Here is a 288,358-nt window from a genome sequence, read left to right on the forward strand (position 1 = left end):
TTAGCATACTTAGAGCCTGTTTAATATTAAATTTGGAGATTAGAAAGGTATTTTTTTTTAAAAGATATTATTTTAAATGTATTTAAATAAAGTAATTTTTTTAAAAAATATATTTTATTATTATTGTGCGTTTATAGTAAATTATGTTCAAAATAATTTTAAATTAATTTTAATATTTTCTAAATATTTTCAAAAAAGTATTTTTTTTATTATCAGTAATTCTAACAATAATGTCAAATAACTCCTTAATAGTTGAGGGAGGAAGCCTTCAACTTCTCGTTTATGTGAAAGCTTATGGCCCTTATTTAATATGCAATTTTTTTAAAAAAGAAATTAAATTTTATTAATAAAATTCAATTCATTTCCATTCGTAAAAAAATCCATTTGTTTGAAATTAATTTAAATATAATAAAATTCAATTAAATTCTTTTATATTAAATAAATTAATAATAAAATTTAAATTAATTTAATTTATTCATTATTCTTATTATTTTTAAATAAAATATAAATATTTATTTTATAAATAACAATCATTTTTATTACATTCATTGAAAAATCATTATTAATATTTTTGTAACATTTAAAGTCTGAGTTTTACATAACTTTTTAATATTAATAATATAAAAATTATTTTTTAAAATTAATAAAATATTATAATAAATTTTTTAATATTAATTATAAATACATTAAATATTAATAGTTACTATTAAATTAAAATATTTTTTATAAAGAATAATTATTAATTAAATAAAAATAAATTTTAAATTAAAAATAATAAAATAATAAAAAATTTAATGGCTAATTAAATAATTTTGATGTAAATAATCTTAAATAAAATCATTTCTTGCAAAATTCTAACAAATTTTCGTATGATTTACTTTCAAAATCAATTCTCACAAGAATGCAAGAGAATTAAATTTTTATATTATTGGTTTTATCAAACATGAAAATTAAAAAAAATATATATTTTTTTAAAATTTTTTAAAATTTAATATTCCAAACAAAGAATATAGTAATATAGTTGACACCACATCTAAATCAAAATTTTTCAAACAATGAATTTAATCATAACTACATTAAATTATCTTATGCTCCTTAATCACATGACTGAATTAGATATTAGATATAATATACTTTTAAATTTTAATTATATGTATATCTTTTAACTAAAAATATATAGATGATATTATAAAATTTTAACTAACAAATATATATAGTATATTTTTTAATTAATAATAATATTATTTTGATATTAATATTATTCTTTTTATTATTGTTTTGATGTTAGAAAATTGAAATTCTTTACTATTTTAAAATAAATATAAAAATATTATAATTTATTATATATAAAAGTAAAGATTTTAATTGAAATTGAAATCAAAGTTAAAGCAAAACCCTAATTTACACCATTAAGGCCCATTAAAAATATGCTACAGATAGGCCCAAAAAATACTACAAGTCTGAAGAACACAAGCTAATAGGTGGCCTAAGAGGCTAAGACCCATGCAATCCAAACCTAGCTTGCTATGTTGGGGGAAGAAACTTGCCGCCGCTGCCTGGAAGAAAACCGTCCAAAGAGGTTGAAGCTGGTTGCCGGAAAGAAAGAAAACAAAATCTTTAAGCACCATAACCATCTAAGCTCTTGAGCCAGCCAGAACTTCATGGAATCCCCAAGCTAGAGAACACAGATAACGAAAACAAATTAACATTTATAGTCGAACTTTTAAATGTTTAGCCTTACATTAATTTTAATAAGTTTGAGAATTTTTTTTGCCCGAAGAAAATATTAATTGATAATTGAATTTTTAAATGTTCTCCATGAAAGTTTTATTTGCTGAAGTACCTCGGCTAGTTTCTCCTGCTTTATGGCCATGGGATTAAAGAGCCCAAATTAAAGTATTTTTTTCATTAAAAAAAATAGCTTCCATTAAATAGGAAAAATAATAAATAGAAAGTGAAAAATCTATACCACAATAATTCTATATGAGAAAATTTACAATAAATTATTTATTGAAAGATAATTATTATTATTTTAATTGAAAGAACAAGATAGTGTTGATAGAGTTTTTGAATTTATTGTTTAACGAGAATTATTCTTCCCTTGATGGCAATTTATTACTGTTTGAACATTATGTCTTTCTGATTTCTATTAGCTCGATTTGAAAATTATTAAACTTGTATATTCTAATGTAAAAAAATGTATACTTTATTGATGATCCTCTAGTATTTTTTTTGGATAATAGATTTATAAAATAATAAGAATACCCGGTGATTTAGTAGGTAAAACCTTCAATACTCTAGTTAGTAATAATGCGATTTCTTCAACTATTACCCTTTGCCTTTTAGAGATGCAACATTTCTCTTTTTTTGTTTTATTGGTTTAATAGATGGTTTACATTAAGCTTGTAAGTGATGATTATGGAGTGTATTTCTATTAAATCTTCTAGTTTATAGACAAAGGTGGATATGCAGCTTTTGAGAACTTCCACAACCTTTGAGAGACACAACCTTGAAGCGATTCTCCCCTTCCAACGTTGAACCCAACCTGACCAGCTTTCCTTCTTTTAATTCCATATTAGTAACCTCATCCATCGGTTCTGGGAAGATAGTCTGCTTAGACTTATCCAAAAGATCTATGGGTAGAGAGGTTTGGCAGATCATTTTTGTGGACTGCTTATAATACTCTTAAGCTGATTTCTGGCTTCCCTTTGCAACTGCTATACCTTTAATGGCTGGGAGTTTCAAGTACAGATACTCCATACTGATGATCGCTCCATGGTTATTAAGGATGAGTGGTTCCAATAACGTGTTGCACAATAAAGGAATGTCAACCACCGTGAACTCAACATAGATCTTCCTTTTGAACTTCTCATCCACCAAGATTAAGGTTAGGTTTGTAACATCCATTACTGGTACTGATTTATCTCCTAATCTCATTAAGAGGTAGGGAACCCTTGAAAGGTCCTTCTTGTCCAATCCAGTTTGTCAAATATTTCTAATGTTATTAGGTTTACGAAACTTCCTGTGTTAAGTAAAATTTGTTTTATCACAAACCTATTCACCCTTGTTGAGATCACTAAAGGGTTAAAGTGAGGGAATGCAACCTTATTGTCTGCTTCTAACTCGAAGTTTATTGAATGCCAGAATAATGCCTCTACTGCCATAATATTTGCTTCTTTGTAAGCTTGCCTTCCCCTCTTTTGTTCATCTCTATATGGTTCAAGTCTACCTGCGATCATGTTAATTGTTATTAGGGTCTTAACATCACCTTCCTCATTCCTGTCCTTATCTTTGGGAGTTGTCCTAGTCCTTCTTCTTTCAAAATCCGCCCTTCCATCTTTTATTTGACAGGTGAACTTGTTTAAAGGTCCCTTCTTCACAAGCTTCTCGATCTCATCCTTTAGATTTCGACATTCATCCGTGGTGTGGCAGTAACTATCATGGAATCGCCATAACTTTTTTTTTTGTCTATTCCATTTGAAGTGTTGGGGTTCATTCTCTAATAGTACTTGATGTGCTCACCATTCTTCTAGATCCACATGAGAATACGAGACCTGCTTTCGTTCAAAGGGGTGTAGCTTCGAAATCTCTCCCTCCCCTATCGCTTTGTACCCCCTTTCCCCTATCTCCAGGTGCCCCCTTCCATCTGCAAACTTTTCTCATCTCTTTTCTCTGCTTTCTGGGCTTACTTTTCATTGTCTAAATGAATGTACTTTTGAGCCCTTTCCATCAACTGGTGGTAATCTCTAGCTAAGTTCTTGATTAAAGACTCCACGAATCTTATTGTTACGGTACTCTTTTTCTATTGCTTCACAGGCTGTTTTATGATTCAGGTTGTCTACCTGAATTGCCTCCATATTAAATCTATCTACGTAGCTTCTGAGAGATTCATCCTCCTTTTGCCTTACCTTCTAGAGGTCAGAATATAATTTTTTGAGAGGAATACATATGATGAATTGTTGTTTAAAAGCGTAGGCTAATTCTTTGAAATCATTAATGGAATTAGTTGGCAGGGTTGGTACTATTTTTGAGCCAATCCAGTGAGAGCAGAAGGAAACACCCTACATAAGATTATGTCATTGACATTCTGGAGGAGCATGGTTGTGCCAAAGTTAGCCAGGTGGCTATATGAGTCGGTCTTCCCATCATATTTGTCCAAAGACGGTAGCTTGAATTTGTCTGGGAAGGATTCTGCCAATATCTCAACAGAAAGGGGAGAAACATCTTTGGTTCCAAAGTCTTTCTCTAAATGCTCCTTTTGAATTCTCCTTATAGCATCAATTAGTCTCACCTTCAAATGCCTGCCTTCTTGGTTTTTAGCTTTCATTCCAACTGTTTCGCAACTTTCCGTCAAACTCTCCCATGCAGCATCCTTATTCTCCCTAATACGGATACCATGGGATCCTTGTGGGATGTCATCTTCTTCTCGTTTCTCCAATAGTTCCATCAGCATCTTCAATTTATCTAAAAGTTATTCTCGCATTAAAGATTCATCTCCAATACATTCTTTCATACTTGTAAGGTTCTTGTTATTGCCTACTTTGGTAGTACCTTTGTAATCCATCATTGCGATTAGAGATAAAAAGATCAGTAATCGCTTAAAAATAGAACCGAGGCAAACAATCACAGGATTTATATTCCTATGAGAAAAACTTTCATTTTCCATAGACGAAGCCAATGATGCTACTCTGGTCATTCCTTCGGTAATAGATCTGCAAAATAACAAGAACATCATGTGGTTTGATGGGCAAAACTTCTAATGCTTCATTCAAGAATGCTACTTTAGTCCTTCCTTCGATTTCTCGATTTCTTCACCAATTATTCTTTGCCTTTCGAGTGCAAAATTTCTCTTCTTTTGCTTTATAGATTTGATAGATGGGTCAACATTAAACTTGTGAGCGATGATTGCGGAGTCTATTCCTATTACGTATTATAGTTTCCAGATGAAGGTGGATATGCGGCTTTTGAGGACAGCATATATGATCTTTCTCTAAATTCACCTTAGATTTCTTATTGATTGGAATATTGAAAATTTTGCCGCCAAACCACCTGGTGTTCTTGTTATTTTATAGATCCATTATCCGAAAGATCAAAATAATATTATTGACTGAAACATCAAAAGTTTACCCACCAAACCATCCAATGTTTGCAAATCCATCATCCGAAAGAAGTATTGAAGTAGTATCATTTATACCGTTGCATTTTATTCAAATAATAAAAAATTATATCAAATAATTTTATGATGTGGAATGAGAAAATAAATTTTTGCAAGGGATAAAATATCAAATGATCACATGAAAAAAGACATCAAATCTTCACAAAAAAAATGAAATGGGATGAAATTTTAAAAGAATCTCCAAAAAATTTCAAGATTTAAAAAAAAAAAAGATACATCTAATATGAATTTTTGTCCAGAAAGATAGACAAGAGGAATCAATAATATATAAGTTGGATGGAAAAGAGATGCATCCCTCTTTATAACCACATGGTTCGATCATCCAGTAGCCTACTTGCGGGCCCCGACCAAAAAATTATAGGGCTTCCATCTAGCATCCATTTGTTTAAAATATATATATTTGAAACAGAAAATAATTAAACGAAAATATTCTTTAATTAAAAAAGTTAGACTATGTTTAGAAAGTGACTCTCACTTTTTATTTTTAAAATTAACTTATAAAATATTATTTGATAAAAAATTAAAAAGCTTAATTTTATAAAATATATATGTACATTAAATTAAGTGAATTTAAAATAATGACTAAATAATTAATTTTAATAATATAAAGAGTTGATCATATATTTAACAAACACTAAAATCTTTAAAAAGTTTTTAAATAGCTTTGGTGGGATATATAAAAAGGAAAAAAAAAATTCTATAATTAATTAAATATATAAGAGTGTGAAAAGAATGGAATAATGAAATTGCTAAAAATATTTATAACGATTTAATATTATTACAATAAAAAATTTTAATTGGGTATTAAAAATTAGTTTATTTTAAATTTTTAATATTTAAATTAATTTTAAATTTTATATAAATAAAAAATTCTTAATCCTATTTCTATTTAAATGATATTTTAATTATATTCTAAATAAAATTTTATAAAAAATAACTGAAAAAAAATAATGTTTTTATACAATTGTTGATTTTATCAAAATTGATTTTTATATAATTAATCTTATTTTATTTTATTCTAAATAAAATAGGAATATTCTAAAATTAAAAAAAATAATAAATTGTTGAGAAAAAATGTTATTATTTTTATTAAAGTTGTTTTCTATTTGTTTAATAAAATTATTATTTTATTTTTTTATTTTAAATCTAGTTTACATTTTAAATAGTAAGAAATACATAAATATATAAATAGATTCAGTTATTTTAAATAAAAATAGTCATTGAACTACGTAAATTTTATTTAAAAAAATTAAAAAAAATTATTTAATTTATAAAACAAATTTTTATTTATATTGAGATGTATAAATATTTAAATTAATAATAAATTATTACTATATTTTATAAATAGAAATTATTAATTAAGTATATACGTGGAGTGCGAGGTAGACTTACCCAGAATTATAATATATTCATTTTCTCATAGTTGAGACTTGAGCGTATATAAATACGCGTAGGCCTGCAAGAAGGAGACTTCTACAAAGGAAAGCTTAAATCTGCATTTGTGGGAAATGGGGTCTTCAGAGAAACAACACCCACAGTCTCAGGAGTGCTTTGGATGGGCAGCTAGAGACTCTTCTGGAGTTCTTTCTCCATTCAAATTCTCAAGAAGGTTTTCTTTGCTTAATTTTCATTTCATTTATTATTTTCTTCATGTATAAAGATTATCAATATAATTAAACCTTGAACGTTTTGGTTCAAAGGGCGATCGCAGAAAAAGATGTGAAGATTAAGATTCTGTACTGCGGCATCTGCCATAGCGATCTGCACTGTGTCAAGAATGATTGGGGAGGGTCTATCTACCCTTTCTTGCCTGGGTGAGCTCTCTGTTCTATCTCTTAAATTTATTGAAAATGACACTTGTGGACAATAATTAATATAGAGATAGATTTCTTTCAAACTCAAAAATGAAGGGTAGATCGGTAATTTTTGTGGTTCTGATTTTGTCATAAGGCAAATCATACCATACAAAGACCCAACTGTCACATGGTGCATGTTGTGGTGGAACTACAACTAATTTATCATTTTAAATTAAACCTTCAAAATTAAAGAAATTAGAAAAAAAAAAAATTCTTTAGAGAGGTTAATTTAAAAAAAAAATTAAAAAATTATTGATTGTCGAAATAAAGTGTCTGAATCAGAAAGAAACAGCCAAGAAATTTAATTTAATTTAATTTAATTTGTTTATATTATTCATGCATGTACAGTCATGAGATTGTGGGCATAGCAACAGAGGTGGGATCCAAAGTCGAGAAATTCAAAGCAGGAGACAAAGTGGGGGTGGGGTGCTTGGTTGGATCTTGTGGCTCTTGCAATGACTGCACTAATAATCTTGAGAATTATTGCCCAAAAATCATACCAACTTACAATGGTGTTGACCGAGATGGAACCATTACTTACGGAGGATATTCCGACTTCATTATCGTCGACCAACACTTCGTCTTCCGGTACCCGGAAAACTTCCCTCTTGATGCTGGGGCACCACTTTTCTGTGCTGGTATTACAGTTTATAGCCCTTTAAAGTACTACGCTCTTGATCAACCTGGCATGAAGTTGGGCGTGGTTGGACTTGGTGGCCTCGGCCATATTGCTGTCAAATTTGCCAAAGCTATGGGGCTTGAAGTGACTGTGATTAGTACATCACCAAATAAAAAGGAGGAAGCCATTGAACATCTCGGTGCTGATGCATTCTTGCTTAGCAATGATGAGAATGCAATGAAGGTTAGAAAACTTCAGAAAGAAAATTTGCTTGCATGCATGAATCGTCGATTTTTTTTTTCATGTACTTATAATAATTTAAACATAATCTGGTGTCTTTGATTAGGCTGCTACGGGCACATTGGATGGTATTATTGACACAGTCTCAGCATTTCATGCTCTGTTGCCTTTAATTGGTTTATTAAATTCCCATGGGAAACTTGTTTTGTTGGGCTTACCTAACAAGCCTCTGGAGCTACCAGTTTTCCCTTTGCTCATGGGTAAGCAAGCTGACATTAATTCTCTATCCGCAATGTGTATGATAAAATTACAGTGAGAGCTTCACATTTTGTAGTTCTAAGATTGATTTTGTGGACGTATGCAGGGAGAAAGATGGTGGCTGGTAGTATTATAGGAGGAATAAAGGAGACTCAAGAGATGATTGATTTTGCTGCGAAGCACAACATAACTGCAGATGTAGAGGTTGTCCCGATTGACTATGTGAACAAAGCAATGGAGAGACTTGCCCGTGCCGATGTTAAATATCGGTTTGTGATTGATATTGCAAACACATTGGCTGCTGGGGTTTGATCTTCATAAGAAGATTTGATGTTCTCTCTAATTTAATGGATGTGTAGGATTCATGGATTAAAGCCTACTATAATAAAATCGTTATACATATAATAATTATTGAATAAAATATTTATTTTACTCTATATTATTCTTAATTCCAATTAACTCAACTAGAATGAGTGTCTAAAATTCTATAAGAGACATATCACCTGTATTCCTAACCAATATAAAATTTAATATACCTTTCACGTACAAAACTAAATTAGGAATATGGAATTTAATATATCCTTCGCACACAAAACTAAACTAAGTATAAAATATTTATAGAAAATTCAATATTAAATGGAAAACTCTAATATTATGTTAAATTTGAGTTAAATCTAATTAATATTAGATAAAAAAATAAACATCTAAAATTCTTATAAAATATAAAATTTTTATAGAATACATTAATCCTATTTAAAATCAATGTGAAATTTAACATTCGGTTGTCTGAAGCCTAACAGGCATCATCATCAATTGTGAAGGGACAACTTCACTGTCACAACCATGCAAAGGACCTAATGACAGTCATTTCCATCCGTAAGGAGACCCACAACTGCAATAATGCAAGATCATGGTGAGGAAAGCTTGCCCCTTCGCAATGCACACACTTTACCATTTTCGAAAGCTCCTCAGCTGAGTTCATGAGTTCACCGCTTTAACCACATGATTGTCTCTTCGGTCCCCAATACTTGTTGATTCTGATCTTCCCTATTCGATTTTCGTTTGTCAATTATGCAGGACTCTTTGGATTCTGTTTATAAAGAAGTTTTATAATTTGTTGGAATTTTTTTATTTGCAAACAAATTGAAATTATGTGATTGTTGGACTTTGCGCAATTTCTTGAAATTATTGTGAAATTATATAATTCATAGAGATTCTACTCCTATATTATAAATTCAAAATTTAGCTTTTAACCCTCCCGTTTGTAATTGAAAAATAATTTTCGTGGAAAATGTTTTTTTTTTAAATATTTTTTATAAAAAATATTTTCCAATGATATAATTTATTTTTTATTATTTAATTTTAATTTAAAAAATTATTGATAAATTTATATATATAAATCTTAATAAGGGTATCAAAATATGAAAAATAACTCTCTTGGGAAAGTAATTTTTTTCTTAAAATGACTTATTGATATTGGAGAGATTAGATTGATGACGTGGTTGGAAAAGAGTTGCGCTGTGATTGGCTTCGACCTGTAAAGAAGAGAACGTGAGGTGGTGGGTATCCACGATAGCCACTTTGACGCTCAAGTCAGTATGCTGAAAAATAGAGAAAATGCAATGAATTGCTTAAAGTTTTTGTATGAGAAAATAGCATACTTTTATTTCTGTGATTCTTCTCTTTTTATACTATAAGAAAGTGGAGATAAATATGACATTTTTTGATAATCCGACAATAATGTGGCCGATTGTTTTATAAGTGACATCTTTGGCTAATAGATTGGTAATCCAGCAATTACAAGCGTAATGGGATACGCGGGGTTGTGCTTGATAACGGTAACTTCGTGCCGAGACTTGCTCTGTCAAGTGAAGGGTGGGTCTTTGAGGATGAACTGGGTGTTAAAGTGTCTGGGTCTTTTCTCGGACTGGACTACATTTCCTACTTATCAGATTCTTGCCACGTGGTCCTGTCTTGTAGTGACAGCTCATAACTTACTTTAGACGATTGTCATGTAGCATCAGAGGTCCTACTGCTAGTCTTTGATTCTTCAGATTTGAAAGAGATATTTGTTCTTAAGGTTTAGGGCACGTGACCTCCTGAGATTGATTTTTTGCTACTCACGCCATTTTGCCTATCTAGCCCCTCAATGATGACTGCTCTGCTTATCGTGCCGTATTTAAAACCTACTGTCAAAACTATCTTATAAAAGCCCTTTTTCTTCTCTAAATACTATTTTTGCTATCTCTTAGGATCCTTTGCATTCAGAAAAACTTGTTCGCGACTTCTTTTCTACTTATACTCCTTATGGTAATTTCTGTTTCCTTTTGCTCTTCAATATGAACAAGAATGCTTCTTCTTCTCTTTCCGCTAACGAGGGTTCTACCTCTAGCTCCTCCTCCGATGGCCCCATCCGTGTCCTACCCCTTATCATTCTATTGAGGGAGGTTCTGGAGAGCGAAGGTGGCTTGATTAGTGATACCACGTCCATCCTCTCAGAGCATGACGTAGACCATCTCTATAATACCTACCAAATTCCTCGAGAGGCTTTTTGTATCTTTGCTCCTTCTCTATGCATCCGTGTGATTGACTTGATTCCAGTTGAGGATACTATTATGGTCTTTGAGGGACAATTGAAGGTGGGTCTCTCATTCCCTATGGAACCAGTTTTTGTGGATATCCTTCGGTTTCATAAGCTTTCGATTACTCATTTGTATCCTAATAACTGGAGAATCCTAGTGGCTTTTGTTAGATAACCCAGAGATTTACTGCAACCCAAACACGCAGCGGAAAAATTAAAAATCTCTATTTTACTTCTCAGGATTTGTGTGCTTCGTTTATTTCAAAAAGAATGATACGAAACTAACCTGTTAGACTCAACGAGAAGATACTATTGCGGACTGATGGTGCTGCTTTTTCAACGAACACCCTCTATGGTATCCACACAAACGTCTTCTACCATTCTAGAGTGCTAGCTCTCTCAAGATGGATAAACTATGTGCTCCCGAACTCAAAAATGAATTCTCAAAAATCATTCCTTCCACTTCGCAGAAGCGGTTTTTATTCGTTTTTAGTCTTTTGTTTTCCCACCACTCTTTTTGTGAAAGAGTTGTGTTCAAAAACCTACTATCACAATCTCGCAGATACTCAAATATCTTATGTGATAGAGTTGTGTTTATAACCAACTATCACAATCTCGCAGATACTCAAATATCTTATGTGATAGAGTCTCTTATCTGTAATAGTTACAGATAGACTGCAGATCCTTTTAAATATTATTATCTTATAATAATAAATAATAAATATTAATAATAATAACACTTTATTATTATTAATTATATTAATGGGCTTTTAGCCCATTAATATGATATAGCACATCAACAACGTTCTTTTGTGTGTGACCCAATAGGCTCACATAAATTGGCAATAGGCCCAGTCCCACAAGGCCTATAAATCATAAGCGGCCTCTAGCAAGACATTATGACTACCCAATTAATATGAGGATTGATAGTCCGATAAAGCCTAATAAATAGAACATGTATTAATCCCTTTGTCACGCGATATCTATTTTCAACATAAGTCATGGTCAATATCAAATTTATAATATTCAAACTTATGATTTCTCGATCTCTAATTAGACTGATAAATTCAAATGATATTGATCACATTATCAATTCATTTGAGCACGGCCATGCATTTCACAGTCTCACTTATCGAGGGGCCCAGAAGATATCTCTCTCAAAGAGAGGGACAAATTCTATATTGATTGTTCAATATCCTCTACATAATTTCTGTTATGCTCAATCATAACCTTTATGATTGTCCGATTAAAGACAATGTTTGGTTATGTCAAAACATAACAGTCCTTATGTTGGAAACTATGACAATCTCAAGTCAAAGGATTAAGATATAACTACTTTGAAATTTACTTATGATAATAACTAATGTAGTGATCTCAGTGCGAGTCCATCCAATACTTTATTCTCTAACAAGTATCTATGATTATTGAATTATATCATTATATACATAATCATCTCATGATTATCAATCAATAACCATACTAGTTATATTTTATTATTATCAATATAATAATAAGTAACCAGGGATGTTAATCATTATTATATAACATGAAAATAAATAATAATGATAGTAAAAACCTCTTTTATTAATAACCAAAACGACATACAAAAAGGTCCAAAATAATAGCTTAGGGCAAATACACTAACAACTTTCTGGTTCGTCTACCTTAATAATCACATTAAATCGAGAGTAGCACTTTTCTTCCACCTGTACCAATTGGGTACTCGCAAAAACGAAGAGTTTTAGTACTTTAACGAGCGAAAACACCTGACCATATTCGATCAAATACCTTCCTCCTTGAAGCGGTGGAAAACTAAATTTTTTGTCCTTCATAACCAGATGCCAGGGGTTTTGGGTGCTTTTAAACAAGCTGGCAGTTCTGGGTGGAATTGAGGAAGGATGGGGTCTGTCCGAGGAGGGATGAGAACGAGGCTTTAGCCTTTCTCTTAACGATGACTAAATCCCTAAAGAAAATGGACATCACACAAGCAGTGAGGAACGCCATTTTATCTTGGCAGAGCCATCTGCAAGCAAGCTAAACTTGGGATCCTCACCCGCCAAGCCTTTCTAGCCTCGAGAAACACCTTCCTGGTTAGAGATGATGGTACTCTTTCTTTCTGTCTTCTTTTAGGTTTCGGACTGTCTTTCTTACTTACTTTGCTTTTTTTTGTAGATATGACAGGGTTTAGAAGAAAATTTGTTGAAGCAACGCTTGCTGCCTGCAAAGACAAGACTATTGCCGAGGCTACTGGTCCCTCTACTAAGCGCTCTCGGCCCGCGAAAGAAGTGATCATGCTTCCTCCTCAACCTGGCCCAACCTGCAGCAGAAGAGTCCGTCCGCTTATAGCCTGAGTCTTCTTCCTTAGGCACTTCTGCTTCTGCCATAGCTTTTGAGCATCCTGCTACTGTTCCCACTCCATCTGAATTCGCCCCTACAAGCGTAGGGATTGTGTTCTCATAGACTTCGAGCATCTAGTGCCTGGCATTGGCGCTAGACCAAGCACACTCACTTTTTAAGGATCCTACCCTTGGCCTCCTATTAATCAAAAGTGCCTTGAGACCCGCAGATCGCTTCCACTTGAAGGAGCTCGAGATAGACAAGCTTTTTAATTATTTCATGCACTCTTCCCTAGAGAGTGCCTATGCACTTATGTGGCCAAGGAGCACTACAAAACACTTAGGCGAGAGTTTGACACTCAGGAGATGGACAGAAGGCTTTTGGTGGAAGAGTCTTCGAGGTTGAAGGCTAGGGTTGATGAAGTTGAGGGAACCACGAAGGAGACCCTGGATTCAATGGATAAGCTCCAGGCTGAGCTTAATAAGGCCAATGCTTCCAAGCTGGTTGTTCAAAATTAGGTAAAATCTACCAAGGATCAGGTGGCCCTGTTGCATCGCCAAGTCCTGGAGGTACAAGCTCAAGTTGAGGCGGCCTGAGCTGCTTCTACCAGGGTTGTTGAGCTTGAGGCAGAACTGCAGAAGACGGTGGCCTAAGGTAGGGAGATGTTCGTACAATGCCAAGACTCAGTAAAGAAGGAGCTGGTGAAATGGTTTTTTCTGAAGATTTTTCTTGAATAGACAACATCTTCCTTAAGGAGGAGGAGGATGAGATTGAAGAGGGGGATGGACGAGCTAAGGACAGCCCCAACGACCGGGTCACTATAAACAATGTAATAGATGTAGAAAATACCGATGTAATAGAGCTTCGAGCGGAGGAAGTTGAAGACATCCCTCCTCCTATGTAATTTTTTATGACTAATAAAAATATTTTCTCATATATTGTCATTATCTTCACTGAGTGTCTTTATGCCCTATGCTCGTTCACAGTCCTCATTCAAGACTTTAAATAAATTTCTTTTAAATAATGACTAAGGATTAACACCCGTCTAACATAGTAGTAATAAATAGCTTAAAAATCTTAGAACAATGGAGATAACACCTAAATATATAGTCTAGCGTATGCCTGCATCGGGTCTGAACACCCGTACTATGGCTTAGGTCTCAAATGTCTCAAAAGTCTTATGGGGAGCTATCACCCGATAATTGAATTTGGCGAAACCTACCTCGTAGTTTGGCACAAAGCCTCGAATAGTGGGGCCTTTATCGGTTCTTTTGGCCTGGCTTATACCCGCCATATGGCCTTGGGCATGCCTTAGGATTTCTTATAGGGGATTAACACCTGGTGAGACTCTTCCTATGGTCCCTTATGATCACTTTTGATTAGTGGGACCTACGCCCAGACCGTAGTCTTGACGGAACCCGCCTTGCGACTGGCCCGCCTTGTGTCCTTATTTAGTGGGACCAATGCCTGAGTCATCTGGAGAAACTCGCCTTGTGACCTGGCCTGACAGAACCCACCTTGTAGTCTTGTTTAGTTGGGACCAATGCCCGGATGGTCTGGCAGAACACGCCTTATGGCTTTGTTTAGTGGGACCTACACCTGGATGGTCTGGTGGAACCTGCTTTGCGACCTGGCCTGATGGAACCCACCTTGTGGCCTTGTTTAGTGGCACCAGCTCCCGAATGGTTTGGCTAAACCCGCCTTGTGATCTGGCCTGGCGGAATCCACCTTGTGGCCTTGCTTAGTGAGATCAATGCCTGAATGGTCTGGCAAAACTCGCCTTGTGACCTGCCTTGGCAAAATCCGCCTTGCGGCCTCTTCTAGTCTCCTTAATATCTTTTCCTTTTCAAGGAAGGCAATCCTATCATTCTTTATTACTGAAGAATACAACACATGAAAATACCTCGTTAACTTTATTATTGAAAGAATTTCCCTATGTTACAAATATACTGGGAGTGGGGAATCACTTGACTCTCCAACTTGGCAAGCTTATAAAATTTCTGGGTGAATAACCTCTGAGATTTTTAAAAGATCTTTTGAACTTATCGGTCTGACAAAGATATCTGTAGTCTGCTTACTTTCCCTGATCTTTCCTAGGTCATTCCATTATTATATGTATGACCCCTACAGGCTCACGATCAAGGGTGGTTTTGAGAGATGTTTTCTCAGGCTCAAGTCTCCTCTCTTCCCTACCCTTCCTAGTGAGTTTTTGAAGGGTTTTCTCCCTTATCAATCTCTTAATCTCATCCTTTAGTTTCTATCATTCTTCTGTCATATGACCATGATCTTCGTAGAAGCGGCAATACTTTATCCTATCTCGTTTCTTTGCTTTCTCGAGGTTGAGCTTGGACGGCCACCTGATTTCTTTATCATTTTTCCTGATTTACATCAAAATACAAGTCCGTGAATTATACAACGAAGTGTAATTCTTATACTTACTTTGATCATCCCTCCTTCGGGAAATGGGATAACTTATGTGATCTCCTTCATGTTCTTGCCTCTCGGGCTTTTGACTTTGCTTTTGATTTGCCTTCTTTTCCTCTTTTAATGTTTGGACTTCATCATCCAATCTAATATACTTTTGAGCTTTATCTATCAACTGTTGATACGTTGCAGCTGGATTTTTAATTAAGGAATCCATGAATTTGACGTTGTGAGCTTCTTTCTTTAATGCTTCACACGCTATCTCGTGATTGAACTCTTCCACCTGTATAGCTTCAATATTGAATTGTGAGATAAAACTCCTTAAAAACTCACTCTCTGTTTGGCGAAATTTTCGCAAGTTAGAGGAAAGTTTTTTAGGAGGTATGTAAATTTGGATTTAAATAACGAGACAAACTATGTAAAGTTTTATTTTAAACTTGAGCTTAGATGTTCGTACCATTTCTAAGTCAGACCTATGAGTGTTGATGGAAACACTCGACACGAAGTCGTTGACATCCTGAAACTGCATGGTCGTTCTAAAGATTGCTAAATGGCTTCTAAGATCTGTTGTTTCGTCATACTTGTTCAAACTAGGTAGTTTGAACTTGATTGAAAAGGTTTCTGCTAAAATTTATTCCGAAAGAAGCGAGGCACCATCTAGGCTGAAATCTTCCTCTTGTTTCTTTTGGTAACTTTGCACATCTTGTACTAATTTCCAATTGATGCCTTTTGGAGTTTCGTCTGATTCATCTTCGTACTCGGCCTTTCCTTTAGGCCACCTTTCATTTGCTTCTGTTCGAGCCTTTAGGGTGTCTACAGAAACTTCCTCCCTTCTTCTGAGAGCCATGTTTGATGCCTCCTCCTGAGCCTTATAGTGCCTGAGAGTAGTCTACAGCCTTTGAATGTATTAGAGTATATGTTCATTGTTTAAATTATTGAGGTCTACTTCATTAATCATAGGGGGCATGTTTTGTCTATTGTCAGGAGCGGAAGAAGCGATGACTCCTTCATTGGTAGCAAAATTAGTAGCGGCTCGCGAACTACCGGTCATTTGGAGAGTGAAAAGAGAGAGATATTTCTCTTCGAGAGAATGAGTAGGAGACCGAACATAATCCAAATGAATAGAGAAGATTCAAAGAATTTTCCGGCAATGAAACCAAATGATATTGCAGAGATTAGATTGATGACGTGGTTAGAAGGGAGCTGCGTTGTGATTGGTTTAGACCTGCAAAGAAGAGAAAATGAGGTGGTAGGTGCTCACGGCAGCCTCTCTGACGCTCAAGTCAGTATGCTGAAGAATAAAGAAAATGTGATGAATTGCTTAGAGTTTTTATATGAGAGAATAACGTACATTTACCTCTTTGATTCTTCTCCTTTTATAGGTGGAGATAAATCATATATTTTTTGATAATACAGCGGTGATGTGACTAGCTACTTAATAAGAGATATCACGAGTTAATAAGTTAGTAATCTTATAATTACAGGTATAGTGGGGATACGTGAAACTATGCTTGATAACGGTAATTTCATGCTCAAACTTGCTCTGTCGAGCAAAGAACGGATTTTGAGAAATGAACCGAATGTTAAAATATTCAAAATTTTCTTTTCTCGGGGTGGAGTGTGTTTTCTACTTATTTCATGCTCAAACTTGCTCTGTCGAGCAAAGAGCGGATTTTGAAAAATGAACCGAATGTTAAAATATTCAAAATTTTCTTTTCTCGGGATAGAGTGTGTTTTCTACTTATCAAATTCTTAGCTTGTTTTGTTGTGACAACTCATTAACTTATTTTGAACAACGGTTATGTAATATTATTTAATTTTTTTTTTAATTAAAAAAATATATTCTGATAACTAAATTTTTTTTAGTATTTCAAATATTAAAAAATATAAAAATATTTCTTAAAATATATTTTCCATGGAATAAGCAGAGGCTAAGTACTGCTTTTTTTTATTCAAGTCCTATACTATGTAATACTCTTCAGTAACACTAATATTTATTGGATAAGATAATTTAAATATTTTCAATTTAAAAAAATATCTATTAAATAAAATAATTTAAATATTTTCTCAAATTTAGATTTATATTCAATTATTTCAATTCTAAACAATTAAATGATGACTTAGATAATTGTCATAATTTTAAATATCAACTCAAATTAATTTTGATTATATTTTAAATTTAACACATGTCATTTCACTTTATTTTTATTATTTTTTAATTAATTATTTTTTATCTGTTGAACAAAATATTCCACACATTTTTAAGAAATCATGTTTATATTTTAATTTTTAAATAGTAAAAAATTAAACTATAAATTCAATATTGATAATAATTAAATTTTAGTTAAAAGAGCTATTAAATAAAAAAAATTTTAAACATTTACAATAATTTACATTTATATATAATACTTTAAATTTTGAATTATAAAGTCAATTTTTTTCAATTTTTCACGATTATATTTTTAAAAAAATTAAATCGAATTTAAAAAATTAATAATAAATTATAATATAATTTCTAAAATTCTATTTGATTAATAAAATAGTTTTTAATATATATAATAATATCACTTTTTTGTTAATTTTATTATTTCATTTCTATTTTCACTTTTATATAATATTATAAATTATTAATAAAAATTTAAAATATAAAAAAAAAACTTTACCACTTAAAACATATAATGTTTTTATTTTATTTATAATATTATTAATAGAAAATAAAATTTTTTAAATATAAAAAAATATAGACATAATTTATAATACTGTATAAATACATTTTTATATAATATGAATTTATTTGTAATAAATATTTCTAATATATTTAATGTTACATAAAATAAATGAGATATATTTAATTTTAATATAAAATTTAAAATTAAAAGATTATATACTTTATTAATAATATAAAACTTTAAAAATTATATTATAATTTATTATTCACTTTTTAAATTCAATTTAGTACTATAAAAAATTATAACAAATTAAAAAAAATTTAATTTTAACATCAAAAATTTAAAAAGTTGAATATGAATATAAATTACAATAGATTTTTTCATTCAATACCCTCACTCAAAACTTCCTAAATATCCAAATTAAAATTAGTAGTTCATCAAAATCTGCTTTCCTCCACTTTCTCGGTAACCAAAAATAAAAATTTCACTTATAATTAAAAACAATAAATTAATTTATTTATAGACTATCATTTTCCTTACAATAACAGACTATAAAAAAATTATATTATTTAGTAAATAAAAAAAATATCATGTAGGATTATAATAGCGAAATTAAATATTAATTAAAATTAATTTTAACTCATAATTCTTAACAAATATCAAAATTATAGTTAAAATGTTAAAATTGAATTATTTTATTCAATTGGCCAAAAGAAAAAGATTATTTTCTATTTACAACATCAAATTTCGTCATATTATAATCTGGTCACAGTGACGTAATTATGAAAACAATTAATTTTTTTTAATCATATAAGTTAAAATTGCATTTTTTTAATGTCTAAATAAGAGAAAATTACAAAAAGAGTCACATAATACGAAAGTCCCAACTAGTCTAAAATAAAAAAATAAATCAAATAAACCAAGAGAAGTTCAATCAAAATACAACTAAATAAATTAAATCGGTAATTAAACAATACAACTGAATAGAAGGTTTCTTACCAACACCATCCAAATTAGAACAACAACTCCAACGATCAAGGGTGGCCAGATAATAAAGACGACACGCATGCAAAAAATAAAAACAGAGAAAAGAGGCTGCTGGTGAGTGTAGTCCATCGACAGAAGTAGATTCGAAGAAGAGACACCGTAGGGCCTAGTCATGGAAGCGGTGGCTATTGGTGTATCGGTGCAATTTGGGAATACAAAATCGCGCCCAAAGCTAATATTCCCATAGAAAGCCAAAATCGAAGTCTTCAAGGTTCCTGCATCAGCATTTCCCTCGTCAACGTAATCACCAGATACCCAAAGAAATGTACAACAAATCAAAAAAAAAAAAAAAAAAGCCAGTTTGATCATCCAGATCAGAAATCCGGAAAGGACGGCAGCTCAAAAAAGGAACTGTCCACCCCTCTTCTTAAAAAGAAAATAAGGAAAGGTACCACTAAATCTGGAGAAACACGAACAAAATAGAGTCTAAGGAGTGAAAATGATAAAATTCAAATCCTAAAACATAATGAATTTCTTATCCCTTACACTTTTCTCTTTGTTTTCTTCCCTTTGATCAGAGAAAATTCTCACTTCATACTCTAATCTGTATTAAAAAACAATAATTAATCCACATATATTTGAATCATTTAAAAAATAATAATAAAACTTATTTAATTTATTTTAAAAATTTAGATAATTTATTTATTTAAAAATAATTTATTTAATTTATTTTTAAAATTCAAGAATTTATTTAATTTTTTCAAATTTATTGATTAAAAAATTAAAGATCGCTATTTAAATGCGTTATGAAATTGTCCGTACAGATATAATTTAATAATAAATATATTTAAATAAATTTAAAAGTTATGGCGGTCGCTATCTTAATTTCCAATTGCGAAGGAAAAAAAAAACTAAAAAAAGCGTCATGAGGTTGTCACTTTCCACCGCAACATCGTTGTTCCCCGCGTGACTTAGCTAACTCAAATTATTGCAACATCGTTGTTCCCCGCGTGACTTAGCCAACTCAAAGTATTGTACCATCGTTACTGTGAAAGACAATTGCAGTTTGCTAACCTCCTGGTCCTCTACGCAATTCTGTCATGTTTTCTGCCAATTTTGATATTATCAAATTCATTAGAATTTTTATTCTTAAAGTAATAAATTATTTATTTATATTTTACTGTTTCCTTATTTAGCATACATTTAAAAAGTAAAATCATTGATTTGAAAAATAATTTATTAATGTTAATTATTCAATTCTAATAAATCCATGACTATAGATATAGTATATAATTTATTACTAGTAAAAAATATCATTTTAACTTTATTAGGTATATTTTATTATATTAAGTAAAAATAAAAATAAATATATTTTTATTATTTATTTTTACTTAATTAGGTTATGAATTTAAGTGGATGAAATTGACATCTTTTGGCAGTTGTTCTTTGTATTGGAGCAAATGAGGTGGTCTTCGATTTAAGCTTGTATTATGAAAAAAATAATGAATTGAAGTGTTAGCTATATATGAGATCCAGTAAAAGATTAGATTTTGGGATTATTTTTAAAAGTTTAGTTGTCTCTTCTCTTATTTTCTTTTATTACCATGTAACTGTGATCTTGCGTTTGTATGCGTTTGTATCTTTATGTTATAATCACGTTAGACATACTTTCGCCACTTGAACACAATTTTGAGTATCATAGTTTTGTTGTCCCACACAACTAACGAAATATTCAAGATCAGGTCCCTAATGTGTAAGTTTGCACATAGCACAACTAATCGGAGCAAGTCTTAGACTTATACAAGGAGTAGATCCGTATATTGAGTCCTAATAAAATTAGGACCAATCATTTAGTGTAGACTTAATCACTGAATGCTCAGAACTTGACTGTCATCGATTAAAATCTGAAATATTTTAAAGTTTAATTAAATATATTTATCGTTAAATTATTCTCATAAATGCAAATGTTAAAAGATTAATTTTGCACAGAACTAAAAATATTAAATTTTATTTTTTAATTTAAAAATATTAAATTTTATTTTTTAATTTAAATTTATCTTTTAACCTATTATTAAAAAATAAATAAAATTATTATTTATCAAAATTTTAAAATACGACTACATTCCACTCATTTTATTTTTTAATGATAATTTAAAAATAAATTTAAATTAAAAATTAGTTTTTTTTTACCTTAGTTTAGCAAATTTATCCTCTTCACCTTTAGTTTGAGCCTTTGGCATCACATAAATGCTTGAAATTGAAATCTCTAGATCCGCGGAGACATGAGTTAGTTGGATGAATAGACTAACTGTAGAAACAGACAACCTAAATATCATGATATTTTGGTTTCCTTTTAAATTAATCCACTTCTTAATTCTAATAAATTAGATCATCAATAAGTTTAATTTCTTAACAGAAATTTTCTATCTCTTAATTTTTTTATTAAAATAGCTTTTTATTTTTACAATATATAAAATTATTATTTTATCACTACATCAAATTTAAACTTTAATAATATGTCTTGTATAATATTAAAATTTAAAATATGATATTAATAAGAATTTTTTTACAAGTACGTACAATTTTATTAAGTTGAAAATTTGAAAAAAAAAAGCATTGCCCGTCTTAAAAAATGACTCTACACATTGTACCTATAACTTAATAATATGCTAAGCGAAAAAATTTAAAAAGCATAAAATAATAAAAAAAAATTCATACTTTAAACATCTGAAATTTAAGTTAGTAGAGTCGGTCGATCAGAAAAGATTAAATTAATCAATGCAATGAATCGAAATAAAAAAAAATATAAAGGAATGAATCCAACGACTAAAAGCATAAAAAATAAAAGAATATATATATATATAAATTAATTCATCATATATCTATTTATATACACTCTTTTTTAAGGGAGAGAATATGTGTCTATTTAATTAAGAAAAGAAAAATTCAATACTCGTCTGAACTACTATTGCCATTGTTAACCAATGGAGATAAAGATCTAAGAAGGAGAAGAAGAATTATATATATTCAGTGCAAGCTAAACTTCTGTCTAGCAGTGAGATTTGCCTTGAGAGAAGAAAATATTTTTGGGAAAAATATTATTTTGTATATGAAAAATAATTTAATAAAAGTGATTTATTATTTTAAATTTTATAATTAATTAAGATATTGAAATTTAATTTTAAATTTATTTAAATATACTTTAATTAATATATGAAAAGAAATGTTTTTCTTTACGCTGTGATTATGAGTAAATACCAAAATCAACCCTCAATTAAGTGCCTCTTAATTATCTTCTTCCGCTTATAAAGTGCAGGAGTAAAGATTTTTTTTTATTTATTTTGTACATCATCCGTATTTGATAATATATAAAATTATTTAAATTACTAGAGGTTCACCTAATAATAAATTATAAAATATTTTTACACTTTTCCTTAAAAGAATATTTGAGAAGATAAGTGGAGACTCTTTTTTCTTTTCCATCAGCCCTTGAAAAACATGTCTTCTCTACATTTTTTTTCTCCTCTCTTTCCTCTTCCTCTTCCTCTGCTCCTCTCTTCTCTACCTCTCTACTGAAGTTTTACCGTGAAGTTTGATAATGTATAAAAAATAGAATTCAAAGTCGTGACTTGTATATATGTGAATCGAAAATTTTTCAATCTGGTCAGACTGGGCAATAAGAAACTCGATCTATTGATAGCAACACTTTTGAATTTACCCAAATTCAGAATGGATAAACCAACTTTCTCAAAGATTGAAGGAGATAAATAGAACGACCTCTTCAAAAGCCCATATTACAATAAGACTTTAAATGCCAACGTGGCCGACCTCAGTAATTGAAAGAAACTCATTTTTATGTAGGCCGGATGAGTCCAACACGACTTGATAAAGTCAAGGTAAAGATGCCGACCTCCTATGAACTGGTCGCCTCTTTGATTCAACATAGGGGTCATAAGCGCGTAGATTGAGGGCACGAATCAGCCAGCTCCATATTTATTATCCTATAACTCATCATTAATGTATTACATGACACACCTGTACAAAAGCATTCATGCCCCATCAAAAGGGGACATGGCACCAGGGGTATCAACTTTATGTAAAGGTATTCGTACACCGGACTAATCCTAAAAAAGGGATCTTTTCTTTTCTTTTTTGTCTTCTCTTCTCTGTTTTAGTTCCTTTAACTCCATAAAGTTTCCAGATCTGACTTGAGCGTCGAAGGGTCTCTACCGAAAACTTTTCCAGTGGTCTCTACCGATCACAAAATGATATGATACCTAGAGAATCAGACCTCTGCCTAGGTGTCCTCATCTGGCGCCTTGCCGGATCTCACCATTATCAAGTGGCGCCGTCTGTGGAAAAACAAAGGAGACTATACAGTCACTGAAATTTACAAAAAAAATCCATTAAGATCTACATGGTAGACCGAGAAAAGGTAATAGCCAAACAACAAAAGAAACCGAGAGAGAGAGAGAGAGAGAAGACCCAAAAATCACTAACGGCATCTAAAAACCACATAGTGAAAGTTAGGAAGAGGCAGACACCGATGTGAGAAGGGAATGCGACACAAGGGCAATCCACCAGGCATGGAAGAGAGGTGACATGTGCGAATTAACCAAACTACACAGTTATCTCTTTAGTTCAAAATATTTTTGTCATCATGACTAGCTTCAAACATTAATCTGTCTAAACATATGCTTGAGCATGATAGTATTTTAGAAACAGCTTAAAAGCTCTCATCGGTGATTAATATTAGTATGAATTCCTTAACAAATGGATTATTTGCTTAAGCATGCTGCTATGAGAAGTAAAAATTGCAAAATGATTTATGCATGAGAAACATTATTTATTAGATTTTTTTAGAATTATATGAGATGATATAGTTGTATAAAATTAATATTTGTATTCAACCATAATATAAAGCTAAATATATTGTTCTTTAAATTAACAATGAGCATTCTTGTTACATATACTATGTGTATGCTTTTATTTTGCAAATAAATTTTAAAAGCAAAAACAAGGCTAATAAATTTGGGAGCGCTGGATACAAAATCGATTGGGAAGACAAAATACTCAATGAGGTAGGTGACTGGTCTTGGAAATAAGACCACCGGCACCACAAAACCGATTGAAGAGATGAAGATCCCAAAGAGGTGGGTGACTGGTCTCAGAATAAGACTGCCGGCACTATAAAACCGGTTAGGAAGGCGAAGCCCTCAATGAGGTAGGTGACCAGTCTCGAAAATAAGACCTCTGGCACCCCAAAATCGGTTGAGAAGATGAAGCTCTCAATAACGTAAGTGACCGGTCTCGAAAATAAGACTGACAGCACCACAAAACTAGTTGAGGAGATGAAGACCCAAATAAAGCGAGTGACCATTCTTCGAATAAGACCACAAGCACCACAAAACCGATTGGAAAGATGAAGCTCTCAATAAGGTAGGTGACCGGTTTCGAAAATAAGACCGCCGGCACCTCAAAACCAACTAGAAAGATGAAGCTCTCAATGAAGTAGGTGATCAGTCTCGAAAATAAGAATGCCGGCACCATAAAATCTGTAATACCCGGCTAGACCCCGGTATCGGAATTCCTACGTTCCGGCGGATTTTCCGTTGGAAGTCGGGATTCGAGGATGTCGGAGCTTGCCCTAAGGGTATAAGAAAGGTTTTTAAGATGTTTTTTAAGTGTTTTTTATCATGTTTGCATGTTTTGAGTTAAGAAAATTGAGTTTTGAAATGAAAAGGCCAAGGGGACAAAAGCCAGGTTCGGCCGCCGAAGGTGAAGTTCGGCCGCCGAAAGTTGCATGGTTTCGCATGCACGTTAGGCCGCCGAAGGAAGAGTCGGTTGGCCACTACAAAAGCCCCTTTGCCCGAGAATTGAGTGTTAAACACTCTGTTTTTGGGTCAAAGGTAGGTTCAAGCTCTCCTTGGTGTGATTTCTCATGTTTTCCTCAAATCTTGCATGTTTTAACTTGTTTTGAGCTTTGTTTTAGAGATTTGAGCAAAAGGAAGCAAAGTTGAGCACTTGGAGATTTTGATTGAGTTTTCTCCTATCTCCAAGCTTGGATCATCAATCCTCTAGTTCGTCAAGAGGTAAGCATGGATCCTCACCTCCCCTTATGTTTAAAGTATGTTTTAAGAGTTTTTAGAGAGTTTTATGGCATGTTTTGGGGTATAAGCATGAGTTTGAGCATATGTTGATCATATGCGTTTTGTTGTTGTTTTTGGGGCTTGAACTAGTTTTTAGGCCTCTATATGCATGAGATATGTTATATGTTAGTTCAGAAGTGTTGGTATGCATGTTATGGGTGTTTGATAGGATTTGGAGGCTGAGAGCATGAGTTGTGCTCGGATTCTGCCTTTCTGGAGAATCCAGGTTCGGCCGCCGAAGTAAGGTTCGGCCGCCGAACCCCTTGTGGAGGCAGTTTCGGCTGCCAAACCTTGCCCCCGAAAGCTAGGCTTTTGGGTGAGAAAGGGGCTTTCGGCCGCCGAAAGAGGGAGTTCGGCCGCCGAAAGTGCATGAGTTTCGTCTCTGGACGAGACTTTCGGCCGCCGAAGGTGCCGCCGAACATGCATGAGTTTCGTCTCTGGAGGGAGGTTTCGGCCGCCGAACCAGCCGCCGAAAGTGCCCAGTCCAGCCTTCTTTTGCCCATTTTTCCAGGCATGCCTATGATGTTTTAGAGGGGTTTTGGGGAGATAGTAGGAGTTATGTTTAAGTAAGTTTGGTCCTCATTTGAGTCCACCTGTGTAGGTACGGACCCGAGAGACCAAGGAGGCCCACAGAGTTAGAGTTACAGAGACTGCTCAGCAGTTGACAGAGGTGAGTGGAACAGAACTTTATTTTAAAAGTTAAGAACTGTTTTAGCATGATTCATGCATCATTAATGCCATGTTTATGTAGGATGCTTTGCATTAGTATTCACCAAGTTGATGCATTGCATTATTACTTGTATATGTGGATTGGACCGAGGCGATCTCAATAGCCCATAAGTCTGTCATTATTGTATGACCTGTGTGAGCTCCTTTGGGGCCGGGCATTTACCTTGGATGAGTCCTGTGAGAGCCCTTATAGGGTCGGGCACCATGAGTAGTTAGTGAAAGACCTGTGTGAGCTCCTTTGGGGGCCGGGCACTGACAGAGGGAGTTTTGGGATCATGTCCAATCCGAGATGTGAAATGTTTGTGCAGTGATGCATCATATGATAGCATGTTTTAAATGTGATTTTTGTTTATAGATTCCGCTCACTGGGCTTTAGCAGCTCATCCCTCTCCCTAACCCCATTTTTTCAGGGTCTCAGAGAAGAGAAAGAGAAAGAGATAGCAAGGGTAAAAGACATATGTAATAGTATAGAATAGTGGACATGAGAATGATGTACAATATAGAGTTCATGTAATGTATAGAAATGATGTAATAGCAAGTTATGTATTGAGTTATAGAATTGTGCTTGGCCCTAGTGTATGTTTATCCCTTTGCACATGATCATTTTATGATTGAGATAATGTTGTTATAATGCGCTAGGCTTGGTGCATGGTAGTCTTTCTATCTCTGTAGTTACTGTATGGTACCATAGCAGGTATCACTCTTCGAGTGCATACAGACAGAGCATGCATAGTCCAGGCTTAGTTGATGAGAAAAGTTTCAAGAAAAGAAAAGATAGTCAAGCAAAGAAAAAAAAAAAAAAAAGAGAACAGTAAGTAACAGTTTTAAGCTTAAGTATGATCATGTATGGGATTTATCAAGTACACAGAGTTGACAGTAGGCTTACTACGGGTCCCGGCGGCCTTAAGCCGATCTGGATCCTAGTGCCGGTGATGGTCCGGTAAGCGGGCTGTTACAGATTGGTATCAGAGCATAGGGCCTCTAGAGTACGGTGTGCTGAGCTAAGATGCTCAGGGATTAGAGATATCTCACATCGGAAAGAGGTTGTTTTAGAGGGCAAGCACAATAGGAAGATCATGTCCACTAGGATAGGATGTTGAGTCCTGTCTTGATGTGTAATGCCATGATTTTATGCATGTGCATTTCATGATATGCTATGATATGCTATGCTATGAGTTGAGGGTTCATGTTGTTACATGGATCCTATGATGCTAAAGTTCATGTTATGTTTTCAGAAGCTAAGATGAGAGGAACCCGTCGATCAGCTAGATTGACTGGAGCTCCGCCCGAGAATGAGGGAATGGAAGGGCGTCCCCCTGCTTTGCCAAGAGCTATGTCCCAAAGGGCAGGCAGAGAAAGATCATCAAGGGACCCTAGAAGGTCTTTTGATGAAAGCAGGAGGGAGACAGAACAGAGAAGAAGATCTAGTGATACAAGGGAAGAGATGGATGTGGATCCAAGAAGGGATGGAGGGTTAGGTGTTGGCACTACAGAGGAGGATGTGGGATCATCACAGGGAGGCGGTCAGGCCTCGGGGTATGGTTATCCACCCCACTATCAGCCCTACCCACAGGGCCCAGGATATTCGATGGGAGGTACATCGGATTATCCTAGTTTTCACCCATATCCCACATATATGCCTTATCCACCGTATTACCCCCCATATCCACCATATCCCATGTATCCACCCTCACCTTTTTACCCCAGTCCAGCATACTCTACACCAGAAAGTTCTGCACCTCCCCCACCACCACCAGTGGTACAACCAGAAGCCCCAGTTATCCAAACACCTCAACCTGGCCCATCTGTGAGGAGCAAGGTAAAGATGACTGATTACCTAAAGTTAGATGCTCCTAAGTACCAATCAGGAGATGATCCGTTTGAGTACATTAAAGCAGTAAAGATGATAGCAGATGAGCTAGGGGCAGATGATACCAGAGCCATTCAGATGGCAGGGTTCACTTTAAAATGTAAGAAGGCGAAGGAATGGTTTGGCGTCTATGTGGACCCTAGGTTGGATAACATGTCTTGGGAGGAGTTTGCTAATGAGTTTGCCGGATGGGCATTCCCAGATAGTTCGAAAGAGCTAAAGATGATAGAGTTTGAGCAGCTCAAGCAGACAGAGGATATGAGTATTGATGAGTTTACTGACAGGTTTTTGGAGTTGCTGCGGTATGCAGGACAGGCCTATGACACGGAATAGAAAAAGGCTAGGAGGTATGCTATGAAACTGCATTCCAGATATTCCTCTTTAATCCATGCAGCCGAGAGGGAGAGTTTCCACACCGTGGTGGATTTAGCACGGAGGATGGAGGCTAGTGCCATTATACAGGGTACAGTGAAACAGCAGCCGGCACAGTCTTCTGGTTCTAAGACCCCAGGTAGGGGTAAGTCAGATCCCTCTTCACAGGGTGCAGCAACTTCCAGTGGTAAGAAGTGGAGTGGTTCCACGCAGAAGTCGAGGAAGAATAAGTTCTGGAATAAGATTAAAGCAGGTCTGGGATTAGGCAGTGGCATGAGTTCAGGCTCAGAGGTGCCAGTGTGTGGTAGGTGCGGTAAAGCGCACAGAGGAGTTTGTCGTTTGGGGATTACAGGATGTTACAGGTGCGGCCAGGAGGGACACATGGCTCGTGAGTGCCCTCAGGCATCTTTCACGGCACCATCCCAGCAGACAGCTCCAGCTAGCATGCCACAGCCACCAGTTTCAGTTATGACGCAGGGCAGAGGCAGAGGGAGAGGGTCAGCCTCTTCATCTGCAGGTCCCAGAGGTGGAGGTCCGTCAGCTCCGGCGCGGATTTTCACGATGACACAGCAGGAGGCAAACACTTCTAACACCGTGGTGTCAGGTAATCTCCTCATTGGGTGTTCTGAGGTGTATGCTTTGTTAGACCCTGGTGCTTCGCATTCCTTTGTTGCTCCCAGAGCCATAGAGAGAGTGGGTTTGATGACGTCTGGGTTAGAGTGTCCCCTATGGGTCAGTGGCCCTAAGTGTGATCCATCGTTGGCAGAGACAGTCTGTCGACATAGTCCAGTATTTATAGATGGTAGATGCCTTCCAGCTGACCTTGTGGTTCTAGAGTTGACAGATTTTGACGTCATTCTAGGGATGGATTGGCTATCTGCATATGGTGCTACCTTGGACTGCAGAGACAAGGTAGTTAAGTTCAGAGATGAGGATGGATCTGAGTTTGTCTTCAGAGGAGACAGGAGGGGCACGCCTAGAGGTCTGATATCAGCCCTACAGGCTCGTAGGTTGCTCAGGAGGGGATGTCAGGGGTATCTAGCTCATGTGAGAGAGCTAGACAGTCAGGTTAGGGACCCCAGTTCAGTGCCCGTAGTCAAAGAGTTCCCAGATGTGTTTCCAGATGAGCTTCCAGGACTACCACCTGATAGGGAAATAGAGTTCGAGATCGAGTTAGTGCCTGGTACCAGACCGATCTCTATTCCTCCCTACAGGATGGCACCAGCAGAGCTGAAAGAGTTGAAAGAGCAGCTACAGGAGTTGGTCGATAAGGGTTTCATCCGTCCAAGTACCTCACCCTGGGGTGCTCCAGTGTTGTTTGTCAAGAAAAAGGATGGATCCCTTAGACTTTGTATCGACTACAGGCAGTTGAACAAAGTCACTACCAAGAATAAGTATCCTCTACCCAGGATCGATGATCTATTCGACCAGCTAGCAGGAGCAGGTTGTTTTTCTAAGATAGATCTGAGATCGGGCTATCATCAGCTGAGAATCAGGGAAGAGGATGTACCTAAGACAGCTTTCAGGACCAGATATGGGCATTATGAGTTCTTAGTGATGCCGTTTGGGTTGACTAACGCCCCTGCAGCATTCATGGATCTCATGAACCGAGTTTTCAGAGAGTACCTGGATCACTTTGTTATTGTCTTCATAGATGATATCTTGGTGTATTCCAGGAATGCAGAGGAACATGCCCATCATCTGAGGATAGTCCTGCAAACCTTGAGAGAGCATGGTTTATATGCCAAGTTCTCCAAGTGTGAGTTCTAGCTAAGGAGCATTTCATTCTTGGGGCATGTAGTGTCAGATCAAGGTATAGCAGTGGACCCCAAGAAGATAGAAGCTGTAGCCAATTGGCCTAGACCCACCACAGTGACAGAGGTCAAGAGTTTCTTGGGTTTGGCAGGCTACTACAGGAGGTTCGTTCAGGACTTCTCTAAGATAGCGGCTCCTATGACCAGATTAACCAGAAAGAACCAGAGATTCACATGGTCTGACCAATGTGAAGAGAGCTTTGAAGAGTTAAAGAGAAGATTAACTTCAGCACCGGTTTTAGCTCTGCCTACTAGTGATGAGGACTTCACAGTATTCTGTGATGCGTCCCGAGTGGGATTAGGTTGTGTGTTAATGCAGAATGACAGAGTAATAGCTTATGCTTCTAGACAGCTGAAGAAGCACGAGCTGAACTATCCAACACACGATCTTGAGATGGCAGCTGTTATCTTTGCACTCAAGATGTGGAGGCATTACCTCTATGGGGTGAAATGTGAGATCTTTACAGATCATAAGAGCCTACAGCACATCCTGAGTCAGAGGGAGTTAAATTTGAGGCAGAGACGGTGGGTGGAATTGCTTAGTGATTATGATTGCAAGATCCAGTATCATCCGGGAAAGGCAAATGTTGTAGCCGATGCCTTGAGCCGGAAATCATTAGGCAGTTTATCCCACATTACAGCAGAAAGGAGGCCGGTGGTGAAGGACTTCTACAGGTTAGTTGAGGAAGGGCTACAGTTAGAGTTAACTGGTGCAGGTGCTTTGATTGCACAGATGAAAGTTACACCCGTGTTTCTGGAGCAGGTGGCTCAGAAACAACATGAGGATCCAGAGTTGGTCAAGATTGCCAGGACTGTTCAGTCAGGCAAGAGCGAAGAGTTCAGATTCAACAACCAAGGGATTCTCCGCTACGGGCATAGACTATGTGTACCAGACGACATTAGTTTGAAAGGAGACATTATGAGAGAAGCTCATAATGCGAGATATAGCATTCACCCTGGAGCCACCAAGATGTATCAAGATCTGAAGAGAGTGTATTGGTGGCCAGCAATGAAGAGAGAAGTGGCACAGTTTGTGTCAGCCTGCGAGATATGTCAAAGGGTGAAGCTAGAGCACCAGAAGCCGGCTGGAATGCTTAACCCACTGCCGATTCCAGAATGGAAATGGGAGAATATAGCCATGGATTTTGTAGTGGGGTTACCGGCGACGTCCAACAGACTAGACTCCATATGGGTGATTGTGGATCGACTGACGAAATCGGCTCACTTCATTCCTGTCAGGAGTGGCTACTCTGTGGACAAGCTAGCGCAGGTATATGTTGAGGAAGTTGTGAGGTTACATGGGGCTCCTGTTTCTATAGTGTCTGACAGAGGACCCCAGTTTACCTCCAGGTTTTGGCGAAGTCTGCAAGAGGCTATGGGCACAAGATTAGACTTCAGCACTGCTTTCCATCCACAGACTGACGGACAGTCAGAGAGGACCATCCAGACCATAGAAGATATGCTTCGAATGTGTGTGCTAGATTTTGGCGGATCTTGGAGGCAGCATCTACCCTTAGTGGAGTTTGCCTACAACAATAGTCATCATGCTAGCATAGGGATGGCCCCATATGAAGCTCTGTATGGGAGGAAGTGCAGGTCACCAGTTTGTTGGGAAGAGGTTGGAGAAAGGTCCCTAGCAGGGCCTGAGTTAGTAGAGATCACGAACAGGGTGGTGCCCATCATCAGAGAGAGGCTCAAGACTGCTGTTAGTCGGCAGAAGAGCTATGCAGACGTTCGCAGAAAGCACATAGAGTTTGAGGAGGGGGATCTGGTCTTGTTGAAGGTGTCTCCAATGAAAGGGGTGGTTCGTTTTGGGAGGAAAGGTAAGCTGGCTCCGCGGTACATTGGACCTTTTGAGATTTTGCAGAAGGTCGGAAATGTGTCGTATAAGCTTGATTTGCCTATGTCTATGGAAAGAATCCATCCAGTCTTCCATGTTTCGATGCTAAGAAAGTTTGTGTCAGATCCGAATAAGGTTCTCAGCGAACCAGATGTGGAGATCCTAGGTGATCTCACGTATGTAGAACAACCAGTGCGAATCATTGACACCCAGATCAGAAAGCTAAGGAACAAGGAGATCCCGATGGTGAAAGTCCTCTGGAACCACCATAACATAGAAGAGTGCACCTGGGAGACACGGGAGTCTATGCTCCAACAGTACCCCCATCTCTTTTGAGGTTAGTGTTAGCTTCTTTTGTTATGTGCTTTATGTTATGTTTTTACTCTGTTTTGAGTTAGAGAGGAACATTCGGGGACGAATGTTCTTAAGGGGGGGAGAATGTAATACCCGGCTAGACCTCGGTATCGGAATTCCTACGTTCCGGCGGATTTTCCGTTGGAAGTCGGGATTCGAGGATGTCGGAGCTTGCCCTAAGGGTATAAGAAAGGTTTTTAAGATGTTTTTTAAGTGTTTTTATCATGTTAGCATGTTTTGAGTTAAGAAAATTGAGTTTTGAAATGAAAAGGCCAAGGGGACAAAAGCCAGGTTCGGCCGCCGAAGGTGAAGTTCGGCCGCCGAAAGTTGCATGGTTTCGCATGCACGTTAGGCCGCCGAAGGAAGAGTCGGTTGGCCACTACAAAAGCCCCTTTGCCCGAGAATTGAGTGTTAAACACTCTGTTTTTGGGTCAAAGGTAGGTTCAAGCTCTCCTTGGTGTGATTTCTCATGTTTTCCTCAAATCTTGCATGTTTTAACTTGTTTTGAGCTTTGTTTTAGAGATTTGAGCAAAAGGAAGCAAAGTTGAGCACTTGGAGATTTTGATTGAGTTTTCTCCTATCTCCAAGCTTGGATCATCAATCCTCTAGTTCGTCAAGAGGTAAGCATGGATCCTCACCTCCCCTTATGTTTAAAGTATGTTTTAAGAGTTTTTAGAGAGTTTTATGGCATGTTTTGGGGTATAAGCATGAGTTTGAGCATATGTTGATCATATGCGTTTTGTTGTTGTTTTTGGGGCTTGAACTAGTTTTTAGGCCTCTATATGCATGAGATATGTTATATGTTAGTTCAGAACCGTTGGTATGCATGTTATGGGTGTTTGATAGGATTTGGAGGCTGAGAGCATGAGTTGTGCTCGGATTCTGCCTTTCTGGAGAATCCAGGTTCGGCCGCCGAAGTAAGGTTCGGCCGCCGAACCCCTTGTGGAGGCAGTTTCGGCTGCCAAACCTTGCCCCCGAAAGCTAGGCTTTTGGGTGAGAAAGGGGCTTTCGGCCGCCGAAAGAGGGAGTTCGGCCGCCGAAAGTGCATGAGTTTCGTCTCTGGACGAGACTTTCGGCCGCCGAAGGTGCCGCCGAACATGCATGAGTTTCGTCTCTGGAGGGAGGTTTCGGCCGCCGAACCAGCCGCCGAAAGTGCCCAGTCCAGCCTTCTTTTGCCCATTTTTCCAGGCATGCCTATGATGTTTTAGAGGGGTTTTGGGGAGATAGTAGGAGTTATGTTTAAGTAAGTTTGGTCCTCATTTGAGTCCACCTGTGTAGGTACGGACCCGAGAGACCAAGGAGGCCCACAGAGTTAGAGTTACAGAGACTGCTCAGCAGTTGACAGAGGTGAGTGGAACAGAACTTTATTTTAAAAGTTAAGAACTGTTTTAGCATGATTCATGCATCATTAATGCCATGTTTATGTAGGATGCTTTGCATTAGTATTCACCAAGTTGATGCATTGCATTATTACTTGTATATGTGGATTGGACCGAGGCGATCTCAATAGCCCATAAGTCTGTCATTATTGTATGACCTGTGTGAGCTCCTTTGGGGCCGGGCATTTACCTTGGATGAGTCCTGTGAGAGCCCTTATAGGGTCGGGCACCATGAGTAGTTAGTGAAAGACCTGTGTGAGCTCCTTTGGGGGCCGGGCACTGACAGAGGGAGTTTTGGGATCATGTCCAATCCGAGATGTGAAATGTTTGTGCAGTGATGCATCATATGATAGCATGTTTTAAATGTGATTTTTGTTTATAGATTCCGCTCACTGGGCTTTAGCAGCTCATCCCTCTCCCTAACCCCATTTTTTCAGGGTCTCAGAGAAGAGAAAGAGAAAGAGATAGCAAGGGTAAAAGACATATGTAATAGTATAGAATAGTGGACATGAGAATGATGTACAGTACAGAGTTCATGTAATGTATAGAAATGATGTAATAGCAAGTTATGTATTGAGTTATAGAATTGTGCTTGGCCCTAGTGTATGTTTATCCCTTTGCACATGATCATTTTATGATTGAGATAATGTTGTTATAATGCGCTAGGCTTGGTGCATGGTAGTCTTTCTGTAACAGCCCGGAAACCGGTACCCTTCCGTAACTGTTCCAAACTGTTCGGCACTAGGATCCAGATCGGCTTAAGGCCGCCTAGACCCGTAGTAAGCCTGACATTCCTTCTATACATCTGGTCTAATCCTTTACATGATCACTCTTTTCATAAAACTTTATACCTTTAAATGCCCCAGGCTTACCCCGAGGGACTGTGATTAAAAACTCTTCTTTCATTTTTTCCAAGCTCAACGCATGCATGCTCTTATTTAGTAAGCTTGGCCATAAAAACCTCTGTAATACATTTCATACATCATAAAAACATTGCTTCCAAAACTCATGATCATGTACAACTTATAGGATTAGCCAACCATAGACATAACATAACTCTATACATTAGGCATAGCACATCTCTAAACCATATTTCATATACTCTTCATAGCTTTACTTTATCTCTTTACATTCATACATCTCATGTCCATACATTCTCATGTCCACAACTATACTATACATGCATACAAACATAGCATATCATCACTTACATTAACCTTACATAACCATCTAGTCCATTACATCTCAAACATAACTCTTCATTACTTTAGTCTCTACCATCTTTAACTTCTCATAGCTCCTTCCTATCATCCATCACTATAACTGGCCCTGCAAAATTGGGAATAGAGGAGAGGGATGAGCTTCTAAAGCCCAGTGAGCGGAATCCATAAAAACCATTCATTAAAACACATGCTCTTATGTCATACTTCACATTACAATAATACACATCAAGGAAGAAGTTGTCACCTATAGCCCTCTTCCTAACTGACTCACTTGTAAAATTTCTTTTGTACTTAACTTTCTGAAAACAGATTTGTCAGGGCGATTAGGCCTCCTGACTGATTTCTGAAAACGTTTTGTCAGGGCGATTAGGCCTCCTGACTAGCTCATGAACACATTTTGTCAGGGCGATTAGGCCTCCTGACTAACTTCCTGTAAACATTTTGTCAGGGCGATTAGGCCTCCTGACTAACTTCCTGAAAACATTTTGTCAGGGCGATTAGGCCTCCTGACTAACTTCCTGAAAACATTTTGTCAGGGCGATTAGGCCTCCTGACTAACTTCCTGAAAACATTTTGTCAGGGCGATTAGGCCTCCTGACTAACTTCCTGAAAACATTTTGTCAGGGCGATTAGGCCTCCTGACTAACTTCCTGAAAACATTTTGTCAGGGCGATTAGGCCTCCTGACTGGCTCATGAAAACTGCTTTATGCTTGACTCTTCCATTACTCTTTTCTCGACTTTTCATGTCATACTGAGGGCTAAAGGGTTATTCAACATTCATCCGCATACTTATCCCGTTATGCAATGCAGCATCTTCATGGTTCTAGTGCAACAACCTATTATCTCATGGCATTCATGATGCATGTCTCATGTTCGTCACATTATTATCTTTTAGTATTACCCATCCTAGCATTAACATGGCAATTATGATGCATGGATCATGCTGAAACATTCTTTAATTGAACACATGCATAGTTAGTCCCACTCACCTGGAACCTCTGCTTTACTAACTTGGGCCAACTCTGTACTGTAGCTAAACACCTCTCCTCTGATCAAAACCTACACACAAGGACTCTTATGAGGTGTTAAACATCTCTAGCATAACTCTAAAACACCTTCCCAAAACCCTTCTAAAGCCTCATAAACATGCATGACAATTCATGCAAAGGAAGGCAAAACAGAGCACCTTCGGCGACACGTTCGGCGGCCGAAAGTCTCCTCCAGAGACGAAACTCACATACTTTCGGCGGCCGAACCTCTACTTTCGGCGGCCGAAAGTCCTATTACTATCCCTTCGGGTGCACCTTCGGCATCCGAAAGTCTCGTCCAGAGACGAAACTCAACCTTCGGCGGCACCTTCGACGGCCGAATGTGCATGACAGATCCGAAAGTCCACCTTCCGAAAGCAGCCTTCGGCAGCCAAAGCCACCTCCACAAGGCATTCGGCGGCCGAAACTCACTTCGGCGGCCGAACCTGAGTTCTTCCAGAACCCAGTTCATGCACAAACACACTCCCTTAACCCTTCCTCACATACCCAACATGCATAAAACCTCCTCAAGACATGTATAGACCTCTAAACATACCCAAAGAGGCCTAAAACACTCTTAAACTCTAACAACAATAACATATAAACACATAGTGTACAAAGGGTCCCTAAAACCCTCCCATGCACACCCATGCTCATCTAACCCTTTCTTCCCATAAAACTCCTAAAACTATCCATCAAACATGCTTAAAACATCATAAAACGTAGAGATCAACCCTTACCTCTTGAGTTGGTGTGACTTCAACTTCAAAACGTGGAGCACCAAGCTTTGCAAGCTACAACTCCAAAATTTGCTCAAAACCGTCAAAACCAAGTTAAAGCTTACTAAAACTTTGAAGAATCATGAAAAACTAAGAAATCATGCCAAGGAGGACATAAGCTCACCTTGGATGGGAAGAGGGAGAAAACTTTCCTCTTCCACCGCCCGAAGTGGCTTTTATAGAGGAGCTGGTCAACCACGTTCGGCGGCCAAACATGCAGGCGAACCATGCAATGTTCGGAAGCCGAACTTTTCTTTCGGAAGCCGAACTTTTCTTTCGGAAGCCGAACCTCAAGCACTTTCGGCGGCCGAGTGTCACCTTCGGCGGCCGAAACTGCATTTTGTCTCCTTCGCCGTTTTCTCTTCAAAACTCAAAATCCTTTTTGCTAAACCTTTTGAAAACCTTTGCTTAAACCCTTACTGGCAACTCCAACATCCGAAATTCCACCGGACTACAGGAATTTCGATGCCTGAGTAAGCCGGGTATTACATTCTACCCCCCTTAAAAAAAACATTTGTCCTCAAATGTTAAAACAACATATAACATATAAGCAAAGAAACATGCAAGCATGCAAAACTTAAAACTCAGCCTTGCTTCCTACTTCCATAAGCTTCTGCTACGCTACTCTGATCTTTCTTTTCTTCTTTCTTTACTCTTCGAAGCTCTGCTCTAACCTTTTACTTACCTGAACCTGAATCCCTGGTCTATCCTGCTTTTCCCACACATCACTGGAACATTCCAGGGTGAGGTACTAGGTCAGATAAACCATCGTCTACTAGCTGCCTTACAGCACTACTCATCCACTTCTCTTATAACTCTTACCTCTCAAAAACTCTTAGAACTTATACCAACACATCAAAGTTCACAACATATGAGTGTATCCAAGAGTGAACATACCTAACCCCATTAGGTTTGATGTGTCAGTCTCCTGTTGAGTCCAGGTGAAGATCCGTATCGGAGCTGACGGATTCGCTCCAGGAAAACCTACCAAAGAAGAAGGTACGCCTCTCTCTCCACCTAGATTACTACCTTGATCCACAGCCGGAACTGCTGGCTGAGCTGCTTCTCCTGAAACTGTTTGCTGTGGCCGTGCCCTGTTACGCACAGTAGGACACTCACGTGCAAAGTGCCCTTCTTGTTTACACCGATAACAAGCAGTTGTCCGCGCTAGACACGTTCCTCCGTGCGATCTTCCACATCTCTTACATCTTATAGGGCCTGAACCAGAGGCATCCAGACTAGCCTTCAGCCTCTGCCAAAACTTACCCTTCTTTGACCTTCTCCGACCTCTGGTCTTCTTCTTTCCTCTTGTGGCTGCTGTGCTCAGAGTGGAGGGATCAACTTCTCCTGTGCTTGAGTTCTTGGACTCCTTGGTCCGAACATCATCTTCTGACTTTCTCATACTTTCTTCATCTATACTTACTTGCAGACCTACATCCCTCCTCTGTACCATTTCTTCCCTGTTAACCTCATAAGACCTTTCTAGGTCTCTTGCTATCTCCTCTCTACTTGCTCTTGCCTCTGGCAATTCTGGGGAAAAGGTATCCATACCGTCCCATTCAGATGGATCTGACTCCACCGATTGACCATCACCTTGCATCTCAGCTCTTTCTGAAACACGTAGGCCCACATGCAATCAAACAGAGCATCACGTAATCTCTTCTATAAACATATGTATTATGAATGCATCTGTCACCAATACTCCTCAACCTAGCATACATGCCATGACCAACTGTGCCAAAAGCCATTTCTGGTCTCTCAACTCATCTCATATCATAACATAGCATATTGAGGACTCAGGGATCAGTTAACATCCATACTACATCTAAAATGCACATGCATCAAACATGGCATTACACATCAACATGCAGGACAGGACTCCTTATCCTATTCTAGTGGACATGATCTTTCGCTTAATCTTTCTTATTGTGCTTGCCTTACTAAAACAACCTCTTTCCGATGTGAGAGACCTTGCTCAACACACCGTACTTATGAGGCCCTCTGCTCTGATACCAACTGTAACAGCCCGGAAACCGGTACCCTTCCGTAACGGTTCCAAACTGTTCGGCACTAGGATCCAGATCGGCTTAAGGCCGCCTAGACCCGTAGTAAGCCTGACATTCCTTCTATACATCTGGTCTAATCCTTTACATGATCACTCTTTTCATAAAACTTTATACCTTTAAATGCCCCAGGCTTACCCCGAGGGACTGTGATTAAAAACTCTTCTTTCATTTTTTCCAAGCTCAACGCATGCATGCTCTTATTTAGTAAGCTTGGCCATAAAAACCTCTGTAATACATTTCATACATCATAAAAACATTGCTTCCAAAACTCATGATCATGTACAACTTATAGGATTAGCCAACCATAGACATAACATAACTCTATACATTAGGCATAGCACATCTCTAAACCATATTTCATATACTCTTCATAGCTTTACTTTATCTCTTTACATTCATACATCTCATGTCCATACATTCTCATGTCCACAACTATACTATACATGCATACAAACATAGCATATCATCACTTACATTAACCTTACATAACCATCTAGTCCATTACATCTCAAACATAACTCTTCATTACTTTAGTCTCTACCATCTTTAACTTCTCATAGCTCCTTCCTATCATCCATCACTATAACTGGCCCTGCAAAATTGGGAATAGGGGAGAGGGATGAGCTTCTAAAGCCCAGTGAGCGGAATCCATAAAAACCATTCATTAAAACACATGCTCTTATGTCATACTTCACATTACAATAATACACATCAAGGAAGAAGTTGTCACCTATAGCCCTCTTCCTAACTGACTCACTTGTAAAATTTCTTTTGTACTTAACTTTCTGAAAACAGATTTGTCAGGGCGATTAGGCCTCCTGACTGATTTCTGAAAACGTTTTGTCAGGGCGATTAGGCCTCCTGACTAGCTCATGAACACATTTTGTCAGGGCGATTAGGCCTCCTGACTAACTTCCTGTAAACATTTTGTCAGGGCGATTAGGCCTCCTGACTAACTTCCTAAAAACATTTTGTCAGGGCGATTAGGCCTCCTGACTAACTTCCTGAAAACATTTTGTCAGGGCGATTAGGCCTCCTGACTAACTTCCTGAAAACATTTTGTCAGGGCGATTAGGCCTCCTGACTAACTTCCTGAAAACATTTTGTCAGGGCGATTAGGCCTCCTGACTGGCTCATGAAAACTGCTTTATGCTTGACTCTTCCATTACTCTTTTCTCGACTTTTCATGTCATACTGAGGGCTAAAGGGTTATTCAACATTCATCCGCATACTTATCCCGTTATGCAATGCAGCATCTTCATGGTTCTAGTGCAACAACCTATTATCTCATGGCATTCATGATGCATGTCTCATGTTCGTCACATTATTATCTTTTAGTATTACCCATCCTAGCATTAACATGGCAATTATGATGCATGGATCATGCTGAAACATTCTTTAATTGAAAACATGCATAGTTAGTCCCACTCACCTGAAACCTCTGCTTTACTAACTTGGGCCAACTCTGTACTGTAGCTAAACACCTCTCCTCTGATCAAAACCTACACACAAGGACTCTTATGAGGTGTTAAACATCTCTAGCATAACTCTAAAACACCTTCCCAAAACCCTTCTAAAGCCTCATAAACATGCATGACAATTCATGCAAAGGAAGGCAAAACAGAGCACCTTCGGCGACACGTTCGGCGGCCGAAAGTCTCCTCCAGAGACGAAACTCACATACTTTCGGCGGCCGAACCTCTACTTTCGGCGGCCGAAAGTCCTATTACTATCCCTTCGGGTGCACCTTCGGCATCCGAAAGTCTCGTCCAGAGACGAAACTCAACCTTCGGCGGCACCTTCGGCGGCCGAATGTGCATGACAGATCCGAAAGTCCACCTTCCGAAAGCAGCCTTCGGTAGCCAAAGCCACCTCCACAAGGCATTCGGCGGCCGAAACTCACTTCGGCGGCCGAAACTCACTTCGGCGGCCGAACCTGAGTTCTTCCAGAACCCAGTTCATGCACAAACACACTCCCTTAACCCTTCCTCACATACCCAACATGCATAAAACCTCCTCAAGACATGTATAGACCTCTAAACATACCCAAAGAGGCCTAAAACACTCTTAAACTCTAACAACAATAACATATAAACACATAGTGCACAAAGGGTCCCTAAAACCCTCCCATGCACACCCATGCTCATCTAACCCTTTCTTCCCATAAAACTCCTAAAACTATCCATCAAACATGCTTAAAACATCATAAAACGTAGAGATCAACCCTTACCTCTTGAGTTGGTGTGACCTCAACTTCAAAACGTGGAGCACCAAGCTTTGCAAGCTACAACTCCAAAATTTGCTCAAAACCATCAAAACCAAGTTAAAGCTTACTAAAACTTTGAAGAATCATGAAAAACTAAGAAATCATGCCAAGGAGGACATAAGCTCACCTTGGATGGGAAGAGGGAGAAAACTTTCCTCTTCCACCGCCCGAAGTGGCTTTTATAGAGAAGCTGGTCAACCACGTTCGGCGGCCAAACATGCAGGCGAACCATGCAATGTTCGGAAGCCGAACTTTTCTTTCGGAAGCCGAACCTCAAGCACTTTCGGCGGCCGAATGTCACCTTCGGCGGCCGAAACTGCATTTTGTCTCCTTCGCCGTTTTCTCTTCAAAACTCAAAATCCTTTTTGCTAAACCTTTTGAAAACCTTTGCTTAAACCCTTACTGGCAACTCCAACATCCGAAATTCCACCGGACTACAGGAATTTCGATGCCTGAGTAAGCCGGGTATTACACTTTCTATCTGTAACGACCCCAAAATGGACCGTCACCGGCGCTAGGATTCAGGTCGGCTTAAGGCCGCCAGAACCCGTAGCAAGCCTGCTATACTCTCTGTGTACCTGTAAACCTCATACATGATCATACATTTTATGTGAAAATAAAACTCTTTTCTGAACCAAGGCTTAACCTGTGCATGCACTATCTCTGTACTCTGTACTCATGTACTCTGTACTCTGTATCCCTGACTAGAGCTTGCTCTAGATGGGTTAACTCATACCTGTTAAGCCTGGTTTTCACATACAGGAAAACATATATACATATACAGATCATGTACAAAACATACATCACTAGGTCAAGCAACAACTATTACATCTCTTTAATATTACATGTCCACTCTAAGCTATTACAGATCTCTTTACTCTTCCTGTACTCTGCTGGACTGTCCCTGTACACTGTACACTGAACCTGCAAAACTGGGGTTAAGGGAGTGGGATGAGCTCTATAGCCCAGTGAGTAGAACAGTAAAACATCTCAGTAAAATATGATCTCATGGAATGCACCATATCACAGACAAGCCACATTAAGAGTAAAACTGTCACCACATAGTCTCAGTAACTCTGTGCCAGGGCGTAGTCAAAGGCTCCTGGACTTCCTGTCATATATGTATATGTGTATATAACACCATTGTACTTACCATTGCCAGGGCGTAGTCAAAGGCTCCTGGACTTTACTATATACCTGCCAGGGCGTAGTCAAAGGCTCCTGGACTTTACTATATACCTGCCAGGGCGTAGTCAAAGGCTCCTGGACTTTGCTATACTTGCTAGGGCATAGTCAAAGGCTCCTGGACTTCCTGTCTGAGACTATTGGATCATTCAGCATTCACTTACATCACCAAATAACAATGCAATGCAACATATTCGTGTATACTAATGCAATCAACCTATGGCATAATCATGATGCATGAGATATGCTAAAAGCAGTTTGTAGTTCAATTAAAAGTCATAAGTTTAGTTCCACTCACCTCTGGCTAACTGGACTGACTGACTCTGCAGGTTCTGAACCTCTGGAGCAGTACTCACTGCTGCTCTCTCTGGTTCCTTTGGTCTGTACCTATACAGATGGACTTAAATGAGGGACCAAACTAACGTATCAATACCTCTATTAAACTTCCCAAGAATCCCCTTAAACTCACACAACTATCCATGCAAAGCATGCGAAAGAAAGCTGGACAGAACACTTTCGGCGGCAGGTTCGGCGGCCGAATGTCCTCTCCAGAGACGAAACTCAAGCACCTTCGGCGGCACCTTCGGCGGCCGAATCCCCCAAACAGAGCCGAACATGCACAACTCGCGGGGGCAAGCTATGGCAGCCTAAGCCACCATGCAAGAGGTTCGGCGGCCGAATGAACCTTCGGCTGCCGAACCTGAGTTCATCCAGAACTCAGCTTCAACGACAAACTATCACCTCCTTCCCTTCAATAACTCCAAACATGCATATACCAACTCCTCAACACACATATACATAAGTATATGATCACAGGGGTCCAAAACTATCTAATAACCCCAAACAACAAATCAAACATAACACATAAACATGTATACATGCATAACTCATCAAAACTATCATTAAGAACCTAAACATGCATCTCCTTCCACAAATCCCCCTAAAACCTTCAGAAAACATATTCAAGAACATCACTTACCTCCTGTAGTAAGAAGCTACACACTCTGAACAAGGGAAAACGGATCACCTCCTCTCACACTCTCAAACTCTCTCAAACTCACTTTTTGCTTCACAACCTTCAACACTTGGTAAATGAGCAAACTCCTGCATGAGCTGCTCAAACTCAGCAAATAAACCAAGGGAGACGTGGCCAAACTTCTGGCAACAAAGGGGACATAACACCTGTCCAAAATGCTGACTAAGGATGCCCAAAAGCTAGCTGGCCAACTCAGTTTCGGCTGCCCAAACGCATGCAAAACCATGCAACATTCGGGGGCCGAACTCACCTTCGGAAGCCGAACACCTTCGGCGGCCGAACTTACCTTCGGCGGCCGAACTTGGCTCAACTGCCTTAGGTTATTTCAACTCAAAACTCACTTCCATTAACCGTAAAACATCACTACAAATCATACCACATAGTAAAACATAAATTCTACCTTTTTCTAGAATTCCGACACCCCGGATTCCACCAAACAACAGGAATTCCGGTGCCGGACTCTAGCCGGGTATTACATTCTCCCCTCCTTAAGAACATTCGTCCTCGGATGTTCCTAAAACATACAAAAACAAACACAAGGAGGAAACTAACCTCAAAACAAATATGGATACTGCTGGAGCATAGACTCCCGCGTCTCCCAGGTGCATTCTTCTAGATTATGGTGGTTCCATAGAACTTTCACCATCGGAATCTCCTTGTTCCTTAGCTGTCTGATCTGCGTGTCCAGAATCCGCACTGGCTGCTCTATATAGGTGAGATCTGTATGAATCTCCACTTCAGGCTCACTCAGAACCTGATTCGGATCTGACACAAACTGTCGTAGCATAGAAACATGAAATACCGGGTGAATTCTCTCCATAGAGACAGGTAAATCTAGCTTATACGACACATTTCCAATCCTCTGCAACACCTCAAAGGGTCCAATGTACCGTGGAGCCAATTTACCTTTCTTTCCAAAACGAACCACTCCTTTCATTGGAGACACTTTCAGCAATACCCAATTACCCTCCTGAAACTCTAACTGCTTTCTACGAACGTCTGTATAACTTTTCTGTCTACTCTGAGCTGTTCTGATTCTCTCTCTGATCATGGGCACCATTCTACTGGTAATGTCTACTAACTCTGGCCCTGCAAGAGCCTTCTCTCCTACCTCTTCCCAACAAACAGGAGATCTGCACTTCCTCCCATACAAAGCTTCATAAGGAGCCATCCCTATGCTAGCATGATGACTGTTATTGTAGGCAAACTCCACCAAAGGTAGATGCTGCCTCCAAGAACCGCCAAAGTCTAACACACATAGGCGAAGCATATCCTCTATGGTCTGGATGGTCCTTTCTGACTGTCCATCAGTCTGTGGGTGGAAAGCAGTACTAAAATCCAATCTTGTGCCCATCGCACTTTGCAGACTCCGCCAAAAGCGGGAGGTAAACTGAGGTCCTCTATCTGAAACTATAGACACTGGGACTCCATGTAATCTCACAATCTCATCCAGATAGACCTGTGCCAACTTATCCACAGAATAGTTACTCCGTACTGGAAGAAAATGAGCAGATTTCGTGAGTCTGTCCACAATCACCCATATCAAGTCTATCCTGTTGGACGCTACTGGTAAACCCACTACAAAATCCATGGCTATGTTCTCCCATTTCCACTCTGGAATCGGTAATGGGTTAAGCATTCCGGCTGGTTTCTGATGCTCTAATTTCACCCTCTGACAAACCTCACAGGCTGTCACGAACTGAGCCACTTCTTTCTTCATGGCTGGCCACCAATAGACCCTTTTCAGAACCTGATACATCTTGGTGGCTCCTGGGTGAACACTATACCTCGCATTATGAGCTTCCCTCATAATGTCTTCTTTCACACTGCCCCTATCTGGTACACAAAGTCGACTCCCATAGCGAAGGATCCCTTTGCTGTCAAATCTGAACTCTGCATTGTTGCCTGACTGAACAGTCCTGGCAATTTTCATCAATTCAGGGTCCTCATGCTGTCTCTGAGCTATCTGCTCCAGAAACACAGGTGTCACTCTCATCTGTGCTATCAACGCACCTGTACCAGACAACTCTAGCTGTAATCCCTCGTCAAAGAGCTTATAAAGCTCCGTCACAACCGGTCTCCGCTCTACTGCTATATGGGATAAACTGCCTAGTGACTTCCGGCTTAGGGCGTCTGCGACAACATTCGCCTTACCCGGATGATACTGGATTTTACAATCATAATCACTGAGCAATTCGACCCACCTTCTCTGCCGCAAATTCAGCTCTCTCTGACTTAAGATGTACTGTAAACTCTTGTGATCAGTGAAGATCTCGCATTTAACCCCGTAGAGGTAATGCCGCCACATCTTAAGTGCAAAGATAACTGCTGCCATCTCTAGGTCATGGGTAGGGTAATTCAACTCGTGCTTCTTCAACTGTCTAGAAGCATAAGCTATTACTCTATCACTCTGCATCAATACACAACCCAATCCCACTCGAGATGCATCACAGAACACTGTGAAATCTTCATTACTGACAGGCAGAGCTAACACTGGTGCTGTTGTCAATCTCCTTTTGAGCTCTTCAAAGCTCTCTTCACACTGGTCTGACCAGATAAACTTCTGGTTCTTCTGAGTCAATTTGGTCATAGGAGCTGCTATCTTTGAGAAGTTCTGAACGAACCTCCTGTAGTAACCTGCCAGTCCCAGAAAGCTTTTAATCTCAGTCACTGTCATGGGTCTGGGCCAGTTAGCTACAGCCTCTATCTTCTTGGGGTCTACCTCAATACCCTCTGCTGACACCACATGTCCCAAGAAGGCAATGCTCCGTAACCAAAACTCACACTTCGAGAACTTGGCATACAAACCATGCTCTCTCAGTGTCTGCAAAACAATCCTCAGATGCTGGGCATGCTCCTCTGCATCTCTGGAATACACTAAGATATCATCGATAAACACAATGACAAAGTGATCCAGAAACTCACTGAATACCCTGTTCATGAGATCCATAAATGCTGCAGGGGCGTTAGTCAACCCGAACGGCATCACTAAGAACTCATAATGCCCATATCTGGTCCGGAAAGCTGTCTTAGGCACATCTGCCTCTCTGACTCTCAACTGATGATACCCGGATCTCAGATCTATTTTCGAGAAACAACCTGCTCCAGCTAGCTGATCAAATAGATCATCAATCCGAGGTAAGGGATACCTATTCTTGATAGTGACCTTGTTCAACTGTCTGTAGTCGATACAAAGTCTAAGGGATCCATCCTTCTTTCTAACAAAGAGCACTGGAGCACCCCAAGGTGAGGTACTAGGGCGGATGAAACCCTTATCTACCAAGTCCTGCAACTGTTCTTTCAACTCTATTAACTCAGCTGGCGCCATCCTGTAGGGAGGTATAGAGATAGGTCTGGTACCTGGCAATAATTCAATTTCAAACCCTATCTCCCTATCAGGTGGTAGTCCTGGCAAATCGTCTGGGAACACATCGAGAAACTCTCGGACTACTGGTACTGTGGCTGGTTCCCTAACCTGACTGTCTAGCTCTCTCACATGAGCTAGAAACCCCTGACAACCCCTCCTAAGCAAACGACGAGCCTGAAGGGCTGAAATCAGACCTCTGGGTGTACCTCTCCTGTCTCCTCTGAAGACACACTCTGACCCATCCTGGTCTCTGAGACTCACTAACTTCTCTCGACAGTCCAACGTAGCACTATATGCAGATAGCCAATCCATCCCTAGAATGACATCAAAATCGGTCAAGTCTAGAACCACAAGGTCAGCTGGAAGGCATCTACCCTCTATAAACACTAGACTGAAACGACAGACTGACACTGCCACTGATGGGTCACATTTAGGTCCACTGACCCAGAGAGGATACTCTAACTCAGAACTGATCAAACCCAACCTCTCTATGGCTCTCGAAGCAATAAAGGAATGAGAAGCACCGGGGTCCATCAAAGCATACACATCTGAACACCCAATGATGAGATTACCTGACACCACTGTGTTCGACGTGTTAGCCTCCTCCTGTGTCACTGTGAAAATCCGTGCTGGGGCTACCGGATTTCCACCTCGGGAACCTGCTGCTGAAGTAGAGGCTACCCCTCTCCCTCTACCTCTGCCACTAGTCTGAGGCATGACTGGAGCTACTGGCCGTACAACTGGCTGTACCACACTGCCTGAACTCATCTGCTGGGATGGTGCAAAAGTCATCTACGGACAATCCCGAGCAATATGCCCTTCCTGTCCACATCGAAAACAAGCTGTAGATCCCAACCGACAAACTCCTCCATGTGGTTTTCCGCATCGTCTGCAGACTGGAGCTGTGCCAGAGCTTGAGCCACTACCTATTCCCAGACCTGACTTGACTTTATTCCAGAACTTACTCTTTGTTCCTTTTGCTCTGTCCCATCTTTTACCGCCTGTTGAACCTGAACTGGGGGCCTTAGCACCCGAAGCCTGTGCCTGTGACTGTTTCTGAATATTGGCACTAGCTTCCATTTTCCTAGCTGCGTCTACTATCGTATGGAAACTCTCCTTTTCTGCTGGAAGAATCAAGGAAGCATACCTGGGATGCAGTCTCATAGTATATCTCCTTGCTTTCTTCTGATCAGTATTATAGGCTTGACCCACGTACTGAAGCAGATCCAGGAACTTATCTGTGAATTCATCAACACTCATCTCATCTGTCTGTCTCAACTGTTCAAATTCAATTACTTTCATCTCCCTCGAACTGTCAGGAAAAGCCCACCCGGCAAACTCATTGGCGAACTCTCCCCATGACATGCTGTCCATTCTAGGCTCCACATAATTCTTAAACCATTCTCTGGCTTTCCTGCACTTTATTGTGAAACCTGCCATCTCAATGGCTCTCCTATCATCTGCTCCCAATTCACTGGTGATCATCCTAACTGCTCTGAGGTAATCAAATGGATCATCTCCCGTATTGTATTTAGGAGCATCCAATTTCAAGTACTCCGTCATTTGGACTTTACCTCCAGATGAGCTAGGTTCATGTCTGTCAACAACAGGGGCTACTGGTTCTGGTGGTAATACTGGTTCATTTGGCTCTAGGTGTGCTGCACTTGGATGGGTAGGGGAAGATGGATACATCGGATATGGTGGATAGTAAGGATAAGGCATATAAGGCATATAAGGAGGATATGGCACAAAACTCGAGTACTCCGACATACCTCCCATCGGATACTCTGGATAACCAAAACCTGAGGTCTGAGCACCTCCCTGCGACTCTCCCATACCTTCCTCAAAACTGCCTATACCCATGCTATCATCTCTAGACTGATCAATTTCCATAGCTTCCCTTCTTTCCTCTGATCTTCCTCCCCTAGCTGTACCTCTTCTGCTCTCGTCGACAGACCTTCTAGGGTCTATTGACATACCTTCCCTGCTAGATCTCTGAGACCTTGCCCTTGGCAATGCAGGAGGACGAGCAGCTGGTCTCTCACTCTCTGGTGGGACTCCAGTCAATCGAGCTGATCGACGAGTTCCTCGCATCTTTACTCTGGAAACACAACATATAACATACCACTTAGCACATAAACATCACATATCACTCATACACATGCAACACTCATGGCATATCATAGCAGATAGGACTCAAGACCCTATCCTAGTGGACATGATTTTTCCTATTGTGCTTGACCACTTCTAACCTGTCTGAGCCCAACACTGTCTCTATAGGTCCGATCATGTGAACCTAGGGCTCTGATACCAATCTGTAACGACCCCAAAATGGACCGTCACCGGCGCTAGGATTCAGGTCGGCTTAAGGCCGCCAGAACCCGTAGCAAGCCTGCTATACTCTCTGTGTACCTGTAAACCTCATACATGATCATACATTTTATGTGAAAATAAAACTCTTTTCTGAACCAAGGCTTAACCTGTGCATGCACTATCTCTGTACTCTGTACTCATGTACTCTGTACTCTGTATCCCTGACTAGAGCTTGCTCTAGATGGGTTAACTCATACCTGTTAAGCCTGGTTTTCACATACAGGAAAACATATATACATATACAGATCATGTACAAAACATACATCACTAGGTCAAGCAACAACTATTACATCTCTTTAATATTACATGTCCACTCTAAGCTATTACAGATCTCTTTACTCTTCCTGTACTCTGCTGGACTGTCCCTGTACACTGTACACTGAACCTGCAAAACTGGGGTTAAGGGAGTGGGATGAGCTCTATAGCCCAGTGAGTAGAACAGTAAAACATCTCAGTAAAATATGATCTCATGGAATGCACCATATCACAGACAAGCCACATCAAGAGTAAACCTGTCACCACATAGTCTCAGTAACTCTGTGCCAGGGCGTAGTCAAAGGCTCCTGGACTTCCTGTCATATATGTATATGTGTATATAACACCATTGTACTTACCATTGCCAGGGCGTAGTCAAAGGCTCCTGGACTTTACTATATACCTGCCAGGGCGTAGTCAAAGGCTCCTGGACTTTGCTATACTTGCCAGGGCGTAGTCAAAGGCTCCTGGACTTCCTGTCTGAGACTATTGGATCATTCAGCATTCACTTACATCACCAAATAACAATGCAATGCAACATATTCGTGTATACTAATGCAATCAACCTATGGCATAATCATGATGCATGAGATATGCTAAAAGCAGTTTGTAGTTCAATTAAAAGTCATAAGTTTAGTTCCACTCACCTCTGGCTAACTGGACTGACTGACTCTGCAGGTTCTGAACCTCTGGAGCAGTACTCACTGCTGCTCTCTCTGGTTCCTTTGGTCTGTACCTATACAGATGGACTTAAATGAGGGACCAAACTAACGTATCAATACCTCTATTAAACTTCCCAAGAATCCCCTTAAACTCACACAACTATCCATGCAAAGCATGCGAAAGAAAGCTGGACAGAACACTTTCGGCGGCAGGTTCGGCGGCCGAATGTCCTCTCCAGAGACGAAACTCAAGCACCTTCGGCGGCACCTTCGGCGGCCGAATCCCCCAAACAGAGCCGAACATGCACAACTCGCGGGGGCAAGCTATGGCAGCCTAAGCCACCATGCAAGAGTTTCGGCGGCCGAATGAACCTTCGGCTGCCGAACCTGAGTTCATCCAGAACTCAGCTTCAACGACAAACTATCACCTCCTTCCCTTCAATAACTCCAAACATGCATATACCAACTCCTCAACACACATATACATAAGTATATGATCACAGGGGTCCAAAACTATCTAATAACCCCAAACAACAAATCAAACATAACACATAAACATGTATACATGCATAACTCATCAAAACTATCATTAAGAACCTAAACATGCATCTCCTTCCACAAATCCCCCTAAAACCTTCAGAAAACATATTCAAGAACATCACTTACCTCCTGTAGTAAGAAGCTACACACTCTGAACAAGGGAAAACGGATCACCTCCTCTCACACTCTCAAACTCTCTCAAACTCACTTTTTGCTTCACAACCTTCAACACTTGGTAAATGAGCAAACTCCTGCATGAGCTGCTCAAACTCAGCAAATAAACCAAGGGAGACGTGGCCAAACTTCTGGCAACAAAGGGGACATAACACCTGTCCAAAATGCTGACTAAGGATGCCCAAAAGCTAGCTGGCCAACTCAGTTTCGGCTGCCCAAACGCATGCAAAACCATGCAACATTCGGGGGCCGAACTCACCTTCGGAAGCCGAACACCTTCGGCGGCCGAACTTACCTTCGGCGGCCGAACTTGGCTCAACTGCCTTAGGTTATTTCAACTCAAAACTCACTTCCATTAACCGTAAAACATCACTACAAATCATACCACATAGTAAAACATAAATTCTACCTTTTTCTAGAATTCCGACACCCCGGATTCCACCAAACAACAGGAATTCCGGTGCCGGACTCTAGCCGGGTATTACACTATCTCTGTAGTTACTGTATGGTACCATAGCAGGTATCACTCTTCGAGTGCATACAGACAGAGCATGCATAGTCCAGGCTTAGTTGATGAGAAAAGTTTCAAGAAAAGAAAAGATAGTCAAGCAAAGAAAAAAAAAAAAAAGAGAAGAGTAAGTAACAGTTTTAAGCTTAAGTATGATCATGTATGGGATTTATCAGGTACACAGAGTTGACAGTAGGCTTACTACGGGTCCCGGCGGCCTTAAGCCGATCTGGATCCTAGTGCCGGTGATGGTCCGGTAAGCGGGCTGTTACAAAATCGGTTAAGGAGATAAAGGCCCCAATGAAGTGGGTGATCGATCTCAGAAATAGACCGCCAGCACCATAAAACCAATTGGGAAGACGAAGCCCTCAATGAGGTAGGTGACCGGTCTCGAAAATAAGACTACCGATACCATAAAATCAGTTGAGGAGATGAAGCTCTCAATGAGGTAGGTGACCGATCTTGAAAATAAAACTTCCAGCACCACAAAACCTGTTGAGGAGATGAAGACCCTAATGAGGTGGATGACCGGTCTCAGAATAAGACTGTCGGCATCATAAAACTGGTTGGGATATTGAAGACCTCAATGAGGTAGGTGACCAGTCTCGAAAATAAGACCTTCAGCACCATAAAATTGGTTGGGAAGATGAAGCCCTCAATAGGATAGGTGATCAGTCTCGAAAATAAGATCGCCAGCACCACAAAACCGATTGAGAAAATGAAGACCCTAATGAGGTGGGTGACTGGTCTTGGAAATGGACCGCTGGCACCACAAAACTGGTTGGGGAAATAAAGATAATGCTAAAGGCCCACCCTAGCAAGGCTATAGGCCAAAAGAAATGAAACAGAGGCACAATGCTGACCTCAAGAAAAGACCTCAGCGTCTACAAGGTTTAAATAAAAATAAAGCTAAGGCATAGTGCCTACCTCACAAAAGAGCTCGGCTCGCAGGCAAACAAGGCTAAAAGCTTGGGTCTGACCTCACAAAAGACCTCAGCACCCCTAAAGCCTAAAAGGAAATAAAGAAAGCCCGATTTTGACCTTATAAAATAGCGCGGTTCATAAGGAAACAAGGCTAAATCCTAATTCCAACCTCACAAAAGAGCTCGAATGAATAATCAGGGTTAAAGAGCCAAAACGCTCGGAAGACGCTTAAGGGCAAATAGCCCAGAAAGTGCTTATGGATAGAGAGCTTAGAAGATGACAAAGTAAAAGTGCTCGGATAATGAGTCAGGCTAAAAAGCCTGAAAGGACAAAAAGCTAAATAACTCGGATGAAGACTCAAGCTAAAAGCCCATAAGAGAACATAGAGCAAAAGTTCACGGACTATGGTCCAGGGCTAGAAGAGCCTGGAACACAACAAAAGCAAGAAGAGCTTAAACAAAAAAATCAAAAATAGGAGCATGAAATATGCAAAACAGCAGAAATGCTCACAAGCGGACTAAGGGCAAAAAAGCCCGGAAGCATACTCAGGGCTAAGTACCCTGAAGACACAAAAGAGTGGAATTCTCAAAGAAAAGAGTTAGGGTTAAGAGCCTGAAAGAGTAAAAGGGTTTAGATAAAGAACACAAAGAGCAAGAAACTCGAAATAAAGAATCAGGCCTTTAAGCCCAAAAATGCTTAAGGACAGATAGCCCAGAGGATAAAAAATGCTCGGAAGAAACTTGAGGGCAAATAGCACATAAAGCGAATGAGGAAATAGCCTAGAAAGCACTTAAGGACAAAAATGTCTGAAAGTTACGAAGAGCTGAAGAGCTCAAAAGATAGAATTAATACTAAAGAGCCTAGAGTCGGACGAAAAATCAAGGTTAAAGAGCTCAAAAAAGAGCTAAAATGCTCATAAAAATAGTCAAGGCTAAAGAGCTCAGAAAAGAGCTCGAACGAATGTTCAAGGCTAGGGAGCCTATCAAAGACCTAAATCATTCGTAAAATCAATCAGCTAAAATGCTTATTAAAAGACTCGGGGCTTAAAGTCCCGAAAGACGTCTCAGAGTAAAATGCTCAAAAGAATACCCAAAATGACAAACCATTAAGGTTATATCAGAAAGGCAAGACTAGAAGGGCAGAACACCCAAGTCGAACCTTCCTAAAGAAAAAACCACTAAGATAAAACTTTTCATAAAAAAGACCACCAAGATTAGATCTCCTGTAGGGATGATTATTACGATATAAAATTTACTCTCTCGATTCGATCTATGTTAAGTTAACCAATTTCATTGATCGCACTTCCCTTTGAAATTCATAAGTGTCAACCAAACAAACAAGTGGTGTCGAATTAGCAGGATGGGTTCCCTTCTCTAACGGTCATGAATAACCATTGGAGAAGCGAAAGGGCAACTGTTAACGTATAAAAAATAGGACCTTCAAGATCGTGACATGTGTACACGTGAATCGAAAGACTTTCTATCTAGTCGGACCGGGCAGTAAGAAGCCTGACCTATTGAGTATAAAGAATCAGACCAGCAACACTCTTAAGTTTATCCAAGTCCGGAACGAACAGACCGATCTCCTCAAAAATAGGAGAGGACAGACAGACCGGCCTCCTCAAAAGTCCATACTACAATAAGGTTTTGAACGGTGATGTGGCCGACCTCAGTAATCAGAAGGAGCTCATTTCTATGTAGGTCGAATGAGCTTAGCAAGACCTGATGAAGTCAGGGTAAAGATACCGACCTCCTACGAACTGGTCGCCTTCTTGGTTTAGCATAGGGATCATAAGTGCGCATGTAAAGAGTATAAACCGGTCAGCTTCGCATTTATTGTTCTATAGCCCATTATTAATATACTGTCTGACACACCTGCATAAAAGCATCCCTGCCCCATCAAAATGGGATATGGCACTAAGGGCATTAATTTTATTCGAAAGTATTTATGCACCGGACTAACCTTAAAAAAGGGATCTCTCCTCCTCTTAAAAGGAACCTATCTCTCTCTCTCTCTCAGTCACACAGGGAGAACCTAGAACCACTATTCTCTTCCCTTCTCTGTTTTACTTCCCTTAACTCCATGAAGTTCCCAAATCTGATTTGAGCGTTAGAGGGTCTCTACTGAAAACTTCTCTGGTGGTCTCCTGACCGTCTTCTTCATCTTACAAGTCTCATTCCTTAAAGCCAAGTATAAAGGGATTTAATGGACCGATCACAGAACGATGATCAACCCAACGAATCAGACCTCTGCCTAGGTGTCCTCATCTGGACGCCTCACCAGATATTACTATTATTAAAATTTATTAGATCAAACTTGACCATCGAAGGGTTTTTATCGGAGGCATCCTCAGAAGACCACTGATCTATTTTCTTTATTTTGCAAGTTTTATTTTTTGAGATCATATTATGAGAACCATTTGACGGAGACTGTGGAACATTCTTTATCAGTATCCAAATTCCATTGGCTTGACTAATATGAATTCACACCGAGCAAACCCATTAAGGAAGCAAAATACTTTCTTCCAAGGTAAAAGTGCTCCATATCCATATTTCAACTCAAGATATCTCATTAAAAAAGAGGAAATTTTTTTTTTGATTTTTAACACAACCATTATATAACTATTAATTAATGATAGAATTTATATGAGATCTCTCGTTATTAAAAGTTATAATAATTTTTTTTTTAAATTTTTAACACAACCATTATATAACTATTAATTAATGATAGAATTTATATGAGATCTCTCATTATTAAAGTTATAATAATTTTTTTTTTATTTTTAACACAACCATTATATAACTATTAATTAATGATAGAATTTATATGTGATCTCTCATTATTAAAAGTTATAATATAATAATTTTAGGCAGAATGCATACTTGCACATTTATATTTTTAATATTTTTATTTATTTATGATTTAATAAACACTTAAACTTTAAAAAAATTATTTTAAACACTTAAATTTGTAAACGCAACTTTAAAATTATAAGTTTGAAAAATTATTTTTAATCACAACTTAAAAACCATAGATGTAAAAATTAATTTTAAACACAACTTTAAAATAATGGATTTGACAAAATTATATTTAAAAAGTTATTTTTTTAAATTTAAATACTTATTATATTATGATTAAAATTGAGATATTTAATAAACAAATGTAATAAAATACAACTATAAAAATATGCATTTAACAATAATTTTATCATAAAATTTCTCCATGTGCGCACCGTCAGTATGGGCCAGATTTCATACTATGAATTCTACCTAATTACCTAGTAAGGCCAAAGCATTATCATACACTAAAATTTTTCTTTAACAAACAATTTTTATTTTTATTTTTATATCAATTTATTTTATAAAAAGAATATGGATTGTATCTATATGTGGAATCTAACCATCCTTATATTTTTTTTAAACTTATAATATTATCATAAAATTGAACACAAATAAAAATGATGTTATAAAGAAAATCTAAAGAAAAACTGGTCTTGTATTAGTTAATAGTAGGGGTGGTGCGCAGTATTCGGTTTAAATCGAAAAAATTAATCGAACCGAATCGATTTAAAATTTTGGTTCGATTTTTTATATATTTCGATTCGGTTTGGTTTTTAATTTCAGAAATTTCGGTTATTTCGGTTCGGTTTGGTTTTGATCAGAAAAAAATTAAAAAAACCGAATCGAACCTATTAGTGATAATAATATATTTTTCAATAATATAGAGAAATTAAATTATATTAAAATTAAAATATTTTAATTAAATTTTAAAATATTAAAAATAAAGTATAAAAAATAAAAAAATTATTAAAAATCGAAACTGATCAAACCGAACCGAATCGAACCGAATCAGACCGGTTCGGTTCGATTCGATTTCTGACCAAAATCGATTCTGTTCGATTTTTATAAACATCAAAATTTCGATTTTCGGTTTATTCGATTCGGTTCAGTTTTGAACCGAACCAACCGAATGCTCACCCCTAGTTAATAGTAAGAAAATAAATTAAAATAGATAATAGAGATATAAGAGTAATTTTAAAGCAAACAACAGACTTCACTCTTCGGAGTTCACGTTTTCTCTCTAAAACAAAGAGAAAATAACTAGAGGAAAATTCATGTTATTTTCCCTTCTCCACTTATTTTCTCGTGCATATCCAAACAAGGAAAAGTGAGATTCTCACTTTATTTTCCTCATATTTTATTTCCTCTCAGCTTCTTGAGGCCTGTTGTATTGGGCCTGTTGTGTTGGCTATTTGGCTGTAATGTCTATTTCATGAATGAGATAGTTATCTTTGATGATAAAGATTTATAAAAAATAAAAATAAATAATAAAAAAAAAAGAGCCAAAGCATTATAAATAGGGGTAAGAAGGTAATTACAATAAATAGATGTTCAAAGCCATTTCATTTCAAATATTTATGAGTCTCCGCTTTCCATTAGACACAACCACACATACGCATTTCTCTCTCTCTCTCTCTCTCTCTTACAGAACTCACTACCTTAGCTTCACTTGCAAACCCAGCAACTCCACAATTCTTGGAGACAAAAATGGCACGCGAAACAGCAAAGGAAGCAAAGCACCCAAAACAGGCATTTGGATGGGCTGCCAGAGACTCATCTGGTGTCCTTTCTCCTTTCAATTTCTCCAGGAGGTTTTCTCTTCATCTCTCTCTACATACTCTTATTTATTCATTACCTATCCTCTCTCAAAAGACTTGCATAGTTGTTTGTAAAGTTTATAGATTTATGTATTCGTTCTGACAACGTTAATTTACGATATATATTTTCTTTTTTTTTGTCCTCCTTTTTATGCAGAGCAACAGGAGAGAAAGACGTGACGTTCAAAGTCTTGTACTGTGGGGTATGCCATACTGACATTCACATGATAAAAAATGAATGGGGCTTTTCTTCCTACCCTATGGTCCCCGGGTATGTGTATCCTAATTTTAGGATACAGTAATTAAATATTTACTATTGATATTTGTTTTGCTGTATAATTTCCTTTGTGATTTGACTAGATTAATTCTGTGTTATTCGCCATTTTGGACTAACATATGGCAACATATGTAGGCATGAGGTTGTGGGAGAGGTGACAGAGGTGGGAAGCAAAGTAGAAAAATTCAAGGTTGGAGACAAAGTAGGTGTGGGTTACATTGTTGGATCTTGCCGGTCTTGCGATAATTGCACTAACGATCTTGAGAATTACTGTCCAAAAATTATGCTCACCTCCGGTGCCTTTGTCGGGGATGGAACCACCACCTATGGTGGCTACTCTGATCTTATGGTTGCTGATGAGCACTTCATTGTTCGTATTCCAGATACGCTTTCTCTTGATGCTACTGCTCCTCTTTTATGTGCTGGGATAACAGTGTATAGCCCCTTGAGATACTATGGACTAGACAAACCTGGTTTGCATGTGGGCGTGGTTGGCCTTGGTGGGTTAGGCCATGTAGCCATCAAATTTGCTAAGGCTATGGGGTTGAAGGTGACAGTGATCAGTACCTCTTCTAACAAGAAGCAGGAGGCTATGGAGCATCTTGGTGCCGACTCATTTTTGGTTAGCCGTGATCACGATCAGATTAAGGTACCTCTTTCCTACGCGAGCAAATTTATTAATTAAATTATCAATTTTAAAAAATATATTAAAATATTTATTAATATAATTTTAATTATTAAATATTTTATCATTTAATTTATATAATTTAAAAAAATTTATTACGTGATCTTTTAATTTTATAAAAGGTCTACTAATTAATTATTCTGTATCAAAAATATTTTAAATTTTTTTATAATATTTAATGGCTAAAATTAATAATAAAATAACTAATTAATAAATTTTTTAAAATACGTGTACATTTTATTATGTTTTTTAAAATTAAAAAATTAATTAATAAATTTTTTGAACCACATAATAATATTTTTCAATAAAAAATAACTTGAATATATATGTTGTTGTTTTGATTAGAAAATGCTTGTGGATGTGTAGGCTGCAATAGGAACAATGGATGGTATAATTGATACAGTGTCTGCAACTCATCCGCTCTTGCCTTTGATTGATCTATTGAAGTCTAATGGAAAATTGGTTTTGGTTGGTGCCCCAGAGAAGCCCTTTGAGCTACCAGCTTTTCCTTTGATCATGGGTAAGTTTTACCCTCCAATCCAATAAGAAAAAGAACAAAATACCTAATTAGCTTCTCATGCTCCGTTGTTTCGAAAAATATACGAACAGAAAATTTTTTTGAAAAATTTAAATAAATTATTTTGTACGAAACAATCGGAGTGTTAATTTAAATAAATGTATTTTTTAAAAATTAAATTACTAATTAATGAATTTTTTTAGACAAAATAATAATTTTTACATGGTGTATTTGGATAAACAGGAAGGAAGATGGTAGGTGGTAGCTGCACAGGATCAATGAAGGAGATGCAAGAAATGATTGATTTTGCAGCGGAACACAACATAAAAGCAGAGGTAGAAGTCATCCCAATTGACTATGTGAATACTGCAATGGAACGTTTGCATAAAGGAGATGTTAGATATCGATTCGTGATTGATATTGGAAACACTCTCAATTCTGGCCTTTGAATTATTTATATATTACCTTTTTTTATATATATTGATGGACTGAGCATGTGGTCCTCATGCAAGTAATTGTCTTCAAATAATAGTGTCTGGGACTTTGAAGCTATATTATTCTGAGTATGATTTTATCTAGTGTAATGCTGCTTTACAGAAATTAACAATGCAGCCATGAGTTAGGGGCGGAATAAGAAAAAAGAATTATAGTAGTCAAAAATAAATAATACCATAAATTATATATTTATCTCAATATATAAAGTTTTAATATTAATTTTTAAATCACTCCATATGACCAAAAAGAAATATTTTAAAAAATTCAGTCCATCGTCACACCGCCACACACCCACCCATCCAATCCATCCGAATCTTGATTGCATCGCACCTGACATCATTTAAGGCTATAATTGCCTCATTTTGTATAGTTTTCGCTCTGGATTTCGCCGTTGGTGCTACTTTGTATTTTCCTATCGATACTGCTCTGAAACTCCTCATGAGTGCTTTGAATCTCTCTGTCGATGGTACTCTCAATCTTGTCATTGATGCCATTCTCAATCACGCCTTTGCTCTTGATCTCATTGTCACTACCACGCGACATGGGTTGTCTCACTGCCATCACCGTTAAGCTCTCGATCTTGTCGTTGATGCTACTCCGTCACACCTTTGCTCTCGATCTTATTGTCACTGTCGTGCTACATGGGTTATCTTGCTGTCATTGCTATCAAGCTCTTAATCTTGCCTTTGTATGGTTGTCTCTTATGATTGGATTTGTAACAAATCAGTATTGTATTATCCTCTGTTCTTACTATGACGATTTTGTATTATAATTATAATTGTAATTAATTATTTTATTTTTAAAATCGAAGAATTTGTTGATAAAATTATTAAATTTTGAGTGATTTTAAAATTAATTTGGCTATAGAATTGAGAAAGAAGAAAAGGGGATAAAACATGTATATTATATCTTTAATTTTGGTTATTATTTTTTTAATTGAATTAAATTAAATTGATTTAGTTTAGTTTGATTTGATTATTCTCTAATTTTTATTTGATTTAGAACGCTAACTGACATGGGAAATTATGGGCCTTGGATGGTGACGGATGTGGTGGACATGAAGTCAAGGTCATGCAAGCTCCATAATATCAATACCACTGATTCACTCTCACCTGATTCCTCACTTCTTTTGCCAGATTCGCAAAACCTCACCACACTGATTGTGATAGCACTGCTATTAGTATGTTCATGGATTCTATCCTGCAAATGATGGGTTTTGGGATTTCATTTTCTTCATCATCTTCTTTTTCAGATTGGAGCCAAACTTTACTGTAAGGGTTTTTTAATGAATTATGAGAAAGAGGGGCTATTTTGTTGATAAAGAAAAACGATAAGAACATTTTAATAGATTTGAAAAAAGATAAAGATATTTTAATAAATTTTTGAAAATGTAGGGATTGACGTATTAATAATAACAATATTCAGAAACTAAATAAAAGGTTTTATTTAAGGGTGAAATTGGATTTTAAAAATTTTATCTCTCATTCTTAATATATTTTTAACGAAAAAGAGGACAGAAATACTATTTTGTTAATAGAGAGAAAATATAAGAACATTTTAATAGATTTCTAAAATGTAGAGACTGATTTGTTAATAATGGCAATACATAAAGACTAAATAATAAATCTCTCTTAAAAATATATACTAAATGATAGTTTGGTATTTTCATTAAAATAAACACGAGATTAACTGGGAATTTGACGATAGAGACTAAATTATAGTTTTTTCAAATTTTAAGAATTAAATTGTAGGATTTCTAAAACATGAGGACTAAAATAAATATTTCATTAAATCAGAGGAACTAAACTGGAGTTTATCCTATATTTTAAACATTTATATGTTGAAAAAATCATTATGAATAATTGGAATAGATTTAACAAATAATATATATATATATTTCTATATATTTTGAGAAATACAATATAATAATCCCTCAACTATATTATGACATGTCGTTATAAAATAAGACCACGTGACAATGGTCTAATAAGTTATGACACGCAGTCACAGAAATCTCATTCATAAAGAAGGCTCAGACATCGTAAATGGTCGGAACGACAGAAGACTCGCCCTCTTTTAAGCTAGTCAAGTCCTTCATAATATAAAGTTACATTAGAGAATATAATCTAGCAGATCCCCGTTACGCCTAAAATTTTGAGATTCCTAATCCACTAGCCGGTACCAGTCGGATTTTCAAAAGATTCGATAACTAACTCCACCTTCTTATAGTATAAAAGTAAAATATATACAGAGTTCAAGATACGCATTTTTATACACTCATTCTAAGGTCAAGATATTTATTACACTCGCCCTTTTCTAGCAAAATATTTATTTGAGCGTCGGAGTAGCTGCTTATAGGTGCCAACCACCTCAGTCTTTCTTTTTTGTAGATTGACTAATCATCTTTAGCTCATTTACACCACATTATTTGGTGTCGTTGCCGAGGACTTACATTGAGCTTTATTTATTCATTTGGAATACAATCTAACTTAGCTTTCTCTTCATCTTCTCACTAAAAGTACTTCTTCATTTCCCTTTACTCTCACAATGGTTGAAAACTCACGAGTTGTTGCTAAGTTTGTTGCCAATAAAGGAGTTCTCGTCTCCTCCATCCCTAATAGTGGAAAAACACTCCTTCTATGGTCAATGACGTAGACCTCAACAATCTGAACAATGAGCAGATGCTACAATATATAAAAAAGCTACAGGAGACTCTCGAGCAATACAAAACTCGAGAGGAGGCCTCATTTATGGCTCCCAAAATAAGTGAGGCAGCCTCCTTCAAGACCCTGAGGACTCAAATGAAAGCAATTCATATGCAGTCCAAAAGGAATGCCAAGATGGAGGATGAGGAATCATCAGACGATACCCTAAAAGACGTTGATTGGAAGTTGATTCGTGCGCTACAAAGTATCAAAAGGAGAAAGAGGAAGATTACGGTTTGGACGATGCTTCACCCCTGTCGAAAAAAAATTCTTGCAGAGACATTTCTCAAGAAGTTCAAGCTGTCCAGTCTGGACAAATATGATGGAACGGTAGACCCCAGGAGTCACCTAGTTATTTTTCGAATAACGATACAGCTCCAGGACGTCAACGATTTTGTACTGTGCCGAGTCTTCCCGTCTACACTCACAGTTTTGGTTTAGAAGTGGTACTAACATTTGAGCCCAGGTTCTATCCATAATTTTACAAGCTTGCTATGCTATTTAAATGTAAGTTTGTTACTTGTATACCTTGTAAAAAACTCTCATCAGACTTGTGAAAAATCCGACAAAGAGAGGGTAAGTCTTTAAGGAGTTTTATCTCATATTTCAACACTGAAACGATACAGGTGAAAGAACTAAATCACGAGATAGCATGTGAAACATTAAAAAAAGGGCAAGCCTTTAAGTTCATAGATTCTCTTATTAAGAATCCAGCTGCCACCTATCAGCAACTGATGGATAAGGTCCAAAAGTACGTACTGTGGGATGATGAAATCCAAGCACTGAGGAAAGATAAGAGGTCGAGTTAAAATAAAACTCAAAAACCAAAAAGGCGAGGCTACGAAGGAGATCGAAAGAATTATTCTATGTCCCAAGGGAGCGAAAAGCGAGGTAAGTATAAGAATTACATTGCCTTAAATGAATCACACACACATATTTTGATGTGGATTAAGAAAAAGGGCAAAGAAATCAAATGGCCCATCAAGCTTAACCCAAACAAAGCAAGCATGCGAGATAGAATAAAGTTTTGTTATTTTCATGAAGATCATGAGCACACTACAGAAAAATATAGGCAGCTAAAGGACGAGATTGAAAGACTCATTAGAGATGAAACTCTGAGGAGGTTTGCTATAAAAGATAAAGAAGAAAGGGAGTCAGAACTTGAGGTAAGAGTACCAGTCAATCCTGATAAAAATGAACCCATAAGGGTTATTCACGCTATTGCAGGAGGAAGAAGTGGCAACATATACAACGTCATGAATATTAATTTCTAAGTCAAACCCCAAGGCTTTGAAGGAGAAGAACCGGTCCTTAAATGATCTCATAACAAAAGGGGATGCCGAGTTTAGTAAGTTACGTGAGAACTAGAAAGGATCATATAGGGTCTCCACAGTTATTTTTGTCCTGATGCTTATAACTTGGTCAAGTTAGATGACCAAATCATTTAAATTATTTTTAAAAGAATGTAATTTACGGAAAGGTTATTAATAAAACTATGATATATTATTCAATCTTTTTTGGTATTTAAATAAGAAAAGATGAATTGATGAAAGCGTGGGACAAGAAAAAATACCACAAGGCGAGTAACCGCTAGGCGAGCCACTAGGCGATAACTGCCAGGCATACGATTGGGTGTTAGTCCCGTTAAAATTTTTAATGCATTTTATGTTGACGCTACAAGACAAGTAATCACCAAGCGAACCATAAAGTGGGTAACTGTCAAACATATGACCGGGTGTTAGTCCTGCTAATAAATTTTATAATGTATTTTATGTCGACGCCACAAAGCGGGTAACTACCAGACGAGCCACAAAGCAGGTAACCGCCAGACGAGCCACCAAGCGGGTAACCGCCAAACGAGCTACAAAGCGGGTAGCAGCCAGGAATAGGACTGGGTTTTAATCCCATTAATAAATTTTTTTTCTAAAAAATTTTATGTCAAGGCCACCAGGCTAACAACCAGGTGTTACTCCTATTAAATAATCTTCTAAATGCATTTTATGCCGACGCCACGAGATGGGTAATCGCCAGGCGAGCCACAAGGCGGGTAACCGCCAGGCATGCGACCAAGTGTTAGTCCATTAATAAAATTTTCAAAGGCAGTTAATAAAATTATCTAAGACATTTTACGTCAAAGTCACGAGGTGGGTAACTATTAGGCACATATTTGGGTATCAATATCATTAGTAATTTTTTTCAAAGTCAGTTAACATTTATTCATTAGCTCGGCGACTAATCTGTGAAAATAATTGAACGAGAGTTCTAGATATATTTTTGGTCGAATACCAATTCTAAAATACTTGGCAAAAATAAAGTTAAGAAAATAAAAGAAAATATTTCATTACAGGAAAAAATTACATGGGAGGGACATCCTCACCCTCCTCCTCTCGAGTTTCTATTACATTGGTATTCTCTACATTATCTGCAAAGTTCCGGACAGTGGGGTTGTCATCAGTTTTCTCCTTTCCCTCCTCATCTTCATTTTTATTCGGAAAGATGTCGTCAATCCAGAAGAAGTCCTCTGTAGGAAATCGCCTGGTAAGCTCTTTCTTCACAGGGTCATGACCTTGGATAAACATCTCCCTGCCCTAGGTCACCGTCTCCTGAAACTCAGCCTCCACTTCAGCCACCCTGCCTGTGGCGACCCGATTCTCCTAGACTCAAGACTACAGCTCCTAGACTTTCCATTGAAGATCGGCCACTTGATCCTCAACAGTTTTGGCTCGAGCCTCAATAGTGGCTTTTGTAGCATTGGCTTCATTTAGGTCTGCCTAGAGCTTGTCTATAGACTCTAGGGTCTCTTTCATTGTCCTCTCCACCTCTGTAATCAAGCCTTTAGCCTGGTGCACTCCTCTTGAAGGAGGTTTTTGTCCGTCTCCTGTGCTTCAAACTCTCTCCTCAAAGCCTTGTTCCTCTCCTTGGCCATATACACACATAGGGCATTCTCCATTGTAGAATGAATGATATTGTCATAGAGATCATCTGTCTCGACCGCTTTCCGATGATGATGATCTCCAGGCCTCATGGCATTCTTAGCTATGAGGATGGACAACCAAGATTCCTCAGGAAGTGAGGTCGTCTGGGTCAGTGCCAGTGCCATATGTTGGATTCCCCAAGGCCATGTGGCTCTAGTTCCAACCTCTTCTTGCGATGGCTGAGTTTGGGCAAGGATTATTGAAGGAGTGCCCCTCGAGGAAGACTTAGGTTGAGTAGCGATTGGTTCCTCAATTGCAGGTGGAGTAGGAGGAAGCATGTGGGTTTCTTCCGCCCATCATGCCTGCTTTGGAGGTGGGCCAAATGTCCCAGCAGCGGCCTTGCCTTTATGGATAGCCCGTGCCGCTTCAGTAAATTTGTTCTTTCCTTTGCTGGCCATATCTGCACAGAGCAAAAAGTGAGTAAGTTAGTTTTAAAAACAACAAATTTTGGAAAGAAAAAAATAACCTACTCTACAATACAAGGTACAATTTCTTGAGGGTATTGAAGACGCGGCAGTTGAAAGGCCAGAGCCTATTCTGTATGGTACTGACTTTGCCAAGGCCAAATGGCATTCCTCACTGCCAAGATAATGTCTACCCTCTAAGTCGAGGCCATCCTCTAGAGGAAGTCCAAAACCTCTTTCTTGTCTCTCTATGGTGGGATTCCATTCTTTTTGAGCTTCACATATATGTTTTAGCTGGTTTGCAGTTGTTCAAAAATCTCGGATATCCTGTGGCAGAGGATGAAAAACTTGTTCTTCCAGCACTTCAAATAGAAGGGCATTAAGTCATAAAGAGTCTGGCATTTTTTCCGTTGAAGAACCAAAACTCTTTATTCTTTCGAGTACCCAATAAGTACAGTTAGGAGAAGAGCGTAACACTCGGCTCGATATTATTATTGAAATAGAGGAACTGAAAAGCCACCAGAATCCTTCAACTATTTGGATGTAGTTGGGCGACTACAAGCTTGTGGAACCGGAGGACTTTGATGAAGAATGGGTCCATTGGGAATCGGCAACTGCAAGCTTCATATACCACGATGGTATCCTCAGAAGGGATTTAGTCGTCAACACGAACGTTCGAATGTGGAGCATAAACCTAAAAAATCTCTTGAGAGATCTGGTAATTATTATATAATTAGTCTACATCCCTCTCAATCAACACAGATGGGATGTCATTTACTAAGAGGTTGTCATTATCATGGACCGCTCTCAACAGAACAATTGGAGTAGGTGCACAAATGAGGCCGCCGAAGGAAAAGCTTGAAGTGGAGCTTCCACCAAACGAAGAAGACGAATAAATATTCATCTCGGAAAATATTAAAATGAAGCAAAAATGGAAATTACCTTCGGAAAACGCAAGAGTGAGAAATTGGGTGGCTGAGTCTTTTTTAAAGAGTAAAGAGAAGTTGAGAGCAAAAGTGGTAATCAGAGGAGAAAGAAAGTTTTTATACTATGGTTTCAACGGTAGGTTTAAATACGACTTGAGAAGCAAGACAATCAATATTTATGTTTAGAAACAGGCGAAGAGACGTGGGTATGGAGAGCCAACTTGTGCATGTCACATATCCAAAATCGTGAAGACAACTGTAATCTTCAAATACAAAGAGTTGAAGATCAGTGGGGGAACTTCTAATACGACATAATAATCGTCTAAAGTATGCAACGAGTTATCGTTGTAAGACAGGGTCACGTGGCAAAGACCTAGTAAGTTACGACACACAGTCGCAGAAGTTTCACCTATAAAAAAAAAAGACTCGAACATTATAAATAGTCGAAACGACAGAAGACTTGCCCTTTCCTAAGCCGGTGGAGCCCTTCATGATACAAAGTTACCATTAGAATACATAATCTAGCAGACACCTATTATGCCTATAATTTCGGGATTCCTAATCCACTAACCAATACGAGTTGGATTTCCAAAAGATTCGATAATTAACTCTACCTTCTTATAATATAAAGACAAAACATATATAGAGTTCAAAGTACGCATCTTTACACACTCATTCTAAACTCAAGATATTTATTATACTCGTCTGTTTTTAACAAAATATTGATTTGAGTATCGGAGTGACTACATATAGATGCCAACCATCTCACTCTTTTTTTTCCTACAGATTAACCAATCATTTTTCGCCATATCAGTGAGTCGTGACTAAAATCAAATGAAACTATAATTATGTAATCCAACAGTTTTTAAATCAACTTAAGTGCCATTATTATTATTATTATTATTATTATTATTATTATTATTATTATTATAGTTGCTGATGGATGTTTTAAACCCAATTTTAATTTGTTTAATAAATAAATTAAGTTAAAATAAAAAAAACCATTAAATCTTTGAATTTTTAAAAATTCACTACTTATTCACTTAATAAAAATACTTATGTATTTTCTAAAATCAAACCTTTTATCAAAGCAAATCGTTAATCTTCTCGATTATTTATATTATTTAATTTTATAATTTTAATTATACATATCTATAATTTTAAATATCCCTACACCATCTGATAAAGTCTAAACAAATTAACTAACAACTTTTTTGATGAAAGAAATAAACAGTTTGATTTTATAAAATTATATATGTTTTAATTAAATAATTTTGAAATATAAATAAATTAGTGATTTTTTAAAAAAATTTGAAAACCTAATAATAATTTTTTAAAATAATATTTTAAAATTTAATAACTTTAATTAAATACATATATTCACGAATTAATTCGTAAATCTATAGATAAATAAATTATTAAATTTTAATAAATTAAAAGCCTATAAATTCAAATTCAATTTATTCATTTGATAAATTTAAAAATTAAATTTGAATAACTAATTTAAAAAAATAAATCAACCTAAATTAATTTTTATTGAGTCGATTTTGAATACTTTACAGGTAATTTAGTTCATTTACAACATTATTTTAAAACTGCTCTATGAAACATGCTGAAATCTGAGGTTAGATATTGATTTGCTATTGACATTTGTCAACACAATCAAATCAAATGAACCCATTAAAAGTAATTGAATTTTCTTAGCTAATTATTGTAAAAGAATTTGAGGATTTAACCCAATGAAATTCCCCTTATTTCAAAAGTAAAAAATAAATAAAATTTCAATATTATATAAAAATTCTCTAGTTACAGGATCGCCAATGCATTTCCAAAACAATCAAAATAGAAGAGGAGACCTAAGAAAATTTTAAATATTTTGTTAAAAAATTATTATATAAATGCATTTTATATTAAAATTATTACTTTAACTACATTAATTAAATTTATTCATTTATATTAAAATAATTATAAATATACCTTTATTAGATGGATGAAATATTAAAGAAACAATTTCATTTAAGAATATTTAGTAAGATGATTTAATTTTTTATTATAACAATATGAATGAATGACTAATTAAAAAATTCAATAAAATTATTTTTTTTTTAAATTTTTTCTTGTTAATTTTTTATTTGAAATCAAAGAATTTATTTCTTTTTATGAGAATTTATTTTTTTATTTTACAAAATTTTTATTTTTAAAAGAAATAAAATTATGTATGATTTTGTAGAAATTTATTTTTTTTTATAAAAAAAATTACCTATTTGTATAAAAAGAATTTACTAAAAAATCAATTATTTACTTTTTTTTAATTTTGATAACCTTTATTTTATATATTAGTAAATAAATGATGTATACTTTTATTTATTATTTATAAATTTAATAAACTGATTCTATTAATATATCAATCTTTAATTAATTTTAAATATGAAATTATAACATATATATCTAATTTATAAATGTTGTAATTTATAAGAATAGGTAACGGTAATTTTTACTCACCATTACTGAATTTAAATTATTATTTCATTACCGTCATTGAACTCAATTTATTTTAAAAAAACTATTAAAATTTAAATATTTAAAAAAAACAATCAGATGAGTTTTCGATAAATTTTTTAATGAAACTCATAGGTATCCTGTTTACTCTGCAACTTATATTCTCAAACCTAACCTCTCACTTTTTATGGTTATTGTGGATAATATACACAAGCTCTAGAACACAATTCTTGCTGGGTCAAGAATCATTGGCGCACTTGAGTATTGCCATATCAATTTCATCAAGTATTTCACTCTGATATTTTCTAGTTCAACCTTATTTTTTCTCTGAGTTTTCTTAGTATAGAACTCTTGTTGCTTTAACACTAGAGTAATGGTGATGGATTTAGTGAGTTAGAGAGAAGGAAATTACAAAAGGAAAATCGAGAATTGAATAAAAATACAGAGAAAATGAAGGATTTACAAATTGTGCTTACCGCCGCTGTTTTTATTAGTGTTTGCCAATAATGTAAAGACTATTGATCACGATGGAACTAGCACAAACTCGACAGGAATAATGTGAGAGGGAACTGTGGGTCATGGCATTCAGATCTAATTACCTTGCTTCATTGGAGTGGAAAAAGGAAAGCGTTAGATTATACTAAATGGCAAGAATCCTTACTCTCTTGATCATTTGTGGGAGCCTTACAATCTTTATAAAAGTATAAGAAAGGTAGAGCGAAACATCATTCCATGTGGTTTTCGAGTTCTTCTCAATCTACGGTGATGGATTATTCGAGTTATTGGTGATTCTTTAATTTTTTTTATTTTTAATTTAAATATTTATAAAAAAAATTTCCATACGTGTATAGATTAGAAAGGGGATGGGAAGAGATTGATGAGGTTTTATTTTATTATTTAATTTTTTTCATAAATTTATGTGCTTATAGAATTGCTGTGAAATGAGTCATTTTTCTTCTTTTCCTTTTACTTCTTTTAAATGAGTTTTTAAAAATGGAGAGATTAGATTTAAGAATATACATTTTATTATTTGATAACTCAAAAATTTTAAAACTTTTTGAGTTACATAAAATATGTCTCATATATATTTTATTGAAAATTCACTCAAATAATTATTTTAAATAAATATTTAAATATTGATATTTTTTAAAATAAATTAAAATTTAATGATTATAATAATAAAATAATAATTTTTAATAACTGTGAATGTCAAACTTCTGAAAGTGGTGTGAGTGAAAATTACCGGACAGGCAACACATGTCAAACTTCTGAAAATCGTGTGGGTGAGAGCGACTTCACAACAGCGAACTGATTAGCAGAGGAAATTACCAAACCACCCCTTACACCAACTCCTCCAGTTTAGACGCTGGATCGTAGACCGGGAGTAATGTTATCGAGAGATTGGTGTCATCGATTTCTGTAGATGCAACTACTACTGCAGCTGTATTAATTATTACTTACTAATTTTCCCAATGGTTACGGAGGAAGATAAATTTAATTTTCACTAAAATTATTTGCATTTATTACCCAATCTGATTTCTCCTCTGATGCTTAAGACGTGATAGCGATTTCACATTTCAGCTTTTAATACCTCGATTTTTGTATATATGTTTTTTTACCATGCAAATTCAGTACATATTGACATTATCATAACCAGGCTTTACGTTCTGGAGATAAAATACAAAATCAACCTAGGGATAACTCAGCCCATTTAGAAAAAAAAAAAAAAAATGGAGCCCCCTATCAACAAAGACAATCTTGGACACGCACAGAGAAAATTCAGAGATAAAACTGTCCAGCATAAATTTGTCTGAATTCAGTTTATATAAATTTAAAATACAGATAAGTAAAATTCTCCATAAAAAAATTATATAAAAAGGCCCAAGGTATGGAGCTGCATGCCCATGAAGGGCAAGGCCCCTGAGTTCTTCTTAGAAAGGCCCTTCTAAGCACAATCCTAGCCTTTTACTATAATTTATAAATTTAAGCAGATACTCTTAGATTTATAAACTTATATGGTTTATTTTTCTATCAAGCTAAACATGAAATTTTTAATTAAATAAAAATTTTTTTATTTTAATTAAATTAATTAAAAGAAATTTATTCTAACTAAATAACTTTGTCAATAAAAATTTAGAGCTTTAGGTTAATTAAATAACTCAAAGTGGTCCTACTTAAATAGAATCAGTAAACTAAAGAGAGAGAATTTTGAATTGGCAAGTTCTGGATAATATGTTATAAAACTCTAATTAGACCAAGTACATAACTTTGCAGCCTTTTCTTTTCCCATCATGTACGATTAGGTTTCAATTCTTAAAGAAGATGTTAATGTTTTCCTTTTAAGACGAGGATGATATGGAAACAACTTTAAATTCATAAAAATAAAAATAAAAATAATGTCAAATTATTCGATATTTCGAGAGTATCACCTTATTATAAGGACAATGCAATGAACGTCCACTTCAATTAATAAGGGGTAGAGAAGCTAGAGAAGCCTAAGGATGGGGTAGATTAACAGAGGAATTTGAAACTTGAGAGGCAATTGTACGTATATGTAGACCAAGACTGTACAGTGAGGAGGTGGGGTTAAAAGGGACAGTACATGAGAAGCAACAGACAAGGCTGTTCGATGCAGGCATGAGTTGTAGCAGAAGAGCATAGCCCCACTTCTGCTTAATGCATGCTTGCTGGCTGCAGCCCCTTTAGTCCTTTCACCACCCTAATACTCTCTGCCTGACCTTCAGTTATAGCCTACATTCTATCTAATCACTTGCAAGCTTATTTTCAATCATCCCCTCTGGTGAAACTTTTCATTAATTCTCAACTAATCATGGTTTCATCTCAATAATTAGAAACCCATTTGGCTACTCGTTTCCTCAACAAAATTTTAAAGATCTTAAGTTTTCATTTCAAGTTAGAGATAAAGACATCTACTAAATAAAGTTTTTAATTATTCAAAAAATTAATTAAAAAAATTATTTATTATTGACTAATCGTGAATTCAAGATATAGCTATGCCATCTTACCTATTTTATATTTGAGACTTCTTATGCATGTTTTGAGTTTATAAAGTAATGATTTTAGGCAATAATTTCTTTTTACTCAATAAACAGTATATCTTATAACTTGATAAAATTTTCAATTCCTACTAGTTACACTTCTGCTTATTTAATCTTCTTTTTCTATTAGCTTGGTAGCAAAATATGCAAACTTCAATTACCTACTAATTAGTAATAATTTCTTCTCTTATAGTTGGTGTTCTCTTATAAACTATTTTGAATTATATATATCTATATATAAATTTCAAGAGGAGATGCCAAAATTTTTGTCAATTATGAAGCTTAGAAACAGTGACGGAACCAAGATTCGTACACAACCGGCGCAAATTTATATGTAGGACTGATACTCGAATTCTTCAAAAGAATTCAAAACTTCTGGACAAAAATAAGAGAGAAATCAGACGACCTATAGATGGTCTGGCAGATTATCAGACCTATAACGAGGTGTACTTATTGACGGGATATTTTGCTCAAGAGCCAACCTGCCTATGGAAGCAGCACTAAGCAAGGTAGGACTAATGAAAGAAGGGCTGGAGTTTTCAGGATGCTCGCAGGGCTGGTGGATTCCGGATGCTCATCAAGTTAGGCAAGGTGTCCAGAAGAGCTCGAATACTGGAAAGCTTGCAAGGCAGGAAGGAAAGCCCTGAGGCTCGAAGAGTCACTAAGGTTTGAGAACTTGAAAGTCCGGAAGGCTGGAGGGTGAGAGTAACTTGAGAGTCTGAGGACTCGCCAGGGCAAGAGTAGCCCAGATGCAGAAGTTCGGAATGCTTGGAAGCTCAGAATGCACGGATTTCTCAAATTGCTCAGAAGGTCTGATACGCAGATTCTTTAAAAAAGTCAGAACATCTAACAGAATTAAAAGGAACGACGATGTTTTATTTTTTTGCCTTCATTTAAAAGAATTGAAGGGTTTTTCAGTCTTTTACTTTGTGGTCCAAGGTCGTTGAATTTGCTATTTAAGGAGAAGATGTCTCTCCTTTTTTGTGTGTGAAAAACTGCACAAAGTGTAAAGAGCGCCTAAGATTGTTTTTCTATGCCATTGTTCATTTGTAATCGAGCTTGTGCTCGTGTGTGGTTGTTCTCTTTTTGTAACTCATCGTGAATAAAGGATTCCCTCTTCCGAGGCGTAGGCGATTCACAAAAATTGATCCAAACTTGTTAAACTCTCTGTGTTTCTTTTTCTCTATTTTTTCTCTTTTCTTTATTTTTTTATTTTCTATTATGTTGCTCACTGGAGATTGGAGTTTAAGCCTCTAGCAATAACAAGTGGTATCGGAGCTGCGATTGCAAATATGGAAGACCATCACCAGTCAGTTTTATCATAGCACGATTTGTGAGCGGGGAGGTTCGTCGCTGGTCAGTTTTCTTAAAGTCTGATTGAGAAAAGAATGGTGTCACGGTGCAAAAACTTGATGCTAAAAAGTTTGATGGGAGAGGAGATTTCATGCTCTGGAAAGAAAAGATCGAGATAAGTCTTGAGATCATAGGGCTGCAAGATGCTCTCAATGATGATCCAGAAACATGGAATATTAAGGAAGAAAATGAATCAAAAAAACTAAGAACTCCAGTCTAGAAAAGAATTCTTGCTTTAACTCTTGAAACCACGAAATTTTCTAAGGCTGCTTCAATCATCACCTTGGATCAAGAAGCAAGATCTAAAAAGAGAGAGATTGAGGAGCCGGTCAAATGGTCAAGAAGAGAACAAAGTAGAAAGGTCAAAAACTTGATAGTTTTGTGTCTCTCATATCAAATTCTCATAAAAGTGATCTATGAAAAGACTGCATTTAAAATTTGAAGACTTTTGGAAAAACTCTACTTGGAATAATCTTTGTCTAATAGAATGTACTTGATGTAGAGGGCTTTGGGCTTCAAGATGAACGAGGGCAAGACCATTGAGGAGAACTTGGATGTTTTCCAGAAGATATTGTCCGACTTGTAGAATCTTCAGATTAAGGTGGAGGAAGAACTCCAAGCAGTGTATCCCTTGAATTCTTTGCCTCCCCCTTATGAACAATTGAGGGAGGTTCTGAAATATTTAAGAACCAGTATCATGGTTGAAGAGGTAAAGACTATAGTAAGGTCCAAAGAAGTAAAGCTCAATGCTCAGAAGGGTACAAGAAATCAGGGTGAAGGTCTAGTAGTAAGAGGAAGATCTGAGTATAGAGATAACAAGAACAGGGGTAAGAGCAAATCGAGGGTAAGATCAAAGTCCAAGAATAAAGCCAAATGCTGGTATTTTGGCAAGAAAGGCCATCTCAAGAAGGACTGCTACTCGAGAAAAAATAATCAGAAGGCTTCTCAAAATGAGAAGGGTGAAGCAGCAATTGCAAACAGTAATATGCAAGATTCTGAAGTTTTGACTGTAGAAACTTCAAATGTATTGTCCACCACTAAGTCAGACATTAAAGAACAGTGGATATTGAATTCAGATTGCACATTCCACATGACCTCGAGAACATAATAGTTTGCCATAGTTGAAGAAAAAGATAGGGGCAAAGTTAAGATGGAAAACAATACAACCTGCGACGTCAAAGGAGTCGGAACAGTACGGATCATGATGCATGATGGCACAACTGTGATGTTAACTCAAGTGAGGTATATTCCAGAACTCAAAAGAAATCTTATTTCTCTTGGTGCACTTGAATTGTAGGATTGCTGGTACAAGACTCATAAAGGCATAATGAAGATTATTAAAAGCTGCAGAGTTATCATGAAAGGAGAGCTGATAGAAGGTCTGTACATTTTGCAAGGAAAAACGATTTTTACAGAAGCAAATCCATCCAAGGCTACTCAAGATCAAACCTGCCTTTGGCACAGCAGGCTTGGAAACATGAGTAAAAAAGGAATGAAGACTCTGGTTCTGTGAAAACTGTGTCTTTAGTAAATCTCACAGGTTGTCCTTTGAGACCGAAAAGCATACAATAAAAGAAATTTTTGACTACATTCACTCATACCTATGGAGATCACCAAATATTCTTTTGTCTCTGTCAAAATGTCAGTATTTCATCTCCTTTCTTGATGATTACTCGAGAAAGCTTTGGATACTTTTTCTGAAATCATAGGATGAAACTTTTGAGAAGTTTGTGCAATGGAAATGCTTAGTGGAGAATCAGACAGGAAAGAAGATCAAGACATTAAGGACAAACAATGGTCTTAAATTCTATAATCAAAAGTTTGATTTATTTTGTAGGAAGCAGGGAATTGGGAGGCACAGAACATGTGCTTATATACCACAATAGAATGGTGTTGCAAAAAGGATGAATAGGACAATAATAGAAAAGGTCAAAAGCTTGCTTAGTGAGTCAGGTCCATCATAAAATTTCTAGTCTGAAGCTGCATCGACATATGTGTACCTGATGAATAAGTCCCCATCTACTGCTATAGAGTTAAGTATTCCAGAACAGATATAGTCAGGGATTAAGTCTTCCTATTCACACTTAAGGAGGTTTCGTTGTGTGGCTTGCATCCATACAGATCAGGGTAAACTGTTGCCCAGAGTACGAAAGGGAATATTCATTAGATAACTTCAAGGGATCAAAAAGGTTATAGGATCTGATTGCTGGAGGAGAAGAAGTGTGTCATTAGCAGAGATGTCAGATTCAATGAAAAATAAGTGTTCAAGAACTTGCAGGAAGGGAAAAAGGAAGAGGTTACAGGGCAAATCTCAAGTAAGGAGACTGTTACCCTTCAGGTTCCTACTGTGCAGATCAAGAACAGCAAGTGGACTAAAGGTCAAGGTGGAGTTCCCTAGAGAACAATCGAGAGTTCATCCGAATCTAAAGAGAAGGACATCTCTTTAGACAATGAATTTGAGAACGCTGAAGATGCAAAGTAGGGACAAGGACCAGAGGAAGAGGCGGATTCCGAGCAAGAAGATCTTAGTGATTATATGCTTGCAAGAGATAGAGGTAGAAGAGATATCAAACCCCCTTCAAGATATAATGAGGCTAAGACTGTGACTTTTGCCTTCACGTCTACAGAAAAAATTGAAATCGAAGAACCAAAGTCATATCAAGAAGCCAAGTGATCTAAGGACCGGAGAAAGTGGAAAGAAGCAATGGAGGAAGAAATAAAGTCACTTAAGCAGAATAACACTTGGATTCTCACCAAAAAACTTGAAAAGAAGGAGGTTATAGGGTGTAGAATTGAAGAGAAAGTCGGGCATTCTAGGTGTGGAACAACTCAGATTCAAAGCAAGACCGGTTGCTTAGGGTTTCTTGCATGTAGAAGGAATAAATTATAATGAAATCTTTTGTGTTGTAGTGAAACATGTTTCAATCCAGGTTTTGTTATCAGTAGTGATATATCATAACCTAGAATTCGAATAACTGAATGTGAAAACTGCTTCCTTACATGGAAATTTAGAATAGCAGATCTTCATGAAACAACTAGAGGATTTTGAGGAAAAAGGAAAAAAAGATTGGGTCTGTCAACTTTAGAGGTCTCTTTATGGTTTAAAATAGTCGCCTAGGCAATGGAACCAGAGATTTGACTCTTTTATGTTGGATAATGCATTTCAGAGAAGTAATTTTGATTCTTGTGTCTATTTCAGAAAGCTAGAAGATCAGTCTCTAATATATCTAATGATATATGTAGATGACATGTTAATAGCAACAAAGGATCAATCAGAGGTCAAGAGATTGAAGGAAATGCTAGGAGTGGAATTTGATATGAAGGATTTGGGGTCTGCAAAGAAAATCCTGGGAATGAACATTCAGAGAGATAGAATTGAAAATCGATTAACTCTATCTCAAGAGGATTAAGTGCAAAAGGTTTTAACAACATTTGGAATGGACCAAGTAAAGACTGTGAATACTCCATTAGGGGCTCATTTCAAGCTAAGTTCGAGCAAGAATTCAAAGGAGTTTGATGAGTCATTCAAAGAAATGGTCTCATATTTAAGTGTTGTTAGTAGCATCATGTATGCTATGATCATAATAAGGCCAGATTTGACTTATCCAATCGAAGTCATCAACAAGTTCATGAGCAAACTAGAAAGAGATCATTGAAATGCTATGAAATGGATACTCAGGTATATTAGAGGAATTCAGAAGTTGAAACTCAATTATATCAGGGAATCAAGTATGAAGGTAAGAGATTTTTGTGATTCTGATTATGCAGCTGATTTGGATAAAAAGAGGTCGGTATCAGGGTATGTATTCACTGTTGATGAAAATATTGTAAGCTAAAAATTCGGGCTATAGTATGTTGTAGCTCTTTCGACAACAGAAGCCGAGCATATGGCATTATTAGAAGCCATTAAAGAGGGAATCTGTTTAAAAGGTTTGATGGAGGAGCTCGGATTCAAACAAGAGACAGTGGAGGTCTTTTGTGATTCTCAGAGTGCCATCAGTTTGTCAAAAAACAATGTGCATCATGAAAGAACCAAACACATAGACATCAGATTGCACTTCATCAGAAATTTGATATCTAAAGGCGTTGTCGATGTTTTGAAGATCCACACAGAAGAAAATCATGTTGATGCACTTACCAAGACTTTACCAGTTAACAAGTTCAAAAGGACGTTGAGCTTGTTGAGGCTGACTGAAGAATGGCGAAGGCCAGGTCAAAGAAGGAATGAGAATTCACATGAGTTGAAGAAGTTCAAGCAATGAGGAGAATTGTAGGACTGATGTTCGAATTCTTGAAAAGAGCTCAAAATTTCTTGACAAAAATAAGAGAGAGAGAGAGATCAGATGACCTATATATGGCCTAACAGATGATCAGACCTATAATGAGGTGTAACGACTTGTTGATAGAGTGTTTTGCTGAAGGGCCAACCTGCCAGAAGGAAGGGTCAACCTGCCTGATGGAAGCAGAGCTAAGCAAGGTAGGCCTGATGAAAGAAGGCTTGGAGTGCCCAGGATGCTTGCAGGGCTAGTGGAGCCCGAATACTCATCAAGGCAAGTCAGGTGTCCAGAAGAGCTCGGATACTCGAAAGCTTATAAGGCAGGAAGGAAAGCTTCGAGACTCGAAGAGTCGCTAAGACTTGAGAACTAGAAAGCCCGGAAGGCTGGAGGGCGAGAGTAGCTCGGAAGCATGAGGGCGAGAGTAGCTCGGAAGCATGAGGACTTGCCAGGGCAAGAGTAGCTCCGATACGGAAGTTCAGAATGTCCAGAAGCTTAGAATGCACTGATTCCTCAAAGTGCTCGGAAGATCTAACATGCTGATTCTTTAAAAAAGTCGAAACGTTTGAGAGGATTAAAAGGAACGACGACATTTTATTTTTCTGCCTTAATTTAAAAGAATTGAGAGGTTTTTCAGTCTTTTACTTTGAGAGTTAAGGTCGTTAAATATGTTATTTAAGGAGCAGATGTCCCTCTGTTTTTTGGTATGAAAAAGTGCACAAAATTTAAAGAGTGTCAAGATTGTTTTTCTTTATTATTGTTAATTTGTAATCGAGTTTTTGCTCGTGTGTAGTTGTTTTCTCTTTGTAATTCATTATGAATAAATGATTCTGTCTTTCAAAACGTAGGACAATTCACAAAAATTGATCCAAACTCGTTAAATTTTAAATGTTTCTTCCTCTTTATTTTTTTTTCTTTAATTTTTTTATTTTTTATTACATGGTTCACCGAAAATCGGAGTTTTAACAATAATATTATAATTAAAAAAATAAAAAATGAATATCTTTAATTATTATAGTAAATTAATATAAAAAAATTAATGTATAATAAAATAAAAATTATTTAAATATAAAATAAACATACCACTAGTGATCTGAAAGAGAATGAAATGTGCGGAAATTTTTTTTAAATTTATAGTTGGAGTGAAAATTTTAATTTTTATTATATATATATTACTAAAACCGATACGTACGACCATCCTGCACCCCTATCTCCATCCCGCTTAAAACGATAGTATTCATAAACACAATAACTGGAAGAAACATAATGCAGGTAAAGAACATATATAAAAGTTTGGACTTCAATGTATTGGAGGGATTAAGCGTAATCAGGGTGAAGAAGACCAAATTTAAATGAGAAAGTTTTTTTTTTTAATATTATTAAATATGAAACAATTCATTTATCAAAATATTTTTTTTTAAATGAAAATTTAGAAATTAGGTAGTAGAATATGAGATTTTTTAAATTTATTTAGATACACTTATTATCAAACTAAAATTATTATATATAATAAAAAAATAATTTTTTAATAATTTTCAATTGCAGTCAAATTAATGACTTCCTAATTTTACCTATACGATTCAAATATTAGTTTATATATCCTAAAATATAAAAGCCATTATTTTTTAAACCTATTTAGTGACTTAACATGAAATTTTAAAAAAAAAATGCTAGTCTGGGAAACCAATAGAAAATAAAGATTATCACCTCAATAAAACCGTTATTTAAGGCAAGCCTTAAGATAGTTGGAGACACACTAGATCAGATTTTGTAAATTTTCATAATCACATTTCAAATGATTTCTCAACCTATTCTTATGGGTAACGTAATCAAAATATAGAATTCAGACATTTCTTTCAATCGGGTGTCTGTATGCAATAAAAGATAAATCGTAAAATGTTATTTAATAATATAATATAAAATATATTAATATATAATAATCTTTGGTAAAAATACATTGGAATGTTAATTCAATTACAAGGCGCAGGCCTCAATACACTACATTTCTAGCATTACAAGCCCACCCGGTCCATAGGAAGCGGGGCTGTGACCCGCATTCAACAACCCGGGAATACTGAAACAAAGAGCTTCCAATGCCGCACTATGGCTTTTTTTTTTTAAACTGGAATCCGAAATTAATGAAACTGAATCTCAAATTTATTTAAATGTATTTAACATCAAATTAAATTTATAAATTTTACCGCCAAGTAATGAGTAGATCAAATGTTACTTAAGATTATACATAATCAAAATATTTGTTAATTATTCTAAACTCAGCTTGATTAGATTTGAATTGATTTATTTTTCAATAAATTAAATTTAATTTTAATTTTTAATTTCATTTATTCGAATTCAAATTTTCAAATATTTAGCACCTTAAATTTTAAAAATTTATTAATTTAAAAGATTTACATAACCAACTCATAAACCTCTATTTAATTATATAATTTTAAATTTATTAATTTTAAATTAAAAATTATTAATATTGTAGAATGAACGAGCTATTCTAGATATTCACCGTTTATTAAAAATTTGATTTATTTATTAAACGAATCAAATATAAATTTATTAATTGTGAGATTCAGCTGATTCCCATTTCAAATCGATGGTTTACGAAGCTAGTACGAAACTAATAAATAATTTGGGTTAACCATTTTGTGCCAAATAGAGAGTGGATCCAAGAGTTATTTGGGTCAATTTGGGTCGGACTGTTTCAATTGATATTAGAATCACTACGGATCAGAAAAATTGTGTAAAACTAGTGAGGCTGCGAGAAAAGAACTATCCGTGTGAGACGAGATGAAGTCACCCGAAGTACTAGTGAATCATAATATCTGAGTATTCGATCCTTCAATTTAGTTGTGACGAGAACGTCGTAGATTCGGCTGCTTTCCATCTCACATTGGCGATTTACGGAAAATCTAAATTATATATAATAGTTAGTACGAAACTACTAAATAATTTAAGTTAATTATTTTGGAACAAGTGAAAAGTGAGTCTAAAAATTATCTGGACCGAATTGTTTCATTAATATTCAAATTTGAATTTAAAAGTTAATTTCGAATTTAATTTGGACTCTAAAAATTTTTAATAAACAAATTTGAACTCTTGTCTCCGCTTATTTATTTACAACAAAGCAAAATTTTAGTTGACTTGAGGACCCAGAGCTCCTTTCATTAGCTAAAAACAGGACCTTTCCAAATCAGAAAACATGAGCAAAGCATGAAAAACATAGCAAGCAAGTAAGAAATGAACCCTTTCCATTATATACACCCAAGAAGTGAAAATAGAGAGAAACCATTAAATCAAAATCAAGGATATATCGATATTCTCAAGGCAGAGAATGCCGAAATTTATTAATAAAAAAACACCTATGACTATAATTATATTGCAAAATTCTTATAACTATAATTATATACTAATAATATGCAATAATGATTGTTGTTATAAATTTATAGCAATAAATTTTTTTATTTTACCGCTAATTTTAGTTTTTTTTAATTATATCTAGATCTATAGAAAATTGTTGTATGTATGTTGTGTGAAATGTTGTCAATGAATAAGGAAGCAAAGAAATTAAATAAAGTAAATTATCAATTTCCTTTTCAAGCCCGGGACTTCATAAGTATTCCTTCTGTCACATTAATTCCTATCCAATATATTGTTTTAATAAGTTTTTTTAAAAAAAAAAACAAAAAAAAAACAAAAATCATTATTGTTTTAATAAGTTCAATATGTTGTTGTGAACCCCTCCATTCTGCCAGTTCAGTTACAGTGTATCTTTTTTTTTTTTTTTTTTTTCATTTCATGACTCCTCTCAAATTTAATTATATAATTATATAATATGTATACCGACCTTGTGAGATCAGCTAGGCTAGCTTTCTAATTCCCTCTTTCTCCTGTAGCCTTATTTATTCCACCAGATCTAACCTCTAAACCCAGCTGCTTATATATATATATATATATATATATATATATATATATTTCCATTGCCCCAAACCCTCTCTTGATGAATATCACAGGACCCCATCAAGATCCACTTCCACATCTCTCTACCCCATGCATGAAATCATTCAATTGAGTATCTTTGCCTCTGCAAAAAGAAACTGAACAACCCCTAACCCATTCTCTCTCTCTCTATCTCTCGATGATGTCTTCGAGTACTCTTCAGGGAAAGCAAGCGGCCAAAGAAGAGAACCAAAGCTCCGGTAACCGGAAAACTGCAGCATCAAGGCCACAAGAGCAAGCGTTGAAGTGTCCAAGATGCGACTCACCCAACACAAAATTTTGCTACTACAACAATTATAGTCTAACACAGCCCAGGCATTTTTGCAAGACTTGTAGAAGGTACTGGACTAAAGGAGGAGCTCTACGCAACGTTCCCATCGGCGGTGGCTGCAGGAAAAACAAGAAGATGAAATCATCTTCGAGGCTTTCTGGTGACTCCAAGGATTCTAGTGGGTCCTCAGAGATCGGTGGATTTAAGTTCTTTCATGGTCTTTCTCCAGCCATGGATTTTAATCTAGGTGGGTTATCATTTCCTAGGCTAAACCCTTCACCAAGTGGCCTTTATAATCAGTTCTCTGCATTTGGGGATATTTCTGCCACCTCTGCAGCTGCTGCTAGTGTTACCAGTCCTTGCTTCAGCCTTGATCCATCTGGGAGTTCAGCTGGTTCACTGATGGGATTCAATTATCCACTTCCTTCAGTTGCAACTGGGTTTAGCGGTGCAATTCATCAGGATGTGGGTGGTGGTTCGATGAATGTTCACACTAGTCTTGCATCTTCAATTGAGTCTTTGAGCTCTATAAACCAAGATTTGCACTGGAAGCTACAGCAGCAGAGATTAGCTATGCTTTTTGGGGGAGAAGATCAGAAAGATAGCGTTGTTTCTTCAGTTCCTATCGAAAGCCAAGCACAGAAGCCTCAACCCATTTTGTTTCAAAACCTTGAAATTTCAAAACCCGAAATAAGTGGTGTTGGTAATTCAAGTAGAGAAGGTGGAAATGGGGGTGGTGGTGATACAGCAACAGAGTGGTTCTTTGGGAATTCTGTCGGGCAAGTGACTCCAACTCCAGCCCATAGTAACAGCAATTGCAACGATAACACAGCAGCTGGGAACTGGAATGGGGTTCAAGCGTGGGGTGATTTGCATCAATATAATGGTTTGCCCTAGACCAGAAGCATCATCACGAGGTAGACCCTTAATGACAAGGGAAAAAAATTATAGACAAATGAAAATATTATCTAAAACCCATTTTAGTTATATGTTTCTTCTTCTTAATTGCTTTTGTTGGTTGCAGATCAACTTGTAAAAGTTGGAGAAAAGGAGAAAGTAATTTTTTGTTTTTGTATTTTGTTTTAGTAAGATGCTGAACAATTAAAATAGCTTTAGCTCTTGTTGTTGCTATTGTTGATGCTGATGAAGATTCTATACAGTCCATTATCATTAATTAAGTTTTTTTTTTTTTTGTCGAACATTATTTATGTTTAATTTGCATACTACCATAAAGATGCAGAATTATTACTGTTTATGGCAGCAATAAAAAGCTAGCAAGCTATTTCCAGATGAAAAATGAAAAGCAGTGAGAAAAAAATATTAGCTTTGTCTCTTACTCTCTCTACATCTCTCTCTGAATCAAAGAAGATATGGATTGTATATACATGATTTGGATGATATTGGGAGATGGAGATAGCTTCTTTTTTTTTTCTTGAAGAGTTTGATTCTCTCAATCTTCTCAATGTCTTTGGGATCTGTGAAGGATTTTGGACTGTTATTAAACCGGACTTAAAGCCAACATATCCTTGATTTGTTTTATGTTGAGTCATTGTCCAGAACTCTCACTGTCACAGTGTGTGTTAGCATATCTATCTCTTTCGATATTATCTCAGGGAACTGAGTCTCAGTCACAGGCTTCCCAGCTACTGAACAAGCAATTTCAATCTCTAAAACGCCAAAGTATCAGTAGCTGGGAAACGTCTTCTCTGCTCTGCTTAGCCCCTCCCCAAGGCCTGCAACGTTAACCCTGAGTCCTCTCTCTCTCTCTCTCTCTCTCTCTCTCTCTCTCTCTCTCTCCATGAGTTCTTAGGCTCTTCGTAATATTTAGCTGCAGTGTGGTGTGATTTGGTGGTGTCTGAAAATGTGGTGGTTTGAAAGTGTATTGAATGAAAGACTGTCAACATTTGAATGCTTTAGAGAGAGAGAAGATAGAGAGAGAGAGACATAGTCAGAGACAGAGGTGGCATCTAAAGATTAGGGTTCGTTCTTTTGCATAGCAAAAATGTTTTGTTTAGCTTTTTAGGGTCTCGGTTAGTGAGCCCTCTCTCCCTGCTGATTGCTACTACTGAGCATCTCATTGTGATTCTGTTTGTGACTAATGAAAAAAGAGAGAGCATTTCTTTTTCTTTCTTTGATTGCCTTTGCCATCTTTATTCTCCTATTGCTTTCTTTCACTACTATTTCTGTGTCAAAAAAGAAATAAAAGCTAAGACCCCACTTTCTTGAACCAAAAGAAGAGATTAGGTAGCCTTTCTTTAATTAATTCCTTGATTATATATATGTTAATTAATGTTCATGGAAATCCTTTATCAATTATTATGTACACTTGCAATTATGTTGCTAAAGTTTTTATTTCCCGAGAAAGTGAAAGAAAATTGGTCTTCTTCCTTTTAGCTTTTTTCTCCTTTCTGCTCTTAAAAAGAAGCATATGTATAGTATATATACGTACTGCGTTCTTCGACCACTCTCTCATGTCCTTGTTAACTTTTCTTTAGTAACTACATCTTTTGCTGGGATGTCTCCATGACCATGTATGTTTTTCTTTGACCTTTTTGCTTTCTAGCTAGACGTCTAGCTCAACATTCCATTTGTTAACAAAGCCAAATTCTAATTCTCTGGCTGCCAACTCCCACTCTATCCTCGTATAGCCCCCACAACCCCAAGACATTCCTCTTTTCCATTACCACAATTAGCTTACAAGACAAAAGACTTTTCTTTCTGGTATATTCAAGGTCAGCCCACTGAACGAGTGTATGTTACATCTAAGAAGATCAAACTCTCGACTTCACTTTAAAAAAAAAAGATACAAAAGACTTTAATACCAGTGAACTAAAGCTCTCTAATTGGGTCAGACATCTTTTAGTGTCTTGTTGATGCTTTTTCTTACTCAAGTTTACTAAAGCTAAATACTCATTTAAAAGCTAGGCAATCATTTGTTTGATAGCTTTATCCTTTTTCTTGAAACAATACATAGATTTTATCCGTTCAGTACTTGTATTTCTTCTGTTTTAGTAATTAATATTTATATTTAGCCTTTGAATGAATAAACGGATGATATCGTCTGCTTAACTCTAAGAGAGAGAGAGAGAGAGGGATGGTTATGGAAGCAAGAAACTGATAGAAGGTGGAGAAGGAGTTGCGTGATTAACGTGAAAGAGTCGAGTAGGGATAAAACTTTAGTTTGGAAACTGGTTGAGCCTTATGTTATTATTAACTGTCGTTTTTACAACTTATAACCTGCGAGAAGCTCATGACGACATGACATATTGAGATTATATATGCTGTTTCTCATCCTCAATAACCTAGAAACTCTACCTCATGTCTCTGGCCCCACCTTTCAACTACTTGGATATGCTCTCTTCCCATCATAAACTTAATTATTGCACTTGTGACTTGATCACAACATTCACAAACTCTAAACAAATCAAGGCAGCCCACTCAACTAGTCCACATTAATTTGAATTTTTTTCTAATATTTCAATTCACGAGCATGCGTATGTTCAATATCGTAATTTGTTTCAACAGATAATTTGAATTTAAGGGGAGGTTTCTTGATTCAATGGGCTTGGTGAGAAAATTTGTGAAGATAGTGTAAGAATGAAAGAATCTTGAGAGAGGGGTATTGGTTAAATGGCAAATATAACTAATCAGAAATGTCATCATCACAAAATGAAACGAAACGCATAACTCTCCCAAATCAGAGTTTGTATTGTAGTGATAGAGATGACATGTACAGGAAAATGGAAGAGACTCAACTAAAAACCCTAAAACGAGAAGAATGCTTTCTTTAGCGTCACCGTTTTTGGCATCTTCTGCCCTTTGGATTCATTTACAAGACACCTTCCCACACCTTCCACCAACCCTTCTCATCATTTCTTTTTTTGCCTTCTTCTGCATGCAGTTTTCTTCTCTCTCTATCTTTCTTTTTTTTTTTTTTCTTCCTATTTCCATCCATTTTTACTTATGAGTTCTTTTCTCTTTGCTTCACTTTTTGGAAAAAGAAAATTCCTTTTGTTACAGTTGCCTATATATCCCAAAATTTTGGTCAAATTTTACAACAAAACAAGGTGCAAGGGCAAAGCCTATATTAATATGAATTTAATTAAATTCATCAAAAACACTTTCTAAGTTTAATAGAAAAAAAACCTCATTTAAACGAAGCTTATATATTAATTTGTTATTGTTATGATAATGACGTCTACATAAAATTTTATATATTTATATTTTATTTATAATAAATAAATAAAATATTTTTATCTCAAAATTGATATAGTTTTTTTGTCAACTTTAACTAAATACTTCTAAGGTCTCACCACTGCTGTTTAAATTGTTTGTTTCTTACCCATTCGAACAGGAGACCATCTAAAACAAATAACTTTTAGTTAATTTAAGTTATTTAATAGTTTCGTACTAATTATTATATATAATTTAGATTTTTCATAATCGCCGATATAGCTGAATATCATACTTTTTCCTGCTAAATTTGTAACGTTCTTGTCATCATAACTGAATCGGATGCAATTGCTAAACTAAAACCGAACCCTTGAATATTGTGGATAGCCTTTTCCTCGCAGACCAACTAGCTCTGTGCAATTTTTTTGAATATTGTGGTTCGCTAATATTTCGAGCGGCTCGTCGTTGTCGTCGCAACTGAATCGGATACAATTGTTAAATCAGAACTAAACTTTTGGGTATTATGGGTACCTCGGATGACTCCACCTCGTTTCATACGGGTAGCTCTTTTCTTGCAGGACCACTAGTTCTGCACAATTTTTCTAGGTATTGTAGTTCGCTAATATCTCGGACGGCTCCACCTCGTCTCACATGGGTAGCTATTTTCTCGCAGGACCACTAGTTCTACACAATTTTTCTGGATATTGTAGTTCGCTAGTATCTCGGGCGGCTCCACCTCGTCTCACATAAGTAGCATTTTCCTTGTAAACCCACTAGTTCTGCACAATTTTTCTAACTCATTTGATTTTGATACCAATTGAAATAATTCAGAACAATCTGACTCAAATAACTTTTGGACTCATTTTTTGTTTGATTCAAAATGATTAATCAAATTATTTAGTAATTTCGTGCTATCTATTACATACAATTTGATTTTCTGTACTTTCACCAACAAACGTCTTTCTACATTAAGCAAACAACTATCTATCACAAGGTCGTTTCTTCTATCTGAAGTAACGGATATCTCCTTCCCTCATTTGGGTGGGTGAGTGTATGTAGGTGTTTTATATTTTGTGGTTGCATATCCAAAATTATTTGAGAGGGATTATTTTCATATTTACTTTTGTTTATTTTTCAGTTTGTCCTTGTATTAATTTTTGGTTCAGTGTATGCAGGTCTCTTTGGATGCATGCAGTTGATTTTGTAAAGTAGAGCCGATTTGTTGAATTTCACCATTAATAATCGGGATCTTCCTTATTTTTGCTTTTTTAACCTGCTTTCTTAGGCTTGTGCTTTTTGGTTTCAAGGAACCTAGAATCCAACTTTTTCTTTCTTGTTTGCCTTCAGCAAAAAGGGCTAATGGTCAAATCGTGGAACTCAGAGAGTCTGAAAAGGTGTGAATAAGATGTCGATCTTTCTCAGCCTCCTTTGTTGGTGTAGTGGTGGTTTTGAGCTGCCTCCTATGGTCATGCTTTGCTTCCTGCCTTCGTTCTTTTGAGTGCTAGGCTTTTCTGGGCCACATACCTAAAATGAGTAATCTAAGCTGGCTTGCTTCTTTCATGGGCCATAGTTGTATTGGGTTGTGTCTGTTTGGTTATTTCATTTTGTAATTGGGTCTGAGAACTCTATTTTAATGCAAGCTTTACTTCCGAAAAAAGAAAAGGATCTATGAAATTCTTAAGGATCTATAAATTAATTTGACAAGACTGATGTTTAATTTGTCTAAGTTTTCCTTTCAAAAATTCATTTTTGGAACTTTATCAGTCAATTCATAAGGATGAAATGATTTGACCTCATTACTATTCCATTCCAAATTGGTTAATTTCAAAAAAAATTCGTTCTATAATTAATATTGGACATGATAAATAATACTGTAATGGAAAAATTAAATTTTGTAAAAATGATTGGACATGACATGATTCAATCTGCCATGTCCAAGGGTCCACACTCCACAGTGCTTTTCGTCAAGGTCTTATCATGGTCTGGAATAGAGGTGATGGCCGCCCAGTGCTGGAGGTTGATTCTTTACTTGAGAGCTCAACTGGCCTGGAAATGATCCAGCTAATGCCCTTCACAAATCAGCTTTAATAATTAGTAGTACATATTATAATTGTTTTATTTGTTTTTTCGAATTTATATTTAAAATTTTATTATTTTAGAAAAAAATTGACATTATATAAGGTTATTTATCTTATTATTTAAAATAATATGTAATTTTATTATTATATATATCATATTTATTTACATTCACATATTTATTTACGATAAGGGTATCAAAATAAATATAAAAAATCTTAAATTATATTCTCACCATCTCCATTTCTATTTAAAAAATATATATATCATATTTATTTATTATTGAATAAATAATAAAAATTAAATATTATTGGTTTGTAGAAAAATAAAACTAAAGGGATTCATACACTATTAAGTAAAATTACTATCAAGTCCATATATTCTATCAAAATTAATTATTTAGTACTTTTTTAAGAAACACAATTAAAATATTTATATATTTTTGTGAAGTTAAATTCTTTTATTACTCGTGTTAGTTTAATCAAGGAACTTAATATTATGGGATTAATATTACCCTCCACCGCCACCGCCACCGCCACCGCCACCTCGATTACCTCTGGACACTCAACCCCTTACCATCATATCCCGGGCGATGACAGCCGGAAAGCTTCAACAACAAGCATCAAAATACATGTGTTCTCTAAAATCTTCCCTCCTCACTCTCGCAATCCTAACATTAATCTCCTTCACTTACCTTTCCATCAATTCTCTCCAATCCTCCTCTTCATCGTCCTCCTCCTTTTCTCCTATCGTCTCCAGTTCCGTTTTAAAGCAGCTACAGAGAGGGACGGAAAGAGTGACGGAAGAGAAAGGGAACTCATTTGACAATGAGATTCCGGATCTGTACCACCAGCCTCAGATTTTCAAATTGAATTATGAGGCAATGGAGAGGAACTTCAAGGTTTATATCTATCCCGATGGGGATCCCAACACCTTTTATCAAACACCTAGGAAATTGACTGGCAAGTATGCTAGTGAGGGTTATTTTTTCCAGAATATCAGAGAAAGTCGCTTCCGGACTGAGGATCCAAATCAGGCTCACCTCTTCTTTATCCCCATCTCCTGCCACAAGATGCGAGGCAAGGTAAGTGTTTCTAGCTAAAAGTTATCACCATACATGAGGCGTTGGCTTGGCTAATTTTTCGTTTATTAGCTTTTCCTCACTGGAATGGGTAGTTTGTGGTCGATTGAGATTAGTTACAAGACAATGTATGTAATGTGCTTGGTTAGATGTCAAAGCCAATCAGGTTTTTCATACCTATGAATTAAAAGTTAACTTAATCAATGATGGGTTACATAGAAATCTTTCCTAGAGTTGTTAAACTGAAATACAGTAGTTTTTCTAGGCATGTAAAGCTGTCTTACTAGCAGAATGCAGAGGCATCTTATCTTCTTCCTCTTCTTCTTCTTTAAATAATAAAAAGGTAAAAACTTTTCATCCTTTCGAGTATGGACCGTAATAACCTGAACATGGTCATCTCAAGCTTCATTGTGTTGGCTATTGTTGCGCTTTTCTCCTTGTGTGATGAAAAGTGTATGCAAAATTCTTGAATATTTAGAATGTTTTATCTCATGTGTAACTGACATTTTATAAGTTCTTATAAATATAAAAAGGGTTTTATTTAAGCATGCCTATGCTCAAACAATATAATTCTATTCGTTCAAATTGCTGATTGTTTAATATGGATGATATTTTTATAAGTGTCTGAGGATTTGATTAGGGTTTAAGGGGAAATCCTTTGATTTGAAGGTAAAATGCCTTGGAAATTCACAATGCAGCAATTATTGCTTGCCCTGTGATTGTTTTTGTTGACAGTTTCATCAATTATGCCTGTCTGGTTTAATCATCCATGTTTTGGCAAATAAGCATCTGCAATAGCTATTATTCAATGTGAGGCAATCTTTTGCTGATGACGTTATATTTTTTTGCTGCACATTGTCCATGTTATTTAACTTTTGTGTCAATTTATGAATATCTTGCTACCTGCTCAAATCAAAATGGGCATTAGATAATTGATTAAATTATAAATTCATTCATGAATAGCAATGAAGGTTGCTTTAATGAATTAAGTTCCTACCTGACCTAGAGCTGGGTTCCTTTCTGTAATAGTGTATGATGCTTCTCTTTTTTATTTGATATACAGGGCACCTCTTATGAGAATATGACCATAATAGTTCAGAATTATGTGGAGAGCTTAATAGCCAAGTATCCCTATTGGAACAGAACATTGGGTGCAGATCACTTCTTTGTCACTTGTCATGATGTTGGTGTAAGGGCAACTGAAGGAGTTCCGCTTCTTGTAAAGAATGCAATACGAGTTGTGTGCTCCCCAAGTTATGATGTAGGATTCATTCCTCACAAAGATGTTGCTCTTCCTCAAGTACTGCAGCCATTTGCCCTTCCAGCTGGAGGGAATGATGTAGAAAACAGGTGACATAATGAAATATGAACTTGTGAACATTCAGGATAGAGTTTCTGAAACAGCCGGGCCCGAACTGGCCCAAATAACTTTTGGGCCCACTTTCCACTTGGCCCAAAATGGTTAATCCAAGTTATTTTGTAGTTCTGTGCTAGCTATTATATTCAATTTCAATTCCTTATCATCTCCCGATGTGGGACGGATTTGTGCCGCAAATCCGTAAGCAAGCAGGTCACCGTTACACGATTACAATTGCTAACCAGACCGAACCCTTGGGTATTGTGGTTCGCTAGTGTCTCGGGCTGCTCCACCTCGTCTCTCACAGGTAGCCCTTTCCTCGCAGGCCCACTAGCTCCGCACAATTTGTCTGACCCAGGGTGGATCTGATACCAATTGAAACAGCCGAGCCCGAACTGGCCCAAATAACTTTTGGGCCCACTTTCCACTTGGCCCAAAATGGTTAACCCAAGTTATTTAGTAGTTCTGTGCTAGCTATTATATTCAATTTCAATTCCTTATCAGCTCCCGATGTGGGACGGATCTGCGCCGCAAATCCGTAAGCAAGCAGGTCACCGTTACAGTTTCTGTTCAGTTGCATCCTGATTATGTTACCAACTCAAATATGTTTTGTAATATGTGCAATTTAATGTTATCTAAATCAGATGTTCGTTGCAATTTAAGAGCTCAGTTTACTCTGGTTGTGTTACAAACCTGGAACCATTCAATAGTTCTTTCAAGTTCCTTACTCCACTCCTTATTTTATTATCAGCCTTCAATCTCTTTGCTTAGTGTGGCTGGGAAAATATGGCCAAAAGTTTGTTAAAGCAGCATTGCTACCAAAAGGAAATTGGATTAACTGCTGTTTCACCACCTTTTAATGATGAATGTAATCTCTAGAATCTTCAACACAATTGGTATTAGCATTGACGCTGTTGTGTCTATGGTCATTTCTGGAAAATGGTATAGTGTATCCCTTTGATCGAGTTTTTACCTGTTTAGCTGCTGTCAATTGATGTATGATGCATATCTGAAAGGATATTAATGTTTTGAAAAAAAATCAGTATTTTCTCGAGTTGTTTGCTCAACAAGAAGCATCTTTTGCAGGACAGCACTTGGTTTCTGGGCAGGTCATAGAAACTCCAAAATAAGAGTAATTTTGGCACGCATTTGGGAAAATGATACAGAGCTTGATATTTCAAATAACAGAATAAGTAGGGCTACAGGACATCTAGTATATCAAAAGAGATTTTACAGGACTAAATTCTGCATATGCCCTGGTGGTTCTCAGGTCAATAGTGCTCGCATAGCTGATTCAATCCACTATGGATGTGTACCTGGTAAGTGTTTGCAATCCATTGTTATTTCTTGAAGATATTCAGAATGGTGTTCATATGCATTTTTTTTTCACTTCTCATATACTCAGATTAATGTTTAAAATCTATGAGCTATGGTTCCCATGATTCCCCAATCCGTTTTCAGGAGGGGGACAGAGGACATTTAGTAAGATTAGTTTTTCATTTTCCTTTTCTTTTCTCAGTGCTTACTCATACACACTAGATATTTCAGAGGAGGTTAGGAGCAGGGTGCTTGACCCTTAATAGTGATAGAGGTTCTGGCTTTTTCACCTCCTTGCGAAGTGTTCTGTGAAAGCTCATTCTCTTTCAACTTTTTAATTATACAGCAACTGAGGATGACTCCTTTTTTTTTCAAAAAAAAAAAAATGTACATGATATTTTGATTACCTCTTTAGTTAGCATGAAGAGGCGCCCCTTTTATACACATACATCTGTTATACGTATGTTTCTGGACATAAAACAAGAGTCTGGTGCCCTGGTTATTGCCGTAGTACTAGTTTAACAATTGTGTATATTGGCACAATCTTTTGGGGGAATGACAAGATTGCAGGCCTTGAGGCTAGAAGCTTGATAGTCATTGATCTGTTGGTATTCTAAATTTTCAAACGAATTGCATGCTACTGGTCTTTTTGACTTTGGTTTTATCTTAAAATGTGTAATAATAATTTTTTTTACTGCATGTTGTTGCTTCTTTTGCAGTAATATTATCCAACTACTATGACCTGCCATTCAATGACATTCTTGATTGGCGAAAATTTTCGGTCATACTTAAGGAACAAGATGTATACCAGCTCAAGCAAGTCCTCAAGAATATATCTGATGAAGAGTTTGTTACTTTGCATAAAAATTTGGTTGAGGTAGAGATCAAATCATCAAAATTCAAAACTTTGCCCATTTTGTCAAGCTCGTATATTTTTGTCATGTAGCTAGTTGTCTTGGACTTGGCAACTCCAAATTCCACACCAGCAGCTCACATTACTGATGAAAATTTCTCTGACATATTATATCAGGTCCAGAAGCACTTCCAGTGGAATTCACCTCCAATCAAATATGATGCATTTCACATGGTCATGTATGATCTGTGGCTGCGCCACCATGTTATCAAATACTAACGGGATAATGGGTATGATTCCTATTGACTTTTGTATACGCTCAAAGGCTGCATGCTAACAACCCAAAACCTGTAAATTATCAGTCTTATACTTGTTACTCTGTGAAGGGAATCAGAGACAAGTAAGGTCTTTATTTAATTTGTTCTTTCATTCATCTTATGCATCTTTTGTATGTAGATACAATCTGTGATTCTTGTTCTGATACCAAATTCAATATCTTGTTCCACATAATGGAAGAGGGGGGTGGGGGCAGAGAGCATCAAATATGCAAGTGATATATACCCATGATCATATCATATGAATACTGCCTTCAGTTATTAAAATTGTATAAACCTGCCGTCCCTATGTGGGGAAGGGTTTCCGATTTTAAAAACAAATCTTCCTCATGCCCACTCTCCTCTCTCAAATACTTGCTTTGAGAGAGGGAGAAGATACTCGGCTGATGAGCATACATTGATGTTTCTTTTAGGGAATTCTTGTCATTGAGATCGGATATTCATATTGGTATTATATCTAGCTCAACTTTGAGAAGTTGGGAATCTTTGCATAGGTAGACATTTGGGCTCCTTAGTAGTTACATAGGTGAATAATCTTTTTTGTGATGAATATGAGAATATGGGTTGAAATGGAAGAAGAACAAGAGAATTTAAAGTGTTTGAGAATAGAAAATGGATTGAATTTGCGTTAAAGATGAAGAACACATGAAATAAAGGTCTGGAAATTAAAGGACTGGACTTGAAGAGAAAATAGAAGCTGGAAATTAAAGACGGTACATGACCTGAAAGTAAAAAGAAAATGAAGGAAAATAAAGGATAGAGAAGATAAACGTAGATTTTGGTTTTGGTGTGTTTGGAGACCTTTTCTTCTTTATCACATGGGCTATGTATAGGTATCCACATGCTTTGTTCTCAAATCGGATGAGTTTATCATTCGAGTTCTTGGATTAAACCTTAATTGTTTATTGCATGATCCAACTAAGGTGGCATTTGAATAATTGGTATTGCAGGATCCACCACCACTGCCATTATCCACTACCATTAATCACCTCCGACTCATCCTCACCTATATCATTTTCTTATTATTCCCACTATAAATCAATCAAATATTAAAATAAAATTCTCAATATTTTATATTTTTATTTGTTATCTAACAAAAAATATGAAATGACATTAATTGCATTACATATATAAAAATATTCATTCTACTACTTGATTAAATGTATTGTATTATATAATATTATATGTTTTTATCCAACCTGCATCTGCATGGTCTGAATTAATAATTGCATCGCGACTCCAAATCCGAGATCAGACGCGTGAAGAGATTTCTGCTCCATTACTCAAAATTATATAATGTCATCGTTATGATAGGTTGACAATTTTATATGAAATAATTAATAAATAAATAAATCCTAAAATTATGATAATTTATTAGTAATATTTTTATAAAAAAAAAACTATTTTTATATAAATATCTCAATTTTATTAATTTTGTGGTATCAGGTAAACCTTCTATATAGTATAATGTTTCCTAATACTGGCTTGGAGTCTGGAAAGAGCAAAATGCAGTCACTTTTGAGGTTCGAATACCAGACATTCTATGGGTCATCACAATAGTCAAGAGCTCAACGAGATCTCCTACCAGTTCAAGAGAGGGAGGACAATGTGGGAATCTCTTTTAGGCAGTATCTCTTTATTAAATATTTTACAAGTTCGATTCAATTATTTTTTATCAAATATTTTATTTGGAATAGAAAAAAATATTTCTATTTTAAGTTATAAAAAATAAATTTATATATGATTTTGTAAAAAAAATTTTTAAATTATTTTTTTTCAAAATGAATTATTTTTTCACTGAAAATTCTTAAACTAAGTTAGATTAAAAAAATAAAAATAAGCAAAATAAATCATCCTAATATACATGAGGGTGAAATTCACATTTAACAATAATAATAATAATATGTATATTTGGCTAACCCGCTGATAAGAAATGAAATTATTTTATCCAATTACTTTTTTTTAAATGAAAATATTTCAATTAAATTAATACCTAATAAATCAATTAATTGTGTTCATGATGAGGCAAAAAAAAAAAAAAAACTTACTTTTCACATAAAGCTACATATTTTTCTCTTTCTCTTTGTTTCCTTACTATAATTAATTAAGTGCCTAGCTTTCTAGTTTACATGTCTTTCCTTTGACTCGGAAATAATTTATAGAGTTGGAAATTATTGACTTAGTTTGCTCCATGCCCCCGAAAAAATTCATTTTTTTAGTTTTAAAATAATTTATTATTTTTATGTTATTTTAAAAATTCATATGTTAATTAAAATATTAATTTTTGAATCTTCACAGTATCTGAAGGACAAAAAAGAAGAAAGGATGGCTGATGTCATGTGAAGAAATAGTCTCATAATAATCTTGACTTGAATTTATGTTCTAATAATAATAATAATTAATTTAAATCAACATTGGCAACTTTATAATTTAGTATCTCAATTTCAAGCTCCTAAATATTTTCTTATTTTCTTGTCAACCTCTTCCCTTTTTTTATTTACAAGTACACTATAAAATATTGACCAAAACACAAAAGATCTTTCGCGTCAGTTTTTTTTTTTTTTTTTTTTTTTTTTTAAACGAAGACTCGATGCATGTAGGACAGTGCTAATAGAAGGGAAAGGAGGTGATCACGGGCTTCTGAAAATATTTAAATTATTTGCGAGTATATTGGTAATTTTTTTAAAAATATAAAAAATTATCATTCCATTGTTATATATTTAAAAAATTAATTTTTAAATTATACTATAATTAATAAATTAATCCTTGTACTTTTAAAATCGAACACTTAAATTTCTTTACTTCACATTTTATATATTAAAATATATTAATTTGGGATGGTAAAATTAATAATTTTTTTAAATTTTCTATCATTTTTAATTTTTTTTATTTTTACAGTCACAATGACCACTAAAATATTAATACTTTTATTCATTCAAACTTTTTATATAATTATAATATTTTTACTACTATTATAAGTAATAAAAATATATAATTTAAAAATAAAAATTTCAAATTTTCTAATACACATTCAATCCTTCTAAATTTTTTTAAAATAATTTTAGAACCTTTCTTAACTTTTTTCACATTACAAAAATGCCCCGTAACTGTTTAAAATAGAAATTTCTCTACGTGTAACTATCTTTCAGATAAGAGAAAGAAAGAAAAGTTTTCAAATATAAAAATTTTCTTTAAATATATTATAAGGTATAATAAGGGTATGATGGAAAGAAAATTATTTTTTATTAAATTTAACCAATCATTTATTTTTGAATTAATAAAGAAATTAATGGAATTAAAAAATTTAAGTGTAATTTTAAAAATATATGAACTGATCGATTAATTATAATATAATTCAGGATTAAAATGTAATTTATTCTTTATTATTTTATCATTCTCATTTTTAATATTTTATCTTCAATACTCAATCAATAAATTTTTTCAAAGTTATTCATTCATTATTCAGTTTAATTTTATACACTATTTCTATTATTAAGAAGTAATTATTTTTTTAATTTATTTTTCACTTAATTGTTAATCTATTTATATAATTGAAATTATTGTATTTAAATTTTAAAAAAATATTTTTAAATTTTAAAAAAAAATATTTTATGAGTAATGTTGAATTATTTAATTGGTTCACTGACTATTTAAATTTTAAAAAAAAAATTTAAATCTAAAAATATAAATTTAATAAGTTAGATCATTTAATTTTAAAATATAAATCAAGCATTGTTTTTATGGATAATAAGTTTGAATATTTAAAGTTAAGAAAATTAAATTAAATTATTATTTTTATGAGTAATGAATTAAAATATTATGTTTTTAGAAAAATTAAATTTTAATAACAAATCATATATTAAATTATTATATTAATTTAATAATATTCTTTTTTTTTATAAGTTTATATATTATAATCATAGCGAAAGTTGAGTTTTTTTTAATAAATATAATTCAAAGTCGATTTTAAAACAAAATTGATGATTGAATGATTAATCGATAATTTACATTAAAAGATATATTTATAAATATTAATAATGAATCATTATGAAATATATTCAATCAATAAAAAAATAAAAATAATTATAATTTAATTATAATAATTTATTTTTTTTCCACTCAAAAATAATTTTTTATTTTTTATAAAATTTTTTTATATATTTATTTTATGTGTTTTATTTATTCTAATTATTTATTTAAATAAATCTTAAATTAAATATTTGTGTCTAATAAATAACTATTAAATCAGTCAAATTACTCTTCTTTATCTTTTGATTTGGTCGTTGGTTCAAGTTAAGAAATTAAACATATACGATTTATTTCCAAGTCTAGTCTGGTATTTAATTTTCTAGCGGCTATGTAAGCTTAAAATTCTATAAATTTTTCCAATTTGTCGACTTGACTCAGTACTCAAGCTTTGGCCTTTGCAGCATCTTCAACCTCACTAACTTGAAAGATGCCTTCCATGCTTGCTTGGACTTCAATATTCAATAATGAAAATTTTATACTTCAATAAAAATTCATGATTTTTTGGACCATTTCCTCTATATATTATTTAAAATTTAATAAGACATATTTAATTAAAAAAATAATTATTTAGCCCCTCGTATTGAATAAAACTCAATAATTGATCCATTAATTTAAAAAACTCATTAAAACGTAATATCTCATGTTTATGAGATATTAAAAAATTTTACTAATTAATCATGTATTAATTTTAGGCATTAAATATTTTACTATTATAAAAATAATATGATAAAATTTATTAGTTAGCTATACAGAATAATTAATTTTGGATTTTACGATAAATTTAAATCAAACTTAACTTTTATTGCCGACGTCCGATAAAAATCTACGATAACTTTTCAAAAAAAAAATTTTAAAATGCACGATTTTTAAAAGTGTGTCGAAAGCTACAAGCCTGTCACTAAATTCGAAACAAAAATTTTACTATTTAAAGAGTTAATTTTGCATTTTAATTATTTTTATGATATTTTTATAATTTTTCATATTAGAGTTTTTATTCTATTATAAATAATTTTCTTTTAACTATTTGGAACTCATTTTTCAATTTTTGAAAAATTTCAATAAGACTTTTCAGTTTCTAACTTATATTTTTTCTTATATCGTTTCAACTAAATAATATTAGTTAAAATTATTGATGAAATCTAATTAGTTCTTTATTATAATTTTTTTAATATATTTTTTAAAATTAAAATATTAATTAATGAAATTATTTATATTACAGAGATTAAATAATAATTTTTTTTATTTAATTTTCATAAAACGATAATGTAGCTAGCTGTATGATCACGAACTCTTGACATCATATTAAGTAAATGCATTATTAAATCAATCTATGAATTTTTTTACTAAAATTTTGATATTTATGAAGCCAACTTGAAGAAATAAAAAATGGTGATAAGTTTCATTATACATAAAGTAGGTGAGAGGTCACACATGGATAGCTTGAAGATGGAAATTTAGAAACAAGTTGAGAAAAAAATTAAAAATTCAAGAATTTAGGGTTTTAAATTTGTAATTAGTCAAAGATAAATTTCAAAGAGTGACCGGCACTACTAAGTCAACTTCCAATTAGATATGAATACGTTGCCGTTTTTTTTTTATTATTATTAGTTTTAATTTTTAGTTTAGTTATGTAATCTTATTTATATATTTATTATTAATTGTTTCATTTGGATTTGGATGGCTGCAGACAGCATCTGAAACTAATGACCGAGTTAGAGGATACGACACAGTTGCATAATAATACCTTACTTTTTCTTTGGCTAGTAAATATTAGTATATATTTTTATTATTAAATAAAACGAGATTTATAATTTAATTCTCGGATATTATTATTATTAATATATCAGTCTCTTTATTTTTAAAAATTTATTAAAACGCCCGTATCTTTTCTCTCCGTCAATCAAATAATATTTTTATATATTTCTACCGTTAAAAATATAGCAAAAGACCAAATTACTCCATTCTATTTCTCCTCTTCCTCCTTCTTCATTAATTCTTCGTCCTTTTTCGTTGATTCTTCCTCCTCTTATTCTTCTTCTTAGATTCTTCTTCTTCTTTGATTTTTCTTTTTCTTTTTCTTTTTTAGTTCTTCTTCGATTCTTCTTTTTGTTCTTCTTTTTTAAGGATGAGAAAATTTTTCTTCTTATTCTTTTTTTTTCATCATTTTTTTTTATTTCTTCTTCTGTTTTTTTTTTCTTCTCCTTCATTATTATCATCTTCTTCTTCTTTTTTATTTTTTAAGGATGAGAAAGTACTATTTCTAGGGACTGACTTGTTAATAATAGCAATATTCAAGAACTAAATAAAAAATTTTATTTAAGGGCAAAATTGAATTTTAAAAATTTTTTCTCTCGTCCTTTATCTATTTTTAACGGAAAAAATGACAAAAAGACTATTTCGTTGATAAAAAGAAAAATTAAAGGCGTTTTAATAGGTTTTTAAAAATATAGAGACTAACTTGTTAATAATAGTAATATTCAAAGATTAAAATGTAAATCTCTCTTAAATAAATAAATAATATTTACTAATAGAAATTAAATTAGATATGCATAATGACATTAAAAAATATATATATTCTAAAATTTCTGGCCTAAGTATGATAGATAGAATAAGAGAATATAATATACTTAAGCTTTTCTACAGGATATAATATAAAATTTGATTAATTTTCTTCTATTGTTTGGGTTGAATTTTTCAGAGCAAGAGTTGAAGCAGCATCAGATATATTTAAGTTATGACAAACCCTTTTAACTTTTTAAAATGTATTCATTAAATTTATAATTTTTTAATGGGTAGATTAAATTTCCAATACAAGGAAATTGAATATTGTGTCATTATTGAAAACTAAAAAAAAAAAAGAAATTTACAATAACCATTTAAAATTATATATGAAAAAAAAAAACTTATGTAGAAAGAGTCACGGATTTAAAAGATTTTTGTCCTTTTCTCTAGACTCAATTAGGATTTATTATTTAAATAATATAAATTTAAAAAATAATGCAATTTAGAATAATTTATTGAAATAATGTTGGTGTGAGAAAACGTCAATCTAAAATTTTAAAAATAATTAAAATTAATACAATTTAAAATAATTTATTAAAATAATGTTAGTTTGAGAAAATATCAATTTAAATAGCCTTTTTAGTGTAAATTGTTGCCATTAAAAATGCTATTGAAATGGACATTTTTACTTTTGAAAATGCTATTCAATTAAGTGTAACAAAAAATGCTATTTGCAGTTAAAATTTAAAAGCTACCTCAAAAAATGTCATTTTAATTGGTATTTTTCGGAGTAATATTAACTATAAATAAAAATGCTATTTATTTACTTGTTTATGTGTTATGTATTAGGTGTTAATCTGCAATAAAATTAAAAAAATAATTATTACTTATTTATTTGGTAGTTAAAGAAATATTAATTTTAAATTATTTTTATTTTATATTATTTTATTATAAATAATTTTTAAAATAAATATTATTTAATATTTTAATAATATACTGTTAAAAAATCATAATAATTTATTATTTTAATAATTTATGACTATTATCATTAAATTATAGAGAGTAAATTAAGTTAATTCACTGTCTTTATGAAAAGAGCAATCTAAAAATTATATAATATAATATTTCAAAGTAACTTATGTCCCCTTAAATGTCCTCCTATACTACAACGTAGAAGACTTCTTATACGTTGTGGATTTCTTCAAATATCACGATGTTGTCTTTCTAAAAGAGTTTCTGCTTTGCCTTCTAACTCCACATTTCTATTAATATTCACATAAACTTGCTGCATAAAAGAAAACGATTGAAATATCATAGATTGATAAAAATCACGAAAAAAAATGTCTACCATAAGATGCATTTTGTATATCATGATATGTTGAAATAGATGCATTAAAAGGTGGAATGATATATTGATGCGGTGTTGCATCTGAAAAATGATATACACTTGATAATGGTGCCATCGAACCGATTTAAAATTTTAGTTCGGTTTTTTATACATTTCAATTCGGTTCGGTTTTTAATTTTAAAAATTTTGGTTATTTCGGTTATTTCGGTTCGGTTTTAATCAGAAAAAAAACCGAAAAAACCAAACCGAACCGATTAGTGATAATAATATGTTTTTTCAATAATATAGAGAAATTAAATCATATTAAGATTAAAATATTTTAATTAAATTTTAAAATATTAAAAATAAAGTGTAAAAAATAAAAAAAGTATTAAAAATCGAAACCGATTAAACCGAACCGAATCGAACCGAATCAGACCGGTTCGGTTCGATTCGGTTTCTGACCAAAATCGATTCGGTTCGGTTTTCATAAATACTAAAAATTCGGTTTTTGGTTTATTCGGTTCAGTTCGATTTTGAACCGAACCGACCGAATGCTCACCCCTAGGTATAATGTTGCTTTTCATGAGAAAAATTAAATTGAAATTCAAATAAAGTATTCAAATTTCACTCTTCTAATAGCGTGGAAGTTGATGACGTTGGCATTGAAAGATGAAAATGTTAGCCATATATAGGTGAAGGGATTTGCAGAACATCTTCTCTAGAGGGAATATGTCTTTCAGACATAGTACATCTCCTCCTTCTTTGCTTTTTCTATAGGAGAATTAATACGAGATATTTGTGTAGATGGAGGAGCTGACTGTTGTTCCATAGTAGGATTAATACGAGATATTTGTGTAGGTGAAGGAGTTGACTAAAATAAATGAGCAGTCAATGCTTGACTTTCTTCAGTTAATGCACCTAACATATGGAAAACTCTTTGTCGAATTAAAAAACATGTTTGGGAAGAGGATTTTGACAAATTATATACATCTTGCAGTCCATTCGCCTGCAATAAGGGTAAATCATTACAAAAAAATACAATATATAAATGTACATATTTTTCAATATAATAGTTATGGAGGAAATATATATACCATGACTTCAAGTTGTGCACCTTCCGGGGAGATCCAACGTCTTGTATGTTGCACAAACCATTGTATATATTTGGAACATGGTCTCAATAATTATTGCAATGAGCTACTATTAGCAATGTGAATATATGGATCATTCCAAACATTAATATAATGTGAATGTCGACATGACCAATTATTATTTATTTGGCCACGCAAGTCAATACAATACAAAAAATAATCTTGTTGTGGGAGCAATGAAATTGATTGATCCCGACCAAATTGACGGAGACAATGGTTAGGTCGGTGCCATTTAATGGTGTGAAAACATATTATTAGTACAACTGATCTCCATACACGCATCCCATTTAAACAATAATCCAACAAATCATTCCAAACTGATTGGTATGGTTCCCAAATCATCGACAAGTACATATCTCTTATTGAAGCAAACAATAAATATTGTTTAAATTTATTTTAAATTATCATCAATGATAAATTTATATTACTTAATGGGGGCATTATTGATCTAATTGTATTCATAACACTTATAATACATACATCGATGTTTGAGTTGTTTGTAACGAAGCTCTCCACCTAAAAAGATATTGAATGACATAAGAAAATTTTAGTTGTAATAACTAAATTATTTCATTACAGATATAGTACCTAAATTCATATAGTTTAGCTGCATCTAAAGACTGTGGTGTATGAATCTATGGAGCGATTGCAGAAATCCTTTCCATGCCCAAAGTTGTAGAAATATTGTGCAACTACCAATTTGAGATGCATTTAAATTAGTTGGACAACACATTTCTCTATATAGCCATGCTAAGCATATTCCTCCCCAACTATAACTGTCAGTGTGATGCAAGTTCTCTAATTGATGAGTTGTAAAACTCACCACTTTTTCCTTATTAAATTTTATAATTTTGTTATGATTTTGATATAAATAATTAATTTTTACTTGAAATTTGATTTTGTACAGGGTTTTGAGTAGAAAAATAAAAAAAAGAAACAAAAAGGGACTGAAGTAGAAAATTTTCAGACCGGGGGTTACAGCCTTGGGCAAGACTATAGCCCAAGGAGATGAACAGCTCCAGAATTCAAAATTTCACCAGCTCATCACGATTTTTCCAGTTGTACAGAGATAAGATTAGTTTCAAATCGAAGCAAACATAATCAGATTAGGATTGAGATAAGATAGGAGTAGTAGAGTTTATTTTAAATTGTGAATATTTATCTTTTTGTTGGGAAAAATCCTATATAAAGGCTACCCAAGAATTAACCTAAACATCATATACTCTTCTTCTTTTTCCTCTCCCATATTCGGCGCCCCCTGCTTCTCTTTTCTTTAATTTTTGCAATTTTATTATGGCCTTTAAAGGCTAAACATTTCTTTTCAATTGTACATTAATCGAAATTGAGGTTTATTCAAGTTATGATATTATGTTCTTAACTTCTCTTCATTTTATTTCTGTTTTTAATTAATTTCTGTTTCGAGGAACACCACCTCTATTGTTGTCCTCTTAGAAATTAAGGGGTCCATTGAATCTCCTTAGAAGACAACATATTGCTAATTAATCCAATTAAATCCGTAATTGTTTAATTGAATTAATAACAAGTAGCAATTAGCATATTCGTTTATATTAAAAAATTAATTTATTTGATTTAAATAATTGACGTGTTATTATTGATCAAGTTTGGGTTTTTCTCTCTTAAAATAGTTAACTAATTAAATTTATATGCATGTTGGGGTTGTTAGTTAAGTAGAAATTAATTTAAGCACGAATCAGATTAATTTAATCATAAAGAAAAACGGATGGGATTCGTGTGTTTGAACACTATAACCAAACATAATAAAATCAATTATTTTTCTAATAAATGATTAACTGTCAACATCTCAAATTGATTATCTTCGGCTGAGTTTTAATTTAATTATTTGTTTTACCATCTCAATTGCATTGTTTTTTTTTTTTAAATAATTATTTGTTTCACTGTCTCAATTGTATTGTTTTTCTTTTCTTAAAGTTTTTGGATTATTCAAGGCAAAATCAATTTCTTCCAATAATAATTCTATTTTCTCTCTTTTTCTTTTAAACTATTCTTCTTATTCTACTAATATCTAAATTAAACAAAGTTAAGGTCTCGGTGGGATCTACACTCATTTGTCCTATCTACAAATTCTTTTAAATCAAGAAAAAAAATCCTTCTTTTAAATCAAGAAAAATTAAGTTTTAATTGACAGATTGGATGCTTGTCACTAACAATGGCAACCACATTAAATGCACAAAATTATTTATTTTTTCAGTAAATATGAATCTGCCTAAGTATCAAAGGATGAAAGCATGGGCATAATATTAGACTATGAGACCTAGTACTCTATCTGATATTTTTTGAAAATGTTCTGTCAACCATGACATAGACATTTAGATTCTTGTATGATCCCTTCTAGAGGTATTATTCCCAATAATTGAGCGCATAGAGCTCCTCAATCATATTCAGGATAGCCTGTCACTGCTTGGCCATCAACCGGCAGACCAGTTATAATTTGAACATCTTGTAATATAACTATTGCTTCACCAACCGTTAGATGAAATGTGTGTGTTTCTGGCCTCCAGCGCTCAAATAAGAGCATAGTTTATCTCAATCAATCCAATATTTGTAATACCATAAAAACTAGAAGATTATAAGGAATTAATATTCTATCAATGTTTGTATATATAGATGCATTAGTTGCCCTTCTACATAATATTTATTGTGCATTATTCTAATATTTAAATGATATCAACTTGCTATAAACTAAAAAATATCGTTGTTTAAAAAATAAATAATAAATAATACATAAAATAACATGATTATGCTAAATTATTTATGATCGATGAACATGTTGTATTGTTAGCAGTTCTGGATTTAGTGGACTCGATTTAATATAATGTTCTTGACAGTCGTGGGTTCTATAACTGCTAATCGCACTATATTACATAACAAATTTCATTGTCAATATGTTTTATGTCAATGATTATGATTTTGAGTTTTTAATATTAAAGATGGATCAGAGATATGTGACATGGATACTTCCACCGTTTAACGATGATTATATTTACTTTAAAAATTCAGATAAAAATGAATATTATGCAGGTTTACGACATAAATAGTTATACCGTGTGAATGGGCTAAAGATTTAATTACATATTTACGATCACTGGGTGCTCCTCTTGTTCACCGTTAATATTTAACTATGACAAAACGTAACATGTCAGATTACGAATTTATTATCACTAAATTAGAAACGAAAATAATAGAATGTTCATTCGTAGATCAAAATATTATATATTGATATTAGTTTGAGAGCAATCATTGGCCGTTGAAAAGGCACTTACGTCTTTTGAAGAATAAAATGTACTTTCAAACAACATATATAAATCGAATGATGAGATGTCAGATGAATATTAAACATTGTGTATTGTAATATATAACAAAAATGACATTAACTTTCATCGTAGACATCTCAATATCTGATAAATAGTCCGATTCACTCAATAAAGTAACAAATAGTGATACTCTATTAAGATCTCTTCAGAAAGGGATGTGGCGGTCTCTAAAAACGTCATTGTGAATGGCGTCTTCAGAGAAATTTGACAAGTCCCGAAAACATCACTGACAACAGCGTATTTCGCAGCCAAAAAAATATCTCAAAAAAATCATTTTGAATCGCTTTTTTCAAAACAAAGAAACACTAAAAAACTTTTTTTCGCATTTTTTAAGCGAATATTAATCTAATAAATTGTTTTAGATTTACAGTATAATTATAAATTATTTTTTAATAATTAATCCACTCAATTAATAATTTATGGTGTGAAAAAATAATTTAAATCTTTATATTACTATTAACAAATATTTTTATTGATTTTATTTTATTTCATAACGTACACCTATTATCTTCAATTTTTTATTAATTTCACTTGATTGAGATAAATAAAATGATTTTAATACATATTCAATCAAATTTATAAGTAAACCAAAATCGCTTTTATGACTAATATCTTCAATATGAATACCAGTTAAAATTTAATTAAAAAATAATATATAATATGTAAATAAAATGTAAAAGCTTATAAATGAATATAATTTAGCTATTAATTTTTTAAATTTATTATTTAATATCTATAATAATAAAAAAATTCAATAATTAGTTCATTAATTTAAAAATTCATTAAAATATCTTTAAAATATTAAAAAAATTACTAATTTGTTATTTATTAAGTTTATTATTTAATTTTTATAGTATAAATAAAATTTATTAATTGATTTTTTAATATTTTAAAAATATTTTTTGAAATTAAAAACTTTTTATATTATATTAATTAAATAATAATTTTTTTTAATACAGTTAGGAACGGATTATATATGATTGGATATTATTAGATTTTTTTAATTAATTATTAGCAAATTAAATAGAAAAGGAAAGAGAGAATCAATGAGATGAGATTTAGGGTGGGATTGATACTGATGGCGATGCCTTTTTTGGACTGTCCATCGTCCAATGTGTGCCCACGCTCTACTTCTCTTCTCTTACGTTTGTAATAATCAATGTATCGTGAGATGATATCGATATAATGGTTTGAGTTGGACTATGGAAGATTTGGATCACAGGTTTGAGCCGGTTCATAGAGCTTTAAAATCCAATATACTCATTTAATAAAAATATCAAACAATTATTATTTAGCTGTTGCAATTTAAGTAATTATAAAATAAAATAAACGAAAATTTCATCCCAGTTAAATAAAATAAAATCCAAATTTACACTTAGTAAAATAATTCAATGTTGATGAGCTGAAATTCAGAAAATAGAATTTTATAAGGGTTGTGTAAGTTTGGTCTGAATGGAGGAGATTCCTCTCTTTTTAGTTTTTTCCTTTATCTGTCAATAACCTGTAACGGTCTCATTGCTATTGGACCACCTGTCTTTGCCATACGGATACGGATGTATGAGAATATCAAATCTCTGTTTCATGCGTAATGGCCATTTAATTTTTTCCTAGTACACACGCGGATGGACTCATAAGATGAATGGACTGACCGTCTGAGCTGAGAGCCGAAAAGACTGAACCGGTCCGATTTGAGAGATTTAAAAAGGGATCCAGTTTTAAAGCCGAGTGGACTGGACCTGATTCAGACGGGAACTTAAAAGCATTCAGATAAAGAGCTGCCGTCATGGGTCAGATCTCAAACTGAAATAATAAAATCCAAGCTTTAATAAAATCCAAGCTTTCATCAAATGTAAATATTACGTTGATCAAATATTTAAAAAAATAATTAGGCTCATCAAATAATAATAATAATAATAATAATAATAATAATAATAATAATAATAATAATCTGTTTAACCTGAAAAAATGCAAGAAAATACTTTTTGTAATTTTAGTGTTTAAAATATTAAAAAAATATCAATAGAAAATATTTTATTATTAAATAATATATTATTTTTTGTAAAATTAAGTATTAAAAAATCAAAATCTAAAAAAGAATTATTTTTTTATATAAAAAATAAAGACGAAATTATGTATTTCACCGTTAATAAATATAAAGGAATCTGGACATGAAGGACGGCTTTTTTATCCTCAAGTGACGACAAAATTTAACGTTTCCATGCAAAATTTAATCATTTGCATGAGATTTTCTTTATCTCTTTTCCATTTTTAGTATGCATTACAATTTACAAGGCCTCATACAGTATGGGACATTACAGCAGAATGAGCTCACAAATTTAGTTAAACAAAACAACTCAAACCATTTCCATCTCAAAGTAATCCAGAAAAATAGAAACCAACCAACTTTTTTTTTTTTTTAAATATAACGTAATTAATAAATACTCAGTTTAATGATAATTATTTAAAATTAGACTTAATTTTGTTTGTTTTGCATAAAATAAAAATATTTTTTTATATTTTTAAATATTTACAACACTCAAAATATTTAATTAATAGAAAATATTTTTTTATAAAAAAATAAGACATTAAAAAAAAGAATTTTTTTCTTTTTTAAAAATTAAGTTGTTTTTTATATTTTAATATTTTAATTAATTTATATTTAAATTAAAATTTAATAATAAAAATAAACTATTTTATTAAAAAATATTTTTCATAAAAAATATTTTATATTTTTTAATAAAAAATATTTTACATGAAAAAAAATATATTTTTCAAAGTATAAATTATTTTTTTACAAACAAATGGAAGGTTTAATATTTATCTGTGTGTAATATCCTTAAAAATAATTCTTTTATAAATTTTAATAATATTATATAAAAAATTAATGTTTAAAATTTTTAATATAAAAAAATTCATTAATTAATGATTCGAATTTAAAAAATACATTAAAATATAATTAATATTTTAAAATTTTAAATTAATTTTAATTATTAATTATTTTACTATTTAATCTTTATAATTTTTTTTAAAAAATTATTAATTACTCTATTATATTTATAAAAATTCTATTAATTAATCTAGAGATATTTTAAATTTTTTTATAATATTTAACAATTAATATTAATAAAAAGATTAATTAATAATTTTTTAAAATATTTTAATATATTTTTAAAATAAAAATATTAATTAATAAATTTTTTCATAATATAAAATTAAATAATAAATTTTTCATATACATATATAGATTAAGACCACCAATTTAAAATATTTATTTTTATTATTAATTATGAGATAACGGTTTAATTATTAAATAAAAAATATTATTAAAATTACAATTTTATTAAATATAAAATAATTTTTTTATTAAAATATATTATTATATATAATAAAAAATTAATTTTTTTTATAAAATTTTAAACCGCCTTAAATAATTATATTAAAATAACAATTTAACAATATTATTTAAGACATAAAGGTGGTAGTGGCAGTCGCTAACGACAGAAAATGTTAAACTCAAATCAGGACACAACCCTTCGCCTTCCCTTACGACGTTTTATTATAAAATTATAAAAACACTTATTTTATTTTATTTTGAATTTAAAATCCCAAAATTCTTAAGAAAGGTTCACATGTCTCTCTGTATATATCATTTCTATTTTTATTCATTATATTGTTTTCTGCTAATATATTATTGATATTTAAATAAAAAATTATTTTATTTATATTAATAAAAAGTAATATTATAAAAAAATGATAAAAAGTAGTACTTAATAAAAACATTTTAAATACTATTATGGAAACACTTCCATTAAGATTTATACAATAAAAACACAAAAAAACATATTGTTTTCTTTATTTAAATAAAAATTATGAACAAATACTTAAAATTTATAAAAATTAAATATAAATTTTATTGATTAAATTTTAAATTTTTATAAAATAATATATAATTATTTTTGTATAATTTTAATAATTTATAAAAATTTAAAATAAAGTTAATAATATATATGATAATTTTATGATAAATTGTAGACAGTATAAATAAATTTATATTTAATTATTTATTAAATAAATAATAATTTTAATTTAAATATTTAATAAATTAATTTTTTAATATATATTTAGAGAGAGAATTTTAATAAATTAATTTTAATTAATATAAAGAGTGTATGTGTATATTGAATGTATACGTTCAATGTATACAGGAAAGCCAAGGCAATGGTAAGATATGACAAGGAGAAATTGGAATGTAAAATCTCATGAGAAATTAGCTAATACGGCATTTCATGACACGAAGGTAGCTTTCCTCGTCCTCGTTCTCGTTCTCCCCCCTGCCTGGTGCCTGCTATATAAACTTGTTCTTGTCCCTCGTCTTCAGTCCCTCACACAAACTCTCTCTCTCTCTCTCTCCTTATTTCTCTCACTGCATAAATTTTAGGCAGCCATGGCGGTTTCTAGCTCTTCGTTTATAGCTAACCAATCTCTTTCCCCATTCTTTAAAGCTCCAAGATCAAACATTTGTGGCAGAAAACAGGTATAGATGATTTACAGTTCATCTTGTTAACCATCTGATCCTGCAATATAGAATTTCATTTCTTGTTGATTCTTAACACTTTGATGGGGTGTTTTGGAGGTGCCGATTTTGGTGTTTGGTTATGTGGGTTTATTTCATGATCTTGTTTTTGGGTAGTTTAATGATGGTTTGATTTCGTGTCACAGTTCTGTTTACGAGCATCTGCGGGCCACCCAGATGAGGAAGGGAAAATGATGATAAGGAAAGAAAAAGATGGCTGGAAAATTGATTTCTCAGGGGAGAAACCACCTACGCCATTGCTGGATACAATCAATTACCCTGTTCATATGAAGAACCTATCCACGCAGGTAACCTATAAATTAAAAAAAACAAAAAAAAAAAGCTGACGGCGATCTTCTGTACATGTTTATAAGGCTGCTTTTATTTTTATCTTTTGCTTTGTTGCTCTGTTTGTTCCTAATGTGGAATCTTTTTGAACTGACTACTTAGTTTTGGTTGTTATGCGGATTACTTTCAGGATCTTGAACAACTAGCAGCAGAGCTTAGAGCAGATATTGTATACAGTGTATCGAAGACAGGGGGGCATCTGAGTTCAAGCTTAGGAGTTGTCGAACTATCAGTGGCTCTACATCATGTTTTCAACACTCCTGATGATAAAATCATATGGGATGTTGGTCATCAGGTGGGATACTCTGGATTCCCCTTCCAAAAAGGAAAAAGAAAAAAAAAAAAAAAGAGCTGAATGGTGAGTTTATAGGATGTGTTTCTGAACATGCTCTAAGTTTTTTTTTGCAGGCATACCCACATAAAATTCTAACAGGAAGAAGGTCTAGGATGCATACCATGAGGAAAACTTCAGGGCTTGCAGGATTTCCTAAAAGAGATGAGAGCGTTTATGATGCCTTTGGTGCTGGACATAGTTCCACAAGCATCTCCGCTGGTCTTGGTATGTGCAGGCGTAGTTCTCATTATCCAAAAGTTATTTATATAACTTTTTTCCCCATTAATCCAGTTGGCGTTCAAATATCAAATTGAGAAGAAGCGATTAAATTCATATTACTATTTAGTTCTCTTTGTAGAATTAGCAATTGGATGTAGTAATAAGTTTTCAACAAAATAAAATATGCAGGAATGGCAGTTGCAAGAGACCTATTAGGGAAGAAGAACAATGTCATTTCTGTAATTGGTGATGGAGCCATGACAGCAGGACAAGCATATGAGGCCATGAACAATGCAGGATTTCTGGATGCTAATCTAATTGTTATATTGAATGATAATAAGCAAGTATCTTTACCCACAGCTACTCTTGATGGCCCTGCAACTCCTGTTGGAGCCCTTAGTAGTGCTTTGACCAAGCTCCAAGCAAGCACTCAGTTCCGCAAACTTCGTGAAGCAGCAAAAGTAAGTTACAAGTTTTCGTATGTTATTGTCTTCATGTTCTAGTCTTCAAGGCCTATTTCAGTATCAGAAAGTATCTGACTTTGTTTTTGTGTGTTGAAGAGCATCACAAAGCAAATTGGTGGTCAAACACATCAAGTTGCAGCAAAGGTCGATGAGTATGCAAGAGGAATGATTAGTGCTTCTGGGTCTACTCTCTTTGAGGAATTAGGATTGTATTACATTGGTCCAGTAGATGGGCACAACATTGAAGATCTAGTGACCATATTTCACAAGGTAAAAGCAATGCCTGCCCCAGGACCAGTTCTTATTCACATTGTGACAGAGAAAGGGAAGGGCTATCCCCCAGCTGAGGCAGCAGCTGATAAAATGCATGGTGAGACCATAATTTTATTGTCCCATAGTGGTGTCATTAATTTGTGAGAAGATCCTTATCCTTTCATACTCTCAGGTGTTGTCAAGTTTGATGTTCAAACTGGGAAGCAATTCAAGCCAAAATCACCTACACTTTCATATACACAATACTTTGCTGAAGCTCTGATCAAAGAAGCTGAAGCAGACAACAAAATTGTAGCCATTCATGCTGCTATGGGTGGTGGAACTGGTCTCAACTACTTTCAGAAGAGGTTTCCAGATCGCTGCTTCGATGTGGGCATTGCTGAGCAACATGCTGTTACGTTTGCAGCTGGTTTAGCCACTGAAGGACTCAAGCCATTCTGTGCTATTTACTCATCATTCCTGCAACGAGGATATGATCAGGTAAGCTGTGGAAGTTGATAGTTGATTACTTAAAAGAAGCGCTTTGCTGCAAACATCTAAAGCTAACTTTGATCCATGGAACATAGGTGGTACATGATGTCGACCTGCAAAAGTTACCAGTCAGATTTGCCATGGACCGAGCTGGTTTGGTAGGTGCAGATGGACCCACTCATTGTGGAGCATTTGATATTACATACATGGCTTGTTTGCCCAACATGGTGGTCATGGCTCCATCTGATGAAGCTGAGCTGATGCACATGGTTGCCACTGCAGCAGCCATAGATGACAGACCCAGCTGCTTCAGGTTCCCAAGGGGCAACGGAATTGGAGCAACTCTTCCTCCTAATAATAAAGGAACCCCAGTTGAGGTTAACATAAGCAATCAACTTAGATAGTTACATACAGCAGAACAAAGAACAGATAACTAAAATATTTCTTTTTCAATTATTGAATAGATTGGAAAAGGGAGAATACTGATGGAAGGTGATAGAGTTGCCATTTTGGGATATGGTTCCATAGTTCAACAATGTATAGAAGCTGCAAGCATGCTCAGAACCCGAGACATTTCTGTGACAGTAGCAGATGCAAGATTTTGCAAACCTTTAGATACGGATCTTATAAGGCGATTGGCCAAGGAGCATGAGTTTCTTATTACAGTAGAAGAGGGTTCTATTGGAGGTTTTTCTTCCCATGTTTCTCACTTCCTGAGTCTAAGTGGTATTCTGGATGGGCCCCTAAAGGTGATTTTTCTTTCAGCATGGAAATTTCTTCAATTTGTTTCGACTGACTCTCCCACTACGATGCCCCGGTGGTTGTTTTTCGTTCTGTTACTTCAAAAGTAGTTCAACCACTAGAATTTTTTATATATATTTTTTTTCTTTCTTTTCATTTTACTCTTGAGTCTAACCTTTTTAAATGTGTATTGCAGTTGAGAGCAATGGTTCTCCCTGACAGATACATTGACCATGGATCACCTCAAGACCAAATTCAAGAAGCAGGGCTCTCCTCAAACCATATCACTGCCACAGTCTTATCTCTCTTAGGGAAACCAAAAGAAGCTCTTCAGTTCAAGTGAGTGAGAAAAGAATCAGAGTATTTCCTCAAGAATATAGCAGAAGCTACACACATCACTGCAAGTGAGAGACTCTTGTAAATATGCAACTTAGAATTTCATATTTGGATATTAATGTACAAAGTTTTCAATATGAGGGTTACAATGATTCTGTTAGAGTTTGAATCACCAATACGCATGGCAATGGATCGGGTATTTTCGGGTATTTGATCTGACTGAATTCTAAATTTAACCCTAAATTCTAGACTTAATCCTAAATTTTAATAGGACGAATGGTTTGGGACGGGTTTAAATTTAAAAAATAATATTCATTTTGGATTCAGATTGAGGTCGGATTTGGGTTCGAATCATATTAGGATTTCATATACAGAGTAGAATACTCTGAATCCGTTTATATAAAAAATATATTTTATAATAATATTTATAAATTTTTTTAATATTTTTTTATTTAAAAATTTAAATTTAAATATTTTTTAAAAATATTAGAATTTTTAAATGAAAATTATTAATATAAAATATTTTTTATATAAATTATTAATTAAAATATATAAAACTAAATGGATTCGAGATTTATTCGAATAATAATAATTATATTTGAAACGAGTTTAAATAGTTTAAATTGATTTTTAATCAAATTTGAAACGAATTCAAATAGTTTAAATTAATTTTTAATTAAATTCGAGATGAATTTAAATATTTCTCATATAAATTGAGTTTAAATTTAAATAATTTAATTTTTAGAGACTATCCATTTACATCCCTAAGCACCTTCATGGATGAACCAGTTATGGTAACAATTTGACAAGAAGTTGACATTTCAGAATAGACCAAATCAAGATAATTCTCTTAAAACAATCAGTAATATTCCGGCTTCCACCTCTGTTTGTCCAGATGTGGAAACAGAAGCATCTGTCAATCTAAAACACTTCAACTTCCATTCACATAGTCCCAAAAATAAATAATGCTTTAAGTTCATTATTTAGCCATTCACTATTGTGTTAAATGGAGCATATTCTCTCTTGTCTTTTCATCTGGTAAATGCATCCAGCTAGATCAAGGAATCTACGCAAGCTGATAATGCAATGGACAAAGGGGTGTAGTCATTCAGGGGCGGAAGAGACATGAAGGCATCAAAGATGAATCAAATTGAATCTTTCATGGAACCAACTTGAAGTCAAGAAATTATTAGTATTTCTTATATTTATATCTGATAATCACATAAGGGTTACAATTTTTTTTTTTTGTTATTAAAGGCTATATATAATTTCCACGTGGACACACTCATTAGACTTTCTGGTGAAGCCAAGGCCCAATATAGGCTTGTTGCAATTCAGCTTCTGCTCAAAGCTGCCCGGAAGTTGAAAGAATTAGGAAAATGAAGGATGTTGGTCACAAGTATGAGAATCCTTTCATATCTTGATTTTGGCTTTTTGGGTAAGGAAAAATGTCAATATATTTCAAAAGATAAAAAAGTTATCATTTGAAGCAATTACCATCTCACTTTTTTATTGGGGCATGAAGAAAATGTCAATATTCTGTTTCTGAATAGATTAACTGTCTTATCATGAGAGAGAATAATAGAAAAACATGAAGGTTAAGTTCATCTTAAACTGCTCTTTTCCTTGCTTTTGTGAAACATTTAGGAAATGCATGATTCATATTTTCTGCTTTGGTTCAGTTTATAATCAATGAGAAAATAGTTGCAAAAAGAATTGCATCTTATATAAATATCTCCCTTCAACATATTTGAAATTTAACAGCTCACATACACGGTAAAATAAAATAAAAAGTTAAATAAAATAAAACTTGATTCCATATAAATTGGTATTGATAAAATTATAATTTAAAAAAATTACAATTTTGATATAATTAACTAAGTAGGCTTTGAGTATAAAATAGCATCTTATGATAGTCTAAAGGGGACTTGTGAGAAACCTTTATGTGAGCCTCCAAAATTTGTAAGAAAGGCAGAGAGTTAACACTTAAAACTTCTCCCTTTCTCAATCCCTTATAATTGTTCTAAGATTTTTCGATTGCTATTCTATGTGGATATGGTTAGAGACTGAACTCTTGAAGGATTTATGGTTTGTGTCAATCCAACCAAAGCGATCAATATCGTTTTGTTCAAGGAAAACAAAAGTATTTATTTTCTCTTTAAATATTATTACTTTCTTTTTTTAAACATGATCCATGTCCGTAGAAATTTTTTATTTTTTTATTTTTCTATTGCATTCAATCCGTGCAAATCCTTCAACTAAAGTATGGTCTCAAAAGAAACATGATTACCATATGGGAACTTCTGAGATAAGACGCATGGGTGATTGGCATTAGTGCATTGTTAATAATGAACACTATAGCTAATCAGTTAGCTATAGTCAGACATTTCATTTTATATAATTTTCAGATATAAATAAATATAATTATTTATTTTTAGTGTTAATTGAATTGAATTTCGAGTAAAGATAAAGTTTATGAGATTATATTGTTGTGCAAAGAAAATTATAATATGATTATAATTGTAAGGTTTTTATTGCATTTAAGTAATATCTTTATTCCTGGTCGATATCTTATCATGATTAGATAATGATTATAATTATTGAAACTAGTACATAACATGTTCTTTTTTTATAGAGTAAATAACTTATCTCATAGGTTGAGATATGTGAGATATCTAGAAGCAACATATAGGTGTTTATTTTATAAATAAGTGCGATCCGCTTGAGAAATCCATATGAAAAATAAACTGTGTCTATGGATTACTAAAAAATGGTTGTATAAGTGATTTTTTAACTTGAAATCAATAAATAATATTGTATAAGGACTTTTGTATTTTGATTCATTTTACACATTGTTTTAGTTCATGAGTAACAAATAAAGATGAAATGGACATATTAGAAATTATATAAAGGTATTTATGTGATTGAAATAAAATTCATCACCCTAGATTAAATTAAATTAGGGAATATCTCATTTGTTCTCTACTAGCATTAATCATAAAATTCTTGCGTACGGTGAAATGAAATTAGCAAATGAAATTTGAAATTTCATTCAATAGATCAATGACTAATAAATGAGAACTAATATAATTTAATATTATCGATATGTTCTATGAATCAAATGTTAAATCAGGATATGGAAATTTGTGATGAATGAATATTAATTACACTGACAAATTATACACTAACGCAAATTACTTTTGACATTTTGAATATTTGGATAATATTGACATGTTGTTGGACAATATTCTTGACCTTCAAATTAATTGATTATTTAATTATATTTGTTGCCAATATATTTAAAACTTAACGGGTCACACACATATAAAAAATAAAATGAGAAGTTAAATCAAGTAGTATTTGATTGCATATAAATTGGCATTGGGATAAAATTATAAAGAATTACGATTTTTTTATCTAATTAATTAATTAAGTAGGAATTTAATTAGAACTGTTTAAAATTTATATGGTTTACCTATTAAAATTCTAGACCATAATTATAATTTAATTAATTAATTAATTAATTAATTAATTACTATTATACTAAATCTCTAGTGTTTTAATATAAAATGGCATTTTATGAGAGTGTAAAGGGGACTTGTGAGAAATCCTTTTGAGAGTCTCTAGAATTTACGGTGAAGGCAAGGAGTTAATACTCAAAATCTCTAATATTATTTTTATTATTGTTGCTGTTATATATGGATATCGTTAGACTGGACACTCAGATGGTTTGTGATTTGCGATGACTTAAGCAGATTGATCTCATTTTTTATTAAAAAAAATATTTATTTTCTCTTAATTATAATTGTTTTTCTGTTTAAACGGTATTCATATTGAAAAAAGAAAAATTTTTTATAAAGAAATTTTTTTTATTTTTTATACTGCTTTCAATATGATTGAAACCCAACATGTTTATCCATTGTTGCAGAGCTTGTGGTTAAATGATACTGGTGGTTGATCAAGTCAACACTCGAGCTCGATGCATCTGCGATTGATTTGACAGTAGAAAGGCTGTGAAGTCTAGAAGCAATTGGAGATATAACCAATAATCTCCAATAGGAACACAAACCATCTTAAACTGTTGAAATCTATTCACATTTGTATGAATTATTTATCTTCAGACAGCTAATTACAGCATTATCAGTTAATCCTTTCTTCTTACATCTCTACCAAGAGTCCTTGTACAGTCATACTAGTAGTTTACAGCCATACATCAAAGAGAAGGGATGGCTTCCTGCCATAATAATACAAAAAGTTCTCTCATTTTCATAATCCTGCAGTAATGGTCGTGTATCAGGAACATAACCCACAGTTTTAAATTTTCCAATTAATTTTCCCAACATTTCTAATATTTATCTCAATCCAACTCACTTATCTTGAGCCAATCCTTAATAACCAGGCTTCATTTTCCCTTTGAAGCATGAAGATTAAGCAAGAAAGCATGAGTACCCTCATCCCTGATGAAAGGTTATGCATTTTTCATAATCTTCTCCACCATCTGTACCTCTACTTAAATCCTATGTGCACTTAGCAGCTTCCTCTCCGAGACCATCCTTGCCTCTTTTTATAAACATGTCAGCTTCTTCTAGTCTCCCTCCTTAGCCTTTTTCCACCAACCATGAATTGTATCACTTACTTCGGTTCAAAGTCCCGAATCTCTCTTTGGTTGGACTAGTTCAAACACTTCATGTCCACAACCTGTCTAGGCATACATCAGAGTTTGCAGGTAAACCTCCTAAATTTTATTCTCTCATGAAACCTATTAAGCAATTCATCATACAGTATATAAGCATGTGAGAGGGTAATTTAATCCACATATATGATGAGCTAGAAGCTGCAAATCCAACACAAAAACCATCAATGGCCATAAGGGTGATCTTATTTTTTTTGCATCAGGTAATGATCTTAATCCAACTCTGGAGTTTGTTTCTGCTGTAGAAGAATTTTTAGGTTCTTTGGTATGTTCAGAGATCAATTAATTCCTATAACTTAAACCCAACGAGACTCAAGGAAGGAGGGTGACAAAGGCTTTAATTTATTGTTAATTTAACAAAAAAAAATAAATTCCGTTCCTTTTTTATCAGCAGAGCAATATTACAATAAAACAATCTTCTTTATTGTTTTTTCTCGTAATTTATGTTGTGTCAATCACAATGCTATTGATTTTAATTAATTAATACACAATACGATTATTGGATTAAGACTTTATGATAAAATATTTCAAGGGAAATGCTTAGAGAAACAGTTGACAAATTCACCTCATCTAAAGTCGGAGAAAATAACTTGATAGCACAGCTGAAGAATTCGAAGTAGACCAGACAATATCTAGCAGGATAGAAATCTGAACCAACAAGAAGAAACCGGCATTACAGAAACTTTTACACAAGATAATGTTTTTTTATACTATTAGGACAACCATCTAACTGCTATATAAAGCAATCCCAAGTCCCAAACCCTTCACCAAATTCACATCCACTTTCTCTTTCATTATTTTCTTGCATTTTCTTTCCATCATTATGGCTTTCCCTATTCCCAGATCATGTCTTGTTAGAATCTTAATCCTTGTCTTCATCGTACTTGTCCCCCATGCAAGTTCAATTTCCTTCAACTTCAACAGCTTCTATCCAAACATAGGAGGGATTTTCATGGAAGGAGATGCATTCTCATCAAGTGAAACTCTGCAACTCACAAGGAATGCAAAGGACGATAATCTCACTTACAGTGTTGGCCGTGCTACGTACATTCTACCAGTTCATATTTGGGATGCCACCACCGGAAACCTCACAGACTTCACTTCCCACTTCTCTTTTGAAGTGAAATCAATTTTCCTAACAAATTATGGAGATGGTATATCATTTTTCATCACACCAGTCGGATCTCAGATCCCTGCTAATTCATCTGGTGGGTTACTTGGACTATTTAGTCCTAACACTACTGGCTCTGGATCCATAGAGAGTCAACTCGTTGCAGTTGAGTTTGATACATATCCAAACTCGTGGGATCCTGTCTATACTCATATAGGCATTAATATTAACTCCATTAAATCTGTGGCGTTTACTGAGTCTGCAGATATCAGCTCAAATGGAACTGTGATAAATGCATGGGTGAGTTATGACTCGAAAACCAAGAACTTGAGCGTCCTTGTGTATTCAGCAACGGGGCAAAGTTTTAGCTTGTCGTATGCTGTTGATCTGAGGGAAGTTTTGCCTGAATGGGCTACAATAGGTTTCTCTGCTGCTACTGGTGCATCTATTGAACTACATAGCATTCTTTCTTGGGAATTTTATTCAAGCTTGGATAACTAGAGCTGATAAGAAGGGCAAAGTATTTTCTTTTCGACATTATGCAATGGTTGTATTAAATAATTTTTTTTGTTTTCTTCTTTAATAATAAAGCATTTCATTAAATGTACTCGCATTTGTCATAAACAACTCATTCATAAATAAAGCAGAAATTTAACCTTATGTATTTTGATTTAATTAGTCTCTCTTTATTGGCGCAAATGCTTCTATCTTTTTCTTTTTTAAAAAAAAAAAAATTGATATATAACTAATAATTAATAATTAAGCCAAATAAGTTATTGGGTTGTATATTTAATTAATTTGCAAACCGTATATATAGCTTCAAACAATTTACACGGCTAAAATTGTTCTCCTCTTTTTTTTATTAATTTAATTTAGATTATATTGGTAAGAATTATTTTAAATTCAAGACATATCTAGATTTGCACTAATTAATTGCATTTGTGTTTTGCATGTTCTATTTATCTTTTTAGAGAGATTTACTATTTAATTTTTGAATATTGTCATTATTAATAGTTATTCTTTATATTTTTAAAAATTTATTAAAATATTCTTATTTTTTCTTTCCGTCAACGAAATATTCCTTCCGTGATCTTTTCCGTTAAAAATAGATAAAGAATGAGAGAGAAATTTTTTAAAATCTAATTTTACTCTCAAATAAAATCTCTTATTTAGTTCTTGGATAATGTTATTATTAACAAGTTAGTTCTTATATTTTCAAAAATCTATTAAAATATTTTTATATTTTTTCATATATATTAAAACGTAATTATTATTTTTTTCAGTCAATAAAATAGTCTCTCTCCTTCTCCTCCTCAAAAAAAGAAGATAAAAAATAAAGACATTTTAATATATTTTAATATATTTCTGATAATGTATGAATTGACTTGAAAATATACATTTTTCTTTTTCTTATATATATATATCATCTAATTAATTGAATTCTCATTGAACGATAGAAATATATTTTCTCTCAAATTTTAAAGTGATTCATATAGAGTTCAAAATTTAAACTCTGGTTAGGAAAAGTAAGACCAATGCCATCTATATCACTTCTTGCGGTCAACTAATATTTAATTAACTTAGAATTTGAGGGGAGAAAACCTAGAATACTTCGGTGCAAACAAGACAGACTCGGTCAGCCAGCAGGAGGCCGGCATTTAGACTTCGGGAATTTCAGAAACTAGCTACAACCTCTACAAAGAAGAATAGCTGGCACACGGATGCTTCACCTATTTAAGCCACTGCTCCATCCCAAGCCTTGTATATCCATTGCTCAATCCACCATAACCGAGCATTTGTTTTCCATAATCATAATTAATGGCCGTGCAGCCTCAACAGACCCTTCTCTTCTTTCTCACTAAGATCTTCTTCCTTTGCTCCGTGTTCCTACTCCCCCGTGTAAACTCAGTTTCCTTCACCTTCAACGCTTTCAATCCAAACATGGGAGGCATATCCTTCCAAGGTGATGCATTCTCATCCAGTGGAGTTCTCCAACTTTCCAGGAACCAAATAGACAACAATCTCACTTACAGTGCTGGTCGTGCCTCTTACATTCGACCTGTCCACATCTGGGATGCCAATACAGGACAACTCACAGACTTCACCACCCGTTTCTCTTTTATTGCCAAGGATGTTAGAGACTCAACCATTTATGGTGATGGGTTGACTTTTTTTCTTGCACCTGTCGACTCTGAGATCCCTCCCAAAGCAGTTGGGGGTTATCTTGCATTGTTTAGCCCTGAAAATGCTCTGAATGTCTCAAAAGCAAATCAAATTGTTGCAGTTGAGTTTGATTCTTACAGCAATGCATGGGATCCAGGCTATGATCATGTAGGGATCAATGTCAACTCCATTGTGTCTGTAGCTGAAGTTTCATGGAAAAGCAACATTTACAATGGAGAAGTAGTAAATGCATGGGTGAATTACGATTCTGTTAGCAAGAACATGAGTGTGTTTGTGTCTGATACCCAGAATCCGGTGTTCAGAGGAATTTATAGCTTCTCATACAACGTTGATCTCAGAGATGTCTTGCCTGAATGGGCTCGAATAGGTTTCTCTGCGTCCACTGGTACTGCAGTGGAAACAAATAGCATTCTTTCTTGGGAATTTTATTCAACCTTGTAAGGTAAAGAGTCACAGGTTGATTGATAGCCATGAGAATTATGAATTTCCTTTGTTCTTTTCATTCAATGTCAACTCTTTGCTCCTCTATCGTCACCTTATATTATGGCTGTTGCAATAAAAGATGAATACTTTCCTGAATGAACTCCAGTGTTGGTTTTGATTCTGGTTTAACTATCGAATACAGTTGACGGTCTGTAGATATTTAAATATTTAAATTAATTATTTAATAAAATTTAAAATAAAAAATGTTTATTTTATTTCACAATATTACTACAAAGCTTAATTAGATTAATAAACGAGTTTAGATAAGAATTTTCCACAAAATGAATAATTATAAGGAGATTTACAATTTAGTCCCTGAGTATGTCATTATTAACAAGTCAGTCCCTGTATTTTTAAAAACCTATTAAAATGTCCTTATTTTTTCTCTCCGTCAACAAAATAGTCATTCCGTCTATTTTTGCCGTTAAAAATATAGTAAAAGACTAAATTATCCCCCATTATTTTCCTCCTCCTTCCTTTTCTTCTTCATCAATTCTTCCTCCTTCTGCTTCTTCTTCTACTTCTGCTTCTCCTTCTGCTTCTGCTTCTTCTTCTTCTTCTTCTCCTTCTTCTCCTCCTCCTTCTTCTTCTTCTTTTGCTTCTTTTCCTTCTTTCTCTTCTTCTTCTTCTCCTTCTTCTCCTTCTTCTTCTCCTTCTTCTTCTTCTTCTTCTTTTTTTTCTTCTTTTTCTTCTTTCTCTTCTTCTTCTTCTCCTTCTTCTCCTTCTTCTTCTTCTTCTTCTTCTTTTTCTTCTTTTTCTTCTTTCTCTTCTTCTTCTCCTTCTTCTTCTTCTTCTTCTTCTTCTTCTTCTTCTTCTTCTTTTTCTTCTTTTTCGGAGGAGGAGGAGGAGAAAAGAAAAGATAGGGACTATTTCGTTGACAAAAAGAAGCGATAAGGACATTTTAATAGATGTGAGAAAAGATAGGGACTATTTTGTTGACAAACAGAAATGATAAGTACATTTTAATAGATTTCTAAAAATATAGGGAGGGACGATTTCGTTGACGGAAAGAAACGATGAGGAAAGACTATTTCGTTGATGGAAAGAAACGATAAGGATGTTTTAATAAATATGAGAAAAGATATGGACTATTTTATTGACGAAAAAAATGATAAGAACGTTTTAATAGATATGGAAAAAGATAAAAACGTTTTAATAGATTTTTGAAAATGTAAGGACTAACTTATTAATAATAACAATATCCAAGGACTAAATAAAGGATTTAATTTGAGGGTAAAATTGGATTTTAAAAATTTTCTCTCTCCTTATTTATCTAATTTTAACGGAAAAGATGATGAAAGGACTATTTCGTTGACGGAAAGAAAACATAAGGATGTTTTAATAGGTTTCTAAAAATACATGGACTGACTTATTAATAATAGCAGTATCCAGGGACTAAATTATAAATCTCCCATAATTATATTACTAAGCGCAAGATTAAAACTTGTGTAAACCACTCAATTGGTGAATATACCTTGACCTCTTTTGTAGACTTTTTAACATATGAATAAATTCTTTTTATTAAAATATTATTGTTTTGAAAGAAAATACTTTTTCCTTGTACTATTTAAACTTTAATATAAGATAATGTAATTAAATAAATTATTAGAGTAATTTTAATATTTTATATACCGTTTGCAAGTGATTCAAACTCTTTAATATGTACATTTAGATATTTTTAAATTTGGTTTGATTTTGAATGATTGTAATTATTTATTACACTTTACGACTGATTTTCGGTTTCCACATTTAGACATTTTTAAATTTGGTTTGATTTTTAATAATTATAATTTTTTGTTACACTCCACGACTGATATTTCTGTTATTAGATAAATTTATTGTTTTAATGTCACTTAACTGCTCATACTTTGGTTAAAAAATTTATTAGGTATGATCGTTTCTCTGTTTGGGATGATATCCCTTTTTGTTTGATAAAATTTTATTAATACAAATAGTAGTTTTGTTTTCAAAAAATATAAAAAAATAGATGTATGAACTATATTTAAAGTGAGTATTTGATCGATTTAATTTAAAATTAAATCAAATTGAATAAATTAAAATTTAAAATTTTAATATTTGTAAAAATCAAACTGAACACAAACTTATTTGAATTAAATCAATATGATTTGATTTGATTCAATTTGATTTGATTAAATGGACTTTTTATTTTTTACGCCTTGTTTTTAGTATTCTAAAATTTAATTAAAATATTTCAATTTTAATTATAATTTAATCTCTTTATTTATTAAAAATAATATGCTATTATCACTAATCAATTTGGTTTAATTTTTTTAATTTCATTTTAATTAAAATCAAATTTTAAAATAATTAAAATTTTTAAAATTAAAAATTGAATTAAAATAAATAAAAAACTAAATCAAAAATTTTCGACTGTCAAAAATCTGTTAGTTAGATATTAATGATTCAACCACCATAATCCATATTCAAATAAAAAAAAACTTATGACTGTAAATCTAGATAAAACTCATAATATTATGTGCATACTCATTAGCAATCTCCTAGCAAAATTTAATAAAAAAATTAAAAATAGGAAATTATTCTATAAAAAATTCCAATTGGGCTATGTACAGTAGTAAAGCAGAGCAAGCCCATGGCCATGGCCCCAAACCCTTTTCAATCAGGAGACCCATTGGCCACAACGCTTCTTCTCTGCAGCCGCTGCCCCCCTTCTCCGCCCCTTACACTCTATTTTCCAGGTTTCTTTGCAGAGACCATAATCTCCCTCATTCCCCTCTTTTCTTAGCTCCCTCTGATCCGAAAGCTCACTTAAATGCACCCAAAAACCTGAGAACTCGGTGCCAACTCACTGATCTTCCAAGATGAGAAAATCAAATGTCATTATTCACCCAGGTGAGTCCTCGATCCTCCTCCACCTTCACCTCATCAGAAGACCCATTTCCTCCTCCTCAATCGCCCCTCTTCCGGTTGACCCTGACCCACCTGATCTTTCCTCCCAGCTCCTTTCTGTTCTCTCCCACCCAAGTTGGCAAAAACACCCCTCTCTTCGTAATCTGGTTCCAAGCATTTCGCCATCCCATGTATCCTCTCTCTTCAGCAATAACCCAAATCTCGATCCCCAAATCGCCCTCAAGTTTTTCCAATTTATAGCTCGAAAACCTGGGTTCAAACATAGCGTCCAATCTTATTCTCTGCTTTTAAACATTTTAATTAGCAATAAGTTTTTTGGTGTTTCTGAGAAAATCCGAACTTCCATGATCAAGAGTTGCATTTCTATTGATGATATTAGGTTCACACTAGATTTCCTAAGGGAAATGAATAGAGATAATAATGAACATAAGTTTAAGCTCACTCTTAGGACCTACAATGAGCTACTAATGATGTTATCAAGGTTTCTAATGATTGATGAAATGAAGCGTGTTTATGCAGAGATGCTCAGTGACATGATTGCCCCAAATATATATACGCTAAATACCATGGTTAATGCTTATTGTAAGATGGGTAATGTAGTTGAGGCTTCTTTGTATGTGAGTAAGATTTTGCAGGCGGGTTTAAGGCCTGATACATTTACTTATACTTCTTTGATATTGGGGCATTGCCGGAATAAAGATGTAAATAGTGCATGTAATGTTTTTAAGATGATGCCGAAAAAGGGTTGTCGAAGAAATGAGGTTTCATATACAATCCTTATACATGGGCTTGGTGAGGCTAGAAGGGTTGACGAAGCTATTAGTTTGTTTAAGAAGATGAAGGAGGATTATTGTTATCCAACTATACGTACATATACAGTGATTATAAATGCATTGTTTGAAAATGATAGGAAATTGGAAGCTGTAAATTTGTTTAATGAGATGAGGAACAATGGTTGTGAGCCAAATGTTCATACTTACACTGTGATGATTGATTATATGTCTAAGGAAAGAAAATTTGATGAGAGTAGAAGAATGCTAAATGAGATGATGGAGAAAGGATTGGTTCCAAGTGTGGCTACCTACAATGCTTTGATTGATGGGTATTGCAAGGAAGGGATGATGGAGTCTGCACAGGAAATTTTGGATTTGATGCACTCAAATAACTGTAGCCCAAATGAACGTACATACAATGAACTGATATGTGGTTTTTGCAAAAGGAAAAATGTGCACAAGGCAATGTCATTGCTTAGTAAAATGCTTGAGCATAGGCTGATGCCAAACCTGGTCACATATAATTCATTAATCCATGGGCAGTGTACAGTCGGTCATTTAGATATTGCTTATAGGTTGCTTGAATTGATGAAGGAAAATGGTCTGAATCCTGACCAGTGGACTTACAGTGTTTTTATAGACTATCTTTGTAAAAATAAGAGAATAGAAGAAGCTCATGTTTTGTTCAATTCTCTCAAGGACAAAGGCATAAAGGCAAATGAAGTGATTTACTCTACTTTAATTGATGGGTACTGCAAGGCTGGGAGGACAGATGATGCTGATTCTTTGCTGGAAAGAATGCTTATTGAGGGCTGTTTGCCCAACTCATCCACTTACAATGCCCTTATAGATGGTTTTTGCAAAGAGAGGAAAGTGGAAAAAGCATTGTCATTGTTGGAAAAAATGGTACAGGAGGGTGTGAAGGCCACAGTTTCTACTTATACAATTCTTATAGTAGCAATGTTGAAAGGGGGCAATATTGATCATGCTCATATGCTTTTTGCTCAAATGGTTTCCTCAGGTAACCAGCCTGATGTGTACGTCTATACTGCATTTATTCATTCATATTGTGGCACAGGGAATTTAAAAGAGGCAGAGGATATGGTTTCTATGATGATTGAAAGTGGTGTTATGCCTGATGCACTGACTTACACATTGTTGGTTGATGCATATGGACGTCTAGGATTATTATATCAAGCCTTTGATGTTCTTAAGTGCATGTTTGATACTGGTTGTGATCCCTCTCATCATACATATTCTTTTCTAATCAAGCATCTTTCAAAGGAAAAGCTAATAGAGGAGAACAAAAGTGCTGTTCTTGATTTGGTTCCAAATATCTCCTTCATTGATGTTGCTGATGTGTGGAAGACAATGGAATTTGAAACTGCTCTGCTGCTTTTTGAGAAAATGCTGGAACATGGCTGTTCACCTAATGTTAACACTTACGGAAAGCTCATTATAGGACTTTGCAAAGTGGGGCGCATGGCAGTGGCTCAGAGGTTATTTGATCACATGAATGAACAAGGAATTTGTCCCAGTGAAGATATTTATAATTCTCTTCTCAAAAGTTGCTGTGAGCTTGGAATGTATGATGATGCAGTGAGACTGGCAGATGCTACAATGGAGCGTGGTCATTTACCACTTCTAGAGTCTTTGGGTTCACTTATCTGCAGGCTATATGATGAAGGAAACAAAAAGAAGGCTAAACAAGTTTTCTGTAATTTGCTTCATTGTGGGTATAATGATGATGAAGTAGCTTGGAAAATCCTCATCGATGGCTTACTTAAGAGTGGCCTTGCTGATGAATGCTCTGAATTGCTGGGCATTATGGAGGCAAGAGGTTGCCAGATTCATTCACAAACGTATAAAATGTTAATTGAAGGACTTGATGGGACATAATTCTTGGTATTGTTCTAGAGAAATTGTTTCGAATAAGGGAAGGAGGCTTTCAGTTTCCATGTTGAATATGGAGGCTAACGTATATAGTTTGAATTTCAGATTCTTTTTCGCTCAGAGTCTCCAAATATTTCACCTGGGATTTATTGGCTCTAGATTCTGCGGTAGCCTGTTTTATCAACCCAAACTGTTGGTTGTAGCAGCGGAACCAATTGAAGAAAGGAAATCTTAGATGAATATCAGGAGACAGGTGATCAATAACCTCTTCCAAGTTTCTTTTTCTTTTCCCCATTTTTAGAAGATTACCGCTTCTCTTGTTAGTTTTATCCAAACTGATGTCACTGTGACATGCCACATTCCTTGATGACTGACTTATACCCTGTTTCAGGTAGACACAATGACGTAGAACCAATGGCCTTTAGAATTAATTGTCAATTTATTTGCTTGATATCAATAATTAATAATCATACTTACAGATCCTATGCCTTTTTACCTTAATTATGATAGGAGTAAAAAAACCCTAATTCCAACTCTAATAAGGAATCACAAATTAAATAAAACTACCGACTTCTAGATGAAATAAACTATAATTTCCTGTAATTTTTTTCCTAAAATAAGTAGTCCTCCTAGTTCTAAATTGGGTTCCTACATCGCATATTTATTGCCTTGTGCCTCATTTAATAGTAATGTTCCTTGTGTTTCCTAGATACTCTTGGACATGATGTGTTAAGCAGGTGAACATAACAAGTACATTGCACTTTTAGAATGATGAATATTTAAAATGATTAACCCTTAGTTGGAATAAGATCCTAATCATGTTAGCATTGAAAAATGTTAAAAAACTTAATTATTTATAATACTTATTGGAGTAAGATTACTATTGGAAGCAGAGGGTAGGTTGCATTCAAAATAGAAAAACTAAAAGGAAGATATGTGCTCTCTCTTGTGCGCTTCCTGTGTTCTTAAGTTTATTATCTCCCTTTTTCTTTTAAGAATGCTACGTTTGGTGGGGATGTATACAACAGAAGGAAATAAATAGTATTAATTGTTGTGGCTACTTTGGTTTCAAATTAAGGAAGGAAATGAAGAGAAAACATAGGAAATTTTTTCATAGGATATTTGAGTTGGACCTACCAAAAATTGCTTGCAAAATAAGGTACAAGTAGTGGTTGAAGTTAAATTCTCATCAATAGTTAAACACTTGCCTTCATAAGTGCTCCAATTCACTTTCCATACAATAAAATAAGTGATATTATGAATTCTCAATTTCTTTTTCTCTTATGCTCTCCTATTCACTTTTCCACTTTCTTTCCTACCTAAAATTGATGTATACGTGGGGATATAAAAGAACGAGCAGTGAAGAGCTTTAAGCTGGGTCTGTCAAAATTATTTTTTTGAGCTCAAGCTCTCATTTAGAAGACAAGCTCAATGTCAATAAGTTTAAACTTGGCTTGTTTAAAAAATGAGCCAAGCTAAGTCGAATGGAGCTAAATTTAAGCTTTTATCGAGTTGAGCAACTCCACTCATTTATAGCTCAAGTGGGTTTTAGGTTTAGGGTTATGCAGTTGAAAACTATTTAGTTTTGAAGACTATGTAGCCAAATATCAGTAAGTTCAAGCTTAAAACTTAGGCTTATGCTCTGTTTGTTTAGAAAAGGAACGAGCCTCGAATAGCTCATGAATAGTTTAATTCATTTACAATCCCATGTATAGAGTATAAGATGGAAGGGATTGTAGTGATAGATACTAGTATTGGGCATTTTATTTCTTAGAAGTATTCTTTCCTGGAATATCAATATAGGAGGATGTTTTGGTTGTTTTTTTATCTAATCTTGGGATTATTCTCATTTGCCACTTTACAGGATTGTATTGATGCTACCTTCAATTATGAGTTCTTCAGTGTTCCCACTTTCGGTGATATTTACCATCTCAAAGTTAATGATTGAGGTAAAGTTGCTTTGTTCAGAATGCATGTGCCTTTTGTGTCATGCACTTATACTCTGTAAAAAAACATGTAGTCATTATTTTATCTTTGTTTCACTTTTTTTCCACTCTTCACTGGATAAAATTTCCTTCATCATTAGTGGTAATTTGTTAGTTTACATTGCTATAGTTAAGGTGCATGCCTCTGAGTCTGAGGCCTTCGGAAAGCCTAAATGGATTGAGAAGATAGTCATTGATGTGTTGAGATCTTCATATCTAAGCTAACTTCTGCCACATTACATTAGAAGCCAGATCATAAGTAAAATAAGTTAAAGTTTGATGGTCCGTGCAAAATTTCTTTGTTGCCAAAATTTTATCTAATCTCGATTTTATTTTAAAAAAGAGACTGTTGGGCAATTCTTCAATTTTATACGATTGTCTCTATAGATCTAAGCTTTTCTAGTATTTCACAACTTCAATATTTAGGAGTACTTTTGTGAGATCTGTCTTTGCTGGAATGGGATGACTAGATTGTATTCTTTGAGTCTTATTTTGAAAAACTTATTGCTTTAGAATAATGTCATTTTGGGAGTACTTGAAATGGTTACGTCATTTTGAGCCTACAAGCACTCATCTGGTAATGCTCTATTATTGAGTCGGTAAAAATTTTTGCAATTAGTCTCTTGGACTATGTGATGCAGTTTGATCATGAATCCATGCGCCTTGAGCATGATGCCTAGGAAATTTAGATGCGACTAGTAGAATCTCTAATTTTCCCCCTACCTTAAGCAGAAACCAAACATGATTCTGCAACCTCAAAAAATAAAAAATCTGCAAAAGAAGAAGAAGAGAGGATTCATGCACCTTGAGTAGATGCTTAGGAAATTACCCTTTCCTAGCTTTTAATCGATTCAAAACTAGTTCTAGACATCGACTTCGATCTAATGAATTTCAGCAAATGAAAGGGCAAAAAAAGAGATTATCTTGTGTCTAGAAGTTTGGGTGCATAGTTATGCTTGAGAGAAGTCAGAGCACTAAAAATAAAATAAAAATGCGTATGGAATTATATGGAGAATTTAGCAGTCCTTCCATTTGTCAATAGAAACAGATGTTTTATGGTATGGAGGTGGCTTTTGTGTATGTAATGTTTCTAATTCCTACTTTTGGGAAGTCCTTGTGATAACCTGAACTATATCAATTTGAACAGGCCACTTCCTGATTAAATGGAATGCTGGATGGCACCTGTTTTCTTTACCAGATCCAGACTCAATTTCTTTGTATTGATGTATTAGAAATTAGAATGCCAGAGTTTTGTCTTATCATTAGTTCACTTTAATATCTGACCTTAATATCCCTATTTTCTCTCTCTATTTACTATTTCTGTGCCATAGACTTTTTAATATAATCCATCTGCAAACCCTTCTGTTTGTTTAATTATCAAAATTTTAAATGTTCTATCGTGAGTAATTTGGGTTACAGTTTGCCGTTTTTGTTATGTGGGTATATTTCTGTTTAGTCTTTACATTGGAAGCCAACAGGGTACAGAAACCTTAGTGAAAAGGAAACCATACTGCAACTCTATTTGAGCATGAATGATTTTCTTGGCTTGGTTAGGCAAAACTCCGTCAGAAGGATTAATGGTGGAGCAAGAGTTGGATAGAAGTCTTAAGTCCAACATCTGAACGGGAAGAAGAAAAGGTAAAATAACCATAAAACTATAATATCTGTGATGTTTGGCATGGATTTTTCTTTGACATAACAATTGTGACTGTTTGTGCTGCAGAATAGCTTCACTAGCTGGAGACAACTGCAAAAATTACCATTCTTTTACCATGATCATCAAGGTACTATTATTAAAAAGGGAGTAAGCTATTGTAACTTAGAACTTGTCCAAGCAGCATCAGGTTGTTGGAGGTTAAAAAAAGGGGTGGAGTGAGTGAAATTAAAAAAAAAAAAAAAAATCAGCAAGTTCATTTCTTGTGTAAAGGACAGGTAACTTTCGGTCTGTACAGTGAGTGCCAAGCTATCTTATTGCTCAATTATATATTAAGCATCTTTGCTTTGATTGTCCTCGGGCTGGGACCGTATGGTTAAATTCTCCCTGTGCACTTAGATATTCAATGCTTGGGGGAATTGACATTAAGGATCATTGGACTGAATTGTTGAACTCTCTTGAAAAGCATTCGGATGGTCCTCAACTCATTCAGATAGTGGTTTTCCTGCTTTAGCGTATTTGGAAACCACAAAATGGTCTTATCTTTCAAAAGTCACAGCAACCTGCAACCACAACTATTCAGCTGGCTTTCCAGCACGTGGAAGATATTCATGAGGCATTGCTTTTTGACCTCGTGAAACCAAGGTTCCAATAACCAGTCAGCTGATCAGGCCACTACTTGGAGTCCTCCACCAAGAGATTTTATCAAGGTCAATTTTGATGCGGCTGTCGATTCTAGACGCAGGAGAGGGGTGGTTGCTCTCCTGGCCCATGATCCTCAGGATTTCCCTATTGACTGGTTTTGCAGGAGATTTGATGCTATTTTGAATCCTTTTATCTTGAAAAGCCTGGTATGTCGTGAAGCTATTTTATTTGCTGTCCAAAAAGGTTTTCACTGGGTCATTCCTTGATGACCATACAAGCTGTCTAAGAGGAGCACACATCCAAATCCAAGGACTCATTGCTGATATCCAGAATCTTGCTTCCAGTTTGTTCAATGTCTCTTATTATGTGTTAAGAGAAGTGGAAATACTGCAACTCATGTTTTAGCTTCCAAGTTCCTCGGTGATTGGAGTTTTGCATGTACTCCTTGGCTGCAAATTTCCTCTGTATTTGGCAATTTGCCTTCTCTTCGTTAATGATATGATCTTATTGACCAAAAAAAAAAGGCTGTATCTGCATCTGGGTGACCTTTCTTTTCTGAGACAATTGTTCTTGCTAAAGAAGATCTCTTGATAAAATGTCTTAACTTATTTTGATCAGTCCAACAATTTTCAGGGAGTTGAATTCAGAAGACAAGTTCAAACCAAAGGAAGAAAATATATGATTAAAATACAGTAAAAAACACTGGAAATAAATTCAAAACATAGAAGCTTAATTAACGTAGCTTGAAGATCTGCATGAGGGAATTTATGGATTGGATAAAAGTAAAGACGAGGAGTATCATGGCGACAACTGTTCCACTGCCTTTCCAAAGATTGCTGAAGTATATACGTCTCAAGATTGCCACAGTACGGTACCAGCAATTCCCGTAATGATCATTCAGCTGTTTCCAGATTGTTTCGTACAAAAAATCAACTTCAACGATTTCTTCATACAGATTATTAAATAGCGTTGCCACCGATTTAGTATCCCCTAGCCAGTGAACGATAATACCCCTGTCAATGAGCAACTCCACATCCCCTTCAGTGTCGATAAGACGATCGATGAATTTAATGTAGTTACAAATGTAAGCTTTGTCTGGATAGTGACACTGCTCGAAAGCCATAAGGTTACGAAATTGGCGTTCTGTGCAGTCGTCGATTTCCAAGACTGGCATGCTTAACACTCCATCTTCAAAGGTTATCCCAAGCGGCCACTCAGTTTTACATTCCTGGAATGTCACTCCGGCCGCATTCATTTTCGTTGCAGAGAACAAATATTTTGCTCCCTTCTTTGACTCTCCTGCATTGCAACAACAAGAAACTATACGTATGCAATGCTGGGGAGAGGGCTCTTGATTTTCTTCTCCAATTTTCTTGGAATGAGGATGTGGATCATGTTTGGGAGACAGATGCCATCGAATCAAATCTGTGAAATGCAGAGGAATGAAAGGCATCTCCGTGTGCTTATGGGCTTCTCCTCGATTCTGCTGATTCTCGGAATTCTGACACTTGCTCCAGCTTTTATTCAGACAAAAACAATACAACCAGTTGCAGCAGTCGCATGAGAGAGTCTCGTAATTTGCATTTGTCGGACCTTCAAAATAAGGTTTGAAATACGCGAGTGTAAGGTCCAGAAACGAAGGCCATTGTCCAGGAACATTTGCGATGGCATGTCTGTAGATATCGTCGATGATGAAATATGGCAGCTGATTTTCAAGCAACATTAAATCCTTCAATACGGCTGTTCTCCTCCACGGTTTACCAACTATAAAATCATTTTGGTGATTTTGTGCTTCATATGTCTTCAAGAAAAGCTCAATAATGAACACTGAATCTTTTAAAATAATGTTCACAAACTCAACATCATCTTTCGGTTTGGTCTCTTCGTAACATCGGCGAATTCTTTCTTTTCGTTGTTCAACGACGTCTCTTAACTCTTGTAAATTTCTATCAGTCCTTCCATAAAATGATTTTAGATACTCCAGTTTAACCGTTTCCATCATCAGTCCTCCGGCTGAAACCGACTCCTCCTCCACTTGAACCGGTGGTGGCGCAACAGTTTCTTCCCCAGATGGTGTCTTAGTGGTGGTTCTGTGGTGAAGAGGGCCGATTGAAATTAATCGAGGGGTATAGGCTTCTGGTTTTATGTCTCTCAGCGTCTTGGGTACCCTGTAGATGCAACAGTCTCTTGTCGGAAGCTCCATTTTCATTAAGCCAATGTTCAGCTCTTGTAATTCATTTTCAAACTCTTGATTGTCCTCTCCCATTGGCATTTCTACTTGCTGCTTCTGACTAACAAACACAAATTCAAAACAAAAATTAAAAAATATATGTATATCTACATACACAGATAGACTACATGGATTAATCAGAAACACATTATAAATGAATTAAAAAAAAAAACTTGAAAACCTACAAATTTTTGGCAGAAAAAGATTGAAATAATTGGTTATCTGTCGGAGTGAAGTCTGTGTTTTGTCGTCGACCTCTGATTAAGCACCAATCTACTGGACACTGATTGAGCAGTGCGTTTTCTTTCTTCGCCCTCTTCAAGCTTAGATTTATTTATAGCAACTCTATATCTCTCTCTCTCTCTCGTATGCTGCTTATATAATACTCTTCCGGTACATGAAACTGGTGCTCTGCTCTCTACCGCTTCATCAATTAAATTAATTCAATTTGATTTAATTTTTTTATTTAAATCAAATACTATACAATCCCTTGACGTAATTGTAATTTTATATCAGTATATATTTTTTATTTCATTGCATATATTATAAGAAAAGTGAAAATAAATTAATTTATAACTTACCAATAGAATTTCGTAATTATACTTAGTTTTCAATTTTTAGCATTATTAATATATCAATCTCTATATTTTTTAAATCAAACACTTAAAACTTTTATATCAGTATATTCAAATAAAAAATTCTTTTATTTATAATTTTATTAATCATCAAATAAAAAAATAAATATTTTAAATACCTATAATACTATCATAAACACTTAAATTCTTGCTAATATAGATAAAATATTTTATGTTATTTAAATTATATTTTAATACTTAAATTTTAATGTAATTAATATATTAATTTTTATATTTTTAAAATTAAACCTTTAAATTTCTTATATTCAATTTATCTAAAATTATAGTTTTCATCCATTTTAAATATTAATTTAAAGGAAGTAGATGTTGAAACTTCTTAAAAGCATAATTTCTTTTTAAAGTATTTTTTTATAAATATTTATAACCTATTTGAAAAGTTATTTAATAATACTTAAAAGTAGCTGAAATTATAAATATTTTTTAAAAAATTTAAAATTTTTAAGTGTTTATATATTTTAATAAATAAAAATTAAAAAATAAAAAGTATTAAAATTTAATTAAATATGATAATTTATATAAAAATTAATAAAAATTTAAGAGTTCTTTCGAATGGAAAAAAAAAAGATAATAGAAAATAAATAAAATTTTAACACTTTACTATTTTTAATTTAAAAAAAATAATAAAAATATTTTTATACTTTTAATAATAAGAAATGAATGAAAATATTAAAATTTAAATATACTAATTATAAAAAAAAATTATGATAAAATTTAAGAACAAATAGGTAGTTTATTCATTTAAAAATAATAAAAATATTTATATATTTTTAATAATAAAAATAAAAAAAATATTTATTAATTATATTAAAAAAGCAACGTAATTTATCCAAAATAATAAAAAGAATTGGTTGGGACCACTGAATATTGTAGCACTCATATAAACCTACTATAATTAATTAATTTTAAGGTTGTTGGTACAGCGTGTGAACTGAAGGACGTCTTCGATAAACAAAAAAAACTTCAAGGACGTCATTGTCATTGGACATAAAAATGAATAAATAAATTGCACGAAAAAAATGTGCAAGAGTTATTAAACTCATTTACTCGCACAAAAGAAGTTTTTGGATTTATATCAACAAGACTTTTCTTTTTTTATTTTTTAAGTTGGGAATGAATAATATTTTATTATTAAAAAATAAAATTATATTATAATTCATTTAATTTTAGTTAAAATAAAAAGATTTAATTAATTAAAAAAATGAATTAAATTTATTTGAATAAAAATATTTTAATATATTTTTTAAATTTAAAAAATTAATTAATGATTTTTTTCATATAATATTTTTTTATTTCTTTTGAAAAAAATTTATACAAGTTAATCAGATATATATTGTAATTATTTTTTGTGATTGGACCATACCTATTTTGTCTCTTGTCGTGGGAAGACCAAGACCAAGACTTTGGTGAGCGTAAAACAAACAATGCATTTATTGATTATTTTATAATTATAATATTCTATAATTATTTTTCAATCAGACAAGACTCGCCATGTGGAAAACTAATACGTGGATCCGAGAAATGTGGACTCTTTCCTGTGTCCTAGCCTCCTAGGATCCTATGTAGCACGTGATAAGGTTTTATTAGATTGAATATTTGTGTGGTTGAGATAGATTATTTTTTGAAAAGTAAATTTCAAAAGATTTAATTTAATTAGATTAAAAGCTTTTTTTTTATTATATAAAAATAAGTGATTAGAAAAAATAAGACTTAATTGGATAGCTAAATTTTTTTTTAAAAAAAAAAAATTAATTCAGTTCAACAAATTTTTTCAATTTTAAATCTTTCTGTGTGTGAATTGAAAGTTGTCAACGTCATGGTCATTTTTTTTGTGTTGGAGGAAGTCATTGTTAATTAAATTAATTTAATTTAATTTTTATTTAAATTCAATACCATACAATACTTGACGTAATTTTAATTTTGAAGCAATATATTTTCTTTATTTTATTATTTATATTATAAGAAAATAAAAAAATAATTATTAAATTATGAAAAAAAATTAATTAATAAAATAATTACTGTAATTTAAAATATCAATTATTAAATTATCTAACGGTTTATGAATATTTATTTTAATTAAGAAAATAATAGAAAGAATTCATTGGGACCTTGGTGAGCGTCTAACAAACAAAGCGCTTATTGCTTGTTCTATAATACATTTGCAAACCAATAATTAAGGAGCAGTTACGATAATAATAATAAAAATATAACACTTGCCATAATTAAAAAATACAGTAAAAAAAATAATTTTACTCTATTAATAACATAGAACTTTTCTTTTTTAACATTATTAATAAATGATGTCTTTTAAAATAATTTTTAATTAAAATAAATTATATTTTAATTTTTAAAATTCTGTAAAATATATAATTTAATTTATATATTTTTAAATTTAATTATAAAATCTTCATTTATAATAAAGTAGTTTTTTTAGTTATAATTTATCTTTGTATTATACAAATAAGTTACCTATATGCTTACAAAATAATTTTTTATATTTATTAAATTTAATATCTTATATTTGTAAATAAATTAATAAATTTAAAATTAAATCAATAATGTTAACACAGTATACATCTAATTTAAAATTTAAAGAATTTTTTGCTGTCTAATTTTCTCCTTTTCAATTTTTATTTTTTATTTAATTAGAATAAAAATAAATGATGAATTTTTATTTTATTATTTTCACATATAAAATATTAAAATTTAATAAATATATAAATTAATTTGTAAATGTAAAAATTTATCAATAACTACAATATTTGGGACCAATTATAAAAATATGGGAATTAATTATAATTAAATATACAAAGTTTAAGTAAAAAAAATTTTATTAATTAAATAAAATTTAAAAAATTAAATTTAAAATATAAAAATTAAAATATAGATTTTCGTTAAATATTAAAGAATAAAGTATAATTTATTAATAATATTTAACAGTATTAAAAAAACTTATTTTATTAATGATATAAAAATAAGAAAATAAAATTGTAAATTAAAATATAAAATTGTAATGAAAAATTCATTAAACTACATGTATTTATAATAATTTATGAAAATAAATTCAATTAACATTTTATACCTTTTTTTTATGAATCAAATAAGTCTTAATATAATATAATAATATTTTTTAATAATAAATATTATTTTTTATAATTTAAAATATAAAAAAATCAGTATTTTAATTAACATATAAATTTAAAATATAATAAATAAATTTTAAAATTATAAAAATAAAATTTTACTATATAAAAAAATTTATTATTAAAAAATTATAATTATTGTAAAAATATTATATTATATGAAAATTTATTTCATTTTAAAATAAAATATAAAAATTAAATTAAATTAAATTAAATTAAATTAATATTTAAATAAAAATATAGAGATTTAATTAATTTTATATTTAATAATTTATTGGAATTGAACAACCCTTATTCTGTCTCTTGTCGTGGAAATGGTTGAGGTAAAAGAGGAAGCGGAAGACTTTGTTGAGCTTCTAACAAACAAAGCACTTAATGATTGTAATTATCTTTATGCTAGACAAAGACATGCTTTATAAAAACTGACACGTGGACTCTAGAGAGACTCTTATTGATTGCATTGTATTCGTGTATCAAATAAATTATTATATATCTAGTACTAGAGTAATGCTCAAATAAAACCTTCACCGATTAAAAACAACAGGCTGTTATAGATAAAATAATATATATATATATATATATTATTTTATCTATTCTAATTATTGCAGCACTCATATAAATTTACTATAACAAATTGACTTTTATGGTTGCTGATGTGAGCAGCATTTAATTTATATTGAAAAAAATTCATCCAATTGTATTAATTTAAAAAATTTTATTTAATTTTTTATTTATTTTAATTTAATTTGATTTAATTTTAATTTAAATCAAATTAATTAATAATAATAAAAATATATTATTTTTAATAATATAAATAAATTATATTATAATATGTAAATCCTTTAGGGATAGTTTTTTATCTTGTAATGTAGGTATTTGTAATATATTTTTTTTTAATGAAATTTTTATTTTTCGTTCATATTCAAGCTGTTCTTTCCTTATCATGAGTGAAGTATTTAGACTGCGTGCTTCGTAATTTTTCCTGAGGAATTCGCTATATCATTTTTTCCTTCTCGCCTTCTAGCCAATCGGAATTAGAGTTCATTTAGCCAACTGAGCTTTCGATTTACTCTTTCCGAGCTGAACTAACCGTACCCGTGAGCTCTGTTTTTAACCAGTGAGCTGAGGTCTTGACCCACAGGTTTGTATGATTCTACGACGTCCTCATCACTTCGGACTCGTAGCTTTTGCTTAACAATGATAAGTCGGATCATGTACCTTTTTAGGTGATGAGCAGGTCTGGTCTTTATCATGCTTCCCTCTGCTTGCGTCCTTGGATCTTTCGACGACGTGCCCTTTTGCCTCCTCAGTATTTATCGTATGAGTGGTGATGAGGTAGATCTTATCTGTCGAGCCGTCCTGGGTGAGAGATCCAGGTGGAGCCCGGTCTTAAGGTCTGGACGAGTTGGGTTTGTTTTATGCAGATAGCGTGTGGGCCTTTGGATGATGGGCTATTGCCGTGGGCCTGACCCTTAACAGGAGTGGGGGAGTCTAGCGGTCCTCAATTGTTGCCCCTTTACCTTCTCGGCAGTTATTGCCTGACTGATGAGAGGGTAAACTTCGAGAGTAATAATGACCGCGCCGCTCCAAGACAAAACTGTCCAGAGTAACTCTTCGTTTCATTATTGCCTTTCATTTCGAATTCTCTCTGCCTTTTGAGGAAACTTGTTCTCTTCTGCTCTCTGTTTTCCTTCGATTTCTTCTGCTTTTTCAACCTCGTTGCATTTCAGGTACACTCTCTTATTCTTCCATGGAGGGTTCTAAACTTCCCGATGTTGCTAACCTCGAGTCGCACATTACTCCTTCTTCCATAACTAAGTATATTTCTCGGGGGTATCTAGACACTCCACTTTATCTTATTCGAGCTCCTCTCCGAAATGAAAGGATAGTTCTTCCAAACCCTTCCCCTCCTGGTTTGATAGATCCCTAAAGGGGTCGTTGCATAGTCTTCTTCCTTAAGCAGAGGGACTTCGGTCTGACTTTCCCTTTTACCCCTTTCTTCATCGAGGTTTTCCGATACTTTGGAATAACCCCCCGGATGTTGTCCCTAAATTCCATTTTGTTCATGTGTTGTTTTGAATCTATCTGCTTGAGTTGGGGTTTTACACCCACGGCGTGTCTATTTGCCACTTTCTTCCGCCTCGTTAGATCGGTTCAGAATTTTTACTATTTTTCTCCCCGTAGTGGATTGTCTCTTTTCACGGGCTACAAGGATTCAATAAAGGGATGGGTAGAGAATTTTCTTATGATAGAGCTGAGAAAAGAGACCGATTTATCGTGGGGAGTGGGGCTAGGCTGGGAGGATGTCCCCCTGGGTTGCAACGACCTGCCCCAACTAAACCTTACCGAGCAGGTGGGGTATCTTCGACTGACTTCTGTTGACAAGAAGTATGACGTCGAGAAGTGTATGTTCGTGTCTAACCTTAGGGATATCCGAGACACGGGTATAGTGCCTTGTTTAACAATTCTGCTTTTTCCTTGTAAGTGATATTAGAAAGTACACTAATTTTTTCTGGTTTTGTGTTTTTTGGTAGCTTCTGACGTTAAGATGGACCAGGTCAAGCCCCCAAAAAACTTAGTTCTGTCTCGGGAAAGCATGAACGCTACCCTAGATGCCCTTCGGGCTGGGCGTCGCGTGTCTGAAGTCACTGAAGAGGTGGCTCAGACTGTGTCTTCTAGGAAGATTAGCCGACCTCTTGCCAGAGCTTCCTCTCGAGCTCCTAAGCCGAGTTCCCGTGGTACCAGGTCCTCTCGGCCGTCTGGCCGTGGCAGGTCGGCCTCTGCTCTGAAACCTGTTTAGGAGTCTAAGTCTGATTAGGGTTCTACGGAGGATGCGCAGGAAACTTCTCTAGTTGTTGTGAAGCAGGCAGGGGACATTGAACAGACGAAGTCGGATCCTGCTTTTCCTTTTGAGGGGACACCAAGGGGAAGACTCGAGTCCCCCATTATTGAAGAGGAGGCTCCTGGGACGGGACTGGAGGTCATTCTTGTTGAGGACAGTGTCCCAGAGGCTCCTACCAAAGATGCCCCTATCCCTGTGGGGATTGGATCTGGGACTGAGGGCGTCATAGCAAAGGCCGGGGATAAGCGTCCATCCCCCCTGAAGCATTTGCCCCAGCTCCTGCTCGGAAGAAGCACAGGGCTTCTAAAGGACCATCTCCAGCCCTCCCTCCTATTGGGAAAGGAAAAGATGTTCCCGTTGTGCCTCTGTTATCTGCTCCGGACAACGATATTCTGAACACAGAGGACATCACCCATCAATCTCCGGCCAGTGTAGTTGCCAAAATCCTTAGAGAACGGATGTTTGGTGGGATTACGGAGGCCTCAGATCAACGCTTTCTTGCTCTTACTGGTCTTCTAGCCAGTTCTACCAGGGAGCAAGCGTCGTTCCGATCTCGGTCTCGAGAGGAGCTCGAGGATATAATCAGGGAGATGCTTCTAATGGTAAATTGTCTTTCTGTTTCTCTTTTGATTCTCTTGATTTCTTTCTTTTGATGGTTGTTCTTTTGTACTAGGTGACGGGCCTCTTCATGGAGGTAGATGCTCGCGACCATTCTCTCCGGGAGTCTGTGAATCGCCGGATTGAGGAGGCGCGTCTGGAAGAGAACTTATCTGCTTCCGGCAACGCTAGGGGCAATCTCACAGCTGCTCGAGAGCACTCCGAGTCTCTCCAACGCGAGCTACATACAGCTTTGGAGGCTCTCAAAAGGGCTGATGTGAGAACAGCCGAGGCGCATGAACATGCCAAATCCCTGGAAGCAGAGTTGTCTCTCACCCGGGAGATTTTAAAGGAGTCAGACGAGAGGGCAGCTGCTGCTGAGGTCCGCTGTGAGGAGGTTTTGAAGCAGCTGTCCTCCATGGTGGGGGCCCTTCGTGAGAGGGATGAGGCCATAAGCCAGAAGGATGAGGTCCAGTGCCAGTATGAGGCCCTGAAGGTTGAGTTAGGAAGACTTCAAGTTCACCTGGATAAGGTGAATATTCAAAAAGAGATGGCCTTAGCTCGGGTAGAGGTCCTTGAGCAGGAGCTGAGCACAAATTCTGAACGTATCAGAGATCTGGCTTCATCGGCGGAGGAGTCCAAACTTCGTAATCAACAGCTTAGCCATGAAGTCAGGACTCTAGAACGTAAATGTTCGGCCCTGCTCGAGGTAGCCACGCATGCTGAGGGCAAGATCCAGCTGGAGTGTGAGAAGCGTCTGGAGGAGTATCAGGAGTCGGATGAGCTAAAAAGAAAGATTGAGCAGGCCTGTGAAGCTCACCTCCAGGACTACAAGGATTCTCCTGAGCTGAAGGCAGTTATAGCTGAGGCCTGTGAGTCACAGCTTGCGGAGTATAAAGCCTCTGCGGAGATGAAGGTTGCTATTTGGCAGAAAGCTTTCCGCATGTTCAGAACTGGCTATAATCGGGGTTTAAGAGAAGCCAGACATGCTCCTGTTACTCCTCTGGCAGAACTTCGAGTTGCCGAAGTGGATTCTGATGGCGAGAATGTGTTATATGGGGAAGATGATTTCCCCTTGCCTAGAGGAACCTCTCGCACTGCAGCTGGGTCTCCTGAGGAAGAATCCGAGCTGGACGGGGAAGATATGGAGGACCTCGGAACTGAAGGAGACGACCCCGAGCCTGAAGGGGGTGACCTCGGCCCAGGGCTGGAGAATGCGGCTGTTGTTGGCATTGGGGGATCTGAATTGGAGGGTGCCAGATCTCCTTCAGATGCAAATGTAAATAAAGATAGTGTAGGCGATGACATTCTTAGAAATGTAAGTCCCCTAAGGACTATTTTTCCTTCGACCTCATCAGATAAGTAGGTTGTAATAGGTTTTCTTTAATGAAATTTTAATTTCTTTTACTTGGACTACTCTTTCTGTTAAACAGTCTAACTTGTCTAAATTTTAAAGTTTTGACAAGAGAGACTTACGCTGTGCTTAATAAACTTTGTAAGGAATTGACTGCATCATTTTTCATTCCTTTTCCCTCAGCTAATCAAGGCTGAAAATTTTAACCAGGGACTTAGTCTCTGACTTATAAACTTTTCTAATCTCACCAGGCATTCTCATCCGTGAGCTCTTTCTGGGCTAGCTGCACTCGTGAGTTCTGTCTCGTTACTTTATTAATGTGAGCTCGAGCACACAACCTTTGCTGAGTAATAATAAATCAGATCATGTACCTGTCTCGATGATGAGCAGGACTCGTCTTTCTGCCTTTAGTTCTGTCTTGACAGAGACTGGAGCTGAGGTTTTATCTGCTTCGTGTCATTAGATTTTCCTCGAATTGCCCCTTTACTTCCTCAGTATTTATTACATGAATAGTGAGGGAGGAAATCCCTGTACTTTATTTGTACTTGTACGGCTTCCTTTTAGGCGATTTTACTTTGCTTTTCTGGTTGTGAGCTCGGCTGTCTGGTCCTCCTCGAGGTGACCTTTCGTCAGGCGGTGCAACGTAATCTGCGTGCTCCACTGGATCGGGGAGGTCGGCCTTTGTCGTTTTCCTTCTTGTTGGGTTATTTTTGCTAAATGTTTGTTCATGGCAAACTGACTCGAGCTGTGAGCACAGTCCTTTGCCCTCATTTATCCTCCTATATGTTCCTGCATTTATGGGCCTTTTCAAAGAGGGAGCTCGGTTCTCTGTTATTTCCTCTATACTTAGCTTCATTCTACCTGAGTGTTTCACGTTGCGAGTCTATCCGAGCTGGGAGCTCGGTTCTTTGCTCTTTGCTTAGGTTTTTATGCCTATAGTCCGTGACGCTGCTTATTTCGCGAGCTCAGGAGTTCGGAATTTTGCTTTTTTCGCTTTGGTGCCCCGAGCTCGTTTGCGAGGTCGAACTTAACCTTTTTCCGAGCTGCCTACCCTTGAGCGTTTTGTGGGTTCTTTGTTGTTTAGACCTCTCTCTGGGCTAGTTGAGCTGGTTTAGGACTAGCGGTCACTTTTTGAGGTCGGTGCCTCTTATGATTGCCCCAATCTTTTGTGGGAGGTCGGAATTATGTCCTTTTACCTCCCTGGGATCCATGAGGTCTTCTACTTCTCTAAGATCTCTGTATCTCAGTGAGGTCTTCTGGTACCAGGAGATCTTGGGGATCCTGGTCTTCTACCTCCCTGAGATCTCTATATCTCAGTGAGGTCTTCCGTCTATTTGAGATCTCTATATCTCAGTAAGGTCTTCTGCCTCTCTGAGATCTCTATATCTCAGTGAGGTCTTCTATCTCTATGTGATCTCTATATCTCAGTGAGATCTTCTGGTGTCAGGAGATCTTGGGGATCCTGGTCTTCTACCTCCCTGAGATCTCTATATCTCAGTGAGATCTTCTGTGTCAGGAGATCTTGGGGATCCTGGTCTTCTACCTCCCTGAGATCTCTATATCTCAGTGAGGTCTTCTGCCTCTCTGAGATCTCTATATCTCAGTGAGGTCTTCCATCTCTCTGAGATCTCTATATCTCAGTGAGGTCTTCTATCTCTCTGAGATCTCTATATCTCAGTGAGATCTTTTGGTGCCAGGAGATCTTGGGGATCCTGGTCGTCTACCTCCCTGAGATCTCTATATCTCAGTGAGGTCTTCTGCCTCTCTGAGATCTCTATATCTCAGTGAGGTCTTCCATCTCTATGAGATCTCTATATCTCAGTGAGGTCTTCTATCTCTCTGAGATCTCTATATCTCAGTGAGATCTTTTGGTGCCAGGAGATCTTGGGGATCCTGGTCTTCTACCTCCCTGAGATCTCTATATCTCAATGAGGTCTTCTGCCTCTCTGAGATCTCTATATCTTAGTGAGGTCTTCCATCTCTCTGAGATCTCTATATCTCAGTGAGGTCTTCTATCTCTCTGAGATCTCTATATCTCAGTGAGATCTTTTGGTGCTAGGAGATCTTGGGGATCCTGGTCTTCTACCTCCCTGAGATCTCTATATCTCAGTGAGGTCTTCCATCTCTCTGAGATCTCTATATCTCAGTGAGATCTTTTGGTGCTAGGAGGTCTTGGTGATCCTGGCCTTCTACCTTCTCTGGGTTGGGCTCGATGCCTTTCCCACTCACCATGTATCCCAGGAATTTTCCTCCTCTGATGAAGAAGGCACATTTCGCTGGGTTCAATCTTCATTTTGTACTGGTCTAATACTCCGAATACCTCCCTCAAATCTGCTATGTGCTGCTGGAAAGTTAGGCTTTTGAAGATTTTGTTCATCAGTCTTTGGTATGTTGCCCCGGCGTTTTTTAGCCCGAAGGGCATGGCTTTGTAGCAGTATGTCCCATCTTCTGTTATGAACGAGGTTTTTTCTTCATCTAACCTGTCCATTGGGATTTGATGATAGCCAGACATAGCATCCAAAGAAGACATGTAATCGAAACCGGCCGTAGAGTCAACCATTTTATTAATATCAGGGAGGGGATAACAATCTTTAGGACAGGCCTAATTTAGGTCAGTGAAATCTATGCACATCCTATATTTGCCATTGGCTTTTTTGACTAGTACAGGATTAGCTAACCACTGTGGGTACATGACTTCCCTAATAAAGTCTGCCTCTTTTAGCTTCAGTACCTCCTCCTTGGTAGCCTGTTGCTTCTCCCTTCCTACTACCCTCTTCTTCTGCTTTACCGGTCTAGCTTCAGGGAGGACATTCAACTTGTGCGTCATCACTTTTGGGTCAATCCCGGGCATGTCAGAAGGCTTCCAGGCGAAGCTTGATGCGTGACTTCGGATCAGGGCCATGACCTCAATTTTCTGCTCTTTGGTGAGGCCGGCGTTGAGACTGAAGACTTTATCTGTTTCTACTTCTGATAAGGGAAAAATCTCCAGTTCCCCTACCGGTTCTGTCCTGGCCTCTGTTTTCTCGTCTCGGACCTCCAGGACTTCTGAATCCAGCCTCTCCTCTGTTGAGCTCGGCTCTGCTACCATGGCTAGGTACACTGCCCTTGCTTCCTCCTGGCTTCCCCGAACTATTCCCACCCCTGCTTCTGTTGGGAACTTCATCGCCAGGTATCTGATACTGGTGACGGCCTCAAAGTCAAACAGCGCAGGTCTTCCCAGGATCGCGTTGTAGCTTAGAGGAAGTTTGACTACCAGGAACACCGCATAATGAGTGCGAGTCCTCAGTGCCTCTCCTAGGGTGAGAGCCAGCTTCACCTTCCCTTCTACAGGTACTGGGACTCCTCCGACTCCTTTGACCGGTGCCTGATCCTGGACCAACTGTTCTTCAGGGATTCCCATCTGCTGGAAGACCCAGTAGGGTAGCAGGTTGACCTTACTCCCATCATCCACTAGGATTTTCTTCACCTGATAGTTGTGGATGACAGCTTCAATGACAAGGGCATCGTCATGGGGCATTTGAACACCTTGAGCATCCTCCGGAGAGAAAGTGATGGCCACTGGAGAGTGTTCGACGACCTGCATGACCTCGGCGCCACTGCTTTCTCCCTCTCGACTCCTCTTCTTTCCTCTACGACTCATCCGACCTCCTGTGCCCCCCACAATCATGTTAATGGTCCCACTAGACCCATCATTCACTGCTCCCGCTCTCCTCGGTGCTTGGGTTGCCGAATTGGGCTGAGGTCTTTGTCATTCTGGTTTCTTCACGAAGTTCTTCAGGTGCCCTCTTTTTATCAGCCTCTCGATTTCTGTGATCAACTGGAAGCAGTTATTGGTATCATGGCCATGAGTACGATGAAACTGACAGTATTTGTCAGGATTTCGCTGGTCGGCTTCTGTTCTCAGGGGTCTGGGCCACTCTACGAATTCTTTGTCTTGGACGGCCAGGAGTACTTCGGCTCTAGAAGCGTTAAGTGGGGTCGGCTTCTCTGGGACCCACGGAGGGAGTGGCCTTTGTTCTGCGATCCGAGGAGGAAGAGGTCTTTGGTCCCTTCGTTCCAAGGATTGTCTGTAAGGCTCAGGCCTTTTGCCATGTTTCCTCTCATGCTTCTTCGGCCTCCTTTCCTCCGGGGCTTTCTCCTTACCTACCGCCCCCTTGGCGAATCGGCTTGTCACTAAGGCATCATCCTGCCTTATATACTTTTTAGCCCTCTGCATCAGCTCGGCTAGTGAGGTCGGAGGCTTCCTGCTTAGTGAGCCGAAGAACTCAGCAGAGGTCGTTCCCTTCTGCATGGCCTCCACCGCCCTTCCCTCATCGAGCTCGGAAATTTGCAGAGCCTCCGTATTGAAACGAGCGACGTACTCCCTGAGCGATTCGTCTCTTTTCTGCTTGATTGTTTCCAGGTAGCTCGTCTTTCTATCCGCAGGCACCCCGGCAATAAACCGGCTGATGAAGCGAGTGGCCAGATCTCCAAAACTGCTGATACTTCCAGCCTCAAGGTTATTAAACCACGCCCTCGCTGGCCCCGAGAGCGTCATTGGGAATGCCTTGCACATCAAGGCATCTGACAGAATCTGCAGCTCCATGAAAGTCTTGTAGTTGAGGACATGCTCTCGTGGGTTTCCAGCTCCGTCATAAGCCGTCATTGATGGCATCGTAAACTTTTTTGGAACAGTCTCCTGCTGTACCCGCTTCGAGAAAGGTGAAGAAGTGGGCAGGAAGGTTTGGCTCTGATCCTTCTTTCCCAGCTCGGCCAAGAGCTGCTCTCTCAACTTCTGCAGCTTTTGGTCTACATTCTCATCTTCCAGCCTGGGTTTCTTCTCTAGGTGATATTCCTCCTCCTCTGCTTCACTTCTCGTCCACTTGGTTGTCCCGGCGAAATAGTTGTCAGTCTCATCATTCTCTATCATCTCCCTCACCCTCCTTCCATAATTGCATTGTATTCGTGTATCAAATAAATTATTATATATCTAGTACTAGAGTAATGCTCAAATAAAACCTTCACCGATTAGAAACAACAGCTGTTAGAATAGATAAAATAATATATATATATATATATATATATATATATATATATATATATATATATATATATATATATATATATATTATTATTATTATTTTATCTATTCTAATTATTGCAGCACTCATATAAATTTACTATAACAAATTGACTTTTATGGTTGCTGATGTGAGCAGCATTTAATTTATATTGAAAAAAATTCATCCAATTGTATTAATTTAAAAAATTTTATTTAATTTTTTATTTATTTTAATTTAATTTGATTTAATTTTAATTTAAATCAAATTAATTAATAATAATAATAATATATTATTTTTAATAATATAAATAAATTATATTATAATTAAAATTAAAATATTATATTAAAAATTCTAACCGATTAAATTAAATTAAATTAAATTATTTAATTTAAATTAAATTTTATTTAAAATTAATTCAATTTAATTTTTATCAACACTAAAATTTTATTTTTAATTTATTTAATTTAATTTTAAACTAAACTAATTAAATATTTACACATAATTATTGAGGTAGAGTGTAAACAGAAGTACGTCTTTTATTAAAAAAAAAAAATTAAAGGAAGTAATTGTAATTGAACAAAAATGAATAAATAAATCGCACGACAAAAATGTGCAAGAGTTATTAAACCGATAGTCATACTTGCAAAAAGAAGTTGAGATTTATGTTAAGAATTTTTTTTTAGCAAAGGAAATGAGGTATGGGACTCGAATTTAAATTAAAAAAATAAATTATTAAAAAATAATAATATATTATGTAATGCTTTATTTGATTTTAAAAAAAAAAGTCATACTCGTGCTCATTTTTTTGACTTTTTTTTTTTTTGGAGATAGTCATTGTTAATTGTTAATTGTAATTATCATCTGGGGAGCGAATGATTGGGTAAAGGATTAGCTTGGAGATAAGGTGGGGAACGTAGCAGCTAGCACCTAATATTATTATAAATGGTTGGGTCTTTTTCTTTTTTTATGGACCGTTTGGTTCCAACTATCAATTCAAATTTTTTTATAAAAAAAAAAAATTAAATTAAAGCTAAAATGAAATTAAAATTTAAATGAATTGATTTGATTTTAGTGTTTATTTAAATAACATTCAAAAACAAATCTTATTGTATTAACAATAAAAAAATTATTATAAATTAAAGTATAAGATTCCACCGAAAAATTTAGTAAACTACTGTGTTTATAATAATTTATTGTGATTGAACGACACTTATTTTGTCTCTTGGCAGGGGAATCGTCGAGGTGAAAGACGAAGACGAAGACTTTGGCGAGTATCTAACAAACAAAGCACGTGATGATTATTCTATAATTATAATTATAATATCAATGTATTTTTGTAATTATTTTTTATCCAAACAAAAACGTGCCTTATAAAAAATTGATATGTGAGCCGTGAGAGATGTGGGACTCTTACTGATTGCATTGTATTCGTGCACCAAATAAATTAGTATATATCTGGTACTAGAGTAATGCTGATAAAATTCAACTTTAATAAAAAAACAGTGAAATGCTTATATTTTATTTATATTTTTGTGTCCGGTTCTTAGTTATTGTATTTTTCTTTGTTCTATTCATCTAGCATCTCAATAGATAATTATGGATCATTTTTGTATATAAATTTTTTTTTTATGAAAAACTAGTTATTAATTGATGAATTATTGACCAAATAAGTAATAAGAAGATCATTTAATTAATAGTTAATCGTAAATAAAATTATCAATCGTGATTATGGTACGTAATAGAAGATGAGAGTGCAGTACGAGTATCCTTATAGATATCTATAAAGGAGATTATAAAAATCATAAAAGAATTTAGACAATCGGCATAAAAACATTCAAATAAGAGTATTATTGACCAACAGTAATGTAAAATGCACAAGAGTGCGTCAAAAAATATAAACGATGTCAAGTATATGTAAACATTTCTTAAATTTCCGGTGAAATGCAAGCAGCAATCGGTAGATTTTGACCTTTTTTCAATAAGACTAAATATTCTTGATCCATTTTCAAAAACAACTGGGTTAAGAAAATTTGTGATCATAGCGGTTGACTATTTCTATAAGTGGGTCGAGACAGAAGTAGTCTAGTCTATTACTATACAACAAGTCATCTCCTTCGGCAGTAAAAATATTTTCAATTGTTTTTGGAATCCCCAAGATAGGTATTACTGACAATAAAATGTAGCTTGCGAGTTTCAAATTTAAAGATTTTTGTAAGAAATGGGATATTGATCTACAATTTAGCTCAAGAATATCATATTCAAACCAATGGCATAATCGAGGTTACAAACAGAACAATCCTTTAAAATTTGAAGAAAATGCTTGACAAGGCCAAAGACGATTAGCTAGATGAGTTACTTCACATGCTCTAGGCATACAAAACAACTCCAAAAGCAGCCACAAGGAGACTCCGTTCTCACTGGTGTGTGGGGTCAAAAATGGTAATTCCAATAGAGGTCCAAATAAGCATTTTCAGGGCTCAGCATCTCGAGTTCTCAGAGGACCCCAAAAAAATGCAATTTAATTTTGATCAAGCCGAGCTTTTACGAGAGCAAACATCAATTAGAATGGTTGTCTAAATAAATAAAATGTCTCAAATGTTTAATAATCAGGTTAAATTTTGAGTTTTTAATGTATGAAACTTAATTTTTAAAAGGACGGATATAACAGGTAGTAATGCCGAGTCTAAAAAGTTAAATGAAAATAGAGATGACTATTTAGAGTCTCAAAAATTATTCGTTTTGGAGTTTATAAGTTGACCAAATTAGATGATCAGGTCATTCTCTATTTTTGAAATATTTGTAACTTACGCAAATTTTATCGTTAATATTAACGAGATATTTTTTTCATATGTGATGTATTATTTAGTTACGAGAAATGATGGTTTGCCAAAATAAGCAGGAATCAACGATTAAACATTTCTGAATAAGTCACAAGGCGTGTAACCGCTAGGAATAAGTCTGAATGTTAGTCCTGACCATAGTTTATCTCAAAACATTTTATGCTAAAATTACGAGGACAAATAACCATCAGACATTCAACCGGTTGTTAATCCCATTAACAAAATCATTCAAACATTGTATGTCAAAATCACGAGGTGGGTAACCGTTAGATATAAAATTCGAGTGTTAGTCTTGATAATAATTTATCTAAAGTATTTTATGCTAAAATTATGAGGCAAATAAATGCCAGACAACATAGTATTTATATTATTAATAAATATTTTCAAGATATTTAAAACTCATTTATCAATTTAACGATTGATTTATAAAAAAAATTGAGATAGAGTTTTGATTATTGACCGACCACCTATCCTAAAATACTTGGTAAAAAATAAAGATATAAACTAAAAAAATATTTTTTATGAAATATAAAAGAAATATTAAGAAAAGGAGAGATGCCATGAAATAAAAAAAAAACTAACTTATTAAATAAAAGAGAAAAATTATTATTTAATTCAGGTAATTTAATAAAAATAATTAGTTAATCTCCTTTATTTGAAAAATATATTAGTTATTTTTTATTTGAAAAACTATCTAATGTATCCATTTATTTAAATTATTAATAATACCTCAAATTTTATTTAAAACTCAGGTAATTGAGTTTTTGCCGTTCGCAAGATTGAATTAAATAGTTAAATGTAAAGAAAATAAATTATTAATATTTTTAATTTTAAAAATTAAATAATTAATTTTATTAAACTATAACAACTAAATAATATTTAAAAGTATTTTTTAAAATAAAGAGGCAATGGTCAAAATAAATTGATACTATCTAACTTATTTTTAAAATAAAAAAATTAAATAATTAATTTCATGAAATCACAATAATAAAATAATAATATTGACTCTTATTTAAAGTGTAGAGTTGTGGTTGTGGGAAGACGAGAGAGAGAAGGTGAAGTAATCAGGGAGCAAAGAAACTCAAACCAGAAAGCGGAAACATACATCGATTCTGAAAAGTAGCCATGCCGAGTCCGATCTCAGCGACAATCTCCTTCAAGCCCACGACTGCCGGAAATTTAATCCTGTTCGTAGCTATGCTGATGATGTTCTCTACTTCCCTCGCCGGCATATCTGGTACACACTCTCTCTATCTCTCTCTCAAATTTTGGATGTAGTGCATAATCCCACTTCTGTTTCTTAATTTTTGTAAAAAAATACATTATTTTACTTTTTTATTTTAAAAAATATATTTAAAATTTGAAAAATTTATTAATTAATTGTTTTATTAAGCATTTTATTAATCGTTTTAAGTATAATAAAATTTATTAATTAATTTTTTATTAAATTAATGAACAGTATTGAAAGAGAAATTAATTACAGAATCTTTTAAAATCTGATAATATTTTAATATATTTTTAAAATTAAATTATTTACTAATGAGCCTTATATATAATGAAAATGAAAATGAAAATGAAAATTATAAGATGGAAGAAGTAGTATTTATATATTGATTAATTTAGAAACATTAATAACTAGAGAAAATAAATTTGTTTAGATGTAAATAAAATTAATGCTTAGGCTCAGCTAATTAAATCCCTAATTAATATCTTAAGGAAATGTTGTCTAAATTCTTATCCTTTTCCCCTTCAGGCAATTATGGACAAGCTCCGGAAACATCAGGTAGACTGCTTTCTGTCTAATTTCTTCTCTTTTATTTATTTACTTAATATTAAATTTTTGAAAATTCAGTCCATTCGAGTTAATTAATATTTATAAAAATTAAATTAAATTAATTTTAAATAAAAATTAAATAAATCTAATCGATTTAAGTGAATTGAATTTAATTTCATCAATTAAATTTTTTAATAAATTTTATACTCTTACACTTTTTTTTAATATTTTAAAATTTAACTAAAATATTTTAAGTGCAGTTTAATATTTTTATATTATTTAAAATAATATATTATTATTATTAATTAATTGATTCGATTTGATTTTTTTAATTTTTTATTAAAATAAATTAAAATAATTAAAATTTTAAAATTAAAAATTAAATTGAATTAAAATGAATAAAAAAATCAAATTAAATTTCTAAATTAATTTAATTTAATTAATTTTTTTAAATTTAAATCAAATTCTGCTCGCCATATAGTTTTTACTTGATATTCTATTTGTGACCATATTTATTTTTTCAGATTAATCAAATCCGGAGCTTAAATTTGACTTGACTTTATTTTAAAATGTTAAGTTTAAAATTTAATCAAAATTTTAATTTTAAAAATTAACACCTACTGTATAAATACATTTAAAATATTAATTATAAATTATTATTTTATATATTTAACTGTAACTATAAATTAAAAGCAATAATTTAATACTCATTATGTTTGTTTTTACTGTTAATTATAATGCAGTGATTTAATTATATTTTTATAATGAATAAAAAGTATAATTAAAATTATAATTTATTGAATATAAAATTATATTTTTTTTATTAAAGTATATTATTATAATTTATAAATTTTTTTATAATAATTTTAAATTGTTATTTTAATAATATTAATGAAAATACCGTTACTTAAATTATAAAATGTAGTATTGTAAAATGAAATATATTTAAACTTATAGTTAGAAATTTAAAAATAAATTGTTGTATAATATATATTTTTTTATATCAATAAAGTCACTCTTTCAGTATAATTTTTTTTTTTCAATTCGATCAATTTGTTTTGTTGTATACAAAAAAAATTGGTTGCAATTATTATTTTGTGAATTCGTCTTATTGATGTTTAGAAAAAAAAAAAACTCATTTTTATTTATTTATTTATTTTTAATTATATTATCATATCGTACAATTCATCCCATGTGGAATCACTAATAATTTTTAAATGTTGCTCCTCTTGCCTTGCAGCGCCACTGCCGACAACAGTATACACAAACAAAAATAAAAACTCTAGTACGTAGCCTTACTACAATTGGAAAATAACTATTACATTGATATGTTGATCTAGAAAAAAAAAAAAATACCAGCTGATAAATAAAAATAAAAAGGAGTTTTAATATTTATTTTTATATTTGATTTATTATTATTATTTTAATTTGTTACTGATCTTTGTGGAAATTAAATGAAAACTGATCTCCCATCCTCTTTAACTTGCAGTCACCGGAAAGCGAAAAGCCGGACCGGAGCAACAAACAAATGAAGGTATAAGAATTTTTCCCGGGTTATATTAATTTCAATCCACGAGAATTAAGATTTCTCATTTTGTATTTTTATTATATATCAATATAATTTTTTTTTTAAAAAAAGAAAAAGCTTCTATCATTTAAAAAAAATTATTATTTAATTTTTATAATATAAAAAAATTACTAATAGATCTTTATAATTTTCAAAAATATATTAAAATATTATTAATATTTTAAAAAATTTACTAATTTATATTTTTCTATTAATTTAAACTGTTAAATATTTTAATATTTAATTTTTATAATTTTAAAAAATTTATGAATTGATTTTTTAAATTTTAAAATATCTATTAATTAATTATTTTATATTATATTTTAAATTTTTTATAATATTTAACTGTTGAAATTATTAAAAATATTAATTAATAAATTTTTAAAAATATTAGAGATATTTAATATATTTTTCAAAATAAAGATAATAAATTTTTCTATAATATAAAGATTAAATATTAAATGATAATTTTTTTATAAATAATTTAAAATAAAACGTATATTTCTTTTATTCTGACATTTAAGTTTTTTTCTAAATTTTTGTTCTATTATATATTGAAATTTGTACATTTTTCATATTAATATAGTTTTGTAGGTTTTATAGGCATGTCTTAATATTAATAACTTAGACTATTAAAAAATATAATAAAATTAAAAAAAATAAAAATAAAAATTTAGCGACTCTAAATTTTTTTTAAGCGCTAAGAGTCGATAGTATACTGTTTAAATTAAAATAATCGATAAAAGTTGAATTAATTTAAAATTTTAATTTAATTTTATATTTTAAATTTTAATTTATTTTAATTTGTAAAAATTTTGATAATAATAATCAATTTAATTTTACAATTGAAGCAAATTGAATTGCTATTTTTAGATTATTTAATATGAATATATATAAATTATGTTTTTTTTAAAAAAAAAAAATTGTAGTTTTGAGTTTTCACTTTATTAGAAAATGGTATCTAATAAATCTGATTTCTGTACCTTTCACCCTTCAGCCGATAAAAGGCCAAAACTGGAGCCGCAACCCCAAGGTATTCTCTCTTCTTCTCTATTCTCTTACCAAGAAATATTTATATTTACTATGTTTTTGTTAGATAAAGAAAATAGGACAAAATTTATATTTTTTTAATATATTCTCCTTTTATATTATTTCATTATTAAATTATTTTTACAATTAAAAAATTTTATAAATAGATAATATTTTGAAATTATTAATAAATTATTATTTTAAAAAGAAAAGTAACCTATAATTTAACATAAATGAAAAAGACAATATATTATTTTTGTGAGCAGAAGCAGAGTAACAGTTTTTTTTTTTATTCTAGTTTTTTCAAAGAGAAATTACTATTTAAAATTTTTAGAATAATGAATTTCAAATATATTTAAGAAATTATTTATATGTTTAATTTCTTTTCTTATATTGTTTTATTTAGAAAACTATCTTGTTATGTGTAAATATATTTTCATATTAAGTAATTATAAAATATAATTTATCAATAAATTATATATATATGCTATACTGTCACATGTTGCAAAATAAATAATGAAGTGGAGAATGAACGTAACTCTATTTGTCACATTTATAATAAAAATTATTATAATAAATTCAATATATATAATTAAATTAATACAAGAAAGTATAAAATTGAAGTTATTTAAAACTACGATTATTGAGAATTATTTAAATGTTTTTTTAAATGCCTATATATAGATTTCTTAGATAAAAATAATTTACGAATAAATCTTGCTTCGCTGGTGACTCCAGACATTAGTCCTGCAGCTTCTCACCATCATGAAGCCGAATCGATTTGCATCAACTCCGACATAAGCCAGGAAGATCATTACAGGTAAAAAAAAATTCTTAAATTTTTAAAAAATTATTACAAGCAACCATCGGACATCCAACAGTTATATATGTAATTTTATGCATCAGGCCACCCGCTGCAGCTGCTATATCTTTTGCTTCAAGTGAAGCATTTGTGTCTCCGCTAGAAAAATGCTTTCATGCAGACTTCTCTATCTCACCACCAATTTTATCGCCTGCAATTGTTAGATTCCCATTCGATGATGAAGGTTGGAATTTTCTTCTGATTTTGAAATATTTTTCATTCAATCAACAGCTTGTTATTAGTTTAACCATCGTGTCTAATTAAAGGGAAGCTGGTGGAGGTTCTTGACTACAAAAATCATCACGAATTAAAGCTGATAAGATACAAGGATATTGTCCTTGGCAGAGGCCAGCCTGTAATCGCTAATAAACTCAAGGTCATTTCACCACTTCCAATTTGTCTTTAGATTTACGTGTTGTCTTAAAGCGGAAGCTTTTGATTAGCATTCTGCAAATTTGTCAATCTTCTATAGGTGACTTTCCACTATGATCTGTATGATGAACATAATAAGCGAGTTCAAACCAATGCGTTAGACAGATCTCCCGAAGAAGTTCACCTGTGCTGGCATCGATTTGGTCGAGGTTGAATTTTGAATTTTCATCCATATTGAATTCTTATTTATTATTATTTTTTTTAGGTAATTAGCATTGAATTCGTGAAATAAAAAGAAAATAATAAAATGCAGGATTTGAGGAAGGCATTCGAGGCATGCGACCAGGTGGGATAAGAAGAGTTATTGTTCCTCGTGAAGAAGAACCACCTATGGTTAGTAATTTGTTGAGTTCTATTAGTTAATATAATTTAAGTATATGACAAAGAGAGATTAATATGATATTATTGGATTGCAGATTGAAGGATATGGAGTATTTGATGTGGCCTTGCTTAAAGTTGAGATATCATGCAGCTGCCCACAGCCACATGCAGAAATCTTCAATCTTTAGTTGCATATATTGCTGTTAGTGTTTTAACTGTTTTAGCAGTTGATGACTGTACTCAAGTAATGGTTCATACGAAGTAACCATTTCAACTCCTTACTAAATTATTTTACTATAATAAGAAGTAACCATTTCAACTCCTTACTAAATTATTTTTAAAATTAATAAATTTTATATTTATATTACATATTAAATAGAGGTATATCATTGTAGGTAACCCAGAAAATTATCCACGGTCTTGTCCTGTTTTTCTGTCCCCAAACAAACCTTTCATTTCCTTGGCTTTTTCTCTGTAAATCCTTCCCTCTTTCTTCACCATTACTAATCTCAGTGACTCAGCTACTGAGTCTCTAGAGAAATATCCATCAGTGACTCAGCTAAGAATGTCAAGAGAATTAGAGCTTTCTCATGTTGAAGTGCCTCCACAACTGAGCTCCACCCAGAATGAGTTAAGAAACCACCGACTGAGTCATGAGCTAAGATCTTGAGCTGAGGAGCCCAGCTAGTGCACACCACGCCACGTCCTTTGGTTCGGTCATCGAACCCATCTGGTAGTTCCAGAACCTCAGTATCAGCTAAGCCGCGACGCTTTCTTAACGCCCAAAAGAATGCAACCCAGATAACTCTAGCCCTAGAGCAATTTCAGTGAGCTCTTCTTGGCTCGGTTTCGCTTCACTACCAAATGCTACATATAATACGGTGTTCTAAAATGAATTTAGATTTGAAAACATTGAAATTTTACGGTGAAAATTTTTTATTTGTAAAATTTTTTTAGCGCTGCAAGTTTGATATTTAAAAAATAATATTAAATCTTATAGTTATGATTTTATTAAGATTTAAATATATATAACGGCTATTTTTTCTATTATAAATTGAATATATTTTTACAAAGAAAGTCACTCAAATTTTCTATTTTATTTTATTTTATTTTTATACTTTACATTAAATTATAGATTAGAGATATCTAATTTAAAAAATTAAATTTTAGAATGACTTATTTAATTCTGTGAGATTTTAAAATAAATCTATTAAAGATAGTATTCAATACTATTCATGTTTTATTATTCTATTTTATTTTTTAAACAATTTTAAGGATTTATTTTTTCAACACTGAAAAAGAAATACGGTAACTAAGAATAAAAAAATTGAAACAAAGAAAATCATGGCAAGGCGAAACATGAGACAAAGATCCAAATATCAAATATTGAAAGATTGAAGCCATTATAATTATTAAGGGGTGAAATGTAAAAGTGGATATTACTTTTTAAAAATCCTATTAAGGTGAGTTCTTTACTTTGTAAATATATTTTATTTTTATTTTTTATTTTTATAATTTTATTCTTTCCTTTTATGGCTTTAGCTATTTTTAATTTAAAAAGTGTTATTGAAAAAGCGGTCATAATTTATCTGTAAAATTTTCTAATGACTATTCATACAGTTCTATACAACTTGAGTGTAGTAATATTTAGATGAATTTTTTATTAATTACTTTGTAATAATTATCAAAACTCGCTCAGGTTCTCTTTAAGTTATAAATTGAAAAAAAAAATTAATTAATTAATTTCCATTATCTAAATTGATGTTGTATATTGACATAAACATAAAATTTCACTTTATTTTGATTTAAAATGAAAATGCTTGAAATAATAGCAGATAAAATAGATAAATATTATTTGAATATGAGAAGTATCCAACAAGGTTTTATTATTGAAGTGATCGCTAAACATAGTGCAATGTCAAAATTGAAAAGATAAATGATAAGTTTTATATTTTTTTTCTTTTATTTTAATTATTAAGACTAGTATAAAATTGAAAATCAAAATCTTTCTAATTTTGACTGTGCATATTTGCATATGCTAGTTTGTGGAGAAGTTGGAATGAACATACCAAATATTTTTTGGAGAAATTGAATTCTTTATTTGGTTTTACAAGTTTAAAATAATGATTTTGTCTGTATTTTGATGGAAATACTTTTTTTAAGTATATAAATTTTATCACTGAAAAATTTAATAATTCTATTATTTACTTGAATTTATCCATTTATCTTTATTTATTGGTTTCATTTATTAGAAATTTTTTTTTATTTTATTATGTATATCCATATTCTTATTCACACTTTTACGTTATTATTTATATAAAAAAAAAATTAAGTTATTCAACCCATATTATTTTTGAAAAGCAAGTAAAGATGTTAAGTTATTTGATTTTGTTTATTGAATATATTATAAGATAGCAATTTATTAATTAAAAAAATTAATCATTGATTTCAACAGTTCAATACGCAATAATGCAATGCAGGGGACTTTTTAACATTTCATTCTTTAGTCCATTTAATGTTAATCTTTTTCTAATTTAATGCTTGATAAATAATTATATTATATTCTTATAGCACACGTTGAGACACTTTTTAGAAAAATGAAAAAGAACTTAAGAATTTTATTAGGAATAACAACTTTAGTCGTTGAACTTTAAGCAGCACTTAATTTTTTTTTTTGAAAAGTTTAGAATAATAAATTGTTATGAACTACTATTACTTTTACGCATGTTTGGTACCATTAAGAGTAATGCATTAGAAGAAAACAAAATAATAAATTCATAAGACTGATCTAAAATATTTAAAAATATTTTAAAATGTGAAATTTTTTATAAAATTGACCTAAAATATTTAAAAATGTGAGTAAATTTTACTAAAAAAATGTACTTACTATATGGTATAAGAATTGTATTGTTTCTAATAAAAAAAATAGAGTTTACAAAATTATTGAATCTTTATATACTTTGAAACAAGCTCCTAAAAGGAAGATATGTGCTCTTTCTTGTGCACTTCATGTGTTCTTAAGTTTATTATCTCCCTTTTTCTTTTAAGAATGCTACGTTTGGTGGGGATGTATACAACAGAAGGAAATAAATAGTTTCAAATTAAGGAAGGAAATGAAGAGAAAACATAGGAAATTTTTTCATAGGATATTTGAGTTTGGACCTGCCAAAAATTTGCTTGGAAAATAAGGTACAAGCAGCGGTTGAAGTTAAATTCTCATCAAGAGTTTCCATAAGTGCTCCATTCACTTTCCATACAATAAAATAAGTGATATTATGAATTCTCTATTTCTTTTTCTCTCATGCTCTCCTATTCACTTTTCCACTTTCTTTCCTACCTAAAATTGATGTATACGTGGGATATAAAAGAACGAGCAGTGAAGAGCTTTACGTTGGGTCTGTCAAAATTATTTTTTTGAGCTCAAGCTCTCATTTAGAAGACAAGCTCAATGTCAATAAGTTTAAACTTAGCTTGTTTAAAAAATGAGCCAAACTAAGTAGAATGAAGCTAAATTTAAGCTTTTTATCGAGTTGAGCGTCAAGCAATTCCACTCACTTACAGCTCAAGTGAGTTTTAGGTTTAGGGTTATGCAGTTGAAAACTATTTAGTTTTGAAGACTATGTAGCCATAAATAGTTTAATTCATTTACAGTTCCATCTATAGAGTATAAGATGGGAGGGATTGTAGTGATAGGGGTAATCAAGCATAATTTAGCCACATTTTTATCATAATTATTATTGTTTATTTACACATTTTTTTAGTTTAATTTATGGCTTTTATCTTGTTTTTGTAGAAAAGGAAGAAATTGAAGAGTTTGAGAAAAAGTGCAGAAAATGACAGCAAAAGTGATTGGACCAGTGATTTGCCCAGATTTGTCCAAATTACTACCCAAATCAAACTGAAGTAGAAACCTGGAGGCAACAGGCAAAAGCGATTTGCCCACTGATTTGCCCGAAACACTCAAATCACCAGGCAAATCACTTTGACAGCAGAAAATACAGCAGAGGCGGGAAAAGAGCAGAAATTCCAAATTCAAAGGAAAGAAGTCCAAACCCACTTCAAACACTACAAGATCAATCCCAAGAGCCACGCCCCTCATTTAGAGAGTTCCATTCTCAATCAAACATAAAATTCAAAAAGGAATCAAAGACTACAAAGAAGACCAAATCAAATCAAGATTACAAAACCCTAATCAAATTGGATTTGGGACTCTCCATCTATAAAAGGGCAGCATCAAAGGCATCTGAATCATCTCTCAGCCTCAGCAACTCTGCAGAAAAATACAGCAGCCACTCTCCATCTTCTTTTCTTCTTTTCTTTTGTGATTTAGTCCACCATGAGTGGCTAAATTCCATCTTTTCTAGTTGAAGTTGGAAAATTCAGATTTGTGATGAATTGGGAGATTTAAATCTCCATTGTTAAACTTCTATTTATTTTCAATATTTATGCAAATTGATCTTTCTATAATTGTTGCTTTGCTTTTAGAATCAATAAGGGCCCATTGCTTTTAAATTGCTTGAGTAACAATTGTTTGAATAACTTAAGTCCGTAATTGCTTAGATTATTTAAACACACATTTAATCAAGTTGCATAATCTAAACTTGACCACGCGGTTGGCAAGGTTAGAATTAGGTTTCTCTAAGTCTTAATGCAGTCAGCAGTTGTTCGATGCTACAATGCCCCAAGGACGTTCCTTGGCAACTTGTTGATTAGTGTTTGATTAGCGAACGTTTCCTAATCAAACTAGAACTAAGGAGGAATTTGGATTGTGAGAAGCGTCTTCCACATCCTAAACTAATTTATTGAAATAAATAGGAGTATCTATAAGATCAATGATCAATTCTAAACAAACTGAAATACATCCATACTTCAACTAGAATCCTTCTCCCATTGAAATTCTTATCTTTTTAAACTATTGCTTTCTCTTGCTATTTAGTATTAATTCATTATCATCAAATCAAAACCCCCCATCTTTTTATTTATTTGTTATTTACTTGTCCAAAGTCATTATTAGGAAAATCCGTAGTGTCAAGTCCCTGTGGTTCGACCCTATTGCCACTATCTGCAAGTTATTTGTTGATTGTTTAATAGGTTTATTTTTGACGGCTTCGACAACCGCTATCAAAAATTGGCGTCGTTGCCGGGGACTTGATCTAACTAACGTATTTTCCTTTTATGATCAGGGCTGATCGTAAAGAAGCTCTTCTTTACGATTCTGAAATTGAACGCACTACCAAGACCTTACAAGCATGGCTACGGTAAGTATGTCTTTTCTCTCTTCTCAAATTTCTGAACTAACTTCTCTTGTGGATAGTTATGTCATAGGTCGAGCTCAACACTTTCAGCCACCAAGACCATGTAGGATCTGTGGATATGTGGGACACCCAACTGATCAATGTCCCACACTTTATCAATATGACCAGCAAGTACATGCCTTTGGAGGATTCAATAGCCAGCCAAGACATGATCCCTATCTTGATACCTACAATCCATGTCGGAGGGACCACCCGAATTATGACTATGCAAGGGCTAACTACTACCAAAACTATCAAGCCCAAGCAACACCTCAAAACTCCACTATGAAACTTGAAGAGATGGTAAGGAAGTTGGAAATTTCTGGGAAAATTCTCCAACAGCAAGTGGATCAAGCGGTTGACCATTGGAATACACACATATTAAGAAAAGAGGAAGAGCTTCAAGATCTATGGGACGATGACGAAGGTTCTCAAGAAACAGACCGAGCTGTTGAATCTGCTGCACAAATCACCACTGCACTTGAAACTGAACCAGCTGCTGCACAACACACTTTTGCTGAAGAAAATTCTGCAGCACCTACTGTCAAACGTCCAGAATTTGTTGCTGTCCAAGCTGCTGAAAATAGAGACAGCAATTGCTGTCCACCTTCTGCATCCCCTGCCGATGTCCAAACAGCACCTGCTGTCCAGCAAGTCACTGCCGAAGCTGCTGCTGCTCAAAGATCACCTGCAAAATTTTTTGCACCAGCAGAATTTTCTGCACCTGCAGAATTTTCTGCACCAGCAGAATTTTCTGCACCTGCAGAATTTTCTGCACCAGCAGAATTTTCTGCACCTGCAGATTTTGTTGCTGCACCTGCTGCAGAATTTTCTGCACCAGCAAATTCACCTACTGCCACGCCGGCCACTGCTGAAATTACACCAGAAACCAAGTTCCAGATTACTGCAGAAAATCCAGCAATGGCAGAACCCCCTGTTGCAAGTGAAGAAGCTAAAATTCAAGCTGAAAATCTGCATGTCCAAACTACTGCAAATAGAGACAGCAGTTGCTGTCCACCTTCTGAAAATTCCACAATTGCACCAGCAATTGCTGAACCTGCTGTCCAAAAATCAGCAAGTGCTGAATCTGCCACCATTGCACCCCTTGTTGCTGTCCAAACACCAGCAACCTCAAATATTGACACAACTGAACCAGAAGTTGTTCCACTTGCTGAACCAGCAACATACACCACTGAAACAGCTCTTGAACAGCCAGCAAAGAAATAAGTGAGCCAAATGGCCACTTCAATGAGCAAATACGAGTCTCAAGGGAAGCTACCCTCCCAAACTGAAATAAATCCAAGGCAAAATGTTAGTGCCATCACATTGAGGAGTGGAAAAGAGTTGCAAGACAATAGGGTTGAAAAATTGCAAAAACAGGCCATGGAAGAAATTCTGCCAGAAAGTGATCAGGGCAGTGATTTGCCCAATTCACTCATAAAAACTGACCCGATCGCTGGGCAAACTAAGCTGTCCAGCAGTGATTTGCCCAGATCACCAAATAATCTGCTCAAATCACAGACCAGATCACTGGAGCAGACAGACTTGACAGAGAGTGATTTGCCCAGATCACCAGATAATCTGCCCAAATCACTGGGCAAATCAGACAGCAAGCAGACAGAAAACCAGCAGACAGAGAAAGCACCAGATCTGAAACCCTTGCCTAGCCACCTCAAATATGCCTACTTGGGAGCTGAAAATACACTTCCAGTAATTATTTCCAACCAGCTCAGCCAAGAAGAAGATGAAAAGCTCCTTGATGTGTTGAGGAAGCACAAGAAAGCAATTGGATGGACCTTGGAGGACATAAAAGGCACCTCAAGACCATTCGGTGGAGGCCCAAGACATGATGCAGCACATGGAAAGCATGTTGCAGCTGCTGGTTCACCATTTTCTGCCCCACCACCATGACAGACAGTGATTTGACCAGTGATTTGGATGGACCTTGGAGGACATAAAAGGCACCTCAAGACCATTCGGTGGAGGCCCAAGACATGATGCAGCACATGGAAAGCATGTTGCAGCTGCTGGTTCACCATTTTCTGCCCCACCACCATGACAGACAGTGATTTGACCAGTGATTTGTCCAAATCACTGGCCAAATCACCCCCAGGCCAGGAAGTCCCTTTCCCTTTCCTTCTTAAATTTTTTATATATATGTTTACACATTGAGGACAATGTTTGCAGTAGGTGTGGGGGTACTTGTAAGACCCCGCTCGTTCTGACATCGGAATTCCTACTGTCCAGTGGAATCTCGGGTGTCGGATCCTCTTTGGGGGGTAGAGCAAGGGTAAAGGAAAGGTTTTCTAAAATGTTTTTAAGTGTTTTATGGTTTTAGATGAAAAAGAGTTGGGTTTTTGAAGAGAAAAGACCAAGGAGGAGTTTGCCAGGTTCGGCCGCCGAAAGTGAAGTTCGGCCGCCGAACATGTGAAGGCTTCGGGAGCGCCTTTGGCCTCCGAAAGTCTTGTGGGAGCAAGCCAAGGTTCGGCCGCCGAAAGTGAGGTTCGGCCGCCGAACTTGCATGAGTTTAGGGGGCACGTTAGGCTGCCGAAGGTCTTTAACCAGGCCACCTATAAAGGGCCCTCAGATCGGAAATGGGCGAGTTTTCTCCCCATTCTCGAGCTCAGGTGAGTTTATGCCTTCCTTTGGTCGTTTTCGTGTTTTCTCTACCCATCTCTCAAGTTTTTCATGATTTCTACCTTTGTGTTTGAAGATTTAAAGCTTAAAGGGAGTTTTGGGAGCTTGGAGCTTTTGGAGCTTGGATTCTCCACACCTCCGAGTTAGTGATCACGCAACCCTCGATCTTCAAGAGGTAAGTGTAGATCCTTGCTTCCCTAGTGTTTTCATGAAGTTTAATGATGTTTTGATGGTTGTGTTTGGGTAGAAATGCATGTTTAAGGTTTATGTGGGTTTTATGCCCAATGTATGTTATGTGATGTTGTATTGAGGAGTTTAAGTTAGTTTCTTTGCTCCTTTATGCTTGTGGGAGTGAGTATGCATGCTTGGGAGAGAGTATGTGAGGATTTGGGGTGTTTTGAGTTTGGTTTTTGGCTTGGCAGAATCGGACCTGTCGTCCAGAGGGGACCAGGTTCGGCCGCCGAAAGGAGTTTCGGCTGCCGAACCTGCATGGGAGGCAGTCTTTAGGCTGCCGAATGTGCCCCCGAAGGAGGGACTTTCGGATCTGTCCAAGGGTTTCGGCCGCCGAACCTGCCGCCGAACCTGCCCGAGTTTCGTCTCTGGAAGGGACTTTCGGCCGCCGAAGGTGCCGCCGAAAGTGCCCTGTCCAGCCGTTTCTTGGGTGTTTTCCATGCATGTTTAAGTGATGTTTAGAGGGGTTTTAGGGGGTATGCTTATGAGTTGTTAGAATGTGTTTGGCACCTCATTCGAGTCCACCTGTGTAGGATCGGACCCGAGGGACCGAGGAGGCCAGTAGTGCTAGCTGTTGCCGAGTCAGTCAGCGTCGGCCAGAGGTGAGTAGAACTAAACTTAATGTTTTATTTTAAGAAATTCTAATGCCTAAAGCATGAGCATGCATCATGATTATGTATAGTAGGTTGATTGCACTAGTTCACGAATATGTTGCATTGCATTATTTCATGTGTGATGCATGTGCATTTATGTTGTATTATGGATGTTGATAGTCCCTTAGCTGCGAGATGGCATGATATGTACTGATATGAGATGAGCTGAGCGACCAGGTATGGCCCTTGGCCCAGTTGGTCATGGCATGTTCTGCTATGTTGTAGACTGTAGATGACAGGTTCATCCATGATATATGTTGCTTGAGGGGTCATGTGTTTATCACATGGACCATATGATATGATGCCATGCTATGTGTTGTGAGTTCATGAGTTTGTCATGGACCACATGATGTGATGTGATGCTTATGAATGCTTGTATGCTTGTATAGTTTAGTTGTGGACATGATGATATATGGACATGATAGATGGACTTGATGTATGGTCCTTATGTATATAAAGAATATGAAAGAATAGAAAGAGTAATGTTATAAAGAGATAGAGCCAAGTTAAGTATAGTATATGCTTGAGATGTATAGAATGGTGCTTTGCCTAGTGTTGGTAAATCCCTTGGTTTTGCATGATCTTAAGAAAATGTTTTAAGAATGTTTTCAAGTTATATGAGATTTGAATGGCCGTGAGGGAAGAAAGGGTTTCAAATCCCTTGACCCAAAGCGGATACATTTTAAAGAAAGCTTGATGCCCCTTTTGGTAGGTGGTTCTATGTTTTCATGCATAGGTCAAGCTAAGGAAAGGAAAACAAGTTTAAAGGTTTTTATGAGACTAAAGCCTAAGTTTTATGAAAAAGTTTGATCATGCACGGGATTATACCTAAAGTTTCAGGATGTTTAGCAGGCTTGCTACGGGTTCCGGCGGCCTTAAGCCGATCCGAATCCTAGCGCCGAGCAGGTCGGGCCGTTACTAGAGGTGTACCGGTTTCCGGGCTGTTACAGTTGGTATCAGAGCCTTGGGCCTCGAGAGTACGGTGTGTTGCACATCGGAAAGAGGTTGGCTTAGAGGTCATAGAAGGGCAAGCACATTAAGAAAGATTAAGAGTAAGAGCATGTCCACTAGGATAGGATGTCGAGTCCTGTCTTGCTATGATGATGTGATATGCCATGATTTCATGCATGTGCATAAATGCTATGATGTATGATATGTTATGTATGCTATGTATGTATGATGTAGGTTCATGTGTTTCCACGTGGACCGTATGATGCTGATGTTGTTTGCATACTTGTGTGTGTGCTTCAGAGGAGTCAGGATGTGGGGTGCTCGTCGATCTGTGGTATCGACAGGAGTTCCGTCAGAGAGGGAAGGTATGGACACCTTTCCCCCTACCCTGCCGAGAGCGCAGTCGTGGGGAGTCAGTAGATGGAGGACATCAAGAGACCCTAGGAGGTCTTTTGATGCAAGCAGAGAAGGTATGGATCTAAGGAGGATGTCAGCTAGTATGAGAGAAGTAGAGTCGGATGTTCAGAGAAGGGATATCAGTTTGGGAATCAGAGTGCTAGAGGAAGGCATGGGAGATTCTCAGGAGGATGCTCAGACCCAGGATTCTAGAATCTCGGGTTCAGGAGGGATTGATCCCTCCACTCTGAGTACAGCTGCCACGAGAGGTAAGAAATGGAAGAGAGGTCTCAGGAAGTCACGGAAGAAGTTTTGGCAGAATTTGAAGGCCAGTCTGGGTTTTGGTGGTTCGAGCTCTGGTTCGGGTGCAACTCGTTGCAGGAGGTGTGGTAAGACACACCAGGGAGTTTGTCTGGCAGGGACGACAACCTGTTTCAGGTGTAGACAGGAGGGGCACATGGCACGTGAGTGCCCTAATGCGCTCCGGTCAGCTCAGACCCAGCAAGCAGCTTCAGATAGAGCGGTTCAGCCAGTAGCTCCAGCCCTGTTTCAGGCTAGTGGTCGAGGCAGAGGGAGAGGGGCAGCCTCTTCTTCAGCAGGTTCCCTTAGAGGAGGTCCGTCAGCTCAGGCTCGGATCCTTGTTCAGGCTCAGCAGGAGGCAGGCACATCAAACACGGTGGTGTCAGGTACGCCCACTTTTGATGTTCTGATGTGCATGTTTTTGTGAACCCTGGAGTTTCTCTTTCTTTAGTTGCTCTAGGAGCCGTCGAAAGGGTGAGTTGATAGCTTCTGGGCTAGAGTGTTCTCTTTGGGTCTGTGGACTCACGTGTGATCCATCTGTGGTAGAGTCAGTCTGCCGGTTCAGTTCTGTGTCAGTTGAGGGTAGATGCCTTCCACCCGACTTTGAGGTCCGAGACTTGATTGTCTGGACGTCAGTTTAGGGTTGGATGGATTTCTACTTATGGTGCTACCTTGGTCTGTAGAGACTAGGTGGTCAGGTGCAGAGGACAGGATGGGTCAGAGGTAGTCTTCTGAGGGAACACAGTAGGGATGCCTAGAGGTTTGATGTCAACCTATCAGGTATCGTAGAGTGCATAGGAGGGATTGTCAGAGGGTTCTAGCTCTTGTTTGAGAGTTTAGCAGTCAGGTTGGGAACCAGCCTCAGTGCCAGTTGTAGAGAGAAAGTCTTAGATGTTTTCCCAGGCGAGTTGTCAGGTTTACCATCCATCAGGGAGTTAGAGTTTGGTATAGGAGTGGTGTCTGGACGCAGAACCATTTCTATCCTTCCCTATAGGATGGCACCTGTAGTTGAGAGTTGTCAGAATAGAGGTGAGGCTTGGTAGATAAGGGTTTTATCCGACCTAGTACCTCACTCTGGAGTGTTCCAGTGTGGTTGTGGGAAAAGAAGGATGGATCCCTGAGACTTTGTAACGACTGTAAGCAGTTAAACAAGGTCACTACCAAGAGCAGGTATTCCCATGCAGAATGGATGATCTATTGGGACAGCTAGTAGGAGCTGTTTGTTTTTCCAAGATAGGTCTGAAATCCGGGCACTACCTGTGAGAGTTAGAGTTAGTGTGGGTTAGTAGTGAGAAGAAGCCAGTTGGTAAAGATGAGAAGAGAAGAGAAGGATCAGAGTAGCGCAGCGGAAGCCAGTGGAGTTCAGGAGTAGGTTGGGTACTGCTAAGGTGTTTCTTTTGGAGACCCGGGAGTTTTACTCCAGTAGTGCCTGTGTCTCTCTTTCAGGAGAGAGATTTTTAGGTTTTGCTTGCTGTTTTGCTTGCTTGTTCATGTATGATTGATGCCATGTTTTTATGTATGTATGTTTGTGGAACATTCGGGGACGAATGTTCTGTAAGGGGGGAAGAATGTAAGACCCCGCTCGTTCTGACATCGGAATTCCTACTGTCCAGTGGAATCTCGGGTGTCGGATCCTCTTTGGGGGGGTAGAGCAAGGGTAAAGGAAAGGTTTTCTAAAATGTTTTTAAGTGTTTTATGGTTTTAGATGAAAAAGAGTTGGGTTTTTGAAGAGAAAAGACCAAGGAGGAGTTTGCCAGGTTCGGCCGCCGAAAGTGAAGTTCGGCCGCCGAACATGTGAAGGCTTCGGGAGCGCCTTTGGCCTCCGAAAGTCTTGTGGGAGCAAGCCAAGGTTCGGCCGCCGAAAGTGAGGTTCGGCCGCCGAACTTGCATGAGTTTAGGGGGCACGTTAGGCTGCCGAAGGTCTTTAACCAGGCCACCTATAAAGGGCCCTCAGATCGGAAATGGGCGAGTTTTCTCCCCATTCTCGAGCTCAGGTGAGTTTATGCCTTCCTTTGGTCGTTTTCGTGTTTTCTCTACCCATCTCTCAAGTTTTTCATGATTTCTACCTTTGTGTTTGAAGATTTAAAGCTTAAAGGGAGTTTTGGGAGCTTGGAGCTTTTGGAGCTTGGATTCTCCACACCTCCGAGTTAGTGATCACGCAACCCTCGATCTTCAAGAGGTAAGTGTAGATCCTTGCTTCCCTAGTGTTTTCATGAAGTTTAATGATGTTTTGATGGTTGTGTTTGGGTAGAAATGCATGTTTAAGGTTTATGTGGGTTTTATGCCCAATGTATGTTATGTGATGTTGTATTGAGGAGTTTAAGTTAGTTTCTTTGCTCCTTTATGCTTGTGGGAGTGAGTATGCATGCTTGGGAGAGAGTATGTGAGGATTTGGGGTGTTTTGAGTTTGGTTTTTGGCTTGGCAGAATCGGACCTGTCGTCCAGAGGGGACCAGGTTCGGCCGCCGAAAGGAGTTTCGGCTGCCGAACCTGCATGGGAGGCAGTCTTTAGGCTGCCGAATGTGCCCCCGAAGGAGGGACTTTCGGATCTGTCCAAGGGTTTCGGCCGCCGAACCTGCCGCCGAACCTGCCCGAGTTTCGTCTCTGGAAGGGACTTTCGGCCGCCGAAGGTGCCGCCGAAAGTGCCCTGTCCAGCCGTTTCTTGGGTGTTTTCCATGCATGTTTAAGTGATGTTTAGAGGGGTTTTAGGGGGTATGCTTATGAGTTGTTAGAATGTGTTTGGCACCTCATTCGAGTCCACCTGTGTAGGATCGGACCCGAGGGACCGAGGAGGCCAGTAGTGCTAGCTGTTGCCGAGTCAGTCAGCGTCGGCCAGAGGTGAGTAGAACTAAACTTAATGTTTTATTTTAAGAAATTCTAATGCCTAAAGCATGAGCATGCATCATGATTATGTATAGTAGGTTGATTGCACTAGTTCACGAATATGTTGCATTGCATTATTTCATGTTGATGCTGAGGTAGGTTTGGACCAAGGCGACTCCAATAGCCCATATCTGTCATTGAGTCTTGTCTATGTCCTTTGAGAGCCGGACGAGTACCTGTAGGAAAGTCCATGTGAGCTCTCTGTGGACCAGACACCATGTCATGTATGTTACAGGCCTTTGTGAGCTTCTTCGGGGAGCCGGGCACCGACAGAGGGATTTTTGGGGTCATGTCCGATCCTTGAGAGTAAAGATGCTAGCAATTCAAGAGTACTCTCTAAAACACTCCGTGGGGAATAGTTATCTGCATGAACCCCGAGACGGACCAGAGAAAGTTATGTGATTTACTTGTGTTATGACGCATTTCATGAAAGCATGTAATTAATGAATGGTTTTTCCTGTTTCTACTCACTGGGCTTTTTAGCTCACCCCTCTCCCCTAATCCCAGTGTTGCAGGTTTAAGTCAGAGTCCAGAGGCTGCAGGGTAAAGTCAAGGTTCAGATATGCATGTTGTAATAGCTTATGTTTAGTATTTTAGAAGTGGACATGTAATATAAGTTGATGTAATGTAAATTGAGATAATGTATGTAACTGATAGTAGAAGTAATGTTTATGGATTAGAGTGTGCTTGGCCCTATAGATTGGTTAATCCCTGTTGATGCATGGTTATGTAATGTTTTTATGTTGAGATGAGAACCAGGCTTGATGTATGTAATGTTGACCCAGCTAGAGCATTTGATGAGGGCTCTAGCATGGGAAAGTTTATGTTCACAGTTATGTTGTAGCATACGGATCAAGCTTGGTGTATGTTCAGATGTCCAGTTTTTCATGTTTTTATAATTAAGTTTTAATCATGTATGGGATTTGACCAGGTAATAGTATGTATGTTTGGCTTGCTACGGGTCCCGGCGGCCTTAAGCCGATCTGGATCCTAGCGCCGAACAGTTTGGAGCCGTTACGGCAGGGTATCGGTTTCCGGGCTGTTACAGTACTGTTAGGTTATTTTTGCATTGATTACATTATCCTTTGCTTTCTTTTTGCTTTCTTTTGCATCTTTTTTGCCCCATAAACACACACCAAAATTTTTCACACATTTTTTTTCACTTTTTGCACACACACACACAGAATTTTGACTTAGCTTTTGCTCTACTCAGCATAGATAACAAGGTTAAAAGAGCTTCCTATCTCATGACCCCATTGATTTACCACCCCTTTAAGCCTAAATTGAATCAATTATAGTATGCTACCTTCACTTTGGGAGTTCTTTTCTTGAATTGAATCCTTAAAACTTGTTGTAGTCAAGGGAGATAAAAATATAAATACATGCAAATAAAAAGTTGGTGTAGCCCCTTGAGAGCTGATTTGCCCAAACTGTTATGAAAAGAAAAGAAAAAGAAGAACCAGCAAAAGCACAAATCAAACCTGTTTCAATGGTCTAGACTATGAACAGAGCTAATAGCCACTTGAACAAGTGACTAACTGAGTAACCGGGGGTGGGTATCACCAATATGCACCTTCGCGTAAAAAGGTTGGTGACTTTTTCAGGCAAGAATGAAAAGTGATGCTGAATAAAATAAAATAAAATACTCAAAGAAGGGCAAGTCACTCTTAGAGGTTGCATTGAGCTCATATAAAGAGAATATGCATGATTGAATCAAAAACCTTTTTTTTTTTACCATGGTAGGTGAGGGGAAACAAGGAAAAGAAGAAACAACCTTGGTGCATGTATTCTATACTGTGATACTTCAATTTGGGAGTCTAGGGGGGGTTGATTAAGTGGTATATAGGCTCAAAAGAAAAGGGGGCTTGATTGGCTAAGTTGTTTGTTGCTTGAGGACAAGCAAAAGGCTAGGTGTGGGGGTATTTGATCAAGCATAATTTAGCCACATTTTTATCATAATTATTATTGTTTATTTACACATTTTTTTAGTTTAATTTATGGCTTTTATCTTGTTTTTGTAGAAAAGGAAGAAATTGAAGAGTTTGAGAAAAAGTGCAGAAAATGACAGCAAAAGTGATTGGACCAGTGATTTGCCCAAATCACTACCCAAATCAAACTGAAGCAGAAACCTGGAGGCAACAGGCAGAAGCAATTTGCCCACTGATTTGCCCAAGACACTCGAAAACACTGGTCAAATCACTCGCAGAAACAGAGAGGACTGACTCACAGAAAAGTGATTGGGTCAGTGATTTGCCCAAAACACTCAAATCACCAGGCAAATCACTTTGACAGCAGAAAATACAGCAGAGGCGGGAAAAGAGCAGAAATTCAAAATTCAAAGGAAAGAAGTCCAAACCCACTTCAAACACTACAAGATCAATCCCAAGAGCCACGCCCCTCATTTAGAGAGTTCCATTCTCAATCAAACACAAAATTCAAAAAGGAATCAAAGACTACAAAGAAGACCAAATCAAATCAAGATTACAAAACCCTAATCAAATTGGATTTGGGACTCTCCATCTATAAAAAGGCAGCATCAAAGGCATCTGAATCATCTCTCAGCCTCAGCAACTCTGCAGAAAAATACAGCAGCCACTCTCCATCTTCTTTTCTTCTTTTCTTTTGTGATTTAGTCCACCATGAGTGGCTAAATTCCATCTTTTCTAGTTGAAGTTGGAAAATTCAGATTTGTGATAAATTGAGAGATTTAAATCTCCATTGTTAAACTTCTATTTATTTTCAATATTTATGCAAATTGATCTTTCTATAATTGTTGCTTTGCTTTTAGAATCAATAAGGGCCCATTGCTTTTAAATTGCTTGAGTAACAATTGTTTGAATAACTTAGGTCCGTAATTGCTTAGATTATTTAAACACACATTTAATCAAGTTGCATAATCTAAACTTGACCACACGGTTGGCAAGGTTAGAATTAGGTTTCTCTAAGTCTTAATGCAGTCAGCAGTTGTTCGATGCTACAATGCCCCAAGGACGTTCCTTGGCAACTTGTTGATTAGTGTTTGATTAGCGAACGTTTCCTAATCAAACTAGAACTAAGGAGGAATTTGGATTGTGAGAAGCGTCTTCCACATCCTAAACTAATTTATTGAAATAAATAGGAGTATCTATAAGATCAATGATCAATTCTAAACAAACTGAAATACATCCATACTTCAACTAGAATCCTTCTCCCATTGAAATTCTTATCTTTTTAAACTATTGCTTTCTCTTGCTATTTAGTATTAATTCATTATCATCAAATCAAAACCCCCCATCTTTTTATTTATTTGTTATTTACTTGTCCAAAGTCATTATTAGGAAAATCCGTAGTGTCAAGTCCCTGTGGTTCGACCCTATTGCCACTATCTGCAAGTTATTTGTTGATTGTTTAATAGGTTTATTTTTTACGGCTTCGACAACCGCTATCAAGGGGCATTTTATTTCTAGAAGTATTCTTTCCTGGAATATCAATAACCAGTCAGCTGATCAGGCCACTACTTGGAGTCCACCAAGAGATTTTATCAAGGTCAGTTTTGATGCGGCTGTCGGTTCTAGACGCAGGAGAGGGGTGGTTGCTTTCCTGGCCCATGATCCTGATTTCCCTATTGACGGGTTTTGTAGGTGATTTGATGCTATTTTGAATCCTTTTGTCTTGAAAAGCCTGGTATGTCATGAAGCTACTTTATTTGCTGTCCAAAAAGGTTTTCACTCGGTCATTCCTTGATGACCATACAAGCTGTCTAAGAGAACGGAGCACACATCCAAATCCAAGGACTCATTGCTGATATCCAGAATCTTGCTTCCAGTTTGTTCAATGTCTCTTATACTAGTGTTAAGAGAAGTGGAAATACTGCAGCTCATGTTTTAGCTTCCAAGTTCCTCGGTGATTGGAGTTTTGCACGTACTCCTTGGCTGCAAATTTCCTCTGCATTTGGCAATTTGCCTTCTCTTCGTTAATGATATGATCTTATTGACAAAAAAAAAAGAAAGAAAAAGAGGCTGTATCTGCATCAGGGTGACCATTCTTTTCTGAGATAATTGTTCTTGCTAAAGAAGATCTCTTGATAAAATGTCTTAACTTATTTTGATCAGTCCAATTTTTACAACACGTAGAAGATCAAATAATTTTAAAAAATAATATTAGCTTCTACGCATTTTTTACTTTCTGGGAGATATATATATGTATAGGTCTACTGAAGAGAAATATTTCAAGGACTTGAATTCAGAAGGCAAGTTTAAACCAAAGGAAGAAAATATATGATTAAAATACAGTAAAAAACACTGGAAATAAATTCAGAACATAGAAGCTTAATTAACGTAGCTTGAAGATCTGCATGAGGGAATTTATGGATTGGATAAAAGTTAAGACGAGGAGTATCATGGCGACAACTGTTCCACTGCCTTTCCAAAGATTGCTGAAGTATACACGTCTCAAGATTGCCGCAGTACGGTACCAGGAATTCCCGTAATGATCATTCAGCTGTTTCCAGATTGTTTCGTACAAAAAATCACCTTCAACGATTTCGCCATTCAGATTATTAAATAGCGTTGCCACCGATTTAGTATCCCCTAGCAAGTGAACGATAATACCCCTGTCAATGAGCAACTCCACATCCCCTTCAGTGTCGATAAGACAATCGATGAATTTAATGTAGTTACAAATGTAATCTTTGTCTGGATAGTGACACTGCTCGAAAGCCATAAGGTTGCGAAATTGGCGTTCTGTTGAGTCGTCGATTTCCAAGATTGGCATGCTTAACACTCCATCTTCAAAGGTTATCCCAAGCGGCCACTCAGTTTCACATGCCTTGAATGTCACTCCGGCCTCATGCAGTTTCGTTGCAGAGAATAAATATTTTGCTCCCTTCTTTGACTCTCCTGCATGGCAACAACAAGAAACTATACGTATGCAATGCTGGGGAGAGGGCTCTTGATTTTCTTCTCCAATTTTCTTGGAATGAGGATGTGGATCATGTTTGGGAGACAGATGCCATCGAATCAAATCTGTGAAATGCAGAGGAATGAAAGGCATCTGGGCTTCTTCTCGATTCTGCTGATTCTCGGAATTCTGACACTTGCGCCAGCTTTTATTCAGACAAAAACAATACAACCAGTTGCAGCAGTCGCATGAGAGAGTCTCGTAATTTGCATTTGTCGGACCTTCAATAAAATGTTTGAAATACGCGTGTGTAAGGTCCAGAAACGAAGGCCATGTATCAGAAACATTTGCGATGGCATGTCCGTAGAGATCGTCCATGATGAAATATGGCAGCTGATTTTCAAGCAACATTAAATCCTCCATTACGGCTGCTCTCCGCCACGGTTTACCAAATATAAAATCATTTTGGTGCTTTTCTGCTTCTGATGTCTTCAAGAAAAGCTCAATGATGAACACTGAATCTTTTAAAATAATGTTCACAAACTCAACATCATCTTTCGGTTTGGACTCTTCGTAACATCGGCGAATTCTTTCTTTTTGTTGTTCAACGATGTCTCTTAATACTTGTAAATTTCTACGAGTCCTTTTACAAAATGATTTTAGATACTCCAGTTTAACCGTTTCCATCATCAGTTCTCCGGCTGAAACCGACTCCTCCTTCACCTGAACCGGTGGTGGCCCAACAGTTTCTTCCCCAGATGGTGTCTTAATGGTGGTTCTGTGGTGAAGAGGGCCGATTGAAATTAATCGAGGGGTATAGGCTTCTGGTTTTATGTCTCTCAGCGTCTTGGGTACCCTGTAGATGCAACAGTCTCTTGTCGGAAGCTCCATTTTCATTAAGCCAATGTTCAGCTCTTGTAATTCATTTTCAAACTCTTGATTGTCCTCTCCCATTGGCATTTCTACTTGCTTCTTCTGACCAACAACCACAAATTCAAAACAAAAATTAAAAAATATATATATATCTACATACACAGGTAGACTACATGGATTAATCAGAAACACATTATGAATGAATTAAAAAAAAAAAAAAAAAAACTTGAAAACCTACAAATTTTTGGCAGAAAAAGAGTGAAATAATTGGTTATCTGTTGGAGTGAAGTCTGTGTTTTGTCGTCGACCTCTGATTAAGCACCGATCTACTGGACACTGACTGAGCAGTGCGTTTTCTTTCTTCGCCCTCTTCAAGCTTATATTTATTTAGAGCAAGTCGTATGCTGCTTATATAATACTTTTCCAGTACATGAAACTGGTGCTATGCTCTCTACCGCTTCATCAATTAAATTAATTCAATTTGATTTAATTTTTTTTTATTTAAATACGTAATTATAATTTTATACCAATATATATTTTTTTATTTCATTGCTTATATTATATGAAAAGTGAAAATAAATTAATTTATAATTTATCAATAGAATTTTATAATTATTTTTTTAATTAAAAAATAATAGAATAAATTATACTTAGTTCTAGCGTAATTAATATATAAATCCCTATATTTTTTAAATTGAATATTTAAATCTCTTATCAGTCTCTAAATAAAAAATACTTTTATTCATAATTTCATTAGCTATCAAGTCAAAAAGAAAATAAATATTTCAAATACCTATAATATTTTCGTGAAGACTTAAATTCTTACTAATGTAGGTAGATAAATTATACTTTAATCCTTAAATTTTAGTATAATTAATATATTATTTCTTATATTTTTAAAATTAAATTATTAAATCTCTTTATATTTAGTCTATTTAAAATTATAGTTTTTTATCCTTTTAAATATTAGTTTAAAGCAGTATATACTCCAATTTATGAAAGTGTATTTTTATACGTTTTGTAAAAATTTATGATATATTTAAAAGTTATTTGATAATATTTAAAAATAGTTGAAATTATAAGTATTTTTTAAAAATTTTAAAATTCTCGAGTGTTAAAATATTTTAATAAAAGAAAATTAAAGAAAAAATTATTAAATTTTAATTAAATATAATAATTTATATAAAAGTTAATACAAATTGAAGTGTTGCTTCAAATAATAAAAATAAAATATTTAAATTTTAATAAATAATGAAAAATGAATAAAATTTTAATTTTTTAATATTTTTAATTTAAAAATGAATAGTATTAAAATTTAAATATTATATTTAATATTTTATCTGAATTATTATATTTTAATTTTAAAAAATTAATTAAAATTACATTTAAATATAAATATTAGATGAATTAATTTAAAATTTAAAATGTTTAAATTAAAACATAAAATAATGTAAATATTTTTTTAATTATTTAACATTAATTTATATAAATAATAATAATAATAATAATATACGTATAGTTAAACTATTAAATTATTACTTACACTATTAAATTTAAAAAATTTAAAATTAATTAAAATTACACTAAAATATCAAAATTAAATCAATTAAATTAAAATTAAAATATAAATACATATAAATATCTCATCTTTTTAAATTAATTAGCTTTAAATTAAATTTATTTAATTTTTTATTTAATTTAAATATAATACAACCTAATAATAATGATGTAATAATAAATATTTTATATTCTATTACTTAAAAAATAATTAAAAAATTGACCATTTATTATATTAGGACTTATTACCCCTACTGTAATTAATTTTATGATCTACCTTCTGACAATAAAAATTAATTTTACGGTCGTTGACACAGTGCGTAAATTGAAAGATGTCATTGTCATGCTCAAGGGTCCATTTTGTTTGGTTGCAACAAATCCTGCAGCCTAGGTCGAGCTGTGCAGGACCTCCCGCACACTCCTATCAATTCAATTTTTTATTTAAAAATAAAATAAATCAGACCGAAACCAATTCGATCCGATTGATTTTGTTTCCCATTCTTGTTGAAAATGGAGAAGTCCAACGAATTTCTTAGCTTAAAGTTTGATCAATTTAAAAAACTAGAATTATTTCACGGTTCAAATGGGACCGAATTCGATTCTATCTATATTATGGAATCATGAGATCAACAAATATATATTATAATAAAAAAATAATTATAAAACCCTATTTATCTACTTTGATGTTTTTTTAAATAAAATTTTATAATTTAATCTATGCTAAAAAAAATTATATGATTTCACTCTACTAGTAATATAGAATTTTTTTTTTTTTAACATTATTGATAAATGATGTCATGAAACTTCAAAAGCAATTAAAATAATTTTTAATTAATATAAATTATATTTTAATTCTTAAAATTCTGTAAAATATATTTTTTAATTAATATATATTTTTAAATTTAATTATAAAATTTTGATTTATAATAAAATAGTGTTTTTAGTTATAATTTATCTTTATATTATACAAATAAGTTATCTATATGCTTACAAATTAATTTTTTTATATTTATTAAATTTAATATCTTATATTTGTGAATAAATTAATAAATTTAAAATTAAATAAAAAATTTTAACATAATATACATCTAAGTTAAAATTCAAAAAAAAAATTGCAGTCTAATTTTCTCCTCAATTTTTATTTTTTATTTAATTAGAATAAAAATAAATGATGAATTTTTTATTTAATTTTTTTACATATAAAAAATTGAAATTTAATAAATATGTAAATTAATTTATAAATATAAAAATTTATTAGTAACAACAATATTTGGGACCAATTATAAAAATATGAAAATTAATTATAATTAAAAATATAAAGTTTAAATTAAAAAATTATTTATTAATCAAATAAAATTTAAAAATTTAAATTTAAAAATACAAAAATTCGAACAAGATTTCAAGACTGATGTTGTCGTTGCGATTCCAGAAACCCATAATAACTAATAAACCTCTATTGAATATTACCTTCCAAAACAACCGAATCAATAAAATTTGAAAAAAAATCAACCACAGAAAAAAACACATGACTCTTCCACATTAACAAAAGGTTTTATCCCAATCATTGTCTATTGACTGAGAAGCAACCATCAAAATATAAAAAATTACGAGAAAATTCCATATGAGAACTAAAAGATTTTATTTTCATAAAAAATAAAATGTCTGACTTGTAACTAATAACCAAATCCTTTAATGCATTAAGTCTCCGAGAATTGTCGAGTCCTCAGTAGTTTCAACACAGGACGATCATTGCTTTCGGCTATCCCGACCTTTGACAGGATGAGCCGCTTCATTGTTACCTGTCAAATTAACATTCGCAGGAATGTTGTTAGAAGCGACATCTTCTCCTTCATCATAGTCAATTGACGCATATTATCTTTTATGAAGGAAGGAAAAAGAAAAAGTTAAATTTAAGAAAGAGGAAAAGGCGAAAGTATCGAGTCATGTAGGGACCACAAAGGAAAAACTTCTTTAAACTACATGTATTTATAATAATTTATAAAAATAAATTTAATTAATCCTTTATACTTTTCTTTAAGAATCAAATAAGTCTTAACATAATATAATAATATCTTTTAATAATAAATATTATTTTTTATAATTTAAAATATAAAAAAAAATCAGTATTTTAATTAACATATAAATTTAAGATATAATAAATAATTTTATTATATAAAAAAATTTATTATTAAAAAATTGTATATTATTTTAAAAAATATTATATTATATTATATAAAAATTTATTCCCTCTGTAATCCCTTTGTGACTCGATACTATCGTCTTTTCCTATTTCTTAAACTTAACTTATTCTTTACCCTTCTCCATGGAAGACGATCAGCGTCAATTAAGTATCGATGAAGAAGACGATGTTGTTGTCCCTATTAAGAACTCAAGAGATATTCCGATCGTCACTTATGATTTCTGTATGGTGGGGATGTTTCTCACATACAATTCAATCGATTTTTAGAATATGCAGACCTCTTTGGCAGATTTATGGCGGCAATCCTCAAACAGTTAATGTATTAAAGGATTTAGTTCTTAGTTACAAGCCCGACATTTTATTTTTGACGGAAACAAAAGCTCTTAGTTCTCGTATGAAATTTTTTTATAATTTTTTACATTTTAATGGTTGTTTCTCAATCAATAGACAATGATTGGGGGAGACCTTTCGGTAATATGGAAGAGTTATGGGTCTGTTTCTGTGATTGACTTTTCTTTAAATTTTATTGATTCGGTTGTTTCGAAAGGTAATGTTCAATGGAGGTTTATTAGTTATTATGTATTTTCAGAATCGCAACAATGACGTCAATTTTAGAACTTTATTCGAGTTTTATCTCGTAGAAGATCTATTCCGTGGTTTTGTTCGGAGGACTCTAATGATTTGTACTCGAGAGATGAGAAAAAAAAGAGGAGTATTTTTGCTAAATTATCTTATGCAGGGTTTAGACAGACACTTGGAAACATTTTTGTTAAATTATTTTATGCAGGTGTTTGATTTTGAATGATTGGGTTTAGACATGCACTTAAGGAGTATTTTTTGCTAAATTATTTTATGCAAGAGTTTGATTTTGAATTATTGTAAATCTTGGTTAGACTCTAACTAATATTTCTATTAGATGGGTTCGTCATAATACTATTTTAACTGCTCATATTTTGGCTAGAGAATTTATCGGATATAATCGTCTATCTGTTTGGAATGATATCCATTTTTATTTGATGAAATTTTATTAATACAATTAGTAATTTTACTTTAAAAAAAAAATTTAATTCACTTAAAAATTAAATTGGATTTATTTAATTTTAAAGTAAAAATAGAAAAATTTAATTCAACTTGTTTTCATTACTGAACCATGGTACGAGATCATCAGATAAATATATTATAACAATTTATTGTGATTGGACGACACCTATTTTATTGTGTTTCCACATAGAAGAAAGAGGAAGAGGAAGACAAAGACGAAGACGAAGACGAAGACGAAGACGAAGACGAAGACTTCGCTGAGCGTCTAACAAACAAAGCACTTATTGCTTATTCAATAATTGTTTTTCCTGCAGACAAATACTTGAATGCACCTATTTTGTGGTGCATTCTATCTTTGGTCGAGGTGAGTACAGAGTAGTGACTAGACATGAGCTCTATTCTTATGGACATTGATATAAGCATATCAATAAAATCTGGAATTTTTTTAATGTAATCAATTTGCCCATGTCTCTCATCGTCAGGTAGGAAAGCTAATATTAGGGAATTTATCAATTTGCTTTATAATAGGACTTATACACACCTACTGCAATTAATTTTATGATCTAACTTCTGACAGAAAAAAAAATAATTTTATGGTGGTTGAGAGTGTGTGAATTGAAGGACGTCATTCTCGTGGTCATTTTTTTGAGTATTTTTCTTTTTTTGGAGAAAGTCATTGTTAATTGTTAATTAAGAAATGATTTTATTAATTAAATAAAACTTAAAAGATAAATTTAAAAATACAAAAAATAAAATATAATTTATCAATAATATTTAATAATATTCAAAGAAAAATCTTATTGTATTAACGATATAAAAATTTAAAAAAATATTATTAATTAAATTATAAAACTCCACCGAAAAATTTAATAAACCACTGTCTTTATAATAATTTATTGTGATTGAACGATACTTATTTGTCTCTTGGCGGGGAATCCTCGAGGTGAAAGACGAAGAGGAAGACTTTGGCGAGTATCTAACAAACAAAAACGCGCCTTATAAAAAACTGATATGTGGGCCCCTAGAGATGTGGGACCCTTATTGATTGCATTGTATTCGGGCACCAAATAAATTAGTATATATCTGGTACTAGAGTAACTCTGAAATAAAACCTTCACAGTAAAAAACAACACGTTGTTAGAATAGATAAAATAATATATATAAAAACTGTAAACTGATAAAATTCAACTTTAATAAAAAAAACAATGAAATGCTTATATTTTATTTATATTTTTGTGTTCGGTTCTTAGTTTTTTTTTTTTGTTCTATTCATCTAGCATCTCAACAGATAATTACGGATCATTCTTGTATATACATTTTTTTTTTATGAAAAACTAGTTATTGATAGATGAATTATTGGTTAGTAATAAGAAGATTATTTAAATATATATTAATTAATAATTGATTGTACAGAAAGTTGTCAATTATGATTATGGTACGTAACAAAAGATTAGAGTATGAGTATCCTTAGAAACATCTATAAAGGAGATTGTAGAAGTCATAAAAGAATTCGGACGATCTATAAAAAAGCATTCAGATAGGAGTATTATTGGCCAACAGTAATGTAGGATGTAAAAGAGCTAATCCTAAAATATTAACAGTGTCAAGTACGTGCAAGTATTTCTTGAACTCCCGGTGAAATGCAAACAACAATCGGCAGCCCTGACCCTTTTTTCAATGGGATTAGATATTTTTGATCTATTTTTAAAAGCAACAGGATCAAAAAAATTGTGATTATAGCGGTTGACCATTTCAACAAGTGAGTCGATGCGTCTAGTTTATCACCATACAACAAGTCATTTCTTTCATCAGCAAAAATATTTTCAATTGTTTTGGAATTCCCAAAGACAGATAGATTACGAGTTTTAAATTTAAATATTTTTATAGGAAATGGGATATTGACCTATGATTTAGCTCAGTATACAGTGCTTAAACCAATGGTTTAATCGAGGTTACAAACAGAACAATCCTTCAAGATTTGAAGAAAATGCTCGACAAGGCCAAAGACAGCTAGCCCGATGAGTTACTTCACATGTTCTGGACATACAGAACAACTCCAAAAGCAACCACAAGAGAGACTATGTTCTCACTGGTGTATAGAGTCAAAAACGGTAATTTCCGTAGAGGTCCAAGTAAGCATTTTCAGGGCTCAGCATCTCGAGTCCTCAGGGGACTCCGAAAAAATATAATTCAATCTTGACCAAGTCGAGTTTTTATAAGAGCAAGCATCAATTAGAATAATTGTCTACGGGAACAAAATCTCTTAGATATTTAACATTCAGGTTAAATTTTGAGTCTTTAATATATGAGTCTTAGTTCTTAAAAGGACGGATATAATATGCGACAATATCATATCTGAAAAGTTAAATGAAAATGAAAATGACTGTTTAGAGTCTCGAAAGTTATTCGTCCTTAGACTTATAAGTTACCAAGTTAGATGGTCAGCTTATTTCCCATTTCTGAAATATCTGTAACGCAAATTTTATCATTAATATTAACGACATATTTTTTCATGTGTCTTGTGTTATTCAGTTATGAGAAACGATAGTTTGCCAAAATAAGCTAGAACCGATTAAGCATTTCTCAAGTATAAGTCACAAGGCGTATAACCGCTAGGAACAAGTTCAGGTGTTAGTCTCAACAATAGTTTTTCCTAAGATATTTTATGCCAAAGTCAAGTGATAGGTAACCGCCAGCCATTTGACCGGTTGTTGGTCCTGTTAATAAAATTATCCAAGCATTTTATGTTAAAACCACGAGGTGGGTAACCGTTAGATACAAAGTCCGAGTGTTAGACCCCATAATAATTTTTCCTCGTGAAGAAGAACCACCTATGGTTAGTAATTTGTTGAGTTCTATTAGTCAATATAATTTAAGTATATGACAAAGAGAGATTAATATGATATTATTGGATTGCAGGTTGAAGGATATGGAGTATTGGATGTGGCCTTGCTTAAAGTTGAGATATCATGCAGCTGCCGACAGCCACATGCAGAAATCTTCAATCTTTAGTTGCATATATTGCTGTTAGGGTTTTAACTGTTTTAGCAGTTGATAACTGTAATCAAGTAATGGTTCATAAGAACAGAATTTTACTATAATAAGAAGTAACCATTTCAACTCCTTACTAAATTATTTTTAAAATTAATAAATTTTATATTTATATTACATATTAAATAGAGGTATATCATGGATTTTAGAGGTATATCATTGTAGGTAACCCAGAAAATTATCCACGGTCTTGTCCTGTTTTTCTGTCCCCAAACAAACCTTTCATTTCCTTGGCTTTTTCTCTGTAAATCTTTCCCTCTTCCTTCACCATTACTAATCTCAGTGACTCAGCTACTGAGTCTCTACAGAAATATTCATCAAACTCGTTCCTTGGTATTGGGTAACCCATGTTGTTCTCCTCCAAATCCCTAGCATTTATCCCTTGGTCCGCCAAGAATGTCAAGAGAATTAGAGCTTTCTCATGTTGAAGTGCCTCCACAACTGAGCTACACCCAGAATGAGTTAAGAAACCACCGACTGAGTCATGAGCTAAGATCTTGAGCTGAGGAGCCCAGCTAGTGCACACCACGCCACGTCCTTTGGTTCGGTCATCGAACCCATCTCGTAGTTCCAGAACCTCAGTATCAGATAAGCCGCGACGCTTTCTTAATGCCCAAAAGAATGGCAATCCATATAACTCTAGCCCTAGAGCAATTTCAGTGAGCTCTTCTTGGCTCGGTTTCGTCTCACTACCAAATGCTACATATGATACGGTGGTGTAAAATGAATTTAGATGGTGGGTCATTGAAAATTTTACAGCAGTCCAATATTTTATTTGTGAATTTTTTTTTTTTACAAGTTTGATATTTAAAAAATAATATTAAATATAATTGTTATGATTTTATAGAAATTTAAATATATTATTTCAAAATTTTTATAAAACCTTATAAGAGTTATTTTTTTCCACTATAAATAATTTATATCTCTATGGTCACTCATATTTACTATTTTATTTATTTTTTTCTCTATACTTTTTACTAGATTATAAATTACAGATAAATTATTATCATTCTAATTTTGAAAATTAAATTTAAGAAGAAACTGTTTAATTTTAGAAATCGTAAAATAAAATTTTAAGAACAATGTTCAAATACGACTTAAATTTTATTATTCTATCATACTTTTTAAATAATTTTAAGAATTTATTCTTTCAATGGTGGAGAATAAATTCGATAGCTAAAAATAGAGAGATTGAAATGAAAGAAATCATGGCAACACTACAAAAAAATAGAGTATCAGCGACGGATTTAGCGACGGAAATTATTTCAATCGGAAAAAAAAATTTAGCGACGGAATTAGCGACAAATCAGCGACGAATATTGTATTTTGGCATTTCTGACAGATTTCCGACGGATTAGCGACGGATTATAAAAATATTAGCGATGGAATAAATTCTGTCGCTAATCCGTCAGGAAATGCAAATAATATATAAAAAAAAACCCTAATCATTCATCCTCACTTCTAATTTTAGCCGCCCACTTCCTCTCCTCTCCTCTCCTGGATGCCACATCTTTCTCCTTGCCGCAATCGCCGCCGCCGCCACCGTTGATTCGTCACTGTCGCCGCTGCTGGATCGCTCGCCACTGCTGGACGCTCCTCTCGCCACCACTGCGTTGCCGCTCGCCACTGCCGCCACTTCCGCCACTGCCTATCAAGTATCTACTTTGATTTTTAGTTTCTTTTTATTATATTATTGAAATTTTGAGTTTTAGTTTTTAAAAATATTATGATATAGTGAAAATATTATTCATTTAGTTATAAATTTGTGTTAATCAAAATTTATTTTTAGTTTTACTAATTATATTTTAAAAAAAATATAATTGTGGGCAGCAGCAACTTGCTGCGTGCCCAGCAGCAGCAGCAAGCTGCTGCTGCCCAGCTGCAGCTGCTTGTTGCTGCCCATCAGCATCGCACAGCAGCATGCTGGCTGCTGTTGTAGTTAATGTGGGTTTAATTTCTTGTTTAAAATATATATAATTTTAATTGAGAAAATAGATTAAATAATAATTGTTTGCTATTGATTATGGACAATTATTTTTTCTACTTATGGACAATTATTTTTTCAGATGCCTCGAAGAGCAGTATCATCCAGAGGTAGAGGACATAGCCAGCATCTGTCTATGAATGAAATAGATGAGGCAGTATAGGTGCAGGAGGAAATACTGGAGCACACTCCACAAGCATTAGGGGGCCAAGCAAACGCATCATCATCATCATCAGTTCGAACTAGAGGTCCGAATTTGGGACATCCTATCCCATCAAACCCGTCTGATCGACAATTGATTAGATTGAAAGGAACTGTGTAAGTCATATACAACTTTTTGCTATTGATTTAATATGTATTATTACTTACAACTACTCATTATATATAAAAATATTGCAGTTTTTTAGATTCCACAGTTACTAGATCAATCACTAATGACATTAAGATGCGCTATACTGCTCCATGGAAAACTTGGTCAGAAATACTTTTAAAGATAAAAGACGAGCTCTTCGGACTTTTTCGGGTAAATACAACTTATATTCTAAAATTTATAATATGCATTTTAAGTTTTTTAAATTTACATAACACTGATTGTTATTTGTAGAGTCGATATGCATGGGATGAGAGTGAAGAAGGTATGGTTCGAATTGCTTGGGAAAAGGTAGGTAAAGAAAGACTGCGAGACATTCTTAATAGAGTTAGGAGCGAATTGTTGCGCAAGCACAAGAAGACAGATGTTGCTTAAGCACAAGAAGACAGATGTTGCTTATCTATACAATTTGGGACCAGATTGGATGGAGGCAGAGATATGGAATGAACTTGTTGCATATTGGAGTATACCAGAGTGGAGAAAGAAATCAGAAGCCGGTAAAGCAAATAGAAACGTAGAAAAAGATGGGACTATTACGAAATACTCTGGTGGTTCAATAAAATTGGAGGTTCATGAGAATAGATTGGTATAACTCTTTTATTTCTTACTTTTATTTATACAATTCTATTTTTATATAGATGGTTAGAAATTATTCGTGCATCTTGTGTTGTGTGATTATTTCTTTTTTGTAGGCAAAGAAGTTGGGTAGACAACCAACTCAACTTGAACTATTTTGTGCAACTCACACAAAAAAGGGGAGTCAAGGTGTTTATATTGATGGAAAATCACGACGAGTTGATGTAAGTTACTTTTTGCTTATTTAATGTTATCACATTATTTTTCTAATTGTTATGTTATAATTAGTTGTGTATGATTCATGAAATGTTTATTATGTTTTCTTTTTTTACTTAGGGAGCTTATTTGAGTGCAATTGCTGAAAATGTGAATGACAATTGTGAGAGTAAGTCTGCTTTTGATTTGAATAAGTGGATTGAAATTTCTGGAAGTAGCAAAGGAAGAGTTTATGGTTTTGGATCCTCTGATATTGCAAAATCAGGAACTCCAACTACATCTTTCTCATGCACATCAGCTCATCCTGGAGGACCTTCTCAAACTATGTTTTCTTTAGAGGAGGTTGAACAAATATTAGAGCAAAACCGGATTAAAATGAAACAAGACATGGAGCAAATGCAAGAGCAAATGCGAGTGCAGATAGAAAAACAAATAAAAGATCAGATGAAATCATTGAAGAACAAAAATAGATCTTCACCGCATAACACAACTGCAGATTCAGATGGTTCAACAAATTCATAGATTAGTTTTAAATTTTATGAATATTGTTAAGTATTATGTATTTATTTTAAATTTTATGAACATTGTAAAGTATTATGAATTTATTTTAAATTTTATGAATATTGTTAAATATTATGGATTTATTTTAAATTTTATGAATATTGTTAAGTATTATAAAATATTTGATTTATATTTAATATGATTCTTAATTATAAATTATTTGATTATACAGGAAATATCTAAATAAAAGCAAGAATTTTTTTTTGTGATCGAATTTTAACAGATTAGTGATGGATTCACGAGAATATTTATTAAAATGTCTTAATATTTTCGACGGATTTCTGACAGAAAATTTCCGTCGCTAATTATTTCTGACAGATTAGCGACGGATTGTTATGGATGAATTTAGATATTCCGATGGATTTAGCGACGAAAAAACTCGTCGTTAAAATTTTCCGACGAAATTATCCGTCGGAAAATCCATCGCAAATTTTTCCAACGGAGTTAGGATCCGTCGGAAATCCCTCGCTAATATTTCCGACGGATTTGAGTCCGTCGGAAAAAATTAGCGACATGACTTTAAGCGACGGATTTGAGTCCGTCGGAAATCCGTCGCTGAAAGTTTTAGCGACAGATTTTTGACTATCAGCGACGGAAAAATCCGTCGCTGATAGTCTGTTTTTTTGTAGTGCAAGCCGAATGTGAGACAAAGATCCAAACATCAAATATTGAAAGATTGAATCATTTATAATTATTAAGGTGAAATGTAAAAGTGGATATCACTTTTTAAAATTTCTATTAAGGACATTTCTTTACTTTTTAATTTTTTTTATTTTGATTCTTTATTTCTATAATTTTATGGTTTTATTTATTTTTTATTTCTATGACTTTAGTTATTTTTAATTTAAAAAATGTTGTAGAAAGAATGATCATAATTCACCTGTAAAATTTTTTAGTGATTATTCAAATGGTTATGTAAAACTTGAGTGCAGCGATGTTTAGATGAGTCCATTTCTTTTTATTACTTTTGTAATTATCATCGAAACTCACTCGGTTTCTCGTAAATTATAAATTGAAAACTGAATTAATTAATTGATTTTCATTATCTAAACTGAGATTGTATATTGACATGAATAAAATTGAGATTGTATATTGACATGAATATATCAATTGCAAAATTTTACTTTATCATGATTTGAAGTGAAAATGCTTGAAATAATAACCGATCAACGGGTAAATGTTAGTTTGAATATGAGAGAAGTATCAAACAAAATTCTACTATTGAAGTGGTTGTCAAACAAAGTGCAATATAAAAATGAGAAGATAAATTATGGAAGTTTTATGTGACTTTTTTTTTTGTTTTAATTATTAAGACTAGTTATAAAATTGAAAATCAAAATCTTCCTAATTTTGATAATGCATGCTAGTGTAAAGAACATTGGAATGGACATACCAAATATTTTTTGAAAAATTTGAATTTTTTATTTCAATGACGTTGTTTTACAAGTTTAAAATAATAATTTTGTTTGAATTTTGATAGATAAGAAAATAATTTTTATTTAAATATATAAATTGCAAATACTGTTATTGTTGAAAAATTTAATAATTTTATTATTTACTTAAATTTTATTCATTTATCTTTATTTTTTTGTTTTATTTATTAGAAAAATTTTTTATTTTATTATGTATATTCATATTTTTTGTTAATAGCATACTCTTATATTATTATTTATATATAAAAAAATTAAATTGTTCAACCCATATTAGTTTTGGAATGCAAATAAAGATGTTAATTTATTTGATTTTGTTTATCAAATATGTTATAAAATAATAATTTATTAATTAAAAAAATTAATCATCGATTTCAACGGTTCATGTGCATTAAAATGCTTGTGACTTTTTAATATTTTATTATTTGACCCAATTAGTCTTTTTCTAATTTAATATTTGGTAAATAATTATATTATATTCTTATAGCACGACTTAAAAATTTTACGGGGGATAACAACTTTAGTCGTTAAACTTTAAGTACCGCCTAAAATTTTTTTAGTAGATTTTTAATGATCTTTTATTTTTGAAAAGTTTAGAGTAATAAATTATTATGAAATACTATTACTTTTATGTAGGTTTGCATTTATTTTATTCATAATAGTATTAAGAGTAATGCATTAAAAGAAAATAAAATAATAAAATTATAAGACTCTTATAAAATATGCAATTTTTTATAAGATTGATCTAAAATATTTAAAAATATGAAGTATTTTACTAAAAAATGTACTTATTAATCCTTAAAAAAATTATGGTATAAGGATCGTCTTGTTTCTAATTAAGAAAATAGAGTTTATAAAATTCTTGAATTTTTATATACTTTGAAACAAACACCTAAATAGTAGCATAAAAAATTTAATCAAATTTTGATTATGGTCATTTTTTTTTCCTCTTTCATTAGAGTTTGATAAGTATATGTTTACAAAATTTATAAATGATAAATGGGTGATTATTTGTTATATGTGGTCATATGCTTATATTTGATACAAATTATGATATAGTATATATAAATTTGATATAAAATATATAAAAGGAGCAAATGTGAGTTGGGGTATTAAAATTGGAACAATAGTATAATTATATTGTAAGAGCATTAATATTGAGTTTCTTCTGAAAAAGTTTAAATATTTCAATGTCAAACTAATTAATACCCCATATAATGCTAATTCTCAAAAAAAAAATAGATATGATACTATTACTTAATTTATATATGTACATATTATTAGAAGATTGTTGCATTTAATGAATTTTTCAGACTTATATAATTTATACTATGTAGATTGAACATATCGGGCCTAGGCTCAGGCCCTTAAAAAAAAAAAAGAAAAAACAATTAAAAGCTTTGGTTTCGGGAAGGGTCCCGAAACCAAAGCCATCGTCTTCCTCAGGATAAAAAAAATAAAAAAATAAAAACAAACAGAACAGAGCATTTGCTCTGTTAGTTTAAAAAAAAAAAAAAATCCTCTTTTAAACCCAAATCTCCTCCTCTCAGCACATAAATTTCTGAGATCCTCAGCTAACTCTTATTTTTAAACCTATATCCTACTCAGAAATTCAATAATTTCTTCCAGAGGCTCGAAAATTGGGTAGGTGAGTTTTATCCCCTTTATTCAAATTTTTACGATATAATTTATTTTCTCTACCTTTTAATAGTGATTTTTGTGATTTGAGGATAAAAATGGGTTATGTTTTAGTTAGATCCAATCAATGGGGTTTTATATTTCTTTTTGGATTAATGATTTTCATAGGTTGATCTAAATAATATTTATAGTTTATTGAGTACTTTTGTTGAGTTTGGGTATTTTTGGGATCTAATTATGCCGAAATACTGCCGAAATTTTTTTTAAAATATATTTAAAATTTCATATTTTACGTTTTATATTATCAACCTAAATTTTTTTGGTTTATTATTTGATATATTATTTTCCTTTTAATTCTAGAAGAGGATCCAGCTTCCAGGATAGACAATAGGGGTGCTCCTGCGACCTAGGTCTTTTCGTCTCCAGTATTGTGAGTGGATAAATATATAACATTGATATTTTTCTTAAATATATTATCGATTGAATAGTCCAGCTATCAGTTTTCTCTTATAAGCTTAATATTTTGAAATTATAGCAGATTATATGTATTTATATGTGTAAATATTAGGGGAAACTCTGTCAGTTTTTCGAGTCATATCCATCTCTACAGTTTAGAGAATGGGTGTGACAGAACAAATTTACACATAATCTAATCATGAGCATTAGCTACTTTAGTCAAAATTACGAATTATTTAAGAGGTATCATGAGTTATAATATTCTATATAGTGGATGTCCCATTATTTTAGAAGAATACAGTGATTTTAATTCGAATTTAGATTCAAATAAGATAAACTTCGCTGATGATTATGCATTTAATCTAGATGGTGGTGCAATTATTTAGAAATCAACTATTATTATCAAAACCATCATAGAAGCGGGGTTTATTGCTCTGGAAGTAGACGATAATGAGGTTTGAGTGGCTAAAAAATTTCTTAGCAAATACTATATTGAGAATAAAATCAATATCATTCGTGTATTGTGATTGCCAAATGACAATAATAATTGTAAAGAATAAAACTTTTAATAGTAAAAATAGATATATTCATCTAAGAAATAATATGGTAAGGCAGCTATTGAGAAATGAAATTATATTCATTAATTATATATAATCAGAAGCAAGTTAATAAATGAAATATCAAGGGAAATGGAACTTGAGCCAACATAAAATTAACAATGATAGGAACTCAATCTTTGTGATTGGAGACATGGGTAATAACAAGTCACTTATTAATTCTGCTAGCACTATTTAATGTTGTCCTTTCCTATAATGTGAGAAGTGCTAGACTACATTAATGAGAGGATGACCTAAAAGCTATTAATGATATTCATACTCCTTATGGGTGGTATATAAATTGCAGTATACACTTAATATATCACCTATATAAGTGTGGAGTGGGGCAGTTTCTATGAGATTGTAGCACAATTTCTAAAACACTTATGAATTACCAAGCGTGCGCATGGCCTATTAGCGTGAAACAGTATTGACAACAAGATCTGTGGAGTGTTATAAGATTGATGGGATATTAGTATACCAAAAAGAATTTTTGGTTCATAGAAGCAAAAGTTTCACCAATTGCTTGGTATGTTAGTCTTATTAATTTAGGTCTGGTTAATAATCTAAAAGACACCAAATTTCAAATTTATGCACTAAATTTTTAAATCCAATAATGAAAAATCTTTTGAAATATATAGGATTTAGATTTCAAAAGATTTTATGATCGTTGAGAATTTTATTTATGATATTTTTTTGCTATTGCAAGTTTAATATTTAAATTTAATATTAAATTTGATTATTATGATTTTATGCAGATTTGATTATATTCTCTCAAAATTTTTATAACAGTTTACAACGGTTACTTTTTCCATTATAAATAGCTTGTACCTTCACAAAGAAAGTCATTCAAAATTTTATACATTATTCATTCATTTCTCTATGATTTCGCTAAGTTATAAATTAGAGATAAATTCTTATTATTCTAATCTTGAAAATTAAATTTCAGAATGATTTGTTTAATTATGGAGGAATACAAAATAAATTATTAAGGACAATATCCAATACAACTCAGGTTTTATTATTTTATCATATTTTTCCAACACACAGATCCTCTCTTATTTGTCTAGCTATTGTTTGATCCATCTCCATGTGTCTATTTCATCATCATTATTGTATTTTGTGGTGGGAAGCACACTAACTCGTATAAACGGTTTTCCATGGATATTCTCTAATAGATGTAACCATTCTGGTGCAAACTCCATGCTCAGCAACCATTTGGCAGCTTCTTATTACCACTTGCAGACGATTGTTAAATTTGAATCATACCTAATTCACTTTAAAAATTAGCTCCTATGTTAATGATCCAAGAAAAAAAATTTTAATTATATATTAACCTCTCATTAATATTCTAATGAGAGTTTAACATGCCTAGTAGAATAGCCCATTGCTCGTCATTGAGTTTGTTGCATTTGTCATTATTTTTTATCCAGTATCAACAACACCTTCTTTATTACGTCCTCCTCCAGTCACACCTCTTTTATTACATCCTCCTCTAGTCACACGCTTTTGAGTACTGCCACGTGCACCTGAGTTGCCACGAGGCCGATTACCTCAGTATTCTGGATGGCTTATTAGCTGAAAATAACTTTTAGTGATTTTATCTTTATACCCTAAATTTTAATCACCGGCCCAAATTATGAAGCTCATGGACATAAAGTTAACTGTCCACCATTCTTTATAATTCTCTCCTTTTAACTGCATTTTGTCATTTGAATTTAGTGTATAAAAATAAAAAAAAATTATTATTCCTAAATTTCAAGAGCTAATTCAAGAGAAAAGAGCGTTTAAAACACTTATAAAGACACATCACCCCTTCCTAAAATCGATCTGAAATTCAACGTGATCCGTGTCTGAAACACCAGCGATATTACGAGTTACGATGCCGAAGGATTTTAAGATCTCATATAGACGAAACGTGACCTTAGTAGGAAATGGAACCCACTTGGGTGGAACAATGAAATTGTGGCTTGGCGCAGCTGCCCAGCGTAGCTCCCAAGAGTATACTGAAGAAACCATTTGAAATGCCAAGCCTAGTTACTATTTCAGGAAGCCAGCAAGGAGTAAAATCGTAAAGCCGCCAATCCGAATGTGAAGTTTTAAGAAATCTGGTAATGAGTTCTTTGAGACCATCATATGCCTTTTTAAGGTATTGGACTCTATCATATGGGATATCAAAGGTGGCCTCAGCGTTTTCTGGTAGACTGTCGAGCCATGGCAATGGAAGCTTCACGAAACCGATGAAAGGAAGCAAATTTGGATAGAGTTTGGGGAGGCGATCAATGTTGCGAGGAGTGGAGATGAAGGAGATCTTATGGCCCTTTTCAGCAATGACCTTGGCGAGCTCTAAGTAAGGGATAATGTGACCAAAGGCTAGCCAGGGAAACATAGCGACGTGAAGCTTAGACGCTGTCATGAATGTGAATTCTGGATCACTTTGTAGTAAAATTACATAGAAGATCTAAAATAAGAAAAGCTCTCAGACATTATATAAATTCATATGAGAAAAGGCGTGGGAAATTTTTAGGTGAGAATTTGTTTCTGATAATTTTATTAACTGAAAGGGGATATATATACATATGGAGATAGCTTTAAAGAATTCTAGAAGCTACTGGATCTATCTACTGAGCTATTTGTTACAACAGATTAACAAACTTGCTTCCTGCTGCTGAACACCGTTTTATCTTAATTACTGCACATCGATTTACAACTTTTCTTTTCTTCTCTGCTATGCACCATTTTGTGTCTCTTCACACCCCGCAAGATGGAGACGAGTTGATAGACAAAAGTCCATCTTGGACAGAAGGCGACGGAATTGAGCAAGCCCTAAAGTTTTGGTGAAGAGATCTGCTAATTGTTTCTGAGAAGGAACATGAATGGTCCAGATGAAGCCTTCTTGGATTTTATCGCGAACGATGTGGCAGTTTATTTCAAGATGCTTCTTCCATTCGTGGAATACTGAATTTGCTACAATATATTGGGCGGCTTTGTTATCACAGTGAAGGTGAGTCTTAGATAACTGAAATTCTTTTATCAAATTATTGATCCACTGAAATTCGCACACTGAAAGCTATGGTCTGATATTCTGCTTCGACCAAAGATTTGCTAATAATGTTTTACTTTTTTTTGGTTTTCCATGAGATTGGGACTGAACCGAGGAAGACACAATAGCCGGTGAGAAACTTACAGCGCATTGTGCATGTTTATCCACAACATCTACTTATTTTTGTTTTAGATTTACGAGCAGTAGACCAAATCTAAGAAAAGTTTTCCTAACTAAAATTTAATATTTTCATAAGAGAAAATTAAGTAACTCCCTTTAATGAACTACAAATATCACTATGTAAAGAGAAGAAACATTCATATTTCTTTCTAGTATTATGGTTGTGGGTAAGTGAAAGTAAATAGTTTTGTTGAATGTATTTTTAATTGCATATCTGAACTTTGGAGAGGATAATAATAATAATAATAATAATCAGCAGCCATTTTTGTTCCTTTTACTAACACACTAACCATATATTGATTTGTCAAAACCAGAACAAGTTATTTCCTTTTTCTCTCCTTAAATCCTTTCCCCCTTAAAAGATACTTCGCCGTTTTGAGTTAGACCAAATCTAAACATTTTGTACCCAATATAAGCACAAGAGGCGAATGAGCAATAATCATGAACTCTCAATCTTTTTACAAATTGATGGAGCTCATGTGTTCCTTGCAATTTAATGAACTCTATAAATATAGCATCAAAGGATTTGGGCATTCTAATGTCTAATTGATATATTTATGTTACTATTACCCCAAAAAAAAAAAAGAAATTAATTTGAGATATTGAAGAGACATTATTTTTTTCTAAGATAAATATTTGCCAAGTTGGAAAGTGGGTAAAGTTTCCATCTGCCATTATCCCATCTAAAATAACCAGCTACTGTAACTCCGCCGATTTTTTTTTGTCAGAACTCCACCGATTGTTTGACGGGTCAATCAGTGAGTTTTTGAAGCCTCATTCAAAAGTATAACCCTAATTTTGTCAAAACCATAAAATTCACTATGGAAAAGTATAAATTACCATATATACAAAATAAACATTTCTCTAAACAAGAAGAAAAGGCCAAAAGAATTGTGATGGGAAGTATGCTTAGCTAGCAAAGCTATTTACTTGATGGAGAGGTTAGCTTATTTTCCTCAGTGTCATGTTTTACTGAAGCATCCCCACCCATCAATTCCTGAAAACCTTCAACCTTCACTGGTGGAGCCCTAACAATGCCCATGTTCCTGCACTCGGATAACCACATTTTAGTAGTTGAAAACAGGACTTGTAATCAGCAATCAGCCAAGTAAAACATTAATCTCTTTGCTAATTTTCCTTACGGTGTCTGCATTTGAGGAACTTGCATGGATGCCAACTGCCTAAATTGATTGCTAGATTGTGCTTGGAGATTTGACATTGCAGCAAGTTGTTGCTGTCGGAACTGCAACTGCGGGTGTCTGGACTGGATGGAATTGAAGGCATTTCCATCCATTGGCAAATCTGGTGGGTTTTCAATCTTCACTTGTACCATTGGTCTTTCCTTGTCCATATCCATTGCAGGGCGAGGGGTGGATTGTTGCCGCCTTCGCATTCTCTCCATCTGCTGAAAAGCCAAATTTTGTGGAAGAACCATCTGCTGCATTTGTGGATGCATTGGTCTTGAGATCTGCAGCTTCACCAATAATCATTAAAAGATTTGTTCAAGCAATTTTCAAAATATGCAAAGTTCAAATATGAAAAACATTTGTGATCCAAGAAAGATCATGTACTTGCTGGGGTAGCCGAAGGGCGCTCTGGTGCTGAGGCTGCAACTGTGCCTGGATTCCATGTATTTGTTGTTGCGTTTGTTGCACAATATTCTTGGAGCCATCCTTAAGCTCCACCAGATTTCCAAGATTACTTGCAAGGAAAAGAAGTGACATGTTAGATGGGCGTAATAGAAAGCTAAGTTTACTGATGCCCTTTGTCATACATATTAATGATGAACACCAAAAGTTAGCATGTCCACAATTCAACTTCAGCGAAATCACCAGAGCTTTGTTCTCATGAAATGAGCATATACTTGCATTGTCCATATAAATCACCATTCACCAAGACCAAAGTAATTCAAGATTTCACAGTACATTCCATTAATGAAAAGAGCTTTTTTTTACTGTATTAGATAGTTGAGTGCTTCAGCACTATCAATTCATAGAATATGAAATGATTAAATTGTATCAGTACTCCAAAGTCCAAACTACTTGTACATTGGATGTTCATTCATTCATGGCATAGAAATCATATGCAAAAGTCTGACACATAGTTGGCTTTAAGCGATCAAATTTGCATTTGCAATTTGGTTTTCAGGTGACTGGATATGATCATAATATCCACCAAGCATAGTTCAGTTTATGCTCCTAAATCAAGCAATTTAACATTTATTGGCCAGCATGATCTACCCTTACTCAACAGTAGATACAAGGAAAAAATAATTAATGTGGAACAGACAAAGAAAGGCATAATGTGAAGGCGAATTAAAACAATGAAATAGTTCACAGTTGAGCTATTTAATAATTTTGGCTATTCGTCCATTTCTTTCCAATATTATGGTAAACATCTAAGATTTCCCTCATATTTGTCACAAATAACTAAAATAAGGTCATCAGCAATTTGTGAAAGACAACAAACAAGTGTCACAGCATCTTGATTAATGAATCTAAAGATCAGTTGAAATTCAAGAAAGGGAGTTCATTGATAATTTTAGGCTTTGTTTGGGAGAGACAAAAAACATGGAGGGAGAGGGAAAATGAGAGGAAAATTGGGTCAAGTAATCCACAAATTTGTTCCTTAAGATGTAACTCCATTTTCCTTTCGTTTTCTCTACCCCTCCTCCACTTTCCCCTCTCCCAAACAGAGGGCTCGAATTAAAGCTCAATAAAGGAACTTCCACATAACAGTAACATCCAAGAAAGTAGAAACAGTAAAAAAATTATTTTGCTTTGAGTTGAAAAGAATATTCATGGAAGTGTAAGAGCTTGAAAAGTGAAAAGAAATATAACACCAAAATTCAAACATAATAAGGGATGTATTACTCACCTATATCCTGCTGTTTGAAGAAACATCTTGATTAGGTCGATTGCTGAACATTGTTTCCTATAACTATCAGCAAAGACTTTCAAAATGTGGCCCAGTTTACTAATATGACATCTAAGCAATTGAGATAAGACTTCCAATGGAACTTCCGTTGCACCTTCAAACCCCTTCTGTGCCAACATATGGGCCACTACCTTCTGACACATCTGTGATGCTTGCTCTTGACCAAGAAGTTTCTTATTTCCTTCAGACCCATTTTTTGGACGATGCAAGCTTCCTCCTTGTTCCACACTAATACCAAGCCTCTCTATCACAACAGAACTCCTGGTCTGAGGTAATGAATCAAGAACTCCACGAAACTCAATTTTTTCATTGCTTTTTGTTCGAATTATCAGCGGAAGTGCACTATCAGGTATACAATTAGACATAAACATCGTTTCCGGGAAAAAAGATACATCAGCATCAGCAGAATTACCATCTAAAACAGAACTGGTATGCATACTTGGTGTAAATGCAAGACACCTTCTCTTATGCTTATCAAGCAGTCCAAGATAATTAGACATTTCCTCAGGCGAACGCTTGTCTAAGTCTCTGTCCCCAAATGATGACCTGTATGGCCTACTAACTTTATGCTTTTCCATAAACTGATTATACCATGTTTCAGGAAATTCTTCATTCCTGAATCTCTGGGGTATGCTTTCCATTTCAGAATCACCATATCTTGATCCAGTACTAAAAGAAGATTTAGAATGGCTCTGTAAACCCAGTTAAAGTTGTAAGCCAGCCAGCACAAACAAAAACATAAAACAATATAAGAAGTAACCATTTATAACAGAAATAGAAAAGAGAGAGAGAGAACAGAAAAAGGGAAAAAACAAAACTAAGCACCAGAAGTTACAGTGCAGAAATATATACAAGTAGACATACAGCAGCAAAGACCTAACACCTAAGAATTTGTTGTAAAAACTACACATGCAATATTGTCAGTATTCCTTCACTATATCTCCACCCGGGCATAGGTTGTATCACGTGTTCTTGGAAAAGCTTTCTCTGTCAATTATATAAATAATAAAAATTTGAACAAGCATTCAACCCCAAATCTTTTGCACACACCTTTTTTTTCTTCTTTTTAAGCATTACGTTTCTTATACATCATCATCCAATGGTATATGGTGAACTTAAAATGAGAAGAAATCAGAACACCAAATAAGCAGGCCTAATGTACGAACCTTATGCCGCATGGCCAGAATAGAACGTCAACACAAAGCATTGAAAGCCAAAATTGACATAAAAAAAATAAGAGAGGGAGAATAAGTAAGGAGATATCTAGAATCGCGAACCAGACAGAATCACCACAAAAATATTTCATTAATCATCAAATTTGAAGTAACAAAAAGGTGATCATAATTCTACAATTTTTTGAAGCTCTTTTACTTTGGGAGGGGGGCCGACGAAAGGGCCAGGGTTTCCCCATCCAGGAATTGCCTGGTACTTAAATCAGTCAATGAACTTGTATTGTGTACCTTCTTAACTAATCAATCCTTTCAACTGTAAGCATACACTTGTAAACAAATTTCAATTGCACCTAATTCAAAAATATTATCATGTAATAACAGGCATACACTTCTCTGTTTCTATTCACTTTCTATCTCTTTCCTTCTCTTTCTCTAACTTTCTTTTCCCTCTCTTTCTCAATACCCAAACGCCCTTGTTGTGACTGGGACACAACATGTCAGCTATTAAAAATACAAAAGAGTAGGAATTATTAGTTTGTCAAACCTTAGACGGCGCCGCATTTGGCCCTACACCACCACCTGCTTCTCGCCGTTGATCCCCGTCCTCCAGTGTGAAGTACACGTCATCCCCATGTAGCTGCAAATCTGAAAATCCAGAGATAAAACATAATTGATAAAAGAAATTTGCAATTTCAAACTAATTATCACTAAACGGAGACTAAATCAGAAGACTCACAATTCGGATTGAGCTTCGAAACAGCAATCGAGGAAGAGGAAGTAGCGGGACTATTGGAAGAAAGAAACAGAGAGACGCTAGCTTTATCGAACAATAGGGCACGGACACGGAGCTGGAGGTGGATCTGAGGTTTGGATTTGGGTTCGTCAGCTCGCATGAAGGAATCCCATGCGGAAGGAGAGGAGAGGAAGTGAACAAAGTTGGAGTAGAGAGAGTCTCCAAGCCACGAACGCCATACCCCCTGCGTCTCCAGCTTGCGAGCTAGCTCGAAGCCGCGGCCATCGTCGCCTAGGAGAGACATCAGTCTCTGACCGAGATTGTTGCCTTTGGGTTTAGGATGTAGAAAAATCAAACAGGTCTGACCGCCGGGTCGGAAATTGTGGGGTTTCGATTTTGGAAGTGGGATTCAGTGTGGTAGGGCGCAGGATTTGTAGAGCTTTATGGAAGTGAAAGTGGAGAGGAGGAAGGAAATAAACCGTCAGAAGTCTAAAAGCTGTCTCCCGACGACGCAATTAAAAAATACATATATATATAAATTATAAAATTTTTCGAAACTTAATATTATTATTTTATATAAAAATAAATTGATATCTAAAAATTTAATTTTATTAATAAAATAATTATTTTATTTAAATTCATCATTAATTTCTTTTAATTTAAAATAATTATATCTTACACTTCATTTTATTTAAAATACAATTTCACACCCAAATAACTTTTTATTTTACATCTTAATAATTATCATGTTTTAATTGTATGATTAGCTATGATATAATTATCTCAATATATATAAATATTTAATTATATATAAATATAAAATTGTATTAGTATAAATTATAACATAATTTACTTTGAAATATATAAACTGTAACTAAATTATAAAATTAAATAATTTATATATAATGAACTGTTATAAAATTAAATTATATTAAATCACAAAAAAATTAAATATAGCAGCTGCAAAAATGATATCAATCGCGCCAGGAAGGGGTCGAACCTTCGGCCTTCTGCTTAGGAAACAGACGCTCTATCCACTGAGCTACAGGCGCTTGCTTGAATCATATGTCTTTGCAATTACTCATAGGCAGGGAATCGAGCGCCAGGCCCGACAAAACCCAGGGCCCTGCATGACAAGCTTTCATTGTCCCCATCCAAGCCTGTAAAAACTCTCAGAGCCTGCTTTCTTTGATTTATGGGCCCCAAATCTCCTTATCTGAGTTTATTACAGCAACATAGAGATAGGATCGCTAATTAGTTTTTACATATCATAATTATCATATTATTTTTAGTTCTTTACTCCTATTAAAACTCCTTGTTTTAAAGGATAATGGTGGACTCAATATATAAATAAATGGATTTCATTTAATTTTCATGTGAATTTTATAATTTTTTTTCAGTTTTTAATTATGTGCGAGTATAGCTTTGAGAAATTAATGAAATTGAAAGAAAAGGATATATTACCAAGTTTTGTAGAATGTTATTGGGATGGAAAAGAACAATGAAGCAGAAAGCAGCAGGAGATGTCGTATTCTTTTTGTGTCACTAACTTACAAGTAGTTTCTCAATTTGCATCACTATGGTTTGGGAGTGATGTAGCCCACCAAATTCCTGACAATCTCTATAATAACTAACTAACCCTTCATGGACAAGCAACAGCTACAACAATACCAGCATCCCAACAAGCTAGGCCTGTCTCTTGCTTACATCCATATTACATTATTCACTCCCTTATTTGATTGAGGGTGATTCCATTCAAAAATTTCAAGTTTTTAAAAAATATTAAAATTTAAAAAAAAATAATTTACATGATATAAAAGAAATTTATTAATTAATTTTTTTAATTTTAAAAACATCCAGATGCAACAAGAATTTGCCATAATAGATATATGTGAAGCACTTGCTCCACAAAGAATTGTTGATAATATGATGTAAGATTTAGAATGAGTCACTATGCACTTTGGTAAGGCAATCTTAATTGAACCGAACCACATGAATGAAAAGGCTGAGATGTTTGGTTGGAATCCCAACTTCAATGTGCAAGGACTACCAAATCCAGTTACCTAAAAACTGGAAACTACTTGTCTTCGTCTGGTCCATCACTCTTTTTTAGTTAGATCTTTAGAAGTATTGTATCCGAAGAATTTTCATAAAAGAAAATGAAATAAATTGTAGCAAAAGCCGTTTGGTCTAAAAATGAAAATCATTAATAATAATTTTAAAATAATTAAAAAATATAATCTCATTTTTTCAATTAAAAATAAAATAAAAACATGTCTTTATAATTTTTTTTTAATTAAGTAAACTGCAATGTAATTTGTATAAATTTCGTAAAACCTACAGTTTATTCTTCATTTTTTAAATACTTATCATATAAGAATTAGTTTGTAAAACTATAAAAAATTATTTATAAATATAATATTTAGGGATCAACTTGAAAATATAATATCTTAATTGTAAATAATTATAATATTTTGAAGTTAATTTGTCAAACGTATATGACTTAATAGCAATTAATTTATATAATATAAGGACTTATTTATAAATCTACTACTTAAAAATTAAATTATAAAATTATAGGTGCTTGTTTATAAATATTTAAAATATTCATAAATCAAACATAATGATATTGAAATGAATAGTCAAAAATATAAATTTACATTAAGAGATGAAGGTCCGTAATATTTTTTATACTTTTTTATATTTGAAATATTTAGAAATTTTAATTAATAAAAAATATTTTTCTGATTAAAAAAATAATATATTTTAAAGTAAATGAGTTTCTCATTTAAATAGAGAAAGTTATTTTCTATTTTTTGAAATTTAAAAAATACATATAAATTGTTTTTAATTAAAATTAAATAATATAAAATTTATTTATTTATAAAAAATAATTTATATTTAAAAACTATTTTTTATAAAAAATATTTTTTAATGAAATAATAACAAAATAAATTATTTCATTAAAAATATTTTTTATAAAAAATAGTTTTTAAATATAAATTATTTTTTATAAATAAATAAATTTTATATTTCACTACAGTTATAAATTTATGTTCCGTTTCTTTTCAAAAAATTATTTTTAGAAAAATATTTTTGATATTTTCTAACATTTGAAACAATTAAAAATTTTAGTTAATGAAAATGAGAAAAATGACTTTTTTCTTAAAAAAAATAATTTTTACATATTGAAATATATATATATATATATATATATATATATATATATATATATATATATATATATTATTTTTTAAATTAAAATTAAACAATAAAAAATAAATTATTTCTAAAAGAATATTTTTATAGAAAATATTTTCTAAAAAAATATTTTTTGAAAATAAATTATTTTTTACAGACAAATAGAATCTTAGTACTTTTAAATTGAAAAATATAATAAAAAATATTTTAGTCATTTTTTAGGAGAATCAATAAAAATTAATTATAATTTATCTATTTATAATGAATAAATAAATAAAAACATATAAGGAAAAGGAGAAAGAGAAACTAGTTAAACGCACTCCTCTAACAGAAGGGGACGGACGTTGGTGTGGGGGTGAGTGAGTTTGGGTATTAAGATATTTGAGATTATCTTAACTAAGCTCCTAACTGGATTAGTTCGCCAACTTTATCATAATATGTCCCATCACTTTTTTTTTTTTTTCTTACAGTACTATGAATCTCTTTTTTATATTACATGTTTCAAAGAATCTAATAATCACATAATTAAAAAATAAATAATATTTAATGTAATTTATTAATTTGATTATAACGGTAGACTTTTTTATTTTTATATTATTTTTTAAATTAAAATACACTCCTTTTAAATCTTTATCAATATTTTTCATTCAACCAACACAATTGTCACCATCCACACAAAAAATAAAAATGGTAATTTCTATGAGTTTGTGAATACTTTTCGTTGTTTTTTCTTTTAAAAAAAATAATCTTAAAGCCAATTCAATAATATAATAATAAAAAAATAAAAGTTAAACAAAAAAATTGTGTATTTTTTCAAAAAGCTAAAACTTGTTGACATAATTTATAAACCCACTAAATTCCATATTTATTTAGCGAGCTTATTAATTTAATGATCATGCAAATTTAATTTTACTAATAACGAATTAAACTAAAGTTTACTTAAATTATTTTTGTCTTCCAATTTAAAATCATATCGAACTGAATAAACTGAAAATTAAAATTTTAATATTTATAAAAATTAAATCAAATCAATTTTGATCAGAAATCAAATCGAATCGAACTAATCTGATTCGATTTAGTTCGATTTGATCGGTTTAAATTTTTAATAAATTTTTTATTTTTTATATTTTATTTTTAATATTTTAAAATTTAATTAGAATATTTCAATTTTAATATGATCTATTATGTCTATATTATTAAAAATAATATATTATTATCACTAATCAGTTCGGTTTAATTTTTTTGATTTTTCCTGATAAAAATCAAATCGAATTGAAATAACTGAAATTTTTAAAATTAAAAATCAAACCGAATCGAAATAAATAAAAAATTAAACTAAAATTTTAAATTTAATCAGTTCGATTAATTTTTTCAGTTTGAATCGAATACTGTTTATCCCTATTTATAAGTGGTGTTTACAATTACGCAATAAAATAAAAATTATTAAAATTTTAAAAAATTACTACTTAATCTCTATTATATAAAAAAATTTTTTAGTTAATTTTTTTTAATTTAAAAAAATATATTAAAATTTCATTAACTTAAAACTCTACTGTTTAGGTTAATTTAAAACTCTACTATTTAGGACATCTAATAAAAAATTTTTGAATTAATTACTTTTGTAAATAAGAAGCCAATACTTTGAAGAAAGCAGAGTTGATTATGGCAGATGAGTAAAAGCAAATAATGAAAGTGTGTTACTGTGGGTAATTATTGTAAAAGTGAAAAGAATAAGGACCAAAATTAAATGTTGTGGACCATATTATTGTAATAATGTGCATTAGCATGCAGCTTCATTTTCATGTGTTCAGCCAATAAAAACATTTTCATGTGATTTTTACTTTTTTTAAATTCTTTTAATTACTTTTATTTAAAATATTATTTATTTCCAAAGTAATTAATTATTTTTTATGTATATGTTTATGTCCTCCTTTTAGATATCAAAATTATATGAACTCAGCTTCATGTATAAGCATGCTGAATAAAAATATAATAAAAAATTTTATATAGTCTCTTCATTTTTCTATTTTTATTTTAAATTTATATACAATAGTAAATAAGTTTTTTATTGTTGGCATACAGACATATTTGAGAAATCTGAGTAGTGTCTTCATTTTTTATTAGAAAATTTATTTAATTTTTAAAATTCAATACTTTTATTTTTCATATTTAATTTCATTAAAATTTAAGATATTTTCATCAAAAATTTCTTTCAACTCAATAATTTTTTACTTCATAAAAAAAATAAATATAATTTTAAAAATATTCATATTAATAATAAAATAAAAAAATTATTATTTATTTTTATAATATAAAAAACTCACTATTTAATATTTTAATTTTAAAAAATATATTAAAATATTCTTAATATTTTAAAAAGTTTACTAATCGATTTTTCTATTGATTTTATCACTAAATATTTTATTATTTAGTCTTTATAATTTAAAAAAAAATATTAGTTAATTTTTTAAATTATTAAAATATTTATTAATTAATCTATTTATATTAAAAATATTTTAAATTTTTTATAATATTTAATAGTTAAAATTAATAAAAAAATTAATTAATAAACTTTTTAAAATATTAAAAATATTTTAATAAATTTTTAAAATAGCAAATAGTGAGTGATCAGCATTATAAAAATAATTTTTATTAAATTTTAATTTTTTTATTTTTAATAATTTAAATTTTATATATTTTAATTTTTTATTATTTTTACTGAATTTAAATTTTAAATTTATTAAAAATTTTATTTATTTATAGAGATTGAATTTGAGATTTTTTTTGTTAAACTTTTATGAAATTAAATTTTAAAAATTAAAGTGTTAAATTTATAAAATAAAAAGAAAAATCTATTAATCATATAATATTTTAGAGATGAAAATATATATATTTTTTAATTATTTGAGAGTGTGATTTATAAATTTATAAAAATTAAATTTTAAAAATTAAAATTTTAAATTTTAAAAAAATAATTTGGTCATTTTTTTATTATTAATAATATTTTTTATTGAAAAATTTTTAATTTTAATGAAATTAAAAAAATAAAAATATTAAATTTTAAAAATAAAAAAATAAATTTATTAATTATGCTATACTAAAAAATTAAAAATTAATTTTTTATTTTAAATATTGGAAATTAATTATACTGTCTAAAAAGGAAAATTAGGGTATTATTACAAACAAACAACAATGAATTTAGACACAAAAATTTAATTATATTTAATTTTTATGTTTGTTTCGAATAAATAATAATAATAATAATAATAGTTAAAGAAATCTTCTTTTTTTTTTCAACTTTTAATTTTCAAAAACTAAAAGCCATAAAATTACAAGACAACCGTCAACTCCCGCCCTCGTAGTTCTGACAGGCAGGCACCGTACTATACAGATGGCCACGCTTCGCTCTTTTCCGTAATTCCCAAAAAACCCTCATTACTCTCTTATATTTGCATGTCGAACCCACGGGTTCTTTTCAGGCGCCAGTCTCGGCAAAAATCCCGACCCTAAAGATTAACGGCCACAATTTTTCCCTGCACATTTACACGGCCGTGATTTACCGTCTCAGGATAATTTTTCATTCCTTTGAAAATTTTTAAGTTATTCAAATACATACAACAATGGAAGAGACGAAGAGTAACAGAAACCTGTATAAATATAGCATAGATTCCAGACATTCGCGAGCTGGTTTTAGCTCTATATCTCTTTCTCTTTCTATCTGTTGAAGAAAAACCAACGCCTAAAGATATACCATTCTTGGGACCTCTCCTTCTTCTCTTATCTCCATTTATCTGGTTCCTTACCCTTTTCCTCGATTGGTTGCTTTCTGTTTAAACTATGTAGGAACTTGGATTCTCAGGTTTCTTTGTTTCTGGGTATTTGATGCAATTTTCAATTACAGAGCTTTCTTTCTTTGGTATAAGTTTAAGATAGCCAATACCCAGAACTTTTTAGCCAATGGAGATGGAAGGTAATCTGCTTCTTCTTCTTCATATTCTTGTTTTTTTTTTCTCTCTAGTTTTTGGTTTGATTGGTTGCAGAGGAAAAAAAAGTTAATGAAAACAGGAAAATTTTGTACTTTTCTTCTTTCTGTATCTTTCCTTTTTTCTCCATAGGCATAAAAAATCCTCTGTTTTTCGTAGATAGCATAGAAGAGGTAATGGTGGTTTTATGTTTCGTCGGTAAAACTAATTGTTGATTTTTGTTTACAGAAGGAGAAACTCAGGAAAGCCCAGAAATGGAAACGCAGAATGATGAGAGAAAGCGGGACTTAATCCCTGATGATCCCTCACCAAGATGTGTGCTAGAGATTCCTATTTTAAGTCCTGAATCTGATCACAGCAGCAACTCAAATTCCGCAGAAACGTTAGTCCCTGAAGGAGAGGCAACTAAAGAGGGTAATTTGTCACAATGGAAGAACTTGCTTGATACTTTCAAGAAGAAATCAATGAGGAGGTTTTCAATGGCTCCATTGCTTGCCAACTATGATATTATTACTAAGAGGAGTTTGAAAAGGAAATTGACTAAAATGCAGAATTCCCCTGATATGATGATGATTGATTGGGGAGGCATGCCAATTTCTAAACCATCCTGGAGAAATTTTGATTATGCAGAACTTGAGGCTGCAACTGATAATTTCAGTTCTGGTAAGAAAATGGTCTCTCAAAACTTGTTCCTTTTTCATATATTTCTCAAGTTCTGTCTCATGGTTTTTAAAGGAAGAAATCTTTCTTTTCTTCTCTTCTGCCTTTTCTTCTTGCATTTTTCTGCTTATGGGCAAATATTTCTGTTTGAATACATGCTGATTTCTACATCTTCAGCCTTGTTATGCTCTATTCACCTGGGTTTTGAATCCAATTTTTCAATCTGAAAGATGTCATCTAAGAGGTTTAGAGAGAGAGAGAGAGAGAAGGTCATTTTCATAGTTAATATCTTACCAAAGTTGCCATTACATATTTGAAATTCTGAAAGAGAGGCCATACAAAACCCTAACAGCAGTCAATGCCGCCTGCAAAAGGGAGGAGACTATGTTGACTAATTTTATATTAGAGGAATTAAGAGAGTGATAGTGGGACCAAACTTCCTAGCTAATGTGCCTGCCATAGAAAAATCTAGTCTTTATTCATAAATTTCAAGCCAACCACTTGAAGGTCTTCGCCTTGTTGATTATAATTAAATTGGGGTGGTTTTTTTGTGTTCAGCCGGAGCAGTTCCATAGTTATATTTTAGTTCATTGAAGAGGGAGTTAAGGATTTGAACTCCTAATATCCTTCATCACTAGGCAAGCACTCAACTGCTCGAATATTTATAATAGCTGACATAAGTTTTCTTAGAATATGTTTTCTTAGTTTTGTATGTTGCTGTTGAGACTAATACTAAACTAGTCTAATGTGTGACGTTAAGACTTTGAATCTTGATAGTGAAAGTTTCAACTTGCTAATAAGAATGTTTGATGCCTTATGTTGGTTGGTGCAACATACATAACTAATTGCTGCAATAGAAAACTAAACTTGAGATCTGATTTGATGAGCTACTGCTGAACTTTTAGGATTGTTAATCATTTTCGATCTTGAATCATCACGGATTATTGGTAACTCGTGTAATACTAAGAATTAGTTGATATAGCATATGCAGCCTACTTGTCTCAATACTGCAATGATCTGATTGGACCTTTCGTACAATATTGCTTGCTGTTCTTAGTTATGGTTTTATTTCTAATTATACATGAAAATTTGTAGAGAACTTGATTGGGAAGGGGGGGCACGCGAAAGTGTTCCGGGGTTGTTTATCTGACGGTCAAGTTGTAGCTGTGAAGAAGCTAGTCAAGAATGAAAAGGAAGAAGAGGATAGAATTGGCGATTTTTTATCTGAGCTTGGGATTATTGCACATATAAACCATCCCAATGCTGCTAAATTGCTTGGTTTCAGCATCGACAGAGGTTTGCATCTTGTCCTTGAATTTTTACCCAACGGCAGCCTTGCTTCGGTTCTCCATGGTATGTATCTTATCATCTAGTTTCTTCTAATGATCATATACTTCACATTTTCATTTCACAAATGACCGAGACATTAAATGTTTCAGGCGGAGGAGATTGTCTAGAATGGAAGAAAAGGTTTAAGGTAGCTGTAGGAATAGCAGAAGGATTGAAGTATCTCCATCATGATTGCCAAAGACGTATCATTCACAGAGACATCAAAGCCTCTAACATATTGCTTGGTGAAGATTATGATGCTCAGGTCTGTTTTCAATTCAAAAGAATACTGTCATCTTCATGTCTAATGTAGCTTTTATTAAAAGATGACCATAAGCTCTCAATATAACAGATTTCTGATTTTGGATTGGCAAAGTGGCTTCCAGAAAATTGGGTTCATCATATTGTCTTTCCTATTGAGGGCACATTCGGGTTAGGCTTTCGGTTTCAGTAGTTTGACATTATCATTCCTGTCTTCTAAATGCTCTTCTTGATTTGTACTTATGCAACTTATTACGGGTTTCAGATATCTGGCTCCCGAATACTTTATGCATGGGATAGTCGACGAGAAGACTGATGTATTTGCTTATGGAGTTCTGTTACTAGAGATAATAACAGGCCGTCATGCAGTTGGTTCGAGTAGACAAAGCCTTTCAATGTGGGTAAGATCTTCTTTGCCAAACTTAATGCTTCTATCAGTTTACATCCATCATTGTTCATGGTGATCTAAGTCCTTTTCTGCATACTTCACTGTTAAAGCTATTTCTATGTGAAAACATTAACAAACTTTGCTCTTGTTCTTGCACAGGCAAAACCATTGTTACAGGAAAACAGTGTTAAAGAACTAGCTGATCCACAACTTGGTGACGATTACGATCCTATTGAAATGAAGTGTGCTATGTTAACAGCTTCAGAGTGCATTAACCACCTACCATCTCTGCGTCCGCACATGAACCGGGTATGAAAAATTTTCTTTTTCCTCCCTCTTTCGTTGACAGATTCGAAACCCAGCTAAAAGTAATGCACCAAAAGTGCAGGTGGTGCAGCTGCTGAAGGGTGTGGAAGCACCTGCAGAGTTGAAGCAAAAGAGCAATCCAGGGAGGACTATGATCTTAGATGGATGCGATATACAAGATTATACATGCACCAGCTACATCAATGACCTCAATCGCCATATGCAACTTGTGATGGAGTAGGGCTGAGCTTTGTCTGAATACAGCACACATAGGAGGAGCTATTGCTGTTTCTGCTGCTTTAGCTTTCTGCTTTGTTCATATTGAGGAAGAAAAAAATGTTTAAAATGACATTATCCTGATGCCCCCATTTTTCTCCTTCAAGTTTCTTATACAGGATTTAATCCCAAAGGGTTGTTTTACATGAAAATCATAGAGAACAGTAATGAATTGTTGTATATACAACACTTTGATTATGATCATAAATTATTTAAGTTTGAGCCAATTGAGAAAAAAAAAAAATTAAATAGAAATAAATAAAAAATTTCACCCATTGCCGTCCTGGCATTAAACAAATATTTTCAGGGACAATGCATTTGTTTCATTACAAAAAGCATAGCCTAAAAAAGGGGAAAAGGAGAAGATTTGCAAAATCTAAGTAGACAAGTAGTCAAAGGAGCAAAGTTACCTTTGAAACTTTTGATGAACATAGAATTGTGTTTAATTTTAGCAATTGCAGAATCATTAAGAGATTGCTGTCCTCTTTAATTCCAACAAATTGGTAAAAGTGCCTTAAAATTTTATTAACCTTAATGCTATGTAAGAATTAAAAATTATTGATGATAATCAACTGAGAATTCTAATTTGGATCACTTGAAAGAATTACTATTTAATTCTTCAAATTTAATAAATTACTATTTACTTAGTCTTTTAAATTTAATAAAATTTACTAGTTAATTCTTTGATTGAAAATCATCTATTTAATAGAAAATCTATTAATTAATCCATCTGTTAAGCTAAGTTAAGAAAAGTTAGAGAGTCTAATTAATTTAATTTTTATAAAATTAAGAGGTTAACTAATAAATTTTATTTATATTATAGGACTAAATAGTAAAATATTTAATGTTTAAAGTTTTATAAAGAACTAATTAATAAATTTTTTAATATTTTAAAGATATTTTAATAAATTTTTTAAACTAATAAATTAACTAATTAGTTTAGATTTCAAGGATAAATATTTATTTTCTTTTAAAATTAAGGTGTTTGGAGTAATTACTTGAATTATCTAACTAAATTATATTAAAATATATTTAGATAGTATATAATTCAATTTGAGATAGATTTTGATTTAAAAATTAAAATTCTGACGTGGTTCAAGTTTTGTATATTATATATATATTATTTGAATTTATTTATATAAATAATTTAAAATATATATTTTATATTATTATTTGTAATTTGTAATTTTTTATTTAAAATTTAGATTTTTTTTAAAAATATTACTTTTTCTTAAATAAAAATAATTAATGAAGATTATATTTTATTTAATGACTATTTAATAACTTTATTTAATGAGCTAATGCAATGAAGAAGACAATGCACAACGAACTGCCTTTGAATCTTTTTTGTCTATCGAGTTTTGTTGAGAAGAACGGAAAAATTATTGATTTAAATTAATGAAAAATTATTTTTTAGTCTCTGACGTTTAATATAATTAATACTTTTGTCCCTCTATTTTGGCGATCCAACACTTAAATCTCTCACTTTCTCTTCCATCAAATCCTTCCGTCCATTTAAACCGTTTGGTCAAAGAGTCAAAGGTGAGAGGTGATAATTTTTTCTAAAAATACCACTCTCCATGTGAAATCTTTATTTTTTTTCTCTTTCATATTTTCTGCGGTTGCAGAAAGAAGAAAAAGAGATATTTGGATTTGGATTTAGATTTTGTGATTTTAAAATAGCGAAATTTTTAGTGTGGGTTAATTTTATCAATTCACGTGTCTTAAAAGGCTATTTTGGATGGAATGACTATGAATTTAGACGAAAAAAAAGTGAGAGACTTAAGTGTTGGATCGCCAAAATAAAAGAATAAAAGTGTTAATTACGTTAAATCTCAGAGACTAAAAAGTAATTTTTTCTTAAATCAAGGGTAAAAATTATTAATTTATATAATCAAATTATAATTATACGCTAATCGCAATGCAATATAAAATAATTATTTACTTATTTTTTTATAATAAATTAAAAAATTATAATTATAATATTATTAAATATAAAATATATTATATATAATAAAAATTTAAAATTTTTATAATAATTTTAAACAGTTATCAAATTATTAATTTAATAATATTAAAATAATAATTTTATAACATTTACTCTAATACAACTGTATAACTGTCTTTTGCCTTCTTATTTAATAAATTCAAGGGCCAATTCGGAATTCCTTAGTGCCATGACAAGAAAATTGGGTGTTTGACAAGTGTCTTCATTATGTGGTGGCTGGTCAATGGATCTCAATCCAAAGCTTCTCATCCATCTGAAGGATCTTTCACATTTTATCTGGAATTAAGCTTGAACAAGCTTTGACTAGGAACCAAATCACAACTCAAAATCAATCCTTGAGGCTTTCAGTTTATCAATTGGATCAGTACATCAACCAACAAAAGCTCATATTACTTTTAGCAAAATGTTTACCTATGGGGTGGAAATTGCCATTACTTTCAACAGCAACACATCCCTCCATATTTCATAACTCGAATTCTTTATCAAAATATTTAGGTCTTCCTATGGGGTGGAAAGTGGAAACCATCCAAATCTCAAGCCTTACCTGCTTTAAAGAACATCATTAGACTTGTATGGTCAAAAATCCAATGCTTCACGTCTCAATGCCTTTAACAAAATTCTGTAATTCACTTCTTTCAGAATGATAAATTAGAGAATAATCTAAACCTTTCCGCAAGTAAATGGATGCCCCCAATCCCCATCATTCAGCACATTTCAGCCAAGCTACTTACAAAATCCAGCATCCTATTATAACCAGAAATTTAGAAATTTAACCAGAAAGGGAGGAGAAAAGGGGAACAACCTGTCTTTCTTTCCTACTCCTGCCAAGGTTAAGTAAGAGATTACATTAAGGTAAAATATTTGTCAGCAATATTTGTCAGCTAGGAAGATCCATCCACTGGGCCTGTTGCTACATGTTAGCTGCATTCTTCTGTCAAAACTGCCTGCTTTTCTCAATAAGATTGATGAGGCCATACAAAAAAGTCAGCTGTTTGAGGCATTAAAGTCATCGGAGTCGCCATTGATGAGGTGGAGCCAGAAGAATCAGTTCCACCGATGTTGTTGGCAGATTGAAGGTGGTGGAAGAGGTTGTGGTGATAGAGTGCTGATGTGTTTTCGAAAGGAATACCACAGGGGATGGAGACTGGCGGAATAGAATCAAAACTGATAGTATTGCTGCTGCTACCCTGAGGTTGCTGTTCATGGTTCAGTGTTGGTTTCTGTTCTGCTTCGAGTGAGAGCTTTAACCGCTTTGCTGTCCCGCCAATGGGCAGAACACTTTTCATGATAGCTGCCACATCATATCGACTCATCTCGAAGTTGGTCACTGCATTCATACCTCGAAACTTTATGGCTGCTATATCATATGCCTCAGCAGCTTCCTCTTCAGTAGCTGTCGCCAGTTCAGAAGGTGTAATAATTATTGATTCATTGTTCATCTCAGAATCTATATAACTAATCTAAATTAACGCCGAGTGAGTTGTTGTTACACATCACCAATTAAATATGGAAATTTTTTGTAATTCAAGTAGGAGTATAAGCCCAGATAAGTCATATCCTTACCAAAAGTGCCAAGGTATAGATCTTTGTTTCCAGCAACACGACCTATTCTTGCTTGCCAACGACCCTGTTGATGATGCCTACAAATTTTTCATTATCATATGTATCAATACCACCATTGACTCATACATGCAGCAAAGTTTGGGTTAAAAGATAATAAAGAATCCAAGGGAGACAAAACGCAAACCTTGTTACTCCTCTGTATATAGAGGCTCCCCTTGAGAACCCACTACTCTTCCTATCAGTTTCAGAAGTAAGTTTAGTTATTAAATGGAGAATTTTAAAGAGGATAAATTGAAGAGTTGGGTTTGGGCATATACCTCCTCAGCGAGGCAATGAATTCTTGTTTTGACACATATTTCATCTCCTCCAATTCTTTATTATAATTAGTAACCTGGGAAAAAGGCAGCCTAGCTTGCTTAGTAAAGACTAAAGTTGTTTCTAATGCAGCTAGAAAATCAAATATTGATGAAATTATCAAAGAAATTAAGTATTACAGGGAAGTTGGTGGTTGCAGTGGGACCCCAATATTTGAGAGCTGCCAAGTCATAAGCTCTAGCTGCCTTTTCTTCCCTATCATATCCACCTATATCAATCATACAAGATTATTCAATCAGATTCTTTCTTACATTAAGATCAACCAAGAAATAGAACACAGGAGATCAGCTCACCTAAGTATACTGTAGAACAGATTCAAAACGTTAGTGACAGCCAGAATCCATGATCCCACCACGATTCATGCAAAAAATGAAAGAAAGAGAATATTCAATAGGAGAAAAAGAACGGTCAAAAATATCAGCCTGAATTCAACACTCCAGTTTAGCTACCTAAAACGAGAACAAGAACCACGTGATTTCCATGTGACAGACTACGTAGAAAGAGATGAGGTTGCTCATTAATTTCAGCATACAGGACAACGTTATATTCATTAATAATAATAATAATAATAGCATATAGGCCCAATATCAAGAACTTCACCAACTCTTGGAATCTCTACTTTGTTCGCTATGCGCATATTCATGAGAGGACCTAAGGTACTGACTATTGAGTGTGAAAGGAGCTGCAGTTCAAGGCCATAATGGCAGCGCTAATGTCAGCAAGTTTCGGCATTTATAGTGGGTTGTGGGCTGTGGTATTTTTATATTAAAAAGAGATGGGGGAACTATTATCTTTGAGTTGAATCTGGGTGCAATGGTCAAACCTACACAGCCTCTGCAGGTGGCTGAAAGAAAAAGGGGGAAAAAAATAAATAAGATGAAAGTAAAAGTAAAAGCCATGGCTGAGAGAAGATAGCAGAGTTTCATTGATGTCTGTAACGTTTGAAGCATGGTGGGGGTGTGGAAGTGGCCAGAGGGTCGTGTCAAACAAAACCTTGCAGTTGAGAGGAGGGCCCCAGGTGAGGTGGGAGGAAAACAGTGAAACCAAACTTGAACAAAATGGCGGCACCTCTGATCAAATCAATCACATAATTGAAGAAAGAAAATAAAAGAAAATTAAATAAGCAACAGTAGAAAAATTTAAAGTACTAACATTACATGTATACACCATTATCAGTCAATCAATCATCAAAAAAGACTGAAGATAATATCAGAAACGATAGATGAAAGTTGCTCTGCTCTTCTGCAAGCCCCTTCACCACTACCAGATCCCTTCTCTATTAGTTAATGCTTTTGAATGCATGCAAGTTGCTTTTCAGTGTTGCAGAACATCCATCCTTTTAACACAAAATTACAAACTATATGCATTTCCAATTTATATTTAAATATAATTATTGATAGAGAAAGATATGACCTTGACGCCCTTTTCTGGCCTGACCCTCTCTCCTACAGCTGTTATCCCATAGATGCGCTTCATATCTACCTGTCCATCTGTGCCTGCATCGATTTAGTGCACAAGAAAAAGTTTTGAGAAGATTAGCAATTAGTCTCGTGACTGATTTTACACATTGATGTATACATTTTATATATCCATTGAAAAAACATGCGTCCATTTTACCAAGAAAATCATAATTGAAGCTCTACCAAGATATATTCATTTGACAAGATTGATTAAAAAATCAATAAATAACTTCCAGAAACGCATGAAATTAATGGATTAACAAAACAAGACATCCCCAGAAACGAAAATGAGAAACAGGGATTAGCTAAGTAAATAAAATGACGAATTGTTGATATGGTGTACCTAGTGACTCCTCTGTAAATTGAAGTTCGCTGGCCAAAAGTATCGGCAATTTTTTTAGGGCAATCAGATTCCGCTGGAACAATAGCTTTCTCTGTGGAACACTGGTTGTTAATCCCAAGTGATAACGCATTATTTGCATCGGTGCAATTAGAGAACCCCAGCTCGTTTCCGCTGGATTCAATAGACTGACCCACAAACTCACCACCGCCAAGCTGAGTCCGGGCTATTGAGGCCGAGTCATCAACCTCCGACCCCGAGTTCGTTGAAAAGGCTTGAAAACCAGCAATCGCCTTGAGATCTTGTTGGTCATTGAAGTAAGCAGCAGAGCTTTGATCATAGATGTGAGTGAGAGATGAGTCCTGAGTCTCTGTTTGGCTATCTGAGTATCGAACAATTGATGATGAGTCCCCAAGAAAGTCCTCGAGTTTTGGCGCTTGTGGGTGGTGGGTTTCTGGGTCTATAAAGCTTGTGATGATGGAACTCTCTGCCATTGTTGTTGTTCCTTGAGCTTCCTTGGAACTTCCCCAACCTATAAACAAGTAACAAGGGTTAAACCAGTGACTCTAGAAAAGTCTTGGGATCAAGTTAAGAGGGAAGGATAAAGAGTCTTTGTTTAGATACTGATAAAATACTCCACAGAAATAGAACTCGGATTCAAAGCATAGATTTATGATTCCATGAGGTATTTCTCAGCAGCAAATCTTTTGATCAGTGCTAATGCAACTGTGTATTTGGAAAAAGCCACGGATAAGATAATCACACGAGCCAAACACGATTCTATATTTTCCTTCCCCTTCCCTTCCTTTTCTCAACAACGAAGATGGATAAGGAAAATTGGGACTTAAATGTTTTTTGAGAGATTTGAGTAGGCTAAGTACACGTATCTGGTGCAAGTGTGAGCTTCAACTAGTAAGAGATAGTAAGCAACAATCACAGATTCTTAACAGTGAACTTGCATTCGATTACCCCCCAAAAAAAATCATGGGCTTAATTTAACCAATCATCTGAATATTTTCCAGCAGTTTCTCCGATACTAAACAGAAGTTCAAGCCTTGTAAATACAGGCAAAGAAACAAAGAAAAACAAAAGAGAAGGGAGATTGAAAAAGAAGAAAGAAGAGAACAAAGGAATAGAGTAAGTTATTACCGTTAGCATAGAAGTTATCGATCAAATAGTGAGGAGAGGCAGTGGAGTTGCCCTCATAGGATGTGAACTGAGATTCAGATGACCTCAACATTTCCATTGGAGAGAGTGAAAAGGAAAGCCAGTTAGTAGCTGGTGCCATTATTTCCCTTACCCTTTTATTTTCAAATAAATATATATAAAAGGATAACCCTGTAGAACCAAACAAAAACCCAACATTAAAAACATAAATTTTCTCACTAAACAAACAAAAAAATAAAACGAAACCAACCCCCTCCCCCCTCTCCCCACACCCAAAAGCCTCCAGAATACCCCAACAAACTTTACCTTAATCCGTTACTTAATAACTCCCCATTCCAAATAAAAAAGAGCTACAACGATAATCACGACTCCAAGCACAACCAATAAAAAAAAGGGGAAGAAAATGATTTGGTTTCCAAATATTGAAGAGCTAAGTTCTAGAAACATAATGCATGGAACCCATTTGCGAAAACTATTCAATGAAATGACCTACTAGTGATAGCGAAGAAAGACAGAATCTAGTTCAGAGATGAAGAAGAAACCAAAGTCCTTCTGCAGGGAGCAGAGAAGAGAGAAAATGAAAGCAGCGGAAGGCGTAGGATATATATATAAGGGCTTAGCTGAGCGTTTCAGCTGCCAACCGCGTAGAAGGGGAGAGCTTTTTTTAAATGGAAAATAAATTAAATAAACAAGGAGAAAATGAGAAATAAATAAAATGTGAAAATAGAGAGAGGGGGCCGCGGAGAAGAAAATATGTCTGAAACAAGGTCGCGAAAGATACGGACCAGCGGAAATGGGAGAATTTTTATTTTTAGGGTTCGCTTCTTCTGGTTGTTGGTCTGCTTCGGCTTTTTAATTTTTGATTTGACGAAAATAACCTTGCCGTTTTAATAGTCTTCAGTTTGTTAATTTATTTGTTTTTGTCTTTTTATCTAAGTTTTACACACTTGTCCTCCATGCAGCTTTCCACTTTTCATGCAATTCAATGGTAGTGGGTCTTAAAGTGGTAGTGGGTCGGATGTTGGTACTATCCATATTCGTTATTTTTTTCATATATCGAATTTTAATAAAATAAATTTAAAAAATAATAATTATAATCAATTTAAATTTAAATTAAGTTTAAGCTTTATTTATAAAGTTAATCAAATTCACTTATATAAATAATTAATTTAATATAAATATATGTATTTTATAATAATATTTTTAAAATTTTTATAGATTTTATTTAAATTTTAAATTTTAAATATTTTTAAAAAATATTAAATTTTTTAAATAAAAATTATTAATGAGAATATTTTTTATATAAATTATTAATTAAAAGATATGAAATTAAATGAATTTAAATTTTATTTTAATAATAATAATTGAGTTTGAAATAAATTTAGATAATTTATATTAATTTTTAATTAAATTTAAAATAAATTAAAATATTTTTACTATGGATCAAATTTTAATAATTTAATTTTTATAGATATTCTAAGCATTTATATCCTCACCCGTCAAAACTACTTGTTATCATTTCATTAGATATTTATAAAGTTTACTATTCATATTAACTCGTTTTAAAACTAATTTAAAAAAAACTTAAAAGAAGATAGAAAATAAGAGCGGTAAATATAAAAAATATTTTAATTAATAATTTTCATTTAAAAAACTTAATATTTCTAAAAAATATTTAAATTTTATTATTTTTTAAAAAATATATAAAAATTATAGTATTATGATAAAATATATATTTGTATATTAAATTAATTATTTATATAAATAAATTCAAATGATAAATAATTTATAAATAAAATCAAAATTAAATTTAAATTTGTAATGAATATTAATTTTTAAATTTAAACTTATTTTAAATTTAATTATAATTATCTAAATATATTTAATTAGAATTCGATCAGATCAAATGGCACGGATTGATATGAGCTTTTGAATTTAAGGTTAGATGAATATAATACTTTTAATACTTTGATAAAAAAAATGTTAATTCGTTTTTGTATATAAAATTTTAGTCTCACAAGTGTATCCAATATAAATTTAATTTTATATGAAAATGAGATTAAAATTATTTCTATTTTTTTTATCTTTTTTTTTTAAAAATAGAGATTGAGGGAGTCGAATTTTAGATCTCTCACGGCTACAAGGATGCACTTTCTATCAAGTTAAGCCTCGGAGTGTTCTATTCTTTTTTATCTATCCTTTGAAGTTTTTAATAAATTTATACATAAAAAAAGATTATAATATGTTTCCATTAAAATAAATATAAATACAATCAACTTAATTAATATTTTAAAAATACTTCACTTATTAAAAAATAAATAAAAATATTTAATAAAGTATTCTAATTATAAAATAATAAACTCTTAAAATAACAAATAAAAAACTAATTTTTAAATTAAGTATTATATTAAATTTTATTTTTAAAATAAAACTCCTTGTATTAATAAAATTTCACCAAATAAAGAGGTATATCATTTCAAACAAATAGACGATTAGCCTGATATATTTTTCTAGCCAAAATATGAACAGTTAGAGTAATATTGCGATGAACTCATATAACAGAAATATCAATTCTAAAGTCTAATAAACATTTACAATCTGTTAAATTCAAATCCTTATATAAGATAATTTATCAAAAATACTCTTCAAGTGCCTGTTTAAATCCCGCATAAGATAATTTGACAAAGATACTCCTCATTTTTTCTTATCTCTCGAGCATAAATCATTAAAATCTCCCGAACAAAGTCACGGAAGAGAGTTTATACGAGATAAAGCTTGAATAAGGTTCTAAGACTAATGTCGTCGTTGCGATTCCGGAAACTCATAATAACTAATAAATCTCAATTGAATATTACCTTCCGAAACAACCGAATCAATAAAATTTAAAGAAAAGTCAACCACAGAAACAGACTCATAACTCTTACACATTAACAAAATGCCTCATCCGAATCCTTGTCTATTAACTGAGAAGCAACCATCAAAATGTAAAAAACTACGAAAAAATTCCATACGAAAACGAAAAGACTTTGTTTCCATCAAAAATAAAATATCCGACTTGTAACTAGAACAAAATCTTTCAATACAATAATTATCCGAGAATTGCCGCTATAAATATGTCAAAAAAGTCTGCATATTCTGAAAATTGATTGACTTGTATGTAATAAATATATCCACCATAAAAAAATCATAAGTGACGATCGGAATATATATGGAATTCTTAATAATAGGGACAATAACATATTCTTTTTCATCAATAGTCAATTAACGTAGATTGTGTTTCATGGGAAAAGAGAAAGAAGAAGTTAAGTATGAACAAGTTATATTTAAGAAAGAGGAAAATGCGAGACCATCAAACTGCAAAGGGTCAATGGGAAATTTACTGCTCACCCCTACTTTGTAGAGCAGAATTAATTTTATTTTGGTTGTATCAAAATTTATATATAATTAATTAACGTAAATGTGGTGAATGCATGAATTATATATAATCTAATGATAATTAAGCTAATTTTTATACAAATGCATGCTCTAAAGCCATGCTATTTAGTTCAACACTAAAAAATTAGCTGAATTAAATTAATTTAAAATTTTAATTCGGTATTTTATTTTTTTCAATTTTTTTATTTATATTTTTAATAACATGGATTATCTCGATTTGATTTAATTTTATTTTATTTTATTAATTTTTTATTTATATTTTTAATAATTTCGATTATTTTGATTTGATTTAATTTTAATAAAAAATAGTAAAATTAAATTAATTAATGAATAATAATATATTATTTTTAATAATATACAGAGTTTGATGATAATAAATATTAAAATATTTAAATTAAATTTTAAAATATTAAAATATAAAATATAAAAAATATATAAAACATAAAATTAAATTGATTTAATTTAAATTAAATTTTATTTAAAATTAATTCTTGACGATAATAAATAGTAAAATATTTAAATTAAATTTTAAAATTTTAAAATATAAAATATAAAAATTTTATTAAACATTTTAATCAATCAAATTAAATTGATTTAATTTAAATTAATTTTTATTTAATATTAATTTAATTTAATTTTTTAAATATTAAAATTTTAATTTATTTAATTTAAATCGAATATTGATCAGATCTTCTCATTCTGCTGATTACTTCAGTATTAAGAGCTTACACTTATTTCTTTATAAATTGGATTACTAAGTTCAAACAATCCCTTATAAAATGATTAAAATGTATGGGCCAAAATTTGTTGATTTTAAATTAACGTTTTTAATACACATGCTTAACATATTTTATGCAGATAAATAAATTATATCATTTATTTTTTCATAAAAAATAACTTTAATTTTTTTTTATGTTAAAAGTGAAACTCTTTCAATTTGAGAAAAAGAATTTTTTTTTATTATTTTAAAATATATGATGAACTAAAATTATAATTTCTCAACAGTAAAATTTTTAAAAAATAATGGTGAAATAAATTAGTGTAAAATAGAAATAAATTAAGGTTGTTCTCAGATAATTTTCTTTAGATTATTTTTTTAAATTATTTATTTAAAAATGTACCGTTTGATATATATTAATGTTATTTTTTAAAAAAATTAAAAAATAATTTAATTAAATTGATATAAATAAATTATTTCTCTTTCATTAAGGAGAGAAAAGCTATTCACTTTCTAAAAAGTTAAGAAAAAATATATTTATCTGACAATTTTATTAAAATGTGGACTAAACTATCTAATAAGAGGTAAATGTGAATTTATTTTTAATATTAAGAATAATTTTTAAAATATGTCAAAATTAATCGTTCTAAAACTCAATAATCTAATCCATATATTTTATTAAATTAAATATTTCTCCATTAAAATAGTATTTTTTTTTTCAATTTCCTAATGAGTAAATACATGAAGTAACCTATTTAGTTTTAAGAAATTTAAAAATATAACATTTAATTTTAATATAATCAAATGATTAAATAGTATACATATTTAAGGATATTTAATTATTTTAAAAATTACTAATAGAAAATAGATAAATAACTTTTAATTTAATAGAATCAAAATATAAAAATTAAATTATTGAATTATAAAATATATATGAATTAATTTGCAAAAGTAATTTATCCCTCAAATTATAAAATTTTAAATTCCACTTTTCATCAGAATCAAATGAATTTATCTTCTTTTCACGTTTAGGTCAAAAAATTGAGCAAAATTATGATAAACGTGTTTTTCATTTAGCCACAATAAACAGCTTTTGGTATTGAGCTAGTTGATAAAAAAAAAAAATTAATTATTTAAATATCTCAAAAAAATTGAGTTATCATTGATAAAATATAGCTATTAGATTTAGGCCCACCTACAAAATCTTAAATTTTTTACTACTTCTTCCTCTGATTTATAATTTTTATTTTTTTATTATTTTAAAATTATTACTCAATTTATTTTTTATATTTGATGATGTAATGTCATCTGAGTCATGAGTCCACACTAGTGAATATTTTTCCGTTTTGGCTCAAAACCGCACGATTTTGCTTAAAACGCGTTCATTGAGGTTTCAAGGGCAGAAAATTATAAAATTTTCTCCCTTTCAACCTCTTTCCGATATGGGATACCTATGATCCATTTGCGTAGGGTTTTTTCTCCCTCATACAGGCCTGATCGTGCTCGCTCAACGCACCATACTTATGAGGACCAGGGTTACTTCCTATAGACGGCGCCATTTGATAAATCTTTTTTTCTCTGGACTCCCTGATGAGTCTGATTTTCTTTTTTGTCCATCATATGGGATCAGATTATTTTCCTATAGACGGCGTCATTTGATGACGTTTAAAATTATAATTATTATTTCTAAATTATTACTTGCAGATCAAAATTAACTATTGAGACTTAACCGATAATATAGTTATAATAATGGTTAAATGTTTTAGTATTTAATAAGTGTTTAGAATATAATTAGTTAAATATTATAAAAATAATTTTTTATAATTTATTTTTTAAATTATTAAATATTAATATTTTAATTAAATTAAAATACTAAATACTATTTTTAAAATTAGTACTTAAATTAATACTATAATCAATAGCGTGATTAAAAAAATTAATATTCTTTATTTTCATATTCATGAAAAATTTAAAATATGGCTTATTCAATTTATCTTTACCGCCGAGCGATATTAAAATTTCAGTAATTTAAAATATAATGCCAAAGAAAGTAAAATTATAGATTTTTTTTAATTTTTTTTATTTATTAAATAAATTATATTTTTTACTATATTATTAAATAAATTATTATTTTCATCTGAGTTTGATTTACAAAACCAATTGATAAAAGGAAATGTTTTTTATTAGAAAAAGAAAAAGAAAAAAAAGGACAGGCTTGCCTGAGATAGAGTGCACCTACCTACACATGTCTTCTCATTACAGACATCGAAAGAAAATATGAATACGGCAATATGTTAGCTAGGCTTGTCCCCTATAGCACTGTCGTTTGGAAGTCAAAAACTCATTTTTTAACAAATTTTTACTTTTATATATTATTTAATCAAATTAACAGCAAATTAATCTAATTTTAAATATTTTTAATGTTTTATCATTAGTATATTTAAAAAATAATTTCCTGAATGAAAGTTTCTGACGATAATATTTAACAAATCATAATAATCCAAATTAATTTTCGAGAATATAAAAATGAGGAATTATTTTTTTTATTAATTAAATAAAATATATTTCTAGGATCTTATACTCATTTTTCTATTAATTATTTTAAAAAGTTGTTATTAATTTCAATCTATTTTTCTCATCTAAAATATGACGTCACCTCTAAATGTAATATTAATTTATTTTTTAAAGTCATCTATTTGAGAAACAGTGAATCTTACTATAATAATAACAATAACAATAAAAATATATTACGCTAAAAAAATTAACTTTTCAATAGCATAAAATTCTACATATATAATAATTTATTATATATAATAATTCATTACAAAAAAATATTTTATAAAAAAATATTTTTTATATTTTTTAATGTTTAGAGTATTTAAAAAATTTAATTAAAAAATATTTTTAATAAAAAATAAATTATTTTAAAGGAAATAACTTCCTTAAATCCTTGAGATTTTTATCAAGAAGTTTATATATAAATTAATTAATAAATTTTACTTTTAAAATTAAAATCAAATAATAAAAATAAATTATTTTAACTGAAAAATATTTTTTAAATATAAATTATTTTTTATAAATAAACAAAATTTTAATATAATTTCTTTTTAAAAAAAACTAATAAATATAGTCATAACCATTAAATTTAAGTTAAAATTATGATAATTTAAATTTTATTTTTTTACAGAAAATATTTTAAAAAAAATTATTTTTTATATTTTTTATATTTTTTAATATTTAGAGTAATCAGAAAATATAATTAATAAATTTTTTTTTCATTTAAAAATAAATAAAAAATATTTTTTAATAAAAAATAAGTAATTTTAAATAAAATAATTTTTTCTTTTAAAAATAAAATGTCATTTTCTGCATGTCTTGATATCTTCATTAAAATTTTTATATATAAATTTTACTTTTTAAATTAAAATTAAATAATAGAAAATAAATTACTTTATAAAAAAATATTTTCTGCAAAATATATTTTTAAAAAATGTATTTTTTAAATATAATTTATTTTTTATAAATAAACGGAGAGTTAATAAAAGCTTAACGTTATATGTAAAATTCATAATTAGCATTTTAGATTTTTATGTAAAATTTATTTTTAAATTAAGTGTGTATTATAAATATATAATAAAAATATATTTTTTAAAAATTTATTATAATATAAAAATTCATTAATTAATTTTTTGATATTATAAGATTTTAAAAATTTTATCAATTAATATTTTATTAATTTTAACAGTTATTTATCCACCATTAAAATCTGAAAAATTTAATTAATTTTTATTTTTATAAAATTAAAAACTAATTAATAAATTCTTTTACATTAAAAAAGTAAAAAATAAAATACTTAATATAAATTATCGAATGGCTGATAATAAAGTTTTTAATACTTCAAAATGTTTTTAATATATTTTTAAACTTGAAAAAATAAATATTAAGTTTCTTTATATTATTAAATAATAAATTACGTATACTTTTTGGTGAATGCAGTTGCCGAAGGGGATGAGAAAAAGCAACCAACACACGTAGCACTGTGTGATTTGCTAGCAATTCGGTGCCTTAATTAGCTGAAGTCATTGCCTAAACTCTTGATAAAGCATCCAATTTTTTTAAAAAAAAAATTAAAAAAATTCATTGTGATTGAAGTTGATGGGTTTGCACTGCAGAGAAGAGGACAAATGGGACCCACCTGATTTTCTGTAGGGACGACGTCGTCGCCTCTCTCTTTTGCTTGGGGCAGTTATTACATAAACTCGAAAATTCAATAGTAGAATTTTAGATAAATTTAAATTAAATAGAATTATATATGTTATTATAATATAAAAAATAAAATAAATAGTTATGGTTAGGGGAATGAAACTGCAACTTGGCTGAGTTGATAATGTTATGCACCTTTAACGGCACGTGACATCACATGTGATAATGCCTACCCATACAGATGAAAATGTGATTTGTAATTTAAAATTATATATTTAAAAAAATATTTATAAATAAATATAGATAATTTTTAATCTAAATAAAAAACTATTTAAATTATTATAATTAGATAATGGTGTTTTAAAAAATTGAATAAAAATTTTCGATGGTGTAGTAATCGTATGCATTCATGTTGAGATTAATTACGACTTATATTTAAATTATTAAATTATAAAAAAAAATAAAAATAAAAAAGATAGAGAAGAAGTTCAAAGAGTGGATCCTAATCATCGATCTTATCTTTGGTTTAATATTCTTTTAAAACACTTAAATTTTATTTTATTATTTTCATTAAGTTCCAAAAGACTCGTGCAATCACTGCTTTTGACCTTTGACCGAAAGGCCACGTGCACAGCATCTTTTTTCCTAATTCAAAATTCCCCTCGGTGATTTTATTTTCGGCAGCTCACGTGCATTCTCTGCTCCCGACATATATTAACATAATAATAATGTCTACTTATGTTCCCCCTCTTTCTTTCTCTTCTCCTCTTTATTATTACTTCATTATCCTCCTATTCCTTCTCCTTTAATTTTTTCTTTTCACTATTATTTAAAATTTATGCCACCATTCATCAGTAAAACCTTATTTTTGTAATTCCTAATATTTTCCTAGGAAAATGACAATTCAATTAAGCAATAATTTTTCCTTAGAAAGCAAACAAATTGATTACCTCAATAAACTATTTTTCCTTTTTAATGATCATTAAATTTATTGTTTCCCATAAATTTGACTTGCCAAGAATATTATTTTGAGAGATTTATTATTTAATATATGAATATTATTATTATTAATAAATTAATTTTTATATTTTTAAAATTTTATTAAAGTGTAATTTTTCTTTAATAAAATAATTTTTTCATTCTCTTTTTCATTAAAAATGAATAAAGAATGAGAGAAAAATTTTTAAAATATAATTTTACTCTCAAATAAAACTCTTTATTTAATTCTTAAATATTATTATTATTAGTAAATCAATCTCTACATTTTTAGAAATTTATTAAAATATTTTTATATTTTCTCATATCTATTAAAATATTCGTATCATTTCTTTCTATTAATGAAATAGTTCCTCATTCTCTGCAAAAAAAAAAGAAAAAGATGACAAGAATAAAGGAAAAGAAGAAGAAAAAGAAGAAAAAAGAAGAAGAAAAAAAAAATGAAAAGAAGAAAATGATGAAGTAGAAGAACCTCTTTAAAGAATAAGAATCAAAGAAAAAGAAAGAGGAGGATTTCTTGTTATATTTTTAACGGCAGAAATAGATAGAAAAATTATTTTATTGACGGAAAGAAAAAATAAGAACGTTTTAATAAGTTTTTGAAAATGTAAAAACTAATAATGATAATATTTAAGAACTAAATTATTAATCACTCTGTTATTTTTTAGAACAAACCGTTAATTGAAGGTTAAATTATAATAATGACAATATATTAAGGTAATTGAAGTACAAGTACAGGTACTAGATTTAATATTTTTATTAAATCCCTAGACATATGCTTTGATCTTAAGTTTCAATTTTAATTTTTAATTATTAATTAATGGTAATATTTAGTCTAGCTTAATTAATATCAATATTATATTATGATATACATGCTTGTATTCTGTATTTTCTGCAGGCATTACTTGGATCTCAAGTTTCATACCACATCTAGTGAAAATTCAAACAGTCTGGACTTTTTCTTTTAAAAAAAATCTATAATATAGCATAATCCAAGTTGTTTCGCTAATATATAATCAAACTAATACGTTAATTTCAACGGCTATTTGAAAAAAATTTAATTTTTTTTTGTTATTTTATAATTTAATTTAAAATTATAAAAATTGATAAAGAATTGATTTGATTTTTTTTAAACTTCTAAATAAGAAAATTTAATAGCTTATTTAATTACTGTGTTTTAAGTTTTTGTGCACAACGGTCTAAAATTGAGAGTTCTACTATTTAAATTTTAATTGATTTAAGATTAATATGTGATGATGTGGGTCTGTAGTATATATAAAATTTTATTTATTTATGTTAAAAGATGGGTATTGTTCGGTTTGATTTAAAATTAAATTAAATAAAATAAATTGAAAATTATAATTTTAATATTTATAAAAATTAAATTAAAATAATTTTAAATAGAAATTAAATTAAATCGAATTAATTTAATTTAATTCGATTTATTTTGGTTAGTAAATTTTTTAATAGATTTTTATTTTTTATATTTTATTTTTAATATTTTAAATTTTAATTGAATATTTTAATTTTAATTATAATTTAATATTTTTATATTATTAAAAATCAATTCGATTTGATTTTTTTTATTAAAATTAAATCACACTGAAATCACTAAAATTTTTAAAATTAAAAATTAAATTGAAATACACTCACAGGTTTAATATAGTGGCACGTACATCTGAATAAATTTGAAAGATATTAAATTTTATTTTTTTAATTCTTAATTTTTATTTGAACAAAAAAAAATTGAAATGAATAATAAATCTAACAGAATTTCTGAATTAATTTAATTGAGTTAATTTTTTTAATTTAATACTGTTGATCTCCAATTTATGCCGAAGATTTACATAGATTTAGTATAGGTAATAAGAACCTAAAGAAAAAAGAAAGATAAAATCCAGCGGTAAGTGGGAAAAAGGCCCAACCCAAGAAAGGGAATGCAAGTAAGAGAGAGGTTTAGAAGTATTGGGCTTTTGCTTTGTTATGCAAAAAGAAAACAAGGCCGAACACAATTGTTCAAAATTAATGGAGGTGCGGGGAATCGAACCCCGTGCCTCTCGCATGCGAAGCGAGCGCTCTACCATATGAGCTACACCCCCGTCGTTGATGAACAAGCTTTCCATAACTTATAGTAAAGTTGAGTTGGGTACAGATGCGGGACTTGATCGTGGAGAGTGATGGTATTTCCACAAGTCATACTATACTGCATGGAAGGCAGGCTCAATCACCTTTACTGTCTTTTTTTTTTTTTTCAGAAAAAATTTTCAGTTTTGTGTTATTGAGCAGATAAACTTTTCAGTTTAAAATTATAAAAATTTATGGATGGAAGATTAAACAACAAATTTTGAATTAGATATTGAAATTCAAAACGAGTAACTAAAGATAAAAATTTAAATTTAAATTAATTTTCTAATTAAACATCGGCCCTTCCACATAAACTCTTAACATGATTATAGAAAATTAATCTTTACATGATTATAATAGATTTATTTAATATAATTATAACGATTATTATTTTTATTATAATTAAATCATATATATATAGATGTAATATATAATTATAGCAATTATTATTTTTATTATAATTAGCTAATACTTATATATAGTGGCGGAGTCAGGAGCTTCCCTTTGGTAGGGCACCGGCTGCGCCGCTGCGGCACCACCGGCTGCGCCGCTGCGGCACCTTCATCCCCCTTCAAAGCATTTTTCCGATCGCCGGTACGGCACGTGCCCCTTGCCGTACCTTCCCTCCGCCCCTATATATATATATATATATATATAAAATATCTATATAAAATATATAAAATAAAAATATATAATTTTTCATTATTATTTATACTCTTCTTCTAATAAAAGCCATAAATGACAATAAAGGAAATCCCTCTTAACACATCTAGCAAGAGTCATGAAGCATATTGAAAACCTGAGTAGAGGTGGAGAGTAGGAGTGAACATTCGTTCAGTTCGATTTTGAATCGAATTGAATTGAATAAATTGAAAACTGAAATTTTAGTGTTTATGAAAATCGAACCGAATCGATTTTGATAAAAAATCGAATTGGTCTGATTTGATTTAGTTTGATGGGTTTCAATTTTTAATAATTTTTTTTATTTTTTACACTTTATTTTAAGTATTTTAAAATTTAATTAAAATATTTTAATTTTAATATAATTTAATTTCTCTATATTATTGAAAAAATATATTATTATCATTAATCGGTTCAGTTCGATTTTTTTGATTTTTTTTTTTATCAAAATCGAATCGAACTGAAATAATCAAAATTTCTGAAATTAAAAACCGAACTGAACTGAAATATATAAAAAACCGAACTAAATTTTCAATTCGATTCAATTCGATCGATTTTTTCGATTAAAACCGAATACTGCTCACTCCGAGTGGAGTGGATAAGCATGTCGACCTTATGGATTATTTGTAATCCAACAAGCTATTACCAAAATTTATGGTGCTTCCTACCCATCAAATTTCCACAAAGAATATAATATGAAGAAAAGGGAAGGGAGACCCATAGCTACATATGAGAAAATATGATCTTTCCTTACCTTAAAAGTAGGACTATCAAAATAGGCTTGATTCGATCTTTCTGTCAATCATGTGAATTCAATTTCAAAATGTATTGAGAAAAAAAAATTTTTAAAAATAAAATTTTAATATTTAGACTATAAAACTGTAGTATGAATATAGATATATTATATTTTTAAAATTAGATTAAAATTAAAAAAAAATTAATTAAGCTCATGATTATATATAAGTTTCATATTATACCAACCATAATTAATTAAAAAAAAACCTTAATCAACAAATAGATTTTAACTCTGAATTTTATATTTTATATTTTTTTATGTCAATCTAATTAGATATTATAATTATTTATCATTAATCATATATTAACAGAAATTAATATAAAAAATAATTAAAAAAATTATAATTATAACAATTTTCACACTTTAAAACTTTCAAATTAAAAGAAAAACAACTTAATTAAAACTGTCAAAATAACAAAATAAATTTATTAAAAACTATACAAAATAAAAAATATCTATCTATATCATCTTTCTCTAATCAACAACATTTAAAAATTTTATTTAAAAATTAATGCATATTTTCTATTTATTCTTTTATTATCATTTATATTTTAATGTTCATCTATAAAAAATAAAATAATATTGTTTCGATGTTTTTAAAATGAATAGTCATATAATCAGTCGCTCTTCTTCATCTTATCCCTACATTTTCTCAATTTGTTTTATTACGATATATAATGATATAGTAAAATATTTATTTTTAATATGATTTTATCGCTCAAATTAATTTATTAGTTAATTACGTAATTACATATATTTAATAAAAAAAGGAAATTTTATATTTATCTAAATTTAAATTTAATAGTAACTTTATTGGCAACCTTGGATTTAATTAAAATTGAACTTTCATCAACATAAAAAACAAGCCTAACGTTGAAAATTTAGCCATGCTAGCTATTTGAGTTGCATCAAATTAATTTTCTTGTAAATGTAGCTAAATTAATTTGTTAATCATGAGGCAATGCGTGTGTGCCACGTGACACGTGACACGCATTGTAAAGGTCAACCTGGATTATTATACAAACACATAAAGTCATGTAATTATTTTATAAGAGGATTAATCTGTCATTTAGTCAGATAATAAATACTCATCAAATTTAAAGAAAATTGCCGATTGAACCGACAACACGACTATTTGTCTGCCTCACAATATAAGTTTTAAAAATATCCTAACTTGTTTATTTTAAATTTAGAAAAAAAAACCTAGAAATTAACTTTTCATTTTAACGTTTATAACACCAAATTTTTAAACTGATTTATAATAAATATATTTATTGCTTTAAAAAAAATATATTTATAAACTAATTGTCACTATCTATCATTTATAAGTATTTATTATAATTGTTTAAAATTTTTAAAGAGATTTGAGATTTGTTCTAACATGACATTACTTTTGAAATCTCTGCTATTATTTTTAATGTATCTTTGTATAGATATATCTTTATTTTTATTTTCTAGTTAGTTCCGGTATTAGTATATATTTGGACCTGATTATGAAGTTTTTAAATAATAAATGACTGTAACGGCTATTTTTCATAACTTATATAAAAATATCTTTTTTGTACGGAATACTCATTTGTTCTCGACGCATTCAATAAAGTAATTATATTTCATTTTTTTCTCTGTCCTTTTTCTTCATATGGTATCAAAGCAGGTTATGGTTATTCTCTGCCCGCTTTAGATTTGATTTCTTTATCTCTCATCATGAATGCATGTCAATGAAACCTCGATTTAAATGATGACAGAATGCAATAGTAATAGTAAGGAAGAAGCAAACGCGGTGGTGACCAAGAAAGATCAAATTGCAAATAAGGTCTTTGGAGATCCAGTTGCCCTACAATTGTTCGACCATCCAGGTATGAATCTTGTCACCGCTCCTTTAACGGGACTTAATTTTAGATCTTGGCACAGAGCCATAAGAATTACTCTGAGAGCCAAACAAAAGTTAGGGTTTATAGAGGACCATTATCATACTTGGTAAAGGATCTACACTGCATGAGCAGTGGAAGAGATGTGACTTTATGGTCACATCCTAGATATTAAACTCAATATCCAAGGATTTGATCGATGGATTTATCTATACGGCCTCGATTAAGGATCCGTGACTTGATATCACAGAGATATTTAAGTAATGTAATGAGTCGATGATATACCAGTTACACAGAAGGATTTCTTTAATGGTTCAAGATACTCTCTTTGTGTCTATTTCACAAAGATGATAAGACTTTGGGATGAGCTAGGGTCAGTGGAGACCCTACGTCCTTAGAGCTGTGGTGCTTCATCAATAACCGAAACAAACTGATGCAGTTCTTGATGGAGTTAAATGATGCTTATGGAACTGTTAGAGACAAAGTTTTAGGAACGGACCTTTTGCCTTCAGTTAACGGGGCTTACTCCATAGTTTTGAAATTTGAGTCCTAAAAATCTATCTTAAGGAGTATGAATAGGACCACTGAGTCTCTAGTGCTCTTAAATAGAACACAAGGGCAATCCTAAGGGAGACAAAGAGAACTTCACTCATCGCACTGTAACATGGATGGACATGTTAGAGGGACATTTTAAATTGATAGGGTATCTAGATTGGTTTAAACCAAAAGGCAAGGCTGATGGATCTTTTAAAACCAAAACCATGGGAAATGAAAATAAGATGGTGGCTAATGTGGAAGGATCTCTCCTTACAGAGGATAATCCTCATGATGCTACCACCAAAATTGATGAACTGAATGCTATGGTAAGCTCTCTTCAACATGAAGTAACTAAATTAATCAAAGGAAAAGGCACCATGACAGCTACTACAATACAAGGCAACTATTACTGAGAATACGCAACTGAGTCCAACACCCCAGACTATGCAGGTATCACTTGTTTCAATACTACTTGTTATGATAAAAAATATGAGTACTAGTTGGATATTAGATAATGGTGCAACTGACCATATATGCTCGAATAAATCCATGTTTAACACTTTGCACCTTCTTTACTAAATGCATCACTGTCCATCTACTTGATGGCACAACTATTCAAGTCTCATATGCATGGTCTATTTCTTTATTTGCATCTCTTAAGCTTAATCATGTGCTTTATATTCCTAAATTCCATTACAACCTTCTTTCTATTAGCATATTATTCAAAGATTCTTCTTTGAGAGTTTGATGATATATTCCACCTATTATATAATACATGACCCTCTGACTAGAAGAGTGATACCTGTGGGAAGGGAAGAAAGAGATTTGATAAATTGAATTATATGAGTTTTTTACCTGTTGAGATTACTGCATGTTTAGATAAAATAATAAATATATTACCTACTTTTAAGACCTTTGTAAATACCATATTTTCTGTTACTGACATAAATAAAGAAAGTATTTTCTCTGCACATAGCCTATGCATTCATACTGGTACTATCTTTAACCTTCATGAAAGATTAGGTCATGCGTCTTTAGGCAAATTGAAACATATTAAAGGAATCAATATTAAAGTTGACTTTAACCTATACTACTAGATCTACCTATTGGCTAAACAACCTAGACTACATTTTCCTCTTAGTATCTCAACCACTATGCAACTTTTGATTTAATATATGTGGATATATGGGGTCCTTATAAAGAGGTCTCTTTTATTGGTGCTAAATATTTTCTTACCATAGTAGATGATTATATAAGAGCCACTTGGGCCTTCAAGATGCACCTTAAGGGACAAGCCACTAGTATTTTATCCAAATTTATCCATATGATAAAAACTCAATTTAATGCAACAATTAAAATTGTTAGAACACACAATAGTAATGAATTCCTTAGCCAAGCATGTTTTGCATTATTTAATACTAAAGGCATAATACATCACAGATCCTGTCCTTACACACCACAACAAAATGGAATGGTAGAAAGGAAATATAGACATGTTCTAAACATAGCTAGAGCTCTAAGAATTCAATCCAATGTTCTAAAACTATTTTGGTCTGAATGTATTCTTACTGCCACATACGTTATCAACAGACTTCCTATCAAAAAACTTGGATGGCTTAGTCCCTATCATAAACTCTTTGGGAAAGTCCCACCATACACTCACTTAAGAAAATTTGAATGTTAATGTTTTGCTACTAAATTGGGACCCAACAAAAACAAATTTGCACTCAGATTAGTTAAATCCATATTCATTGGATATGCTAGAAAGCACAAAGCCTATAAACTTTATGATTTACAAAATCATTCCATCTTTGTTAGCAGAGATGTGATTTTCACAAGCAAATCTTTCCCTTCCATGACACTCACAGTGAGATAGCACTATTTTACCTCTTCCCATGGCAGACTCATAATATACAACCTCTCCTACTGTTTTCAAATCTTCATCCACTTCGAACATATCTCTACCTGTGCCTAACTCATCTCTTATGCCCTGGAGGTCTATCAGGGTACCTTAGGTACCTATTTGGTTGTAATATTTTGTTTATACAGCAACTACTACTCCCTCCACTGACATTTCTTTTTATTTTACTCTTCCCACCATTCCTTTATTTCTAATGTTACCAACATCATTGAACCTTATATTTATGATCAAGCATATCAGGATGCTCACTAGTCAGAAGCTATGTAGCTAGAATTACTTGCCCTTGAGCACAATACCACTTGGGTGCTCATTGAACTTTCCAAAGGGAAGAAAGCCATAGGTTGCAAATGGGTTTACAAGGTTAAATGTAAAACTATTGGTGAAATTGACAGGTTTAAATCTCGTTTAGTAGCTAAAGGCTACAATCAAATAGAAAGCTTGAATTCCAAAGACTGATTCACCCATGTTGCAAACTAACCATTGTTAGGCTTCTCATAGCCCTAGCAACGAATAAACAATGGCTCATATTTCAATTAGACATCAATAATGAATTATTACATGATCACTTAGATGAGGAAGTATATATGCAACCTCCTCAAAAGTATACTAAAGCCTTGCCGGGGCAAGTATGTCTCCTCAAACAATCTCTTTATGACTTCAAGCAAGCCTCTAAGCAATGGAACATAGAATTCTCAGGATTTCTTAAATCCTTGGGTTTTTCTCAATCATTTCATAATTACTGCCTGTTTGTTACACGTACTTCTGATTCTTTTTTTGGCACTCTCAATATATGTGGATGATGTAATTATCATTGGAACTTCAGTTTCTGATATCACTGCTATCAAGCATGCATTGTATTCCAAATTCTATATTAAGGATCTATGATTCCCTAAGTATTTTTTGGGTCTTGAAGTAGCAAGATCACCAAATGCCACACTGCTTAGTCAAACTAAGTTTCTCACATATATTTTAAAGGATGTTGGCATAATCCATTGTAAACCAGCCCCTTTTCCCTTACCTAAAGGGCTTCATTTGTCTCCTGACTTTGGGACAGTCCTTGATAGACTAGATACATATAAAAGGTTAATTGGCAGATTTCTTTATGCCAATTTAACTAGACCAGACATCAATTATGTTGTACAACATCTTAGTTAATTTATGCATACTCCTAGGCAGCTCCATTAAGAGGTAGCCATGCATGTATTAAGGTACTTAAAAGGCACACTCCATTAGAGTTTATGTTATCCTATTTCTCCAAGCTTACAACTTAAAGCTTACTATGACTCAGATTGGACCTCTTGTCCTTTCTTTAGAAAGTCTCTAACTAGTTATTGTATATTCTTGGGTTCCTCTATTATTTTTTTGAAAATCAAGAAGCAAAATACCGTTTCCAGATCTTCAGCTAAGGCTGAATACAGGGCCATGGCTAGTACTTTCTTTCAAATCCTCTGGATCACCTACAATCTTCAGGTTGACTGTCTTCAAAATCCTCTAGATCACCTACATACTTTAGGATTTGCACCTCCTATCTCCCAACATTAGAAGAAAGGGCATACCTTTTTACCAAGCCACTTTCTGTTGCACATCATCAATATCTCACTTCCAAGTTACATTTGACTCTTCTCTCAGCTCCAACTTGATGAGAGTATAGAATTTGAGATTTGATCTAACAAGACTTTGTTTTTGAAATCTGTACCGTTATTTTTAATGTACCTTTATATAGATATATCTTTATTTTTATTTCCTAGTGAGTTCACAACTAATTTGTATATACTTAGGTCTGATTAGAAAGTTTTCAAACAATAAAAGACTATAACGCCTATTTTTCATAATTTATATAAACCTCGAGCACTCGTTCTCGAAACATTAATAAAGTAATTACATTTTATTTTTTTGTCTTTTTTCCTTTACAATTTTAAATACATATAAATTTTAAATAGTGTTTATAAACTAATCTTTATAAAATAAATAAAATATTTTATATTTTCGATGTAGTTTCATTTCAATAGATAATATAAAGTGTAATAATCAATGTTTAATTCCAACTTCATCATCATCAGCCAGTTGTTGTTCGGAGGTGAGTCCCAGGCTGATATGCGTGTCCCATTTCATAGGTTTTGTGCAATTGTCAATATGTGTTTGTATTTTCATAATATTTTATTAATTCGTTTTATTTATTCTATCTCCTCTATGTATCATTCAATTAAATATAAACAATTAAAATATTTTATTAAAAAATTAAAATTCTTTTTAAAGAAAATCACTTTTTATTTTTAAAATAAAAATTATGTTCTAAATTTTTAAAATTTTATTAACATCACTATATATAAATTTATTAGTATTTTTTTATCTTTTAATATTATAAATAAATAATTTAAATGCATTTTTTTTTCGGAAATAAACCCTACCTACTAGTCATACACCCATGAAAAAAAAATGGAAAAAGAAATTTGTCAAATAGATTAATCATTATGTTCTTGAAATAGATGTTTTACCATCAAAGAAGCGACCTTTATCCAAAAACTCTTAAAATTTAAAATATTTGAAAATCAAGAAAAAATGGAAAGATAAAGACTTTTCCGTAGAAATTTTATATGGCCATAAATAAATTAATGGAGAGTAAAAAAAATTTCTTTTTAAACATATTTTTAATTTAATTAAAAATAAAAAAATAAAAATTTATTTAATTTTTTTCCCGTAAAATGATCATGTCAAACTGATGAAATCAATCCAACTTGCTAGTTGTACGGAGTTGAATCCCAGGCTGACATGCTTGTCCAATTTCATAGGTTTTATATAATTGTCAAATTGGTGTTTTTTATTATTATATTATTTAGAAAAAAAATTACTTTTTAGTCCCTAAAGTTTAACGTAATTAACACTTCTGTCTCTCTATTTTAGCGATCCAACACTTAAGTCTCTCACTTTATCTTCTGTCCAAATTCGTAGTCATTCCGTCCATTTAAACCGTTTGGTCAAAGAGTTAAAGGTGAGAGGTGATAATTTTTTTAAAAATACCATTTTCTCAATGTGAAATTCTTATTTTTTTTCTCTTTCATGTTTTCTTCAGTTGCAGAAAGGGTAGGAAAAAGAAGAAGAAGAAAAAGAAGAAGAAGAAGTTACAGAAAGGGTAGGAAGAAGAAGAAGAGATATTTGGGTTTGGGTTTTGTAATTTTGAAATAGTGGAATTTTTAGTGAGGGTTATTTTTATCAATTCACGTGTCCTAAACGGCTATTTTGGATGGAAGGACTACGAATTTGGACAAAAGAGAAAGTGAAGAATTTAAGTGTTGGGTCGCCAAAATAGAGAGATAGAAGTGTTAATTATATTAAACCTCAAGGATTAAAAAATAATTTTCTCTATTATTTAATTAAATATAAATAAAAAAAAAAATGTATCCGCGTGAAATCCACCTATTAAAAAAATTTATAAAATAGATTAACATCGTTTTCTTGATATAGATGTTTTTGCATCAAAGAGCAAATTTTAAAAAAAAAAAAAGTAATTGAAAATCAAGAAACAATGAAAACGACTCACCGTTGCTTAGTCGTTGCCAATGAATTATTTTATTAATAATATAATATTTTTTCAAGAATATAAACCTTGAAAACCTCAATCTCATAAAATATCCTACTAAACCAAAGAAGGAAAAAAGTAATTAATTTACCAAATTGCCCTTTGCCAATGCCTAGCATTTTCATAGAATAAAGGCCAAATATGACTGTCCAACACCCCATATGTAAAAATAACAAACAACAAGCTTTGATAATCTCTCCCTCTCCAAGGGGTCCTTTTTGAAAACTTCCAACAAATCTTTGCCAGAATTTCAAACTCTTTCCTTTTCATCGTAATTTTCAGACTTTATCCTTTTCAGCCTTTTGGGTTGGATTGAGTCATTTTCTTTGATGAGATTAACCTTAATTAATTAACTCTAATGTTTGTTTGAGTGAGGTTCTTAGCCTTAATCTTGAAAATTAAGGCAACAGCCGAGTGTTTGGAGCTCAAGAATGGATGCAGCACATGTGGAGAAGGTGTATGTGATTCTTGGAAATGATTTACAAGATGGATTCAAGACTTTGGATTGGACACTTGGGAAATGGAAACTTAATCAAATCTCTATAGTAATTCTCCATGTGACTTGCAACATTTCCAAGGACTTTGTTTACACCCCATGTAAGTTTTTCATGATCAGAATTTGAATTTCTTGCATTTTTGGCTTTTCTTTGTTGAGAACTCAACCATGATTTTCCTTAATCTGCTTCTGTTGCAGTTGGCAAGCTCCCTGTAAGTTCTGTGAGTGAAGAGAAGCTGGAAGTTCTTAGAAAATATGAGCAAGAAAAGATAGAGAAGCTACTCTTTAAGTACATAGCTTTCTGTGGAAAGGTTTAGCTTCTTTCTTTTCTTCTCTTTGAGGATTGCTGGAATTTCAGTTCCTTCTTTTCTTGATTTTGTGTTGAAAATTCTTGGGATTTTTTCTTTTTTTTTTTTTTACAGGTGAAGGCTGAAACCATGGAAGTTGAAAAATCTGATGAACCAATTCATAAAGTCATAGTAGATTTGATCTCAAAACACAAGATAACCAAATTGGTTATGGGATTAACATTCATGAAGTCTTCATCATGGTATGAATTTTCTTTAAAATATATCTTTCAGAAACTGTTTTGAGAATTCCATTTCTTTGATTGATTTCTTTCTCAAAACAGGAAATCAAAGAACGCAATCAGTGGATCATTCTACATCCATCAGCACAAACCGAATTTCTGCGAATTTTTCATAATCTGTGGAGGGAAGTTGGTATTCCTCAGAGGAGAAAATGAAGAAACAATCATGGAGGATGATCAAGGAATCACTGCTGCAAAAAGGGGTAACAGAAAAACTTGGCTAGGAAAAATGTTTACAGAAGGAAGAAATTTTAGCCACATAGATGCCTCATCAAAGGGCCTAGAATCACAGAATTCTCAGAATCAGTGGGAAAATTTTGTCTTAGAGATTCATAATTATTATGAGCAGTTGTTGTCTTTGAATATGGATGAAGATATTTGCGAGGAAGAGAATGAAATTTTACAGGCTGATTCATTGGAGGAAGATGTGCTAGATCCTACTGATTCTACCATGGTAAGCAAATATCAGAGATATTTTCTGCAGCATGTGGCCATGATTCTCTTCTTTTTCTTTAACCCAGAAAGGAATTGAATTTGTGCTCATATATAATTATCCTTGTTTAGTTGCATATGGCCAAAATGAGTTTGTTTTAGTACAGTAATTAGAGGTTTAGGTTCAACAAGTCCACTTTGGCTACCAAACATTTTCTTTCTGATGCATCTTTTTTTTGACTATAGAGGCTTGTCATGATAGCCTTGGAAGTTTCCTGACAGTGATGGGTTAATAAATATAGGGTTGTTTGGATGCTTGTTTCCCAATGATTATTATGAGATTTAGTCTGTTCTGTCATGGGATATGTGCAATATCAAAATTTTAATTTTTATTTAATAATAATTACAATTGTTTTCTTACTCATGCCAAAATTTCAGAGTATGGCAGCAAAAATGGAATTCCTGAGAAGTAAAATAGAAGATGCCCAGAAAATAATCCAGTTGAAGAAGGAAGAGGCTAAGCTCAATGAAGAAAGGTCTGCAAAAGCTGAATGGGCTTTGAGTTTATGCAATGCCAGGGTAAAATGCAAAAACTTTTTTCTGATTTTTTATTGGTCAAAAAGTTAAATTTGAGATAAAATTTAGCCTTTTTATTTATTTATTTAATATTTTTTCACTGAATGTTTTTATAGGTGGATAAGCTTGAAGCAAAGATAAAAGATGAGGTGACAAATCGAATAGAGATCAAGAAATCATTGGACAATGAGAAAGAACAAATTCAAGAAACCATGAGTGATATTGCAGAAAACAGAAGCAGGCTAAACTCGGTTCTTGAACTCAAATCAGAGCTCTCCAACAAGCTCCATTTATCAACGTTAGCAAGATCACATGCAGAGGCTCAACTAGAGAAGGCAGTCCTTGCAAGAGCAGAAATGGTGAGGGAGATTGAAGAGCTAAGGCAACAGAGAGACGTTCTTCAACGTAGAATTGAGTTTTGTAAAGAAAAAGATGCAATAGGAATGGTGAGCAAGTATAATGAGATAACTTGTGGCTATAGGGAGTATAGTTCAGAGGATATCAGATTGGCAACAGATGGATTTTCAGAGAGTCTCAGATTGAAATCCGGCGGTGATTGGACTAATGTGTATCGAGGTCGAATTCATAATTTAGCTGTTGCAGTCAAAATGTTCAATCATGATGCTGGATTTTCCAGGGAAGATTTTCTAGCCAAGGTAATACTCTGATGAACGAAACTTATCCCACTAAGTTAAAAGCTCGTTGGCTTTGAAACGCCCTTCTAATCAAACGAAAGGTATTGTAGTTTCTGCTGTCACTGAAAGTGAACTTTGATATGCAGGTTAAGTACCTTAACAACATCAGACATCCTCATTTGGTTGCCATGGTGGGGTTCTGCGTAGAGCCAAAATGCATAATTTTTGAATACATGCACAATGGTAGCTTAAGGGAGATCTTGTTTTCCTCTGAAAGAAACCAAAAAAGTAGAGACAGGACCCTCCGGTGGCAAGACCGAATCCGAATAGCCCACGAGGTTTGTTCAGGCCTGGCCTATCTTCACTTGGCAAAGCCCAGACTCGTTATTCATGGTCACTTGACAACATCCAACATCCTCCTTGACCGCAATCTAGTTGCGAAGCTAAGTGGGTTCGGGCTGAGCCGACGCTCCAACGAAAATTACGATAGGCACCACGATATTCGGGCTTTTGGAGTTGTGTTAGTGCATCTTTTGACTGGGAGAAATTGGGGTGGGCTATTAGAAGAGGAAATGAAATGGGACAGGTCAGGCCTTGTTGGGGTTTTGGATGAGAGGGCAGGACAGTGGCCGTTGGATTTGGCTGAGGAAATTGTTGGGATAGCAATGAAGTGCATGCCCAGTGATCTTAGGTGTAATAAAGATTTGAGTATAGGAACTGTAATGGAAGAGCTTGATAGGGTAAGGAAAAAGGCTGATGGGATAGTTGCTAGAGAAGGATGTGAGGGTTTTGTTAGAGGTGTTGACAAAGAAGAGTCCAGGGAAGTACCTGGCATTTTCCTCTGCCCTATATTTCAGGTTAGCCCCCAAAGCTATTTGATATTGCTGCTATATATGTAGTTAAATAATTTAAAAACCATTTTAATGAAAAAAAAACCTTTAAGAGGTGGATTATATTAACGGTTGCATTGAATAATTTTTCAATATGTTGGGTGCAGGACGTAATGAAGAACCCACATGTAGCAGCAGATGGATTTTCTTATGAGTTAGAAGCAATAGAGGAATGGCTAAAGATGGGACGTGATACTTCACCAATGACAAATTTAAAGCTCAAGCACAAATTCCTCACCCCTAATCACACCCTTCGTTCTCTCATCCAAGAATGGCATAGCAAGAATTCCAATATCACCTCATGATGATGATGATGATGCATTTATTACTGTAGATTACAAAATCAAAATAATAAGATTCATAATTCTTTGTTTCTTTTAAAATAATTTATCCCCCTCACCTCTTTTGTTAAAATAAATTTCTGATTTGTTTTGAATTATTCATACAAGCTCAGGTTCATTATTAACTTCTTATCTGAGAATTGGACAAGCATAAGGATCTGTTACAGAAAATTATAGCAGTGCAAATTTTCATGCAAAGTCTAGAGTTCAAGTACTAGAAAGATATGATTATGCTTCTCTGGCAGAAAAAGATACAAAAACAAGTTCAAAATATAACAGAGGATTCACAAAGCCAGAAATACCTTATTCTCAAAGAATGTCTTAACTATTGATATAATATGAATTCAACCATGTACTTCTCTTTGACAAGATACAATATCATTTAGTTTAGTGATGTATGAAATTTCTTGATTTTTTTTCCAGTAAAATGAATATATTACTAATAGTATGAGCTGCATTACCTCCAATCTCTGTAGAAATTCAACACTGGAACTTCACAACTACTCTTAAGAACAGAGTGCGATCTCCAAGAGGTCAAGCAACGAAGTAAATGCCAGAAAAACTACATGCTATGTGCGGCAACACCTTGACCAACAAAAGAACCGGGAAACTTTTCTAGGGAGGGAATAATCTGCAAGTAATGATGGATCACTAGCCAAGTCTTCAGGATGTGACCATATATACACTCCTCTTTCTTGTCGGGTACCAGGGACCGTGTTATCAAGTACAAATGCTATCAAGAGAGTCACCACCATGTTCATGGACATAAGAGCATTTATCGCAAAATCAAACTGGTGGATGAACCAAAAAATAGAGAGAGAAATATCAACTTTTGAATGCCAGGAGGACAACAGAAAACATTAACTGAATATGCAAAACTAGACAAAGCATAAATTCTCATATGTTACTCATGCATGTTTATGCTATTAGAAAAGAAAGTGGCAAGAAGCATACTTGTTTACTGCTGGTGTTGACTGGTCCACTTGATGCTGCCGCATAAGGAACAAAATAACTTGGTAATATCAAGGTGACTTGAGGCTGATACTGCTGAAAATAGGCGGGAATTGACATACCAAGGAACAATGAAACACCAACTATTGCGATGTTTCTAAAACTTGATGTTTGACTGTACTGTAAAGTTGAGAGACCCAGTGCCATGATAAGGCCCCACATGAAGCAAAGTATGGAAGCAGCTAATGCCAGTGGTATAGAAGCAAGAATAGCACCCACTTTTCCTATTGACCACAACTACAGATATTAATATGATAAATCACCCCATAGATTGTACTCCTGAATGCTATTTTCGTATCGAACCATGCAGAGTTTTCAAAATTTACGTTAATTAGTCTGATTAACAAATGTGTAAGCAAACTCATAAACTCTGTTATGACATGAAGGGCCTACGACTTTCATGTGTGAATGGAGAAATTATATTGTATAGAATGTGTTCAAACTGGAAACTATAGATTTCTTAAACATTCTTGTAGATCTAATTTCCAATCTCAAAAGGTAAAAGAAATTTTAGTTTTGCTTGGATGACTAATAAATATGACTTCGCAGACTTAAAGCCATTTCCAAAACTCACCTTGTGGCGACACTCCTCAACAGACATTCAATTAAAGAAGGAAAAAGAATAGGCACCATGATTACCTACAATTGTGGTCCTTTTCTGGCAGATTCCAGGTGCTTACCTACAAATGAGGAAAGGATCAAGAAAACTGCCCCAAGAGCCAAAGCCCTCTGATTAGCCACCTTTGTTATGTTGATGGTATGCACATTTTCTGTTAAGGTCGTTGAACCGGTACCTGAACCCCACAGTCCAGCCAATAAACTGCAGAAGCCCTCCAATGCAATTCCTCTGCTAACAATTCCTGGAGTTGGAGGCTTTGTGTTAACTAATAAGGATGTAGAGTGATAAGTTCCAACCTGTATACATTGATACATTTGCATCAATATTGTGTTTAAAATTCTTTGATAATTTAGGTTTCTTACAGTGAAATATTAAAAAAGAGATCTTCAAATCAAACCATCAACTTGGCTTCTCTTCTGAAGTTTCCCACAGTGGGTGAAATCACAAGCCCCAGCTTTTTTGTTTATTTTTCTAATTTGCAGTGAATAATACGGGTTGTTCATGACACAGAAGTAAAACCAGACAAAAGTGCTGACATATTGTGGACAAACTACAAGATGATGGGCATCCCAGCACTGCATTTGTTTCTCCTTCCCCTTTTTAAAAAAATTATTTTGCTGCTAATTTTCTCCAAATTTTCCCATAAAATTTATTGTGCTAACATATTGTGGGCAAACTACAAGCCTTACCATTCTGCATTATCATATGACAATTATGCACTCATAAATAGTAGGGGTGAGCAGTATTCGATTCAAATCGAAAAAACTGACCAAACCGAATTAATTTAAAAATTCAGTTTGATTTTTATTCATTTCAGTTCGGTTCAATTTTTAATTTCAAAAATTTCGGTTTGGTTTTGATAAAAAAAAAATCAAAAAAATCGAACTGAACTTATTAGTGATAATAGTATATTATTTTCAATAATATAGAGAGATTAGACCATATTAAGGTTAAAATATTTCAATTAAATTTTAAAATACTAAAACTAAAGAGTAAAAAATAAAAAATTTATTAAAAATTCAAACTGAACCGAATCGAACAGAATCAGACCGTTTTGGCTTGATTCGGTTTCTATTTCATAAATATTAAAATTTTAATTTTCGATTCGATTTTGAACCGAACCGACCGAATGCTCACCCCTAATAAATAGTAGAGACTATAATGTGAAGTTTGAGGACAAAAGCATCTAGTGGAAGCTACTAACCGAATCCACCGATGCAACCAGGGACACAATTATCATGATCAAGGAAGTCCTCAGATGGAAGATCGGGACACCCCATTGTAAAGGGTAGGGAATTCTGACCCATGCAGAAGTTCTCCATGCATTAGAAACATCAGTCCTGCAATGCTGCATTGTATATGCATGCCTTCTACATGCATCAAGTAAAATATTTGAACTTGGTATGTCAGGACTGCATCCTTTGTAAGCATATGCTCCACCAGCCGTCAGAAAGAATGCATATGTCCATGTAATCATGACACTCAGGGGGACCTGCACTAACAGAAAGTTTCAGTAAGATTATCCAAGTAATGACTGCAACATTTGCCAGTGAAGTCCACCCTGGGCTTCATCTTAGATGGCGAAGGGAGAGTATTTAATTGCAATACATGTTAACTTCAAATCTCAGCATCAAGAAACCAATATTAAACAAAATAAAGAAAGAGTTAGATAGTGCGTCACATACAAGTAAGAAACTTACTGCATAAATTCGGAATAAGCGATGTCCAAAGATGGATAATCCTCGAAGATACTGATGAAGAGGCAATAAAAGTACAAAACATCAAGTGTTTTGAACACTCAAAAAGAATAAAAGAATTAAAATGACAAATGACTAACAAATTAGCTGTGTACTGGAAATAGAAACACTGAATGCAAGGATCTTAATATTAAAAAGAAAAAGGTTAAGTATTTAAATTGCTTAAATCTTCAAGAATATCACGTACCAGGGAGAATATAAGAACCAATAGTATCAGAGGAATGCTAACTTCCACACAACTACCAGCTTGTGGAAAACCATAGCTAAAAAATGCTAAACCTATTGCAGTAACAGTTGGTGCAACCACTAGTGGATTAATCAATCTGCAAGACATCAGCATACAAGGAAAGAAGGATTAGATAGGTCCTCTGAATTTACAGCTTCTGACAATAAATTGTAAAGTTTCATAGAAGGAAACAAAGAAATTTTTCAACAGATTAATGTAACAGAACGTTAACATAAATAATCTTTTCCATTTAGCACAAAAGAACAACATCAGGCATTTAAGAAAACTCTACTAAATGCTATATTATGCAACTAGAGTTGATTTACAAAAGAAGGCTTATGCAGGCAGCACCAGCACCAAGATAGCACACGATAAGAGCAACATCCCTAGCATGTATTGGATGACTGAATAAGCATTATAACTCTGGAGGTGGAACAGAAACTAGAAAGAACAATGTAGGCAAACTCTTAGCTTACCTTAGAAGAAGGGACATTAAACCAGTGAATCCCAAGATGCTTTGAAATATTGATCCAACAATTATAGCCCCCTGGAGCTCCCTCATTATGTGTCTGAATTTCTATATTCAGTGAGCATGAAACTAAAAGGTTAAAGCAGTTTATCAAAGGAAAAAATACAACATTCATGGTGGGCAAATCTCCTTGATGCTTGAAATACAAAAAAGGCTTCAAAAGAATTATCAACACAATTCACACATTCTCATTCAATTAGAAGCTTACATTATAGATTATTTTCAATTTTTGGTTCATTTCGGGGAAAAGTAGTTGTATATTTTGAGATGCAAAAGGTTTTTTAGGAATTTGGTATTTCAAAATGCATTTGTGGTAAAGCTAAAAAAAAGTCATTGTATGTCTACCAAGCTTGAAGCTGACAGATGTATCACTTCAAATATTTTTCCTAACAATTAACTCACATGTTCCGAGAGATTCCGGAACTCCTGTGCATTCATGATAACTAATGCCGGTGCCAGATACACAAATGAACTCCCTTGAACTAATGGAAGTCGGGTACCAAAATAGGAGTGTAATATTGTTGTAATGCCAGAGACCAGCAACATTGTAGAAATCACTGTAGCAGTGTCCCTCTGTCATTATTTATATAATGAAAGACAATTTATTAAGCTGTAAATTCCATTCTTGAAGTGTATTAAACAACACGATATCCATGAGAATCAATGCTTACATCTGTTCCTCCCATGGCTGGTATGATGATCAAGGGGATGAAAATCAGTGAGCCAGCCAAAGATAAATAGTGTTGCAGGCCATAATACATAAGTGGCACTGCAGTCAAGGGACAAACAAGCAAGGATCAGGGAAAATATCCAATTTCTATGAAACTTACCGGAACACAAAGAAAGGGGGTGGGGATCATCATGGAGGACCGAAAGAATGAAGAGTCATATTAAAAATGAATTGTGGCTCTTACAGCTTTGGTTATCTCGCTGATACAAAAGATTCTCTATTTATAATAGAAGATCCAAGACATATATGATATGATACCATAAATAAAAGATTCTCTAACTATAATAGGAATATATCAAATCCTATAATCACAGACATAATTATTCTATCTATTTAGAAAAACAAATTCTATATTAAATAAATTCAACTTTCTATAACATTCCCCTTAATTGTATCTTGAAATTTCATCAACTCTAACACTAGAAATTTCAGGGTAGTTTAAACTAAAACGGTAAAAATAAACTACACTTTGCAAAAATTGCTAAAAAAAATTAGAGAAGACGAAACGGAGTCAACAAGCGTCCTACATGCAAACCCTTAAAGTGTCAAGCGTAAGAGGTGAATTCTTGGCACTGCGGTCTGTGACCTCTGACTATTGTTCCTTATTCATTTATTTGCTTGACTAAATACTCTGGTTTCCATTTCTACATACTTCTGACTGAAAGAGAAAGAATGCAGCAATTCTTAAGCCCTTTAGAAAATATTATTGTGTCTTCATTCATCAAAGAACACAGAAACTGGCTCTTTCGAGTTCCAGTTGTTGAAATATGTAGTTAATTAAACATGAAAAATTAATCTTCATCTGCTAACAAAGTTAATTCTCCATCGACGGCCGAACACACTGCTACACAATTAGTCCTCGAACAGTGTGTTCCATCTTTGAGTCTTTAAGTCTTAACACTCAATCATATCGCTAGTAAAACTTTGATTTCATTTTTTAATATTAAAAAAACCCATTAAGAAATAAACTGGGATCAAAGAGAAATCCACTGGGAGGAGGAGGGGAGAAGGAAAAAATAAGGGGTGAAGAGAACTAACCAAAACCAGGATTATCTCTCAACCCAAATCTCATTCCACTCTGTTTTTGCCACCCTTCACTATCAGGATCATCCCCACCAGGATACACCTCAATTCCAATATCAGTTCCACCATTTTCTTCTTCTTTCTTAGGCTCCGTAGCTGGATTATTTTCTGGGATTTCATTTCCGGTACCATTTACTCTCCCATTTCTGGTGCCCTTCCCATTCCCATTGCCACCTCCAGTTTCATTTCCACTTCCATTTAATCCAAATTTCCCTTCCTCATCCCCAACTCCCAGAACAGATTCATCTCCTATTCTCCTCCTTTTGTTCTCATCCCTCAATCCCAAGTTCCTATCATTTCCATTCCTGAACTCATTATCTGACCTAGATGCTGAACCCGAAGCTGGTTCAATTTCTGAACCTCTGGCAGGCCTGGTCGGACCCAGAAACGCGTCGATCTCGATTTTTGGGGACAACGCACCGTTCTTGTGATGGTTATGACCCCTGTCCAAGTCAAAACCAGTGCTGCTATCAAACTTCTCACTGTTGCTTGTACTGGTTTCACTAGAGAAAGTAGAAACAAAACCGGTTTTCTTAGCCCAAGATCTCAGCTCTCTTGGATTATGATCAGTTCTGGACACAAATGGCTTGATATTTGGCAGCACAGAACCTGATTTCGTGTTAGACCTAGCTGCTTCTCTCTTTGCCACAGACTTGCCCACAGAATCTGAGCTCGACCCAGTTTCCATTGCAACTTTTCTCAAATGGGTAATGAATCGTCAAGCAGATAGCAAAAAAATGAAGTAAAAACGAACAAAAAGGGAAACAGAATTGAGTAGAATGAAAGAAAAGAAAGAATTGGTGAGGAGTAGCAAGCAAATTGAAATGATTGTCTTTATTTTAATGCTTATTTTGCTAATGGGAAGCTGTATATGGATGGGTGAATTGAATGAGTTTTTAGTGTAAAGATTACGACCGTAGAAAACACCGCTGGCCAGTTGCTCTCAGTTGTTGTTTTCACTTTTCCGGACGTATCAAATGACAATAATGCCCTACACTGGCCGTTAATAAAACCGGCGGCTGAGTGGGACGATGTGGAAGATGTGGCAGGCACTCAAAGTCTAGAGAGAAGAGGAAGAAGATGAAGAAGAAAAAGAAAGAAAGGATTAAGCTGTTATATTATTTTATCTGTTTATTCCTTTTGTTTTTCAACTTCAGTGAAAAAGTTTAACTTTTTGTTTGAAGCTATTGCCCATTAGGGATTAATAAAGGCGTGGTCCCGATGGTTTCTGGCTTTTTATTAAGTCTCGCTTTAGCTATCAAATTCAGCAAGCGGTCTCGGTGATTGCAGCCAGTTGACGTGAATTATAATTGGTTTTAAAAAACATATTAAAATATTATTAATATTTTAAAAAATTAACTATTTAATATTTTTATCAATTTTATCGTTAAATATTTTATAATTTAATTTTTATAAATTTTTTAAAAATTTATTAATTAATTTTTTAATTTTAAAAAAATTATTAATTAATATGAATATTTTTTCATATTAAAGATATTTAAATTTTTTTATAATATTTAATAATAAATACTAACTAATAAAATTTTTAAAATATAAGAAATATTTTAATATGTTTTTTAAAATTTAAAAATCAATTAATATCTCTTTAAATACTAAATAATAATTTTCTCTAAAAATTATATCATAAAATATTATTTTAATATTAATAAATTATATATAATAACTTTTTATTTTTTTTTAATATTAAAAAATTTATTAATTAATAATCATATATTACTTATTACATTAATATTTTCAATAATATTTAAAAATTTATTTTATTTTTTAATGATATAATATCATAATATATTATTTTAATATAAATTAAATTATTGTATATAAAATTATAAATTCTCAATTATAAATAAATAAAACTATAAAATAATTTTATTTATTCTTACATTTTATTTATTAAATAATATATATTTATACCTTTTAAATTTACTAAAAAGTATCTTGAAATGCTACACGACACAATACTGTAAATCTTTTAAATTTTGTTTAGACAAAATTCAATTAAATATAATATTTTTTAAACATATTATTATCACATTAATAAATAATAAATTTGAAAATTTTTAGATTTTACTCTGTTGATCCCTATTTTTTTAAAAAAAATATATTATTTTAAATATTTCTAAGAAAAATAATCCATAGTTTCAAAATAAAAGTTATTTTTTAAAATTTTAAAATTTTTATTAACATCATTGATTTAATACCTTTTTTATATTTTAACGAAATAGTAATATTTTTTCTGCAAATTAAATATTTTATTTTAAATTGAGAATGTGGTATATATTTTCTTTAAACAAACTATGCTCAAATTTATTATTCATCACATTAAATTTTGTAGGCCACTTGTAATTAAACTTTATTGATATTGAAATATATGGTCATTTTGAGTTTGATTATATCCATTTCAATAGAACACCAGACTAAATTTTTGAATATATATTATTATTTATTAATTTATAAAATAATAAATAAGCGCATATATATATAATAAAAATATACATGTAAAAGTTAAAAGTACTAAAATTTTTTATTATAAATAATAATTTTATCGTTTTAAAAATATTATGATTAATTTAATTAGTATTTATAGTATTTTTACATTAACTACAAATAATTTATTGATATATAAAATTATATTTTTCGGTTAGAAAGTCCACGTTGTCTTTGGTGAGGAGTTGGGTTGGGCCACCCAAGAAACAGGACAGGAGGTGACATGTTATTGATAGTGCACATGTCCTATGCTTGTGTGTTAAGGGACGATAATTAACGCACGCGAGTAGGGATGTAAATAGACAAAGTATTGGTTGAAAATTAAACTACTTTAAATCAAATTTGATTTGATTTATATCTTTCTAAATTTAATTTAAATTATCTGAATTTATCTTAAATCTAATTATGAACAATCCATCAAATTAAACTAAAAAACTAAATAGATCAATATTTTTAAATATAAAATTGAATCAAAATCAACTTCAACCAAGCAAAATTAATTCATTTTAACTCAAATATTCAGTTGACGAAAAACAAGCATAGGAAATCAGTGTAATTTTTTTTTTCTCTCTCTCACTTGCTGATTAAAAGCACAATCTCCATTCTGAAAATCATAGTAAAGAAAGTTCTGAAACAATCATGAACTCATCAATACTTGTTGCAAAGAAAACTTACAACCTAAAACTAGTAAACTCAATTGAGTGTTCATCCTCTAACACCCACTGATCACAGCTGCGATTGTGGAGGTTCAAGATGAAAATGAACTTTGTGAAGGTTGTATTCACGTTGAATCAGTCAATCAGATGCATAGGGGAGAAGTTTCAATTGCACAAATACAAAGTTACAAGCCAATCTTTCAATTACAACATAGATATCAGTTACTGCAAAGAGATCTTCCACCCAAAGCAATTTATTAAAACACTTCATTAAAACCCTTTGAGAAGGCGAACTTGAAATTTGTAAAATTTCCTCCAATATCTGAAGTTCATGTTATCTCTGATCACCATGATGGAGAAGTTCAGGAACACAAGCAATTTGACAGACAGGCCATAAACATCAATCAGGAGTATGCTTGACAAATCTTAATTTATTTTCCAATCAGAAATCCTTGCATAGTCTTTCTGCCAGAATTCATGAATTGCAACTTTTTTTCCTAAAGCTAAATACACACTTGAACAGAAGCACACAGGCAAGCATGAATCACCCACTACACTATGTTTGCCATTTACCTTTTCCCCATTGGTCTACAAATGAATCAAATTTGCATTTGAAGCAAATCACAGGAATACATGCACAATCTCTTATACTAGAGAAATTTGCTCAAACCTTCATGTTTTAAGCCCATAAAGAGTAATGTTTTAATCAAATTAAACAATCATAATTGATATGTTTGAGCAAACTGAAATACTGTAACTCCTAAATTCTCAAAAAGCTCATCCAGCATTGATAAATCCCAACTGTGGATAGAAGGATGGAGAGAGGATGATGATCTCACAAGCCCAAAAGCCAAAAGTTCATCTTTAGGGCTTTGAAAACACAAATATCAGGAGTTGGTAACGACAAGATCAATAAATTCATAGCATTTCCCTTTTACAAATGTAAGAACAAATTAGATGATAGTAATTTTACCTCGAAAGCTGGGAAATTTACAATTCTAAAAATTGAAACTCTAAATCTGTGCCATTATCACTGAAAGTACCAATTTTCCACACAAGTATCAAGAAGCACAAACTCACACCACAGAGAATCAAACGTTATTTAGCAGGTATAGACGAGAAGAGGCGAACAACGTTATCTTGCTGCTCTTGAAACTTTCGCTTGAGGTACGTCTCAAGGATCTCCATAACAGAAACGAACCGCTTCATCTCCTCAAGGCGGCGATTGAGCTCGGCTTCTCGAGCCCTGGCTCGTTCTAGGAGAGCCTCGGTCTCAGCGAGGCGGCTCTGAAGGTGATCTACTACTGATGTATCGTTTTGGGATCGGCGGTGGATTAAGTCGTGAGGGGATAAGGAACGTTGGTGACCGTAACACATCGTAAAAATGGTGATTCTGGAAGAAATGGTACGAGATAATCAGGGATCGGTGGCTGCAGAGTACATGAAAGAGAGTGTGAAACACCGGGGGGAGAGAGTTTTCTATACAGCATCACGTACTGGGCGGATCAAATATCAGAATCATGGTTTATTCTTTTCTTTTTTCTTTTTTCTTTTTTTTTAAAGGAACAGTTCTTCTGCTGGTCGGCGGTTAATCTAGAGGGCTACTTTAGAAGAGGACTTTTTACCGTTTCAAGATATTTTTTTTTTTTTCATTTTTTAAAACTCTGTCCGGAAAATAATTTTGAGAGATTTATAATACAGTAGTTGTATATTATCATTATTAATAAATAAATTTTTATATTTTTAAAAATATATTAAAATATTTTAATTTTTTTTTTATATCTTAAAATCTTTTTGAGACAAATAATTATTGATCTCTAAATATTATATGTTATTAGCTTTTAATTATTAATTTTTGAGATAAATATTAATTTATTTCTATATATTATATTATCTGTTTCTAATAATAAACTTTTAAGTTAAAAACATATTATTCTCTAAAAATACTTTATTATTTGTTTTTAATAGTAAACTTTTTAAGATAAAAATTAATCAATCTTTAAATATTATATTCTACATCTCTAATTCTTTAAGATTAATTTTATCGTATAAAAAAATTTAATCATTTTTGAATTTATTATTAAAATATTTATATTTTCCATTAAAAAAAAATTGTTAACTAATTAACGTATAAATGAATTAATTGTATATTATATTAAATGTGTATATACTTTAAAAATTAAATAAGAAAAGTATTTTTTTAATTTTAAAAAATTAAATATGCAATATATATATATATATGTGTGTGTATATATATATATATATATATAATATAATATAATATAATATAATATAATATAATATAATATAATATAATATAATATAATATAATATAATAATAACAAAATTTTAACTAATCAAATATATATATACAATAATAAATTTAATATTTTATAATATTTTAGTTCTATTATATAACTACTTAAATTTATATCATAAAATAATATTTATAATTAAATTATACTTAAAAATTAATAAATTATAATAAATTTTGATATATCATTAATTTATTTTAAAAATTGAAATGTAAAATTATAAATTATAAATAAAAAATAATGAAAAAGAAATGATCTGGGACGAAGTAGGATTAAAATCCCACATTGTTCAAAAAGAAATAGGGAGGCATTTGCCTCCCTATAAAAAATTTATAAAAAGCTGTACCTACTGCATAAGCAAAATTCTCAAGTTGAAAAATGCTTTATTTTTTATAGGTTTTCTTATTATTTTTTCATTTAAATAATATTTTAAGCAAATTCTATTTTAAGTTTTATTTAAATTAAATTTAATGATATAATAAAATAAAGATAAATAAACAATAATTAATGATTTGAAGAAATTAAATTTTCTTTAAAGATAAATTTATTTAAATCAATGTAATTTATCTTTAAAATAGAGACAAATAATATAGTTTGTAAAATTATATAAAGAGACAATTTTGTTTCAATAAATTTATAAATAAATATATTTATCTCTAAAAATTAAATTACTGATATTTTGTCATTAATTACAGAGTAAAAAGATAAATATTTATTTGTCTCTAAATAAATATAAAAATAAATAAATGATTTTTTAAAATAAAAGAAAATTTTTAATAAAAAACTAATTTATTCTATTTTAAGATAATATGAAATATTTTAATTGCTTTTAAAAATTATAAAATCAAATAATTAATTTTTCTTAAATTAAGGGACTCATAATAATTTCCCATAAATAGATTTTAAAATTAAAAACTAAATAATTATTGTCATATTTTAATTAGGCTAAATGTATAATTTATTTTCTTAATTTTTTATAAAAAAATATTTTATTTTTTTATTTTATTTTTATTCTATTTATTTTTTTAATTTTTAAATTATAAATAATTTAATATTTATAAAATAGAAAAATATACTTTCAACTTTTAATTATTAATAACTTAATTTCAAGAGTGTGAATATTACATGATAATTGTAAAAATTAGATTATTTTATTATTTAAAAGTTAAAAAAATAAATAAGAAGTAAAATAATTTTTCTTAGTGAAAGAATAAATTATATATTTTTTATTTAATTATAATATTTATATAATATTATTTATTAATATAAATTTATTTTTTACATTATTTTTATAAATCACATAATTTAATTGAACCTTTTAAGCGGGCCTTCTGCATCCCCGCTCTTTTCACAGCTAACGCCAATCCAGTAAAACCTCTGGGTTTAGAACCAACAAGTCGTTTGACAAAAGGACAAACGGTCCCGTTTAACGTAACGCTCATCGACATCAGGATTTATCCAAAAGCAACGACAAGACGTTTCAGGAACATTCACGAGACGCCGTCAGTAGCAGAGAATACATACACCATTATCAGCCACTGGCAGCAACTAAACCCAACAGAACCATGGCGACGCAACCACCCTCAGACTTCGACGCCGATCCTTTCACCTCTATCTTCTCTCATACTTCCCGAATCCCAGACGACACTGTTTTTTTCGCAATCTTTCCAGACTCCTCTCTCTCCAATTCCTTCTCTTCTTCTTCTTCTCCTTCCCTTGCCCTCCAATCCCTTCACCTCGAAATCCTTCACTTCATCTCGCCGTACACTTTATCTTACATCTGGCAACACGAACCCTTCTCTCTCTCCATCTCCTCTTTCTCATCTTCTTGTATCTGCTCGTCCAAATCTCCTCTCCCCCACCTCCATGGCAAGCTCCGGTTCGGCGATAACCTCGAGGACGAATGGTTCACCGTTTTCCTGCTCTTTCTTATTTCCAGCCAATTCCCTTCGCTTTCCATACGCGTATGGGACAACGACGGCGAGTTCCTCCTCATTGAAGCTGCTTTTCATCTCCCTCGATGGATTAACCCCGAGAACAGCGTTAACCGCGTCTTTATTCGCGGGGGCGATCTCCATATTGTTCCCAAAAGCCGGTTGTCTAATCCGAACTTAATCGATTCGTTGAAATTTTTGACGTACTATGAGAGTGAATCGCGAGCTGCGGATTCTATTCAAAAAGCGGTGAAGAGCCGAATTTCGGATTATCCGGAAAGAGCGAGACGAAATACCCATCAGGTTCGGGTTAGGGTTCCAGTATCAGTGGCACAGGTTCTCAAGCACGAGCCTTGTTTAATCTCTTTGGCAGTGGAGGGATTTTACGATAGAGATATTGATACAATGAAGTACGCAGCGAAAATGGAGAAGTTTGTGAGCAGAGGGAGAGAGGAAGAACTGGTTTGCGTGGCGATTAAGATGTCGAGGGCTATGTATGCGCAGTTAATGCAGCAGAAATTTCAGGCGCCCAAGTGCTATCCGATGCCAGTTAGAGGAGATGATGCCAGCGCATATTTGGAGGCGGAGTTGGGGATGAAGATTACCTGTGGGTTTGAGATGATGTATCAGCTGAGGAGGAAGGAAGGAGAGGAAGGAAAAGGGAGTACGTGGAACAAGTACAAGGACAGTTTGGTGAGAAGTGGGTACTTTGAAGGATTGTTGCCGGGCTCACAGGAGTACAAGAGGTTAATGGAGAAGGCTGAAGAGTATTACCGGAATAGTACTTTATTTTCGAGTACCAGGTATTTTTCTTCTAGTTTATATGTATTTTGTTTGTTCTCATCCCCCCTCCCCCTCCTCCTCCTCCTCCTTCACGTAATGATTGTTGACATGATTTAGTTAGTCTAATAAGCTGTATATGCTTCATTTGTGGAGGTAAATAAATGAGAATTTATTGGAGCTTGAGGAAATGCTATCCTTTTTAAGACTCGTATTACCTACACTTGCTTCCAGAATCTGCTTCACTATTTTAATGTCTAGCAGAAGCCATTTGTTGAGGATGTTTATCATACGTTGAATTTATTTGGTGATATTTGCTTGGGTTTTTAAGAACGTAGGCTTGTTTCCTTGCTTTCCATTGTTAGGTAATTGTATTGACCATGTTGTTATTGCAGTGAAATGATGAGCGCTCCAGTGAGACGAATTGATGAAATTCTTGCTGTGCCCCATTCAGTTGATGATTTCCAGAGTCAGGAGGTTCCTCTTTCCGACAATGATTCTTGGCTTTACGATGGAGAGAAAGATCTGAATGTTGCCCTTCGAGAGAGGCAAAAAGAGATGGATCTCTATAATGCTAAACACAAAAAGAAACAGAAGTTGAAAGAGCCACAGGATGCTGGTCCTTCATCTGATGCTGACTTTGGTGATTTTGGTCTTGGTGATATTGCAAAAACCATGCAAGCATTTGTGGACAAGATGTCAAGCTACAAGGGAGCAGAGGTTCCTGAAAACAGGTTTGTTCTTTATCAGTACAGGACAAGATTGGTGCAAATTTGCTCTTTTCTATTTAGTTATAAATCTTGATAGTATCTCTCTTTACTGAGAAGTTGCAAGCTGTCCCACTTGCAGGTTTGTTTGGGCTGGCAATAGCTTAAACTCCAACCTGCTCTAGGGTTGGACCTAATTTTGTGACTTTATAACCGTGATTCTGATCTTACTCCACTGTGTTGATTTAGATTTTTGCTAAGCCAACCTTTTTTTCCTTACTTGGATTAGAGGTTTTATTTTGAATAGAATCATTACTAAGTCAACTTGCTGATTACATAACCTAGAAAAATTTTCACAGCCATATTTAAACTTTAGCATATTGAATGAAAATAAAGTGTACTGTTGTACGAGTGCGTGTGGTGTGGCTGGCTAAAAGTGGCATTACTTTAGTTAGTATAGGGCTTAGCAGGGTGGTTCCTGACATACTTTTTTTTTTTTCAGTTATTGGTTAAAAAAAATCCATTTGGTTAGTTTAATAAAAAAGGATAACCAACTAATCTGAATCATGTCCTATGCTGTGAAATTTTAGCTGCCTTTATATTAGAATCCCTGATTTCTTTTCACGCCCTCCTGCATGCCTCAGTTCTTCTTCACTACTCGTCCCTTCATGCCTCCATCATACCTCAGTTTTGTTTCTTAATTCCTTTTGGATGACTGGATTCAATTCTATTTCAAACCTTTTTGTCCTCTCTCCCTCTTGCGGTGTTTCAGTTGCTTGCCTCCTGGTTCATGGCCCCCTCTTTGTCCTCATTGTCTTCTTTCCTCCTTTTGTTTCTTTCTGTTGCTTGCCTCCCTGGTCTCATTCTCCTCCTGGATCTCAACTTTTTCCTCACTTCTCAAGTGTTCAGGTTCACTGCATCAGCTTCCCTTGCTCTTCTTCTCTCCTGCACGTCCAAGTCTCTGATGAAGATGCTACTCTTTCTCTGTAGATATATTTATATTTAGGATTATGAAGTGAGCTATGTCTGGATTGTGTGATTCTGTGATGATTTAGTGAAATGTAAATGTGGGTTTTAAATGAAATTTCTATTTCCATGTGTAATTGTGTATCTAATTTGCGAAATTGCAGAATAATATGCAGATTTATTTAGATGGAATTGTAACTGGAGTTAAAAGTTAATAGTTCTCTCTTCACTTATTCTCTTATTTGGATTCTGTATTTCGTGAACTTTGTGTTGATGATGAATTATATCTTTTTTTTTTAGGTTATACATTTGCAATAAAAAAATGAGAGAAATTTCACTTTTGCAACTGTTGAGATATGTAGAAAGAACAGAATCAAACTGAATTTTTCTTCGATTCAGTTTTACTGTATAGTTTGGTTCGGTTCAACTTCGTGCTATTATCTCTTTTTGGTTATTGTAGTTTGGTTTAGTTTGGAACTGAACTGACCAATTGCACAACTATTGGTAGTCACCAAAATCTTTTCTTTTTACTTGCTGATTGGCTTGTTATATTTACGATCACTGATTGATGCTATGGCAATTCTTCTGTACCCATGGTGGTAATTTATTTGTCAACTGATCTGAGTTACTATCCTTCGTTTTTAGACTTGGTTAAGCTTTTTTCAGAGGCAGGGGACATTAGCTTCCTTTGTTATCAGACAATATTTGTTTGTCCTTTGATCACTTATCTGTGTCTACTTTGTTACCTTTTTGAAGGAATCTGAAAGAAGTGGACCTTGATGCGGATCAATTCTTTAAAGACATGGAATCAGTGATGAAGCGTCATGGACGTCAAGCTGATGCTAGTGATGTTGACACTGAAGAAGCATCCTCATCTGATATGGATTTTGGTATGTTATTATTTTTCCCAGTCTTAAGTTTATTAAATGCTGCTAACAACTTGAGAATCACTTTGTTCTTGTTTACGGTGGCTGCTTAAGTTTCTACTGCAACTAAAGATCTAACTAGACTCTTTTTATGACTTCAACATATTCAGTTAGCTTTTATTGTATAGGCACTATTATATTCATTGATATCTATTATTCATTTACTATTTCAATACAAGTAAATATTCCTTAAATATATTGGCTTTTCCCACTTGCTCTGTTTGTCTCTCTCGAATACAAATGCCCACATTTGCTGCTGTGGAGATTTGAAATTGGGAAAATTACACTTTAATCATGAGTTTTAGCGTAATTAACTGATCGGTTCTTGTATTTTCAGAGTAATCACTTAAATTCCTGAGTTTTACAACTGTCCAAATTGAAGGTCCATCTATTAACAAAATCTGTTAGGTGAATAGAAAAAGCATAGTCAATGGTAAGAGATAACTCTTTATTTCTAAAATACCTTCTTCTTCAACCTCCATTTCAACCTTTTATCTCTAAAAAACAAAAACTCCATTTTCAACTCATAGCTTCCCACATTTTACTATTTTCTTTTTCATACTTTTCCTAACAGAAGCTATATTTTCCACTCCTTGCCATGTCATGCATGTTTGACAATAGCACATGGGTTGTCTCATCTTGTGGATTAATCTCAAGAATATGTTGTGCATATACTCTTCCAAGCTCAAATCATCCATCCAAAAACTTTGAAATGGTCTCTCTTTCTTCTTTACATATGGAAAAGGACCCAGTATACCTTACTTTCCTTTTCTTCTTCTTCTCTCACCTCTTTCCAACTATTATTTTCCCTATTTGTTTGATTGTAATGGTCATGTGTATAGAACTTGAGAGAGATTGTCAAAAGTACCTAATTAGAAGCTCACAAGAAAACTAGCTTTCACCAGCTTGCCAAAATTAGAATGGGTTCTCTTTCCTCCTTCATATCGGGAAGAGATTACCATTTCTAATTAAAGCTCTAGCTTTATTGAATTGCCATCACCATCATCCATCTATTTTTTTTTAATCAGGATTTTGAATATCAATTTCTTGATCCAAAATGAAACCACACTTGTTGATCTGTTATAAACCTCCTTATTGAGTGCATTACGATGCTATTTTTGTAATTTTCAATCTCAAAAAGTTGCCAACTTTTCTACTGGATTGGTGGTTTTCATATTATTTTAAGAATTAATCTGCAAATTTTTTCAATTCTTTCTTTTATGGGTTTTTAAAAAATTTATATTTATTCTTGATATTTAAGGTTCTTGAACCCTTCTCTTTCTCACTCCTCTTTCCTTTTTTTTTTTTTTTTGGGCCTAAAGAAATGTTTGTATTGGAAAGCAAGCTAAAGGCTTGCAAGAGAGTTCAGTGCAAAAGAATCCTGGTAAACAGGATTAAACTAAAAGCTTTCATTCCTAAGGAGTTTTGTCCTAGAATATGGGTGTCATATTTGCTTCATGTTTTACAAAAGAGAACCTAACAGAACAGAGCTGGCTGGCTGGCTAAAAAATTGTTATAAAAAACCACATCTTGAATTCACAGAGGAACATCCCTAGAACCACATTGCAGGAACCAATAAAAATAGAGGAATCACCCTCGCTAATAACCTGTTGCCATCCTCTGTTCCTTGCCATTATAATAGCTTCTCATTCTCTTTTGGATTTATGATCACTTCCACAAGTGCATGATTCATGAAGAAGATTTCTTGTTTTAAGGAAAATAAAACTAACGCATATATGTTGTTTGATAAGATGTTTGATAGAAGTTGAGTAACGTATATTTGTTGTGTGTGAATGTTTTCTTTAGAAGTTTTTAACTTAATTAGGGGTACTATGGTCATTTTTATGTTTTACTAACACCAATTTTAACAGGACTTTCTATTTAGACGGTCGTAGAACTTAGGAATTTAAGTGTTTGATTTTAAAAATATAGAGATGAATCCATTAATTACGCCAAAACTCAGAGAGTAAAATATAATTTACCCTTTGAAATTTAAACTTCGTTTAGATTTTTTTAGGAGCAATTCATTTGAGGGAGTAGGAAGGTTAGATGGAGATACTTTTTGTAAAGCTTATCTAACAATTTTCAGTGAAGCAATAGCTAAAGACACATAAGGGTACAAGATGGTCAATTTGCAGTCCCTCTAAGGCTTATAAAATATACTCCTTCCTGCTGGAAGTTGAATGCTCTTTTCAAGAGGTGTCTCAAACAGAAGGGTTTTTTTAGTTTACTGTGGGGGTGGGTTGGTGGAGAAGGTGAGCATCCTGTGTGTGTAAAAGAAGGGCATTATTGGTGCACAAAACTTCCTGCTTTAAGCTAAACCTTGCCATTGTGCCTGCACTTGCCTCATTTTGACCTCCATACGCTTCATAAAGAATAGTTGCATGTTAGTGCTTAGTAACTCTCTCTCTCCCTCTCTCTCTCTCTCTGTGTGTGTGTGTGTTCTAATTTTTCATCATTGCTGGAGAAAACAGCTGGTTATGCTTAGTAGGTTATTTAGGTTAAGCTCATGTAACAGTTGGTTGAGGTAATAATCTATAGTTTGTAGCTTTGAGATTGTCAAGTTACCCACCTACTTGCATGTTGCCATGTTGCTTTCTCATTAGTTTATATTATCAAACACATGCTATGCTGGTCAGACATAGGATTACACAAGGCCGTATCCTCATTTTCTACTTTTGTTCGTAGTACTTAAGACTATAAATGTCTGCAGATGAGTCTGAAGATGGGAGTGATATTATGGAAGCCTCGGAGGATAATGAGGATGGAGAGGACACTTTCATGCACAGATATTCAGATGCTCTGAATGAGGAACTGAAGGACACCACCCTTCAGAAGAGCTTTGTTCGTGCAAATGATCACTCCAACAAAAATGAGGTAATTTTCTCATCTTTTTTGGTAGAAATGATCCCATATCATGCCTTTGTAGATGGGAGATGCTTCCTCTTATCGAGTCATCAAGCTTCTGAAAAATGGCAATCTTTTAGTTTGTTCAAGTTCTTGCAAAATTCTAGGTCTGCATTCTTTATGTAGGAGCCATGCAACCGTAAGTATTAAGCTTGTATAGTTATTACTGGGGAGCAGCATGTTGCATTTATGTTAATCGGCATCCATAATCGCATTTTCCGTTCTCGCCTCCTAGATTTTATCAAAATAATGTGATGCATGAATATATGCCAAATGCAGGGGACATCAAATGCTGGGAAGGACATGGATGAAGAATTCACTCCAGTAGATGTTGATGTTAACTTGGTGAAGAGTCTTCTTGATTCCTTTTCTTCCCAACAAGGACAAGCTGGTCCCGCGTCAAATCTGCTTGGGCTCATGGGTCTGCAGCTACCACAGGATGGCAACAAAGGCAAATGAAGCTATCTACACTTGGTTTATCTGGTGCAATTGAGGGGAGGTTCAAAACATTGATATTGTTAGATGACCCTCTTGCATTAACTTCAGAATCAATTGGGTATCTTAGGTATACTTTTCTTTGTTGACGAGTATGTAAATAGAGGCTACATCTATTGGGTATTTCAATCTAGTCGTAGTTGGAGAATTGCGTTGCTTATGGGATTCATGAATATTTATTATGCCATTTCGAGCAATTCCAGAGTGGACTGATGGCTACAGATCAAAGAGGAGACTTGTTAGAAAATGTTTAAAAAATTAATTGAAAACTAATTTTGACATTAATTATAAAAATATTAAAATAATAGCACAGATAGCTATTATGTTTTTTTAGAAAGCAATTTTTAGATTGCGAAGTGAGTTTGAGGCCAGGGCGTGTTTAGCAATTAGCATTACTGTTAGAACCGAACTGATGTTGAGAAAACACTTTTTAAAAATATTATTTAAAAAGTAATTTAAAATTATTTTTAATATAACTTAAGTATAAAAATAATGAAACAGTTTTAAATAAATGAAAAAAGAAAGTATTTACCACGTTTAAAAATATGCCTTGGGAACAAGGGGGGAAAGCATACACTTGTCATGTATAATAATAATAGAAATGTTTAAGAAGCAGTTGTAATAATTTTGGACTTGATTGAACTTTATTATTAAATTAAAAAAAATAAGTAAGAAAAAAACAGTAGAGATACTTTCCTAAAAGATGACTGAATATTCCCTAAGTGTGGGTTGGAATAGACCCATAGAAACTCAATATGGGCAGTGATGGTAATGTGATTCATCCAACCAACCACAAACTGACAACTCATGAAAGGCCAATGGAAATGGGAAATTATAAAAAATATTAAAAAAATTGTTATAATTTTGTTAAGAAAATTGTAAAAAAATGTTTTCATTCAAAGTATGTTTCCTAAAATAAAATCTAATGGTTTATTTAAAATTAATTCAAATCTCTCCGTTTCACTTTGTAGAGTCCTCTTTCTCGACAGAAAAGCAAACTGAGCTTGTGAAAGCCAATGCCAATAGGAGCTCTCCCTTTTGGTCAATCCACACTGAGACGGAGTCTTCTCTATACATATAAAGGAAAAAAGAAAGTACAAACTTCACCTGCACGATACCCTTAAATCAAACATCTTCCCGAATTCTAGCCAAGAAGAAGAAGAAAATGGCGTCCCACACGATTGATTTGTTGAAGCAGGAACTTCCCGTCCAACAAGATTCTTTGCTTCTCAATGGCGATGTTAAGACCGGACTTGTTCTTGTAGATATAGTTAATGGTTTCTGTACCGTCGGCGCTGGCAATTTGGTATTCTTGGTTTTTTTTTTTTTTTTCAAATGTATAATGTTTGGTGCAGAGATTTTAATCTTAATTGTTTGTTGGATTCTAAAGGCCCCAAGACAGCCTGACATGCAAATTTCTACGATGGTTGAGGAGTCGGTGAGGCTTGCCAGAGCTTTCTGTGACAAGAAATGGCCTGTTTTCGCTTTTCTCGATTCTCATCATCCTGACATTCCGGAGCACCCTTACCCTCCTCACTGTATTGCTGGAACTGACGAGGCAAGACTCGTTCCAGGTAAATGCTTCACTTTTCCGTTGACTTGAATGGTCTGGGTTTTCTACTCTCATGTTTGCTTCGTTTTGGTTTTTGCAATCTGAAGAATTGCAGTGGTTGGAGAACGAAGCGAATGCCACGCTCAGGTGCAAGGATTGCATCGATGGGTTTCTCGGTTGCATTGAGAAAGATGGCTCTAATGTGTTTGTGGATTGGATAAAAGATAATCAGATCAAAGTTGTAAGTATTTTCTATTAATTTTCAGGAGAATGCAATTAATGAAGAAATGTTAAATAAAATTTCTTCCTTCCTGTCTAATATGGACTGCATTATCTGTTATTGAAGATATTGGTGGTAGGGATATGCACAGATATATGCGTGCTTGATTTTGTATGTTCAGCACTATCTACCAGAAATCGTGGTTTTCTTGCTCCTTTAGAGGATGTGATTGTGTTCTCTCGAGCTTGTGCTACCTTTGACATTCCACTTCATGTTGCCAGAGCTGTCAAAGATGTTACAGCACATCCACAGGTATTGCGAACAATTTAATCACAGTTTGCTTGTGCCTACTTATGTGTTCTCCATTTCCATCCAGTTTTGTGTAAAGGAACAAAATCAATCATGTTAGGCCTTGTGCTATGGAGCAGTAACTTGGAACAAAAACTAGGAAAAAACAGAAATGGAAGGTTTCACAAGAGGACTTGAACTTCCTCATTATGGGCATGAGGTTTCATGGACACAAAGCATAAAGGACGGATGAGAGCATATTGGATGAAAATTGCTTAATGCGGTTGGCTTCTCACAACAAAAAAACTCATGCATGTGAGAGAACAAGACATAGGAGAACAATATAATGTTTTAGAATTATGGTCCTATGTTTTGAAGCTTTGCAGGAGGTTAGCGCCAAAAGTAGCTTTTTCTTTGGATGGAATGAGAAGCTGTATAAATTGGTGGTCTTGGACTAGTTACCAATGTAAACTTTGCAGTGGCTGTAGAAGAAGAAGTGGGATGCAAAGATTGCTGACTTGTTCTAAAAGTGCTCTTTAATCAATGTTTGAAGTAGAAACTTTTTACTTGTTTGCTATTTCATCCTTTGCTATTGCAGGATTTCTTTTGGAAAAAGTTGTTTCTTTTTTTAGTAGCAATATGTACAGAAACTGCTGCAAAACAAACACACAATCACAGAGAGAAACAGCAGAGATATTTGTTCCCAATTCTTCTTTTTTATTTGCAGGAACTGATGCATCACATAGGCCTGTACATGGCCAAGGGAAGGGGAGCTAAGGTAGTCTCAGAGGTGTCTTTTGGTGCACTGCAATAACCATGATCTTGGCCCATGAGTGCAAAAGTGTGGTTTTCTTATGCAGAAAGAAGTGATCTTATAAATAGATTCTCTTTAATGTCAGTTTATTCGAGTGTATTATCAGAATTCTTATATAATATGTGTATATAAGAAGAATAGCAGTTTACTGTTGTGAGCTTCATGATATAGATCAGTAGCGTAAATAGTCAGCTCTTTATGTAAGTTGTTGGTCTCTTGGTAAGAACACAATACAGATGTTGAATTCAAGAACTCAAAATAAGATATTTAACCACAGGGATCTAGATAAATAAAATAAAAAATAATTCCATTTGAAATTGCTGAAATATTCCTGCTGTTTTCATTAACTATAAACATCTCTATCACAACAAAATCATTGCCTGCCACAATCAAGGTGAAGCTTCAGCTTCTTGAAAATAAACATTTAGAAAAAAAAAAAAAAAGACTAAAGCAGTAAACCATTAAAAGCAATCAATTATTCATCCCTGTCCTGAAACCATTGTATTTCTTTTGCAGTACAGGATGGACACAGGAGAGTATTGAATGCTTTTGCTTTTTTGGTTTGTTACCAAAGATAAACGACCGCAAAGGAACTCCAGCCCGGCTGTCTGAGTGCTCCAGTTCGATATTTTGGTGATTCTTTGATTCACCAAGATTGAATTCCTCATTCAACTTTGCCAGAGTGTTTTCAACTTCCAGCTGGAGTGTAGTAACATGATCCAACCCCGCCTGCAATTCATCTGCAACCTTGTTATTCTCTTGTTTCATGTTCAAAACTTCACCTCGGAACTTTGCAGCTTGGTAGCTTGTAAACTTGAAGTCATCGTCTTCTGCGCTCTCCTTCAAAGCGGCAGTTATTTCTTCTTGAATGTCACACAAGGATGAGAATCTGCTCTTCAGTTCATCCTTCAGCAGCACACCTTTTTCTATCCAGACTGCTAATTCAGTGTGAATCTCTTGGAGGTGCTTGTATAGCGGTTTTGCATCTGATTTCAGAGAATACTTTGCATTAGTGCTACTATCTTGCTTCCTTTTTTCCTCAAGTTTCAACAACTCGGACTGTAAATCTTTGATTTCAGTTTCAAATTTCTGAATTTGATACAATGTAGTACTGAATCTTAACCAGAAATCTAAGTTCTCCTCTAGCAGTTCATCAATGCTTGTCCGGAATTTTTCCTCAATCGGTGAAATTTCTGGCTGCTCCATCATCATCAGATCGACATCATCTATCTCTTCTCTTTCTAATTTTTGGGATTCTGTCGATTTTTCAGATCCATTGTCTTCACCCAAGCTCCTTTGGAGAAGGCTCAGCTTCTGAGTTAAGATTTTGATATGTTCATCCTTCTTTGCATTAGCACTCCTCAGTTCTTTTAACTGCAACATTATGGCAAAGAGGTCATCCCCATTTTTGTTTTCTGCATCAGCAAGCTGCTTCTTGGCTTCTTTATAGCTCCGAAGAATTGTAGTATATTCATTCAGCAGATTTTTTTCTCTATTTCCCAAACCATTCATGAACAAATGCTTCCAGTCTGGCTCATCATCTTGCTCTATCACCTGCAGTGTTTCAAAAAGGAGATTTTCCACAGCCTTTGCTGAATCTTGCTTATCAACTTTTTCATCCAGGTTCATGTCATGAGATTTCTCCAAAGGATCATCAATTTCACCACTTGTCTGCAGCAGACTTGCATCTTCTCCCCTATTTCTGTTAGAGATGCTGAGATCATGTTCTTTTATCTCTTCCTTTTTCTCATATGTAGCCTTTTCTTTATGTGAAGAAACTAAAACCCCGATCTCCCCAGCTGACTTCACTTGTGGAGCATCAAGAATGCCGTCAGGACCTAGTGCACTTCCTCGTCCTGTGGATTCTTCATGTGATCTACCTGAAACCTTGACATCCTCAGGATTGAGTTTTTCTTCTTGTTCTTGTCCTTGTCCTTTCAACTCAGCATGCCCATTGACTTCTGCAGAAAAGTCCTTTTCTTTGTGTGAAGATTCTGAAACCTTGAGTTCCTCTGTACTAAGTCTTTCTTCTCGGTCGTTTGACTCTGCCTGTGAATTGACTTCAGCAGGAAGTTTCTTCTCTTTCTCCAAAGAGTCTGGAACCTTGAGTTTCTCTTGTAGCTCCATATGTTGTGATTCATTAGGACTGTCATTAAGACACAGGCCAACTTGTTGTCTTCTGAGTTCTTTACGTGGTTTACTTGAAACCTTGTGCCCCTTTTCTGACTTCAATTGGTGTGGTTCATGGAGGTCATTTTTATCATTCAGAGCACCTTCTTGTCTGTTGATGTCGCAGTGCACTTCTTCGTCATGTGATCTACCTGAAACCTTGAAATCCTCAGGATTAAATTCTATTCCTCCTCCTTTCAACTCAGCTTGCAAATTGACTTCTGCAGAAAATTCCTTTTCTTTCTGTGAAGATTGTGAGATCTTGAGGTCCTCCTTATTAAGTTTTTCTTCTAGCTCCTTTGACTCTGCCAGTGAATTGTCTTCAGCAGTAAGATTCTTCTCTTTCTGCAAGGAGTCTGGAACCTTGAGTTCCTCTTGTAGCTCCACAGGCTGTGATTCATTAGGACTGTCATTAAGGGACAGTGCAACTTGCTGTCTTCTGAGTTCTTTGCGTGGTTTACCTGAAACCTTGTTCTCCTTTTCTGACTTCAATTTCTCTTGTTCGTGAAGGTCATTTTTGTCATTCAATGCATCTTCTTGTCTGTTGATGTCTCCATGCACTTCTTCGTCACGTGATCTACCTGAAACCTTAGGATCCTCTAGATTAAATTCTACTCCTTGTCCTTTCAACTCAGCCTGCAAATTGACTTCTGCAGAAAATTCCTTTTCTTTCTGTGAAGATTGTGAGACCTTGAGCTCCTCCTTATCAAGTTTTTCTTCTCGCTCCTTTGACTCTGCCTGTGAATTGACTTCAGCAGTAGGATTCTTCTCTTTCTGCAAGGAGTCTGGAACCTTGAGTTGCTCTTGTGATTCATTAGGACTGTCATTAAGGGACAGTGCAACTTGCTGTCTTCTGAGTTCTTTACGTGGTTTACCTGAAACCTTGTCCCCTTCTTCTGACTTCAATTTCTGTGGTTCATGGAGGTGACCTTTATCATTCTGTGCACCTTCTTGCCTTTTATCACCTTGTTGTTTACCTAAATTCTTGCTATCCGCTTCTGAGTTTGTTTTCTGCAGTTCATGGAGGTCATCATTACCATGCCATGCACCTTCTTGTCTTTCGACATCTATATGTTGTTTACCTAAAACCTCGCTCTTCTCTTCTGAATTTATTTTCTGCTCCTCATGGAGGCTATCATTACCATGCAGTGCACCTTCTTGTCTATGAAGGCTATTGTTACCATTCACTTCACCTTCTTGACTTCTGACCTCTTGTTGTGGTTCAACTTCAACCAGAGGTTTCTGTTCTGTCTGTTGTATGGCCTGGAGGCTATCATTATCATGCAGTGCACCTTCTTGTTTATGGAGGCTATCATTGCCATTCACTGCACCTTCTTGTCTTCTGACCTCTTGTTGTGGTTCAACTTCAACCGGCTTCGGTTCTGTCTGTGATGTGGCCTGGAGGCTACCATTACCTTGCAGTGCACCTTCTTGTCCATGGAGATTATCATCACCATTCACTGCACGTTCTTGTTTTCTGACCTCTTGTTGTGGTTCAACTTCAACCAGAGGTTTCCGCTCTGTCTGTGGTGTGGCCTGATGCTCCTCATCTGGCTTCAAATCATGCAGTTTATCCGATATGTGACCAAGATTATAGTGTGTTTCAGTAAAATTTGTTTGAAGAATATTGTTCTGGTCTTCAATATTTCTGTTTAATTCCTGAAGTCCAAGCAGCTTTACCTCCATTTCCTTCAGCTTTTCTCTCAGATCATTTTTCCCATTGATTAATGTTGCCTTGTCATCCTCCAAAATTCCAATTTGTGCTTGAAGATCATCTGTCTCTGCTCTCAATCTCTGTACGAGTGCCGTCTGTGTTGAAACTGCAGCTTCTAAGCTAATCACCTTGTTCACAAGCCCGTCAATCGTCTCTGCAAGTTCTGTCACACTGAGAGATGCATTAGATTCCACCTCAAGGTGTTCCTTAATTTTTGCACTTAACTTTTCCAAATCCTTCCTCTCTTGTGTGACAATGCTCGGTTCTTGGTCTAAGTTTTTCAACTCCCTAACTGCCTTCTTAGGTTTATCTTTGGCTTTTGGCTTTTCATGATTGATCTCACCATTGAGAAACTCATCTTTGAGAGACTTCAACTTCTCCCTGGCATCATTAATCCGTTTGCCCTCAACCATTGCTTCTCCTACAGATTTCTCTTGTTTCTCCTCCAACCGAGCCAATGTCTCCTGGCATGATTTCAAGGCTGCTGAAGCCATCAATTCCCGTGCCTCATCATCTTCAATGACTGTGCCTGAGCCAAATTCATCTTGTAAACTACAAACCTTAGCCTGCATTTCCCTGATTTTCTCATCAATTTCCCAATACTTTGCTAGCCCACCCTCATAAGAACTCTTCGCAAATTCCTTTTCAGTCTGCAAAGTCAGGATTTCTTTCTGCAGCTTGTCAATCTCCTTAAGCCCTTTAGATTTGCTTAAACCAGATTTTGGAACATTAGCAGAATTTGTTGTTTTCATCGACTTCTTCGATTGTAAATTCTTCGGTGCTGAGTGTGAGATACCCTTTACCTCTTTGGGAGTCTTTGGAACCTTTGGGACATTTGTTTTTGAGGCTTCTTGAGACTTCTTTGGGAATCTTGGTGGGGCACGATCTTCCTCATCTTCCATAAATTGAACTTGCTCTGGAAACACAGAAGCAATGGTATTATTGGCATTTTGTAGCTCTGTTGATATGTGATCATACCGTTCAGCTAAGGCTCGGTATGCTCTGAAAGATTCTTCCACAAAATATATCAGCTCCGGCCGCCTTTTATAATACATTTCTGCCCTCTTTGCAAAGGAGTCTCCGTCCTCTTCGATGAGTTTGAGCATAGTCTGGACCTTCTCTTCCATATCTGCGAATTGAAATTTGTACTGTCAGCAGTATTTTAGTCATGCAATGATGAATACTGGGTTATGACTTGGTGTATGAATATATTCATCAACTTGGTGTGCACAAGGAAAAATCCATTGAGCCTTTTTTTTCCCCTCATTTTCTATACTGAGCCATTAAATTTAATTTTCAGGGTTTTGCTATTTAACATGTTTTTGCCAATATTTCAGCAAAAAATCTAAACCAAGTCAGATTTTGGGAAATTAAAACCTCATCCAGGTTTTCATTTTTTTCATTTTGATTGGGTTAACCTGGAATACAAGAAAAATACTAAATTCTATTGAAGCATAAAATGAAGATTGCCCTTTTCATCAGAATTAAGTTCTCCTCTGATTACATTTTCTTATTCACATGCTTCTAAATTATAAATGGCTTCAATAAATCAGATTATCATAAGCCTTCTTTTTCTGGAATTGCATTGTTTAATCTTTAAACTAGATAAACAAATTCCAATCATATCAAAAAAATTAGAATTTCTCATAAATTCAAGTATTTGCAACATTAAAAAAAAAGTATCCAAATGGGTGCTACCCACTAATCATAGAACATCTAGGGATCCAATTTCAAGCTGCCAAAACCCAGTTCTCGAAATCACAGGGAAAGAGAGAGAAAAGTTACCTAGAAGGTTTTGTTCCAGCCATTTTGATTGCTTAGTTCTGATGTGGCTTGCCATCCACCATGAATAAGCATTGCTTGCAGCTCTCTGCAACATCTTTTGTTCTCTAATCTCTCTATCTCTCTAGACCAGAATATATGCAACCCCTTATTTATTTTCTCTTCAACAACAAGGATACAAGACATGGAACCCAATACCCTTTGTTTCAAGAGAGAGAAAGACAAGAAATTTAATGAATAAAATAAAAAAGAGGAGTCTTTGAAATGGGAAGAACACAAGACTTCTACAAGAAACGTGCGAGAAAGAAAGGAATGAGGCATCTCTGTGTTAATGTACGTTATGGATAAAAACTAAATATGGGATCATGGAGGAGAGTAATTTTCGCCTGGAGTTACTTGCACAACCTTCCCTTTTAAATAAAAATCAATTGAAAAAATTGCTAATATCATAGAAAATAAAAAAAAAATTAAAAGACAAAAAAAAAAAAAGAATTGAGTAGTTATAATTCTCATGGTTTTGCCTTTCCAGAGTGTGGCAGAGCATCTACTTTTCCTTTTTTTTCTTTTTTTCTTTTTTCTTTATAGACTTGCCTTTTCTAATATATGGAAAAATCAACCAGCATTATTCATTATTATGGATAAAAGTTGATGAAAAAAATCTGAGTCACCCACCCTAGAGGTTCTCATATTTAAAAAAATAAATTAAAAAGTTATTTTTTGTTTAACTAAATAAATATTTAATAAATTAAAATTATAATTTTTATTAAATTTAATTCTGTAATTATATTGTATTTAAATTTGTTAAATGTAAATACTGATCTCCTAAATGTAGAGAGGGGTTTGCCCCTCATTCAACCAGATTGGCTTTCCAAATGGATTAGATATAAAATTTGTTATTGGTGGAGATCTCATTCAACAGAGTATTGAATTTGATATAAATTTATATAATTTTTTTAATATTATAATAGTATATAAATTAATTAATATAATCTTATTTAATTTAATTTAATTTTTAATTTTTTTTAATATTTTATAAAAGGTAATTTTTTATTTTTCATTTTTTTAAAAAGGAAGCATTCTGCAGGAAAAAAGATAAATCATATAGGCTTCAATTTTGGAGTGAAGATCAAGCAACTCAAAAGGGTCCAAAAAGGTCACATCTTTGACTCTATAGGTAGGCTAGGAAAATGTGTTTAAGCTTTGGAGAAATAAATAAAAAGAAAATATAAAATTTTGCAAAATAAAAAAGATGGTTTTACATATAAACCATGAGATTAATAGTAGGAGTGCTAATAAGTTACTAATAAATTTCGGTCAATTGGACTTGTATAGTCATCAAATCAATTAATCCAAATACTAATTAAATTCTACAATCGTATTGTAATTTTCACCCGTATACGTTAAATTTAAGTATTTATTGTATTGTAATTACTAAATTTAATTTAATTTTAATTATTAAATTTAATTTTATATCATAAAAATTATTTATTTTTTTATTAAAATTTTAAATAATATCATCTCATAAAATTCCTGGTTGTATTTCTTTATAACTTCTCTTATATGAATAAAATTAAAAGAAAAGAGTTCTTCCTGTAACTATTTCTTTAGCCTATATAGCAAATGATTTTTTTATTTAATTTATGTAAAATAAGTTAAATTTTATTGAATTACTGTTTAAAATTTAAATAGTGAATTAAGTGAATAAAACACTAAAATTCAGTAATCAGACAAGAGAGTTTGAAATGGACGTGGCAGGTGGAGAGCTGAGTAAGATGATTAGAGACGGCCACGTATGGAGTATTTGCTTGCTTTAATGGAATTTTATTAGAATTTAAATGTAATTTTTAGATAATTAATTTACGTATTAAAAAATGTTGAATGAGTTTGAGTAGAAATAGACTTCATCTTGGGCATATCTCCATGATGATAGGTATTATCACCAATTCATGAGTTTCGTGATAATTCACTACATCAAACTTTAAAAAGCAATTAATTATCAAGGAAGAGAAGAATCCATAGTCAATGGGTGAAGGAAATTAGCAATTGGTTATGAAAACGATATGCAAAATTTCATTACATTATTTTTTTAACAAAAATATTTTATGTGGATTAAAGTATGATACACAAAAAAATTATTTAAATTTTATTAAAAATAGTTAAATCATGGTAAGTAAAAACTATTTTAACGTAATTTTATAAAATATTAGTAATGTGATTGAGAAAAAGTTACACCATCAATTTTTCAAAAAAATAATATGAAATGATTGAAACGTAGAACATTCATTTTGATATTTAAATTAATAATGAGAGATTTATAATTTAATCCTTAAATATTGTTATTATTAACAAGTCAATCCCTATATTTTTAGAAATATATTAAAACGTTCTTATCTTTTATTTTTATCAACAAAATAGTCATTCCGTCTATTTTTACCGTTAAAAATATAGTAAAAAACTAAATTACCCCCCATTATTTTCCTCCTCCTCCTTCCTTTTCTTCTTCATCAATTCTTCCTCCTTCTGCTTCTTCTTCTGCTTCTCCTTCTGCTTCTTCTTCTTCTTTTTCTTCTTTTTTTTCTTCTTTCTCTTCTTTTTCTTCTTTTTCTTCTTTCTCTTCTTTCGCTTCTTCTTCTTCTCCTTCTTCTCCTTTTTCTTTCTCTTCTCCTTCTTCTCCTTCTTCTTTCTCTTCTTCTTCTTCTCCTTCTTCTTTTTCTTCTTCTTTTTCTTCTTTCTCTTCTTCTTCTTTCTCTTCTTCTTCTTCTGCTTCTTCTTCTTCTTCTTCTTCTTCTTTTTCTTCTTCTCCTTCTTCTCCTTCTTTTTCTTCTCCTTCTTCTTCTCCTTCTTCTTCTTTTTCTTCTTTTTTGAAGGAAGAGGAGGAGGAGGAGGAGGAGGATGAGGAGAAAAGAAAAGATAAGGACTATTTCGTTGACAAAAAGAAACGATAAGGATATTTTAATAGATTTGAGCAAAGACAGGGACTATTTTGTTGACAAACAGAAACAATAAAGACGTTTTAATAGATTTCTAAAAATATAGGGAGAGACGATTTCGTTAACGGAAAGAAACGATGAGGAAAGACTATTTCGTTGATGGAAAGAAACGATAAGGATGTTTTAATAGATATGAAAAAAGATAGGGACTATTTTATTGACGAAAAGAAATGATAAGAACGTTTTAATAGATATGGAAAAAGATAAAAATGTTTTAACAGATTTTTAAAAATGTAAGGACTAACTTATTAATAATAACAATATCCAAGAGCAAATGATTTTATTTGAGTGTAAAATTGGATTTTAAAAATTTTCTCTATCATCCTTTATCTAATTTTAACGGAAAAGAGGACGTAATGACTATCTCGTTGACGAAAAGAAAACATAAGGATGTTTTAATAGGTTTCTAAAAATACAAGAACTGACTTGTTAATAATAGCAATACTCAGGGACTAAATTGTAAATCTCCCAAAAAAATTAGAAAAAAGTGCTAGTGTAATAAATTATTTAAAATTTAATAATAATTGTGTAAAAATATGTATTTACACAATTATTATTAAATTTTAATAATAATTAGCAATTGGTTATGAAAACGATATGCAAAATTTCATTACATTATTTTTTTAACAAAAATATTTTATGTGGATTAAAGTATGATACACAAAAAAATTATTTAAATTTTATCAAAAATAGTTAAATCATTGTAAGTAAAAACTATTTTAACGTAATTTTATAAAATATTAGTAATGTGATTGAGAAAAAGTTACACGATCAATTTTTCAAAAAAATAATATGAAATGATTGAAACGTAGAACATTCATTTTGATATTTAAATTAATAATGAGAGATTTACAATTTAGTTCTTAAATATTACCATTATTAATAAGTCAGTCCCTATATTTTTAGAAATATATTAAAACGTCCTTATCTTTTCTCTTCGTCAACAAAATAGTCATTCCGTCTATTTTTACCGTTAAAAATATAGTAAAAGACTAAATTACCCCCATTATTTTCCTCCTCCTCCTTCCTTTTCTTCTTCATTAATTCTTCCTCCTTCTGCTTCTTCTTCTGCTTAAGACAGGGACTGTTTTGTTGACAAACAGAAACAATAAGGACATTTTAATAGATTTTTAAAAATATAGGGAGGGACGATTTCGTTAACGGAAAGAAACGATGAGGAAAGACTATTTCGTTTATGGAAAGAAACGATAAGTACTTTTTAATAGATATTTTGATAGGGACTATTTTATTGACGAAAAGAAATGATAAGAACGTTTTAATAGATATGAAAAAAGATAAAAATGTTTTAATAGATTTTTGAAAATGTAAGGACTAACTTGTTAATAATAACAATATCCAAGAGCAAAGGATTTTATTTAAGGGTAAAATTGGATTTTAAAAATTTTCTCTATCATCCTTTATCTAATTTTAACGGAAAAAAGGACGGAATGACTATTTCGTTGACGAAAAGAAAACATAAGGATGGTTTAATAGGTTTCTAAAAATATAAGAACTGACTTGTTAATAATGACAATACTCAGGGACTAAATTGTAAACCTCCCAAAAAAATTAAAAAAAAGTGTGAATGTAATAAATTATTTAAAATTTAATAATAATTATGTAAAAATATATATATTAATCTTAATATTTATTAAATTTTATACCGTAAGAAAATAAAGTTGATTATTAAATTTATTAAAAATTCGACTCATACTGGCTAATAAATAAAAAAATTTCACGGTTATAAATATAATATAATCTACTAAATGGTATTTTTTAATATTTTTTAGTGATAATTTTTCGTAAAATCTAATTCTATTGAAAAAAAAGTGTAAAATAAAAAATTACGATGTTCGAATTTTTTTTTCACAAATAAAAAGTGCTTATTAACTAATGAGTTATTTTAGACGATCAATTAAGTTATTTTAGACGATCAATTATTTTAAACCCTAATAAAATGTTCAAATAATTTATGAAAATAAATAAATTCTGCATTAACTTTTTTATTTTTTTAATAATTTACTTATTCATAAAGTCCATAAATTTTAATAAAAATTTATAATACCTACCAAAATGACTTATTATGAGGGATGGAGTCACGTTGGGGCAAGAGTTACGGAACCTCCTAAAAAATTTTAAATTATATAAAGATATTTAAAATAGTTTTATATAATAAAAAAATTACCAATAAATTTTTATATATTTAAAAATTTTATTAATTAGTATTTATTTTAAAATTATTTAATTAAAATATTTTTTATTTTATAAAATTAAAATTTTTAACTTTTTTATAAATAAATTTTTATCTACCTTTAATATTATTTAATTCATTTAGTTTTAATTATTTATTTTATTTTATCTCTTTCATTTATATTTTTTCTAATTTAAAATAACTTTTTTATAAATAAATCAAGTATTATTTTTTATAAATAATAGGTTAGATTATGTAAATTTAGAAAAATAAATGACAAAATATTGTTTTTATAATTAATAGATTAGATAATTTAATTTTTAAAAAATAAATTTTATAATAAATATTATATTATTTTAACAGTATTATTTTTATGTGTTTATATGTCATTAGCATAATAGTTTTTTCATAATAAATATTATTAAAAATTAATTTCATAATAAAATGAAGAATTAACTCTTGATCGGTTAATTATTAACTTATATCAAAATATATATTTATAAATATTAAAAATAAAATTATTATTATTATATTTTAATTAATAAAAAATAAATAAATTATAATTTAATTATAATATTTTTTATTTTTTTATAAATTTTTTAATATTATATATTAAACAGAATCGTTATATATATAAATATTGAGAGCACATGCTATCATATGATGCAGATTTGTTCAAGTATATAATAAATGTAATTATTGCATACATAGTTCTTAGGTGTTAGTGAATTATATAACAAAAATCTATGATTGTGATTTGTGATTATTCATTGTGAGGCAGAATCATGATTGATTATTAAATTATTCAATCATGCATGTTTATCCTTGGCATAACAATGCAATTACCTACTCATTATTCTTTAATTTTTCCCATTTGAAAAAGTTAATATATATATATAATATAATTGGGAAAAGGATTTTTAATTATTATTTTAATTAGCAGGTGGAAAGATGGAAACAATGGCCATGATGTGCTCATTACGTCGTTGGAGCATTAAAGGATTGCACCACCAATATTGGCCACCCTTCCTACATGGTTCATAAAGGACAAGGATGATAGACTACACTCATGTTTTTTACTATTTAATTTAAAATTAAATTAAATCAAATAAATTAAAAATTAAAAATTTATTATTTTTAAAAATTAAATTAAATTAATTTTAAATAAAAATTAATTTAAATTGAATCAGTCTGATTCAGTTCGATTCAATTTAATTTAATCAGTTTAGACTTTACAATGTGTATTTTATTTTTTAGATTTCATTTTTAATATTTTAAAATTTAATTGAAGTATTTTAATCTTATTATAGTCTAATTTATAGAAATGTATATGTTTTTAGGCATTTTTTAGAGTATTTAAGAGTTGTAAAAGTTATATTTGATTTCTAATTTAATCCATCAGTATAGGATTGGATTTGGGAGACCGTATAGGTCAGCAGAAAGACAACTGTTTCAGAACTAGACTTGCGTTAGTCAGAGGTGAGTAGAATCAAATTAAACTATTATTTTAAAGCAATCAAATGTTTTAAGCATGTTCATGCGCATGAATGCTATATGTTTATGATAAGGATTGGATTTGGGAGACCGTAGAGGTCAGCAGGAAGATAACTGTTTCAGAACTAGACTTGCGTTAGTTAGATGTGAGTAGAATCAAACTAAATTATTATTTTAAAGAAATCAAATGTTTTAAGCATGCTCATGCGCATGAATGCTATATGTTTATGATAAGGTTATTTTGCATTAGAATTTACGAATATAATACTTTTCACAATTAATTATTGTTCTAGATGGATTTTGGATAGCCCTCGAGCATGTTATATTATGTATGACGGATATATAAGTTCATGTCGAGACTTGATGTTCTAGGCCACTGACACCCGAGCTGCAATCGAGCCCTTATAGGAGAGTCAAGCCCAAAGCCTATCAGAGCCCACTACGCAAGCTAGCCCATTAGCACACAATATAACCCACAATCGAGTAGGCCGAGCTGATCGGAGCCCGCGCTCATCCAAGAGAGACTCAGCTCATCCAAGAGATACAAGCTATGCCACGGGATCAGCACGAGCGTCAGAAGAGAATTAAATGGCCGCCTGACAATGGTAAAAGGCAAGTACGTCTATATGTAGGCTCTGTCTGATAGCGACATGTGACCCTATAATAGGGTGACGGTTATGCATTACTAGAGGAGAAGGAAAAAAGGAATAAAAGAGAAAGGCACGAACCATTCAAGCTAACCTTATACACTCATATCAAAACCTTACTTTTTTTTGAATCTCAAATCATCAATTGGTGCCGTCTGTGGAAAACGAAAGAGATCTTTCCGTCGCTGGAGTTTTCATTCTCATAACACCCACTGAGATCCATATAGCCAACCACAACGAAAACCATACCACCAATACCCCAAACGGACCCGAGTTCCACTCATGAAGGTCAATAATTCTTGTTCTTCAGCCCCACAGCCTCATGGAACCAACCACCCATATTGTTTAACCCCTCGCCAAGCTCGGCAGAGAATGCACCTTGAACCACCCTATCTGACCAAGAGCTACAAAATATGGCTCTCCAGCTTCAAAATACCGCCTCTGGCTAGGTCAAGTGCTGTAATAGAGGGGTCAACACCCCGCTGAATATACCACTTGTAATCGAAGGCTAAAGTGAACCCCAACCCCACCTTAAACCACTAAGTTTCCCAACAAAGCAGCCGAAGGACGGACGAAAGAAGTGGAGAGGCCGGCAGGAAAAATGAGCCTGCGGCTAGAGCAAGGTAAGAGAGCTCATAAAAAACGATGAAGTTGAGAGCTATTCCACTGCTCCAACGAGAAGGTTAGAGAGCGAAGAGTTGGAGAGAGGATACCGTATGGAAAAGAGACTGGGGCAGGAAGAAACAGATGTAGACCAAAAAGATGGAAAGGCTTTACAACTTCTAGCTGAACTAGAGGCACAAGACAATAGCTAGACTCTGCTGCCTACATCCTCTTCTTTTCGATATAAATAAAATGGTCGATTCTACGGCCGGTTTTAATTACATGTCATCCCTTGATGCTATGTCAGGATATCACCAAATTTCCATGGACAGGTCAGATGAAGAAGAAAATACCTCATTTATAACCGAGAATGGAACGTTACAATAAGGCATGCCCTTCGGGCTGAAAAATGCAGCGGCGACGTATCAACGATTGATGAATAAGATTTTCAAGAGCCAGATAGGGAGGAACGTGAAGATTTACATCAATGACATGGTAGTAAAGAGCCAAACCTTCCAGCAGCACTTGGCCAACATGAAAGAAGTATTCGGCGTGTTATAGCACTTGGCCAACCTGAAAGAAGTATTCAGAGTGCTACAACAATACAGAATGAGGCTAAACTCGGTGAAGTGCGCCTTTTTATTAGAGGAGGAAAGTTCCTGGGTTACATGAAAAAGCTCACAGGAAGAGTGGTGGCACTTAACCGGTTCATGTTTTGGTCTGCAGAAAGGTGCCTACTGTTCTTCAAAAAACTGAGGAAAGTCCCGAACTTCAAATGGACAGAAAATTGCCAAGAAGCCTTTAAAAACTTCAAGCAATACCTCAGTTTACTACATGTGCTAAGCAGTCCTCTAACAAGAGAAGAACTCTTGATATACTTAGCCATCTCAGAACAAACCATAAGTGTTGTGCTGGTAAGAGAGGAAGCAGGGGAGCAGAAGCCTATATTTTACATTAGCAAAATGCTCAAGGGTGCTGAGGTCAAATACATGAAAATTGAGAAATTGGCATTTGTCTTGTTGCTGATAGTAAGAAAATTCAGAGTGTACCTGGAATGCCACCAATGAGTAGTAATGACAGACTCTTGAAGAAAATCATGCACAGACCTGAAACTTCAGGAGGGATGCTGGCTTGGTCTGTAGAAATCAGCCCGTACTACCTCATATACTGACCTTAGACGGCTATCAAAGTCCAAGCCTTAGCTTTATAGCTGAGTGCTCTTTCAGCTCGGATCAACATGAACAGAGTGAGGGGTTACCAAGCTCAACCGAAAGAAGGGATGGGGACCAACAACTGCGTGAGTTCAGTTGAAATCTAATTGTAGACGGAGCATTCAGCATCGCGGGCAATGGGGTAGGAATACTTTTGAAAGGATCAGAGGGATTCAGGGTCTGCTATGCGGCACTTAGAGTTCGCAATATCCAATGGAGTTCGCAACATCCAATGGTTGAGTATGAAGCCCTCATAAATGGAATGCAAATAGCATTAGAAGTAGAGGCAATCGAGCCCTGGAAGCTGAGCTCGGCGAACAGGAGATTGCCGTGCAATATCAAAGGATACCCCAGGAGGAAAATGAAGAAGCAGGTATGCTCAGTAGACTGTCTGAAGAAAAATTAGAATAGCTCCCAGATCAAGTATGTTTACATACAACACATTGAAATAGTCCATGTGGCTGAGAGCCCTCACAGCCCAGGCACAACGACGCAATTATCAGGGGCGCGCTCTACCACTGAGCTAATAGCCCGCACGACGAACCTCCCACCGGGGACCGCTATGCCAAAATATTAATGTCCTACTTTCGAGAAATCAGCCCCCATAATGCAGATTGAAGAACGAAGTTAGATGACCGTACACTTGGAATACTTGGAGGCAGAAAAATTGCCGAAATACAAAGCAGAATTTAGAAGAATCACGGCTAAGGCTGCCAATTAAAAAGTAGTGAGAGGAGGAGGCCACCAAGGTAGTTCGGAAAGTGCACCAGGAAATTTTGTGGGGCTCATGAAGGAGCAATTACATTGGCAAACAAAATTTTCAAGTAAGGGTACTACTAGCCTACAATTAAAAAAGAAGCAAAAGAGTTCGTCAGGAGATGTGATGTCTGCCAGAGGTTTGCTATAATACCCGGCTAGATTCCGGCATCGGAATCCCTACCTTCCGGCGGAATCTCTGTTGGAATCTGGAATTCTGAAGATGCCAGAGGCTTCTAGAGGGGTAAAATGTGTTTTTAAAATGTTTTCACATGATTTTATGGTTTTAAATGGGAAAAGAATTGAGTTTTGAAAAGAAAAGACCAAGGAGGCGTTTGCCAGGTTCGGCCGCCGAAAGTGAAGTTCGGCCGCCGAACATGGAAAGGTTTTGGGAGCGCTTTTGGCCTCCGAAAGCTTTGTTTGAACGAGCCAAGGTTCGGCCGCTGAGTTCAGCCGCCGAACATGCATGAGTTTAGGGGGCACGTTAGGCTGCCGAAGGTCGTTGACCAGGCCACCTATAAAGAGCCCTCAGATCGGAAATGAGCGAGTTTTCTCCCCATTCTCGAGCTCAGGTGAGTTTTTGTCCTCCCTTGGCCGTTTTCATGTTTTTCTTCATTTTCTTCATGTCTTTATGAGTTTCATGGTTGTTTTGAAGAGTTTTCGAGCTTAGATCTAAGTTTTGGGAGCTTGGAGACCCAATGAGTAGTTTCCTCCCATCCCCAAGTTAGGGATCACACCTGTAACAGCCCGGAAACCGGTAACCCTCCGTAACGGTCCGAACCATCACTGGCACTAGGATTCAGATCGGCTTAAGGCCGCCAGAACGCGTAGTAAGCCGAACATAAACTTGATCCATAAACCCTCAAAAATACACTTTTTACCCTAAACATGCAACTCTATCCATAACCTCCTCAAAACCTCCATAACTCATCAAAAGAAGTTCAGGATCTGCACTTACCTCTTGAAATCAAGAAGATGAACGATCCTAACTGGAAAGTATGGAGCTTCTTTCCTTTACACTCTCTAAACCACAAAACTTCTCTTTTTCGCTCAAACCCATCAAAACAACATGAAAACCAATCCAACCTTTGCAAGATTTGCTAAAACCATGAAACATGCCCATGGAGGACCTGTGCTTACCTCTAGAAGTGAAAAGACAAGCTCTACTTATCCATTTCACCGACTGGAGGCGTTTATCTAGGTGGCAAACCGACTCAGCTTCGGCAGCCTAACCGCATGCAAAACCATGCAACGTTCGACGGCCGAACTTGGAGTTTCGGAAGCCGAATCTAAGGCCCTTTCGGCGGCCGAACTTTACTTCGGCGGCTGAACCTGGCCAAATCCTCCTTGGTCTTTTCTCTTCAAAAATCAATCCTATGCCACTCTAAACCGGTAAACTACTTGGAAACATTTTAGAAAAACTTTCTCTTACCCTTCTAGAGACCTCTGTCATCCTCGAATTCCACCGGACGGTCGGCATTCCGATGCCTGATCTAGCCGGGTATTACAACACCAACCCTCGATCTTCAAGAGGTAAGTGTAGATCTTTGCTTTCCTTTATGTTTTAATGAAGTTTTAAGAGGTTTAATGGTCGAGTATGGGTAGGTATGCATGTTAAGGTTTATGTAAGTTTTTATGTAAATGTATGTTTAGGGGTGTTTATGTGATGATATGTTGGAAGTTTAAACTAGTATATGCATGTGGGAGTGAGTATGCATGATGAGGAGAGAGTATGTGAGGATTTGGGTTGTTTTAGAGCAAATGCATAAGGTTGAGGGTTTATGTTACCCTTTATGCAAATGTGTGTTTATGTATAATGAATGTATTGTTGTTGAGGTTTAGGATAGTTTGAGACCCCTATGTGCTTGGTTGCATGTTGTAGAATAGTCAATGCATGTTTTGGAAGGTTTGGAGGCTGTTGTGCATGTGAAAGCTGAGTTCTGCCCTTCTGGGAAGAACTCAGGTTCAGCCGCCGAAAGTAGTTTCGGCCGCCGAACCTGCCTGTGGTAGCTTGTTTTGGCTGCCGAACCCTGCCCCCGAAAGTTGGACTTTCGGCTCTGGAAGGGAGTTTCGGCCGCCGAAGGTGCCACCGAACATGCATGAGTTTCGTCTCTGGAAAGGGGTTTCGGCCGCCGAACCTGCATGACTTTCGTCTCTGGAAGGGACGTTCGGCCGTCGAAGGTGCCGCCGAAAGTGTCCTGTCCAGCCTTTTCAAGGTTGTTTTCTATGCATGTTTAAGTGATGTTTAGAGAGGTTTTTGGGTAGTTGTTTACGAGTTGTTTAGAGTGTGTTGGCACCTCATTCGAGTCCACCTGTGTAGGATCGGACCCGAGGGACCGAGGAGGCCATCAGTATTAGCAGTTGCAGAGTCAGTTCAGCGTCTGCCAGAGGTGAGTAGAACTAAACTTAATCTTTATTTTACGAAATCAAATGCCTAAAGCATGTTCATGCATCATGTTTATATGTAATAGGTTGATTGCACTAGTCACACGAATATGACGCATTGCATTATTTACTGTTGATGTGGATGGACCAAGGCGACCCCAATAGCCCTAGCTATGTTATATTAATGAAGTCCTGAGGAGGCCGAAGGGCCGGACATAATTAAGTCCTGAGGAGCCCGAAGGGCCAGGCACCATGTTATGTTACAGCCAAAGGGAGTTTTGGTGGTCATGTCCAATCCGTTATGTGAACTGTTTGTGCTGTGACGCATTTCATAAAAGCATGTAATTAATGAACTGTTTTTCTGTTTCTACTCAATGGGCTTTTTAGCTCACCCCTCTCCCCTAACCCCAGTTTTGCAGGTCAGAGGTAGACCAGGAAGACGTCAAGGGTAAAAGTCTTGTAATAGTAATAGATTAGCGTTTTAGTGTGGACATGTATTGTAAATCGATATAATGTATTGTAAGATAATAAAATGTAATGTAATGCAAGTATAGTAGAGTTATGTCATGTATTAGTACTGTGCTTGGCCCTAAGACTTGGTTAGTCCCTTTTTAGTACATGATGTATGTATGGTTTAATGTTGAGTTGAGTTTGAACCAAACTTGTGGCATGTGTTGTTTACCACGCTAGAGTATTTGATGAGGACCCTAGTGGAGGTCCTATGCTTATGGTCTTTAATGCATGCACAGGTTAGTTTTGGTTCGTTGGATGTGACTCCGGCTTGATGTATGTTGTGTTGACCCAGCTAAAGTTTTGATGAGGGCTCTAGTAGAGGTTCTTTATATTTCCAGTTATGTTGCATACAGGTCAAGCTCGGTATATACATCTTATGTCTAAGTTTCTATGTTTAAGTTTTTATGTTAAAGTTTTGATCATGTATGAGATTTGACCAGGTGATAGGACGTATGTTTGGCTTGCTACAGGTCCCGGCGGCCTTAAGCCGATCTGGATCCTAGCGCCGGTAGCGGTTCGGGCCGTTACAGAGGGGTATCGGTTTCCGGGTCGTTACATTTGCCAACGCCATTAACAGTCTAGCCTCACTACAATGGAATATATCTAGCCCCTGGCCGTTCTCACATTGGGAAATCGACATTCCGGGTCATTTCCTAAAAACTGTGAGGCAGAAGAGGTTCATCATGATAGTAGCTGTAGAATACTTCTCCAATTGGCCTGAGGCAGAAGTCGATACCACTGGGGCAACATTATATCAGACAATGGCAAATAGTCTAATTGCAAGTCCTTCAAGAATTTCACGAGAAATATGGGCATATGGCACAAGTTCTCCTCGGTTGCTTACCCCAAACGAATGGATAGACAGAGGTGACGAACTGAGCTATATCCTTCAAGGATTGAAAAAATGGCTGAATGGAGCAAAAAAGAATTGGGCAGCTGAGCTGAACAATATCATATGGGCATTCCGAACTACACCGCGAAGGTACAAGAGAGACACTGTTTGCATTAGCATTTGCAACCGAAGCGATAATCCCCCATAGAGCTGCAGATCCCCCTCTTTCCGAGTCCAATTCAACAACGAGAATACCAACAAGGAGAAGCTGAGAAGCAACTTGGATGCTCTGGAGGAAATAAGAGAAGAGGCTCAAATACGTACCGCTGCTTCTCAGCAGAAGGCAGCTCGATACTACAATCAGAAGGTCTGAGAAGGGAGCCTGAAAGCGGAAGACTTGGCCTTGAGGAGATTAGAAGCAACCAAAAGAGAGCAGTTATGGGCAAACTGGCAGCAATATGAGAAGGCCCCTTCAGGATAGCTATAGTCATCAAGCCTGGGGTATACTGAATTGAAGACCTTCATGGCAACTTGGAGCCTCACGCCTGAAGGAAATCAGAGAAGAGGCTCAAATACGTACCACTGCTTCTCAGCAGAAGGCAACTCCTGAAAGCGGGAGACCTGACCTTAAGGAGATTAGAAGCAACCAGTAAGAGAGCAGCTATGGGCAAACTAACACCAATATGGGAAGGCCCCTTCAGGATAGCTATAGTCATCAAGCCTGGAGTATACTGTAACGACCCGAAAATCGGACCGCTACCGGCGCTAGGATCCAGGTCGGCTTAAGGCCGCCGGGACCCGTAGCAAGCCTGACATGCAACCTGTAAACCTGTTTAATCCCATACATGATCAACAATATACATAATAATTTAAAACTTTTCTTTCATTCAAACACCAAACTCAACCTGTGCATGCACTGAACATAGACGTAATCATAAACATCGACCCCTCTGTGGGATCTCATCAATGCCCCAATGGGCAAATACAACATATGTTGAGTTGGTTTACATAAATATCATAAAAGATCTAGGATCATGCATTAAAAGGGATACCTTACACATAGGGTCAAGCACAACCTCTAATCCTCAATATCATTACATTATATAACTATTCATAACTTTACATTTTATCATGTCCACATTCTATTTATTACATACAATGACTTCAATACTCTTGCTGACCTCCTGGTCTACCCTGTACCTGCAAACCTGGGGAATTTGGGAGAGGGGTGAGCTACTAGAGCCCAGTGAGCAGAATAATAAAACATTTAAAACATATGCTATCATGAAATGCATCACATCACAACTAATCATATCAAGGATGAACTTGTCACCATTTAGCCCTCTACATATTCCAATCATGCCAAGGGCGTAGTGCAGGCCACACCTGGTCTTTCTCTTATACATAACATAACATACATAATCCATGGTGCCGGGGGCATAGTGCAGGCCACGTCCGGTCTTTCTCTTACATAGTGCCAGGGGCGTAGTGCAGGCCACACCTGGACTTCCATATCATATCATCGTGTCATAACATATGAGGGCCAATGGATCATTCAACATTCATCCGCATCAACAACATTTTATGCAATGCAACATATTCGTGATTTCTAATGCAGACAACCTAAAATATCACATGGCATCCGTGATGCATGAATGTGCTCGAAACTGATTTATTTATTTAAAAGCATAAAAGTTATTCCACTCACCTCTAGCTAGCTCTGACACTGACTGAAGCAGCTGACTCACTGCTGAGGTCCTCGGTTCCTCGGGTCCGAACCTACACAGGTGGACTCAAATGAGGGACCAACATACTATAACATAACTCTAAAAACATCCCCCAAAAACCCTCTAAAACTCCTCAAAACATTCATGCAAAACATGCAAAGGAAGGCTGGACAGGGCACTTTCGGCGACAGGTTCGGCGGCCGAAAGTCCCTCCAGAGCCGAAAGTCAGGCAGGTTCGGCGGCACCTTCGGCGGCCGAAACTCCCAGACAGAGGCGAAACTCATGCATGTTCGGCAGCACTTTCGGCGGCCGAAACTCCCAGACAGAGACGAAAGTCTCCTTTCGGGGGCAAGCTTTGGCAGCCGAAGGCTGCTTCCACAAGAGGGTTCGGCGGCCGAAAGTCCTTTCGGCTGCCGAACCTGGTTTCTCCCAAAGGGCAGAAACTTGGTTCAAACATGCACAATGCCTCCAAACTCATACCATCATGCATTTAGCTCAACCAAAACATGCATACAAGCTCCTAGGGGTCTCAAACTACCTTAAACCCCAACTACAACACATCCAACATACATTTACAAGTCACATTGCTCAAAAACTCATCAAAAACCCATAAACTCAACATAAGCTTACTCATGCATTTTCTACCCCATGAACTTGCATAAAACTTGTTTAAAATATAATGTAAGCTAGAGATCGATCCTTACCTCTTAAAGATCGAGAGTAGAGGCGATCTAACTTGGAGTTGGGAGAGATTTAGCTCCTTGGGTCTCAAAGTGCAAAACTTGCTCAAAACTTGAAAATCTTCAAAAGAAGGTAAAAACTTGTGAAAATCTTGAAAGATCTGAAGGAAAAGACTCAAGATTGATGAGGAACGGCGAAGAACTCACCTTGGCCGACAATGGGGAGAAAAGCTCGCCCGTTTTCGGCTAAGGGACCCTTTTATAGTGGCTGGCCAGGCCACGTTTGGGGGCCGAACGTGCCTCCGCATGCATGCCATGTTCGGCGGCCGAACTTGAGGTTCGGCGGCCGAACCTGGACTTCCCTCACTTATGCCTTCGGGGGCCTAAGGCACACCCAAAATGCCTGCATGTTCGGCGGCCGAACTTGAGGTTCGGCGGCCGAACCTGGGTTTTCCTCCAAGGTTATTTTCATGCAAAAACTCATTTCATTTTTACTTAAAATCATGAAATACATTAAAACATTTTAAGAAAACATGTTTCTACCCTACTAGAGGCTTCCGAAATCCGAGATTCCACCGGACGGTAGGAATTCCGATACCGGAGTCTAGCCGGGTATTACATTCTCCCCCCTTTAAGAACATTCATCCCCGAATGTTCCTCAACTAGCACATGCAAGGCATACAACATAACATACACATAAAACACATAAGAGGCTAACCTTAGAAAAGATAAGGGTATTGCTGGAGCATGGACTCCCGTGTCTCCCAAGTGCATTCTTCTATATTGTGGTGGTTCCACAGGACTTTCACCATCGGGATTTCCTTGTTTCTTAGCTTTCTGATCTGGGTGTCTAGGATCCGTACTGGCTGCTCAACATAGGTGAGATCTTCTTGGATATCCATATCAGGCTCACTAAGAACCTTGCTCGGATCTGACACAAACTTCCTCAACATTGAAACATGGAAAACCGGATGGATTCTTTCCATTGAAGCAGGTAAATCCAGCTTGTACGACACATTCCCAATCTTTTGCAAGACTTCAAAGGGTCCGATGTATCGTGGAGCCAGTTTACCTTTCTTTCCGAACCGAACCACTCCTTTCATTGGAGACACCTTGAGCAATACCAGATCCCCCTCCTGAAACTCTACCTGTCTTCTGCGGATGTCTGCATAACTCTTCTGTCTGCTTGCAGCAGTCTTGATTCTCTCTCTGATTATGGGTACTACTCTGCTGGTGATCTCTACTAACTCAGGCCCTGCCAAGGCCTTCTCTCCAACTTCCTCCCAGCAAACAGGTGATCTGCACCTCCTTCCATATAAAGCTTCGTATGGAGCCATCCCGATGCTAGCATGATGGCTGTTATTGTAGGCAAACTCCACCAAGGGTAGATGCTGCCTCCAAGAACCGCCAAAATCCAGCACACACATTCTAAGCATATCCTCTATCGTTTGGATGGTCCTTTCAGATTGTCCGTCTGTCTGTGGATGGAAGGCAGTACTAAAATCCAACCTGGTACCCATGGCGTTCTGCAGACTCCGCCAAAATCTGGAGGTGAACTGGGGTCCTCTATCCGACACTATTGAAACGGGAACCCCATGCAGCCTGACGATCTCATCAACATATACCTACGCCAACTTGTCCACAGAATAGCCACTCCTGACAGGGATGAAGTGAGCAGATTTGGTGAGTCTGTCCACAATCACCCATATGGAGTCCAATCTGTTGGACGCTGCCGGTAACCCCACTACGAAGTCCATAGCTATATTCTCCCATTTCCACTCTGGAATAGGTAGCGGGTTAAGCATTCCAGCCGGCTTCTGATGTTCCAGCTTCACCCTCTGACACACTTCGCAGGCTGACACAAACTGTGCCACTTCTTTCTTCATCGCTGGCCACCAATAAACCTTCCTTAGATCTTGATACATCTTGGTGGCTCCAGGGTGAACGCTGTATCTTGCATTATGAGCCTCTCTCATAATGTCTCCCTTTAGCCCTATGTCATCTGGTACACACAATCGACTCCCATAGCGGAGGATCCCCTTGTTGTCGAATCTGAACTCGCTGTCTTTGCCTGACTGAACAGTCCTGGCAATCTTCACTAACTCTGGGTCCTCATACTGTTTCTGAGCCACTTGCTCCAGAAACACAGGTGTCACTCTCATCTGGGCCACTAAAGCACCTGTACCAGACAACTCCAACTGTAGACCTTCATCAATGAGCTTGTAAAACTCCTTCACCACTGGTCTCCTCTCTGCCGTGATGTGGGATAGACTGCCTAGTGACTTCCGGCTTAGGGCGTCTGCCACAACATTCGCCTTACCCGGATGGTACTGAATCTTGCAATCATAGTCACTCAACAGCTCTACCCATCTTCTCTGTCTCAAGTTCAAATCTCTTTGACTCAGGATGTACTGCAGGCTCTTATGATCTGTAAAGATCTCACATTTTACCCCATAGAGGTAGTGCCTCCACATCTTGAGCGCAAAGATTACTGCTGCCATCTCTAGGTCATGTGTGGGGTAATTCAACTCATGCTTCTTCAGCTGCCTAGAAGCATAAGCAATCACCCTCTCATTCTGCATTAGTACACAACCCAGTCCCACACGGGACGCATCACAAAAGACTGTAAAGTCCTCATCACTAGATGGCAGAGCTAACACTGGTACTGAAGTCAACCTCTTCTTAAGCTCTTCAAAACTCTCTTCGCACTGGTCGGTCCACACAAACTTTTGATTCTTCCTGGTTAGTCTGGTCAGAGGAGCTGCAATCCTTGAGAAGTCCTGAACGAACCTCCTGTAGTAACCCGCCAAACCCAAGAAACTTCTAATCTCTGTCACTGAAGTGGGTCTAGGCCAGTTAGCCACAGTTTTTGTTTTCTTGGGGTCCACCTCTATTCCATTTTCTGACACTACATGCCCCAAGAATGTAATGCTCCTCAGCCAGAACTCACACTTAGAGAACTTGGCATACAAGCCATGTTCCCTCAAGGTCTGCAGAACCAACCTCAGATGATGGGCATGCTCCTCTGCATTCCTGGAATACACTAAGATATCATCTATGAAGACAATAACGAAGTGATCCAGGTACTGGTTAAATACTCTGTTCATGAGATCCATGAATGCTGCAGGGGCGTTGGTTAACCCGAACGGCATTACAAGGAACTCAAAATGCCCATATCTGGTCCTGAAAGCCGTCTTTGGCACATCTTCTTCTCTGAT

The 288,358-nt window shown here is 33.5% G+C and overlaps 22 protein-coding genes, 1 long non-coding RNA gene, 2 other non-coding genes and 2 pseudogenes across 36 annotated transcripts; 16 read left to right on the top strand and 11 right to left on the bottom strand.

The window, feature by feature from the left end:
• The first annotated feature begins 6,609 nt into the window (after positions 1-6,609).
• Positions 6,610-8,586, top strand: LOC110627737 (probable mannitol dehydrogenase). Its single transcript, XM_021774093.2, has 5 exons — positions 6,610-6,785; positions 6,877-6,990; positions 7,381-7,894; positions 7,998-8,151; positions 8,256-8,586. The coding sequence occupies exons 1-5, from the start codon at positions 6,685-6,687 to the stop codon at positions 8,459-8,461; spliced, it is 1,089 nt and encodes a 362-aa protein (XP_021629785.1). The 5' UTR covers positions 6,610-6,684; the 3' UTR covers positions 8,462-8,586.
• Positions 8,587-56,451: 47,865 nt separating this feature from the next.
• On the top strand, positions 56,452-58,753 carry LOC110627677 (probable mannitol dehydrogenase). The gene is made up of 5 exons (XM_021774020.2): positions 56,452-56,692; positions 56,856-56,969; positions 57,111-57,624; positions 58,027-58,180; positions 58,421-58,753. The coding sequence occupies exons 1-5, from the start codon at positions 56,589-56,591 to the stop codon at positions 58,624-58,626; spliced, it is 1,092 nt and encodes a 363-aa protein (XP_021629712.1). The 5' UTR covers positions 56,452-56,588; the 3' UTR covers positions 58,627-58,753.
• A 5,875-nt stretch (positions 58,754-64,628) lies between these two features.
• Positions 64,629-68,970, top strand: LOC110627637 (annotated as a pseudogene).
• Positions 68,971-80,819: 11,849 nt separating this feature from the next.
• On the top strand, positions 80,820-82,902 carry LOC110628783 (dof zinc finger protein DOF5.7). Its single transcript, XM_021775584.2, has one exon. It carries the CDS (start codon positions 81,015-81,017, stop codon positions 82,041-82,043), a length of 1,029 nt encoding a protein of 342 aa, XP_021631276.1. The 5' UTR covers positions 80,820-81,014; the 3' UTR covers positions 82,044-82,902.
• A 4,974-nt stretch (positions 82,903-87,876) lies between these two features.
• Positions 87,877-92,513, top strand: LOC110627738 (probable glycosyltransferase At5g03795). The gene is made up of 5 exons (XM_021774094.2): positions 87,877-88,479; positions 89,540-89,826; positions 90,920-91,152; positions 91,870-92,027; positions 92,181-92,513. Exons 1-5 carry the CDS (start codon positions 87,988-87,990, stop codon positions 92,280-92,282), a joined length of 1,272 nt encoding a protein of 423 aa, XP_021629786.1. The 5' UTR covers positions 87,877-87,987; the 3' UTR covers positions 92,283-92,513.
• A 16,549-nt stretch (positions 92,514-109,062) lies between these two features.
• Positions 109,063-112,638, top strand: LOC110627840 (probable 1-deoxy-D-xylulose-5-phosphate synthase 2, chloroplastic). The gene is made up of 10 exons (XM_021774212.2): positions 109,063-109,237; positions 109,423-109,584; positions 109,755-109,919; positions 110,033-110,183; positions 110,367-110,638; positions 110,738-111,011; positions 111,087-111,394; positions 111,481-111,762; positions 111,850-112,134; positions 112,323-112,638. The coding sequence occupies exons 1-10, from the start codon at positions 109,148-109,150 to the stop codon at positions 112,467-112,469; spliced, it is 2,136 nt and encodes a 711-aa protein (XP_021629904.1). The 5' UTR covers positions 109,063-109,147; the 3' UTR covers positions 112,470-112,638.
• Positions 112,639-117,900: 5,262 nt separating this feature from the next.
• Positions 117,901-118,922, top strand: LOC110627638 (lectin 7). Its single transcript, XM_021773983.2, has one exon. It carries the CDS (start codon positions 117,979-117,981, stop codon positions 118,765-118,767), a length of 789 nt encoding a protein of 262 aa, XP_021629675.1. The 5' UTR covers positions 117,901-117,978; the 3' UTR covers positions 118,768-118,922.
• A 1,100-nt stretch (positions 118,923-120,022) lies between these two features.
• On the top strand, positions 120,023-121,033 carry LOC110627343 (lectin 7). The gene has a single exon (XM_021773616.2). It carries the CDS (start codon positions 120,085-120,087, stop codon positions 120,889-120,891), a length of 807 nt encoding a protein of 268 aa, XP_021629308.1. The 5' UTR covers positions 120,023-120,084; the 3' UTR covers positions 120,892-121,033.
• A 2,548-nt stretch (positions 121,034-123,581) lies between these two features.
• Positions 123,582-131,283, top strand: LOC110628233 (pentatricopeptide repeat-containing protein At5g65560). 2 transcript variants are annotated; one of them, XM_021774794.2, is made up of 4 exons: positions 123,582-126,500; positions 126,594-126,741; positions 128,353-130,111; positions 130,197-131,283. In XM_021774794.2, the coding sequence occupies exon 1, from the start codon at positions 123,774-123,776 to the stop codon at positions 126,492-126,494; it is 2,721 nt and encodes a 906-aa protein (XP_021630486.1). In that variant the 5' UTR covers positions 123,582-123,773; the 3' UTR covers positions 126,495-126,500; positions 126,594-126,741; positions 128,353-130,111; positions 130,197-131,283. The 2 variants fall into 2 exon arrangements, with proteins under 2 accessions (XP_021630486.1, XP_021630484.1); XM_021774792.2 differs by having other exon boundaries at positions 123,583-126,741.
• A 74-nt stretch (positions 131,284-131,357) lies between these two features.
• Positions 131,358-133,360, bottom strand: LOC110628235 (UPF0481 protein At3g47200). Of its 4 annotated transcripts, XM_043948743.1 has the most exons (3): positions 133,314-133,360; positions 133,188-133,272; positions 131,358-133,063 (listed from the first exon to the last, which is right to left on the bottom strand). In XM_043948743.1, exon 3 carries the CDS (start codon positions 133,042-133,044, stop codon positions 131,506-131,508), a length of 1,539 nt encoding a protein of 512 aa, XP_043804678.1. In that variant the 5' UTR covers positions 133,045-133,063; positions 133,188-133,272; positions 133,314-133,360; the 3' UTR covers positions 131,358-131,505. The 4 variants fall into 4 exon arrangements, with proteins under 4 accessions (XP_043804678.1, XP_043804680.1, XP_043804679.1 ...); XM_043948745.1 differs by having other exon boundaries at positions 131,358-133,053; positions 133,188-133,349; XM_043948744.1 differs by having other exon boundaries at positions 131,358-133,056; positions 133,188-133,349.
• An 8,766-nt stretch (positions 133,361-142,126) lies between these two features.
• LOC110627639 lies at positions 142,127-146,128 on the bottom strand. The gene is made up of 3 exons (XM_021773984.1): positions 145,444-146,128; positions 144,772-145,239; positions 142,127-142,380 (listed from the first exon to the last, which is right to left on the bottom strand). Exons 1-3 carry the CDS (start codon positions 146,126-146,128, stop codon positions 142,127-142,129), a joined length of 1,407 nt encoding a protein of 468 aa, XP_021629676.1.
• A 4,390-nt stretch (positions 146,129-150,518) lies between these two features.
• LOC110627715 lies at positions 150,519-182,483 on the top strand. Of its 2 annotated transcripts, none has more exons than XM_021774065.2 (11): positions 150,519-150,710; positions 151,227-151,256; positions 152,488-152,532; positions 152,737-152,781; positions 153,812-153,847; positions 154,582-154,663; positions 154,750-154,889; positions 154,972-155,081; positions 155,178-155,286; positions 155,391-155,470; positions 155,554-155,713. In XM_021774065.2, the coding sequence occupies exons 1-11, from the start codon at positions 150,599-150,601 to the stop codon at positions 155,644-155,646; spliced, it is 882 nt and encodes a 293-aa protein (XP_021629757.2). In that variant the 5' UTR covers positions 150,519-150,598; the 3' UTR covers positions 155,647-155,713. The 2 variants fall into 2 exon arrangements, with proteins under 2 accessions (XP_021629757.2, XP_043818203.1); XM_043962268.1 differs by lacking the exon at positions 155,554-155,713 and adding an exon at positions 182,271-182,483 and having other exon boundaries at positions 150,535-150,710.
• Positions 172,796-174,937, bottom strand: LOC110627640 (UPF0481 protein At3g47200). Of its 2 annotated transcripts, none has more exons than XM_043962267.1 (2): positions 174,792-174,937; positions 172,796-174,652 (listed from the first exon to the last, which is right to left on the bottom strand). In XM_043962267.1, exon 2 carries the CDS (start codon positions 174,638-174,640, stop codon positions 173,114-173,116), a length of 1,527 nt encoding a protein of 508 aa, XP_043818202.1. In that variant the 5' UTR covers positions 174,641-174,652; positions 174,792-174,937; the 3' UTR covers positions 172,796-173,113. The 2 variants fall into 2 exon arrangements, with proteins under 2 accessions (XP_043818202.1, XP_021629677.1); XM_021773985.2 differs by having other exon boundaries at positions 172,796-174,655.
• Positions 182,484-182,562: 79 nt separating the features above from the next.
• Positions 182,563-192,888, bottom strand: LOC110627714 (annotated as a pseudogene).
• On the top strand, positions 184,553-185,130 carry LOC110627719. The gene is made up of 3 exons (XR_002489911.2): positions 184,553-184,704; positions 184,786-184,909; positions 184,991-185,130. It is a non-coding gene; the product is annotated as an uncharacterized LOC110627719 (long non-coding RNA).
• LOC110627716 lies at positions 185,136-185,980 on the top strand. Of its 2 annotated transcripts, XM_021774067.2 has the most exons (4): positions 185,136-185,342; positions 185,449-185,556; positions 185,669-185,711; positions 185,814-185,980. In XM_021774067.2, coding segments are annotated over exons 1-4 (315 nt in total). In that variant the 5' UTR covers positions 185,136-185,180; the 3' UTR covers positions 185,816-185,980. The 2 variants fall into 2 exon arrangements, with proteins under 2 accessions (XP_021629759.1, XP_021629758.1); XM_021774066.2 differs by lacking the exon at positions 185,669-185,711 and having other exon boundaries at positions 185,814-185,979.
• A 1,345-nt stretch (positions 192,889-194,233) lies between the features above and the next one.
• Positions 194,234-198,781, bottom strand: LOC110628554. 2 transcript variants are annotated; one of them, XM_021775280.2, is made up of 6 exons: positions 198,298-198,781; positions 198,106-198,206; positions 196,330-197,081; positions 195,024-195,153; positions 194,595-194,926; positions 194,234-194,498 (listed from the first exon to the last, which is right to left on the bottom strand). In XM_021775280.2, exons 1-6 carry the CDS (start codon positions 198,596-198,598, stop codon positions 194,375-194,377), a joined length of 1,740 nt encoding a protein of 579 aa, XP_021630972.1. In that variant the 5' UTR covers positions 198,599-198,781; the 3' UTR covers positions 194,234-194,374. The 2 variants fall into 2 exon arrangements, with proteins under 2 accessions (XP_021630972.1, XP_021630973.1); XM_021775281.2 differs by having other exon boundaries at positions 194,595-194,920; positions 198,298-198,779.
• A 492-nt stretch (positions 198,782-199,273) lies between these two features.
• Positions 199,274-199,346, bottom strand: TRNAR-CCU. The gene has a single exon. It is a non-coding gene; the product is annotated as a tRNA-Arg (tRNA).
• Positions 199,347-205,184: 5,838 nt separating this feature from the next.
• Positions 205,185-208,906, top strand: LOC110627479 (receptor-like cytosolic serine/threonine-protein kinase RBK1). Its single transcript, XM_021773811.2, has 8 exons — positions 205,185-205,465; positions 205,707-206,141; positions 207,234-207,491; positions 207,578-207,732; positions 207,820-207,899; positions 207,994-208,129; positions 208,276-208,425; positions 208,505-208,906. The coding sequence occupies exons 1-8, from the start codon at positions 205,453-205,455 to the stop codon at positions 208,661-208,663; spliced, it is 1,386 nt and encodes a 461-aa protein (XP_021629503.1). The 5' UTR covers positions 205,185-205,452; the 3' UTR covers positions 208,664-208,906.
• A 2,399-nt stretch (positions 208,907-211,305) lies between these two features.
• On the bottom strand, positions 211,306-216,333 carry LOC110627898 (AP2-like ethylene-responsive transcription factor AIL6). Of its 2 annotated transcripts, none has more exons than XM_021774280.2 (10): positions 215,918-216,333; positions 215,594-215,782; positions 214,448-214,976; positions 214,058-214,140; positions 212,938-212,946; positions 212,764-212,852; positions 212,587-212,660; positions 212,454-212,504; positions 212,270-212,346; positions 211,306-212,099 (listed from the first exon to the last, which is right to left on the bottom strand). In XM_021774280.2, exons 2-10 carry the CDS (start codon positions 215,730-215,732, stop codon positions 211,660-211,662), a joined length of 1,491 nt encoding a protein of 496 aa, XP_021629972.1. In that variant the 5' UTR covers positions 215,733-215,782; positions 215,918-216,333; the 3' UTR covers positions 211,306-211,659. The 2 variants fall into 2 exon arrangements, with proteins under 2 accessions (XP_021629972.1, XP_021629971.1); XM_021774279.2 differs by having other exon boundaries at positions 216,105-216,332.
• A 10,656-nt stretch (positions 216,334-226,989) lies between these two features.
• TRNAA-CGC lies at positions 226,990-227,062 on the bottom strand. The gene has a single exon. It is a non-coding gene; the product is annotated as a tRNA-Ala (tRNA).
• Positions 227,063-236,583: 9,521 nt separating this feature from the next.
• LOC110628000 (putative U-box domain-containing protein 50) lies at positions 236,584-240,571 on the top strand. The gene is made up of 8 exons (XM_021774430.2): positions 236,584-237,064; positions 237,162-237,274; positions 237,386-237,513; positions 237,595-238,006; positions 238,423-238,563; positions 238,677-239,216; positions 239,342-240,052; positions 240,193-240,571. The coding sequence occupies exons 1-8, from the start codon at positions 236,899-236,901 to the stop codon at positions 240,388-240,390; spliced, it is 2,409 nt and encodes an 802-aa protein (XP_021630122.1). The 5' UTR covers positions 236,584-236,898; the 3' UTR covers positions 240,391-240,571.
• Positions 240,572-240,692: 121 nt separating this feature from the next.
• LOC110628001 (nucleobase-ascorbate transporter 11) lies at positions 240,693-247,513 on the bottom strand. Of its 2 annotated transcripts, XM_021774431.2 has the most exons (10): positions 246,337-247,509; positions 245,240-245,337; positions 244,971-245,141; positions 244,516-244,616; positions 244,001-244,136; positions 243,757-243,807; positions 243,261-243,548; positions 242,118-242,352; positions 241,381-241,661; positions 240,693-241,217 (listed from the first exon to the last, which is right to left on the bottom strand). In XM_021774431.2, the coding sequence occupies exons 1-10, from the start codon at positions 247,067-247,069 to the stop codon at positions 240,996-240,998; spliced, it is 2,316 nt and encodes a 771-aa protein (XP_021630123.1). In that variant the 5' UTR covers positions 247,070-247,509; the 3' UTR covers positions 240,693-240,995. The 2 variants fall into 2 exon arrangements, with proteins under 2 accessions (XP_021630123.1, XP_021630125.1); XM_021774433.2 differs by lacking the exon at positions 240,693-241,217 and having other exon boundaries at positions 241,394-241,557; positions 246,337-247,513.
• Positions 247,514-250,440: 2,927 nt separating this feature from the next.
• Positions 250,441-251,090, bottom strand: LOC110627944 (protein SKIP34). Its single transcript, XM_021774359.2, has one exon. It carries the CDS (start codon positions 250,917-250,919, stop codon positions 250,641-250,643), a length of 279 nt encoding a protein of 92 aa, XP_021630051.1. The 5' UTR covers positions 250,920-251,090; the 3' UTR covers positions 250,441-250,640.
• A 2,248-nt stretch (positions 251,091-253,338) lies between these two features.
• Positions 253,339-260,730, top strand: LOC110628470 (protein ecdysoneless homolog). The gene is made up of 5 exons (XM_021775133.2): positions 253,339-254,594; positions 254,967-255,305; positions 257,001-257,134; positions 259,884-260,047; positions 260,357-260,730. The coding sequence occupies exons 1-5, from the start codon at positions 253,423-253,425 to the stop codon at positions 260,534-260,536; spliced, it is 1,989 nt and encodes a 662-aa protein (XP_021630825.1). The 5' UTR covers positions 253,339-253,422; the 3' UTR covers positions 260,537-260,730.
• A 784-nt stretch (positions 260,731-261,514) lies between these two features.
• LOC110628519 (nicotinamidase 1) lies at positions 261,515-263,889 on the top strand. Of its 2 annotated transcripts, none has more exons than XM_021775219.2 (5): positions 261,515-261,878; positions 261,963-262,146; positions 262,232-262,365; positions 262,471-262,656; positions 262,754-263,503. In XM_021775219.2, the coding sequence occupies exons 1-5, from the start codon at positions 261,738-261,740 to the stop codon at positions 262,790-262,792; spliced, it is 684 nt and encodes a 227-aa protein (XP_021630911.1). In that variant the 5' UTR covers positions 261,515-261,737; the 3' UTR covers positions 262,793-263,503. The 2 variants fall into 2 exon arrangements, with proteins under 2 accessions (XP_021630911.1, XP_021630910.1); XM_021775218.2 differs by having other exon boundaries at positions 261,517-261,878; positions 263,360-263,889.
• On the bottom strand, positions 263,731-269,849 carry LOC110628518 (protein NETWORKED 2A). The gene is made up of 2 exons (XM_021775217.2): positions 269,115-269,849; positions 263,731-268,458 (listed from the first exon to the last, which is right to left on the bottom strand). The coding sequence occupies exons 1-2, from the start codon at positions 269,206-269,208 to the stop codon at positions 263,918-263,920; spliced, it is 4,635 nt and encodes a 1,544-aa protein (XP_021630909.1). The 5' UTR covers positions 269,209-269,849; the 3' UTR covers positions 263,731-263,917.
• Between the last annotated feature and the right edge of the window lie 18,509 nt (positions 269,850-288,358).

This window comes from Manihot esculenta, chromosome 12 (genome assembly GCF_001659605.2).
Source record: "Manihot esculenta cultivar AM560-2 chromosome 12, M.esculenta_v8, whole genome shotgun sequence".
In the NCBI taxonomy this organism is placed as follows: Eukaryota; Viridiplantae; Streptophyta; class Magnoliopsida; order Malpighiales; family Euphorbiaceae; genus Manihot; species Manihot esculenta.

Bases quoted from the DNA above. Each gene is read 5' to 3' on its own strand.
- LOC110627737 (XM_021774093.2), top strand. From the start codon at position 6,685: ATGGGGTCTTCAGAGAAACAACACCCACAGTCTCAGGAGTGCTTTGGA. The intron at 6,786-6,876 runs GTTTTCTTTGCT...TTTGGTTCAAAG, and splicing joins CCATTCAAATTCTCAAGAAG to GGCGATCGCAGAAAAAGATG. The intron at 7,895-7,997 runs GTTAGAAAACTT...GTCTTTGATTAG, and splicing joins ATGATGAGAATGCAATGAAG to GCTGCTACGGGCACATTGGA.
- LOC110627677 (XM_021774020.2), top strand. From the start codon at position 56,589: ATGGCACGCGAAACAGCAAAGGAAGCAAAGCACCCAAAACAGGCATTT. The intron at 56,970-57,110 runs GTATGTGTATCC...CAACATATGTAG, and splicing joins TCCTACCCTATGGTCCCCGG to GCATGAGGTTGTGGGAGAGG. The intron at 57,625-58,026 runs GTACCTCTTTCC...GTGGATGTGTAG, and splicing joins GTGATCACGATCAGATTAAG to GCTGCAATAGGAACAATGGA.
- LOC110628783 (XM_021775584.2), top strand. From the start codon at position 81,015: ATGATGTCTTCGAGTACTCTTCAGGGAAAGCAAGCGGCCAAAGAAGAG.
- LOC110627738 (XM_021774094.2), top strand. From the start codon at position 87,988: ATGACAGCCGGAAAGCTTCAACAACAAGCATCAAAATACATGTGTTCT. The intron at 91,153-91,869 runs GTAAGTGTTTGC...CTTCTTTTGCAG, and splicing joins CCACTATGGATGTGTACCTG to TAATATTATCCAACTACTAT. The intron at 92,028-92,180 runs GTAGAGATCAAA...ATATTATATCAG, and splicing joins TGCATAAAAATTTGGTTGAG to GTCCAGAAGCACTTCCAGTG.
- LOC110627840 (XM_021774212.2), top strand. From the start codon at position 109,148: ATGGCGGTTTCTAGCTCTTCGTTTATAGCTAACCAATCTCTTTCCCCA. The intron at 111,763-111,849 runs GTTAACATAAGC...ATTATTGAATAG, and splicing joins ATAAAGGAACCCCAGTTGAG to ATTGGAAAAGGGAGAATACT. The intron at 112,135-112,322 runs GTGATTTTTCTT...TGTGTATTGCAG, and splicing joins TTCTGGATGGGCCCCTAAAG to TTGAGAGCAATGGTTCTCCC.
- LOC110627638 (XM_021773983.2), top strand. From the start codon at position 117,979: ATGGCTTTCCCTATTCCCAGATCATGTCTTGTTAGAATCTTAATCCTT.
- LOC110627343 (XM_021773616.2), top strand. From the start codon at position 120,085: ATGGCCGTGCAGCCTCAACAGACCCTTCTCTTCTTTCTCACTAAGATC.
- LOC110628233 (XM_021774794.2), top strand. From the start codon at position 123,774: ATGAGAAAATCAAATGTCATTATTCACCCAGGTGAGTCCTCGATCCTC.
- LOC110628235 (XM_043948743.1), bottom strand. From the start codon at position 133,044: ATGCCAATGGGAGAGGACAATCAAGAGTTTGAAAATGAATTACAAGAG.
- LOC110627639 (XM_021773984.1), bottom strand. From the start codon at position 146,128: ATGACGCTCTCGGGGCCAGCGAGGGCGTGGTTTAATAACCTTGAGGCT. The intron at 145,240-145,443 runs GTACTCATGGCC...TGGGGGGCACAG, and splicing joins CAAATACTGTCAGTTTCATC to GAGGTCGGATGAGTCGTAGA. The intron at 142,381-144,771 runs GTATCAGATACC...CCATAAATGCAG, and splicing joins TGACTTTGAGGCCGTCACCA to GAACATATAGGAGGATAAAT.
- LOC110627715 (XM_021774065.2), top strand. From the start codon at position 150,599: ATGCCGAGTCCGATCTCAGCGACAATCTCCTTCAAGCCCACGACTGCC. The intron at 155,082-155,177 runs GTCATTTCACCA...AATCTTCTATAG, and splicing joins TAATCGCTAATAAACTCAAG to GTGACTTTCCACTATGATCT. The intron at 155,471-155,553 runs GTTAGTAATTTG...ATTGGATTGCAG, and splicing joins GTGAAGAAGAACCACCTATG to ATTGAAGGATATGGAGTATT.
- LOC110627640 (XM_043962267.1), bottom strand. From the start codon at position 174,640: ATGCCAATGGGAGAGGACAATCAAGAGTTTGAAAATGAATTACAAGAG.
- LOC110627716 (XM_021774066.2), top strand. From the start codon at position 185,181: ATGGAGGCAGAGATATGGAATGAACTTGTTGCATATTGGAGTATACCA. The intron at 185,343-185,448 runs GTATAACTCTTT...TCTTTTTTGTAG, and splicing joins AGGTTCATGAGAATAGATTG to GCAAAGAAGTTGGGTAGACA. The intron at 185,557-185,813 runs GTAAGTTACTTT...TTGCAAAATCAG, and splicing joins GAAAATCACGACGAGTTGAT to GAACTCCAACTACATCTTTC.
- LOC110628554 (XM_021775280.2), bottom strand. From the start codon at position 198,598: ATGTCTCTCCTAGGCGACGATGGCCGCGGCTTCGAGCTAGCTCGCAAG. The intron at 198,207-198,297 runs GTGAGTCTTCTG...CTGGATTTTCAG, and splicing joins TTCGAAGCTCAATCCGAATT to ATTTGCAGCTACATGGGGAT. The intron at 194,499-194,594 runs GTAAGGAAAATT...ATCCGAGTGCAG, and splicing joins GTTCCTCAAATGCAGACACC to GAACATGGGCATTGTTAGGG.
- LOC110627479 (XM_021773811.2), top strand. The intron at 207,492-207,577 runs GTATGTATCTTA...TAAATGTTTCAG, and splicing joins CCTTGCTTCGGTTCTCCATG to GCGGAGGAGATTGTCTAGAA. The intron at 208,130-208,275 runs GTAAGATCTTCT...GTTCTTGCACAG, and splicing joins GACAAAGCCTTTCAATGTGG to GCAAAACCATTGTTACAGGA.
- LOC110627898 (XM_021774280.2), bottom strand. From the start codon at position 215,732: ATGGCACCAGCTACTAACTGGCTTTCCTTTTCACTCTCTCCAATGGAA. The intron at 212,347-212,453 runs GTTTGCGTTTTG...AAAAATTTGTAG, and splicing joins ATATACAGAGGAGTAACAAG to GCATCATCAACAGGGTCGTT. The intron at 212,100-212,269 runs GTAAGGATATGA...AACTGGCGACAG, and splicing joins TCTATACCTTGGCACTTTTG to CTACTGAAGAGGAAGCTGCT.
- LOC110628000 (XM_021774430.2), top strand. From the start codon at position 236,899: ATGGATGCAGCACATGTGGAGAAGGTGTATGTGATTCTTGGAAATGAT. The intron at 237,065-237,161 runs GTAAGTTTTTCA...CTTCTGTTGCAG, and splicing joins GGACTTTGTTTACACCCCAT to TTGGCAAGCTCCCTGTAAGT. The intron at 238,564-238,676 runs GTAAAATGCAAA...ATGTTTTTATAG, and splicing joins TGAGTTTATGCAATGCCAGG to GTGGATAAGCTTGAAGCAAA.
- LOC110628001 (XM_021774431.2), bottom strand. From the start codon at position 247,069: ATGGAAACTGGGTCGAGCTCAGATTCTGTGGGCAAGTCTGTGGCAAAG. The intron at 243,549-243,756 runs GTAAGTTTCTTA...CTGTTAGTGCAG, and splicing joins GCTTATTCCGAATTTATGCA to GTCCCCCTGAGTGTCATGAT. The intron at 242,353-243,260 runs GTTAGTAGCTTC...CAATGTATACAG, and splicing joins TGGTTGCATCGGTGGATTCG to GTTGGAACTTATCACTCTAC.
- LOC110627944 (XM_021774359.2), bottom strand. From the start codon at position 250,919: ATGTGTTACGGTCACCAACGTTCCTTATCCCCTCACGACTTAATCCAC.
- LOC110628470 (XM_021775133.2), top strand. From the start codon at position 253,423: ATGGCGACGCAACCACCCTCAGACTTCGACGCCGATCCTTTCACCTCT. The intron at 255,306-257,000 runs GTTTGTTCTTTA...ACCTTTTTGAAG, and splicing joins GCAGAGGTTCCTGAAAACAG to GAATCTGAAAGAAGTGGACC. The intron at 260,048-260,356 runs GTAATTTTCTCA...TGCCAAATGCAG, and splicing joins ATCACTCCAACAAAAATGAG to GGGACATCAAATGCTGGGAA.
- LOC110628519 (XM_021775218.2), top strand. From the start codon at position 261,738: ATGGCGTCCCACACGATTGATTTGTTGAAGCAGGAACTTCCCGTCCAA. The intron at 261,879-261,962 runs GTATTCTTGGTT...TGGATTCTAAAG, and splicing joins CCGTCGGCGCTGGCAATTTG to GCCCCAAGACAGCCTGACAT. The intron at 262,147-262,231 runs GTAAATGCTTCA...TGCAATCTGAAG, and splicing joins CGAGGCAAGACTCGTTCCAG to AATTGCAGTGGTTGGAGAAC.
- LOC110628518 (XM_021775217.2), bottom strand. From the start codon at position 269,208: ATGTTGCAGAGAGCTGCAAGCAATGCTTATTCATGGTGGATGGCAAGC. The intron at 268,459-269,114 runs GTAACTTTTCTC...TTCAATTCGCAG, and splicing joins GCTGGAACAAAACCTTCTAG to ATATGGAAGAGAAGGTCCAG.